Raw genomic sequence first — 207,677 nt, forward strand, 5'->3', positions numbered from 1 at the left:
TTGCCATGCAGGCTCAGTCAGCTGCCATCACAGCTCCAGATACCAGGGCTCAAAGCAACTTGAGTGTATCATTTCTCTGCATTAAATTTCATCTATATATCTGCCCATTCTACCAAACTGTGCCATTTTGAAGTCTAGCACATCCTTTTCAGTTCACACAACTTCAAGTTTTGTCTCATCCCCAAATTTTGAAATTGTAGCCTTTCCACCCAAGCCTAAGTCATTAATACATATCAAGAAAGCCAGTGGCCCTGATACTAATGGCCCTGATACGAACCCGTGGGGAGCCCACTGTATATCTTCCTCTTCACCACTACTTTGTCACTTGGCCAACATTCATATCCAGGATGTCACTGCCCCTTTTTTCCATGCACTTTAGCTTTACTAACAAGTTTGTTTATATGCATTTTATCAAAAATACTTTTTGGAAGTCCAGAAACACCACATCAACCATATTCCCCTCATCAATCCCCTCTGTCAGCTCATTAAATATATCAATGAAGTTAATTAGACTCAATTTGCCTTTAACAATTCGTGCTGACTTGTATTAATTACTTTGTCCAAGTGACTGTTAATTTTGACCTGGATTATTGATTCTAAAAGCTTTCCACCACTGAGGTTAAACTACCTGGCCTGTAGTTGCTGGGTTTAATCTTCTATCCTTTTTTGAACATGGGTGTAACATTTACAATTCTGCAGTCCATCTCCAAGGAGGTAAGAACATGCTGCCACACCTGTCCCCTGCTGCTAGCATGCGAATTGTTCCACTTCCTCCTGTAAAGGAGAGAAAAGAATGTCAGAAGGTGTGGATGTTGTTCAAAGCCAGCATTTGTTGTCCTTTCCTAATTATCCTTGAGTACATGTGCCTACCATATTTGGAGATGTCAGTATTTGAAAGCTGCAATGTGAAGCTTGCAGCAATGGAATGTGTATGAGGATTAGGTGGAGAATATGAATGTTAGGCATGAGTCCTGCTAGAGATAATTGATGGGTGGTTAATAGTACATCATTGAGCCGTGTTTAGGCTGGTGGTGTGGTCATGTGACCCTTACTCTGCAGATTGATGCTTAAAGGGACAATCAGCACATTGAAGGATCAAACTGCAGAATAAGGGTATGTACATGACCACACCCACAGTAGGAAATTATATTTGAAGATGCATTCATTGACTTTGACCATGTGAGGTCACTGAACTTTTATTGGCACTGCATCTGGGTTTTTCAGGCCAGCCTTGTGATATTAACCTCTGTGGCTGTTGTTTCCTACTGCCTTCACAGGGTATCTTTCTGCACAAAGCCACACACTGTTTCCTTTTCACCTATTTCACTATGGCTTCCAGCATGGCATTGGAAAACCTCAGCTCCTTCGATCCAGCCTGCTGCTCCAATGATCCAGTTTCAACAGCTGAGAAAGTCATCAATTTTCAGGACCTGCTATAGCAGGCGAAGGATGAATTTTAAGAAATGTGAGCTAGCTTTAATTGCTGCTGTGTCCACTTCTTGAGTATGCAGCCACTCAGCAGTGTATTTAATGGTGGTTTGCAAGCTGCAATCAAGGTGAGGAAGAAGGAAGTTTGTGAACTACCTGAAGTGGTTCCTTTTAGCTTTGATAGTGTATTGCAATCCCTGTGCCTACTTAACTCGTCTCTCAAGTACTCTGAAACTGATCATTGCTAATTTTAATAAACTTGTGCCTTAATGAAAACATTCCAAGGTGACAGGCTCAATAAAATAAGGTATGACAACGATTCGCATGAGACAATGTCTCGCTCATCACATCTCACCTGCCAATCAGAAAAAGACCCATTTATGCCAACTTTTCTGCCAGTCAACCAATCTTCTAACCATGCTCATATATTATTCCTCTACTGTAGGAGCTTTTATTTTCTGCAATAACCTTTGATGTAACACCTGATCAAATGTCACTGGAAATACCTCCAGCAGTGGAAACTGGATCATTACATTTATTCAAGGCAGAGTTAAAGTTTTATTGATAGACAAAGGGTCATTGGGGGAGGGGGGCATACAGGAAAGTGAAATTGAGACCGCAACCAGATTAGCTGTTATCTTACTGAATGACAGAGCAGGCTTAAAGGACAAAATGGCCTACTCCTGCTCCCAGATCTTGTGTTGCCTAAAGTGCGTTTGACAAATAATTGTCAATAATGCCCTGTTGTTTAACGTGTACAGTGGTAAATGACTATCATTAGTACAATGTCTAAAGGGGACACTGGGTAAGTGTCTATAAGACTATGTTGTCTAATGGGGCTGAGGGTCGATGACTGTCTATAATACCGTGTTGCCTGGATGAGGCGGAGGGCCGGTTCTAGCCGTTCCGTTGCTAGTTGCCGTTGCCTGGTAACGCTGCGGCCTGGTGTCCCCCGCCTTCCTTGTCCCCCGGAGTGGCGGTGCGCAGGAATGTTCCGGCTCTGATTCTCGCACCGGCTCTAACGGCTGTCAGTCCGACAAGGCCCAGGTAACCAGAGAGAGAGAAACAAACCGTGAAACATAGAGTCTGAGTCATGGAGAGAGAGAAATAAAGATGGTTAGATTACTGGAGGGATGGAATTGGAGTACCTAGTGTTAGATTGAGTCAAAGTTAAACTGGGCGGTTGTGTTCCTGATAGACAGCATTTCAAAGTTTCTCCTCTTTTAAATCTCTTACAATTAATCTTGAATCGACATCCCCATATTTATGATCCCTCGACTAATCGTTTTATCTCTATCCTCTCCGATCCTTTGTAATTTTAAACACTTTTTTCAAATCGTCCTCCAATTTCCTGTACTAACAAAGCATCTCCTAATTTTAGATTTGTTTCTTCATACCAGACAGAATCGTTGTGAATCTGCTACATCCTTTCTATAATTTAGAACCCAAAACCACACACATAGAAACCCAACAGTGCAGAAGGAGGCCATTCGGCCCATCGAGTCTGCACCGACCACAATCCCACCCAGGCCCTACCCCCACATATTTACCTGCTAATCCCTCTAACCTATGCATCTCAGGACTCTAAGGGGCAATTTTTAACCTGGCCAATCAACCTAACCCGCACATCTTTGGGCATATCAACCGTGGACTTAAGCATATCATCTTTTACATCAACTTTTTAAATTCTATACCACATTCTTGCCGTCAAACTATGTATTTGTTTTACTTGTGGCCATATCCATTCGAGGTGTTTTTAGTGTTGTGACCCAAAAACTCTCAACTCCCCCCACCGCCCGTCGTTTTTCTGCACTATCCAACCATCCCAAAAGTCAGTGGCACAGTGGCTAGCACTGCTGCCTCACAGCGCCAGGGACCGGGGTTCAATTCTTGGCTTGGGTCACTGTCTGTGCGGAGTCTGCATGTTCTCCCCGTGTCTGCGTGGGTTTCCTTCAGGTGTTCCAGTTTCCTCCCACAGTCCGAAAGACGTGCTGGTTAGGTGCATTGGCCATGCAAAATTCTCCCTCAGTGTATCCGAACAGGCGCCCGAGTGTGGTGACTAGGGGATTTTCACAGTAAATTCATTGGAGTGTTAATGTAAGCCTACTTACATAAATAGGCTTTAACTTTATAATTAGTGCTTCCAATCTCACTGGCATTTAATTTCTTCTGCCATTCCCCCCCCCCCCCCATTCCACCATCTTTACAACATCTCCATGCTCCTCACTTATTATCCCTCTTGTTGTATTGCCTTCAAAATTGAACATCACCTTCTCTAATCCTGTTGCCAAAATCACTGATGTATGTAATGAACAGAAGTGGTCTTAGAACTGAACTCTTGTCAACATGACAACCAACATCCAACCATGCCTTCCTGCATAACCCTTTCTGTAGTAGTCTGCTGTGTGGGACCTTGTCATAGGCTTTCTAAAAGTCCATGTACACCATATCCACCATGTTACCCAAATCCACTATATCTGTGACCTCAAAGCACCATCTTCCTTTCTGCTTATTTTCGTCACAGAATAATCTGGCATAGAAGGAGGGTATTTAGCCCATCATGTTGTGCCAGCTTTTTGAAGGTGCTATCCAATGGTTCCATTCCCCTACTCTTTCCCATAACAATGTAATTTTTTTCACATCTCAAGTACGTATTCAGTTACTTTTGAATTTGTTTCCACAACCCTTTTGGGTAATGTTTCCCAGTTTCTACTGGAGGCTTAACTAGTGTTTTATAAAGGTTTAGCATAACCTCCTTAGTTTTGTACTTTATGCCACTGTTTACAAAACCAGCTATCCTCTATACCTTCATAATGTCTACTGCCACCTTCATAGACATGTAGATGTGCATCCATGAGTTTCTGTCCCTGTATCCACTTTAAAATGGTACCATTTAATTTGTTTACTCTTTTCAATCTTGCAACAAGGTGGCATCAGCTTTTCACTAGTCTGCCTTTGACCTCCTGAAGTCTGTTGATAACCTCTTCACAGTTTACTACAATTCTGAGTTCAGTAACAGATATAATCAAGTATAGAGCACAGGAATCATAGAATCCCTACAGAAGGAGGCCATTCAGTCCATTGAGTTAGCACCAACTCTCAAAGAACATCTTACCCAGGCCCACCCCTCGACCCATCCCTGTAACCCCATGCATTTACCCCTCTAATCCCCCTAACCTACATATCCTAGGATACCAAAGGGCAATTTAGCATAGCCATTCCACCTAACCTGCACATCTTTGGACTGTGGGAGGAAACGGAGCACCCGGAGGAAATACACGCAAACATAGGGAGAATGCAAGCTGCACACAGTCACTCAAGGCAAGAATAAAACTCAGATCCCAGGCGCTGAGAGGCAGCAGTGCCACTGTGCTACCCACTGGGTCATTCAGCCCAATTGGTTTATGTTCCACAGCAGACTGCCCCCATCCTTGTTTTAATATAACTGGCAAAAAATCCTTTTGTTCCTTTCCCCTATATGTGCTTAACTCTCTTCCCCGTAAATGCATCTACACTACTTGCCTCAACTACTTTTGGTAATACATTTCACATTTTTACTATTCTTTCAGTATTCTTTCAGGGTGGCACGGTAGCACAGTGGTTAGCACTGCTGCTTCACAGCTCCAGGGACCTGGGTTCGATTCCCGGCTTGGGTCACTGTCTGTGTGGAGTTTTCACATTCTCCTCGTGTCTGCGTGGGTTTCCTCCGGGTGCTCCGGTTTCCTCCCACAGTCCAAAGATGTGCGGGTTAGGTTGATTGGTCATGCTAAAAATTGCCCTTAGTGTCCTGAGATGCGGAGGTTAGAGGGATTAGTGGGTAAATATGTAGGGATATGGGGGTAGGCCCTGGGTGGGATTGTGGTCGGTGCAGACTCGATGGGCCAAATGGCCTCTTTCTGTACTATAGGGTTTCTATGATGATTTCTATGATAAATAAGTTTATCCTGAATTCCTTGTTTGATTTTGGACTATCTTATATTTATGATCTCTAGTTTTGGACTCTGCTACAAAAAGAATTATTTTCTCCTATCAAACATGCACTAAAGTGGTTCAAGAAGGAAGCTCACCACTGCCTTATCAAGGGCAATTAGGGATGGGCAATAAATGCTGGTCTAGTTAGTGACACCCATATCCCATGAATGAATAAGATTTCATTTTCTTAAAGACCTTGATCATGTTACCCCTCACTCTTTTTCCTAGAAAACTATTTGGTCTTTTCTGATAGAAATATAGTTCTGGTCTCATCCTTGTGAATCTTTTTTGCACCTTTTCCAGTGCCTCTACATTTTTTCTTTAATATAGACACCAAAATGTGTGCAGTACTCCTAAGTGTGGTCTGACCAAGGATTGACAAGTTGAACATAACTTCTCTGCTTCTCAGTTCTGTTCTAGAAACAAATCACGGTGCTAGTTTTATTTCTTTATGGACTAATTAACCTGTGTTGCTACGTTTTGTGTCCATATCCCTTGATCGCTTTGCGATCCAGACAATATGTGGCCTCCTTATTCTTCCTATCAAAATGTGCCACCTCATATTTACTGGGGTATGTTTATTGAAATTCACTTGTATGCAATATCTAGAATCATAAAATCCCTACAGTGCAGAAGGAGACCATTTGGCCCATAGAGTCTGCACTGATCACAATCCTACCAAAGCTCTACCCTTATAACCCCACGTAATCCCCCTGACATGAAGGGGAAATCCCACCTGAACCTGTTCCCCGTAACCCCAAGTATTTACCCCACTAATCCCCCTAACTTACACATCTTGGGACGCTAAGGGGCACTTTAGCACAGCCAAGCCACCTAACCTGTACATCGTTGGAGTGTGGGAGGAAATCAGAGCACCCGGAGGAAACCCACGCGTCGCAGGGAGAATGTGCAAACTTCAAATAGACAGTGACCCGAGGCTGGAATTGAACCCGGGTCTCTGGCACTGAGGCAGCACTGTGCTACCGAAAGGTCTTTTTAAAATCAAAATATGTGGCACCTACTGTGTTACTCTTGCTTGCTTTTTCTGCGACTAAGTCAACAGCAACAATTTATATAGTGCTTTTAATGCAATAAAACCTTCCAAGGCAGTTCACAGAAGCATTTTAAACAAATTATGACACTAAGTCACATAAAGAGAAATTTGGCCGAAAGAAGGATTCTGAAGAAGTGTCTTAAAGGAAGAAAACAAGGTCGAGGTTGTGAGGTGTCAGGAGGGTGTTCCAGCGCTTATGGCATATATAGCTTGAGTCACAGCCACCAATGGGGGAGTGATTAAAATTGGGGCTACTCTAAAGGTCAGAATTAGATGAGTGCAGAAAACCAGGTTGAAAATTTTAAAAATCAAGGCGTTGCTTGATGGGGAGACAATGGTGATAGGGGAATGGGACTTGGTGAGTTAAGACAGAGACAATGAAGTGTTGAATGATCTCAAGTTTAGAGAGGGTAGAATATGAGCAATCAACCAGGAGAATGTTGGAATAGTCTAGAGGCAACAACGGCAAGATTGAGAGTTTCAGCAGCAGATGAGTTGAGGCAGAGGTGAAGTTAGATGATATTATGTAGGTAGAAATAGGCAATCTGAGTGATGATGCAAAAATTTGGTCAGAAGCTCATTTTGGAGTTAAATGTAACACCAAAGTTGCAGACAAACTTCTTTAGTCTCAGACCGTTACCGGAAGAGGGATGGAGTCTTGAGGGAAGGAAATCTGCCAACCTTACTGGGTCTGACCTACATATGACTCCAGATCCACAGCAAATGTGGATGACTCTTAAATGCCTACTGAAATAAGACATAGGAACAGAATTAGGCCACTCGGCCCATCGAGTCTGTTCTGCCATCAAATCATGGCTGACATTTTTCTCATTCCCATTCCCCTGCCTTTTCTCCATAACCCCTGATCCCCTTATTAATCAAGAACCTATTTATCTCTGTCTTAAGGACACTCAATGACCTGGCCTCCACAGCCTTCTGCAGCAAACAGTTCCACAGATTCACCACTCTCTGGCTAAAGAAATTCCTCTTCATTCCTCAATACTACCTGTCCCTCTACATATCTTTGTATCATCTGCAAACTTAGCAACAGTGCCTTCAGTTAATGTATATTGTGAAAAGTTGCGGTCCCAGCACTGACCCCTGCGGCATACCACTAGTCACCGGCTGCCATCCTGAAAAGGATCCCTCAATCCCCACTTTCTGTCTTCTGCCAGTCAGCCAATTCTCTATCCTTGCCAAGATCTTACCCTTAACACCGTGGGCTCTTAACTTATTTAACAGTCTCCTATGTGGCACCTTGTCAAAGGCCTTTTGGAAATCTAAATAAATCACATCCACTGGTTCTCCTTTATCTAACTTCCTTGTTACCTCCTCAAAGAACTCTAACAGATTTGTCAGACATGACCTCCCCTAGATGAAGCCGTGCTGACTCCGTCCTATTTTATCATGCACTTCCAAGTACTCCGCGATTTCATCTTTAATAATGGACTCTAAAATCTTGCCAATGACCGAAGTCAGGCTAACCGGCTTATAATTTCCTGTCCGCTGCTGCCTCCCTCCCTTCTTAAACAGCGGTGTTACATTAGCTACTTTCCAATCCTCTGGGACCCTCCCTGCCTCCAGTGATTCCTGAAAGATCACCATCAATGCCTCCACAATTTCCTCAGCTATCTCTTTTAGAACCCCAGGGTGTAGCCCATCCGGTCCAGATGATTTATCCACCTTCAGACCTTTCAGTTTCCCCAGAACCTTCTCCTTAGTGATGGCCACTACACTCACCTGTACTCCCTGATTCTCCTGGAGCTCTGGCATCCCACTGGTGTCTTCCACCGTGAAGACTGATGCAAAGTAACTATTCAATTCCTCTGCCATTTCTTTGTTTCCCATTATTACTTCTCCAGCCTCGTGTTCCAGTGGTCCAATGTCTATTTTTGCCTCTCTCTTACCTTTTGTATGTTGAAAAAAGAATATATAAAATGGCCGAGCAATCCATTCAGTTACACCAAACCACTACAGAAACATTGAATCAGATTGCAGTGCTTCAAGAAGGCAGCACACCATCACTTTCTTGAGGGCAATTGGGGATGGGCAATAAACGTTGCCAATGCCTACATCCCATAAAAAATAACATTGTCTACTGCCAATGTAATATGGCCATCTGCACATGTGTACTTCTCCATGCAGATTTCATTCTGCTGCACCCACCCCACCAGAAAGCCTTCAAATGGAAATATATTTATCCTTCAGGAACAACATCCCATTTTGTTATACATTACAAGGGAGAAAGAATAGAGAGAAGGTGGAGTGAGGGACAATCGGAATGAGTTAGAGCTGTGAGACAAATGGTCAGAGTCGAAAACGTTGTAAGGCCTGGTTTTACCCAGAAAACTTGCACTGGAGAAAAGGACGATGCAGTCTCATTTCACTGATATTGTATCAGAGACAAATAGTATTCCATGATCTCACACTTGGGTAATGTCAGCGAGTGATTAAAATCTCATATTTAACCCCCTCTTCTGTTGTAAACTCTGCAGATTTCAGATGGATGTTTTTGTTTCTGCAAATCCCGACCTACAGTCCCCCACTCTCTGCAATAAAAGAGGGAATATTCTTGTCTCTTCAAAAGTGGGGATGTGTCCGGGTGCAGTCAAAGTTTGTTTTTTCCTTTTCATAGATTTGGGGTGAGAGCCTATAAAACAATAAACAGGGTGGAAAATCACTAGTACTGTAGATGCATAGCATTGGCAACCAACACAGCCAAAAGCTAATTAATAAAAGTTAGGAAATGGCGTTTAGAATGGTGACTGAAAACAATGGCTTTAGTTCTCTCAATATTTAATTGGAGGACATTGTTGCTCATCTATTCTAGATGTTTGATAAGCAGTTTGATAATTTAGCAACGGTAGAGGGAGAGGTGGTGATAATTAAGTAGAACTGGGTGTATTCAGTAGACATGAAAACTAATGCTGTGCTTTTGGTTGATGTTATCGAGGGGCTCTGGGTAGATACAATGTAGGAAGGAGCCAAGGATAGATCCTTGACAGATACCCTTGGTGACAGTGCAGGGGCAGGAAGAGAACCTATTGCAAGGGATGCTCTTGGTTTAATTAGATAAGAGAACCATGTGAAGTCAGACCCAACCAGCTGGATGAAAGTGGAGAGGCGTTGGAGGAGGATGGTGTGGTCAACTCTGTCAAAGACTACAAACAGGCTGAGAAGGACAAGGAGGAAAAGTCTACTTTGTCACAGTCACATAGGATGTAATTTGTGATGTTGATAAGAGCTCTTTTGATGCTGTGACCAGGATGGAAATTGAATCGGAGGGATCCAAACGTGGACTTCCTAGAAAGATAGGCATGGATTTGGAGAGGAAAGGGAGGTTGGAGATGGGACTAGATCAAGAATAGACTATTCAGCTTATTTAGCCTGCTGCAGCAGATCATGGCTTATTTGATTGTGGCCCTAATTCCATTTTCTTGCCTGCACCCTCCCCCCCCCCCCCAATAAAAATCAAAAAATCTCTTTCCTCGGCATTGAATATATTTGATCACATGGCCTCTGTTGTTCACCATGGAAGAGAGTTCTGGAAGATAATTCCAAAGTCAAGCAACTGTTTGAGAGGAATACTTTTCTCTTCATCTCTGTCTTAAATGGCAGACACCTTATTTTTAAAACTGTTCCCCTTTGTTCTAGGTTCCTTCATAAGTAGAATCATTCTCTCTGCATCTACCCTGTCAAGTCCCCTCAATCTGATATGTTTCAATAAGATCAAAATCTTTTACATTTAAATAAAGACTGTAGTTTGAAAAGACATTGGGATTGAATGTTGGATTTGAAGAGCGGGATGATTGTGGCAGAATAAGGAGAGCGAAACATCAACTGCTAATCCCCCTGATACTAAGGGGCAATTTAGCATGGCCTGCCAACCTAACCCACACATCTTTGGAGTGTGGGACCATCCGGGATAAACCCACACAAGACATGGGGAGAACGTGCAAACTCCATGGGACCCTGGTGCTGTGAGGCAGCAGGACTAACCACTGTGCCACCGTGCCACCCTAAAGTTCCCACTGTTGGCACTTTTCTGTGGTTTGGCAAATTGATTACCAAGAATGTGCCTATGGGAAGAGAACTCAAGAAGAGGGAGAAGAATACTTTTTATTTTTATATTCCTCAATGAGGTCCACAGTTTGTTTTTGATTTCATAATTCTTTAATTTTATAACTTTAAAGTTTATTTATTGGTCACAATTAAGGCTTACATTAACACTGCAATTAAGTTACTGTGAAATTCCCCTAGTCTCCACACTCCGGTGCCTGTTTGGGTCAATGCACCAAACCAGCACGTCTTTCTGACTGTGGGAGGAAACCAGAGGACACGGAGGAAACCCACACAGACACGGGAAGAACATGCGAACTCCACACAGACAGTGACCCAAGTGGGAATTGAACCCGGGTCCTGGCGCTGTGAGGTAGCAGTGCTAACCACTGTGCCATCCTTTTTCATTCTTAGCATAGAACGAAAAAGCTTTTTTCTTTAGTTCCAATTTTACACTTCTGTCTTTAATCATCCATGGGTTTCATTTTTGACTAGTTTATTTTTGCTTTATATATTTCTCCAAAATCCTCTTCATCAGCATTAAGTATTTCCCACTTCCCAGGTTCCATTCTCATCCCATCACAATTCACTTTTTTCCCCAATCTGTTATTTTGGCTTTGCCACAAAAAAAGCTAATGGAACGTGACCAGAATACAAGAAGATAGAAATCACGCCTTAGCTATACAGTTGGTTACATCACACTGTGAGCAGTTCTGAGCACCACATCTTAGGAAGAACATATTGATCTCTGAGGGCGTGCAGTGTAGATGTAAACTGTTATCAAAATGAAACCTGGTCTCTAAGGATTAAGCTACAAGTAGCGATTAAACAAATTATGGCCGTGTTCCTTGGAATTTAGAAGGTTAAGACTTGTGCCGCAAAACTAGGTGTCATCCTGATTAAGCTGTTCCAGCTACAACAGTAGAATCTACCCAACAAGGTAGAATATTGCTCAGGTATGTACTGTCCACAAAATACAGAACATCCAATCCGGCCAATTAGCACCCTGTTATTCTACCTTTGATCATCAGCTAGTTGGAGGAAGGTGCTATTGTCAGTGCTATCAAGTGGCACTCATGTAAAATAACCTGCTTACTGATGCTCAGTTTGGTTTCCACCAGGGCCACTCGGCTCCAAACCACGTTACCACCTTGGTCCAAACATGGACAAAAGAGCTGAACCTGAGGTGAGGTGAGAGTGATTGCTTTGACATCAAAGCAGCATTTGACTAAGTGTGGCATCAAAGAGCCCTAGCTTACTGTTGCTCTGTGGTCCTATGCCCCAATATCATTTTTCAACTCTCATTAATAACTCATTCTTTTATCTTTCTAAAATCCCAATTCCAAACTGATGTCTTGGGTTTTATGTTAACTTTCCTGATTTCGACCTTAAACTTGATCATATGGCCACATCATGAGGTATGCATTCACTGACTTTTCTGAACTGTTTTGTTACTTATAACGATATATGGAAACTCATTTCCCACATAGGCTTAGAGTTGCTGATTGAGACAGGAACTTTGTACATATTTCAGGAATCCAATTCCTTTTATTAAAAGAAAAGTCCCATAAGATTGTGTCTGTTCAAAGGTTCAAGGCTGACTCTTTATTAGCTGTAGGGCGGCACGGTAGCACAGTGGTTAGCACTGCTGCTTCACAGCTCCAGGGTCCCGGGTTCGATTCCCGGCTCGGTTCACTGTCTGTGTGGAGTTTGCACATTCTCCTCGTGTCTGCGTGGGTTTCCTCCAGGTGCTCCGGTTTCCTCCCACCGTCCAAAGATGTGCGGGTTAGGTTGATTGGCCAGGTTAAAAATTGTCCCTTAGAGTCTTGAGATGCGTACGTTAGAGGGATTAGCGGGTGAATATGTGGGGGTAGGGCCTGGGTGGGATTGTGGTCGGTGCAGACTCGATGGGCCGAATGGCCTCCTTCTGCACTGTAGGGTTTCTATGATTCTATGATTAGCAATGGCTATGAATATATTGAAACATAAGTGAGACTTAAAGTAATTGAGCAGCAGTTGAGGACCATGTTACCAATATAACTGTCCTTCTGGTAATAGGGCATGACTCATTTTTTCTCCACACTTATATGTAAACATATTGCCCAAATTGGTGCATCTCCTGACCGTACAACCTTGAGAATGTCAGAACCCAAAAACCAGAACTACAGAAAGATGCATTCAATCATGTATCTTTATACCTGCCCTAATAAACACCATTTGATTTGATTTATTGTCATATGTATTAACATACAATGAAAAATATTGTTTCTTGCACGCTACACAGACAAAACATACCGTTCATAGAGAAGGAAATGAGAGAGTGCAGAATGTAGTGTTACAGTCATAGCTAGGGTGTAGAGAAAGATCAACTTAAAGCATAGTAAGTCCATTCAAAAGTCTGACAGCAGCAGGGAAGAAGCTGTTCTTGAGTCGTTGGTACGTGACCTCAGACTTTTGTATCTTTTTCCCGAAGGAAGAAGATGGAAGAGAGAATGTCCGGGGTGAATGGGGTCCTGAATTACGCTGGCTGCTTTGCCGAGACAGTGGGAAGTGTAGACAGAGTCAATGGATGGGAGGCTGGTTTGCGTGATGGATTGGGCTACATTCACGACCTTTTGTAGTTCCTTGCGGTCTTGGGCAGAGCAGGAGCCATACCAAGCTGTGATACAACCAGAAAGAATGCTTTCTACGGTGCATCTGTAAACGTCGGTGAGAGTCTTAGCTGACATGCCAAATTTCCTTAGTCTTCTGAGAAAGTAGAGGTATTGGTGGGCTTTCTTAACTATAGTGCCGGCATGGGGGGACCAGGACAGATTGTTGGTGACCTGGACACCTAAAAACTTGAAACTCTCGACCCTTTCTACTTCGTCCCCATTGATGTAGACAGGGGCATGTTCTCATTTATGCTTCCTGAAGTCGATGACAATCTCCTTCGTTTTATTGACATTGAGGGAGAGATTATTGTTGCCGCACCAGTTCATCAGATTCTCTATCTCATTCCTGTACTTTGTCTTGTTATTGTTTGAGATCCGACCCACTACAGTGGTGTCGTCAGCAAACTTGAAAATCAAATTAGAGGGGAATTTGGCCGCACAGTCATAGGTGTATAAGGAGTATAATAGAGGCCTGAGAACACAGCTTTGTGGGGCACCGGTGTTGAGGATGATCGTGGAGGAGGTGTTGCTGATTGTGGTCTGTGAGTTAGGAAGTTCAGGATCCAGTCACAGAGGGAGGAGCCACGGCCCAGGCCACGGAGTTTTTAGATGAGTTTCATGGGAATAATAGTGTTGAAGGCTGAGCTGTAGTCTATGAATAGGAGTCTGACACAGGTGTCCTTGTTATCTAGGTGTTCCAGGGTTGAGTGCAGGGCCAGGGAAATGGCGTCTGCTGTGGACCTGTTGCGGCAGTAGGCAAACTGTAGTGGATCCAGGTAGTCTGGGAGGCTGGAATTGATTCATGCCGTGACTAATCTTTCGAAGCACTTCATAATGATGGATATCAGAGCCATCGGCTGATAGTCATTGAGGCACGCTGCTTGGTTTTTCTTAGGTACCGAGATGATGGTCGTATTCTTGAAGCAGATAGGAACCTCAGATTGTTGTAAAGAGAGGTTGAAGATGTCTGTGAATACCTCCGCCAGCTGATCCGCACAGGATCTGAGTGCACTTCTGGATACCCAATCCGCTTTCCGTGGGTTGATCTTCAAGAAAGTTGCTCTGACATACAAAGAACAATACAGCACAGGAACAGGCCCTTCGGCCCTCCAAGCCCGCGCCGCTCCCTGGTCCCAACTAGACCATTCTTTTGTATCCCTCCATTCCCACTCCGTTCATGTGGCTATCTAGATAAGTCTTAAACGTTCCCAGTGTGTCTGCCTCCACCACCTTGCCTGGCAGCGCATTCCAGGCCCCCACCACCCTCTGTGTAAAATACGTCCTTCTGATATCCGTGTTAAACCTCCCACCCTCCCCTCACCTTGAACCTATGACCCCTCGTGAACGTCACCACAGACCTGGGAAAAAGCTTCCCACCGTTCACCCTATCTATGCCTTTCATAATTTTATACACCTCTATTAGGTCACCCCTCATCCTCCGTCTTTCCAGTGAGAACAACCCCAGTTTACCCAATCTCTCCTCATAACTAAGCCCTTCCATACCAGGCAACATCCTGGTAAACCTCCTCTGCACTCTCTCTAAAGCCTCCATGTCCTTCTGGTAGTGTGGTGACCAGAACTGGGCGCAGTATTCCAAATGCGGCCGAACCAACGTTCTATACAACTGCACCATCAGACCCCAACTTTTATACTCTATGCCCCGTCCTATAAAGGCATGCATGCCATATGCCTTCTTCTTCTTCACTACCTTCTCCGCCTGTGCCGTCACCTTCAAGGATCTGTGGACTTGCACACCCAGGTCCCTCTGCGTATCTACACCCTTTATGGTTCTGCCATTTATCGTATAGCTCCCCCCCTACGTTAGTTCTACCAAAATGCATCACTTCGCATTTATCTGGATTGAACTCCATCTGCCATTTCTTTGCCCAAATTTCCAGCCTATCTATATCCTTCTGTAGCCTCTGACAATGTTCCTCACTATCTGCAAGTCCAGCCATTTTTGTGTCGTCCGCAAACTTACTGATCACCCCAGTTGCACCTTCTTCCAGATCGCAATGGTGACCCCAGATACAGGTTCACCCAGGGCTTCCAGGGTGGAGGGCATGCTCTCGCTGACCTCTTGCTCAAAACGGGCGTAGAATGCATTGAGCTCATCAGGAAGGGGTGCGTTGGAGCCGCTGATTTTACATGCCTTCATCTTGTAGCCTGTTATGTCTGGTAGGCCTTGCCATAGTCAACGGGGGTCGGTGTGGCTAGCCTGGGACTCTAGCTTGGTCCAGTATTGTCTTTTGGCATCTTTGATGGATCTCCTTAGATCATATCTGGCTTTCTTGTATAGGTCAGTGTCGCCTGGAACGCCTCAGACCTGGACTTCAGCAAGCAGTGGATATCCCTGTTCATCCAGGGTTTCCGGTTGGGGAATACGCGGATTTGCTTCTTTGGCACACAGTCTTCTACACACTTACTAATGAAGTCAGTTACTGTAGTGGCATACTCATTCAGGCTGGTCGCAGAATTTTTAAATACTGACCAGTCCACTGACTCCAAGCAACCCTGTAGGAGATCATCCGATTCCTCAGACCAACATTGCACAACTCTCTCTGATGGATTCTCCCGCTTCAGTTTTTGCTTATAAGCTGGGAGCAGGAGCATAGCCTTGTGGTCTGATTTGCCAAAGTGTGGGCGGGCGATAGAGTGGTAGGCATGTTTGATATTTGTGTAGCAGCGGTCTAGGATGTTTGAGCCTCTGGTGGAGCAGGAGATGTGTTGGTGGTAACTTGGTAGTACGCTCTTGAGCTTGGCCTGATTGAAGTCCCCAGCCCCACGATGAACAAGGCCTCGGGATGTTTCGTCTCAAGGCTATTTGGAGTGGTGTATATTTCGTCCAGCGCGATCTTCACGCCCACATGGGGTGGGACTTAAACTGCCATCAGGATAACGGAGGTGGAACTCCCGCGAAAGGTACTAGGGGCGGCATTTTAGCATCAGGTATTCTAGGTCTGGGAAGCAGAAAATTACCAGTGTTGCTACGTCTAGGCACCACGAGGTGTTGATTAGGAAGCAGACCCCACCTCCCCTAGCCTTGCCTGAGGCCGCTGTGCGGTGCATTCGATGGATTGAGAAGCCCTCTGGTTGTAGGGCACTGTCCGGTGAAGCAGGAGTGAGCCACGTCTCCGTGAAACAGAGTCCACAGCAGCCCCTCAGTTCTCTTTGGAAAGTGAGTCTGGCTCTGAGTTCGTTCAGCTTGTTTTCCAGAGATTGGACATTTGCAAGCAGTAAGCTGGGGAGGGGGGCCTTGGGACTGGGTTGTTTCACTCTCACCTGCAGGCCTGCACGTTTTCCACACTTCCTGGAGTGTCTGCTTCTTTCCGAGCCTGGGAGACGGTGAGAGTGGTTTGCGGTGTTAAGGGTTTGGTTGTGTCCAATGAGGTTTTTTGCTCTGGTCGGTGTGCGGATGGAGGATTTGTTGCCTTGCTTGCGGTTCCTGCGTCGGTAGATGGGTCTGCACGGTCGGGTGTTCTGGGTGGCTGTCGGGCTGCGTTTTGGCTTTGCCAGTCGGTGGATATCCAGACCACGCTCTGCCGTGGACGGGTTGAAGGCCAGTGAGTGGATGATGTCCCTGGGGTCGCGGTCGCGGATAAGTCAGTGTATCAGGGTCCACTGGCTCACTGCCAGTTGGGGCTCTTCCTTCTGAGGTTGGAGGATCTTTAGACCCATCCCCATTCCCCCCACTACCCACCATTCTCCTAGTCAGGAATCTGGCAAGGTCTGTGGCCAACATGGGCTTTGGATCTCCCTTACCTGCTTTTTAGCCTTAGTATGAACCTTTTCTGTTTCTATAGTGATGATGTAATTTATGATGTGAAGATGCCGGCATTGGACTGGAGTGGGCACAGTAAGAAGTCTCAACACCAGGTTAAAGTCCAACAGGTTTACTTGGTATCACGAGCTTTCGGAGCGCAGCTCCTTTGTCAGGTTAGTGGCTCTCCTGCTCACGCTGTGGGCTAATGGAAGCCTCTGCCAATCTCTTGGGTGGGCCTTCCCACTGCTCTGACCCCTGGTCTGCATGGTTTGTGTTGTGAGACTCCTTCTTTCAGACGAGGGGTCCGCTCCAGTTATGGTGTCAACCTTGTGAAGATCCCCAAGGCTTGGTCTCCAATCAGATCGGTCTGCAGCTCCCACCAGCTCTCTTCCACTCACCTTATGAAGGAGCAGCGCTCCGAAAGCTCATGTTACCAAATAAACCTGTTGGACTTTAACCTGGTGTTGTGAGACTTCTTGATGTAATCTATGACTTTGACGCCTAAATAGAGTTCGGTTCTTAATGTGATTCTAATAGAAATAAGACTTAATAAAAATTATAAACTGACAATCTTAATATTAATTTACATTCTAGCAAAAATTAATACTGAAAAATAGTAAGGGAATTTATCTTTGGTTACTTTTCAGCAATTTGCAAATATTTACTCATTCCAAAGAGATAGGAGATAAATCTGCAGAAGTCCTGAATATCTGTTCGAACAATAATAATTTGTTTGGTTGAGATGCAATCCCACACAGCAATCAACAGGAAGTCCAAAGCAGTTCTTCAGACAAAAACTTTTAGAGAAAAGTTTAAACTCTTACAATGCTTGATCCCTTAAAATAAGCACAAAACCAAATACTCTTACACATAACCCCAGGGACACCCATCTTAATTCAAGCAAGAAGTTGGTAATTAAAATCACCCACAACAAGAATTTTGTTCTTCTTACTGAGCTGTCTGCAGATTTCACCGTCTATTTCTCTTCCACAGTTGGAGGATTGGTTTGTACAATCCCATTAAAGTAACAATCCTGATGAAGAATAGAGTGAAAAAGAGAGCCAGTGAGAGAGAGAGAGAGAAAGCATGATGTGGAAGTAGAGAGAGTTGAAGTCTGATAGAGAAATATAGAGACTGAGAGACCTTAGGAAGGAGGAAAGTGAAAAAAGGGGCAGAGAGAATCAAAGAATTAATGTTTTTTGGAGGGAGACGAATCACTGTGGACTGAGGTCAGAGTTCACTCACTGAACTCATGTCAGAATTCACTTGCTGTGATCTGAGGGCACAATTCATTTTCTCTGCAATAATTTAATGGCTGTTATTAAATCCCTATTTACAGAGACAAATAGACTGAAATTTGGATTCTCCTGTGGAAGCAAAGTTTGATCTATCCCATGGATTTCCCAACAGTGAGACCTGCTCCCATCAGCGAGAATTGGAAGGCTGTCTTCCCCCTAAAGGAGGATGCCCTAACCCACCGCAAGTACAGGCAACTGCTGCACAGATGGTACATTAAAAATGCATCTCTGAATATGAAATTCTCCCAGGATGTCGTCAACACCATGATGTTCTACCGAGTCCCATTCAAGGAGAGGGATGGCAGCAACATGTTTGATCTCTTTGAGGTTGTTGAGCCCCGAGAGGTAAAACATCAACCCCCAAGCAAGCCCAGGCCCAGCCATTTGAAACGAATACCACATCACTGCAAATCTTTGTGCCAGAAATCCAAGCTGGGGGCAGAGGGTCAGGAGGAAATGCTGGCTGCAGACCGTTCTGATTGGAGACCACGCCTTGGGGATCTTCACAAGGTCGACACCATAACTGTGGCAGACTCCTCGTCTGAAAGAAGCAGTCTCACAACACAGACAATGCAGATGCAAGTAACAGACCAGGGGTCAGAGCAGTGGGAAGTCCCACCCAAGAGATTGGCAGAGGCTTCCACTAGCTCACTGCGTGAGCAATGGGATGAATACCTGGTAAAAAAGCTAAGCAAGAGGACGGCGCAATGGCTGGTGACCAAGCAGATGCCTCAGGGCCCATCTCGCGTCAGGCTGAACGAACTTCTGCAGGACCATTATGGCTCTGCACATGCCCATGCCCTGGTACAGGAAGAGACCATGACTGCCAGCGACTTCTGCCTTTACGACCAACTCAAAGCCCAGGAGCCCAGCGTGGCTGTGGTGACGAAAGTGACCAAGACTCCACTGGCTGCCTACTACAGGTACTAACACTGAACAGCAAACTTCTCGTAAGATGTCCCTAGTTATTGGATGCAGGCACCCACAGATTGTGTATTAACTTTTTGTGATTGTAAAACAGAAGGTGGTTATTTGGTCCATTGTGTATTTGCCAACTATTTCAATAATACATTCCAGATTATTGTGAGTGACTGCTAAAAAAAATCTCTGGTTATTTTACCAATTACCTTAAATCTTTGTTCTCTGATTACTGATCTCCTTGCCACTAGAAACAGTTTATCTCTATTTACTCCACCACTATCCCTCATTAAATACCACTTTTGAATATTCCATTTAGCTTTCTCTATTCAAAGGAGATCAATCCCAGCCTCTCCTATAAAGCTTCCTGTAAACCTCCCCCATACATTCCCCGCTTCCCCATGAAGCCCCCAATGTAAAGCTCTGCTTATATCTGAGCACAGTAAGAAGTCTCACAACACCAGGTTAAAGTCCAACAGGTTTATTTGGTAGCACAAGCTTAATATAAGCTTGTGGCTTGTGCTACCAAATAAACCTGTTGGACTTTAACCTGGTGTTGTGAGACTTCTTACTGTGCCTACCCCAGTCCAACGCCGGCATCTCCACATTATATGTGAACAGACAGATGGGGCTTTGGTTTAATGTCTCATCTGAAAGACGGCACCTCTGACAGTGTAAGCAGTGAGCATTGATTTTTGTGCTGAAGTCCTGGAGTTTAACTTGAACTCAGAATCCTGTGACTCAGATGCGAGTGCTATCAACTGAGCAGTGACTGACATCAAAAAGGAGAATCATAGAAATTCCAGCACTGGAGGGAGCCATCCAACCCAGTGTAGCTTGTCTATGCTAGTTCTTCAAATTGAGTATCTAATTTCATTTCTCTGCCCTTTCTTCTTTCCTAAAAGGGTGAGGATAAATTTGTAAACTTGCAGGAACAGCAAATAAATGTGACAAAGAAAGGTTTAAACCTTTTGAGCAGCTATGATTCAAGAAGATTTTATTTTTTGGGTGAGGAGGTTTCAGTGCTACCCTGATTGGAAAGTATTGGCAGTTATTTTGAAGATTGTGCTCCATGCTGTTTCTGTGTTGGAGAGGGGAGACATTTTTCAGTAACAGGATTAGATATTGATAAGAACATCAGTTATGGGTGGCAGAGTGGTGACTGTGATTGGCTTTCCACAGGGTTCCTGGGTTTCATCTGAATGAGGACATCCTGGAGGAACCTGGAGCTGTAAATCAGACTGCTGCCAACCTGATAGTGAAGCACTTTGAACTCCCTCCAAAGCCCAAGACTGTCCTGAACTCAAAACTTGGGAAGCATGTCTATTACACGGAGAATGTGTTTGAGCAAGAACTGTACACTGGTAATTAGAGGCAGCAGGAACTGCATAACTATTTACAGGATATGCAAAGAGATAGAGAGCTACACACCTAGAAGTACTGCTAAATAATAGCATTTTAATTCACATTCAACAACATATGAAACAATCCAATCTTGAATTCTAATGTTTCTAACCCATTCCCATTTCCCCCACGTTGACTTGGGATTCCAATGGACAAGCCCCCGTCTCTTCATTCCATGTTGTGGTTCAGGCATTCAATGAATGTGGCATGACCTGTGCCACTTGTGTTGAGTGTGAGCATATGTTTGGTTGTGTAACCTGGGGTCAACAACTCCTCCTCCTGTCCAATACAGTGTGTATTGGAACTTCAATTGATTTAAATATGAAAATATCACACTCAGACATGTCACAGGCTAAAACCTCTCATGCACTTGCACTTAAATCCAAGGCACAGGGGTTTAGCAGCAAGGTAGTACCATAAACTCAAAACATTATTCCTGCATGTAGGCTTATTCAAGAGTCTTATTCAAGAGTGGGGCGGCACGGTAGCACAGTGGTTAGCACTGCTGCTTCACAGCTCCAGGGACCTGGGTTCGATTCCCGGCTTAGGTCACTGTCTGTGTGGAGTTTGCACATTCTCCTCGTGTCTGCGTGGGTTTCCTCCGGGTGCTCTGGTTTCCTCCACATTCCAAAGATGTGTGGGTTAGGTTGATTGGCCATGCTTAAAATTGCCCCTTAGTGTCCTGAGATGTGTAGGTTAGAGGGATTAGTGGGTAAAATATGTAGGGATATGGGGGTAGGACCTGGGTGGTCGGTGCAGACTCGATGGGCCGAATGGCCTCTTTCTGTACTGCAGGGTTTCTATGATTTCTATGAGTCTCAGCTCCTCTTTTGAGAAAGATTGTCCCTACATTAATGGCACAGACGTGCTACTGAAGCTGTAGCTTTGGGTTCCTTGAAGTCTTTCTCTCATGCATCAGCGAGGGTCATCACCTGAACTGCAGACACCCAATCACCAACCAATTGATAGGCCCTTTGTTTGAAGTCAGAATTGTGAAGCACGTTTATCCAGATGAAGGATGAAAGTAAGTACAGTTTGACATCTGGAAAGCGCAGAACCTGTGAGTATTAAGTTCAGAACCTGTGAATATTAGCGGATAACCTCAATATGCAGCTGAGGTATGATAAAAATGTTATATATTCCTGTTATCACTCAGGGATGTCTCAGTGTTTGCCCAGGTTCATTACTGTATACTCTTCACAGGTATTTGAGGCAATTGTCACCAGTCACTAGAGATCAAACAAAGTCTTTTATTGAGGCCATATCGTTTTCTGCTCATTGCAATATTAACGGGAGAAATTTTTCCAACCCTTTGGAATTGAGGGAAACAGAAAAATATTGAACACATTGGCCGTCTTCCTGCTCTGACCACTTTTCCTAAGGGCAGGCTATGTGTCTAGGTGGCAACCCGCTTACCAGCAGTTGGAAGCCAATTAAAGCCATTCTAGCACTGCGGTGACGCAATGGTATTGTCGCTAGACTAGTACAAAGATGCAGGGTAATCCTCTGGGAACCTGGGTGCCAACTCTGAATCCCCCCAATGTCAACATTGTTATCAACTCACACGCACTCACACTCCCTCACTTCCATTTACTCACCCTGGCACCATCTCCACCCCGGGCCGCCAGGATTTGTCCCTCCCCGGCCCCTCCAAGGCTTGGCCCTTGGCAGGCCTGTGAACAGCAAAGACTTCACCCTCCTCAGGCCTGCCAAGACTTGACCCTCCCTGGTTCTGCCAAGACTTGGTCTTTTGCTGTTCATGGGCCTGTCAAGACTTGGCCATTCTTGGGCCTGCCAAGATCTCACTTGCTCTGGGCCTGATGTGACCTCACCTTCCCTGGCCCCACCGTGACCTGTCCTCCTTGGGTACGATGCAACCTTGCCCCCTCCCCAAGTGCAACACAACCTTATGCCCCCCTGGCCAGGTGGAACTGTGTCCTCCTCGAGCCCTATGTGACTTTGCCTTTCCCAGGCCAGATGCAAACTTGCCCTCCTCAGGCCACCAAAGCTGTACACTACCTTTGCCCAGTTCCCCAGGCTCCAGCCCCACCATTGCTTGGCTCCTCGGGCTCCAGCCCTGCCATATCTTCACTTCTCATCTGGTGGCTCTCAGCAGACCCATCATAGCTTATGTTTGCTGCTCCTCCAACCAGACACTGTTTCTCTCCCTCATTTGCGCCTGATATCAGCAGCAAACATTGGAGAGAAATGGCCTGTGATTGCAGGAGCAGTCCCATGCAGATTCTTCCATTGAAACTCACCTCTTTGACAGGATTTTGAAAACTGGCTCAGAAGCCTTGTAGATGAGCATTGGTCCATGAGCCGTACCTTGGATGAACCTGCTCGATAATGACGAAGCTAAGAAAAATAAATTATTTTTATTAAGAACTTCCTTCTCGCTGAGGAAGCATCAAGTCAATCAATATCCAACAACCTACTCTGAAAACTCTGCTCACATTTTGACAGCTGTGACAAATTCTGCCACACCAGCTGAAATAATTAACGTTTTAAAAACAAAACCCCATCTCCCAATGTTAACTTCCTAGATTCAAATTCACATCTCTGCCAAAAACTAACCAAGAATTAACATCTTATTTGGTGTATTTTCAAGCATTCTATACCTTATTTTGTATCAGAACATAAGAACATTAGTAATCAGGAGCAGACATTGGATCTTCTTTGTGATTCAGCTAGTTTATTCTGGTGAGTTTTCTCGTGTTGAGGGTTATGGTGTTTTCCAACGCTGTGGGATGGATGTTTTACTATGTAGTACAAAATGTAGAAGACTACTGAATTACGGTACTGAACAAATCAATGTCTGCTTTTATTATGATATTCTGGGCTTTCCACTGGTTTATTCTCTACAAGCAGTAAATGAGCTGGGATGACTTGGAGTCAATCGCCTGATTTCCTCAGTTCATTTGAGGGAGATTTTTAAATGGGGAATGTGGGACACCTGTGAAATGGAGCTAAGGTACAATGGAATGAACCCTAACCCATTCTGTAAGTACATCAATAAACAGGAAGCCCCTCTCCCATTCTGTGTGTAAATCATTGAGATGGAGAGGCGTTCACATACTGAGTGGAATTAGTTTAAAAACTGTAAGTCACCCAAAATGTGATGAGGCTGTGAAATAAGTTAATGTTCAGGGGAAGGACAGTGAAGTGGGCAGCATAAACGGGGACAGGAGATAACTCAATGTGCTTTGGAGGTGTGGTGAATATGTAGATTTGATCTATTAGAAAGGGGTTAACTGGTATTCCATGGCTTCGTCCAGTTCCTGTTTGTGTGTCAGGGGTGGAATGAAGATGGGTTAGGGATGTTTGGGAACTAAATGTTATCTTTCATCACTGAATATTAGTGACATGTTTTAAATTTCAGGGTCATCCAACATGGTTCATCACCACGGTGAGAAATACAAGGAGAGAATTATCATGGACAACCTCTCTGAGTATCAAAAACACCTCCAGGAGCGCTATCCTCAGTTGCCAGAAGAGTGGACAGAGGACAAAGGGAACCAAGACAGACAACAGACACCTCCAGGTCTGAGCTCCAGTAAAGCTGGGTTGGTAATCCATATGCCTCATTAAATGGCAGAATACTGACTTCGGACATTATCTTTGACTCTGCCATAAGCTCTAGTCTGTAATCTTGGTGGCCTGTTTATGGCACGATGAAAAGTATCCAGTCTCCTACACACTTTTTCTGGGCTTGCTCCCTTGTGTTTCCATTAGACCGACACCACTTTTAGGCAAGGCCTTTTTTTAAATCCCTTCTCTCGAGCCCCAAAGTCCTTCAAGTGGGTAGAATGAAAGTGTATTCAGTACTCCAGATTTGTGGAAGTACAAGCTGCTGTTTCTGCTGATTTTTTTTCTTCTTACTACTAAATATCTTGGCTTTTCCAGGTACAACATCATCATCAACAATAACACCTTGAAGCTATTTGCAGTGTTTAATGTAAAAAAATCCCAAGGCACTTCACAGAGTCATAATCAAAAAATGGACGCTGAAGTAAAGAACAGGATATGAGTTGGTATGACCAAGAGGTAGATTTAAAGGAAGGCCTTAAAGAAGGAGATATAAGTGGAGAAATAGAGGGACATGGGGAGGGAATTCCAGGACATGGGGTCCAGGCTATTGAAGGGATGGCTTCCAATAGTGAAAGGAGGATGCACAAGAGGCCAGCACACTGAGGGCTTTGTAGAGCAGAGAAAGTTAAAGATGTGATGGTCAGAAGCTCAGCTGAAATAATGAACAGTCTGATTCAGCCTGGAAATGGCTTAGGAGGGGAATGGAATTGATGTTGAGGGTATAGGATTTGAGTTGGGGGGGCAGAAGATGATAGCTTTCCTCTCCCCATTTTTAACAAGGAAATTGTGTCTTGGCCAGGACAACAATGAGGCAATGGAGAGGTCAGTAGGGCTGATTGTTTCACAGTATGTCACACCCTCAATTTTGTGTAAATTTCACATTTTGGTATTGTCTTCTTGTCAGCACGTGGTTATTGTAATGCCTGTTTCAGGTGGGATCCCTGGGCATCAAAAAGTTGCAAAGTCGAAGTGGCAAGAGAGCAGTTTTGGTTTAGTTTGGGCATGAGGGGTTGCGACGTTGAATTTGAAAGCTTAGTGCTCATTTTATAGGTGAATTGTATGTTGAATTTCTGCGCCCTTGATCCCTTTGCTGATTTATCATCTTGAGCTGTGTGTCTGAGTCCTTACCCTGTGACTCCAGCTCTAGTCTTGTTCCCAACTCCCTTCATTCCAGCCATCGACTTATGCAATCAGTCTTCCCTAGCTCTTACAAAGAACTCCACCTTGCTCCCACTCCTTTCTTCCAAAATAAAGAGACCATATAGGGTTTGATTTTAACTTACTGTAAGCAAATGGGTTTTGAGTGAGTAAAAGTGTTGCCCTTTACTGTAGACTTTATTTTGCCCAACCATTGTTTCTCCTGAGGTAGAATCATGGGTGGCATGGTGGCACAGAGGTTAGCACTGCTGCCTCACAGCACCAGGGACCCAGGTTGATTCCCAGCTTGGGTCGCTGTCTGTGTGAAGTTTGCACATTCTCCCTGTGTCTGCGTGGGTTTCCTCCAGTGCTCTGGTTTCCTCCAGCAGTCTGAAAGACATGCTGGTTAGGTGGAATAGCCATGCTAAATTCTCCCTCAGTGTACCTGGGGAGTGTGGCGACTAGGGGATTTTCACACTAAACTTCTTTGCAGTGTGAATGTAAGCCTACTTGTGACAGATAAATAAACTTTAACTTTTATACAACATAGAAGATGTGCAATTAGTCCTACTATCCTGCTCTTTCCTGACAGCCCTGCAATTTCTTCCTCATCAACTATATATTTAATTCCCTCTTGAAATTAGTAGCGAATCAGCTTCCAACAGCCTTTCAGGTAGTACACTCTAGATCATCAAAACACACAACAACAAAAAGACTTCTCTCCCTTGGTTCTTCTGACAATTACCTTAAATCTGTGTCCTTTGGTTACTGACTCTCATGCCAATGGGACCAGTTTCTCCTTATTCATTGTATCAAAACCCTAATTTTAAACAGTACTAGTAAGTTCTCCCCTCCTTAATCTTCACTACTTTTAGAAGAATAAATCCAACTTTTCAATCTTTCCACGTAACTAAAATTCCTCATCCCTGGTGCCACTATAGCAAATCTTTTAACCTTCTCCAAGACCTTCAATACTTTATAAAGTTGGTGCCCAAAATTGGACACAATACTCCAACTGAGCCTAACCGGTGTTTTATAAAGGTTCAGCAATAGATGTCCTCTATGTGAGTGGCAGAATGAAGAAGGCAGTTGTGTTGCAGCTTTCAGATAGTGCATCCTCCAAGAATAGAAAACAGCTTTGTTGATGCTCAACCTGTTTCTGCCGCAAAGCTAATGGAATAACTGATTCCATCTTTACTCATGCAGGATCCAAGAGGATAACAAAAGGCTTGAGGAGGTGGACAGCTCTGCCTACCTTGGCTGATTACACTGCAGAGCAAGGACTGAGACTGCCAGACTACAACTCAGTGAAAAGAAAAGTGAAAAAATCTTTTAAAGCACGAGAAGACCTGCAAGTGGTTCGCAACATGGTCACAGAGTGGATCAAAGCTTGGCACATCTGTAAGTTCTGTTCACAGAACATTTGAAAATGATTTCCCCCAATTTTCTTTGTTTTTCCTCTAAACTGCTGAGAGCACTGAGTGTCAAATGTTCCATAGGCACTGACTATCTTTTGGGGTAGGTTTTTTTTATGTATGTTGCCCAGTTTTGAACTGCTAGATCTGTTCTCAACCTGTCCCGTTTAACATGGTGGTAGTACTATGCAATACAATAGTGAGTGTCCTCTGTGAAGGCAGGACTTGGTCTAAACCAGTGCCCACATGTGGGTTTGGAATTCAGTTCATGGCAGATGGTTAAGGTTGGCAGGTTCCTTCCCCAAAAGAAGTGAACCATATGGGTTTTTATGATAATCTAAAAGCTTCATGGTCACATTCACATAGTTGGAATACTTTCCCCAGGGCGTTTTTATTATTCAAGGGAATGGACATTTGTTGCAAATTCTGAATTAATTCTTTAAATGAATTAGCATCTATAGAATCCGTACTACAGTGAGAATCAGCGCTATGGATCCCTTACCCCAGTGAGAGTCAGTGACTATAGAACCTGTTTTATATGTTGCACTGTGAGGGTAAAAGAAAGTGGAGTCGCAGCGCATAGGTTGGTGCATTAAACAAGGTAGGTTTATTGAGAAGCTGTTCACTGTGCAAAGGCTAGGGCTAGATTGACTAAATGCCCGTGAAGCAGCCGATGGTGCCACAACCTAAACACATGACTAGACTCTTAAAGTGGCAGCACAACAACACAACGTCTATCCAAATATACAGCAGAACCCATACCCCAGTGAAAGTCAGTGTGTGTGGTACCCATATTCAAGTGAGAATCAGTGTGTGTGGAATCCATATTCCAGTGACAGTCAACATCTGTGGAACCCATGCCCCACTGCGAGTCAGTGACCATGGAATCAATATTCTAGTGAGAGTAAGTGTGTGTGGAACCCATATCCCAGTGAGAGTCAGTGCCTGTGAAACCTTTACCCCAGTGAGAGTCAGTGCCTGTGAAACCTGTACCCCAATGAGAGTCAGCGCCTTTGGAACCTGTACCCCAACTAGTGTCAACACCCATGCAATCCATAACCCAGCAAGAGTCAGAACTTACTCAGCAGCAACCTGCTCACTGATGTTCAGTTTGGGTTCTGTTAAGGCCACTGAGCTCCTGACTGCATTTCAGGTCCTTGATTCAAGCATGGACAAAGGAGATGAATTTCAGAAGTGAATTCACAGTAACTGGCCTTGATATGAAGGCAGCGTTTGACTGAATGTGGCATCAAGGAGCCCTAGCAAAACTGAGATCAATGGGAATCATGGGGAAAACTCTCCGTTGATTGGAATCATACCTAACATAAAGGAAGATGGTTGTGGTCGTTGGTCAGTTGTCTCAATATCAGGACATCGCTGCAGGAGTTCCTCAGTGTCTCAGGCCCAGACATCTTCAGCTGCTTCATCAATGACCTTCTTTCTTTCGAAAGATCAGATGTGGGGATGTTCACTTGTGATTGCTCACTTTTCAGTACCATTTGCCACTCCACAGACACTGAAGCGGTCTGTGCCCTCATGCAGCAAGACCTGGACAACATTCAGGCTTGGGCTGATCAGTAGCCAGTAACATTGCACCACACAAGTGAAGTTGCAATTCTGGTGGATTCCTTACTTAAGACATCAAGGAGCCCTAGAATCCCTTTAAAGTGGAAGGCGATGCAGCAAGATGAGATTGCTGCACACAGGATAGGCAGGCAATGGTCGGAAGCTTCCGGATAAACTGGCTTTGAGGGGCTGAGACTTGTTGCAGGTTATTTGGTTAAGCTGAAGTTCCTACTGTCTTGCAGGCTGGAGGTAAATCAGCAGACTGCTTGTTTCTGATTTCTGAACATAATGTAGAGATTTCAAAATGGTCACATGTCATGTGACCTCCTTCCTCCACTATGATTTCATAAAGGGATGTTTACCTGGTCAACACACAACAATTATTTATCTAACTGTGAGCAAATTAACTAAACTATTAACAAATCAAATAAATCCCTTCTAACTATTAACTATTCCTGAATAAAACCAGATTCTAATGGAATGCTACTCAAATAAATACAATTCCCACTCATTAACAAAGTAGAATTTAGTCACTCTCCAAATTACAACCAGGTTTTGTGTCTTCCGGAATATTCTGGACTTTCTTTGTTGATTCTTCTGTCTGGAACTTCTTTCTTCTTTGGTACCTTTGCTATCTAGATGGTGCTTTACCTAAGACAGAGATGAAGCTGTGAGAGCCAGCGATTCTCTCTCTCTCTTGAGGGGGAGAGAGAGAGAGAGTTGAAAGCTGAGAGCTGTTAGCTCTGGCTGATGGCAGTTGCTCTCCTTCTTTGTTCCACTACCCTCTTCTTTTATACCCATGACATATCAATAATTCCCACAATAAGATTGGTCCTAGGTTGTCAAAACCATCACATTTAAATTTAATGGGTTTTTGGTATCTAAGTGCCTGATTCAAATTGATTGGCTAAATTCAAAAACCTGTTGTCTTGGTAAAAACTGCTGCTTGGCCTTTTGACATAAATGTTTCAGTTTGGGGCTGCCTATGTACTTGCATATTAAATCTCCAAGCACAGAAAAAAGCACCAGCTTTTAAAGGGACCATGCAATGCTTTCTCCCCTTGCATTTTACAATTTTGAAAACACCAAATTCTAACTTCCTAGCTCCCAATCTACAATTACCCTACCCAACTTCGCAACAGTGAGATGGTGGCTGTTAGCACCACTGGTTTCTTACAATGGGATTCCATAAGGATGAGGATGGAACTCTTGTCCTCCTAGCTGCTTCTGGAAATTTCCAGAAATTAGTCAATCATGTGAACCATGTAGCAACCAGCTTTTGGATCAGCAAAGCCCATTTTTAAATAGGCAAAAATAAGAAATTTCTTTTACACAGTTTATGCTTCCTTTCATGTCTTACTGACATGTCAGGCATGAGTTCCACATGTGCTGACACTTGCTGGGGTATGGGTTCCATAGGTACTGACTCTTGCTGGGTACAAGTTCCACATGTGCTGACTCTCGGAGGGCCTTGAAATGGGTCTTGACAATCCCCAGTGTGATATTATAAAGCAGAGGTTGATCCCCCCATCTGAGAACTAACACCGAAACACCCAAAGAGGAGTACCTCCAACCTATAATCTGTAAAAGGAGTGTGTGAAGTGGTGTGACTTGCTCTTCAGCAACTTCTAGTGGTTAAATAGGCACTGACTTGTGCTGGGATATGCATTCCATTGGCGTTGACTCTTCCTGGAGTACAGGTTTTACAGGTGTTGACTCTGACTGAGGCAAAGGTCCCACGGATGCTGACTCTCACTGGGTTACGGGTTTCACAAACACTGATTCCTATTATGTTATAGATTCCATTAGTTGTGTCTCTCAGGGTTCGGGTTCCAGAGGTGCTGTCTCATTTAAAGAATTAATTCAGAATTTGCAACCAATATACATTCCTTTTTACAAAGGAGACTACAAAGGGATGAGGGCAGGTTTGGCTAAGGTAGACTGGGAGCAAAAACTTTATGATGGGACAATTGAGGAACAGTGGAGGACTTTCAAAGTGATCTTTCACAGTGCTCAGCGAAAGTATATACCAGTGATTAAGGAAGGATTGTAGAAAAAGCAAAAATCAGCCATGGATATCTAAGGAAATAAAGGAGGGCATCAAATTGAAAGAAAAGGCATACAAAGTGGCAAAGATTAGTGGGAACCTAGAGGGTTGGGAAATCTTTAAAGGTCAGCAGAAAGCCATGAAAAAAGCTATAAAGAAAAGTAAAATGGATTATGAGAGTAAACGAGCTCAGAATATAAAAACAGATGGCCAAAAGTTTCTACAAATATATAAAATGAAAAAGAGTGGCTAAAGTAAACGTTGGTCCTTTAGAGGATGAGAAGGGGGATGTAATAACTGGAAATGAGAAAATGGCTGAGGCATTGAACAGGTATTTTGTGTCGGTCTTCACAGTGGAAACACAAATAACATGCCAAAAATTGATGACAGGAAGGCTATGGCAGGTGAGGACCTAAAAACTTTCATTATCACGGAGGAGGTAGTGTTGGGCAAGCTAATGGGGCTAAAGGTAGACAAGTCGCCTGGCTCTGATGGAATGCATCCCAGGGTACTAAAAGAGATGGCGAGAGAAATAGCAAATGTACTAGTGGTAACTTACCAAAATTCGCTGGACTATGGGGTGGTTCCCACAGATTGGAAAACAGCAGATGCGACGCCACTGTTTAAAAAAGGAGGTAGACAAAAGGTGGGTAACTATAGGCCGGTTAGCTTAACTTCTGGAGTAGGGAAAATGTTTGAATCTATCATCAAGGAAGAAATAGTGAGACATCTGGATATAAATTGTCCCATTAGTAAGACGCAGCATGGGTTCATGAACAGCAGGTCATGTTTGACTAATTTGGTGGAATTCTTTGAGAACATTGCATGCACAGTGGACAGTGGGGAACCTGTGGATGTGGTGTATCTGGATTTCCAGAAGACATTTGACAAGGTGCCGCACCAAGGACTGCTACATAAGATAAAGGCGCACGGTGTTACGGGTAATGCATTAGCATGGATAGAGGATTGGTTAGCTAACGGAAAGCAAAGAGTGGGGGTAAATGGGTGTTTTTTGTTTTTCTGGTTGGTGATCAGTGACTAGTGGTGTGCCTCAGGGATCAGTATTGGGACCGCAATTGTTTACGATTTACATAGATGATTTGGAGTTAGGAACCAAGTGTAGTGTGTCAAAATTCGCAAATGACACTAAGTTGGGTGGAAGAGCAAAGTGTGCAGAGGACGCTGAAAGTCTGCAAAGGGATATAGATAATCTAAGTGAGTGGGCGAGGGCCTGGCAGATGGAGTACAATGTTGGTAAATGTGAGGTCATCCATTTTGGTAGGAATAACAGCAAAATGGACTATTACTTAAATGGTAAAGAATTGCAGCATGCCGCTGTGCAAAGGGACCTTGTGCAGGAATCTCAAGGAGTTGGTTTGCAGGTGCAGCAGATAATTAAGAAGGCAAATGGAATTTTGTTCTTCATTGTTAGAGGGATGGAGTTTAAAGACAGCGAGGTTATGTTGCAGCTGTATAGTGTGCTGGAGAGGCCACATCTGGAGTACTGTGTACAGTTTTGGTCTCCTTACTTGAGAAAGGATATACTGGCACTGGAGGGGGTGCAGAGGAGATTCACTAGGTTGATTCCGGAGTTGAGAGGGTTGGCTTATGAGGAGAGACTGAATAGACTGGGGCTATACTCATTGGAATTCAGAAGAATGAGGGGAGATCTTATAGAAACATATAAGATTATGAAGGGAATAGATAAGATAGAAGCAGGGAAGTTGTTTCTACTGGCGGGTGAAACTAGAACTAGGGGGCATGGCCTCAAAATAAGGGGGAGCAGATTTAGGACTGAGTTGAGGAAGAACTTCTTCACACAAGGGATTGTGAATCTGTGGAATTCCCTGCCCAATGAAGCAGTTGAGGCTACGTCATTGAATGTTTTTAAGGCAAGGATAGATAAATTTTTGAACAGTAAAGGAATTAAAGGTTATGTGAGCAGACGTGTAAGTGGAGCTGAGTTCACGAAAAGATCAGCCATGATCTTATTGAATGGCGGAGCAGGTTCGAGGGGCCCGATGGCCTACTCTTGCTCCTAGTTCTTATATTCTTATGTTCTTTACAGAACAAAAGCCCAGTGGGAAAAGTGTTCCAACATTGGCTAATCAGAGAAGTTTAAAGTCTTATATGATGAAAAGGTTTTCAATGACCTATGTTTGCCCACGAAGTAGTCTGAATGGAACTGCCCATTTTCAGTTTGGACTTCTGATTCTGCCTGAAGCAAGATGGCTAGGGCAATCTCTCCGGGGTAAGTTCAATGAGTGCAGGAGAGTCAAAGGAGAGAGAGGACATCCACCCCTTTTCGACATTAGTTGCCATATACAGATAATCTTTTAAATGTCTTAAGTCTTTTACTAAATGAGTGTGGGTGAATGAGTAAGGTGGGTGACTGAAGAGGTAAGTGGGTCAGGTGTGAAATCAGTTCAGTGGAGGTGGGTAGTTGGGTTGGGAGGCATGTAAGATCAGGTGGGCATTTGGGTCAGAGAGTTAATTGGTGGAAGTGGGAAAGAGAGAGAGTGGCCAGTTTTTGCAGAGTGGGGAGATATCAGTTGTGGTGCTCAGTTCAGTCATGTTGGCTGATTGTATCAGGGTAAGTCCCATGTATTTGGTCCCTGAGCTCCAACCCTGAGCTCATTTTTGGAGAGGATCCAGGTTAACAAAAATCTATGGGCGGCATGGTAGCACAGTGGTTAGCACTGCTGCTTCACAGCTCCAGGGACCTGGGTTCGATTCCCGACTCGGGTCGTTGTCTGTGTGGAGTTTGCACATTCTCCTCGTGTCTGCATGGGTTTCCTCCGGGTGCTCCGGTTTGTAGGGATATGTGGATAGGACCTGGGTGGGATTGTGGTTGGTGCAGACTCGATGGGCTGAATGACCTCTTTCTGTACTGTAGGATTCTATGATTCTACCCATCAGAAATTTAAACCTCACAAGCATAGACTTCTGCAGGGCATTGACGCACTATGGCAACTTAAGTCCAGACTTTGATGGTCTGGACATCAGACGATTTGGGCCAATATTGCCAAAAAGCCTGAAGATTGGGAGAATTTTAGAATTCATCCATGAAATTGATCAAGAAAAGAATAATGGTCTGTGTTGAGAGTCTGAAATTGGGTCTACACTCTCTGGGGTTTAAAGAAATGAGAGGTGATCTCATTGGGCCCGATTTTACCATTTTCATTCTAAGTGCTGAATCTGGGCGTAATGCGGATCCGACTTGGAAATCTGCTTTCAGGCGGCCCCATACACACTCAGCCTGAAAAAAATATCTCCAGTTCCATTCGCGCTGTGGGCGGGGCTTAGCGCGGCTGAAACAATCGGAGCTCTGAACTGCACATGTGCAGTTGGAAAAAAATTTGAAAAAGCACGCCCGTGTCAGATCGCAGCGGCCCGGGAATGATGGCTCCCACACACGTCACTGTCCCCCTTATCAACCCCCCCCCCCACTACCCACACACGTCACTGTCCCCCTCATCCACCCCCCACTACCCACACACATCGCAGTCCCCTTTATCCCCCCCACTACCCACACACACCGCTGTCCCCCTTATCCACCCCCCCCACTACCCAGACGGATCGCCACCCCTGCCCCCCCCCCCACCAGAGATCCATCTGACCCCCCCCTACCCCACCGGAGACCCACCTGCCTCACCACCCCCCCCCCCCCCCCCTCAGTGAGCAATCAGGCCTCCTGATTGCTCACTGAGCAAATGCATGTAAATCGCCATTGCGCCCGTTTTGGGCGCGAATCGAATCGCCGCCATTTCCGGGTTTCGGTTAAGTGGCAATCTGCGCAGATGCAGGCGCGGATCGCGTTAATGGCCTCACACCCGACTTTACCACGTTTCGGGCGCGACGCAATGGTAAAATCGGGCCCATTGTAACATCCAAGATTGAAGTGGCTTGACTGGGTGGACATTGAGATGTTCCCACGGCTCAGGAATCTGGAACATGGATTCAGTCTCAAGACATTTCATTGTTTTTTCCCTAAAAGCTAAAGTTAGGACTGAGATGAGGAGAAATTTCTTCACTCAAAAGGCGTAAATCTTAGGAATTCTCTACTCAAGGGTTGTGGATCCTCCATTGTTGAATATTTTTATGGAAAGACAGATTTTTGGTTACTCAGGCAATTGCAGGATATGGGGTACAGATGAGATAGTGGGTTGAGGCAGAAGATCAGCCATGACCATGTTGAATGGCGGAGCAGGCTCGAGAGACTGTATGGTTAGTTGCTGTTCATATCTCTCATGTAATAGAATCTGAAAGGTTAGCAAGAGTCATAAAAACAGATTGTAAAAGTTTCTCGAGGTGTGTTAGAAGGGCATTTTTTCAGTTGGTTGGCTGTAACTATCAATGTACCACAAGAAATAGTGCTTGGGTCTCAGCTATTTATAATCTATGACTGACTTAGATTAGGGGACCAAGTGTAACATATGTTTGCTGATTTTCAACTCTGTTTCCTTTAGCACCTCAGACAAGGGACTTTTGTTCATGTAAAACTCCAAACAGAAATTCTCAGTTGGCAATTTGATCCTGTGGAACATAAACAGAACTTTTGCGGGGTCCCTGGTTAGTGATTGGCAATCAGAACCCTGACCTATTTCTTCCCCAACACCCCTCCTGTGAACTGATTGAGAGCTAAATGTGTGCCCTTGCAGCATATAGCTCCATTGCACATTGGATGGTCCTCAGATGCAAGCTTTGCCAAGAATCCTGATATTATACCATATTATGTGAAAACAGTGTTGTACCATTTCAATTTGTGTTCCACTCTAGATGCCCATTGGCAGGATATCACTGTAGAAGAACTGAAGAGAGACCTCAAATCAGTACATAGCAATGTCCAGCTCAATGCCTTAATAACTTGTGCCTGTGGAGCTATTGAACGGCCAGTACTGGAACAAGGCAAAGGTATTGTTTATATTTAGAATTCATAGAATCCCTACAGTGCAGAAGGAGGCCACTCAGCCCAACGAGTCTGCACCGACCACAATCCCACCCGGGCCCTATTCCCATAACCCCTCATATTTACCTTGCTAATCCCTCTGACACTAGGGTTAATTTAACATGGCCAATCAACCTGCACATCTTTGGACCGTGAGAGGAAACCAGAGCACCCAGAGGAAACCCACGCAGACACGGGGAGAACATGCAAACTCCACACAGACAGTGACCCGAGGCTGGAATTGAACCCGGGCCCCTGGCACTGTGAGGCAGCAGTACTAACCACTGCACCACCATCCTGCCCTAGTTTTTATATACCTAAAAACCTTTTTAAAATCCAATTCATTATCAGTGTTGTGGTATCTAGAATATCTATAACTGTCTTTGTCTGTCCTAATTCTACCATGTGGCACAAAGACTTGTGATCCATGGTGTAAGCTGGAGCAATGCGGTTCCCTGAAATCAGCCCATTGCAGCTACAGGACACAGTTTCTTTGTAAATTCATGCGATATGGGCATCATTAAAAAAGCCAACGTTTACTGCTCATTATATTTGCTCCTGACAGTTGTTTGCAAGGCCATTTCAGAGATAGCAAGAGTCACTCATTTTCAGTAACAGGTACAATCGTGGGAGAGAAACAAAGTAACAACCAATAGGCAGAGTCAGACATTGAGAGTAACAGGAACAGGGGAGAGTCACACAGAATAACATGGAGAATAAGAAGCTTCACACACTGAGTAACAGGAACAATAGGGAGAGTCACATAGTGTAACAGGTTATCACTGCCAAGCTGGCACTACCACTCCCAAGGGCAGTGCTAGGGACTGCCTGGGCATGTCCGTCTCCACCGATGGCTGTATTTACATTTGCGCCTCTGGCGGGTTTCCCTCGACTGCTTTACATTTTTAAATACTTGTTATAAACTGATGTCATGCCGGCGAGGTATGAATATTCGGTGCGGGGTGGGGGAGGGGGAGACATATGGCGGGGATGCCCTTTAATTATATTTAAGTTTATTACAAATTTTGGAGTGAAGTTCCTGCTCTTTTTGAGTCACACACTGAATAACAGGAACAAAAGGAGAGTCACACACTGAGTAACAAGAGCAACAGGGAGAGTCACGCACTGAGTAACAGGGAGACTCACACACTGAGTAACAGGAACACCAGGGATAAACACACACTGAGTAACAGGAACAGAGAGAGTTACACACTGAGTTACAAGAACAAAAGAAGAGTCACACATCGAGGAACAGGAGAGCCACACACTGAGGAATAGGGAGAGCCACACACTATCAGGAACAATATGGAGCGTCGCACACTGTCAGGAACAATAGGCATGATGTGGAGATGCCGGCGTTGGACTGGGGTAAACACAGTAATAAGTTTAACAACACCAGGTTAAAGTCCAACAGGTTTATTTGGTAGCAAAAGCCACACAAGCTTTCGAGGCTCTAAGCCCCTTCTTCAGGTGAGTGGGAATTCTGTTCACAAACAGAATTTATAAAGACACAGACTCAATTTACATGAATAATGGTTGGAATGCGAATACTTACAACTAATCCAGTCTTTAAGAAACAAAACAATGGGAGTGGAGAGAGCATCAAGACAGGCTAAAAAGATGTGTATTGTCTCCAGACAAGACAGCCAGTGAAACTCTGCAGGTCCACGCAAATGTGGGAGTTACAAATATTGTGACATGAACCCAATATCCCGGTTGAGGCCGTCCTTGTGTGTGCGGAACTTGGCTATCAGTTTCTGCTCAGCGACTCTGCGCTGTCGTGTGTCGCGAAGGCCGCCTTGGAGAACGCTTACCCGAATATCAGAGGCCGAATGCCCGTGACCGCTGAAGTGCTCCCCAACAGGAAGAGAACAGTCTTGCCTGGTGATTGTCGAGCGGTGTTCATTCATCCGTTGTCGCAGCGTCTGCATAGTTTCCCCAATGTACCATGCCTCGGGACATCCTTTCTTGCAGCGTATCAGGTAGACAACGTTGGCCTCCAGACGCTGAAAGATGCCCTCATAAGAACAGGATATGGCGCTAGACTCATTGATCAACAGTTCCAACGCGCCACAGCGAAAAACCGCACCGACCTCCTCAGAAGACAAACACGGGACACAGTGGACAGAGTACCCTTCGTCGTCCAGTACTTCCCCGGAGCGGAGAAGCTACGGCATCTCCTCCGGAGCCTTCAACATGTCATTGATGAAGACGAACATCTCGTCAAGGCCATCCCCACACCCCCACTTCTTGCCTTCAAACAACCGCACAACCTCAAACAGACCATTGTCCGCAGCAAACTACCCAGCCTTCAGGAGAACAGTGACCAAGACACCACACAACCCTGCCACAGCAACCTCTGCAAGACGTGCCGGATCATCGACACAGATGCCATCATCTCACGTGAGAACACCATCCACCAGGTACACGGTACATACTCTTGCAACTCGGCCAACGTTGTCTACCTGATACGCTGCAAGAAAGGATGTCCCGAGGCATGGTACATTGGGGAAACTATGCAGACGCTGCGACAACGGATGAATGAACACCGCTCGACAATCACCAGGCAAGACTGTTCTCTTCCTGTTGGGGAGCACTTCAGCGGTCACGGGCATTCGGCCTCTGATATTCGGGTAAGCGTTCTCCAAGGCGGCCTTCGCGACACACGACAGCGCAGAGTCGCTGAGCAGAAACTGATAGCCAAGTTCCGCACACACAAGGACGGCCTCAACCGGGATATTGGGTTCATGTCACAATATTTGTAACTCCCACAGTTGCGTGGACCTGCAGAGTTTCACTGGCTGTCTTGTCTGGAGACAATACACATCTTTTTAGCCTGTCTTGATGCTCTCTCCACTCCCATTGTTTTGTTTCTTAAAGACTGGATTAGTTGTAAGTATTCGCATTCCAACCATTATTCATGTAAATTGAGTCTGTGTCTTTATAAATTCTGTTTGTGAACAGAATTCCCACTCACCTGAAGAAGGGGCTTAGAGCCTCGAAAGCTTGTGTGGCTTTTGCTACCAAATAAACCTGTTGGACTTTAACCTGGTGTTGTTAAACTTCTTACTGAGGAACAATAGGGACAGCCACACTCTAAAACACGGAAAAGGATGGGAGAGTCACACACTGAGTAACAGGAACAGGGAGAGTCACACACTGACTAACAGGAAAAAAAGAAGAGTCACACACTGAGGAACAGGGAGAGCCACACACGATCAGGAACAATATGGAGCGTCACATACTGTCAGGAACAATAGGGAGAGTCACACTCTCTAATACGGAAAATAGGGCTTGTCATGCACAGGCTGGACAGAAACAACGGGGGAGTCTCTCACCCAGTCACAGGAGCGAGACGAAGAGCTACAGATTGAAATTAGCAGAAATAGGGAGAGTCACATTGTAACATTGTGAGAGTTGTGGGTGACACGGTGGCACAGTGGTTAGCACTGCTACCTCACAGCGCCAGGGAGCCAGGTTCGATTCCGGCCTTGGGTGACTGTATGGAGTTTGCACATACTCCCTGTGTCGGCATGGGTTTCCTCCGGGTTCTCTGGTTTCCTCCCACAGTCCAAAGATGTGCAGGTTAGGTGGATTAGCCATGGTAAATGTGTGGGGTTATAGTGATACAGTGAGAGTGGGCCTGGGTAAGATACTCTTTTGAAGAGTCAGTGCAGACTCGATGACCTCCTTCTGCACTGTAAGGATTCTATGGTTCACACACTGAGTAACAAGAAAAGTTGGGAGATACTTGCACACGTAACTGGAAAAATATGTTAGCCTGAGTCATCACTTGTGAAAGGAATGGCAATTGCCGTTCATTACAGTTCCACTGCCTGCTGAATCTTTATGATCCTTTGCTTGCAGATTGTGCTGTAGAAAGATCTGTTTCAGCCTGATGCCATATAGCAGAGCTCTGTGACATGTGTGAGCAGGGAAAGCATCAAGTTGAAGAGTCCTCGCTGAGCCATGCAGAGTGAAAACAAGAAATATAAATTACATTAATTATATAAATATATTTAATGCTTGGCAGTAATTACGATCGGTCTCTTAAGATTCACCTGAATGTAATAGCCTTACCTTTTTCTGACCCATATCCTTGTGTATTTTAATGGAGAATCTCTTATTTAGAATAAAAGCACATTACTGTGGATGCTGGAATCTGAACCTCTCTTTTCCCTCTGAATCTCTTTTCTCTCCTTACAGATGCTGCCAGACCTGCTGAGATTTTCCAGCATTTCTCTTTTGATCTCTTATTCAGGTATCATTGTGGCGTAACATCCAGAGAAGGTCAAATTGGACAGCAACAACCTAATTTCCACATTTAACTGTGCACATGTGGATTGTGGAAGTTGCTATCTGATTTACCCTGTTACAATAGTGAGTGCTGACAGCCTCGCCATTATTCTTAATGCAAAAAGCAGGCTGGAATGTCTATGATTGATTGGCAGTAATGGGAACAGTGGTGCAAGTCATGCAAAGAGTAACAGGACCATAAACAGAAGGTACAAGTTTTCATGTAACTGAACTTGTGTGAAATGCTAGTGATTTTATCATAGGTCACATCAATCTTCACTTGAGAGATAAGAATGAAGTTCAAGCTGTGCCCGAGGTTCTTCAACCACTTATTAGTGAGGCCCTGAACAGCAGTAACAAGCACGTGCAATTGGCAGCAGCAATCTGCCATGTCGCAATGGAGAAGGTGAATGAAAGAGTCACAGAGATCCTACAGGACATCCTACTTCATGGTACGAACTATCACTATAGTTACTAGCTTGTATATGAAAAAAAACTTCCATCTATGCAGCATATTTCACAACCTCAGGACATCACAAAGCACTATATAACTAGTAAATTACTTTTAAAGTCATAGTCATCATACATTGCATATAAAATGTTCTTTCCGACAACTTCCCTGTATCTTTTCCCAAAGTAGTCATGATGTGGAGAAGCCAGGTTCCGCACACACAAGGACGGCCTCAACCGGGATATTGGGTTTATGTCACACTATTTCACATAAATATTTCTGCTTTTTTCCTCCTGAGTCTTTATCATGCGATCCTAGAATCAGAATTTATGTCACACTATTTGTAACTCCCACAGTTGCGTGGACCTGCAGAGTTTCACTGGCTGTCTTGTCTGGAGACAATACACATCTTTTTAGCCTGTCTTGATGCTCTCTCCACTCCCATTGTTTTGTTTCTTAAAGACTGGATTAGTTGTAAGTATTCGCATTCCAACCATTATTCATGTAAATTGAGTCTGTGTCTTATAAGTTCTGTTTGTGAACAGAATTCCCACTCACCTGAAGAAGGGGCTCAGAGCCTCGAAAGCTTGTGTGGCTTTTGCTACCAAATAAACCTGTTGGACTTTAACCTGGTGTTGTTAAACTTCTTACTGTCTTTTCCCAAAACCTTAAATCTATGTTTCATTGTCCTTGTACCGTCAACTAATGGTTGATGGAATACAAGGAATATGTCTTTGTCTACCTTAAATAAACCATGCATAATCTTGGACACCTTTATCAAATGTCCCTTTTCTTCCAAAGAGAATCACCCCAACTTCTCTGAACCAACTTAATCTCTCATCCTTGGAACCAGCATTGCATCCTCTCAAGGATTCATATTCTTCCTAAAGTGTGGTGAGTAGAGTTGGATGCAATACTCTAGGTGTGACTATGAGAGCTTCACAAAAGAAGGGAAGTTATGTTGAACCTTTATACTCAATATCTCTATTTATAAAGTGCAAGATCCCATACACTTTGCTAACTCCTCTCTCAATAACTCCTGCCATCTTTAAAAATCAATGCATTTTGCACCCTCAGAACTTTCAGTTTCTGCTCACTCTTTAGAACTGTGCCATTAAATCTATATTGTCTCTACTCCTTACCCCTTCTGCCAAAGTGCATCACCTCCTACTTCTCTGTGTTAAATTCCAACCGCCATGTGTCTGTCCATCCTGCAAACTGCCTATATCCTGTTGATTTGATTTGTATCATCCTCATTATTTGCCACACCTCCAAATTTGGAATCAATGTCAAATTTTGAATAATTTTCCAACATCCCACTGATTCTAATTTATAAAAAAGGCTTAGGTCCTAGCACTGACCCTTGGGGAAAACTGCTATCTATTATCCTCCAGTCTGAAAACAACCGCTTACCTTGACTCTGTTTTCTGTCCTTAAGCCAATTTTTTAGCTAAGCTGACATTGACCGTCCTATTCCACGAAACTCAATTTTGTTCAACCTTGTATGCTATATTTTATCAAATACTTCTTTAAAATCGATGCTGAAAACACCCGCTGCATTCCCCTTATCAACCTTCTCTGTTAGTTCAATTAGTCAAATCCACCATTTACAACTTCATGCTGGCTCTACGTAATTAACTCAAACCCCTCCAAGAGCCTGTTAATTTTTTTTCTGATTACTGTTTCTAAAGCTACTGATAAACTGATCAGCCTGTAGTTATTAGGAATGTCCTTGCACCTTTTCTTGAACGAGGTTGTCACATTTGCCACTTTCCGATTCTCTCGTACCTCTCATCTTATTTAGGGAATCTTGAAAGAATATTGCAGCCCTTCTTCTGTTTTCTTCATTTCCACTTCTGTTAGCAATCTGGGATGCAAGATAGCTAGACCAGGCGAGTTATCAGGTTTAATCGTAGCCAGACATCTTCCATATCAATTTTCACCCCATTCATTGCCTCTACTATCTCCGCTTCTACTGATATTTTCAGCTTCAGTGAACATCAATACAAATACTGATTAGGTATTTCAGCCTTGCCTGTGCCTCTAAGGGCATGATCTTACCGGCCATTCACACCAGGCTTCCACTGCAGTGAAGTTAGGGAATTTGGCACCCAGCCAAATCTCTGTTCACTGCAATGGGATGGGAAAATCCTGGCGGCGTGAACGGCCGTAACATTCTGGCCTAAGCATTTGTCACTCTCTTTGTCCCTAATAGGTCTAACTAAACACCTAATTTACTATTTATACGCTAGAAGATTTTTGGGTTCCAATGTAACATACTCACATTGTCCCTTTGTCAGTCTTATTTTTTTCTTCATTCCCCTCTCAACCTATTTGGCCTGGTTCTCACTTGAAGAATTCACATGACATGCATCAAATGCCCTCTTTTTTATTTCATCATGATCTGTATCTTCCTTATCATCTAAAGAGCCCTGGATTTGGTTCCCCTACCTTTCCCATTTCTTTGATTGCACCTATCCTTAATCTAAAATCTCTGTCTAAAGATCATCCGTTATTCCGTTACAGTATTTCCTTTCTGCCTCCGGTTTCATAAAAGGTACAGCAAGTGATTGGGAAGGTGAATAGAAGATCGACCTTTATTGCAAGGATGGAGTATAAAAGTAGTGAAGTCTTGTTGTAACAGTACAGGTGAAACCACACCTAGAATGACCTAAAATTGTGTACAATTTTAGTCACATTACATCAGAAGGGATTTGTATTGGAACCACTTCTTGGAAAGTACGATGCAGAAACCCTCAGGCTTCTTACCAAGTGAATAATGGAAGCTGGGATGTTGAATATATTCAAGGCTGAGTGTGACAGCTTTTTGATCTACAGGGGATTCAAGGGTTATGGGGGGGGACAGGAAAATGAGTTAAGGCCATAATCAGATCAGCCATGATGGTATTGAATGGTGGAGCAAGCTTGAATGGCTAAATGGTATATTCTTGCTCCTATTTCTTATGTTCACTAACCACACTGAAGGCAATTAATCCTTTAATAACTTTTCAAAACTGTCAATCAAAATGTCTACACAGACTTCTGCTGAGGTAAGTGGCCTCGACATTGAAACTCAGCCAAGCATTCATAGTAGACTCAGATAAAGTAACAAACCTTGAGAAATATAAACAAGCTATTGAAACTGCAAAAACAAATGGCTAATGTTTTTTCTATGCTACACCAGATGGCCTATCAATAGATTCCAGCAGTAGGTGTCTGCTTTCAACTCCAGTGAAAGCTGCAGATTTCTTTTCAGTTGTAAAAGACTGGAGATTGAAATCACTTCAGATCGTGACACTTAAACAGACCTTAAATCCATCCTTCACAAATGTTGGCACTTTCTCCATAAATTTGGTCCCACAGAGTGGGTTAAGGCCCTGGGAACAGTGAAAATGGGATCTGTTTGAACTGTGAAAATAATATTATGAATTTATTTGATGTGTACTTACCATGATTGGATTTTTAAAAATTCTTCGTCCCAAGAATAAACTAATGCCTTTGCTTAGAGACGAAAATAAAGGAAAAAGAATACTCACCAACCAATCACTTACCTGCTTTCCAGGGTGTAATGTTTTGCTTATTCTCTTCTAAATGAGGTCTTCTGTTTTTTCCAAGCTTCTTACACCACTACCACCCCCAATTCCCACCCCGCTGTCTCACTTTGCTCTTGCTTTTGTTGCTGTAGCCTCAGGCTTCAGATACCTGCTCAATATACTCGTCAGTCTCACTCTGCGCTGCTCTCGATGTTGCTGTCTTAGGCTTCACGTACACAGTCTTCAACTACTCAATGATCTTGCTCTGCTCCTGGTCTCACTGCTGCTTTTGAAATGTAATCACTGTTCAAATACAGGAACCATAGCTGCCATTTGTACATAAATTTCCATAGTGTGATGATAGTAGTGCAATTGATGTGGAGATATATATATATATATATATGTTTAAGGGAATGTTTAAAAATTCAACTTTATGCTACAAGCAGTTGGTATGTCTGGTTGAAATGCAACTTAAATGCTGGGAGAGCAGGATAATTACTACTCATTTTCGTTTTGCAAGTTGTTATGTTAAGTAGAGTTAATGGTCTTTTGTTTACTTAAGCAGGGATTTCTGATTAGTGATTGACAGGGTCATGTGATAATGTGGTTTGTGTGCAGTCCTGGGTCTGTAGCAGAGAGAAATAGTTTTGCAGAAAGCAGTTTAGTTTGCAAATGAAGTCTGGTTGAAGTTAGAAGAATTTGCAGACTTCTGGAACTCTATCTCTCTCTCTGAAGGCTTCAAGACTGTCTACATTCCTTATGACATTTATTTGTTTTGTTGCCAACTGTATTTAAAGTGCCATTTAAGTATGTAAGAGAAATGTTGCTTATTTGGAACTGAAACAGTAATAGGATAGAAATTAAAATTGCTTCCTTTCACTTTTAAATATTGTTCAACTGTTAATGGTTAAGTTACTTCATTTGTTAGAGTTAAATTTAAACTGTGTTATTGAATAAAGTTTGCTTTACTATAAAAGATCCCTATTTTGTCAGTGAAATCATTCCTGGAAGGAAGTATCCATTCCTCACATCTGTACCAAAATAGAAAAATTGTTTGGGTCTAGTTTAGCTTCATTTATACGTTGAGGTTCTGGTCGGAGATCCTAACAATAGACTGGAGTAAGATAATGGACAGATCATCTGTTTTCTTATCATATCAGTTCAGTGATAAACACAGTGATATTGCCAAGGTCGCTGGGAAGAGCTACGCTGGTGTTCTTCGAGCAGTGATGTGGGATCCAACAGTTTTGTTTAATGTCTCATCCAAAAGATGACACCTACAACAGAACAGCACTCCCTCAGATCTGCCCTGAAGTGTCTGACTAGATTTTGTGCTCAAATCTCTGGGGTAGGATTTGAACCAACAATCTTCTAAATTTAGACATGACTTCTGCCACTGAGCCAAAGCTGACGTAAGTCTTTTGATTGGGTCAATTCCTTCCAACTACTAATTCATGGCTCAGCGTCAGGGTATGCCAGGCAGTGCAGGAGAATGTAGAATCATAATTACACTGAAGGAGACTATTCAGTCCATTTAGCCCATGCTGGTTCTCTATGGAGCAACTCAATCAGTTCTAGTTCCCCTTCTCTATCCCCATAGCCCTGCAAGTTCATTTTCCTCAAATATCCAGCCAATATTCTTTTGAAATCATTCATCATCAGCTTTCACCACCTCCATAGGGAGCCTTATATCACTTATTATCACTTGTTGCATAGAAAAAGGTTTTTTTCACATTCCCCCTGCATTACTTGCCCCAAACATTAAATCTGTGTCCCCTGGTCCTTGCGCCATCAACTAATGGAAACAACTTATTTTTGTCTCCTTATCTAAACCTGTCATAATTTACTCCTCTATCAAATCTCTCCTCAACCTCCTTTACTCCAAGGAGAATATGAAGCAGCAAGGCGCCACATTTGATCTCCAGTTTATGTTGGGTGAGCTGAGCTCAGATGAGCATGCCAAAGGTTAATTATTGCTTTTTGTCTTACAGGAAACATAGCTGATCGTTGGATTGCAGCACAAAGCCTGGCTCTCAATGGCAATGACAGCTATCCTGTAGTCAACAGAATCATTCAACATCTCTTCCAAGTACCAGAACCAGAGACTTTGAAGCAAGTCTGCCTCATTCTGGCCCCACTCAGTGAGAGGACAGTATGTGAGCTGCAATACCATAGCAAACCTCTAGCAAACACAATGTACAACTTTGGAGCAGGCAACTGGCCTCACTTCTCCATACTCAGAATTCATGGGCTCTTCAATGCTTCTGAAATAGAGTCTGAGATAGGAAGGTTTTCTTTGTAGTGAAGACATTTTAGTTTTGGGGTGATGGCAAGAGCAAGAAATGTAGATGTTCAGTTGAATATTAATCCTAGAGATGGCAACCAGAGAAACATTAAATCTGCAACTGAGAGTATTAACTCTTGAGACTGTAACAGGACAGAATGTAGGCTTAAGAGTATATATTAATTCTGAAGGGACAGTAACAAGAAGGCTAGATGCATAATATGGGATTATTAGAGAGACAGTAATTGGAGGGAGGGTAGATCTGTGACTGTGAGTGGTCATCCATAGTAAAAAGTGACTGACAGCATTAACTTTGTGGTAGGAACTAAACGGGCAATGAATGTCCCAGATTGGTCCAAAGTTTGTGCTTTGTTGGTTACATTGTACAGCACAGAAACAGACCATTCAGCCCAGCTGGTTTCTGCCAATGTTCATGCTCCACGTGAGCCTTCTCCCATTCCTCTTCAGCTAATCCTACCAGCAAAACCTTCTATTCCTTTCTCTATTCTTTCTATTTGTTTCTCTATTCCTTCTATTCTCAAGCTTATCTAGGTTTACCTTAAATCATTAATGCTATTCCTTGTGGCGGCACATTACACATTTTAACCACTCTCTGGGTAAATAGGTTTCATAGAATCATAGAAACCCTACAGTGCAGAAGGAGGCCATTCGGCCCATCGAGTCTGCACCGACCACAATCCCACCCAGGCCCTACCCCCACATATTTACCCGCTAATCCCTCTAACCTACGCATCTCAGGACTCTAAGGGGCAATTTTTAACCTGGCCAATCAACCTAATCCGCACATCTTTGGACTGTGGGAGGAAACCGGAGCACCCGGAGGAAACCCACGCAGACACGAGGAGAATGTGCAAACTCCACACAGACAGTGACCCGAGCCAGGAATCGAACCTGGGACCCTGGAGCTGTGAAGCAGCAGTGCTAACCACTGTGCCACCGTGACGCCCTGAATTCCATTTTAGAATTATTAATAATTATCTTACATTTTTGATTTCTACTTCTTTCGTCTCTCTCACAAGTGGAATCTTTTTCTTCATGTCTGTCCTATCAAACCCTTTCATTATCATAATAGGTGGCCTCTTTATTCTTCTTCCCAAAATATACCATCTCAAATTGCCTATATTGACATTTATTTTCCAGTTAATTCCCATTTTGAATGTTTATTCATGTTTTATGTCAGTTACATCCCCCAATTTGCTGTCATCTGAAAATTTACAAGTATTGCAGGGGTACTCACCATAATCTTTCAGTCTTGCCTAGACTGAAGGAACGGAGATGCCAAAGGATTGGAGAATTGCAAACCTTATGCCCTTGTTCAAAAAAGACTGTCTGAATAAGCCCAGCTGTTAGAGACCAGTCACTTTAACTTCAGTGGTGGGGAAGTGTCGAGAAACAATTAGAGTCATAGAGTTTTACAGCACAGAAAGAGGCCCTTCGGTCCATCATATATGCGCCGGCCATCAAGCATCTATATTCTAATCCCATTTTCCAGCAGTCGGTCCGAAGGCTTGTATGTTATGATGTTTCAAGTGCTCATCTAAATGCTTGTTAAATGTTGTGAGGGTTCCCGCCTCTGCCACCCTTTAAGGCAGTGAGCTCCAGGTTCCCATCATCCTCTGGGTGAAAACAATTTTCCTCAAATCCCCTAAATCTCCTGCCTCTTACCATAAATCTATACCCCCTGGTCATTGACCGCTTTACTAAGGAGAAAAAATTCTTCCTGTCTACCCTTTCCTATGTCCTTTGTAATTTTGTACACCTTATCAGGTCCCTTCTCAGTCTCTCTGCTCTGAGGGAAACAACTCCAGCCTATCCAGCCTCCCTTCATAGCTGAAATGCTCCAGCCCAGGCAACATCCTGGTGAATCTCCTTTGCACCCTTTCTAGTGCAATCATATTCTTCCTATAGTGTGGAGACCAGAACTGCACACAGTATTCTAGCTATGGCTGAACAAGCATTTTATACAGCTCCATCATAATGTCCCTACTCTTATACTCTGTGCCTCAGTTAATAAAAGCATATATCCCATATGCCTTCTTAACCACCTTATCTACCGGTCCTGCTGCCTTCAGGGATCTTTGGACATGCATCCCTCTGGTCCTCTGTGCTTCCTGGCTTTCTGCCTTTCATTCTGTATTATTCAGAATAGAACTAGTAATCACATGGAAAAATGTGGGTTGATCAGGAAGAGCCAGCATGGATTCCTTAGGCAAAATTTGTTTAACTTGCTGCAGTTTTTTGAAGAGACAATGGACAAGATCAATAAGTGTAATGCTGTTGATGTGGTGTGCATGAACTTTCAGAAGGCATTCAATACAATGCCACAACAAACTTGTGAGAAAAGTTATAGCTCATGAGACAGTAAGAATGTGGATACAGAATTAGATGAATAATTGGAAACTGAGTTAGTTAATAGTTACATTTTGAGTTGGAGGAAAGTTTATAGTGGAGTTCCCCAGGGGTCGGTAGTGGGACCCTTGCTTTTCTTGATAAATATTCATGATCTAGATCTTGATCTAGAAACTCCAGTTATGATAATAGATTGGAGAAGTTGGGACTGTTCTCCTTGGAGAGCAGAAGGCTCTAAGAGGGGATTTGATGGAGGTATTCAAAATCATGAGGGGGAATGGAGAGGATAGATCGGGAGAAACTGTTCTTGCTCATAAAAGGATTGAAAACAAGAGGGCACAAATTTAAAGTGATTTGCAAAAGAAGCAAATACCAAAAGTGAAAAATGTTTCCACACAAAGTGGTATGGGTCTGGGATGCACTGCCTGGAGGTGTGCTGGAGACAGGTTCAATCGAGGCATTCAAAGGCATGTGCACAGTTATGGGAAAAAGGCAAGAGAATGGCACTGAGTCATCATGCTCATTTGGAGAGCCAATTGAACAGTTTCTCAACCAAGTGCTTCCATTTATCTATATTTAAAAATTAAATTCCTAAACTTCGTTTTTTAAAAACATATCAAATGAAATGTTCCCAACGCATCAAAATGTCTGGAAATCAAGGGATAGGCGATCAGGAAAGGAGTTTTAAGAATCTAGGTTGCTCTTAGGATACATTTATTCTATAAGCTTAATCATTTGGCAGAATGCTTCCAGATTACCTCCAATTCTGAACCTGTCACTACCCATGAGCTAAGATTACCACCATCTGAAAAGTCTCTGTTCATCACTGAAGTACAATTCCTAATTTACAATAATAAACTAAGATTGCCTCCCAGTCCACCACCATGGAATTACAGGGAAATTAAAATGGGACAGACCTTCTCTCTGCTGGTTGCTGCCCTTGAAGTTACTCTCAGCTCCCCTGGGACTCCTCCTATCTTCAATACTGGGTTTCCATCTCCCTCCTCACTTCTTTTGCTTTGTCTGCTTCTCTCTTGACTTGGTCCAGAGAATGTCGAATGGATCGAACTTATGGACTTATTATCCAGGGTAGATGTTCCTTGACCTCCAATCATAGATTTCCTTCCTCATGACCTTGCTGCTCTTCCAATTATAGATTATAGGGGCAATCTTGCTGGCTCAGTAGACTGGGAGATTGGAGCGCCTGCGCATGGCACCCCTAGAGCTCAGCAGCCGGCTTCACCGGCAAGATTAGAACCTGCCCTGCCCCCTACCAGTGAGATTCGCAAGCTGGCATTTTTTTTGACTAAGTGCCATAAGATTGCATTTTTTAACTCACCGAAAAAAACAAGTCTGAGACTTTTCCGTTTACTCGCTCGTTCAGCACCTGGAGTTTTTTTGGGGGAAGATCACCCTATGCCTTTCCCATGCTTACTGCTAAAGATCCTCCAATCACAGGTGTCCTCCTTCCCGCCTTTGCTGCTCCTCCAATCATAGACTCAGTCTCTGGAGGAGCAGCATGGGCAGGAGGAAAGAACCTGTGATTGGAGGAGCTGGACCACTGAGCACGGGAAAGACAGAATCTGTGATTGGACGAGCACCTAGTTACAGATTTTTGCCCACACTCACTGCTCCTCCAATCGAACTGTGCATTATTTACCAGCTCTCTCTCAGAATCCTGCATCTGACATTGTTCAGCCACAATGTAAGCTAATATGAACGGGGGTGACCTGTCTTGAATTTTTTTGCCCCATCTTTGATTTTTCACAGATTATTTGTAAGAATTAGAGGGCGAACTGGCCTGCCGTCCCTGTGTATTTTGAACTCTTTATCGATACTCCCAGTGACAATATATTATAGGTTAGAGATAGAATAAATCTCCCTCTAAACTGTTGCAATTAAACACTCCCATGGCAGCTACAATATGAGCTGGATAAGAAATAAAACTCCGCTGTCCCACAAAATGTTCTGGCCCATTTCTTGCTGCAATTTGGTTGACCAGGGTCTAAGACACTCTTGCTAGTATTTGATAAAGCTGTTTATAACCTGACCAGACTCTGGCACAGTTTATACTGGCGAAGTATCTGAATAGCCGCAATTGGAAAGAAAAGGTACTGGCGTGTAAGGTCCTCTCCTGCTTGCGTGGATCACTTAATAAGGTAGGTCTGAATTCAATTTCTAAAGTTGATTGCATGTTCTAGCTTCCTACTGGGGCAGGATTTGAACACTTGCTCCCTGTTTGTATTGTCCCAATAAATAAGGTCTTGCAGATGATCAGAGCCCTGAACAGGCATTGGCCGACCTGTAAAGGCTGTGGTGTCTGAAGATCAATCTGCCTCACAATGTAAATGTTTTTGTACTTCCTCTATCAGCACTCAGGCACCAAATCCCAGAATGAGAGCTTTGCAAACAGCCTGGAGTGATTCAGATTTAAACACGAACCATCGTAGGGCAGCTCTCTTCTCCTTACAGCAGAATGTTTTATTGAGTTCCGTCACTCCTTGTAAATCTCGCTGCTGAAATATCTCAACATTCATAGCTCCAACTGTACCACTCAGCAGCTTATGGAAAAGACACCTCTACTGTCTGTTTATTCCCTATTCAGTCGGAAACCTGAATCTGGTAAATCTGTTGAGCTTGCTAACAGCAGGGATGGATTTGTCCACACTTGATTCAGTTCCTAAAGCAGCAAAAGAGCGGCTCACTTGCAGAGCAGGATCATATTGTTGTTTACACAGCTCAGTTTGGCAAGGCTAAGATATTGTTATCCAGCTGGAATACTTAAACCTTTTCCCAGATATTTTCCCTTGTGTGACCAACAAAAAGACAGAGATCTGACTCAGATTTCACTTAAAACCTTTCTCTTTATTTAACACTTTAGATACCAATACTCAGCATAGATTAGTTGCAACACTTACTTTAACTCACTTTAATTCATTTAACATCAACATTTTTACTCATTTAACTTTAACTAATTTAACTTTAAGTTTTGACCTGCTTGAGTGAACTGGCCAGGGTTTGCCCTTTGGTATGAATTTTCCTCGTGGTTCCTTTGTTCTTCTTTGAAGATGTTCTCCAGGGCACATGTTGCAAATGTGATTCTCTTTCCGCTGAGAACAAAGACTCAAAGTACCTCTTTTACCCTAAATTTTGCACATTCTTCCAGAATGTTCTCTGGCACGCAGCCAATGATACCACTGGAAACTGATCACAATGTTCGATTATAGCCAATAGAGTTACTTGTAAACAACTCTCAAATATTTATACTAAGTTGCATGTAAGTTAATCATTGGCTCTGGGATGTCGAGCATCAATCCCAACAACCATCCTTATTTGGTCAACATAGGGAAGTGTCAGTTCACATCTTCCAAGACCGGTCATGATTTGCTGCAGCCTTTTCTGACCTGCATCTGTTGGCTAAAATTCCCAGCATGTTTGATTCTCGTTGCTATTGTTTCTATCACCGTTGCTGTTGCCCATCCAGCCACAATATACTTAGACCTACTGTTGAGGAGCAGCAAGGAAACCGTTCCCGTGGGACTGCCTTGAGGGAGAGGGGAGAAGAGAGAAAGGAGGAGAGTGGCCTTTGACCACTTTGACTCTCATGTTATTTAACTCATTGAAAACTTGGTACTGGGTAATGAACTGGGCCAAGTGTTAGATTTGGTTGTGGGAGAGCACTTTGGAGATAGTGACCATAATTCGGTGTCTTTCATTATTGCAATGGAGAGGGATAGGGCCTTACGGCAGGGCAAGGTTTATAATTGGGGGAGGGGTAATTATGATGCGATTAGGCAAGAATTAGGGAGCATAAGATGGGAACAGAAACTGTCAGGGAAAGGCAAAAATGAAAAGTGGAGCTTGTTCAAGGAACAAATACTGTGTGTCCTTGATAGGTATCAAGCTAAAATAAAAAGGGCTTAGGAGAGCTAGGAGGGGGCATGAGAAGTCCTTGGCGGGTCGGATCAAGGAAAACCCCAAGGCTTTTTACTCTTATGTGAGAAATAAAAGAATGACCAGGGAAGGATAGTAGTGGGAACTTGTGCATGGAGTCAGAAGAGATAGGAGAGGCGATGAATGAATACTTTTCTTCAGTGTTCATCAAGGAGAGGGGCCATGTATTTGAGGATGAGAATGTGATACAGACTGATAGGCTGGAGGAGGTAGATGTTCTGAGGGAAGATGTAGTAGCGATTTTGAAAAACTTGAGGGTCGATAAATCCCCTGGGCCAGATGGGATATATCCTAGGATTCTTTGGGAGGCAAGGGATGAGATTGCAGAGCCTTTGGCTTTGATCTTTGGGTCCTCACTGTCCACGGGGATAGTCATGATGTGGAGATGCCAGCGTTGGACTGGGGTAAACACAGTAAGAAGTTTAACAACACCAGGTTAAAGTCCAACAGGTTTATTTGGTAGCAAAAGCCACACAAGCTTTCGGAGCTGCAAGCCCCTTCTTCAGGTGAGTGGGAATTCTGTTCACAAACAGAGCATATAAAGACACAAACTCAATTTACATGAATAATGTACATTATTCAGGTAAATTGAGTTTGTGTCTTTATATGCTCTGTTTGTGAACAGAATTCCCACTCACCTGAAGAAGGGGCTTGCAGCTCCGAAAGCTTGTGTGGCCTTTGTTACCAAATAAACCTGTTGGACTTTAACCTGGTGTTGTTAAACTTCTCACAGGGATAGTGCCAGAGGACTGGAGAGTGGCGAATGTTGTTCCTCTGTTCAAGAAAGGAAATAGGAATGACCCTGGTAATTATAGGCCGATTAGTCTTATTCCGGTGGTCGGTAAGTTAATGGAAAAGGTCCTGAGGGATAGGATTTATGACCATTTGGAAAGATGCAGCTTAATCTGGGATAGTCAACACGGATTCGTGAAGGGTAAGTCTTGCCTCACAAATTTGATTGAATTCTTTGAGGAGGTAACTAAGTGTGTAGATGAAGGTAGAGCAGTTGATGTCGTATACATGGATTTTAGTAAGGCGTTTGATAAGGTTCCCCATGGTCGGCTCATGAAGAAAGTAAGGAGGTGTGGGATAGAGGGAAATTTGGCTGATTGGATAGTAACTGGCGATCTCATAGAAGATAGAGGGTGGTGGTAGACGGAAAATTTTCAGACTGGAGACCAGTTACCAGCGGTATCCCACAGGGATCAGTGCTGGGTCCTCTGCTATTTGTGATTTTTATCAATGACTTGGAGGAGGGGGCTGAAGGGTGGGTCAGTAAATTTGCTGAAGACACCAAGATTGGTGGAGTTGTGGATGAGGTGGAGGGCTGTTGTAGGCTGCAAAGAGACATTGATAGTATGCAGAGCTGGGCCGAAAAATGGCAGATGGAGTTTAACCCTGATAAGTGCGAGGTGATTCATTTTGGTAGGACAAATTTGAATGCGGATTACAGGGTCAACGGCAGAGTTCTGAGGAATGTGGAGGAACAGAGAGATCCTGGGGTTCATATCTACAGATCTTTGAAGGTTTCCACTCAAGTGGATAGAGCCGTGAAGAGGGCCTATAGTGTGTTAGCGTTTATTAACAGAGGGTTTGAGTTTAAGAGCCGTGGGGTTATGCTGCAACTGTACAGGACCTTGGTGAGACAACATTTGGAATATTGTGTGCAGTTCTGGTCACCTCACTATAAGAAGGATGTGGAAGCATTGGAGAGAGTGCAGAGGAGATTTACCAGGATGCTGCCTGATTTGGAGGGTAGGTCTTATGAGGAAAGGTTGAGGGAGCTAGGGCTTCTCTCTTTAGAGCAGAGGAAGATGAGAGGTGACTTAATAGAGGTTTATAAGATGATGAGGGGGATAGATAGAGTGGACATTCAGAGACTATTTCCTCGGATGGATGTAGCTGTTACTAGGGGGCATAACTATAAGGTTCATGGTGGGAGATATAGGAGGGATGTCCGAGGTAGGTTCTTTACTCAGAGAATGGTTGGGGTGTGGAGTGGACTGCCTGCTGTGATAGTGGAGTCAGACACTTTAGGAACTTTCAAGCAGTTATTGGATAGGCACATGGAGCACACCAGAATGATAGGGAGTGGGATAGCTTGATCTTGGTTTCGGACAAAGCTCGGCACAACATTGAGGGCCTGTACTGTGCTGTACTGTTCTATCTTCTATGAAAAGAGAGTCTCATCCCTTCAAAACTCTGCCATGGGAAACAAAGCTCAGGTTAGCATTTCTCTTCCATTACCTCTCTTATTGTCAGCAGGATAAGTGACTGGGTGGAGTGGACGGGACAATTCCCTTAGCTCAACCCTCTTCCTTTAGAAGTTTATGTTAAAGGTGAGACAACATAGGACAGGAGGAAGCTTGTGAAAAGCCTAAATGCTGGCATTGACCTATGGGCCAAATGGCCTGTTCAGTGCTGTATGTTCTATGTAATATTTCCCATTTAATTTCTATTCCTCGCCTTCTCCACCTCTTTATTCTCTATTCATTTTATATTTCCTTTTTAGTTTATATTTCCTTAAACTGATTGTACCGCATTAAATGAGATTTGTCCCTTCTCCAGCCACATTCCCAGTCTTCCAGGTGTATTTGGGTTTATGATTCCTAGCATTTGAAAATCACTTTCAGTTTATTTTTATATTTTGTTGTGATCTTTGGGGGCATTTGTTCCAATGGAATAAAATGCTTTTTCACCGTTTTGATGCCCCAGGATCTGACACACAAGATCGTATACCTGATGTGGAATGACTGGAACAGCAATGTCCGCCAGGCAGCAACACACTCATTGGGAGCCTTAGGATTGGGGAAGGAAGCCCATGATGAGCTCAGGTAAGATACGATGTGGTGTTGCCGGTGCTGGACTGGGCTGGGCACAGTAAGAAGTCTCACAACACCAGGTTAAAGTCCAACAGGTTTATTTGGAATCACGAGCGTTCAGAGTGTTGCTCCGTCATCAGGTGAGTGGAGATAAGATAGATAATGGGGGAGCATATAGCAGTGAAGCATTCCTCAACCTTTTGAATGAGCGGAGATCCTGTGCATATAGCCTGTCAAAAATGCTGTGATCTTTGACCTGCATCCCTCCTGTTTTAGCTCCATCCCTGAAATGAGTTTTGAGTCTCCTTCAATGCCTGGGGTCTCTTGAATTGTCTGTCACAAGTGTGGGCCTACAATCTGTTTGGATTAATGGCATTAGTTGCTTCCGTAAGTGATTCCACATCGCACACAATTTGGAGTGGCTCATTACCCAATATATACAATAGTGTAACCCAGGGAATGGGACAATGCCTCTTCTTTGAATTGCCACTGGTTAAAGGGAGTGTTCTGGACAGTAAACACAGTAAGACTTGTTTTTAAACTGCACCAGATATCCTCTCTGCCACATTTAAATGACATCAATGGGCTATTGTTAGCCCCTCCACTCATTCCTCTATTTCTATCCCAAAACCCTTCCCAACTACTTCATAGAATCATAGAATCCCTACAGCGCAGAAAGAGGCCATTTGGCCCATCGAGTCTGCACCGACCACAAGCCCACCCAGGCCCTACCCCCATATCCCTAGTGTAGAAGAGGCCATTCGTCCCATCGCGTCTGCACTAACTCTTTGAGAGAAATCTTACCTCGGCCCTCTTCCCCCACCTTATCCCCTCACCCCACCCATTCCCCATGGCTAATCCATCTAACCTACACATCTTGGGACATAAGGGGCAATTTACCATGGCAAATCCACCTAATCTGCACATCTTTGGACTGTGGGAAGAAACCGGAGCATCTGGAGGAAACCCATGCAGACATGAGGAGAGCATGCAAACTCCACACAGACAGTGACCCGAGGCCGGAATTGAATCTGGGTCTCTGGTGTTGTGAGGGCACAGTGCCAATCACTGTGCTACTGTGCTGCCCTCACAGCCATATCAGTTACGGGAGGAGATACTGCAAACTATTCCTGATGCCACACTGAGAAGGTCAGGTTTTGGGTTGCTTGAAATTATATAACATTTTCATGATCCTAGGACATCCAGAAGTGCTTCACAACTAATTAAGTTCTTTTTAAGTTATTGTTACTGTTGTAATATGGTAATTGCAGCCCTCAGGGATGTGACTGCCTCCTGGTACAAAGGGTTCAGATAACTTTCCCCTTCCCTCCTTGAGGTGTCGCAGGGTTTGCAGCTTTATTTAATATCAGGATTGTTGAAATTTCCCATGATTATTATTCTGTGATCTTTTATTTAACTCCCTAATTTGTGTATTTCTCCTTCCTTCTCCCACTATTAGATGGTTTGTAGACCGCACCTATCACAGTGCTTGAACCTTTATTACCTTGTACCTCTCTGTTCAAATGGTTTATATTTATGTCTTGCTGAAAGTTCTGCCCCATAGTTCTACTTCCATTATGTTATCCTTAATAGAGCAGCCACTTTGCCTTCCTGTTTTCCCTCTCTATCTTTTCTAATCATGTTATAAACTGCAATGCTTAATTCCCTGTCCTGAATTTTCTGTAGCCATGAGGCTACAGGTTGAGTGGTGGGCAGGTGCCGAAAATCTGGCAAGAGGCAAAAAGTCAGAAACCCGCTGGCATAAAATCACGTTGCAATTAGAAACCATAGAAAGAAACCATAGAAACCCTACAGTGCAGAAGGAGGCCATTCGGCCCATCGAGTCTGCATCGACCACAATCCCACCCAGGCCCTATCCCTACCCCCACATACTTACCCACTAATCCCGCTAACCTACGCATCTCAGGACTCTAAGGGGCAATTTTTAACCTGGCCAATCAACCTAACCCGCACATCTTTGGACTGTGGGAGGAAACCGGAGCACCCGGAGGAAACCCACGCAGACACGAGGAGAATGTGCAAACTCCACACAGACAGTGACCCGAGCCGGGAATCGAACCCGGGACCCTGGAGCTGTGAAGCAGCAGTGCTAACCACTGTGCTACCGTGCCGCAGTACGGTATTCTCCCAACGGCAGGTTGATATTGGGTCTCTCTTTCCTCTGGCAGCAAGTGCACATACCATTTGCTTTCATTTGTATCTCATGAATGCTGATTCAAACAGCGGGCTGCTGAAATTCCATCAGGCCTTCCAATCTTGGGTCTCACTAGTGGGAAATCATGTCGGCATCAAACACAATTGATAAAGGCTGCCTGCATTAGACCTGCATTAGACAGCTCTCAGTTTGCCAGAGAATTTGAGATGAGTACAGTGGGCAATGCCTACCTGTCAGCTACGCTACCCCTGATGCGCTATACATCACTCTGCCAGGATACATCGGTTCCTGCCCTCCATCTCCACACCCATCTGGTGTTCATGGACAGCACTGTGCTACTGAGTCCATGGATCCTCCTCTGTCATCAGCTCGGATTGTTATAATCCAGAAACTTCCAAGGGTTTTATGAAGTCAGCCTCAACCATAAGTTTTACACTTTGAATTTTGGCACGGGTAAGCATAAGATGTTTCACTCCAGTTATGATTCAAACGACTCACTGGGGAGTTTTTATCAAACAAAGTTTATTTAAGAATACAGTTAACATATAAAAAGACAACTTTCATCAATTACAAACAAGAGAAAAAACAACTATGATATTATATATACCTGAACAGCTAAATATACTGTTCCAACGCAAGCACCCCCACAAACTTAAAACCCCCGTTCAAGGCTTAGCACAGAAAATAAGTATGCTCACGTGACACTGGATTTTGCAGCTTTCCAACTCCCCTCTGTGGTTTACTCCTGTGGATGGTGAGTTGAAAATGCTGAGGCCTTCCAACCCTGGAACTTTCAGCATACTTCAAGAGACAGAGGCCTTCCTTGCCTCTAGCTACTAGCTAGCCAGTCACCAAGAGCCAAACCTCCAATTCCAGGGAGAGAGACAGAAACACACTGCCTGCAGCCTGGAGCCCCAACAACCTCTGCCTAGTCAGCAGCCAGTAGAACTTCCAATACCAGGGTGAGAGACAGAAACACTGTTTTCAGTCTGGATCCCAAACAGCTGCTAACTAGCCAAACTGAAAATAACTCTGGATTTCCCTATGAAGGAACCACCTGACCTTGATCTGTCAATCAGTCGCAAACCAGACAATTCAAAAGGGTTGTAAAACTCATAAAACTCCAGGACATTGCATTAGACCCAAATTATAAACAAAAGGCCTATTATATCATTTTAGCAGCAATAAAAGGACATCTACACAGGCAGTGCGGTACCACAAAGGTGTGGGTGGGTAGGCGAAGACTAGAGGGTTATGTGGAAAGAGGGTTGTGGGGGAAGTGCAAAGGCTCAGAATGAAAGGCAGAGAGGCAAGGAGGTGGATGAAGAGGACATACAATGGAAGACAGAGGGAAAATCAAGTGGAGGGAAAATGGACCACAACAAGGCTGCATGACATGCAGATAAACAGAAGGTCTAAGGACTAGCACATGTATTACTGCGAGGGAATGCCTGCAGACTGCAGGTTATGGGGTGAGCGAATGTTAGTGTATGCATCAGGGATGGTTCGCACGAACATAAAACAGGTTGGGGCTGCTTTCTGAAGGTCACTGTTGCCGTAGTCCTCCATGGAAACTGGAATTATGTCAAGGCTCCCATTTAAGTTAAGAGGCTAGCAGACAGGAGTCACAGAGAGCAGACATTCCTGCTGTAAAATGGACAAGAATCACAGATGACAGGCAGTCTGGAACTATTTGGATCTCTGTCTGAAGTCAGAGAATGGAGACATGCAGAAGAGCAGCAGCCATGAAGCAGGAGCAATCATTCGAAGCATACAGGGAGGGGCCAAGGACCGTGTACTCTACAGGAAGAATACACAGCTTGGTGTACAGGGCTGTCTAAGAGTTGATGTCCCTGGATATGGCAGGCTCTGTACAGAGCTGGTCACGAATGATCACAGGGGCACCTGCAACCTGTAGATAAGGAACTCATAATAGGGAGAGGAAGTATGTGAAGGTTTCATGGGGGGAAAGGGGGCTGTGGGGAGGGGGGGTGCAGGCAGAGTATGTCTGTAAGTGATGGTGCAAATAGTCTCCAAATGGGGTGGATACAGGTCCAATTGAGGCATAGGTGCTTCACAGGTGATGGACTGGGAGTTGGGGGAGTGGGGGAAGAGCATGACAATATCTACCACTACAATGACAGGATCCAGTATTACTGGAGGACACATCGCTCCCTACACATCGAGAGGTTCCAGGTAAATTAGAGGCACAAGGCAGGAAGGGTTGAACTCCGTCTTGTAATACAGGTGTAGCATCACCATATAGGCACTGAAGTAAAATGCTGTCTTCCAAAATTGAATGCAAGATTGGTTCTGTCTGGGAGGGGTATGATGAAGTGTGTGAGGGCAGCAAAACTAGCCACTGAGGCTCCTCCTTGCATTGGATTCAGTTGTTGGTGCTGCCACAGTGGACAAGGTCCAGGTACACTGATGGGGCTGTGCTGCGCCGGGAGTGGTACTGATCTCGGGCCTGGAGCCTGAACTTCCCCTCCGCTGGTGCCCGATCCTCGATCGTGAAGTCGGGGAACATCTCCCCATGCAAAATGACCACCGTCATCTCCCGATTCCGGCCCCGCGGCCCATGTGACACCGCGGCGTCTTACGTCATGCCGCTACCACTCGACCACCAATCAGGGACAAACTCAGCCCCAGTCCCAGTGAAGATAAATCAGGGCCTGGCAGTGTGGTTTAAACACACCAATGAGATTAAGACCAGTGATGTCACGAGTATATGAACTAAGCGCGCGAACAGCGCTCTCTCTGTCTCTCTCTTGACTTGGGAACAACTAAGGAAGTGTAACTGTGCAGCACCTTTGGGTGCTGAATAAACCCATTGAAATTTAACAACCGGACTCTGACTCTTTGTGGAAACGAAGAGATCTAACAACACGACTTACATCCCATTGTCCAGGGAGCAAGAGCAAGACAGATTTTTAATTTTGCGCTTTGATTAGCACAACTCAATAGGCTCACATCAATTTTTGAAAAGCTACATAGTGGAAGACAGGAATGCAGCCTTGCGGAGTGAAGGGGGTACAGCTGCATCAATTCTGCCATCCCATCAGCTGAGAGGAGTCACGGGTTGACAATTAATGCCATTCGTCAGTAGCCAAGCAGATTCCATTCATTTCCCACGAACAACCGAATGCTGTTGGTTATACTAAGTCAGTGAGTGGAGGTCAGAGACACACTGGTTCAATGATGTAATTCACAAGTTCTCACCCCTCAACAGGGCTCCAGATGTAATACCTGTGGAATGGAATGCTGATAATCTCTTTGCACGCTTGAGTCCCAGGGGTTAAAATAGCATGAAGATCAATCCAAGCTCCCAAAGTTTAGCTGCTCCACTTCTTCCATGGTTCACATTCACACCTTTGTGCTCAGCACCCTTGACCCATTCTATCTTCAATATCTCTTTTCAGAGAGGAGGCAAAAGTCAGAATGGACCCAGTCATCCAGGGAGCTTTTCTATGAATTCTCATTTGAGACAAGAGGTGAAGGAAAGAAAGGCATCTGCGTGTGCAGCTCCAGCAGGAGGCAGTGCATGTGGGACAGGGCTAGGAGGAGCGTGAGCATCAACATGAGGCTGAGGAGCAGAGGCACGGACTGCAGAGATGACTGGCAACACCAAGGGTGTAGCTTTTACGAGTCTCCTTTCTACAATTGATTGAGAAGTAGTGCAGGGCAAGGCTGTGATTGTCCAAAGATCTTCTTTGCCATATATGCCTCTTGCTTCGAGGAGACCTGACACCATGTGGTTTTGGAGGCTTGTGCCTTAAAGGTGACAGCAGTCTTCAATTTCTTTGCCTCCAAGTCTTTCTCGGGAGCATCTGGACCCGTGTGGCATTTCATAGTCAGCAGCACATCAATGCATTCGAGAGGTGACCAATGTCCTTTACAGGATCGCCCATCATTATGTGAACTTTGCTCTGGATGAGGATATGGTAGTCATGACTACCATAGCTATGACTACCATCGACATCGCAAACTGCCGGCTCCAAGTGAAGAGGATCTCCAAGAAGATTGCGCATATCAACACAGACATCAAGTTTCTACAAAGATGCAAGAAAGCAGACAAGATACCGAAAGGACTACAAATCACGAACCCACTCAGGTCAACCTATAACACAGACTACGCTGAGAGACTTTGCCATCGCACCTCTCTCACAGTCCTCAACCACCTCATACACCAGCTCTACAGCAAACGCCGCATCCTGGAAACCAAGATAGAATCCATATTCTCAACTTACACTCAGGACGCAGACCAGCTGCGAAACTTTGCCAAGCAGACGAGACAAAGGAACTACACCATCGACATGCGCACCAAAAACAGGAAACTTGAGAAACTCGGCATCACCACCAGCAGCAACCAAGCCTCCCCCGGTACCACAGTAGAAAACAGTACCACTGCAGGGAAGTCCATTGTCAACTTGTCGGACTACACACTTCAACCAGATGAAATCGAAGTTCTCAGCCCAGGGCTCAATTTTTGCCCCACCACCAAAATAGACCCCATCAGTCTCGCAGCAGACACAGAGGAATTCATCAGGCGAATGAGGCTGCGGGAGTTCTTCCACAAACCCCAAGAGGCCAACAGCGAACACAATGAGACAGCCAATGAACTGGAACAGCCAACAGAGAGATCTGCAGTGCTTCCGAAGAGGAAAGAGTCGAATTGGACTCCTCCGGAAGGCCGCTGCCCTCGACTTGACATTTATGCCCAAGCCATCAGGAGATGCGTCAACACCAAATTCATCAGCCGCACTCGCAAGACAGCCCCGAACATCACCCAAGCACAACGCAACGCCATCCACGCGCTCAAGTCCAACCGCAACATTATCATCAAACCAGCAAAGGAGGGGCCATCGTCATACTGAACAGAATGGATTACTGCAAAGAAGTGTATCGACAACTGAACAACGAGGAACACTACAGACAGTTACCTGCAGATCCGACCAAAGAACACACCCGTTAACTCAGCAGTCTGATCAAGACCTTTGATCCGGACCTTCAGAGCACCCTCCGTGCTCTCATCCCACGTACTCCCCGCGTTGGAGATCTCTACTGCCTCCCGAAGATACACAAGGCAAACACACTCGGCCGTCCCATCGTATCGGGCAATGGGACCCTGTGCGAGAACCTCTCGGCTATGTCGAGGGCATCCTGAAACCCATTGTACAAAGAACCCCCAGCTTTTGTCGCGACACTACGGACTTCCTACAGAAACTCGGCACACATGGAGCAGTTGAACCAGGAGCACTCCTCGTCACAATGGATGTCTCGGCACTCTACACCAGCATCCCCCATGACGATGGCATTGCTGCAACGGCCTCAGTGCTCAGCGCCGACAACCGCCAGTTTCCAGATACAATTTTACAACTCATCTGCTTCATCCTGGACCACAATGTCTTCACCTTCAACAACCAGTTCTTCATCCAGACACACGGAACAGCCATGGGGACCAAATTCGCACCTCAATATGCCAACATCTTCATGCACAGGTTCGAACAAGACTTCTTCACCGCACAGGACCTTCAACCGATGCTATACACGAGATACATCGATGACATTTTCTTCCTTTGGCCTCATGGTGAACAATCACTGAAACAACTATATGATGACATCAACAAGTTCCATCCCACCATCAGACTCACCATGGACTACTCTCCGGAATCGGTTGCATTCTTGGACACACGCATCTCCATTAAGGACGGTCACCTCAGCACCTCACTGTACTGCAAGCCCACGGATAACCTCACGATGCTCCACTTCTCCAGCTTCCACCCTAAACACGTTAAAGAAGCCATCCCCTACGGACAAGCTCTCCGTATACACAGGATCTGCTCGGATGAGGAGGATCGCAACAGACACCTCCAGACGCTGAAAGATACCCTCATAAGAACAGGATATGGCGCTCGACTCATCGATCGACAGTTCCGACGCACCACAGCGAAAAACCGCACCGACCTCCTCAGAAGACAAACACGGGACACGGTGGACAGAGTACTCTTCGTCGTCCAGTACTTCCCTGGGACGGAGAAGCTATGGCATCTCCTCCGGAGTCTTCAACATGTCATTGATGAAGACGAACATCTCGCCAAGGCCATCCCCACACCCTACTTCTTGCCTTCAAACAATCGCACAACCTCAAACAGACCATTGTCCGCAGCAAACTACCCAGCCTTCAGGAGTACAGTGACCACGACACCACACAACCCTGCCACAGCAACCTCTGCAAGACGTGCCGGATCATCGACACAGATGCCATCATCTCACGTGGGAACACCATCCACCAGGTACACGGTACATACTCTTGCAACTCGGCCAACATTGTCTACCTGATACGCTGCAGGAAAGGATGTCCCGAGGCATGGTACATTGGGGAAACCATGCAGACGCTACGACAACGGATGAATGAACACCGCTCGACTATCACCAGGCAAGACTGTTCTCTTCCTGTTGGGGAGCACTTCAGCGGTCACGGGCATTCGGCCTCTGATCTTCGCGTAAGCGTTCGCCAAGGCGCCTTCACAACACACGACAGCGCAGAGTCGCTGAGCAGAAACTGATAGCCAAGTTCCGCACACATGAGGAAGGCCTAAACCGGGATCTTGGGTTCATGTCACACTTATCTGTATCCCCACAGCTTGTCTGGACTTGCAGAATCTCACTGGCTGTCCTGTTTGGAGACAATACACATCTCCTTAACCTGTGCTTAATGCTCCCTCCATTCACATTGTTTGTACCTTTAAGACTTGATTATCTGTAAAGACTGCATTCCAATCATTATTCTGTAAATTGAGTTTGTGTCTCTGTATGCCCTGTTTGTGAGCATTTCTCCACTCCACCTGACGAAGGGGCAGCGCTCCGAAAGCTAGTGGCATTTGCTACCAAATAAACCTGTTGGACTTTAACCTGGTGTTGTTAAACTTCTTACTGGATGAGGATAGCCAGACTGAAAGATTCATGGGATTCAGAGCTAACTCTGGATTCCTGAGAGTGCAGGGAGCAATGAACTGCACTCACGTGGCTACACAGGTTCCCTGGTAGGAGGTTCATCAACCGTAATGGCTTCCATTCCATCAACATGCAATTGGTGTGTGACTATCAAAAGCACACCCTGGGAGTTGCCATGACTCCTACATCTTCAATCACTCCCAGGTGCCTGGGATCTTCGAGTAAGTCTGCAGGAATGATTGCAATGGGATTAGCTCACGTCTCTGTTGTGTCATCCTCGGACTCCAGCCAAGGAAAGGTCCAATGCTGCTCACACCACCAAATGCTCCTTCATTGAGCAGATCATAGGAGTGCTGAAGATGCAGTTCAGATGCCTGGACTGCTCAGGTGGCTTTCTGAAATTTAGACTGGAGAGGATTTTCCACATGATTGCGGTTTCCTGTGCCCTTCAGAATCTGGCTATGCAGGAGGTGCCCTGCCAGAGGATGAACTGGAGCAAGAGGAGCTTTCCTCAGAAGATGAAGATGAGGAGGTGCAGGAAGCCCTGAGGGATGTTAAGGGACAATACAAGCGCCATGATGTCGTAGAGATGTGGGAAGCATGCCTGTATACCCTCATAGCTGCAAAGTTCCAAGGTTAATAAAACTGTAAATCCAATCATCAGGAGACATTGCTAGCCCTCCAAACATTTTGTGACTTCTGAAGGAATAGCTGAACCATCGCTCAGGGTCTGCATTCACACTTGAGTATTAAGTGCTCACAACTCACTAGGGTCAGATCTTAGCTGATTCATCAGTGTCCTGGTAATGTGCTCACTCTGTCAACTTAAAATCCAGCAAGGAATAACATGTGAGTTGAGGCTGGATGCTTCCCACACCATGTAAGGATGCAAACACTGCCATGAAGGAAGTACAGACCAGTGTAGGACTCTCATTCTAAAGTGTATGTCTTGGTTTGGGACATTATCAATTAGGAAACTTAGATGCACAGAGAGTCACATATCTGATGAACCCTCATTAGCCATTGCTATCCCTTGAGGATTAATGATTGAGAACTCACCCATCATAGATTCCGAATAAAGAATGACACACATCTCCCTGACAACACACATGGGTACGGTACCAAGTGGCACTGACGTTGGCATCACATGAATGTTAATCTTAAAAGGGACACTATGATTGTGCGAAAGGTTGAACCTCGGAATAAGAGGATTGTAGAGATCCAAACTAAAATGCTTTCAGCTGACCAGTGCATTCATATACTGATAGAATGGTTTGGAAAAAGTGAAATTTATTCACAGTGGTAGAGCTCCCATGACCCTGAGGTGACACCAAAACTTTTAAACTTTCCTAATGCTACCACTATGTCTTACAGCAGCCCTGACATCGGCAGCAGAGACAGAGGCAACCTGCTGACTGCTACATCATGATGTCTGTGATGTATTTGGTGGACATCCTCAGGTGGCCCAACTGCCAGAGGGGCCCAGCCTCATAAGGGTCTCCTGCCAAAGGGCAGAAGCACCCTCGGTGGTTTGCGCTGCTGAAGTTGGTGCGGGCACAGGCAGAGTGGCTGCACACACTTGGTGTGATGCTCATCCTTCGTGGGTGCCAAAGGGCCCCAGCATGACTCCTAGAGGAGCCAGGGCACCTAGAAGGAGGTCAAAGTACCTGGTCCCCATGTGACCTACATCCTGATGGTGCTTACCAGAGTATGTGGCCATAGAGTGCATGGCTCAGCGTAAATCCAGCAGGACCTGCTGGACCAAGGTTTCCATGGTGGCCCTGAGGTGCTCACATGTCAGAGCCACAACATCACACAGAACACAGACAGACTCCTCCATCATGTGCTCTGGTCCGCTGAGTGACTGTTGAAGCTCTGTCCAATGTTCCGCTGTCTACCTTTGCAACTCCTCCAGTGAGCTGACAACCATTTCCAGAGGCTCATCATCTGATTGGGACTGCGCGGGGGCTGGTCTGCAGCAGCCCTCTGAGTGCTGGAGACCTGGCCTGTCCGTGCCTTCGACTGCTGCGGGGAGATATCTGTGAGTCTCCAGAAAATGACCCGAAGTCCAATCTTGTGACATGTGTCTCTGCACTGGTGGAAGGTGCGGGTGAGTGCTGTGAGGTTCTTCCTGAGCCCCCTCTTCCTCGGACGTGCTCTGGGGGCCCGGAGAGTTGCTGGGCTGGCTAGCTGGCCACGGTTTATTGATACCTGCAAAAGAGAAAAGGACAGGTTAGGGCAGTGGTTCCCAAAGGGTGCGGCGCGCCACACTGATGCGGCGAGAGAGGATGGCAAGTGTGGCGGGAAGATTCAAGGACAATCAAAGAAACATTTAAACATGGATAGATATTTTTCCCAAAGTGAGAGCAAGAGTATCAAGTGATGCTGAGGACGTTCCGAGTCCACGTTGTGATCCAGAATCGCCGTTCGAACAGTGCTGAAGAAGAGTCGTTTAATTCTACACCAGTAGGAGGCCCAAGCAAACCTCCAAAAAAGAAAGTTTGTCGACAATATATGGATAGCTATCTGAGTCTCGGTTTCACATGGACTGGAGATGAAAACCTACCTCGGCCTATGTGTTTGATCCGGTGAGAAGCTTTCCAATTCCAATATGATCCCAAGGAAGATGAAAAGACATCTGTTGTCAAAACATGGAAATCTGGCAAACAAGGATGTTCAGTATTTTGAAAGGCTTTCGGAACAGCAGAAATGCCGACGATCATATTTCGAAAAATGAATGACAGTCTCAGATAAGATGCAGATTGTATCTTACCAAGTGACTGAATTGATTGCTCAACAGACAAAACCACATGCAATAGCTGAAAAATTGATTCAGCCTGCCTGCAGCTTGATTGTGAAAACTTTGTTTGGTGATGATGCTGAGTGAGAAGTTATGGAAATTCCTTTGTCTGATAATACAATTTGCAGAAGAATAGTTGATATGTCAGCTAATATTGAGAAGGGTGTTTCCGAAAGTATGAAGAATTCTAAATTTGCCATTCAAGTTGATGAATCGACCGACATTAGTGGAAAAGCACAGTTGCTTGCCTATATCAGATTCATTCACAATGACGAAATAATCACACAGTTTCTATTTTGCAAGGAACTTGAAAAACATACCAGAGGACAAGATATTTTCCAAACCTTGTCTGAGTATTTGGAAAAAGTTGAGATTTCATGGGATTCTTGTATTGGAATTTGTACGGATGGAGCGCCATGTATGATAGGGAATGTGAGAGGCTTGGCAGCACTCATCAAACAGAAAAATCCAGATGTAATATCAACGCACTGTTTTTTACACAGAGGCATTAATCACCAAGACCCTTGCAGCTGATTTGAAGTTGGTTCTAGGTCAGACTGTGCGCATTGTGAACTTCATCAAAGCAAAACCACTAAAGGCGCGGTTATTTGCTCAACTCTGCAAAGACATGGAATCAAAACATCAATGCCTAATTCTGCACTCGGAGGTTCGCTGGATGTCCTGCGGAAAAGTTTTAAATCAGGTGTTGGAAATGAAGAACGAACTAAGAGAATTTTTGGAACAAGCAGGGAACCCATTGTACCACCAACTGGATGACAATGACATAGAACATAGAACAGTACAGCACAGTACAGGCCCTTCGGCCCTCGATGTTGTGCCGAGCTTTGTCCGAAACCAAGATCAAGCTATTCCACTCCCTATCATTCTGGTGTGCTCCATGTGCCTATCCAATAACCGCTTGAAAGCTCCTAAAGTGTCCGACTCCACTATCACAGCAGGCAGTCCACTCCACACCCTAACCACTCTCTGAGTAAAGAACCTACCTCGGACATCCCTCCTATATCTCCCACCATGAACCTTATAGTAATGCCCCCTAGTAACAGCTACATCCACCCGAGGAAATAGTCTCTGAATGTCCACTCTATCTATCCCCCTCATCATCTTATAAACCTCTATTAAGTCACCTCTCATCCTCCTCTGCTCTAAAGAGAGAAGCCCTAGCTCCCTCAACCTTTCCTCATAAGACCTACCCTCCAAATCAGGCAGCATCCTGGTAAATCTCCTCTGCACTCTCTCCAATGCTTCCACATCCTTCTTATAGTGAGGTGACCAGAACTGCACACAATATTCCAAATGTTGTCTCACCAAGGTCCTGTACAGTTGCAGCATAACCCCACGGCTCTTAAACTCAAACCCTCTGTTAATAAACGCTAACACACTATAGGCCCTCTTCACGGCTCTATCCACTTGAGTGGAAACCTTCAAAGATCTGTAGATATGAACCCCAGGATCTCTCTGTTCCTCCACATTCCTCAGAACTCTGCCGTTGACCCTGTAATCCGCATTCAAATTTGTCCTACCAAAATGAATCACCTCGCACTTATCAGGGTTAAACTCCATCTGCCATTTTTCGGCCCAGCTCTGCATCCTATCAATGACTCTTTGCAGCCTACAACAGCCCTCCACCTCATCCACTACTCCACCAATCTTGATGTCATCAGCAAATTTACTGACCCACCCTTCAGCCCCCTCCTCCAAGTCATTGATAAAAATCACAAATAGCAGAGGACCCAGCACTGATCCCTGTGGTACACCGCTGGTAACTGGTCTCCAGTCTGAAAACTTTCCATCCACACCCTCTGTCTTTTATGAGATCGCCAGTTACTTATCCAATCGGCCAAATTTCCCTCTATCCCACACCTCCTTACTTTCTTCATGAGCCGACCATGGGGAACCTTATCAAACGCCTTACTAAAATCCATGTATACGACATCAACTGCTCTACCTTCATCAACACACTTAGTTACCTTCTCAAAGAATTCAATCAAATTTGTGAGGCAAGACTTACCCTTCACGAATCCGTGTTGACTATCCCGGATTAAGCTGCATCTTTCCAAATGGTCATAAATCCTATCCCTCAGGACCTTTTCCATTAACTTACCGACCACCGAAGTGAGACTAACCGGCCTATAATTACCAGGGTCATTCTTATTTCCTTTCTTGAACAGAGGAACAACATTCGCCACTCTCCAGTCCTCTGGCACTATCCCCGTGATGTGGAGATGCCGGCGTTGGACTGGGGTAAACACAGTAAGAAGTCTAACAACACCAGGTTAAAGTCCAACAGGTTTATTTGGTAGCAAATGCCACTAGCTTTCGGAGCGCAGCTCCTTCGTCAGGTGGAGTGGGAGATCTGCTCACAAACAGGGCATACAGAGACACAAACTCAATTTACAGAATAATGATTGGAATGTGAGTCTTTACAACTAATCAAGTCTTAAAGCTAGTGGCATTTGCTACCAAATAAACCTGTTGGACTTTAACCTGGTGTTGTTAGACTTCTTACTACCCCCGTGGACAGTGAGGACCCAAAGATCAAAACCAAAGGCTCTGCAATCACATCCCTTGCCTCCCAAAGAATCATAGGATATATCTCATCTGGCCCAGGGGACTTATCGACCCTCAGGTTTTTCAAAATTGCAAATACATCTTCCCTCAGAATTGGTGTGCAAAGCTGGCATATTTGGCCGATATCTTTTCCCAGTTGAATGTGCTCAATGCCAGTATGCAAGGCCACGATGACAACATCCTCATGACTACAGACAAACTGACTGCATTCCAAAAAAAGCTTCAGCTCTGGCTCGGAAGAGTGATGCAACATAACCTCGAAATGTTCCCACTGGTAAAAAGTTTTAAAACGAGCAATGAATTGTCCGGCCTCATACAGGAACATCTTGCAACACTGGTAGAAAAGATTGATCATTACTTCCCATCGTTGTCTATAGAAAAATTCGACTGGGTCTGAGACCCCTTTGCAAATTCCAGCTGTTCAGGTCTGACATTGGATGAGGAGGAGGAACTGGCCTGCATTTCGAGTGATCGCACCTTGAAAATGAAACACGGGAGTGTGCCACTGGACTCTTTTTGGATATACAACCAGAAACAGTATCCACGCATCTCTTCAAGAGCATTAGCTATTCTTCTACAGTTCTCCACGACATATTGTTGTGAACAGGGATTTTCAGCTCTGACAAATATCAAAGACCAGAAAAGAGAAAGGCTTCTTTGTGTTGATGAGGAGATGAGAGTTTGTTTGTCTCAAATTAGACCTAATATAAATGAGATTACCCGACAAAAACAAGCCCACACCTCTCATTGAGTTTGTATATTTACTTAAGGTTACATATGTAAGTCTATAAGTATATTTTGGGAATGAATCATGTTTTTATGTAGCTGCATTGTTTCATACTTTCTGGATGTCCCATGATATTATAAAGTAGTTGTGTTCTATGTTATGAATCAAGCACTGCTAGTTGTTGTTTTTGTTTGTTTTTGAATGTAATTCTTATCAATAAAAAATTCGGTGTGGCACGAGCAAATTTTTATTCCGAAAGTGCGGCCCAGTGAAAAAAGTTTGGGAACTACTGGTTTAGTGGATGAACTGAAGCTAATTCAGAGTATATTGCACTCACTTTGAATTGCAGGATTGGGAGAAGTGATAGAGCTGAGATTTGTACTAGGTTGTTGTGAGAGGCCAAACTCTGTGTCATCAAAGGAGCAAACCCAGCCCTCGCTGGTGAGCTCCTCGAACTGGTGAGATTGATGATCTCTGCTGTCCCTCCCTTGGTCTGGGATTGTTCTCGCTTGTTGTGTACAAGTTTGGCTTGTTTGAAGACAAAGAAAGATGTGATGAGAGGATGCACAGCAGAGGTTGGGTGAAATGCATGTCTCCGTATGTGGTGAATCCTCCCCAGAAGGGACAGAGATTAGAGTTCAAGCAAAAGGACAGATGGGATGGTGGTAATGTGAAAGTCTCGTGGAGAGAGTGAGTGTTGATATGTGTCACCCGCTAATGGATTTGTGTGATCTGTGAAGAGTGTATCTGTTTGAGTACCAGGATGCCATGCTGTGAGTCTGATAATGGAGGGAGGACTAGCCCTGGTGGACCGAATGAGATAATTGATTCCTGGGGTAGAGGACATGCACACTCCCTGAATTAATGGCACTGAAAACCGATCCTGCCACCTTCTTTAGGCTGCCAGTCTTTTCTTTCTGGGTTCCGGACATGTTGGAGAGTCTGTTGAAGACAGGTGGGCTGGAGAGAGTGATATGAGTGTCCTGGTCTGGTATTTAAATATCACGCCACGATCTTCAAACCTATCAGTTGAGCGCGGGCAGCTGAATCAGCTGCCAGCCTGCCAGGAGAGCCGGAGGGGAACCCACTTGTGCATAATTACTGAGGCTCCAAGCACTGAATTTGGTGCGGGATCCCGCTGTCCCGTTCAGCGGGACAGGCTCAGGAGCAGCCTGCCACTGCACTACATCTCAAAATGGGAGAATTGTGCCCCATATCTAGTTCCTCCCAATGCAATATTGCCCCCAGCTGCCCTGTTTTATAACAGATTGCTGTACAGACATTTTAATTTTCACTGTCTGTTTAGGCTCCTGTTCTTGCCATCAATGTCTTCTCTTCCTTTATTATTTCCTATGCTTTCTTGTCCTGTTTTGCGTACATTCAGGCTGGTAATATTTCTTGTAGATCCACTTAATAGTCTAAAGATGTTGACACCTCCAATCTGGGTTCATGCCTGGGTGGTCTTTTCAGTTGAATACAAAGGTGACCAAGGGGAAAGGGAGTGGAGATTGTGCACTTGGATAAGATGTTCATTCTGCTCCTCTGGAAAGACCAATCCTGAAAAGCAGTGGAAATTTTTTAGAATGGATATGAATTGGTAGCCCAGATGGCAGAGGGATTTTCATCAGCTTTGGAGACTGTTACCACTGGGGTCTCACAGTGCCAATCTTGGGTCCCCTTTCAGTTAATATCTTTATCAACGAATGGAGCTGGGGTTAAAAGCACAAAAAGTAAATTTGTAGGTAATGCAAAGCTATTGGACATGATAGTTTCTTAAAGCTGAACAGGATGAGCTACAGGAGATTTAAATACACTTAGGAGTTGGGCAGAAACAGCATTTCAGTGAGCAAGTTGTCAATCACTGGAAGAGGCTCCCCCTAAGGAGACATTGGAAACAGTATTGATTCATTTGAGCGCAAATTGGATGGATTACTATTGGAAATTTATATTTTGGGATCCAGTTTCTGAATAATTTTTAGGTGGCTTTAAATCAATGGTTCCCAAAACTCTCCGTGAGTGAGGTTTTCTTCATCACATATCCAGGTCAATTGTAAACTAATTGATAGAGATTAATGACAATAATCAAGATTATTAAGATCTTTAAGATTACTGGCAAAAGGAGACTTGAGAAACTTTTTTACAGTGAGTGGTTAAGATCTGGAATGCACTGCCAGCGTTTCATCAAGGCATTTAAGACGGAATTGGATTCTCATCTGGAAAGGATGCATGTGCAGGATTTAAAAGAGAAGGTGGGAGTGGCACTGGATAAATTATTCATTCAGAGAGCTGGTGCAGACACGATGTACCAAATGGCCGCCTCCTCCTGTAGTTTAACAGTTCAATGATTCTTTGACGATCAGAATGGTAGAAGGCAAATGTTGGTCTGTTTTCATCTTGCAATTCCATGTTTGTTATTCTGGTGTGGATTGTTTTTGGTGGACATTAAGTGATTGTCTTTAAACATTTTCTTTGTTTACCATACAAATCCATATAATTGTGTGAGAGAGTGAAACATGGGACAGCCAGTGTGTACAGGGGTAAGTGTGTGAGGGATAAAAGGCAAGACCGTCAGTGTGTGAGGGACAAGATGTGAGATTGTCAGGGTGTAAGGGGAAAACAAGGAACAGTCCATACACAAGGGCTTAAATCCAGAACTTACATAGAAATGTAGCAAATAGGAGCAGGAGTAGGCCATTCAGCCCCTCGAGCCTGCTCTGCTATTCAACAGGATCATGGCTGATCTGCTATTAACACCATATTCCTGCTTCTCCCTGTACCCCTTTATACCTTTAGTGTTTAAGAAATCTATTTCCTTCTTAAATATATTCAGTTACTTGGCCTCCAGCCTTCTGTGGTAGAGAATTCCACAGGTTCACCCCCACTGAGTAAATAAATTTCTCCTCAACTGTGGAGATTGGTTAGTGGTGGCAGATTGGTTAGCACTGCTGCCTCACAGCACCAGGGACCCGGGTTCAATTCTGGACTCTGACTGTGGAGTTTGTATGTTCTCCGTGTCTGTGTGGGTTTCTTCCAGGTGCTCCAGTTTCCTTCCACAGTCCAAGGATGTGCAGGTTAGGTGGATTGGCCATGCTAAATTATCCCTCAGTGTTCCAAAATGTGTAGTTTAAGTTGATTAACCATGGTAAATGTGTGGGGTAAGGGGATAGGTCAGGGGCGAGATCCTGTGTAAGATGCCCTATCAGAGAGTCGGTGCAGACTCAATAGGCCGAACTGCCTTCTTCTGCACTGTAGGATTTCTATAATTCTAACTCAGTCCTAAATGGCGTACCCCACATCCTGAGACTGTGACCCCAGCGGATTCCCCGGTGGCAGAGCGTGCGAACAACGGGAACCCCCATTGACAGTGGTGGGACCAGAAGATCCCATCCCTGGCCAATGGTGGGCTGCCTCCGTCACCGCAGAATACACAATTGGGGGAGGAGGTGGAAATCCTGTCTGCTGTTTCCATGGACACCACCTTGTAGCCATATTGTACCTGTTTACATCTTTTTGAACTGTTGTTCTTCTATCTTATTGCACATCTATCATTGTTTCCCTCTCTTGTGCCTCTCCACTCAGGTTCCCACCCCCAGCTACTCTAGTTTAAACGCTCCCCCACAGTACCAGCAAATATCAGTGCGCGGATATTAGTCCTAGTCCTGCTGGAATGCAACCAGTCCAGCTTATATGAGTCCCATCTTCCCCAGAATCAGTCCCAATGCCTCAGGAATCTAAATCCCTCCCCCCTGCACCATCTCTTCAGCGAAGCATTAATCTGGTCTATTCTCCTATTCCCGATCCCAGCAGCACGTGGCACTGGAGTAATCCTGAGAAGTTCTGCTTTTTAATTTATTTCCTAGCACTTCATATTCTGCTTGCAGGACCTCATCCCTCTTTTTACCTATGTCATTGATACCGATATGGACCATGACGTCTGGCTGTTCACCCTCACCTTTAAGATTGTCCTGCAACTGCTCAATGACATCCTTGTCATTGGAGGCAACATACCACCCTGGTGTCACATCTACAGTCATAGAAACCTCTACCTATTTCTCCTCACGATAGAATCACCTATCACTAAAGCCATCTCCTCCAGCAGTATCCAAAATGGAAAATCTGTTATAGAGGGAGATGGACCCAGGGGACTCCTACACTACCTGCCCTTTACTGTGTCTGGAGGTCACCCATTCCCTTTCTGCCTGTGCACTCTTTACCTGCCCTGTGACCACTTCACTGTACATGTGATACACAAAGATCTCAGCTTTGCAAATGCTCCTCAGTGATTCCAGCCATTGTTCAGATCCGAAATGCAAATTTTGGGTACCTGCACCTGGAAAAACTCCCATCACAAATGGTTGAGGGGTAAAATGCAGGAATGTCAGTGTGTGAGGATTTAAAACCCAGGGATGATAGTGCATGCGGGGTAAAAACGTGGATCTATCAGTGTATGGGGGGTAAACACAGGACACTCGGTGTAGGAGGGGTAAACATGCAGGAATGCCAATGTGTGGGGAGTAAAACATGGCAATGTCAGTGCATAAGGGATAAAACTTGGGTTGGTCCATGCGTGAGGGGTAAAGCGCAGGACCGTCAGTGCATGAGGGGTAAACACAGGATTGTCAGTATGTGAAGGGTAAACACAGGATTGTCAGTATGTGAAGGGTAAACACAGGATTGTCAGTATGTGAAGGGTAAAATGCAGGACTATCATTGTGCGAGGGGTAAAACGCAGGACTATCATTGTGCGAGGGGTAAAACGCAGGACTGTCAGTGCATGAAGGGTAAAACATGGGTCTGTCAGTGCATGAGGGGCAAACGTGGGACTGTCAGTATGTGAGGGGTAAAACACAGGACTATCATTGTGCAACGGGTAAAACGCAGGACTGATAGTGCGTGCGCGGTAAAACGTGGGACTATCAATGCATGAGGAGTAGAACAGAGGGACATTGTAACGTGTGTTACAGTGTAACGCCTTGTATTACAGATTGAGGTTGGAAACAGGGGATTGCAGGAGCCGAATCGAGGCCTTGTCATGCATTGGTCAGCTCGGTCTGATGACTGGAAATCTGATGCCCAGCTTCCTAAGGTGTTTCAGAGACGATTTCATTGGTGTGCGAAGAGAGGCGTGTTTGACAGCTGGTTTGCTGAGGATAAAAGATGAGAAGGTATGAATAATATTACATTACTTTCAAGTGCTTCCCTCGGAAAGCCGGAGATCTGGAGCAGGATTTGCAGTTGCTTTTTCCGCTGCCCACCCAAAGGCATGCAACAACAGAAAGCAGATTTGACCAAATATGTGGTTAAACTGGACTTGTGCGCCAATAGCCTAAATACCCAAACAAGATACTTGTATTTTGTTAACAATTTGAACAGGTCATGGATTTGCTTCCCTACATTACTTCGTGTTGTTTGCATTTTTGGTCTTTACCTGTCATTGTTTTCCATTCTTAGTGGCTGTGTCAGCTGCCACAATTTAGTGCAGGCTCTGGCAACTAGGTTCTCAAATTTTCTCTGAACACTATCACCAACTTATATATGTAAAAAGATGGCGATGCCACCCTCAGTGTACCCGAACAGGCGCCGGAGTGTGGCGACTAGGGGATTTTCACAGTAACTTCATTATAGTGTTCATGTAAGCCTACTTGTGACTAATAAATAAACTTTATAAACAGGAATAGCTTATAATGGGATGTCTATTGTGTCTTTCCATTCAATGGCCTTCTGAGATAAACAAGTGGAGAAATGAAGTGCCTCCCGCAACAGATCGCTGTGGACCGGTCGTGTGATGTGCTCCATGAGGTCTCCTGGCAACAATCACACTGTGGGCCACCCCTCATCTTCTATGGAATAATTGGTTGCATCATCCACAAACTGCCTTGCCTGGATTGGGGTGGAGGTGGCAGGTCTGGAAGTAACATTCCAGCATGCCCAGGTCACTTTTCAACATCCCACTGTAATGTTGATGCCTGCATTAATAATGTCATGTCATCAGCATTGATGAACCTCTGGGTATATCCACTGTATAAATATTGAAAAAGGCTGGTTCCCTGTGGCAGATCATTATTGAGTGTCTGCATTTGGCTACTTTCTTGTCAGTGAGATAACTGTGGAACGTAAAGTTGCTCATGAGAATGTTGATAACCCTCAGAGGTTTATGACATTGAATCATGTTGAAAACTTCAGTAGCAGGCATTCATGCTAAATAGCATTGTGTATCGATGACACATTTATGAAAGCATCCCTGGTCTTCAGCCTCCTTGTAGATTGTAGACGAAAAGATGATGGGATCCTGGGTTGGCTTGCCCGGATTTGGGATGGCAATGACTTTGGAATAGTGGTAGACTTCCAGTATCATCGCAGTGTTAAGGATATTGTAGGCCAGAGGCGGACTTACATTTTTGGGGGCCCTGTGCTCTCCTGCTGTGTTTGGGCCCCTCCAAGATGTCACGCCCCATCCCCCTTGTGACATGATGTTCCACCCCAGGTGATGTAAAGACCAGTGATGTCAAGCCCACCCAAATAATGTCACGCCCAGCCCCCAAACGACATCATTGCTCTCCTAACCACACCCTCCCTCAGCTCACACAATGGAAGCCATAGAAATACAGAAAAATATACAGATCACAGTTTCATTGCTTTTTAACTTATGAAAACAAGCCTATAATTGATTAATTTAAATCCACAATGCAAGCCATTTTGGAATCCATTCCAGTTCCCCCACAAGGCAGAGTGAACCACAAAACTGATTATAACAACCTCCCTGTGCACCCACTCAACCCAAAAGTACACAAATAACAAATCATTGTTTAACTGCTTTAGTGCTTTTTAACTTCTGAAAACAAGTCTATAATTGATGAATTGAAATCCAAGCCTACCTGTGGTCAGCATGATGAGAAAGATGGTCAATATTGTGATCTATGTGTCTTGAGGTGAGCAAACTTGGCTGATGAGCATTGAGATGGAGAAATCTGCCAATGATGTGACTGCAGCATAGCACAGGCCAGTGCAGGACAGAATGAGCCAGAAAAAGTCCAGTGCAGGAGCAGACACTCCAATCAAATGGAGCCCAGTGAGTCCAAGTCCGTACCACTGGCTTTGCTGGCAAGTGTGTGGCAGGATTCTGTCCTTTGTCCAAAAGAGACTTTCTGAAGGCCAATATTGAGACTGATGGGGGATGGCAGTTCTCAATGGTTCTAACTGTCTGCATATGACAGCCATGACATCAGACCAGCAGTTAATGGTCCCATTTGGAAAATAGAATTTAAACAAGAGACTATGGAAGAGGGATATGTGGAGACCATTCTGAAAATATTTTTAACAATAACTGTCACAAATACTTCAGGTGAATGTTTTGGCTCTGTACTGAAAAGAATAAAAAATAATCTGCCAAGTAAGAGGAGTCAAGAATATTTGGCAAGTTCAGCAATACTGACAACTGAAAATGCATCCTTACAGGTGCAGAAGAAAAGCATCTAAATAGCCATGGATTGCAAACAACTGGTGAAACAAGAGAAGCAATGCCTGAATATGAAGTGCCAAAGGGCAGTGCAGATACCATTTGGAGATGCCTCCAAAAAAATTCAAAGCTAGTAACTATCACTGAAAACAAATGTAGAGTGAAAAGGTTGCTTAAGCCCTCTCTGCCAGAAACCTTCTCCACCCAAAAGATGTGCACAGTGCTGACAGCCACAATACTTCTGGGGAGGCTATTGAGATCAATGACAACCAAACAGGAATCTTCAAGAATCAAGGTCCAAATGGAGAAATACGGTTTGCTAAACTTGCCCACAACAGAGGCAGACTTGCAATGAAACACATCGTGCTGAGGCAGAAATGAAATTCAGATGCATGGGGAAAGGGGCAATCTTTCAGAAGAAGTGAGGTTAATGGCATTAAACTGCCAGTAATCTCTGACTCTTCTGGAACCCGCACATCACATAGTATTTCCTGAAGCCATGCAGGGTACTTCTGGCGGCCTCCACTTTCTGAAGTTGGGCAAAATGTTGATGAGAAAAGCTTTTTTTTTACAGTTTTCCAGGAGGAGGTGGGCAGCCAGTCTTCAATAGTTCAAAATAATATAAAGTTCTGATAGAGCAAATGGAGAGAAACTATTTCCAATGACAGAATTGATAATTAGTTTAAGAGAATTGACTAAAGATCCAGATTTTTACATAATGAATTATGATATAGAATGTACTGCTTGAAAGGGTGGTAGAAGCAGATGGAATAGAACCATAGAATCGTAGAACCTGACAGTGCGGAAGGAGGTCATTCAACCCATTGAGCCTACACCGACCACAATTCCACCCAGGCCCGATCCCTGTAACCCCATGTATTTACCCTGCTAATCCCCTGACACCAAGGGATAATTTACCATGGCCAGTCAACCTAACCCCGCACACATTGTTGGAGTGTGGGAGGAAACCGGAGTGCCCGGAGGAAACCCACGCAAACAAGGGGAGAACATGCAAACTCCACACATAATCACCCAAGGCCAGAATTGAACCCGAGTTCCTGGTGCTTTTAAAAGGAAATTGGTATATAATTGAAAAGAAAAATAAAATGTAGGACTTTGGGGAAAGAGTTGGGGGGGGAGGGGGGGAATGATAGTGGAACCACTTTTTCAAAGATGGAGTGCTTGCCCTTCTTCTGTGCTGCATAATCCTATCAACTGGATTTTGCTGCAATATTAGCTTTGTCCAACTCAGGTCATGTAAAGTGCAGAGTGAATCAATTATTAACAGCTCTCGTGTCCAATAATTAACAGGTCTAGTATCTGTTTATGAATGAAGCTGGTATTGAATAATTGATGACCAGAAACTGGCCTTAAACACACAACAGACAGCACTGACCTCAAATATCTATTCCATGCATCTGAATTTCATTTGTATCAGAGATTAACTTGCATCCTCGATGCTTTCATTAAGTAGGGGAGGCGTTCTCGCAATAGTATTGTCACTGGGATAATCCAGAGATCCAGGGTAATGCTCTGAGAACCTGGGTTACCCCGTGCACGGTTTGAATAGCACCACAGCAGATTGTAAAATTTGAATTCAATTTGAATTGAAAACAAAATCGGGAATGAAAAGTCTAATGCTCACCATGAAACCATTGTCGATTGTCAGAAAAACCCATCTGGTTCACTAAAGTTTAAAGTTTATTTATTAGTGTCACAAGTAGGCTTAACATTAACACTGCAATGAAGTTACTGTGAAAATACCCTAGTTGCCACCCTCCGGCACCTGTTCGGGTACACTGAGGGGGAATTTAGCATGGCCAATGCACCTAACTTGCACATCTTTCAGACTGTGGGAGGAAACTGGAGCACCCGGAGGAAACCACGCAGACACGGGGAATGTGTAGACTCCACACAGATAGAGACCCAATCTGGGAATTGAACCCGGGTCCCTGGCGCTGTGAGACAGCAGTGCTGACCACCGTGCTGCCTGTACTGCGCCACCATGCTGCCCCTGCTGCACCACTGTGCCAGCCTTAATGTCCTTTAGGGAAGGAACTCTGCTGTCCTTACCTGGCCTGGCCCTACACATGTTTACCCCTACACATACCTCCAGACCTGCAGCAATATGGTTGATTCTGAAATGGCCTAGCAAGCCACTAAATTCAAGGGCAATTAAGGATTAGCAATAAATGCTGGCCCAGCCAACAAGGCCCACCTCCCATGAACAAATAAAAAAAATAAAAATTAAAGCTATTGCTTTGTCCGGTATTAAGCTATACAAACACAAAAGCTCATTTCCCTACCTCTGCCTAGTGACCTGATCTCACTGGGTCTGACAGAATGAATGTAACAATTCACTTTAGTGTCCTAGGCTGAGGAAGTGACAAAGTGCCGGCCTTTCAGATCCTGATTCATTTCTGATGACTCTTGGGATCAATGAGGAGGGGCAGCCTGGGTTCAGGATTCCGATTCCCATCTAGTGATTCCAGTTGGAACATTGAAGATGAGCTTGCCAACATCCATTGCTGGGCCAGGAGATTTTTTTGCCATCGAGAGTCAGACTTGAAGAAAGGGCAGAAAATTTTGGAGGGGCAGAGAAAACCCCAAATATGTTGAGCAGCTTTGTGTTATCCACAGGTCCTTAATCATCTGATGCACCTGATGCAGTCCGACCACATCTGGAAAGTCAGAGCCTATGCAATCAAAGGTAGGTGTCTCTCTGTCTGACTCTCTCTAAGGGGCTATAATTTCCAGAGGTAACTCTCCAATGGGAAAGAACTCTTCTGTCCTTACCTGGCCTGGCCTGGCCCTACACATGACAATGCAGAAACTGATAGCCAAGTTCCGCACACATGAGGACGGCCTAAACCGGGATGTTGGATTTATGTCACATTATCAGTAACCCCCACAGCTTGCCTCCTGATCTTGCAGAATCTTACTAGCTGTTCTGTGTGGAGACAATACACATCTCTTTAACCTGTGTTTAATGTTCCCTCCACCCACATTATCTGTACCTTTAAGATCTGGCTGGCTGTAGAGATTTACATTCTAATTAGTATTCTGTAACTTGATGTTGTGTCTCTGTGCACTGTTGGAGAACAGATTTTCACTCCACCTGACGAAGGGGCAGCGCTCCGAAAGCTTATGGTATTTGCTACCAAATAAACCTGTTGGACTTTAACCTGGTGTTGTGAGACTTCTTACTGTGCCTACACATGACTCCAGACCAGCAGCAAAATGGATGAGTCTTAAATGCCCTCTGAAATGGCCTAGAGGAGTGACTATCTAAGGGTTCATTCCAGAGATGACCTATAAATCCCAGGTGTTGCTTTCTGGTGGTCTGATGTGGCCCACTGTGGCAGAACATAACAATTATGAGGAGTAGCCTTTTCATAGAATCCTTACAGTGCAGAAGGAGGTCATTCGGCCCATCGAGCCTGCACAACCACAATTCCCACCCAGGCCTTACTCCCGTAACCCCACATATTTACCCTGCTAATCCCTGACACTAGGGTCAATTTAGCATGGCCAATCAACGTAACCTGCACATCTTTGGACTGTGGGAGGAAACCGGAGCATCTGGAGGAAACCCACGCAGACAAGGGGAGAACGTGCAGACTCCACAAGCCGGGAATCAAATCCAAGGGCCTTAGCCCTGTGAGGCAACAGTGCTAACCACTAGGCCACCATGTGCCCTACTTGCTGTGGCTGCTCACTAACCTCCTGTGATTCATATACTAGATCCCTCTGAGTTTTGCGATCTTTCTCCATTTAGATAATACTTTTTTTTTATTCTTCCTACCAAAATGGACAAATTCACATTTTCCCACATTATATTCCATCTGCCAAATTTTTTCCCACTCACTGTATCTAAATCCTTTGCAGGAATGCCAGTATAAAGGGAAAACAACAATTTGATTGGTCAAGGCATTGCCCTGGGGAATGAATCAGTGAATTGCTGTCACTTAATTTGTTCAGCTGGACCAGGCAGAATGGGTGTGTGTGTTCTTTCTGTCTGCAAAGAACAGAGTCCTGTGTATTAATATATGTAGCTTCCAGTGCACACAAATGTGACACAGTGCAAGCCTGACTGACAATCTTAAACCAGTTATCAGCATAATTCTTAGCATACTGAAGATTATTTAGTAAATATTGTCCAATCACAGAATCATGTCTAATGTTGGACACTGTGCTTTGAGTTTTGCAAGCATGGTCTGGTTGGGTATGGCCTGTACCTTGCTCATTGTTAATAGTGGCTGGGACATGCTATTTGATACAATCCACCAGTCTTTGGGGCATCGGTCTACATACCTAACATGATATTGGCACTGAAATTCATATAGCACAATACTCATTTGTAATGCCTTGACCAATCAGGATCAAGCTGCCTGGTTTAAATTTCAAATAATGCTTGGCAGTTATCTGTAAGTCACCATTGACTGGTGCATTCTCCGTGACAATGCCTCTACTAATCAGAGTCCACTTGCAAACCAATCAGCACTCTCTTCTCATATAGTACAAATAGTTGTTTTCCCCTAATATTGGTACTCTTGCAAAGTGTCCTGATGAGTGCAAGACAAAAAGCTTCAACATGTCTTCTTTTCAGCAACACTCAAGTTCTGTGCTTCCAAATGACTATTTTTTACCCATATCCCTTTGTAGACTGTTTATATCCAATTGACAATTTACTTTCCTACTTTCCATTGTGTCGATGGGAAATGTAAGTACCATATGTTCGGTCCCTTTATCCAAGTCATTGACTTGGATCATAAATAGTTGAAGCTCCGGGACCGATCTCGATGGATGTCCACAGTTTACAAACCCGAAAATGACCCGAAAAGGAGAGTTGGTCTCAGTGTGTTTGATGAGAGTACTGAGGCCAAATTTCTGATGTTCTCCAATTTTTTTTTACATGTTGATTCACCTGAACCCTGATGGAGCAGCTTTAGGAGCCGTTGGGCTTGTGACCGAGCAACTGAAGGACTTGCTGCTGTGGGCACTTCATTACGAGCAGGAGCCTGGCATCCGAATAGAAGCCTGCAACAGTATTGTGTCCTTGAACTTGAAAGATGCTAATGTCCAGAATGTTTTAAGAGAGCAGCTTCTGGTGGAGCCTCACCCAATTGTCCGGGAGTAAGTTGATGAGCTGCAGCTATTGGTATAATGAGAACTCTGGGTTGTGCATAATCCTGAACCCAATGAGTAACAGCAAAATCAATCTCTTAACAGCTACGACATTTTCATAATGGGCAAGTGGAACCCACCTAACTTTCCAGCACCCTGGCTTACTGGACATTGTCACAGTCAAGCACACCCGGACTGTCACATGCTTGTGTGTTTATATATCTGTATTTAAGATTGTGTATCAGTATGCATGTGTGTGTTTATATGTCTATCTTTGTGTTTGTTTGTGTGCATCTGTGCTTGTGTGTCTGTGTATTTGAATACCTGTGTGTGTGAATTACATTGAGCATACAGCACAGAAACAGGCCATTTGGCTCAACTGGTCTTTGTTGGCATTTAGACAAGCAAACTATTTTTGTATGCTTTTTCATTTAGCTTTTTGCTGGTTTTTTTTACCTCTTTAGTTTTTTAAAATATATTTTTATTGAAGATTTTTGCCATTTTTACAAACAATGCAACAAACCCTCAAGGATTGGTACAGTACAACACAATCATTTCTCCACATATACACTCAGAAAGAGACAAGAGAGCAGCAACACGGTTAGTTCAGATTATTCATTATTCAATATAAACGGCACCTCCAAAGCTACAAACAGTGAAAGGATGTTTCAAAGACTGGGGAAAAAACAGGATAACAAGATAAAGCCATGAGTATATGACATAATAAGGCACACTCTCCCTTACAGGATACTAGAGACAGAGCCACATAATTTACATTCCAGGAATTTCAAAGTAGCTCCTGCCATTGCTGATTCAGCCAAGGAGAATGTAGGATATTGACACAGGTATAGAAAAGATTCTGATCTGCCAAAGATTCTTGCAACGTGCTTAGGCACACACCAAAGTATACTTTCTCCCATCTCCAGCCAGGGCACCATTGATACAAAAAAAATGTCTTTTCCCAGGATATGTGCTCTGTCTGCACCTCTACAGGAGTCCATCAGAGATTCATTGACCCCAAAATAACAAAAATACAGGCACAAACTACACGACACCAATAATTCTAAGGGGCTTTTCCTCACCAATTGTGAGGACACATTGGGCCATATCCATAGTGCACAGCCCTAGTGCCGTATAACCCATCCAGCGCGCTCCCCAACACTCTCAAGCTCTTTAAGGATATCAAACTAGTAGGATTCAATTTGGGCACAGGACCAGAAGAAATGCAGGCAGTCCCCCCCCACCCCCCCCACCCCATGCCAACTTGCACCCCTGGCACAACAAAGATATAGTAGGATCAAAGGATTAAGCTGGGATTAATTAAAGGAACACGCTGAGGGATGCATTCCATTATAAACAAATGGTCGCCCCTGGTTTACAAAGGATATCAGGCAAAATGTATTAGATCACCCTTGTCAATATCTTAAATACCATCACAAAATCAAAAAAGGAGTGTAATGATTAGTGAAGAACTGCAGATTATGACTCCAAATTATTGCCATCTGCAGAGTTTAGAGAGGCCGAAGCTTTAGTAGGATTATTGGACAGCTTTAAGGATCCATCAGATATCAACCTCAGGATAACAATATAAAGCAGGGCAAACTGCATTCAGATAGCTTTCAGACTCTTTCCAGCTTCATCGAAACATCTGTGACCGAAGCTATGAAAATGCGTAATTACCGGCCGGGGATCAAGCCTCAAACAGGTTATGATGTGCTCCTTCAAGATTAATACACTCAGCTTTTGTGTAAAGAGCAAGAAAAATATTCTCAAAAAATTTAACTCGAAACTTTCCCTCATCTCCTTCTGGAAAGTCGGTCACACGGACACTCCTCCCCCAGTCTGGCTCTCCAGGTCGATCAGGATGTCTGACATACCATTTAGCTGATTTTCCAAAGATTGAAAGCGGGCCTCAACTAAGGAGGCTGCATTCTCGACAACAAGGATTCTTTCCTTTGCTTCATCAAGCTCTTTATTGGTACTCTGCAGTTCAGCAATATGAGCACTGAAATTCTGTGCCAAAAAGCTGACTTTGTCATCTGTAACCTTAATCATGTTGGCAGTCATCTTCGATAATGCCTTCAACATCACCAGGTTGAGAACCTGTGTACCGACCAAATCACCATGTTGAGGATTCACCTCCACTCCAGCTGCTTCTTTCCATCCAGGATTTTCAGGAATTTACTCGGCACTTTGTCCCAAACCTTAACCAATAATCTTACAGTTTTCAGTCTAGGATTAGGTAATTACGGGCAGGATAAATGAAAGGATTAAAAAATGAGTATCGCCAGAGCTCACAAAAACACAGCTGTTCCTGCGCTCACATCAGGTGATCTCCCCAACCCCCCTTTAGTTTTTTAAAACTTCTTTTGTGGGATTTGGGCATCACGAGGTAAGGCAGCCTTTGTTGCCCAACATTAATGCTGAGCCTCATTTTCGAACTGCTGCAGTCCATGTGGTGTAGGAACACGCACAACGTTTATCTTGTGTGTAGGCTTGGGTTTGTATATATATATATATATATGTGTGTGTGTGTAGGCGTATGTTTGCGTGTGTGTGTGTGTGGATGTGAGCTTCTTATATGTGTGTGTAGGCATGGGTTTGTACGTGTCTTGGCACACATACATGTATACTAACCCAGCTATACACGCACACACATATATAAAAACCCATGCCCACATGCATATACAAACCCACATCTACACACATACATATACAAATCCAGCCTATACACACACATGTAAAAGTTCACACTGCGTATGTGTGCAGGTGTTGGTTTGTATATATATATATATATATATATATATATAGTATATATGTGTATGTTTAAAGCAGTGGGTTTGTATATGTGTGTAGGCATGAGTTGTGTATATATATACAGGTATATATATGTATATATATATATATATATGTGTGTGTAAGAGTGGGGTTGCACGTGTGTGTAGGTTTAGGTTTGTGTATATATAATGTGTAGGCTTGGGTTCATATATATATATGTGTGTCTGTGTATGCTTGTGTTTGTATATGTGTGAGCTTTTATATATGTGTGTATCTAGGGGTAGGTTTGTATATATATATATAGACGTCAGCCTGTATATGCCTGTAGGTGTGGGTTTGTATGTTTGTATATGTAATTTGGACTCTCTATTTTCTTATTTTTCCCCATTTATTACCAGGATGTATCTGTCCTAATTTTGCTTTGTAACCATGCCTCTGTAACTTGGAAGTTCCTTGTGATTACTCACATGCCATTTTGGATACCATTCCAAAGCAGTCTCCCATTTCCTCCACTTTGTTTTCTCTGTACGCCGCGCCCCCCCCCCCCCCCCCCCCCCACACACCACACACATACCCTTTCTCCTGTTTACGTGTCTCCTTTCACTTTCACTCAGTAATTCAGACCTTCAAATTACCTACTCCAGTACTTCGGTATCCTCAACCTTCCTATTCTCCTGACACCATGCCAGGCCTGACTCCCTGTGAGATAAACCTACAGCTTCCTCTATGCCTCTCTAGACATCCTCTGAATCTCATCAAGGCATTCGATGTTGGCTAATTATGACCAGCAACCCTAACTGTCCCATTCTATCCTTTCTTTGACCTTCCCAGCATTGGAATATAGGACTTAAGAATGTTCCTTCCGCTGTCTTTTTGCTGTGCATGGCCCTTTTGTTTCACTACAGTCTCTTTAAGATTGCCAAGGATTGTGCATCTTAATAGAACCGCTACTTGTGTGTCATTTTTACCCCTTTGTGACACATTCCTGATTGCTGCAAGGCCACACAACCATGTAGCTTTGAGGAAGTAGTGTTCCTCACCCAAAATGTCTGCTAGGGGCTATTTTTCTCACTTCCTTCCCATTGAAATGGAATCTGCCAATGGATCAGCTCCAACTGCCCCTCTCTGTTCCACAATGCCCATTCACTTGTGAACGAGGTCCTTGCCTTCCATGAGCTTATAGAACAAACAAAGAACAAAGAACAATACAGCACAGGAACAGGCCCTTCGGCCCTCCAAGCCCGCGCCGCTCCCCGGTCCAGGATTGAATCCTGAATCCAGGATCCCCGCCCAATTTTCCAGCCTATCTACATCCTAATATCCTATCCACCGAGCTGTCCCTCACAGCTACGATGCTTTGTTCATCACAACCTATTAACTCACCCCCACCCCCCCATTCCAGACCATGTGATCTCCAGGGAGAGGCGAAAACCCAGAGTGAAAACCCCAGGGCCAATATGGGGAAAAAAAATCTGGGAAATTCCTCTGTGGCGATCGAAACGAGTCCAGGAGATCACACTGGCCCTGATCAGAAAATGCTTCCCAACCCTATTCATTTCCACTTCTGCTTTACGAACACCATCTGAATTCCCTGCCCCCGAGACAGGTTCCCAACTATCCGCAGTCTCGCTCTGTACTGGCACCAGCAAGATGATCATAGAATGAAGCCTTGAAACGAGAAACAAAGAACAATTAGCCCGTGCCGCTCCCTGGTCCAAACTAGACCACTCTTTTGTATCCCTCCATTCCCACTCCGTTCATATAGCTGTCTAGATAAGTCTTAAACATTCCCAGTGTGTCCGCCTCCACCACCTTGCCCGGCAACACATTCCAGGCCCCCACGACCCTCTGTGTAAAATATGTCCTTCTGATATCTGTGTTAAACCTCCCCCCCTTCACCTTGAACCTATGACCCCTCGTGAACGTCACCACCGACCCGGGGAAAAGCTTCCCACCGTTCACCCTATCTATGCCTTTCATAATTTTATACACCTCTATTAAGTCTCCCCTCATCCTCCGTCTTTCCAAGGAGAACAACCCCAGTTTCCCCAATCTCTCCTCATAACCAAGCCCCTCCATACCAGGCAACATCCTGGTAAACCTCCTCTGTACTCTCTCCAAAGCCTCCACGTCCTTCTGGTAGTGTGGCGACCAGAACTGGACGCAGTATTCCAAATGCAGCCGAACCAACGTTCTATACATCTGCAACATCAGACCCCAACTTTTATACTCTATGCCCCGTCCTATAAAGGCAAGCATGCCATATGCCTTCTTCACCACCTTCTCCACCTGTGACGTCACCTTCAAAGATCTGTGGACTTGCACACCCAGGTCCCTCTGCGTCTCTACACCCTTTATGGTTCTTCCATTTATCGTGTAGCTCCTCCCTACATTATTCCCACCAAAATGCATCACTTCGCATTTATCAGGATTGAACTCCATCTGCCATTTCTTTGCCCAAATTTCCAGCCTATCTATATCCTTCTGTAGCCTCTGACAATGTTCCTCACTATCTGCAAGTCCTGCCAGTTTTGTGTCGTCCGCAAACTTACTGATCACCCCAGTTACTCCTTCTTCCAGATCATTTATATAAATCACAAACAGCAGAGGTCCCAATACAGAGCCCTGCGGAACACCACTAGTCACAGGCCTCCAGCCGGAAAAAGACCCTTCCATTACCACCCTCTGTCTTCTATGACCAAGCCAGTTCTCCACCCATCTAGCCACCTCCCCCTTTATCCCATGAGATCCAACCTTTTTCACTAGCCTACCATGAGGGACTTTGTCAAACGCTTTACTAAAGTCCATATAGACAACATCCACGGCCCTTCCTTCGTCAACCATTCTGGTCACTTCTTCAAAAAACACCACCAGGTTAGTGAGGCATGACCTCCCTCTCACAAAACCATGCTGACTATCGTTAATGAGTTTATTCCTTTCTAAATGCGCATACATCCTATCTTCTCCAACAACTTCCCCACCACGGACGTCAAGCTCACCGGCCTATAATTACCCGAGTTATCCTTCCTACCCTTCTTAAATAACGGGACCACATTAGCTATCCTCCAATCCTCTGGGACCTCACCTGCGTCCAGTGACGAGACAAAGATTTGCGTCAGAGGCCCAACGATTTCACCTCTCGTCTCCCTGAGCAGCCTTGGATAGATTCCATCAGGCCCTGGGAATTTGTCCGTCTTTATATTCTCTAACAAACCTAACACTTCCTCCTTTGTAATGGAGATTTTCTCCAACGGTTCAACACTCCCCTCCGAGACACTCCCAGTCAACACATCCCTCTCCTTTGTGAATACCGACGCAAAGTATTCATTTAGGATCTCCCCTACTTCTTTGGGCTCCAAGCATAAGTCCCCACTTTTGTCCCTGAGAGGTCCGATTTTTTCCCTGACAACCCTTTTGTTCCTAACGTATGAATAAAATGCCTTGGGATTCTCCTTAATCCTGTCTGCCAAGAACATTTCGTGACCCCTTTTTGCTCTTCTAATTGTCACTATTTGCCACATGTTCCCCTACCAAAACTTTGAAGACCTGACCGGGCTCATTCCCCAGTACCAGGTCCAGTATAGCCCCCTCTCTAGTCGGGCTGTCTACATATTGTTCCAACGAACCCTCCTGTACACATTTTACAAATTCCTCCCCATCCAGAGTCCCTGCCCTCAGCGATTTCCAGTCTATACCAGGGAAATTGAAGTCTCCCACTACAACAACCCTATTTTTCCTGCACCTATCCCGTATCTCCTGACATATCCATTCTTCCACTTCCCTTGGGCTGTTGGGGGGCCTGTAGTACACCCCCAACATAGTGACTGCGCCCTTCCTGTTTCTAAGCTCTATCCAGAGTGACTCGCTACACGACTCCTCCGAATTGTCCTCCCTCTGCACCGCTGTAATATGCTCTCCAACTAATACCGCTACTCCCCCACCTCTTTTGACCCCTCCTCTGTCTCGCCTAAAACACTTGTACCCTGGAATATTCAGCTGCCAGTCCTGTCCCTCTTTCAACCAAGTCTCTGTCACCGCAACCACATCCAAATTCCTCGTGCGCATTAAGGCCCCAAGTTCGTCTGTCTTACCTGCTACGCTCCTTGCATTGAAGTATAAGCACTCCAGACCTCCAGGCCCAGTGAGGTCGTCCTCCCCCAGAGTGCTCTTCTTCTTTGCCAGCCTTGTCCCAGCCCCAAGCTCGTCCCCAGCCTCCACACTTATAGACCTAATATTTTGATCCCCACCCCCCTGCCATACTAGTTTAAACCCCCCCGAACTGCACTAGCAAAGCTCCCAGCCAGGATATTTGTGCCCTTCCAACTTAGTTGTGACCCCTCCCTCTTGTACAGGTGCCATCCTCTCCTGAAAACTTCCCATTGATCTATGAAAATGAAGCCCTCCCTCCTGGACCAGTCCTTTAGCCAGGCATTCATTTGTACCAACTCCCTATTCTTAGCCTCACTGGCACGAGGCATTGGGAGCAGCCCAGAGATGGCCACCCTAGTGACCCTACTTTTTAACCTATTTCCCAACTCCCTGAATTGCTCTCTTAGGATCCCCCTACTCTTCCTATCTACATGATTGATTGATTGATGATTATGTCAATATCATGGCCCCAGTGAAAGCTTGGCTGAGGAGTGATGGCACCTTCCCCCTTGATTAAGCCTCCTAGTCTGGCTATGCCATTCACCAATATTGAGTTATGCTCTCTGCTAAAATTGCTAATTTTTCAATTTTTGAATGCAAGCATAAACTACAATCTGTCTTAAACTTCTCTCTCCTCCACCCTTATCTGAGCTCCTTCAATTCTGGCCGCTTGTGCATCCCCAATTTTAATTGAGGACCATGCATTCAGTTGTGTGGGCCCCAAGTTCTGGAATACCCTTACATCTTTCTGTCTTACTACCTTGCTTTCCTCCTTTATGGCACTCCTTAAAACCTCCCCTTCTGACCTAATCTCTCCTTATGTGGCTCAATCAAACTTGGTTTTATAAATGCTCACATGAAGTCTCTTGGATTAGGTTCAAAAACGCTATGAAGGTTCTTGCTGTTGTCACCACCTATTCCTCCTCAAAACTCTGACCCCTGACCCCCTCAGCTGCTTGCAACGCTGTCCCATTTCCAATCTCGCTTTCCTCTATGAAGTCCATGAACATATTCTTCAAAGATATTTCCAGGAAACAGATACTTAACAAAATCACATCGACATCCTGTGTGACAGCGTCAAAGACAATACTTTATGCCTCATCTTTTTTGACCTGTTTGCAACCTTTGACATGGCTGACATTCCAGTTGGGTGAGATTGCTCTCACCTGGTCCCGTCATAGACAGAGAATCACCTTCAGAAGATTCTGTTTCTGCACCGCAACCTCAGGAATGCTCAAGTACTTATTTCTGGCCCCAGTTAGTACGTGTAAATGTGTTTGTGTCAGTGTGATTGTTTATATAACATTCAGATTGCCACTCCTCCTATTTTATTATCTTATAATTTTTTCGATCTTGCCTTGCCGGGCCTTCTGATTCGAGCTGGGCAAGAACTTTCCACTGTAGCGGATTCCCAAGGCCTTCAGTCAAGCACTGTTGAATTGGAGGCAAGGAGGCTGTGTTCACTTTATGCCACTGACTACCATGAATCCATAAATCAGGTTCGGTTTGGGAGGGGAGGCGTGAGTGTCCCCACACAGCCACCTGCCCCCCAAAGAGCAGGGAAGGTGGTAAAAGAGGTGGAGGTGCGGCATTGTTAGTCAAGGACAGTATTACGGTGGCAGAAAGGACGTTTGATGAGGACTCGTCTACTGAGGTAGTATGGGCTGAGGTTAGAAACAGGAAAGGAGAGGTTACCCTGTTGGGAGTTTTCTATAGGCCTCCGAAAAGTTCCAGAGATGTAGAGGAAAGGATTGCAAAGATGATTCTGGATAGGAGTGAAAGTAACAGGGGACTTGTCATGGGGGACTTTAACTTTACAAATATTGACTGGAAAAGCTATAGTTCGAGTACTTTAGAGGGTTTGTGTATATATATATATATTGTGAATATATATGTATGTTTAAAGCAGTGGGTTTGTATATGTGTAGGCATGAGTTGTGTGTATATATACAGGTATATATATATATATGTGTGTGTGTGTGTGTGTGTGTAAGAGTGGGGGATTTCCTGACACAGTATGTAGATACTGTGGGAGGGTTTCCTGACACAGTATGTAGATAGGCCAACAAGAGGCGAGGCCACATTGGATTTGGTACTGGATAATGAACCAGACCAGGTGTTAGATTTGGAGGTAGGTGAGCACTTTGGTGATAGTGACCACAATTCGGTTACGTTTACTTTAGCGATGGAAAGAGATAGATATATACCGAAGGGCAAGAGTTACAGCTGGGGGAAAGGAAATTATGATGCGATTAGGCGAGATTTAGGATGCATAGGATGGGGAAGGAAACTGCAGGGGATGGGCACAATTGAAATGTGGAGCTTGTTCAAGGAACAGCTACTGCGTGTCCCTGATAAGTATGTACCTGTCAGGCAGGGAGGAAGTGGTCGAGCGAGGGAACCGTGGTTTACTAAAGAAGTTGGATCTCTTGTGAAGAGGAAGAAGGAGACTTATGTAAAGATGAGACATGAAGGCTCAGTTAGGGCGCTTGAGAGTTACAAGTTAGCCAGGAAGGACCTAAAGAGAGAGCTAAGAAGAGCCAGGTGGGGACATGAGAAGTCTTTGGCAGGTAGGATCAAGGAAAACCCTAAAGCTTTCTATAGGTATGTCAGGAATAAAAGAATGACTAGGGTAAGATTAGGGCCAGTCAAAGACAGTAGTGGGAAGTTGTGCGTGGAGCCTGAAGAGATAGGAGAGGCGCTAAATGAATATTTTTCGTCAGTATTCACGCAGGAAAAAGACAATGTTGTCGAGGAGAATACTGAGATACGGGCTATTGGACTAGACAGGATTGAGGTTAATAAGGAGGAGGTGTTAGCAATTCTGGAAAGTGTGAAAATAGATAAGTCCCCTGGGCCGGATGGGATTTATCCTAGGATTCTCTGGGAGGCTAGAGAGGAGATTGCAGAGCCTTTGGCTTTGATCTTTATGTCGTCACTGTCTACAGAAATAGTGCCAGAAGACTGGAGGATAGCAAATGTTGTCCCCTTGTTCAAGAAGGGGAGTAGAGACAACCCTGGTATTTATAGACCAGTGAGCCTTACTTCTGTTGTGGGCAAAGTTTTGGAAAGGATTATAAGAGGTAGGATTTATAATCATCTAGAAAGGAATAATTTGATTAGGGATAGTCAACACGGTTTTGTGAAGGGTAGGTCGTGCTTCACAAACCTTATTGAGTTCTTTGAGAAGGTGACCAAAGAGGTGGATGAGGGTAAAGCAGTTGATGTAGTGTAAATGGATTTGCGCGCCCCCCCTCCCCCCTCCACTGGCAGCCCCAATCCCCCCAACGACACATGAACTCTAGAGGCCCTGGTGCCTAGTGGGAAGCCCGCTAAACGGCCTCCGCTTAAGTCTTCCGGCCCGCTGTGTTGAGAGAATCGGTCTCTGTATCTGTGTGCAAATACCAGTGCCTGCTTGTAACTGTTTGAATGTTTTAACAATGCTACAAAGAAACTGCAACATTAGTCATTGTTCTTGGTGTGTGCTGTAGTGTTTCCCATTGTTGGGTTATGAAGCAGGTCATCCCTGTTATGACCAAGCAGTTCAGCACAGGAATGTGCTGCATTCAATCTAATGGCAATAGATACTGATTAATTTGTACTTTTATCTTCTAGAGATGTGAGATTGGCACTGCAAAGACTAGGGGGCAGCACTGAGGTGGATGAAGGGATGCTTCCAAAGATCCAACAGCAGGTAAAAATAAAGAAGACTATACACTGGAATTAAGACTGCATGGGTCAGAGACACTGTCCTGTCAGGGATTGGGTGGTCAGTGGGTCAAACACTGCCCTGTCAGGGATTGGATGGTCAGTGAACAAAGAACAAAGAACAGTACAGCACAGGAAACAGGCCCTTCGGCCCTCCAAGCCTGTGCCGCTCCTTGGTCCAACTAGACCAATCGTTTGTATCCCTCCATTCCCAGGCTGCTCATGTGACTATCCAGGTAAGTCTTAAACGATGTCAGCGTGCCTGCCTCCACCACCCTACTTGGCAGCGCATTCCAGGCCCCCACCACCCTCTGTGTAAAAAACGTCCCTCTGATATCTGAGTTATACTTCGCCCCTCTCAGCTTGAGCCCGTGACCCCTCGTGATCGTCACCTCCGACCTGGGAAAAAGCTTCCCACTGTTCACCTTATCTATACCCTTCATAATCTTGTATACCTCTATTAGATCTCCCCTCATTCTCCGTCTTTCCAAGGAGAACAACCCCAGTCTACCCAATCTCTCCTCATAGCTAAGACCCTCCATACCAGGCAACATCCTGGTAAACCTTCTCTGCACTCTCTCCAATGCCTCCACGTCCTTCTGGTAGTGCGGCGACCAGAACTGGACGCAGTACTCCAAATGTGGCCTAACCAGCGTTCTATACAGCTGCATCATCAGACTCCAGCTTTTATACTCTATACCCCGTCCTATAAAGGCAAGCATACCATATGCCTTCTTCACCACCTTCTCCACCTGTGTTGCCACCTTCAAGGATTTGTGGACTTGCACACCTAGGTCCCTCTGTGTTTCTATACTCCTGATGACTCTGCCATTTATTGTATAACTCCTCCCTACATTATTTCTTCCAAAATGCATCACTTCGCATTTATCCGGATTAAATTCCATCTGCCACCTCTCCGCCCAATTTTCCAGCCTATCTATATCCTGCTGTATTGCCCGACAATGCTCTTCGCTATCCGCAATTCCAGCCATCTTCGTGTCATCCGCAAACTTGCTGATTACACCAGTTACACCTTCTTCCAAATCATTTATATATATATCACAAATAGCAGAGGTCCCAATACAGAGCCCTGCGGAACACCACTGGTCACAGACCTCCAGCCGGAAAAAGACCCTTCGACCACTACCCTCTGTCTCCTATGGCCAAGCCAGTTCTCCACCCATCTCGCCACTTCTCCTTGTATCCCATGAGCCTTAACCTTCTTAACCAACCTGCCATGTGGGACTTTGTCAAATGCCTTACTGAAATCCATATAGACGACATCCACGGCCCTTCCTTCGTCAACCGTTTTTGTCACTTCCTCAAAAAACTCCACCAAATTTGTAAGGCACGACCTCCCTCTTACAAAACCATGCTGTCTGTCACGAATGAGATTGTTCCGTTCTAAATGCACATACATCCTGTCTCTAAGAATCCTCTCCAACAACTTCCCTACCACGGACGTCAAGCTCACCGACCTATAATTTCCTGGGTTATCCCTGCTACCCTTCTTAAACAACGGGACCACATTCGCTATCCTCCAATCCTCAGGGACCTCACCCGTGTCCAAAGAAGCGACAAAGATTTCCGTCAGAGGCCCAGCAATTTCACCTCTCGTCTCTCTGAGCAGTCGAGGATAGGTGCCATCAGGCCCTGGGGCTTTGTCAGTTTTAATGTTCCCTAAAAAACCTAACACTTCCTCTCTTGTAATGGAGATTTTCTCTAACGGGTCAACACCTCCCTCCGAGACACTCCCGGTTAACACGCCCCTCTCATTCGTGAATACCGATGCAAAGTATTCATTTAGGATCTCCCCTATTCCCTTGGGTTCTAAGCATAATTCCCCTCCTTTGTCCCTGAGAGGTCCGATTTTCTCCCTGACAACTCTTTTGTTCCTAACGTATGAATAGAATGCCTTAGGATTCTCCTTAATCCTGCCTGCCAAGAACATCTCGTGACCTCTTTTTGCCCTTCTAACTCCCCGTTTGAGATCTTTCCTACTCTCTCTGTATTCCTCCAGAGCTCCATCTGTTTCCATCTGCCCATAGGACAGCACTCATCCTTGTCCATTACTATCCTAAAGTTAACAGAGTTGTGGTCACTATTTGCCACATGTTCCCCTACCGAAACTTTGACGACCTGACCGGGCTCATTTCCCAGAACTAGGTCCAGTATAGCCCCCTCTCTAGTCGGGCTATCTACATACTGTTCCAAAGAACCTTCCAGTACGCATTTTACAAATTCCTCCCCGTCCGGTCCCCCAGCTCTAAGCACTTTCCAGTCTGTGCCAGGGAAATTAAAGTCCCCCACTACAACAACCCTATTTTTTTTGCACCTATCCAGAATCTCCTGACATATCCTTTCCTCCACTTCCCGTGGGCTGTTGGGTGGTCTGTAGTACACCCCCAGCATAGTGACTGCACCCTTCCTGTTTCTGAGTTCCACCCACAGCGACTCAGTACATGACCCCTCTAAGTTGTCTACCCTCTGTACCGCGGTAATATGCTCCTTAACTAATATAGAACATAGAACATTACAGCGCAGAACAGGCCCTTCGGCCCACGATGTTGCACCGACCAGTTAAAAAAAAAAACTGTGACCCTCCAACCTAAACCAATTTCTTTTCGTCCATGAACCTATCTACGGATCTCTTAAACGCCCCCAAACTAGGCGCATTTACTACTGATGCTGGCAGGGCATTCCAATCCCTCACCACCCTCTGGGTAAAGAACCTACCCCTGACATCGGTTCTATAACTACCCCCCCTCAATTTAAAGCCATGCCCCCTCGTGCTGGATTTCTCCATCAGAGGAAAAAGGCTATCACTATCCACCCTATCTAAACCTCTAATCATCTTATATGTTTCAATAAGATCCCCTCTTAGCCGCCGCCTTTCCAGCGAAAACAATCCCAAATCCCTCAAATATCGCTACTCCCCCACCTTTTTTAGCCCCTCCTCTGTCTCGCCTAAAACACTTATACCCCGGAATATTCAGCTGCCAGTCCTGTCCTTCTTTTAACCAAGTTTCCGTCACCGCAACCACATCCAAATTCCGCACAAGCATTAAGGCCCTAAGTTCGTCTGTTTTACCCGTTACACTCCTCGCATTGAAGCAGATGCACTCCAGACCTCCAGGCCCAGTCAGGTCCTCCTCCTCCAGAGTGCTCATCTTCTTAGCTAGCCTTGCCCTGGCCCCCAGCTCGACCCCAGCCTCAGTATTTACTGACCTCCTGTTTTGTTCCCCACCCCCCTGCCACACTAGTTTAAATCCTGCCGAAACACTCTAGCAAAACTCCCAGCCAGGATATTTGCTCCCTTCCAGTTAAGGTGTAACCCATCCTTTCTGTACAGTTGCCATCCTGACTTGAAGATTTCCCAGTTATCTATGAATTTAAAACCCTCCCTCTTGCACCAGTCCTTTAGCCACGCGTTCAACTGTAGAATTTCCCTGTTCCGAGCCTCACTTGCACTAGGCACCGGGAGCAGTCCAGATATTGCTACCCTGGAGGTCTTTCTTTTTAGCCTAGCACCCAACTCCCTGAATTTCTCTCGTATGACCCCCCTGCTCTTCCTACCTACATCATTTCCCCCAATGTGTACAATCACATCCGTTTGACTACCTTCCTTTTTAAATATGCTTCCTACCCTCTCGGAGACATCCAGTACCCCGGCACCAGGGAGGCAGACTACCATCCTGGATTCTCGTTCAGTCCCACAGAAGCGCCTGTCCGTACCTCTAACCATTGCGTCCCCCACAACTATCGCTCTCCTAAACCCCTTCATTCCCTTCCGGACCCCTGAGCCTGTCTCCGTGGAGGCGATCTGGTCCTCGTGGCTTACCCCTGGAGGGTCATCCCCCTCCACAGAATCCAAAACAAGATACCTATTTTGGAGGGGGACAACCACAGGGGATCCCTCCACAGACTGCTCACTCCCTTCCCTTCTCCCATCTGTTGCCCATTCCTTTCTTTTATGGGAGACTGCCACTGGGGTACTTTCTGGCACATCACCCTTCTGACTATTACCCCTCCTAACCGTGACCCACGTGTCTTCCTTCCGAGACCCTGGTGTCACTACCTGACTATAACTTTTATCTATTACTCTCTCATTTTCCCTAACTAAACTGAGTTCATCGAGCCTCAGCTCCAGCTCCCTTACACGATCCTTCAGGAGATGCAGTTCCACACATCTGGCACAGATATGGACTTCCGGGAGGCAAGTTGTCTCCAGGAACTCCCACATCCCACACCAAATGCAGTATACTGGCCTCCCACTCATACCAGCCATGTCCTTTTTAGTTTTGGGGATAAAACAAAAAGGGGGTGTAACCGAAGAAAAACAAACAAACAACCTTCCTCGCCTTCGCCGAAGCCCTGTGAGCCAAAGCCCTTTTAGCTCTCACTCTGTCCCCTGCTCACTCCGCTGCCCGCTAACGACGCTGCCCGCTCAAAGGTGCGGCCTACTTTTAAACCCTCCAACTGAGATTAAAACCCAAACAAACTGAGATTAAATCCAAACAACTGAGATTAAACCCAAACAACTGAGATTAAACCCAAACAACTGAGATTAAATTCAAATAACTGAGATTAAACCAAAACAACTGATATTAAACACACAGAACTGTGATTAACCCCAAACAACTGAGATTAAACCCAAACAACTGAGATTAAACCCAAACAACTGAGATTAAACCCAAACAACTGAGATTAAACGCAAACAACTGAGATTAAACACACAGAACTGTGATTAATCCCAAACAACTGAGATTAAACCCAAACAAATGAGATTAAACCCAAACAGCAGAGATTAAAACCAAAAACTGAGATTAATCCCGAACAGCTGAGATTAAATCCAAACAACTGAGATTAAACCCAAACAAACTGAGATTAAAACCCAAACAAACTGAGATTAAATCCAAACAACTGAGATTAAATACAAACAACTGAGATTAAACGCAAACAACTGATATTAAATCCAAACAACTGAGATTAAATCCAAACAACTGAGATTAAATCCAAACAACTGTGATTAAACCCAAACAACTGATATTAAATCAGTGGGTTTAATGGGTGAGAGTGGGTCAGACACTGCCCTGTCAGGGATTGGATGGTCAGTGGGTCAAACACTGCCCTGTCAGGGATTGGATGGTCAGTGGGTCAGACACTGCCCTGTCAGGGATTGGATGGTCAGTGGGTCAGACACTGCCCTGTCAGGGATTGGATGGTCAGGGGGTCAGACACTGCCCTGTCAGGGATTGGGTGAACACAGTAAGTAGTCTAACAACACCAGGTTAAAGTCCAGCAGGTTTATTTGGTAGCAAATGCCACTAGCTTTCAGAGCGTGCTGCTCTTTCGTCAGGTGGAGTGGGAGATGTGCTCACAAACAGGGCATACAGAGACACGGTGGTCAGGGGGTCAGACACTGCCCTGTCAGGGATTGGGTGGTCTGAAACTCTGACAAAAAAACAGTGGATTACACAGTGAAATACTTATTCTTAATAAATTTCCGGACTGGCCCCATGGTGATCTAGTAATGTGAATGCCTCACACCTGTTTCTGTTGACCATTGTGAACAATCATTGCATGGGGAGCAGTATGCTGTGCTCTCACCTAGTTTATATTCATAGTACACTGATTGTGCCCGGAGGGTTCCTATAAGTGACTTAAATAAAATAAAACATTTATCTCATGTTTCAGACATTGTCCATGTATAAACTGTAACACTGGCAAGGAGGAGGAGGCATTGCATTATTAGTTAAGGAGTCATTAACTGCAATAAAAAGAGATGATATCTTGGAGGGGTTATCAAATGAAGCTTTGTGGGTAGAGCTAAGGAATATAAAAGGGGCAGCCATATTGTTAGGTGTTTATTATAGACTCCCAGATAGTCAGAGGGATATGGAGGAGCAAATATGTGCTCAGTTTGTGGAGGTGTGCAAAAACAATAACAATAGGGTTATTATATTAGGTGATTTCAACTTTCCCAACATTAACTGGGATATACATAGTGTTAAGAGATTGGATGGAGTAGATTTCTTGAAATGTGTACAGGAGAACTTCTTAAATCAATATGTGGAAGATCCAATAAGGGAGGGTGCTGTGCTGTACCTAATTCTGGGGAATAAAGCTGGACAGGTGGTTGAGATGGTGGTTGGGGGAGCATTTTAGTGATAGCGATCACAACATGGTACAATTTAAGCTTGTTATGGACAAGGAACTAGACAGGCTGCAAAAGAAAGTTTTGGATTGGGGGAGAGTGGATTTGAGTAAAATAAGACAAGATCTAGCCAAGGTAGACTGGGAACAGCTACTAATGGGAAAATCTATGGAAGAGCAGTGGGGGGCATTTGAAAAGGATGGGGAGGGTGTAAGCCCAGCATGTTCCCTCTAAGGTAATAGGTAGGAATAACAAGCCCAGAGAACCCTGGATAGCGAGAGATATTCAGGATGCAATGAAAAGGAAAAGGCTTTAAAAAAATATAGGGGGAGCAAGTCAGTGGAAACATTAGTGAGGTATAGAAAGTGCAAGGTGGAGCTTAAGAAAGCAATTAGGAATGCAAAGAGGGGATATGCGAAAGCTCTGGCTGGTAAAAGTAGGGAAAATCCCAAGATATTCTATAAGTATATCAATGGGAAGAGGATAACCAGGGAAGAGTAGGGCCCATTAAGGACTGAGGGGGCAATTTGTGGATGGAGCCAGAGGACATTGGTAGAGTGTTGAATGATACTTCATATCGATCTTCACCCAAGATAATGAGGATGATGGGATGGAATTGAGGGACAGAAACTGAAGCTCTTGAGCAAATTGACATAGGGAATGTATTGGAGGTGTTGGCAGCCTTAAAAGTGGATAAATCTCCAGATCCAGATGAATTGTGCCCTAGGCTGCTGTGGGAGGCAAGGGAGGAGATTGCAGGGGCTCTGAGCCAAATTTTCAATTCCTCTCTGGCCACGGGGGAGCTACCAGATAATTGGAGAACAGCTAATGTGGTTCTGCTATTTAAGAAAGTTGTAGAGATACACCAGGGAACTACAGACCAGTGAGTCTCATGTCAGTGATAGGAAAACTATTAGAGAAACTTCTGAAGGAGACCATCTATCTCCACTTGGAGAGTAAAGCTTGATCAGGGATAGTCATCATGCTTCGTCATGCTTTTGCCTAACAAATTTGATTGAATTTTTTGAGGATGTGTAGACAAGGGGTAGTGCAGTCGATGTAGTTTTATATGAATTTCAGCAAAGCCACATAGGAGACTTGTAAAGAAGATACGTTCACATGGGATACAGGGTAATTTGATAAAGTGGATTCAAAATTGGCTCAGTTGCAGGAGACAGAGGGTGATGACAGAGGGCTGCTTTAGTGACTGGAAGCCAGTGTCCGGTGGTGTACTGCAAGGATCTGAGTTGGGCCTCCTTTTATTTGTCATTTTTTCTCTCCGTGTGTGTGGGTTTCCTCCCACAGTCCAAAGATGTGTGGGTTAGTGGCCATGCTAAATTGACCCTAGTATCAGTAGGATTAGCGGGGTAAATATGTGGGGTTATGGGAATAGGGCCTGGGTGGGATTGTGGTCGGTGCAGACTTCTGCTCTGTAAGGATTCTATGAAATGACATTGATGACTATGTGGGGGGGGGGGGGGGGGGGGGAGGAGGATTAGTAAGTTTGTGGGTTAACAGTGAGGCGGAGTGTCTTGGGTTACAAGAAGATATAGATGGAATGGTCAAATGGGCAGATAAGTGACAGATGGAATTTAACCCTGAAAAGTGTGAGGTGATACACTTTGGAACGAGTAATTTCACAAGTATTCAATGAATAGTATGACACTAGGAAGTTTGAGGACAAAGGGACCTTGATATCTTTGTCCACAGATCTCTGAAGGTAGAAGGGCATGGCAGTAGAGTGGTGAAAAAGGCATATGGGACACTTGCCTTTATCAATCGATTACAAAAACAGGGAAGTCAGGTTGGAGTTGTATAAAATTTGTTGATGCCATAGCTGGAGTAGCGTGCAGTTCTGGTCGCCACGTTATCGGAAGAATGTGATTGCACTGGAGGGGGTGCAGTGGAGATTCACCAGGATGCTGCCTGGGATGGAAAATTTAATTAAAGAAGAGAGGTTGCGTAAACTTGGGTTGTTTTTGTTGGAGCAGAGAAGACGGAGGGGTGACCTGATCAAGGTGTACAAGATTATGGGAGACATGGACAGAGTGGATAAGCAGCTATTCCCCTTAATTCAAGGGTCAGTCACAAGGGGACATAGGTTCAAGGTGAGCGGCAGGACGTTTAGAGGGGATGTGAGGAAAATCTTTTTTACCCAGAGGGAGGATGGTCTGGAATGCACTGCCTGGGAGGGTGGTAGAGGCAGGTTACTTCACATCCTTTAAAAGTTATCTGGATGAACACTTGGCACATCATAGCATTCAGGGCTATGGACCAAGTGCTGGCAGATGGGATTAGGTGGGAGTTCAGGTGTTTCTAATGTGTTGGTGTGGTTCTATGATTCAATGCCAAGACCACATTCCTACAGGTAAATCTATTTGCACAGTGATTCCAGCAGTCCTTCACTGTTGCCCAAAAGAACCCAGTGTTTTCAAAGAATAAGTTCCGAGTGTGAGGCCCCTCACTCTGAGATTGCATCCTAATTCAACTGAACTGGTCCAGGTGGTTTATTAATACTGTATGGTGATGCATGCTGCTTCATTCAGTACTCAGCCCCTGCTGTACCTGCCCAGGGAGTGTTTGCTTGGAAAGCACTGACACCCTCACCTTAATGAGTAACTGGTTTATGAGATGTATCTGGTTATTTTGCTATTAACAGATCAAGATGCTGTGTCAGAAAGATGTTGTCATTTGGAAGCTGCTAAGACTGGAGATGGTGCAGATGAACGTCGCCCAACAGCTTGAACGTATTGATCTCCAGAAACAACCAGAGCTTCTGACAGTCCTGACTGACCGGATCGAGCAACTGAAGAGAGTGACTGGTGTGTAGGAGGAATTGATTCAAAGCTGATGGGGATATGGGCAGATTGCCAAATGTAACTATGAACAAATGTATGCTGAAAAGGCTTGTGGAATCTGGCTTGGCCTTGGTGCAGCCCCAATATGTCACAAGACACTCACCTAAGCCAGTGCCTATTGAAATAGACAGTCAGTGAGTAGGATTGGACTAAAGGGCAATATGTTTAAAAATTGGGCCTTGAAAATCACGTGGTAGAGTCTATATAGCAACAACCAGACTAGCACTAACATGGCCAGGATGCTGGTGTGGGACCATAGTGTGGTCAACAAAATGAGAAGTTCCAGGGTAAGTCCAGTTAACAATTAACTTTCATTCTCTGTTTCAGCTCCCAATCTGTCTTCAGTGCCAGCTAACTCTGAAGATCTTCAGGAGTGTGAGGCTGAAATCCAGGTAACAGAGTATTGCATCAGAGTATTCACAGGCTGTGACTGATCCACTTTGTAGGTTCCAATCTGACTGTAAATGCTTCTACACTCTTCAGCCCCAGCTTTTCCACACCTTCCCTAGAGCTGCTCTTTGTGAAGGTGGACATACCTGTTCTCATTGGACAGCCACTCCAAGGCCTCCATCCTCCTCTCTAATCTGCTTCTATCTTTGCCCCTCTGACTCTGGCCTAAATGCATTCCTGTCACTTTTATTCCACCAGCTTCATCAATCAGGCACTTCCTCACAGTGAGACAACATTGCTCCTTCATTCCCCAGTGACTGCTCGTTAACTCTACTGCTGTCTTCTTTCCTTAGTCAATTCTGGACAGTTCCACCCCAGCAAGTTCTCAGAAGACAGAGCAGAGCGAAGTTGTCAGGTGCCAAATGGATGGGGAATGGCAAACAGTCAGCAAGGAAGAACTCCAATATTCCAGAGTGCTGAGGGAGGGCAGTCACAGACGCCCGTCAAGTTACAAAAGGAAACAGAGAATGGAAGAGTCACATCTGGATTTGCAGATGGAGAGTGATGCTTATTAAATATGTATCTGAAATAAAAGCTGAGAGTTTGAATATTGTACTGAACACCTCTAGCCTATGAGGATACTTGGCTTTGTAAGTAGGGGCATTGAATACAACAAAGTTATACTAAACCATCACAAATCACTGATTAGGCTGGAGTATTGTGTAAATTCTGGGCACCATACGAAGGATGACAAGATCTTGGACAAAAGGTCACGTCCTGGATTAAGTTATGAAACGAGGATTGCTCTCTTTTGAACAGAAGAGTTGTTCAGATGACAAGGGGTTTGATAGAGCATGTCAGGAGGAACTACTTCCTTTGGCAAATGACCAGAGTTAATCATTTAAAATAACTGGCAAACAGGTTAGAGGGGAATGGATTTTTAAAAATTCACATAGGGTCAAGGGTGATATCAGATTCTGTCGGAACTTTTAATAAAGTTTATTTACGGTAGCACAGTGGTTAGCACTGCTGCTTCACAGCTCCAGGGACCTGGGTTTGATTCCCGGCTTGGGTCACTGACTGTGTGGAGTTTGCACATTCTCCTCGTGTCTGCGTGGGTTTCCTCCCACAGTCCAAAGATGTGCGGGCCAGGTTGATTGGCTATGCTAAAGATTGCCTCTTAGAGTCCTGAGATGCATAGGTTAGAGGGATTAGCGGGTAAATATGTAGGGATATGGGGGTAGGGCCTGGGTGGGATTGTGGTCGGTGCAGACTCGATGGGCCAAATGGCCTCCTTCTGCACTGTAGGGTTTCTATGATTTATTGTCACAAGTAGGCTTACATTAACACTGCAACAAGATTACTGTGAAAATCCCCTAGTCGCCACATTCCAGTTTCTCTTCGGGTACACTGAGGGAGAATTTAGCATGGCCAATGCACCTAACCAGCACATCTTTCAGACTGTGGAAGGAAACCAGAGCACCCAAAGGAAACATATGCAGACACAGGGAGAATGTACAGACGCCGCACAGTGACCCAAACCAGGAATTGAACCTGGGTCCCTGGCACTGAGGCAGCAGTACTAACCACACCACCCCTAATCATTAAGTTGAAGGGTTGTGAAGAAAGAGGAGGCATATGGAGCATGTAATTATAGCCCTTCTGGGCTCAATGGGGAGAATAGAGGCTCCTTATGTGCTCCAAGATTGAATGATTCTATTCCTTGAGCCATCTTTAATTTGGTGCATAGATGTAATGATAAAATCCCTCAACTACAAATTTCTCTCATCAATCTCTTAACCACCATTGTTTTACATCTAGTATACAAGAGAAACTACAACCTTCCCACTCCCAAGAACTACTTCTCTCCATTTCAGCTTGAAAGATTCACAGAGCTGCTAAATTAATAAAAGCAAAATACAGCAGAGGCTGCAAATCTGAAATAACAAAGGGATTAGCGCAATTGGCACCAATTTGTGCAACCTTGATCGGTCAGGGCGGGGGGGGGGGGGGGGGTGTTGGCATGGGGCTGTATCTTGGGCTATGAGCCCCTGCGATTGCAGGTGGGGGGGGGGGGCGGGGAAGAGCTGCTTCAGGCTGCCTGCAATAGCAGGGACCTGACAGCTCTCTTCTGTCAGACCCTTGCAACTGCTAATGTGTATGTGCAGCATCAGAGGTGCACTACCTCCCTCTAAAGTAAAAGCAAAGTTTGTTTATTAGTCACAAGTAGGCTTACATTAACACTGCAATGAAGGTACTGTGACAATCCCCTAGTCGCCACAGTCCAGCGCCTGTTCGGGTACACTGAGGGAGAATTTAGCATAGCCAATTCACCTAACCCGCACATCTTTTGGATTGTGGGAGGAAACCCACACAGACAGTGATCCAAGTCAGGGATTGAACCCGGGTCCCTGGCGCTGTGAGGCAGCAGTGCTAACCACTGTGCACCATGCCGCAGGCTTCCAGGCATGTTAAGCCCCACCCACAGGCTTCTGAAGTGAGCAACAGGCTCACTCAGAATTTTGCAGGCGTATTGGGCGGGGGGTTGAAAACACGCCCAAAAGACAGATCTGAAATTCTCCCAGTTTCAACTTTGCCCAGCACATGGACAAAAAAATGGTAAAATCACCCTCATTGAGTCCATATGACCCTTCTACATCTGTTGAATGAATCTCAACATGGTTTTATGAAAGGGATGGATACTGTCACTAACCTGAGAAAGTGTAAAGTAATGGTTAAATTAGAGAACAATGGCATCATGGTGGATGCCAGAAAACCTTCAACAAAGTGGTAGCAAAAGCTACAACAAAAACAGGAGTTCTATCCAAGTGTGATAACATAAAAGTCTACAGATAATAGAAACATGGATGAGAATTAAGGATCTGGACCAACTCAACAAGGTAGAAGCCAATTTTCATGTCACAGCATAGGCCTGTGTGTGGTAGATGTTCTTCAATGTAGTTAAGTGCAGTGTCTGGGAATCTCCATGTATTTATATATAATACAGGAGTACTCACTGTAGCTCAAGGTGGAATACCTCCCGTCATCCTATTTTTTGACCTCTCAGGAGACAGAGATGTTTCAGAAATTTCTGAGCTCTGAGAAAAGCACAAGTCATTAGACACCAAACCAGATCCAGAAATACATCCTCTTGGAGTCACGTTTATTTAGATTTTTGGAATAGTTTCCAATCAATGTAAAATCATTTATTGTAAACATTCTCATTCCGATCACACACGGACAAATTCGCAGCCACACGGTACATACGTTATGCAGTCTCACCGCATATGGTGTACACAATACGCAGTCTCAAGGCTGCACATAATACATAGCCTCATGGCCACACTTGATACACAGCCTCACCGGGCATATGTAATACGCAGCCTCGTGACCACGCAACAAACAACTTCATGGCCACATAACATGCAGCCTCATTGCGCACACAACTCACAGGGCAAAGTACTCAGTCTTCGTGCCACACACCACACACTATGCAGTGGGGCTGCACTATATGTAGCCCCACGTTGCACAGCTTGATTCAGATCACTTATCCTTCAAGAAACTTTTCTTGCTACCTCATCCAGTCATTGACCTTGGTATTTTTTGGCTTAAAATCTTGAAGAAAATAGAACTTTACTTTAAAAAAAACAGTGGAACTGTCATGGTCAGGCCGCAATGTGGCTCAAAGCCTGACTGACCCCACACTTATGTCAAACTGCATTCTTATCCAAGACTTAAATTTAAACAAAAGAATAAATAAACCATGGTGATATGCAGCAGGCATCACACAGTGGTAACAAAAACTCAAAAACCCACCAGAAGTAGTTTCCACTCAGCCACAAGGTCTCAGCGATAGGACTCGACTTTAAACAAGACTTCTCTGTATGGTCTGAGCGTCGACATCTACGTCCATTCATAATTTCCTCCTACTGTCTCACACATACAACACACACACACACAAATTTCACTCGGGATATTAAAAAAAATACTCAGTACAGGTTCAGAAACCACATTTTCATCTGTATGCAATTTGAAAACAAAGTATTTAGGCATAAAATGAATAACCTAACAATAAGTAATCAATATGCAAAATGAAAGATCAGTCCTTGAGGCTGTAGGAATCTGCAGGATTCCAAATGGCAGCTTGTCGAACTGTGGCAAACAGCCAAACAACAGTATGTTTAAAGTTACAAAATGTTCAGAATTGTACTCGCACACATGCACGCACCCAGACTCAGACTCTCAAATTCAAACAACAAACTAACTCAGACTGAGGTACATGCGCCCACACGCAAACTGAGACATATTTGTGCAGCAGTCACTGCTGATCAGTATTCCCATCACTTTGCTCATTTCATGTCTTTAAACTCATTCTGTCAGCTTTCATCCTTCAGACAGCACAGCCCACCTTAAAGGGCAGATAAATTTCAAACAATTGCAGCTTGGAGGCACAATCCAGGTGTGAAGTCATCAAGATTCCTCAAAGATCTGCAGCAAGTTCTCGAGACTGTCATTTCGGAATGATGGAAATGCATCGTGTAAAGATGTTTGTCTATGGTAAAGTCTTTTTAAATTACTTCCCAATTTGGGAGGTCAAATGTCTCCTCATGGGTCCAGGTGGCTGTTCTCTTCAGCATGATGACACAGGTGATTGGGGACATCCTAGGAAAATGAATGGACAAACTATCAATATACCACTGACAGACAGACAAGGAGTAAAAGCCTGCCAGCAACAGACATCCCTTCTCTCACCACAGTGCCTCTGCTCGGTGAGACAGCAACCTCCAGCCAGAACTCTTTCCTGAGTATGCGTTACTTCACATATCCAAATCCCTCGATTACATTCCAGCCTGTAACTCACTCCCGAATAATGTTCCAATTAAGCTACTCAGCAGCCTGGGAAGTACTAAGTTATGGCAAATAATTTTAAAGGGACTGTGCACTGAAAAAACTGACCATGCAGTAACATTGCAATAACATTAATAAATCCTCTCACTCATCCTGAACCCTCAATTAGATCTCAGCGTGCAACTCGCTCCCAACTGTTATTCTGTATATAAAGCCCCAAACTCCTTGGTTAGATTCTAGCCTGTACCTCATTCCCAAGTATTTCTTATTCTGTAATAAAGGTAAAAAATTGCGGATGCTGGAATCTGAAACAAAAACAGAAAAAATGCTGGAGAATCTCAGCAAGTCTGACAGCATCTGTGAAGAGAGAAAGCTCTGATGACGTCATCCAGATTTAAAATGTTAGCTATATTCTCTCTCCACAGATGATGTCAGACCTGTTAAGATTTTCCAGTACTTTTCTGTTTTTGTATTTGCTATTCTGTACCTAACTACGCCCCCCCCCCCTCTCAAAATGCCAACCCAGCCTGAAATTCATGGTCAAGTATCTGTTATTCAATGCATCCAATCCTGCTGAAGCCCTTGATTATATTCAAAACTATTACTCACTATTGGGAACCTGTTGTATAAACCAAATCCACTGGATTAGATTTCAGCTTGTAACTCAATTCCCATTTCAAGTACAAAGTGCTAACTGGATTAACTATGACTGTAGCAACCTCATGCTCAGTTTTTGAACTGCCATTGAGCTCCATAAAGTTCCTTGCCTTAATACACTCTTGCTCCCTCACACGCTCTCCCCACACCCCTCATCTTTCCTCACCTGTTTGGACCCATTTTTTGCGGTGAAGAAAGCATCACAGTTGCGCCAGCGACACTTGAGGGTCAGCAGAGAGGGGTTGTTATGATCAGACAACAGGTGGTGCTTCAAGTGTTTCAGGACCCCAAAAATCAAAGTACAGCCGGACCACTGCAAGAGAACAGGGCAGACAATTAAAGGGGCAATGGACGAGGGACAGAAAGAGAGTGGGACAAAGGAGAGAATGAGCAGGGAGGTGAAGGAGGGCAGAGCAGGGGGAGGGACAGAGCACAAGGAAGTCCCGTCATATCTGTGGTGGTCCTCTGAAAGAACAATCACCTTGTGCCACTCCAGCCTTCTCCCTGTAGCTTTGTACATGTTTCTTTCTTTAGATAATCCAATTCCCACTTGACGCCTTCACTGAATCTAACTCCACCGCACTCTCACTGGCAGTGCATTACAGGTCTTAACCAAAAGTTTCTGCTGCCTCCATTGATTCTTTTGCCAATTACCTAAAATCTGTGCCCTATTGTTCGCGACCATTTCACCAATTGGAACAATTTGTCCTAATCTGTCGAGAGACCTCTCGCAATTTTAAACAACTTATCAAATCTCTTCTCAACCCTCAGTTACCAATGGAAAACAGTCAACTTCTTCAATCTACTTCTGCAACTATTCTTTTATTCATTTGTGGGACATGGGCGTCGCTGGCTGGCCAGCATTTATTGCCCATCTCTAGTCGCGCTTGGAAACAGTCGAGAGTCAACCACATTGCTGTGGCTCTGGAGCCACATGCAAGTCACACCAGATAAGGACGGCGGATTTCCTTCCCTAAAGGACATTAATGAACCAGATGGGTTTTTAGGATAATCGTCAATGGATTAATGGTCATCAGTAGATTCTTAATATTTTTTATTAAGCTCAAATTCCACCATCTGCCGTGGCGGGATTTGAACCTGGGTCCCCAGACATTAGCGGAGTTTCCAGATTAACAGTCTGGTGATAATACCACCAAGCCATTACCACCCCAAAGTTCCTCATCCCTGAAACCATTCTTGTGAATCTTTTCTGCACTCTATGTTCTCACATCCTTCCGAAAGTGTAATGCCAAGAACTGGACATTTTTCAGTTTAGATCAAACCAGTGTTTCATACAAGTTTAACTTAGCTCCCTTGCTTTTTGTAATCTATGTCCCTATTAATATATCTTAAGATACTCTATACTCTATTAACTGATCTCTCAATCTCTTGCTACCTTCAATGCACATATACACCCAGGTCCCTCTGCTCCGACACACCATTTAGAATTGTACTTGTTATTTTATATTGCCTCTATGTATTCTTTCCAACAAAATGTCCACACTTCTCAAACGTCATCTGCCATCTGTCCGCCCACTCAGAAACAGGCAGAGATACAGTGTGAGCTGGGAATAGCAGGGTCAGGGAAACAAGCAAGAGATACAGTGTGAGCTGGGAATAGCAGGGTCAGGGAAACAGGCAGAGATACAGTGTGAGCTGGGAATAGCAGGGTCAGGGAAACAGGCAAGAGATACAGTGAGAGCTGGGAATAGCAGGGTCAGGGAAACAGGCAGAGATACAGTGTGAGCTGGGAATAGCAGGGTCAGGGAAACAGGCAAGAGATACAGTGTGAGCTGGGAATAGCAGGGTCAGGGAAACAAGCAAGAGATACAGTGTGAGCTGGGAATAGCAGGGTCAGAGAAACAGGCAAGAGATACAATGTGAGCTGGGCACAGCAGCACCCAATTGCCTACACCAGCGTATAAAGGGCATTCATACTTACCCAACAACGATAATTCTGCATCAAGTTCAGCCGCACAGCTTGAACGCTGCCATCGTAACAGCCTGTGTAAATCTACAGGCCAACAAAGAGTCATTTATCAAAATTAGATCATCATAGAACAGTACAGCACAGAACAGGCCCTTCGGCCCACGATGTTGTGCCGAGCTTTATCTGAAACCAAGATCAAGCTATTCCACTCCCTATCATCCTGGTGTGCTCCATGTGCCTATCCAATAACCGCTTAAATGTTCCTAAAGTGTCTGACTCCACTATCACTGCAGGCAGTCCATTCCACACCCCAACCACTCTCTGCGTAAAGAACCTACCTCGGATATCCTTCCTATATCTCCCACCATGAACCCTATAGTTATGCCCCCTTGTAATAGCTCCATCCACTCGAGGAAATAGTCTTTGAACGTTCACTCTATCTATCCCCTTCATCATTTTATAAACCTCTATTAAGTCTCCCCTCAACCTCCTCCGCTCCAGAGAGAACAGCCCTAGCTCCCTCAACCTTTCCTCAGAAGACCTACCCTCCAAACCAGGCAGCATCCTGGTAAATCTCCTCTGCACTCTTTCCAGCGCTTCCACATCCTTCTTATAGTGAGGTGACCAGAACTGCACACAATATTCCAGATGTGATCTCACCACGGTCCTGTACAGTTGCAGCATAACCCCACGGCTCTTAAACTCCAACCCCCTGTTAATAAAAGCTAACACACTATAGGCCTTCTTCACAGCTCTATCCCACTTGAGTGGCAACCTTCAAAGATCTGTGGATATGGACCCCGAGATCTCTGTTTCTCCACAGTCTTCAGAACCCTACCTTTGACCCTGTAATCCACATTTAAATTAGTCCTACCAAAATGAATCACCTCACATTTATCAGGGTTAAACTCCATCTGCCATTTTTCAGCCCAGCTTTGCATTCTATCTCTGTCTCTTTGCAGTCTACAACAGCCCTCCACCTCATCCACTACTCCACCAATCTTGGTGTCATCAGCAAATTTACTGATCCACCCTTCAGCCCCCTCCTCTAAGTCATTAATAAAAATCACAAAGAGCAGAGGACCAAGCACTGATCCCTGTGGCACTCCGCTAGCAACCTGCCTCCAATCCGAAAATTTTCCATCCACCACCACCCTCTGTCTTCGATCAGATAGCCAGTTACCTATCCAATCGGCCAACTTTCCCTCTATCCCACACCTCCTTACTTTCATCATAAGCCGACCATGGGGGACCTTATCAAACGCCTTACTAAAATCCATGTATATGACATCAACTGCCCTACCTTCATCAACACACTTAGTTACCGCCTCAAAAAATTTATCAAATTTGAGAGGCACGACTTGCCCTTCACGAATCCGTGCTGACTATCCCGGATTAATCCGCATCTTTCTAAATGGTCGTAAATCCCATCCCTAAGGACCTTTTCCATCAACTTACCAACCACCGAAGTAAGACTAACTGGCCTATAATTACCAGGGTCATTTCTATTCCCTTTCTTAAACAGAGGAACAACATTCGCCACTCTCCAGTCCTCTGGCACCATCCCCGTGGACAGTGAGGACCCAAAGATCAAAGCCAAAGGCTCTGCAATCTCATCCCTTGCTTCCCAAAGAATCCTAGGATATATTTCATCAGGCCCAGGGGACTTATCGACCTTGTCTATTCAAAACACAACCTCGTACATCCTCCCTCCGAACATCTATTTCCTCCAGCCTAGTAGCTTGTAACACCTTCGCTTCCTCAAAAACATGGCCCCTCTCCTTGGTGAACACTGAAGAAAAGTATTCATTCATCACCTCGCCTATCTCTACTGACTCCATACACAAGTTCCCACTACTGTCCTTGACCGGCCCTAACCTCACCCTGGTCATTCTTTTATTCCTCACATAAGAGTAAAAAGCCTTGGGGTTTTCCTTGATCCGACCCGCCAAGGACTTCTCATGCCCCCTCCTAGCTCTCCTAAGCCCTTTTTTCAGCTCATTCCTTGCTAACTTGTAACCCTCAATCGAGCCATCTGAAGCTTGTTTCCTCATCCCTACATAAGCTTCCCTCTTCCTTTTCACAAGACATTCCACCTCTTTCGTGAACCATGGTTCCCTCACTCGGCCGTTGAAACTGAGTGGCTTGTTAGGCCATTTCAGAAGACAGTTACGAATCAATCACATTACTTTGGGTCTGGAGTTATATAAAGACCACACTGGCTAAAGGCATCAATTTCCTTCCCATTGGACTTTAATGAGCCAGATAAGTATTCTGACAATTCTGTGATTTCATGATCAAATTACTGAGACTAATTTTTTATTCCAGAATGAATTAATTGAATTTAAATTTCCACAGGGATTTGAACTCGTCTTCAGTAACAATGAATAGCTCGTGCATCCATCTATTCAACGAAGATAAGGTGAAATAACATGACTAAATCCAAGCACTGCTATCGGTGTACAGTAGCACACTGAGATGTTGGAAGGCAATTTGTAGATCAGATCCTATAGCAGTGCCTCTGTTTCAGTGAAACCATAACACCACGGCCAGGCCTGAGACACGGACAGTTCCTGGACTCAGGTGGATCATCTCAAGATGAGTCTTCACTATTCATCAACATGGAACACTCAGATAGTTGCTTACACTCACCATGCTCTTGTGTATGACCATACACATCACCATGTCTTTGTGTCCACCATACACTTGCAGACGATCGTGTGACTGAACACCAAAAAAAAAAATTACATTAAACAATTGTTGTGCTTAGTTCTTTTAAAACTGGGTAAACATAACACTGCTACAGTAAAACATCTCCTGGTACTTCACATGAACATCATCAAACAGAATCTGTTACAAAGCCACATTAAGATTCAATAGTTTAAAGGAGCATCTTAGGAGAGAGAGGGGGAGAGAGGTGGAGAGATTTGGGAGCAATTCCAGAACTTAGAGTCATGCAGCTGAAAGTACAATGATGGAGTGATTAAGATGTGGCTCATGGGAACAGAATTAGAGAAATATTGATATCTTAAAGTTTTGTAGGGCTGCATGAGGTAACAGCTATTGGAAGCAGTTTGACCACGAAGATGAGAAATTTAATTTCTTAAAACAATATTTTAAGAAACAAATACAACATTACGCAAATAGATTTCACCAGAGTCTTTCTTTCACATCACCCTGCGTACACACTCCTTGTGTGTGAATGTGTATGTAGATAAGTCAAATCTGTCACCGGCATTAACTACTAAATATCAAACACAAGGATGCTGCAGCCAGGAGCAGAAGTAGGCCATTCAGCCCATCAAGCCTGCTCTGCCATTCAATATCATGACTGATCATCTCCTTCAATGCCTTTTCCCCCCCACACTATTTCCTTTATGTCATTAACATTTAGAAATCAGTCAATCTCTGCGTTAAACAGACTCAATGACTGAGTTTCCACAGTCCTCTGGGTTAGAGAATTCCAAAGATTCACAACCTTCTGAGTAAACATTTTCTTTCCTCATCTTGATCCCAAGTGGCTTCCCACGTATTTTGAAATTGTGCCCCCTGGTGCTAGATTCTCCAATCAGGGGGAACATCTTAACAGCATCTACTTTGTCTATCCCTTTAAGTATTTTGAAGGCTTCAATAAGATGACCTTCATATTTTGAACTCTGGAGAATACAGGCCCAGTTTGCCCAATCTCTCTTCATAAGACAGTCCCGCCATCCTGGGAACAAGTTTGGTGAACCTTCGTTACACTCCTCTATGACAATAATATCCTTTCAGAGGATAAGGGGACCAAAACTGCACAAAGTACTCCAGGAACAGTCTAATCAAGGTTCTATACAATTGAAGTAACACTTCATTCAGACACAAGAGTACTCAAACCCACTTGCAATAAAGGCCAACATACCATTAACCTTCCTAATTGCCTGCTGCACGTGCATGTTAGCCTTTGGTGACTTACTGATGAGGACATCCGTCCTTTAATACATGTACACTTTCTATTCTCTTACCATTTAATAAATCCTTTGTCCATCTGTTTCAAATTGGATAACCCACATTTTTCCACATTATATTCCATCTGCCATGCTTTTGTCCACTCATCAAGTCTCTTGTTTTGTATCTTCCTCACAACACAAATACCCACCTAGCTTTGTGTAATCTGCAAACTCGGAAATATTATATTAGGTCCCCACATCCAAATCATTGCTATATACTGTGAACAGCTTGGGCCTGAGTACTGGTCCCTGCAGTATCCCATTAGTCACAGCCTGCCAGTGTGAGAATGACCTGTTTATTCCTACTCTCAGTTTTCTGCCCGTTAACCAATCCTTAACCCATGCCAGCGTATTACCTCATATCCCATATGCTTTAAGTTTGCTAACCAACCTCCTGTTGCGGACTTAGCAAAAGCCTCATCAATCCTGTAACATCCTCAAAAAGAGCTCCAACAGGTTTGCCAAACATTATTTCCATTCATAACCCATATTGACTATGCCCCATTAGATCATTATTATCCAAGTGTCTATTTATCACATCCTTTATAATACATTCTAGCACTTTCCCTAAGGATAACAGGTATGTAGTTCCCTGTTTTCTTTCTCCACCCCCTTCTTAAAAAGTGGAATGACATTTGCCACTTTCCAATCTGTAGGGATCATTTCAGAATCTATAGAATTTTGGAAGATGATCACTAATGCATCCACTATCGCATATAACTACTTCTTTCAATACTAGGATGTAGATCATTTGGTCCTGGGGATCAAAATTCAATCCCATTAATTTCTTCAATAAAACCTTCTTACTAATAAAAATTTCCTCCAATTCCTCATTCTCTCTAGTTACTTGGGTTTTTTTTTAAAGAGAGTTTTTGCATCATTAGTGAAAACAAACACAAAGTATCATTTAGTTTCTCTGCCATGTCTCTGTTCCCCATTATAAATTCTCCTGACTGCCTGTAATGGACCCACATTTGTCTTAGCCGACTGTTTCCTTTTATCCACTTACAGAAGCTTTTACAGTCCATTTTATGTTTATTGCTAGTTTAATTGCATATTCTACTCTCCCTTTTTTAAAATCAGTTTCTTAGTCTTCCGTTGCTAGATTTTAAAATCCTCCCAGTCCTCGGGTTTAGTTCTATTTCTGACAAATTTATAGGTCTTTTCTTTTAATTTTATACAATCCTTAACTTTGTTAGCCAGACTGACTGACTTTTCTTTTTGGATCTTTGTGCTTAGCTGGCTGGGAGCTTTGCTAATGCAGTTCGGGGGGGTTTAAACTAGTATGGCAGGGGGGTGGGGATCAAACTATTAGGTCTATAAGTGTGGTGGCTGGGGACGAGCTTGGGGCTGGGACAAGGCTGGCAAAGAAGAAGAGCACTCTGGGGGAGGACGACCTCACTGAGCCTGGGGGTCTGGAGTGCTTATACTTCAATGCAAGGAGCGTAGCAGGTAAAACAGACGAACTTGGGGCCTTAATGCGCACGAGGAATTTGGATGTGGTTGCGGTGACAGAGACTTGGTTGAAAGAGGGACAGGACTGGCAGCTGAATATTCCAGGGTACAAGTGTTTTAGGCGAGACAGAGGAGGGGCCAAAAGAGGTGGGGGAGTAGCGGTATTGGTTGGAGAGCATATTACAGCGGTGCAGAGGGAGGACAATTCGGAGGAGTCGTGTAGCGAGTCACTCTGGGTGGAGCTTAGAAACAGGAAAGGCGCAGTCACTATGTTGGGGGTGTACTACAGGCCCCCCAACAGCCCAAGGGAAGTGGAAGAATGGATATGTCAGGAGATACTGGATAGGTGCAGGAAATATAGGGTTGTTGTAGTGGGAGACTTCAATTTCCCTGGTATAGACTGGAAATCGCTGAGGGCAGGGACTCTGGATGGGGAGGAATTTGTAAAATGTGTACAGGAGGGTTCGTTGGAACAATATGTGGACTAGAGAGGGGGCTATACTGGACCTGGTACTGGGGAATGAGCCCGGTCAGGTCTTCAAAGTTTTGGTTGGGGAACATGTGGCAAATAGTGACCACAATTCTGTTAGCTTTAGGATAGTGATGGAAAAGGATGAGTGGTGTCCCAAGGGTAAGGTGTTGGATTGGGGGAAGGCTAACTTTATTGGGATAAGGCAGAAATTGGCAGCTCTTGATTGGGAGAGGCTGTTTGAGGGTAAATCCACATCTGGTATGTGGCAGTCTTTTAAGGAACGGTTGTTAGGGCTACAGGATAAGCATGTGCCTGTAAAAAAGGATAAGAAGGGTAGGATTAGGGAACCGTGGATAACCAGGGAAATTGAGGGACTGGTCAAAAGGAAAAGAGAGGCGTATGTTAGGTCCAAGCAGCTAAAAACGGAGGGAGCTCTGGAGGAGTACAATGAAAGTAGGAAAATACTCAAACGGGGAATTAGAAGAGCAAAAAGGGGTCACGAAATGTTCTTGGCAGACAGGATTAAGGAGAATCCCAAGGCATTTTATTCATACGTTAGGGAAAAAATCGGACCTCTCAGGGACAAAAGTGGGGACTTATGCTTGGAGCCCAAAGAGGTAGGGGAGATCCTAAATGAATACTTTGCGTCGGTATTCACAAAGGAGAGGGATGTGTTGACTGGGAGTGTCTCGGAGGGGAGTGTTGAACCGTTGGAGAAAATCTCCATTACAAAGGAGGAAGTGTTAGGTTTGTTAGAGAATATAAAGACTGACAAATCCCCAGGGCCTGATGGAATCTATCCAAGGCTGCTCAGGGAGACGAAAGGTGAAATCGGTGGGCCTCTGACGCAAATCTTTGTCTCGTCACTGGACACAGGTGAGGTCCCAGAGGATTGGAGGATAGCCAATGTGGTCCCGTTATTTAAGAAGGGTAGGAAGGATAACCCGGGTAATTATAGGCCGGTGAGCTTGACGTCCGTGGTGGGGAAGTTGTTGGAGAAGATTCTTAAAGATAGGATGTATGCGCATTTAGAAAGGAATAAACTCATTAACGATAGTCAACATGGTTTTGTGAGAGGGAGGTCATGCCTCACTAACCTGGTGGTGTTTTTTGAAGAAGTGACCAAAATGGTTGACGAAGGAAGGGCCGTGGATGTTGTCTATATGGACTTTAGTAAAGCGTTTGACAAAGTCCCTCATGGTAGGCTAGTGAAAAAGGTTGGATCCCATGGGATAAAGGGGGAGGTGGCTAGATGGGTGGAGAACTGGCTTGGTCATAGAAGACAGAGGGTGGTAGTGGAAGGGTCTTTTTCCGGCTGGAGGCCTGTGACTAGTGGTGTACCGCAGGGCTCTGTATTGGGACCTCTGCTGTTTGTGATTTATATAAATGATCTGGAAGAAGGAGTAACTGGGGTGATCAGTAAGTTTGCGGACGACACAAAACTGGCAGGACTTGCAGATAGTGAGGAACATTGTCAGAGGCTACAGAAGGATATAGATAGGCTGGAAATTTGGGCAAGGAAATGGCAGATGGAGTTCAATCCTGATAAATGCGAAGTGATGCATTTTGGTGGGAATAATGTAGGGAGGAGCTACACGATAAATGGAAGAGCCATAAAGGGTGTAGAGACGCAGAGGGACCTGGGTGTGCAAGTCCACAGATCTTTGAAGGTGACGTCACAGGTGGAGAAGGTGGTGAAGAAGGCATATGGCATGCTTGCCTTTATAGGACGGGGCATAGAGTATAAAAGTTGGGGTCTGATGTTGCAGATGTATAGAACGTTGGTTCGGCCGCATTTGGAATACTGCGTCCAGTTCTGGTCGCCACACTACCAGAAGGACGTGGAGGCTTTGGAGAGAGTACAGAGGAGGTTTACCAGGATGTTGCCTGGTATGGAGGGGCTTGGTTATGAGGAGAGATTGGGGAAACTGGGGTTGTTCTCCTTGGAAAGACGGAGGATGAGGGGAGACTTAATAGAGGTGTATAAAATTATGAAAGGCATAGATAGGGTGAACGGTGGGAAGCTTTTCCCCGGGTCGGTGGTGACGTTCACAAGGGGTCATAGGTTCAAGGTGAAGGGGGGGAGGTTTAACACAGATATCAGAAGGACATATTTCACACAGAGGGTCGTGGGGGCCTGGAATGTGTTGCCGGGCAAGGTGGTGGAGGCGGACACACTGGGAACGTTTAAGACTTATCTAGACAGCTATATGAACGGAGTGGGAATGGAGGGATACAAAAGAGTGGTCTAGTTTGGACCAGGGAGCGGCGCGGGCTAATTGTTCCTTGTTTCTCGTGGAAGTGGAAATGACTAGGGTTGGGAAGCATTTTCCGATCAGGGCCATTGTGATCTCCTGGACTCGTTTCGATCGCCTCAGGGGGTCGGAGAGGAATTTCCCAGATTTTTTTTTCCCCCATATTGGCCCTGGCGTTTTTCACTCTGGGTTTTCGCCTCTCCCTGGAGATCACATGGTCTGGAATGGGGGGGGGGGGGGTGGGGTGGGGGTGAGTTAATAGGTTGTAATGAACAAAGCATCGTAGCTGTGGGGGACATGTCGGTGGATAGGATATTGGTATGTAGATAGGCTGGAAAATTGGGCGGGGATCCTGGATTCAGGATTCAATCCTGGACCGGGGAGCGGCGCGGGCTTGGAGGGCCGAAGGGCCTGTTCCTGTGCTGTATTGTTCTTTGTTCTTTAAAGGAATGTATACCTTCTGTAAACTATTCTTTCAAGACTGTCCATTGCATATGTATGGTCATGTCCTTTAATATATTTTCCAAATCCACCTCAACCAATTTGTTCCTCACACCTTCAATTTAATACTCTGGCTTCCGATTGAACTAACTCGCTTACAAACACAATATAAAATTCTATCATATTGTGTTAACTCATCCCTAAAGGTTCTTTTACAACAAAATTATTAATTAGCCTTTTTTGGTTATATAACACTAGATCTAAAATATGTACATAAAATTACCATATCCCACTGTTATACAGTGTCAGATAGACCAGTACACACACTAGTACCATACCTCAGTGTTATACAGTGACAGACCTGTACATAACATTACCATACCACAGTGTTACACAGTGACAGACCAGTATACAGCAATACCAAACCTCGGTATTATGCAGCGACAGAGCTTTCACACCACCTGGCTTACCTGCAGTTCATAAACTCGCACCAGTTTATCCAAACAGGCCGTCACCATCACCTTACCAAGGATGTTTACGACAGTGACAGCGTGGTTGTGACCTTTATAGATCCGCACTAGCTCTCCGGTCTGTGAGAAAAGGGCAAGAGATCGTCAGTTTATTTCATAATGCGGCCTAAACAGAACAATCTCCAATCAACTAATGAACATTTGAAGCCGATGTTCAATAAATGAGCAGCACATCCACATGGACATTTTCTCCTGACTTCTGTTGGATCACAACATGTCAGCCCAGCAGCGTTTCTTCTCAGATGTGTCAAAATGATCTAGTCTTGACAGGATACAGAAAGATCAACCCCATTCTCAACCAACATTCACACACAAGCAGGGCACTTGATGCCAGCTGTGGTTCAAGTTTCACGGCAGAGACTTAGATTATGTAGAAATAGAAAATTTACCCCACAAACCAAGTAATTCATTCATGGGTGTCACTGGCTGGGCCAGTATTTATTGCCCATCCCTAATTTCCCCCCAAACTGAATGGGTTGCTAGGCCATTTCAGGGGGCATTTCAAGAGTCAACCACATTGCTGTGGGTCTGGAGTCACATGTAGGCCAGACCAAAAAAGGACAGCAGATTTGCTTCCCAAAAGGACATTAGTGAACCAGGTGGCTTTTTAGGACAGTAGACAATGGTTTCATGGTCTCCCGACTTTTAATTTCATATTTTTTAATTCAGATCGTCCTGTCTGTCAGTGGAAAACAGGCTCTCCAGCTGTATGCCACTTTCCAGCTTTTAGATTCTGTTCCTATAGGTTACAGCATTTTCATATGCATGTCAAATCATTTTATAAATGCACTGACGGTTAGTGACCTCTACCATCATTTTGGGCAGTGAGTTCCAGACCACCATAAACTGCTGGTTAAAAATTTACACAACTCCCCTCTAATCCTTCCAGCAATTTCTTAAAATGTCCCATGGCTTTTTGAACTCTCTACTGGAAATGGGTCCTTCCTATTCACTCCATCAAGGACCATCATCATTTTTAACAATCCCAGCCTTTTAAACCAACACTTCCCTTTCCCACCATTCATTAAATATTTATTTGTCTTGTTTGGACTTCCCACATGTATTCGCTCATAATTCCCTGGATTGAATTCCATTTGTCACTTGCAGAAGTTTTTTGCTTTCATCTTTGCTATCAAACACTGGGCCCATCAGCAAACTTCTTAATCATGCCCTCTACATTTAAGTATAAAATCATTGATTATCAATGGGGTGATCAGTAAGTTTGCGGACGACACAAAATTGGCAGGACTTGCAGATAGTGAGGAGCATTGTCAGAAGCTACAGAAGGGTATAGATAGGCTGGAAATTTGGGCAAAGAAATGGCACATGGAGTTCAATCCTGATAAATGCGAAGTGATGCATTTTGGTAGAAATAATGTAGGGAGGAGCTATACAATAAATGGCAGAACCATAAAGGGTGTAGATACGCAGAGGGACCTGGGTGTGCAAGTCCACAGATCCTTGAAGGTGACATCACAGGTGGAGAGGTGGTGAAGAAGGCATATGGCATGCTTGCCTTTATAGGACGGGGCATAGAGTATAAAAGTTGGGGTCTGATGTTGCAGATGTATAGAACGTTGGTTCAGCCGCATTTGGAATACTGCGTCCAGTTCTGGTCGCCACACTACCAGCAGGACGTGGAGGCTTTGGAGGGAGTACAGAGGAGGTTTACCAGGATGTTGCCTGGTATGGAGGGGCTTAGTTATGAGGAGAGATTGGGTAAACTGGGGTTGTTCTCCCTGGAAAGACGGAGGATGAGGGGAGACTTAATAGAGGTGTATAAAATTATGAAAGGCATAGATAGGGTGAAAGGTGGGAAGCTTTTCCCCAGGTCGGTGGTGACGTTCACGAGGGGTCATAGGTTCAAGGTGAAGGGGGGGGAGGTTTAACACAGATATCAGAAGGACATATTTTACACAGAGGGTGGTGGGGGCCTGGAATGCGCTGCCAGGCAAGGTGGTGGAGGCAGATACACTGGGAATGTTTAAGACTTATCTAGATAGCCATATTAACGGAGTGGGAATGGAGGGATACAAAAGAATGGTCTAGTTTGGACCAGGGAGCAGCACGGGCTTGGAGGGCCGAAGGGCCTGTTCCTGTGCTGTATTGTTCTTTGTAAAGGCGGCACGGTGACACAGTGGTTAACATTGCTGCTTCACAGCACCAGGCACCCAGGTTCAATTCTAGCCCTGGATCACTGCGTGGAGTTTGTACGTTCTCCCCGTGTCTGTGTGGGTTTGCTCCAGGTGCTCCGGTTTCCTCCAAAGATGCACAGGTTAGGTGGATTGGCCATGTTAAATTGCCCCTTAGTGTCCAAGATGTGTAGGTTAGGGGGATTAGCAGGGTAAATACATGGGGTCATGGGGATAGAAGATGCTCTGTTGGAGAGTCAGTGCAGACACGATGGGCAAATGGCCTCCTTCTGCACTATATGGATTTTATGTACCACAAACAGCAAGGGAGCACACATTGAGACGGACATCGAGTAATTAGGAAGGCTGGTGAAATGTTGTTAGTTGTGAGGGGAATTGAATACAAGAGCATGGAAGTTATGTTTCAGGTATACAGGGCATTGGTGAGACCACATCTGGAGTACCGCGTAGTGTTGGTCTCCTTATTTAAGGAAGGATGTAAATGTGTTGGATGCAGTTTAGAGAAGGTTTGCTAAACTAATACCTGAAATGGGCAGGTTGTCTTCTGCGGAAAGGCTGGAGTTTAGACAAGTAAGCAGCAACTTGACTGAAAAATATACTATCCTGAGGGTCTTGACAAGGTTAATGTGGAGAGGATGTTTCCTCTTTTGAGAGAAAGTAGAAATGGGGGTCACTGTTTAAAAACGGTCACCCATTTAAGACAGATAAGGATAACTTTTTCTTTCTCAGAGGGTCGTGAGTCTTTGGAACACTCTTCCTCAAAAGGTGGCAGTGGAAGCAGACTCTTTGAATATTTTAAGGCAGTGGTGGATAGATTCTTGATAAGCAAGGGGGTGAAAGATGACCTTATGGAATGGGAGAACATGCTGGAGGGGCCGAGTGGCCTATTCCTGCTTTTGTGATGTTGGTTGAGGGATAAATATTTTCTAAGACACTGAGGGTAGCTCCCCTACTCTTCAAAATAGTGCCATGGGATCTATTACATCCCTGAGGGGGGAGATGGGCCTCAGTTTAATGCCTCAACTGAGATATATATCAGAAATGTAGGTTATTTCAAGTACAATCTCGGATTAAATTTGGTCACATGCCTTTGTTAGTTCTGGGTTGCTGAGTTAATTTACATCGCTGTTGCTCGGCTCCAGTCCGCTAACTCAGCGGATGCTGGAAGTCAACCTGAAGTTGCCTATTCTGTACAACTCCGATCTGACTGCTCATTAACCCAATGCTGCAGTGCATGTTACCAGAGAATGGAGCCTAACCAACACCTCCAATCAAGCTCATTAACTTGGACATTAGGAATTAATCCAACGAGTCAAAGAGATTTTGAGAAACCACAAAGCAAATAGTAGGTTACCCGCTTACCAAGCAACCTGGATGAGGTTAGTTTGAAACACAAAACAAACACATTAAGGAATGAGTATTTGAATTACAAACAGCACTTACATGGATGTTGTGAGCATGTACAGACTGGTCACTGGAACCACTGAAAACCAAGTCATTTATCACCTGAAAACACAAAAAAGGTCATTTCCATCTCAAGTTACATGTAGCCCTAACACCCACCTGCACATACTCATTGCACTCCAGACTCCAACCAGACAGCACCGTCCAGCTCCCGTCTCCAGCCAGACAGCCACATCCACACTCCCATCTCCGGCCTGACACCAACCAGAAGGCACCATTCACATTCCCGTCATCAGCCAGACAACAACATCCACACTCCCGTCTCAGTCCTGACATCACCAGAGGGCACCATCCACACTCACGTCTCCAGCCAGGCAGCAACATCCACACTCCCGTCTCTGGCCAACCACCACCCAGAGGGCACCATCCACACTCCCATCTCAAGCCAGGCACCATCCACACTCCCGCCTCCGAGCATGCATGCACAGCACTTTCCTCACTCCTTCTGTCACACACGAACACAACATCTGTTTTCTGACAACACAAGGAACTCCAAGCTCTTCTCTCTCTCATACCCTAGGCTCCAATATTTTGCCAGCCATACCTTCATGCACAGGACAGTCTTGGCGTGACCTTCCAATGTTCTGAGCAATAATCCGTTCCTGGCATCGCGAACACTGATGGTGCAATCATATGATCCGACTAGTAGCAGTCTGCGTGATCCCTCCTGTGCTGTTGCCAAACAGCTGACTGCTCGTGGACCGTGACAGTCAAACACGTCCAGCTGCTTATTACTCTGAGAAAAGAGAAATGGGACAAAACATTCAGAGCATCCCGTACACATCGCATTGGAAAGTAACGATCACTGCTCATGTTAACCAAATTATACAAGCACAGATACAGACCATTCGGCCCACCAAGTCTGCCCTGTGTGTTTCTCTCCAGGGGGGTCACCTAATCCTGCTTATTTACCAATCCTTTATTATTCCCCTTTCTTAATAGCTATCTACATACTGGGAACTGTTAGAGGTGTAGGACAATGCACTGGAAGAAGTGAAGATTATAAATGAGATAATTATGAGGATGAGAATTAAGGGGTGAATGGAATTGGGAACTTAAACAGAAGTTAAGAAAGGTCAATAAAGGCGGTGATACTAATGGACAAGGCTGTGAAAAAGACAATTAAATCTCCGCAGCCAGAGGCGTAGAATACAGAAACAAGGAAACAACTTAAAAGCTTGGACAAGATCACTCTGGTCATAGTTGGAGTAGGATGTGCAGTTTTGTGTCCCCACTGAAAGATGTACTAAATTCTGCTCAGATCATTGTTTAAGAATGCTAACTCTTTTTGTCTAACTCCACATAATGTTGACCTAATTCAAGCTTCTCTGTGCGATGCTTCACAAGATGATCCTCTTCCTGATCTATTACTATTCATCAGTATACCTTAACCTACCTTCTTCCTTAGTCTGCGTTTTGTCACAGAGTTCATGGATAATAAAGAAATGACAAACATGATGGGCTGAATGGCCTTCCTGTGCCATAACCTCTACGGTCTTAAGATAGGTAAATTACCAAAATCTGATAGTTTCGATTACAGGATACTAAGGAGCGAGGAAACTGCTGATGCGTTGGTCATAAATTTTCCAAAGCTCCAGGCTGGAGTTCTGCCTTTAGATTGGAAATTTTCAAATGTCATTCCATTCTTTTGGAGCGAAAAAACACAGGGGAATTCTAGACATGTCAGTTTCATTTAGTTATGTTTAGTTTATTTTAGTTATGTTTAATTTGGGCAGCATGGTGGCACAGTGGCAGCCAGGACCTGGGTTCAATTCCAGCTTTGGGTGACTGTGTGGAACATGCACATTCTCCCCATATCTGTGTGGGTGCTCCAGTTTCCTCCCACAGTCCAAAGATGCGCAGGTTAGGTGGATTGGCCATGCTAAATTGCCCCTTAGTGTCCCAAGATGTGTAGGTTAGGGAAATTAGCAGGGTAAATGCATGGGGTTACAGGGATAGAGCAGGGGGTGGGCCAGGGTAAGATGCTCTGTCAGAGAGTCGGTGCAGACTTGATGGGCTGAATGACCTTCCTCTCCACTGCAGGGGTGCTATGATTCATACTAAGTATGGGAAAGTTATGGAAATGTATTAACAGAGACTGAGTACTTGGACAGATGTTGAAAGAGAGTCAGAATACGGATTTGTAAATGCAAATGAGGGTATGGATCTCTCTCCACGTTCTAGCCTTAGCTATCCAGTCGTAATGAAAGAATCTCCAGTAATGGATTCTTCTCCTGCTTCTACAAGGTTATCGGTGGAGCACTCCCAAGATCTATGATTGGACCCTTCCAATTCCTCTTCTACATTTTGGGCAATATTGTCCACCAATAAAGGGTCAGCTTCCAAAGATATGCTGGTATCATCCAACTCTGCCCGACCCCCACCAACAGCCTCAGGTCCGTTGCTACTTTTATGTTGTCACACTGCTCGTGCGCCATTCAGCCCATCAAGTCTGCGCCATTCAGTGAGATTGTAACTGATCTGATATGATAATCCTCAACTCCACCTTGTTTATTTTTAAACAGTGACTCTAGTTTACTGGGGGCAGCAGGGTGGCACAGTGGCTAGTACTGCTGCCTCAGAGTGCCAGGGACACGGATTCGATTTCCAGCTTGGGTCACTGTCTGTGCAGAGTCTGTATGTTCTCTCCGTGTCTGCATAGGTTCCCCCGGGTGCTCCGGTTTCCTCCCACAGTTTGAAAGACGTGTTGGTTAGGTGCATCAGCCATGCTAAATTTTCCCTTAGTATACCCAAACAGGCACTGGAGTGTGGCGACTAGGGGATTTTCACAGTAACTTCATTGCAGTGTTAATGTAAGCCTACTTGTGACACTAATAAATAAACTTAAACTTAGTTCACGATCCTCCCACAAGAGGAAACATCCTCTCCACATCCACCCTGTCAATACCCCACAGGAACTTGTTTCAATCAAGTCGCCTCTTACTCTTCTAAACTCTAGCTGATACAAGTCTAACCTATTCAGCCTTTCCTCACAAGACATTAGGCTATTAGTCTGGTAAACCTTCTCTGAACTGTTTCCAATGCATTTACATCCTTCTTTAAATAAGATGACCAAGACAGTGCTCCAAATGTGGTGTCACTAGATCCCTGAAGCACTCTCTAATTTTGTATTCAATTCCCTTTGGAACAAATTATAACACTCCATTAGATTCCTGCATACTAGTCTGTGATTCATGAGCTAGGACACCCAGATCCCTCTGCACCTCAGAGCTCTGCAATCGCTCACCATTTAGTTCACAGGTAATAGGGAAGGGAAATGGAACGTTGGCCTTTATTTCAAAGGGAATGGGATATAAAAATAGGGAAGTTTTGCTAAAACTATACAGGACATTAGGGCGGCACGGTAGCACAGTGGTTAGCACTGCTGCTTCACAGCTCCAGGGTCCCGGGTTCGATTCCCGGCTCGGGTCACTGTCTGTGTGGAGTTTGCACATTCTCCTCGTGTCTGCGTGGGTTTCCTCCGGGTGCTCCGGTTTCCTCCCACAGTCCAAAGATGTGCGGGTTAGGTTGATTGGCCAGGTTAAAAATTGCCCCTTAGAGTCCTGAGATGTGTAGGTTAGAGGGATTAGTGGGTAAAATATGTGGGGGTAGGGCCTGGGTGGGATTGTGGTCGGTGCAGACTCGATGGGCCGAATGGCCTCCTTCTGCACTGTAGGGATTCTATTCTATGATTCTATGACATTAATTAGGCCATAGCTGGAATACAGTGAACAGTTTTGGATCCTTTATCTAAGGAAAGATATTTCGATATTGGAGGCAGTCAGAGAAGATTCAGTCAGTTGATCCCGGATATGGAGAAGTTGAGCAGGTTGGGCCAGTACTCATTGGGGTTCAGAAGAATTAGAGGTGACCTTATTGAGACATACAAGATTTTCGGGGAGCTTGACAGGATAGATGTCTCTCCGTGCGGGAGAGTCTAGAACCAGAGGGCATAATCTCAGAGTAAGGGGTTGTCCATTTAAGACAGAGACAAGGAGTAATTTCTTCTCTCATAGGGTAGTGAATCTGTGGAATTCTTTACCGCAAAGGGCTGTAGAGGCTGGGTTAGGTATATTCAAGGCTGACAGATTTTTAATCAGTAAGTAAATTAAGCTTATAAGGATAAAGCAGGAAGGTGGAGTTGAGGATCATCATATCAGATCAGTCACGCTCTCACTGAATGACACAGACTCGATGGGCTGAATGGTCTATTTCTGCTCCTACGTCTTGTGGTCTTACAATATGCTTTTTTTTCTTTCTGCCAAAATGAGCAATTTCACATTTTCCTACTTTATGCTCCATTAGAGAGCATCACTTAACTATCTATATCTTTTTGTAGCTTCCTTATGTCCCCTTCACAACTTACTTTCCTACCTACCTTTATGTCATCAGCAAATTTGGCAATCATCCCTTCATCCAAGTCATTTCAAGAAATTGTAAACATTGGAGGCCTCAGCACTGATCCCTGTGGTATACCACTTATCACATTTTGCCAACCGGTAAAAGACCCATTTATGCCTACTCTATTTCTTGTTAGCTAGCCAATCTTCTACCCACATCAATATGTTACCCCCTATACCACAAGCCTTTATTTTTCACAATAACATCTGATGTGCCACTTTATCAAATGCCTTCAGAAAATTTAAGCACAGTACATCCACCAGTTCCCCTTTATCCACAGCGCATTATTTCCTCAAAGCACTCCAATAAGTTGGTTAAATGTGATTTCCCTTTCCCAAAATCATGTTGACTCTGCCTGATTACCTTGACCTTATTATCCAAGAGTGCTGCTATAACTTCTCTATAGTTTGCTAATGAGACAAATCTAGGTGGGAATGTAAGCTGTGAGGAAGACATAAAAGTACGAGAGATATGGACGAGTTAATAGGCAATAAATTGGTAGATCGAATATGATGTGGGAGCATGTGAGGTCATAAGAATTGAAAAGTCTTGCTATAATTGTATGGAGAGGCCGCATCTGGAATACTGTATACTGTTTTGGTCTCCATTTCTAAAAGAGGATATACTTGCATTGGGGCAGTACAGCAAATATTCACTGATTAATTTCTGAGGGGATTGTCGTATGATGAGAGGCTGAATAAATTGGGTCTATCATCTCCAGGGTTCAGAAGAATGAGAAGTGATTTTATTGAAACATACCTTTAAGACTGAGAAAGGCAGTTTTGCTCAGTGAACCAAGGGACATGGGGAGTAGGTTGGAAAGTGGAGTTAAAGCAGATCAGTCATTATCATATTGAATGGAAAAGCAGGCTCAAGGGGCTCCATGATCTACTCCTACTTATGTTCTTAAGCATTAGGAAGAATGAAGCTATCAACTATGGTCACAGCCATACTTTGAACAACAGCTCCATCTCCCTCAGTCTCTGTCTTGGGTTGAGTCAGATTGTTTGCAACCTGTGTCCTGTTTCACAAGCTGAGCTTCTGATCCCACATCATATCCATCACCGTTTGTTTACTTTGACTCCTCTCCATCCTGCCTCAGTTTATCTACTGCTGAAACCTTTATCCATGCTTTTGTTAGTTCTAAATTCAATTACTCCAATACTCTGCTAGCCGGCCTCCCACAATCCATAAATGTTTGCTTATTAAAAATACCAATGTCTACATCCTATCCCAAACCACCATGACCAAATTGGTTCCCACTTCCCTTGAAACGCTCATTTTAAGATTATTGTTCTTGTGTTCCAATCCCATTATGCCCTTGCTCTTCCCTATAATCTCCTCCAGCCCTGTAACTCATCATTTACCCAATTCTTGCCTCTTGTACAACCATCTTTGCCCCACCACTGAGAGCCAGGCTTCAATTATCTCAACCTCGTACTTTCGAATGCCCCCACACTTCATCCACTTCTTAACCTCCTCTCCTCAAATACCCTTTTTGTACCCAACCTTTGGTTACCTGTCCCTCCCCCTCAGTGCTGGTTCTCCTACTCCATTGTGAGGCACCCTAGTGGGATGGGGTGGAGTGACTTCGCTACACTAAATATGCTAAATAAATTCAATATGTGGATGGAGAGTATATATTGTAATACATAAGCCCTAATGATGATATGGAACAGATAGTGTGATCAGAGGATCATTATTTATAAAACCAATGTTTCCAAGGAACTCTTTGGTCATCCTGGGAAATCTCTGTTCCTGGCCTGTGCCTTATCACAGAATGGTTACAGCACAGGAGGCCATTCAGTCCTTCATGTCCATGCCAGCTCTCTGCAAGAGGAACTCAGTCCTGTAATCCTGAAAATTTCTCGGGTGTTTATTTAACTCCCTTTTGAAAGCCATGATTAAATCTGCTTCTCCCATGACCTAGGGCAGCACATTCCAGATCCTAACCCTCACTGCATAAAACCCTTTTTCCTCATGTCACCTTTGGTTCTGATGCCAATTAACTTAAAAATGTCTCCTCTGGTTCTTGACCCATCCTCTAAAAAGAACAGTTTCAATTCAGCTCAGACCCATCATGATTTAGAACACATCTATCAAATTTCCCCTCAAACTTCCCATCATTGAGAAGGACAACCCAAATTTGATAGAATGCCTACAGGGCAGAAGGCCTTTTAGCCCAATGACTCTCTGACAGAGTATCTTATCCAGGTCCTCTACCCCACCCTATCCCCGTACCCACACATTTACCATGGCTAATCCACTTAACCTACACATCATTGGTCACTAAGGGGCAATTTAGCATAGCCAATCCACCTAACCTGCACATCTTTGGACTGCAAGAGGAAACTGGAGCACCCTGAGGAAACCCACACATACATGGGGAGAACGTGCAAACTCCACGTTCAAACTCCTGTGAGGCAGCAATGCTAACCACTGTGCCACCCTTCAATCTATGTACGAAACTGAAGGTCTTTATCCCTGCAACCATTTTCATGATTTTTTTTTGCCACCTTATATTTATTTAAGGTCTTTATCATAGCAAAGCACTTCACAGTACACTAGCGTAATCAGACAAATATTGACACCAGCCAAAAAGGGGATATTAGGAGAGGTGACCAAAAGCCTGATCAAGATATGGTTTCAAGGAATGTCTTAGAGGAGGAAAGCAAGGTTGAGAGTCAGAGAGGTTTATGGAGGGAATTTTAGGGCTTTGGAGTGAGGTAGCTGAAGGTATGGCAGCCAATTGTGCAGTGGTTAGAACTGGGGATGCACCATTGGCCAGAAATGGAGAACACAGATTGAGGCTTGTGGATCTGGAATTAAAGACAGCAAAGACACAGAGGGATTTGAAAACAAGGATAGAACATAGAACATTACAGCGCAGCACAGGCCCTTCGGCCCACGATGTTGCGCCGACCTGTGAAACCAATCTAAAGCCCATCTAACCTACACTATTCCAATATCATCCATATGTTTATCCAATGACCCTTTAAATGCCCTTAATGTTGTCGAGTCTATTACTGCTGCGGGCAGGGAATTCCACGCCCCTACTACTCTCTGAGTGAAGAACCTACCTCTGACATCTGTCCTATATCTATCACCCATCAATTTAAAGCTATGTCCCCTTGTGCTAGCCATCACCATCCGAGGAAAAAGGCTCTCACTGTCCACCCGATCTAATCAAAGAACAAAGAACAATACAGCACAGGAACAGGCCCTTCAGCCCTCCAAGCCTGCGCCGCTCCCCGGTCCAGGATTGAATCCTGAATCCAGGATCCCCGCCCAATTTTCCAGCCTATCTACATACCAATATCCTATCCACCGAGCTGTCCCTCACAGCTACGATGCTTTGTTCATTACAACCTATTAACTCACCCCCACCCCCCCATTCCCGACCATGTGATCTCCAGGGAGAAGCGAAAACCCAGAGTGAAAAACCCCAGGGCCAATATGGGGAAAACAATTCTGGGAAATTCCTCTCCGACCCCCTGAGGCGATCGAAACGAGTCCAGGAGATCACAATGGCCCTGATCGGAAAATGCTTCCCAACCCTAGTCATTTCCACTTCCACGAACACCATATGAATTCCCTGCCCCCGAGACAGGTTCCCAACTATCCGCAGTCTCGCTCTGTACTGGCACCAGCATGATGATCATAGAATGAAGCCATGAAACGAGAAACAAGGAACAATTAGCCCGCGCCGCTCCCTGGTCCAAACTAGACCACTCTTTTGTATCCCTCCATTCCCACTCCGTTCATATAGCTGTCTAGATAAGTCTTAAATGTTCCCAGTGTGTCCGCCTCCACCACCTTGCCCGGCAACACATTCCAGACCCCCACGACCCTCTGTGTGAAATATGTCCTTCTGATATCTGTGTTAAACCTCCCCCCCTTCACCTTGAACCTATGACCCCTCGTGAACGTCACCACCGACCCGGGGAAAAGCTTCCCACCGTTCACCCTATCTATGCCTTTCATAATTTTATACACCTCTATTAAGTCTCCCCTCATCCTCCGTCTTTCCAAGGAGAACAACCCCAGTTTCCCCAATCTCTCCTCATAACCAAGCCCCTCCATACCAGGCAACATCCTGGTAAACCTCCTCTGTACTCTCTCCAAAGCCTCCACGTCCTTCTGGTAGTGTGGCGACCAGAACTGGACGCAGTATTCCAAATGCGGCCGAACCAACGTTCTATACATCTGCAACATCAGACCCCAACTTTTATACTCTATGCCCCGTCCTATAAAGGCAAGCATGCCATATGCCTTCTTCACCACCTTCTCCACCTGTGACGTCACCTTCAAAGATCTGTGGACTTGCACACCCAGGTCCCTCTGCGTCTCTACACCCTTTATGGCTCTTCCATTTATCGTGTAGCTCCTCCCTACATTATTCCCACCAAAATGCATCACTTCGCATTTATCAGGATTGAACTCCATCTGCCATTTCCTTGCCCAAATTTCCAGCCTATCTATATCCTTCTGTAGCCTCTGACAATGTTCCTCACTATCTGCAAGTCCTGCCAGTTTTGTGTCGTCCGCAAACTTACTGATCACCCCAGTTACTCCTTCTTCCAGATCATTTATATAAATCAGCAGAGGTCCCAATACAGAGCCCTGCGGTACACCACTAGTCACAGGCCTCCAGCCGGAAAAAGACCCTTCCACTACCACCCTCTGTCTTCTATGACCAAGCCAGTTCTCCACCCATCTAGCCACCTCCCCCTTTATCCCATGGGATCCAACCTTTTTCACTAGCCTACCATGAGGGACTTTGTCAAACGCTTTACTAAAGTCCATATAGACAACATCCACGGCCCTTCCTTCGTCAACCATTTTGGTCACTTCTTCAAAAAACACCACCAGGTTAGTGAGGCATGACCTCCCTCTCACAAAACCATGTTGACTATCGTTAATGAGTTTATTCCTTTCTAAATGCGCATACATCCTATCTTTAAGAATCTTCTCCAACAACTTCCCCACCACGGACGTCAAGCTCACCGGCCTATAATTACCCGGGTTATCCTTCCTACCCTTCTTAAATAACGGGACCACATTGGCTATCCTCCAATCCTCTGGGACCTCACCTGTGTCCAGTGACGAGACAAAGATTTGCGTCAGAGGCCCAACGATTTCAACTCTCGTCTCCCTGAGCAGCCTTGGATAGATTCCATCAGGCCCTGGGGATTTGTCAGTCTTTATATTCTCTAACAAACCTAACACTTCCTCCTTTGTAATGGAGATTTTCTCCAACGATTCAACACTCCCCTCCAAGACACTCCCAGTCAACACATCCCTCTCCTTTGTGAATACCGACGCAAAGTATTCATTTAGGATCTCCCCTACCTCTTTGGGCTCCAAGCATAAGTCCCCACTTTTGTCCCTGAGAGGTCCAATTTTTTCCCTAACAACCCTTTTGTTCCTAACGTATGAATAAAATGCCTTGGGATTCTCCTTAATCCTGTCTGCCAAGAACACTTCGTGACCCCTTTTTGCTCTTCTAATTCCCCGTTTGAGTATTTTCCTACTTTCATTGTACTCCTCCAGAGCTCCCTCCGTTTTTAGCTGCTTGGACCTAACATACGCCTCTCTTTTCCTTTTGACCAGTCCCTCAATTTCCCTGGTTATCCACGGTTCTCTAATCCTACCCTTCCTATCCTTCTTTTTTACAGGCACATGCTTGTCCTGTAGCCCTAACAACCGTTCCTTAAAAGACTGCCACATACCAGATGTGGATTTACCCTCAAACAGCCTCTCCCAATCAAGAGCTGCCAATCCTCTGATCATCTTGTATGCCTCTATTAAGTCACCTCTTAACCTTCTTCTCTCTGACGAAAACAGCCTCAAGTCAATCAGCCTTTTCTCATAAGACCTTCCCACCATACCAGGCAACATCCTGGTAAATCTCCTCTGCACCCTTTCCAATGCTTCCACATCCTTCCTATAATGCGGCGACCAGAACTGTACGCAATACTCCAAGTGCGGCCGCACCAGAGTTTTGTACAGCTGCAACATGACATCATGGCTCCGAAACTCAATCCCTCTACCAATAAAAGCTAACACACTGTACGCCTTCTTAACAACCCTATCAACCTGGGTGCCAACTTTCAAGGATCTATGCACATGGACACCGAGATCTCTCTGCTCATCCACACTACCAAGTATCTTACCATTAGCCCAGTACTCTGTATTCTTGTTACTCCTTCCAAAGTGAATCACCTCTCACTTTTCCACATTAAACTCCATTTGCCATCTCTCAGCCCAGCTCTGCAACTTATCTATGTCCCTCTGTAACCTGCAACATCCCTCCGCACTGTCCACCACTCCACCGACAGGTGTGTCATCCGCAAATTTACTAACCCAGCCTTCTACGCCCTCATCCAGGTCATTTATAAAAATGACAAACAGCAGTGGCCCTAAAACAGATCCTTGTGGTACACCACTAGTAACTGAACTCCAGGATGAACGTTTCCTATCAACCACCACCTTCTGTCTTCTTACAGCTAGCCAATTTCTGATCCAAACCGCAAAATCGCCCTCAATCCCATGCGTCCGTATTTTTTGCAATAGCCTACCATGGGGAACCTTATCAAACGTTTTACTGAAATCCATATACACCACATCAACTGCTTTACCCTCATCCACCTCTTTGGTCACCTTCTCAAAGAACTCAATAAGATTTGTGAGGCACGACCTACCTTTCACAAAACCGTGCTGACTATCCCTAATCAAATTGTTCCTTTCCAGATGATTATAAATCCTATCTCTTATAATCCTTTCCAAAACTTTGCCCACAACAGAAGTAAGGCTGACTGGTCTATAATTACCAGGGTTGTCTCTACTCCCCTTCTTGAACAAGGGGATAACATTTGCTATCTTCCAGTCTTCTGGCACTATTCCTGTAGACAATGACGACATAAAGATCAAAGCCAAAGGCTCTGCAATCTCCTCCCTAGCTTCCCAGAGAATCCTAGGATAAATCCCATCCGGCCCAGGGGACTTATCCATTTTCACACTTTCCAGAATTGCTAACACCTCCTCCTTATGAACCTCAATCCCGTCTAGTCCAATAGCCTGTATCTCAGTATTCTCTTCGACAACATTGTCTTTTTCTTGAGTGAATACTGACGAAAGATATTAATTTAGCGCCTCTCCTATCTCTTCGGACTCCACGCACAACTTCCCACTACTGTCTTTGACTAGCCCTAATCTTACCCTAGTCATTCTTTTATTCCTGACATACCGATAGAAAGCTTTAGGGTTTTCCTTGATCCTTCCTGCCAAAGACTTCTCGTGTCCCCTCCTGGCTCTTCTTAGCTCTCTCTTCAGGTCCTTCCTGGCTAACTTGTAACTCTCAAGCGCCCTAACTGAGCCTTCATGTCTCATCTTTACACAAGTCTCCTCCTTCCTCTTCACAAGAGATTAAACTTCTTTAGTAAACCACGGTTCCCTCGCTCGACCACTTCCTCCCTGCCTGACAGGTACATACTTATCAAGGACACGCAGTAGCTGTTCCTTGAACAAACTCCACATTTCAATTGTGCCCATCCCCTGCAGATTTCTTCCCCATCCTATGCATCCTAAATTTCGCCTAATCGCATCATAATTTCCTTTCCCCCAGCTATATCACTTGCCCTGCGGTATATACCTATCCCTTTCCATCGCTAAAGTAAACGTAACCGAATTGTGGTCACTATCACCAAAGTGCTCACCTACCTCCAAATCTAACACCTGGCCTGGTTCATTACCCAGCACCAAATCCAATGTGGCCTCGCCTCTTGTTGGCCTATCTACATACTGTGTCAGGAAACCCTCCTGCACACACTGGACAAAACAACTGACCCATCTAAAGTACTCGAACTACAGCGTTTCCAGTCAATATCTGTAAAGTTAAAGTCCCCCATAACAACTACCCTGTTACTTTCACTCCTATCCAGAATCATCTTTGCAATCCTTTCCTCTACATCTCTGGAACTTTTCGGAGGCCTATAGAAAACTCCCAACAGGGTGACCTCGCCTTTCCTGTTTCTAACCTCAGCCCATACTACCTCAGTAGACGAGTCCTCATCAAACGTCCTTTCTGCCACCGTAATACTCTCCTTGACTAACAATGCCACACCTCCCCCTCTTTTACCACCTTCCCTGATCTTACTGAAACATCTAAACTGATGATGGTTATAAATCACTCATTACCAGAATGAGGGCAAAGGCAGATCAGTGAACACAGAGGTAATGAGTAAAAAAGGACTTGGTGCAAGTCATGATATTGTAGCAGCGGTTTGGATTAGTTCAAGTTTATAGTCGGTGGGAGTAAGCAGGAATTGGCTCAGAGAACAAGAGGATATATGGGGGAATGCACCTGAAAGGAAGATATATTGGGGAGCTTGGCAACAGTACATACCTTAGTGCTGTAGGAAAACACAGTGCCATTAGCCAGCCCAATGTATAGGATACGCCATCGACAGTGCAAACTCAGCACCCGGTCTGACAATGTGAACTGGTCCAGCTGCATCTTGGTCTGTTCAAAATAAAAGCAAAGTGTTCAAGCAAGGATCTGGAGGTCCGGTAATTGCAGCGAGGCTAAGTTCTACACAGACTGAGCATGAGTACGCAAAGAAGGGACCTCCCCAATCTGATATAACCTGCACCAATATGTCTGGACTCATGAATTTCATCATTGCTCCCTCAGCTCATACCCGGCAGCCGGTGATTTTTCATCACGGGGTGGGACATCCGGATCCTGACATCCTCAGTAACGGGAAGGTGCTAGTTACCCTTGCTCAGAGCAAGGCACAGGAGACGGTTAGAGGTCTTGCCTCATTCTGGGTGCGCGATGGTTTCAAACAATCAACCTGAACACTTTAGATATCCAATTTCAATCAAGCCTCTGTTTGCATATACTACGCTTGTATTCCGTTGAGTATAAACGATTAAGAGGTGATCTAATTCAAGGATTAAAGATGATTAAACTGTTTCCTCCAGTGGGGGAGTCCAGAACAAGGGGACATAACCTTAGGATTAGATCATTCAGAGTGATGCCAAGAAGTTCCCTCTTGCAAATAAAAAGCTGGTGGTCATCTGAAAATGTCAGAACTGATAAACTGATATTGGTAGAGCTTTGTGCAACATGGAGGGATTTGGGACTACGGTGTAGGCAAATGGAGGTTGAAGTACTAATCAAACATGGGCTAATTAGATAGGTGAACAGGTGATGGTTTGAATAACAGCCTCATGTTGGATTGCAATCACCTCAAGGAGCTGAACTTCTATTCTATATATTCTTTTGATGTTAATAATGGAGTTGAAGAATCCATGTGTTACTCTGACCCACCTTGACATCATAGCGCCGCACAGTGTGGTCGCTGGACCCCGTGTACAGACATGCTGCCTTCCTTTGAAGGTGGACAATCAGTAAGCAGTTCACCTTTGTACTGTGACCCTCGAAGGTACCGACACATTTCCGACTCTGAAATAGTACAACACAAGTGTCAAAGTCTTTAGGAGGACAGATAACTGAGTGTTCAAAAGGACATGGAAGGATGAAAACATGTCATATCCTTTATAACGCTGAAATGTGAAATACTCAATCTGAAAAAAATAATCCCAACATTGACTGGCCATGAATCTTGATCAGCTTCCAGGCTAGCTTGTTATGTCCGTTCCCTAAGCCCACAGAAGTGTAGAGAGTTTACAGCAGACAGCCATTCAGTCCATTGTGACTGTGACAGCTCTCAGTTCAAGCAATCATAGTGGTCCACATTATTTCCAGAGTTCTTGATTATTTTGTGTCTCAACTATTTATCCAATTTTCACTTAACAGATGCAATAGTCCTCATCAAACACTCTGCGGCAAAAGCATTCCAAGCTCCAACAATCCTCTGTGTAAATAAATCAATTCCGTCGCTGCTGTGATAACTTCTAAACCAAGACTAGATAGCTAGCCTGGGTGATAAAACAAAAGCTTAATCTCTACATCCTTTGACTTTTTATTTAGGGACACATTACAAACATGCGCCTCCAAATCCAACACTAGTTTTCCCTATTTATAATATTTAAATGACCATTTTCCCCTGAGCAGATAGGTCACTGTGTCCCACCATTGTCATAGAAACTTAGCTCACAGAAGGGCGTCATCATGCCACTTCTGATTTCTTGAAGAGCAGTTGTCTTGAGCTCAAGTGAGTCCCCAGTTAATGCCCACCACCTGAATACAACTAAATATTCAATTAAGATACAACTTAAGATCTTTGACCAGATCCCTCAGCATTTTGGTAAGATCAAGTTAGGGACCAATAACGTTTTGTTTATAGTAGACAAAATTGAGGTTCAAGATGCTTGCAAATAGAATAAAGCCACAAGATTCCATGTGTTTTGAACAAAATAAACTTTACAACTTACAATATCTATCATCTACTTCATCAGTCAGGGTTGATGTGAGGTACATATGGATTAACAAGCCAACAGTGATCAAATACACCACACTGCACCACAAATGCAAAGTACAATCAAAACAGATTCCACCAAGTATCCAAAACTGTCACAATCCTATTTAATTCTTGATCAAAGATCCTTTGTTTGAAGGAGAATAACCCAGCTTCTTCAACCTAATCTTGTAGCTAAAATCCTTCATGTAGCTGCAACCTCAGTCAGGCACAACGTATTACTGCGAACCCCTTCTGCATAGTCAAAAGCAAGCATTTATGTCCATAATGGAGAATGCACAACACTGTGGGGGAAGATCCTAAAACACTGGCAAAGAGAATCCCATGTAACAAAAGGATGAATTAATTGGTCAGTCCTCAGCCCAAAAACAGACAGCCCATTGAAATCTTTTTGAACAGCTCTTACCACCAGACTATGGACGCGGACAGTTTTATCAGCAGAGCAGGTGTAGAGCTGACCATTGTATATCAGCAGGGAATTCACAGCTGCCTGGTGACTCTCGAAGGTTCCCTCGGTGGGATCTTCTTCCACCACACCATCTGAAGACACCTCTAAGAAGAGAGGCACGTCAGCAGTTACATTGAGAAATATTATAGAATCAACACATGTTTGTATGTCAAATTCATCACAATTAAACTATCAAGCCTCCCACTTTTTAAAGATCAGAGCCAGAGGATCCTCTAATTAAACACTGGGTTTGATACCTGATGTGTTCCTTGATCCCTTGAATGACGACCCAGGAGTCTGTGTCTCAGCCACACTGTTCAAAATCAAGAAAACAAACATGGTATATTGGTCTGGAGGACACATACTATCACAGTTTTACACAGAACATAGTGCAGAGATAAGCACACTTGCCTCAGAGTTTGAACATTAAGGTTTCAAGTCCTAATCCACAGACTTGAACACACAATCCACATTCCAGGACAGTACTGAGGAAGGTACAGAGTTGCAGGATTTCAGTTTGTGTGTTACAAACAGATGAATGAGGAGTAGGCCGTCTGGTCCCTCGAGCCTGCTCCATTATTCAATAAGATCATGGCTGATCCGATGGTGGCCTTAATTCCACATTCTGCCTACCTGTGATTGCAGTCCCAACACTGATCCTTGAGGCACTCCGCTAGTCACTGATCGCCAACCAGAAAAACACCCATTTATCCCCATCTGCCACATTTTTGCCCACTCACAACCTATCTATATACGTTGCAGACACACCTTATGCCCTCTTCACCACTTACTTTCCCACCTATCTTTGTGACATCAGCAAATTTAGCAACCATACATTTGATTCCTTAATCTAAGTCATTGATGTTAATTGTAAATATTGAGGACCAGCACTGATCCCTGTAGCATTCCACTCATCTCACCAACGTAAAAAGAACCAAGTTATGCCTACTTTCTTCTTCCTATTAGATAACCAATCCTCTATTCATGCTAATATGTTATCACCTATACCTTGAGTTCTTATTTTGCATGATAATCTTTGATTTGACACCTTGTCAAATGCCTTGTGGATATCTAAGTGAAGCACATCCGCAGGTTCCCCTTTATCCACCTTACTTGTTACTTCCTCAAAGAACTCCAATAAATTAGTCAAATATGCTGTCCCTTTCGCAAAGCCATGTTGACACAGATTTTCTAAGTGCTCTGCTATAATCTCCTTAATAATAGATTCCAGCAATTTCACGACAATGGATAAGCTAACTAACCTGGTTTTCTACTTTCTGTCTTCCTCCTTTCCCGAATAGTCACAATCACTATTTTCCAATCTGATGGGACCATTCCAGAATATAAATGCCTTATCTCTCTCTCAATTGGATGTTAAAAAAATCCCAACGGTACTATCAAAAGATGAGCAAGGCAGTTAACATCATTATCACATTGTCATTTGTGCTCCATTGTGCCCAATTTGTTTGCAAACTGACTGAGTTTGAAATCATAGAAACCCTACAGTACAGAAAGAGGCCATTCGGCCCATCGAGTCTGCACCGACCACAATCCCACCCAGGCCCTACCCCCATATCCCTACATTTTTACCCACTAATCCCTCTAACCTCCGCATCTCAGGACACTAAGGGCAATTTTAGCATGGCCAATCAACCTTTGGACTATGGGAGGAAACTGGAGCACCCGGAGGAAACCCACTGTGCCGAGATTAAAAGAAAGGCTCTACTTAATACAAGCTCAATTTTCCTTTCACAGAGTTCCTCAGTTTAAGGTGATGGAAATGAGTCTGTGGGCACTGCTCCTGAAGACACTGACTGCTACTGGGTGCAAAACTACCCGAAGAGCCATGCAGCTGTACAATACGAGGGCAGATGGCAGTGAAGTGGGGAAAAACACAAGATGGGTACATAACACACAAAATGGCTGCCTGGCACATAAAAAGGTTACCTGAGAGAGAGACATTAAACAGGCACTGACTTTTAGTGCAGACAGCTACTTGAAATTGAAACATACAGGACAGACAGTTATTTAAAGTTAAACATGCAGGGAACAAATACTACAGGAAACAGCCAGGGTTTGAGGCACTTTTAAGATAAGGACAGATCTAGGACAATAAGGACTGATAAAGAGGTTAACCACAAACTGGAATGGGAATATATAAATGCAGGAAAACCAATTACTGTATGTATAGACCGAAACTAAGTCATTGACAGGGAAAATGTACCCATTCTATGAAACAATGCGATGTTAAAAGCTAATGTCTGGCGGCACGGTAGCACAGTGGTTAGCACTGCTGCTTCACAGCTCCAGGATCCCGGGTTCGATTCCCGGCTCGGGTCACTGTCTGTGTGGAGTTTGCACATTCTCCTCGTGTCTGCGTGGGTTTCCTCCGGGTGCTCCGGTTTCCTCCCACAGTCCAAAGATGTGCGGATTAGGTTGATTGGCCAGGTTAAAAATTGTCCCTTAGAGTCCTGGGATGCGTAGGTTAGAGGGATTAGCGGGTAAAATATGTGGGGGTAGGGCCTGGGTGGGATTGTGGTCGGTGCAGACTCGATGGGCCGAATGGCCTCCTTCTGCACTGTAGGGTTTCTATGTTTCTATGTATATGTCTGGCTGTAATGTTAACTATCGATCCTACTCAACTGTAACGATGTGTTAAATGGCTAATGTCCGGTCTATCCATTGTCTGAAAAGTATAAAAATGAACCACTCCTATTGTATCATTGAGAGAAGGGAGCTGCCTAAAGTACTGCGGAGTGCCAGTGCCTTTTCTCCATGAAGCTTCGTTAAATAAAACTGTATTGTTGAAACCTCCAAGTCTGACTCTGAAGTGGCAATTTTCCCACAACAATTGGCATAGTCGGCTAGGATCCTATTACTGGTAAGCTCCGATTGATTGGCCACGATCGGAAAGCCGGGGTAGAGATCACTGAATCTGTGGGAGTCAGACAAGGTCATGAATACAGCTTGAAAGGGGTTAAACTTAAGGGGTATTTGTAGTAATAAGTATTGTTGTATATGATATAGTGATAAGTACTAACTGCTGATAGTGATAAGTAACTGTTGCTTGTGCTGACCGACAAGAGGACAAGGTAGTGCCTGTCTCAAACACCCAGCCTTAGACCGGCTGTTAAGAGGAGGAACCTCCCACGCGAAGGCCAGGAGATTGAAGTGGCTAAAGAGACACCAAGGGCACTTAGGATTGTGAAGCACAAGTGGCAGAGGTCAGTTAACATCAAACTCTGTCATGGCGAACAAACGCAGAGCTGCCATCTGATTGCATGAAAGTTTGTAAAGTTGGGAACTGGACTGTCAATGCTGTAAAAGCGGTGCGGAAAAGGAGCTTGATCAACTCTGACCTAAACCAGACTCCGATGGAGAAGCACATTGCCGAGGTGGTAATAATGGAAGCCGTGAGTATAAATTGAAACACTGAGATGGTAGTGAAACACGGTGCTATAGTAATAGTAGCCGGGGGTAGTGAGGTCCCTACGGTAGAGAGCACACTTCACGAGGGAGTAATCGTGGCCGTACGGTGCCTAAAGCATGTTGCCAAGGTGGCAATAGTGACCGGGGGTAGTGAAGTCTGCGAAATGGCAGATAATGAAGTAAAGAGAGGATCTGCAGGTTCTCTCATTGAAGTGTACATGACAGACAGGAAAGCCTTAATAAAGAGGATGCAAAAGGATGGCTGGGATACTTCTCAGACCTCAGAACAGCAGAGAAAGTGGATAGATAAAGAAAAGAGAAACAAGACAAAGAAGATAGGAGTATTGTTAATACATCAGTTAGCTGGTCTAATTGAGCAAGTAGTCGCCTCTACTAAGAAGTGGAGTGAAGATAAAGAAAGGATTAGAGAATTAGAATCCCGAGTGAGGGAACTGGAGAAACAAAACCAGGTTTTAGAAGAAAAGCAATGGAGAGGGGAAACTGTTCCTCTACCTCCTTATGAGTCCACACAACAGGGACCAACCGCTCCTCCAGAGGAGTGGGAAGCGCCAGAACACAACTTAGCACCAGTAACCCGAGGGGGAACAGAGGCGCAGCCAAAGGCAAATTATAAATCCTTCACCCCAGGTGTGAGACAGCAAATAATGGCTTCCCTGGGTAAATTACAACCTAGAAGCGCAAACACTAAATTCTGGGAAGAATTAGACACAATCTGGGTAGGACACCAATTACACCCGAGAGACATACACCAGCTGGTCAGGGCAGCCTGTCCAGCGGATAAGTGGAGGCATGAATCCGTGCTGACGATCTCGGATTAATCCGCATCTTTCTAAATGACCGTAAATCCCATCCCTAAGGACCTTTTCCATCAATTTACCAACCACCGAAGTAAGATTAACCGCTCTATAATTACCAGGGTCATTTCTATTGCCTTTCTTAAACAGAGGAACAACATTCGCCACTCTCCAGTCCTCTGACACCATCCCCGTGGACAGTGAGGACCCAAAGATCAAAGCCAAAGGCTCTGCAATCTCATCCATTGCCTCCCAAAGAATCCTAGGATATATTTCATCAGGCCCAGGGGACTTATCGACCTTCAGTTTATTCAAAACTGCCAGCACATCCTCCCTCCGAACATCTATTTCCTCCAGCCTATTAGCCTGTAACACCTTCTCTTCCTCAAAAACATGGCCCCTCTCCTTGGTGAACACTGAAGAAAAGTATTCATTCATCACCTCGCCTATCTCTACTGACTCCATACACAAGTTCCCACTACTGTCCTTGACCGGCCCTAACCTCACCCTGGTCATTCTTTTATTCCTCACATAAGAGTAAAAAGCCTTGGGGTTTTCCTTGATCCGACCCGCCAAGGACTTCTCATGCCCCCTCCAAGCTCTCCTAAGCCCTTTTTTCAGCTCATTCCTTGCTAACTTGTAACCCTCAATCGAGCCATCTGAAGCTTGTTTCCTCATCCCTACATAAGCTTCCCTCTTCCTTTTCACAAGACATTCCACCTCTTTCGTGAGCCATGGTTCCCTCACTCGGCCATTTCCTCCCTGCCTGACAGGGACATACCTATCAAGGACACCCAGTATTTGTTCCTTGAAAAAGTTCCACTTTTCATTAGTGCCTTTCCCTGACAGTTTCTGTTCCCATCTTATGCCCCCTAATTCTTGCCTAATTGCATCATAATTACCTCTCCCTCAATTGTAAACCTTGCCCTGCCGTACGGCCCCATCCCTCTCCATTGCAATAACAAAAGAGACCGAATTGTGGTCACTATCTCCAAAGTGCTCTCCCACAACCAAATCTAACACTTGGCCCGGTTCATTTCCCAGTACCAAATCCAATGTGGCCTCACCTCTTGTCGGCCTACCCCGGGACATTAAGGGACAATTTTTTTTTAGCATGGCCAATCAACCTAACCCGCACATCTTTGGACTGTGGGAGGAAACCGGAGCACCCGGAGAAAACCCACGTAGACACGAGGAGAATGTACAAACTCCACACAGACAGTGACCCAAGCCGGGAATCGAAGCCAGATCCCTGGAACTGTGAAGCAGCGGTGCTAACCACTGTGCTACCGTGCCGCCCCAGATGGACATACCCATTTGATACTTACCAGGTGGTGGGATCAAACAGGGAGTCAAGTAAACTGAACAATTGGCAATATGAACAAACTCATAATCAAGACACTAAATGTTACCGGGCTAAGAAGGGATATGTGTTCCTCTTCAATGGTACTTACATGACAGAAACACCAAACCTCCCAAACCGTTTTGCAGTAGGGACAATAGGACCACTGACTGTTCCATGCCCTCAGAAGGGGCATATTCGGAGGAGAATAGTAACTCGGGTTATGAGCAAAGAATTCTGCGCTGACTGGGATGCCCCGGGCACAATGGGATCCTCACTGGGATATGGGTTCCTTGGAGCCTTATCTCTGGAAGGGGCAGCAGGAGTGATTAGTGCAAAGAATAGAAATCATTGTTTGTGGACTAACAGTCCTGGGAAACAGCACTTCAAAAGCACTGGAGGCTGTTAACCAAGAAATGGCTGAACAGACTATATGCACAGCAGACACGATACGCAGTGGACTACCAGTTAGCACAACAAGGGGGAGTGTGTACAATTATAGGCAATAAATGCATAACCCATGTCACAGACGAGTCTTATAACATTACACAAGTCATCAACAACATCAGAGAACAACTTGATAGCTTCAGGCAGGGACCCAAGGAAGGAAGTAACTGGCTGGAATGGCTAGTAGGGGGGTCCTGGGAATCTTACTTATTGCATGGATTGGTCATACTCATTTCAATTGTAATTGTCTGTTGTCTAATTGTTGGATGCCTAAAAGTCTGCTGCAAGGTTATGGTAACAAGAATTGTGCCAGGAGCCAGTGTATCCATTGAGGAAGAACTCATGATGAAGATCCCCGAAGACATCAGAAGAAACGAAGGAGGAAAGAAGAAGATTGACTTATATATGTGAATGTAGAATTGTTGGTCTGGGGATTATTAAAGTCATAATCCGGACCAAAAGTAGGGAGTAAAGTGGGGAAAAACATAAAGATGGGTACATAACATATAAAATGGCTGCCTGGCACATAAAAAGGTTACCTGGGAGAGAGACATTAAACAGGCACTGACTTTTAATGCAGACAACTACTTGAAATTGAAACATACAGGACAGACAGTTATTTAAAGTTAAACATGCAGGGAACAAATACTACAGGAAACAGCCAGGGCTTGAGGCACTTTTAAGATAAGGACAGATCTAGGACAGTAAGGACTGCCACAAACTGGAACGGGAATACATAAATGCAGAAAAACCAATTACTGTATGTATAGACCGAAACTAAGTCATTGATAGGGAAAATGTACCCATTCTATGAAACAATGCGATATTAAAAGCCAATGTCTGTATATGTCTGGCTGTAACGATGTGTTAACTATCGATCCTACTCAACTGTAACGATGTGTTAAATGGCTAATGTCCGGACGATCCATTGTCTGAAAAGTATAAAAATGAACCACTCCTATTGTACCATTGAGGGAAGGTAGCTGCCTAAATTACTGCGGAGTGCCAGCGCCTTTTCTCCACGAAGCTTCGTCAAATAAAACTGTATTGTTGAAACCTCCAAGTCTGACTCTGAAGTGGCAATTTTCCCACAACAGCAGGATACTACTTGGTGTCACAGCTGAGCTCTTTCGTATCTACTCAACTCAGCAGCAGGCAAGTCTGAGGACTCCGGCTGCAGTCTGTTCAGAAAGGACATTGCAGATTTATATAATGTCTTTCATGTAGTAAAAAGGTGAGAATTATGAAACAAAATTTGTTGTCAAGCTAGGTAAGGGGATATTCAAACATGAGAAAAAAATTGGTCCAAGAGGTTGTACTTAAAGGGAGAAAGAGAGAGAGAGAGAGAAGTAGAGCGTCAAAAGGATTTTAGCAAGGGAATTCCAGAGCTTAGGGCCTTCATCGAATCCTTATAGTGCAGAAGGAGACCATTTGGCCCTTAGAGTCTGTACTGACTCCCGGAAAGAGCATCTTACCCAGAATCGAACATGGGTCCCTGGCACCGTGAGGCTGTAGCGTTAACCAGTGCCACCCTGCTGCCTTGGCAGCTTAAGGTGTGACCACCAATGGTGGAGCGGTTAAAATCGTAAGAGGCCAGTATTGGATGTGTGCAGACACCTCAAAGGATTGTGGGGCTAAAAGAAATTTCACAGGTAGGGAGAAATGAAGCCATGGAGGAATTTGAAGACAAAGATGAGAATTATAAAATTGAGGGGATTGCCAGATCCACTCTTCAAACCACTGAGTCTTACCTCTTGGTGATTATGTTGGCACAGCTTGTCCCCATCTCGCTGGTTGAAGTTACCTCATTATAACCTGCTTTGGGTGGGTCAGAGGTGCATCGACGTGGGATCAGCTGCTCCCTCTTGGATGGGCTGTCAGGCTGCTCGTTAGCCGATTCTGGAGATTCGATGTCAACCACCTCTAACTGGGGTTTGGCAACTTCCACCAGCTCCACAGAGAAATCACTGTCTGTGCAGGCACTCGGCATTTCACTTTCCCCTTTAGGTCTACCCTTTTCCTTGGGTACTGAAGTGCCCTCTGACCCTGGGCAGGTTGAGGTTGTGACCTTTCCCTTTGGCATCCTTTTGCTTTTCAACTTGCGAGCGGGTCGGAATTGCTCGCTATCTTGCTCGGTGTCGCTGTTCTCACTTGCGTGCTCCACCCGGGGAGATTTCTTCTTCCTGAATTTCTTTTTCTTCTTTACGTCTTTGCTTTCTGAAGGAGTCAAGGATGACTCAACCACCTGTTCGCCTGCCCGGTTCTTAAGATTCTTCTCGGGAAGCCTCGGATCCTTCTGGCACCGGCTGGCTGGCAATCGACCAGGTTTTTCTGGCAGAGTAAATAACTTTCTTTCCTGGGGTGCCATAGTCTCACCACCTGACTGCAGTCTGAATGCTGGGGGAGTGGCACTGAGAGCTTCCTCAGGCCCACCTCTGGTGTGGTCTGCAGCCACATGAGTCCCCCCAGCACCCAGTGGTGCAAAGCCATCGGCCAGATACTGGAGAGACAGCGGTAATGTAATGGTCGGGAACCCTGTGGATCTGACTTCACCTACAGGAAACAAAGGGTGCATCCATTAGCCAAAATAGACTAAATGTAAGAGATCATCAAACAACAACTTGCATTTATACTGTGGCTTTACACATCAGGACGTCCCAAAGTGTTTTACAGCCAATGATACTTGGACATGCTGGCACTTTGTCTAAATTGTGCACAGGAACTCTTACAAACAATGAGATAAAGACTAGAACAGTACAGTAATGATGTTTGTTGATGAATAAATATTGTCCAGAAAAGCAGGGAGAATCACTTGCACACCCTCTAACAATTTATCAAACACCCCAACGTGCTGTAAAAGAGGATTATAATACAAATTATGACACTAAGCCACACTAGGAGATATTATGTCAGATGACCAAAGGTTTTGTCAAAGAGCTAGGTTTAAAAGTGTGTCTTAAAGGAGGAAAGCAAGGTCAAGAGGCAGAAAGGGAATTGCAGAGCTTAGGTCCCAAGCAACTGAAGGCACAGTCAGCAATGACAGAGCAATTAAAATAGAGAACGCTCAAGAGCCCAGAATTAGATATCTCGGAAGGTTGTGGAACTGGAGATTACAGGGATAGGGAGGGAGCAAAGCCGTGGAAAGATCTGAAAATACGGATGAGAATTTTAAAATCAAAATGCTCCTTGAGCTGGTGTCAAGGTAGGTCAGCGAGTACAGTAATAATGGCGAAACAGGACTTGCCGTGACTTAACACACTGGCAGTAGAGTTTTGGATGACCTCAATAGGATAGGATGTGGGAGATTGGCCAGGAGTGCGGTGAAATTGTCAAGTCTGGAGGTAAAAGCATGAACGATGAGTGAATTAGAGCGTCAGCAGCTGATAAGCTAAGCAGGGATAATGTCAAGTCATGTAATGTAATGAAAGTGGAAATAGGCAGTCTTAGAGAAGACACAAAACTGTGGTTGGAAGCTCATCTCAGGGTCAAAGGTGACACAAAAGGTGAAATAGTCTAGCTCAGTCTTGGACAACTATCAGAACAGAGATGGGAGTCAGTAGCTGGGAACAAGGTTTGGAGCAGGGATAGAAAACAATGTCTTCAGTCTTCCAAATATTTAATTGGAGGAAAGTCCTGCACATCCAGCATTTGATAGGCAGTCTTTCAGCAACAACATTGAGAGATGGGTAGTGTTGCGATCAGTTGAATGCTGTCAGTGGATGATATCCTCAAGGGCAGTATGTCGATGAGAAATAGAAGGAGGTCAACGACATATTCTTGGGGAACACCAAAGGTAATGGCGTGGGAGCAAGAAGAGATGGCATTAAAAGTAATAGTCTGGCTAAGATTGGGTATCAAGGAATAGAACCAGGTGAGAGTAGTTCCACCCAGCGAGAACCCAGAGAGAGGTTAGAGATGGTGTGGTCAACTATGTCAAAGGCTGCAAACAGTTTGAGAAGGATGAGGAGAGAGAGTTTACCTTTGACACAGTCATGCAGAATGTCACTCATGGCTTTGATAAGAATTATCTGTGACAGGGGAAGGAACCCGATTTGAGGGATTCAGACACAGCAGCTCCAGGAAAACAGGCAGATTTAGAAGGCAACAACACACTCAATGACTTTGGAGAGGAGAGGGAGGTTGCATTGGGACAATAGTTTCCAAGGATGGTGGGGTATGGGTTGGTCTTTAAAGGAGGGGGTGATGATGGCAGATTTAGAGAGAGGAAAAACACCTGAAAATAGAGAATCGAGGAAGCAGGAGTTGGATTTCATGGACAAGACTGAAGAGGGCTCGAGAGAAGATGGAACAGAAATGAAGAGAAAGATGCAAGTTCATGGCTAGGGAAGGGAAAATTAGTAGGAAGTATGGCTCAGTGGCTTAGTAGAAGGAAGGGGCATGATAGGTTGATCAGAGGGTCTCAATTGTAGTCTCAAAGAAGTTCACAGCTCCTTGTGCCGATTGTTGGAGGCAAGGGTGGAAAAGAAAGGGGAGAAGGGGACAGTTTTCAGTACAGAAAAGAAGCCAAGGCGATCTTGCATTTCAGGATGATCCTGGAATAATGAACAGTCTTAGCCGATGAAAGCAGATCCGATAGTGCTTTATATGGTCCAGTCAGATCTGATGGTGGATGACTAAACCAGTCATCTGTCATAATCTTCCAAGCCTGTTTCTCATGGACTTAAGTGGAGATTAGGGGTGGACCAGAGGAAACTGCCAGGGTGAGAGAGAGCGTAATGGTTTAACTTGAGATGATGGCATCAAAAGAAGAAGTGAGGTGCAGTTCAGCAAATAAGTAGGGTGATATTTTTTTCCAGGGCGAGAAAGAGGTATGGTTTGGATGGGGAAGAGAGAGAGAATGGAGATTGGAAATGATCAGAGATGATGTTATCTGTGATTGATACGATGAAATTACTGAGACCACCTGAGATGGCATGGTCAAGGGGATGGACATGAATACGGGGCTGGGAAGTTACATGAAGGGGAAGGTTTAGGAAGGATCAGAGAGGTAGGAGAGGTGCTAAATGACAGCCCTTTATCTACAGACAAGCACAATTCTTTCTACCTGAAGGGCTTACCACCTAACACAAAACTCTCTTACTATCTTTAACGTAGTAAAGCATCTCAAGGTGCTTTTAACACCCTTTTTTAAAAAAAACACATGAACATTAACATATACTGGCACCAAATCAAATTGGAAAGATTAGGACTGTGGTAGTTTTAAAGGAGCATCTTCAAGTAAGAAGGACGAAGAAGAGGAGGCAGCTTAGGGAAAGGATTCAGAGACATTACAGGGAGGTCTGCCTATCCTCTCAAGTGGGGATTTGTGTAGACTAGGTCTATATTCTCTAGAACAGAAGAATGAGATGAGATCTAATTGAATTGTATAAAATTCTGAGTTATCTTAATAGAATAAAGATCCTACAGCACTATTTCACAGGGGGAGGTTTTGACAATGCCTTGGCCAATCATTTATCCCTTAACCAATATCACAAACAGATCATTTGTTCATTTATCTCATTGCTATTGGTGGGATTTTATTGTGTACAAACTGTCTGCCATATTTCCCACATCACAGTGAGTGGACTAAGTACTTAATTGGCTTTGCAATGCCAGCCACATGACAAATACAATGCCCAAACAGTAGATGTGCTGCATTAATTCTCCCTTTTATCTCTGTCAGCAATGTACCTTTGCTCTGGGCTCCTGAAGTGGAGTGCAGGTGGTCGCTCGGCACCCGAGGCTTTCTCTCATTCCCATTTTCTGTTCTTTCTGGAGAGATGGGCTCCTGTTTAATGGAATTGTCTGCCATGGTGGGAAGGGGGTTCTCCACCGGAGTACGGAAAGCAGGGGCTATTTCGATGTTGGTATGTGGCTGGGAGGTGGAGGTGGAACTGGGGCTGGGAGACAAGCTATTCTGTAAGGGTGAAGAGAGTGGGGCCTGGAAAGTGAGCTCAGTCATGTCACCATGCGGCTTCCTGCTGTTGCCTTCGGTTGCTGGGCTGGCTAGCAGTCGTTCCCCAGGAGGATCATAGGATTCTGCAAATAACAAAATAATTCGGTCAGAAATGCACCAACTGAGGTGCACAGATCAGAGACAGAGTACAGCAACTTGAATGAAAACACGTAGAAGCATCATGAACAACAATTCTGGACTGCCTGCCCACCCCACCCACCATCTGCCTAGCCCTGTCCTAGCCAGCATCCCCCCCCACATACCACCGCCTGATCCTCTCTTAAAACAGTCCTCCCAACTGACCCTCCCTTAACCAGCACCGTCTCCGCCCCCCAAGCCTTTACCTAAGCTGCCTCCATTGGCTATCTCCTAAACCAACAGCCTCACTTGACCCAGCTCCAATCAGCAAACCTCAACCCCTGCCTCTCACCTCAACCAGCAAGCCCCAGTCCTGCCTCAACCCTCATCGCCAACCAGCAACGCCCATCCCTGCCTCAACCCTCACCCACCAACCAGCAACGCCTATCCCTGCCTCAACCCTCATCCACCAACCAGCAACCCTCAACCCTGCCTCACCCACCCCCCAGCGACCCATCTCCACACCTGCATCATTTCCCCGCCATCATCCCACCCCCCACACCCATCAACCAGCAACCTCCATCCCTGCCTCACCCCCCAACCAGCAACCCCCAAACCCTGCCTCACCTCCCAACCAGCAACCCTCAAACCCTGCCTCACCTCCTACCTCACCCCCCAACCAGCAACCCCACCCCTGCCTCACCACCTAACCAGCAATCCTCAAATCCTGCCTCACCCCCTACCTCCTGCCTCACCCCCCACCCCTGCCTCACCCCCCCGCCCAACCAGCAACTCCCACCCCTGCCTCACCACAACCACACACTTATCCCCCCCATCACCACAACAAACAATCCCCCCCACCACATACCTCTTAAGACCCCTCGGCTCCCATCTATCCTTCTCCTAATGCCCCCGCCCATGCCTCCCCTGTCCATCCCTCTCCTAACACTGCTATTAGCCCGAGCACTATTCCTGAGCCTTCTGACTGAGAATATCTTTGAGATACACCTTGCAGCCCCTGAAGGATTTCAATTCTCTTGCTCCTCAGTGTACTCATCTCGAGGGTAATCTGTGCAGAAGACAAAAACGGATGCAGTGAGAAACAGCAACATCTAGTGTTCAGAACGCTGTGAACACAAAGCGCCGAAGAACTTACTATTCAGGAGTAGTGCTTTTTTTATTCTCTCCCGGGATTTGGGTGTCACTGGCAAGGTCAGCATTTGTTGTCCATCCATAAATACCCTTGAACTGAGCAGCTTGCTAGGCCATTTCAGAGGGGAGTTGAGGAGTCAACCACAATTATGTAACTACATCTAAAATATATTTCTATATTATCAACGGAGCAAAGGATGGAAACCAATAAGGGCTCCAAATAGTTCCGGTTTTAAAACTTGGTTAGAGAAGTTTATAAAATTTATTCTTAGGGTATGAGCATTGCTGACAAGGCCCCATTTATTTCCCTAGTAGCTCTGAGAGAGAGAGAGGGCGGCGGCGGGGCACGCGCGATTTAGGCAGATGTTAGACAATCACAAAGTGCGGCAAAGCAAGGGAGCAGGCAACAACCAATAGGCCAGAATCTGAGCATAACAGGGTACCAGGGAGGGAGGAGGTAGAGAACAAAAGGCTGCTATCAAGTGTCAAATCCCACTGTATCTTCTATCAAGCGTCATATCCCACCTTATCTACTATCAGGTGTAACACCCCCACCATATCTGCTATCAAGTGTCATATCCCACCATTTCTGTTATCAAGCATCAAACCACCCCAAAGTTGTATTATGAAATATTATATTCCATCAATACCTCTCAGACCTCATCAAATATCACACCCTGTTCACGGTTTAACTGAGAAATGACTTTGTTTAAAGACATCATCGCAAAAGTACCTGTTGTTTGAGAACCAACAGCTTTTGAACCTCGATGTAAGCAGCTTGAAGTGCAGCACGTGCCTGCAGCAGGTTACCATCCAACCCTTGCAATGTCTGGTTCAACTCATCCTCCCGCAGCGAAATGTTCAGCAACTGGTCCACCTGGCACCTCTCTGGAATCAGACGATTGACATGTTGGGTCCTGACCCACTTTAACATGACATATACCTTACTGAGGTAAGAACAAGATCACACATTGAACAAAGCGGAGTTATCTGCTTGATGTCCAATGGCTCCAACAGATGGAACATTGTGCCATGTTTGGCTGCAGTATAAATCTTTATGAAATCCATTAGACACTGGAACCAACTGCTTTGTCATGGTTAACTGGATGGTGAGTCAGTGTGGAAATGGGAGTGAGGGGGTACCTTTTTCAGAGAGAGGGGCATAGGCATGATAGCTCAAATGGCCTCCTTGTGTACTGTAAAATTCCATATTTCTAAGGCTCTGAATTGCGAGCCTCTCATTTTGCTTTCAGATGCTGACCTGCTGCATATTACCGAACATGATTACCGAACAGACAGCGATCTGTATGAGCCGCTAGTCCAAAATCAAAATACTCCAGAGGTTGGAAATCTGAAATAAAGAGACGAAATGCAGGAAATATTCAGCAGGTCAGGCAGTATTGGTAAAGGGAAAATCAGATCACTATTTTAGGTTGATGATTTTTAGGCTGAACAGCAAGTTAGAGATGGAACAGGTTTTAAGCATGTTTAGAGGAGGGGAGGCCCAGGAAAAGGTTTTGGGGGTGGGACAAAGTAAGAAGTCTCACAACACCAGGTTAAAGTCCAACAGGTTTATTTGGTATCAGGTGAGTGAGGAGTTGTGTTCATAAACAGGGCATATATAGACACAAACTCAGTTTACAAGATAATGGTTGGAATGCGAGTCTTTACAGGTAATCAAGTCTTAAGGGTACACACAATGTGAGTGGAGAGAGGGTTAAGCACAGGTTAAAGAGATGTGTATTGTCTCCAGCCAGGACAGTTAGTGAGATTTTGCAAGCCCAGGCAAGTGGAGGGGGTTACAGATAGTGTGACATGAATCCAAGATCCCGGTTGAGGCCGCCCGCATGTGTGCGGAACTTGGCTATCAATTTCTGCTCAGCAATTCTGCGTTGTCGTGAAGGCCGCCTTGGAGAACGCTTACCTGAAGATCAGAGGTTGAATACCCGTGACTGTTGAAGTGTTCCCCGACAGGAAGAGAACACTCCTGCCTGATGATTGTTGAGCGGTGTTCATTCATCCGTTGTCGTAGCGTCTGCATGGTCTCCCCAATGTACCATGCCTCGGGACATCCTTTCCTGTAGCTATCAGGTAGACAACGTTGGCCGAGTCGCGAGAGTATGTCCCTTGTACCTGGTGGATGGTGTTCTCACGTGAGATAATGGCATCCGTGTCGATGATCCAGCACGTCTTGCAGAGGTTGCTGTGGCAGGGTTGTGTGGTGTCGTGGTCACTGTTCTCCTGAAGCTGGATAGTTTGCTGCGGACAATGGTCTGTTTGAGGTTGTGCGGTTGTTTGAAGGCAAGAAGTGGGGGTGTGGGGATGGCCTTGGCGAGATGTTCATCTCCATCGATGACATGTTGAAGGCTCCGGAGAAGATGTCGTAGCTTCTCCGCTCCAGGGAAGTACTGGACGAAGACGGGTACTCTGTCCGCCATGTCCGTGTTTGTCTTCCAAGGAGGTAGGTGCGGTTTTTCGCTGTGGCGCGTCGGAACTGTCGATCGATGAGCCACAGTGAAAAACCGCACCGACCTCCTCAGAAGACAAACACGGGACATGGCGGACAGAGTACCCTTCATCGTCCAGTACTTCCCCGGAGCAGAGAAGCTACGACATCTTCTCCGGAGCCTTCAACATGTCATCGATGAAGACGAACATCGCGCCAAGGCCATCCCCACACCCCCACTTCTTGCCTTCAAAATACCGCACAATCTCAAACAGACCATTGTCCGTAGCAAACTATCCAGCCTTCAGGAGAACAGTGACCATGACACCACACAACCCTGCCACAGGAACCTCTGCTAGACATGCCAGATCAACGACACGGATGCCATCATCTCACGTGAGAACACCATCCACCAGGTACACAGTACATACTCTTGCAACTCGGCCAACGTTGTCTACCTGATGCAGGAAAGGATGTCCCGAGTCATGGTACATTGGGGAGACCATGCAGACGCTACGACAACGGATGAACGAACACTGCTCGACAATCACCAGGCAGGAGTGTTCTCTTCCTGTCGGGGAACACTTCAACAGTCACGGGTATTCAGCCTCTGATCTTCAGGTAAGCGCTCTCCAAGGCGGCCTTCATGACACACAACAACACAGGGTTGCTGAGCAGAAACTGATAGCCAAGTTCCGCACACGAGGACGGCCTCAACCAGGATCTTGGGTTCATGTCACACTATCTGTAACCCCCACGACTCGCCTGGGCTTGCAAAATCTCACTAACTGTCCTGGCTGGAGACAACACATACCTCTTTAACCTGTGATGAACTCTCTCTCTACTCACATTGTCTGTACCGTTAAGACTTGATCACCTGTAAAGACTCGCATTCAAACCATTATCTTGTAAACTGAGTTTGTGTCTCTGTATATGCCCTGTTTGTGAACACATCTCCTCACTCAACTGAAGAAGGAGCGGCACTCCGAAAGCTTGTGCTACCAAATAAACCTGTTGGACTTTAACCTGGTGTTGTGAGACTTCTTACTGTGCTTACCCCAATCCAACGCCGGCATCTCCACATGGTGGGACAAAGACCAGGTGGAAAGTTCTGCAACAGGGTGGAAGGCATTTGAATGACAAAAGAATGGTGGCACAATGCAAAGGGGAGGATTACACCACAAATAAAGAAATAAAGATGCGTCTTGAGAAGGTTTAAAGGGCAACAGCAAAACCACAGTTTTTTAAAAAAGCAGGAGCAGCCATTATGATATGACTATGGTTGAGTCTAGAAAGCTGCAAAAGTCCCTAATTAAAATATGAGGTGCTGTTCTTTGAGTTTCTGTGGAGCGTCACTGCAGGAGGCTGAGGACAGAGAAGCTAGTGTGGTCTGGAGAAGTAAAATGGCAAGGCAGCCCGAGGTCAGAGTCATGTTTGCAGATTGAACATAAATGTAAACAAAGCTTGGATGAGAGCTCATCATGAACTGCTCAAGTGGGGGAGGTAGGGGTTAGGGGTGATAGGTAGGGGATCTTGCCACTAACAGCTCACACAGCGGAAAAGAACTCAGCACAATGACATCATAGAATTGGATGGAGGATTCAAGTGTCCTCAGACTTACAGCAGAATCACCAGATGTGCATCCGCATATTCCAATCACAAGCAATCCAGAAGAGCCATTTACTTACCTCTTTTGCTTTTGAGTTTCCTTCTCTTATTCTTCCTTTCCAAACAAGGGACTTCTGGAGACAAAACATCCTACACAAGCAGAAAAAAAAAAATCAATCTCACAGAGCCCATTCAACCCATCGTTCTCTACACTATATTGCCAAGATCAATCATACACATGATTGGATTTGACATCTCATTTGCTTGATTATTAATTCAAATCCAATAACAATCAAACAACTGTGATTAAGAAGAACATTTGCACAGTTCAAACCGACTCTTTCCCTCAAGATGAGTGCATCACATGGAGTGAGCAGGTAGGATAATGTCTAAAATGGAAAGCAGTGGAAGTGCATCTTCTCCTGTCACTGGTTTATCAATAAGGAATTCAGGAGAAAGATCTCTACCCAGAGAGTGGTCAGAATGTGGAACTCATGATCACGTAGAGTAGATGCGAACAGCTGGACTCAAGGGAAAGATAGATAAACATAAACACAGAAAACAACAAGTTTGCTGATAAGGTGAAATGACAGAAGGGCAGCAGGAGGCTCATGTAGTGATTAAAAAAAACACACTGTTTGGTACAGCTGGTCCATGTCTATCTATTTTTATGCTATACACTCAATGTAATTCTATCTAATGTAATGATGCAGCATTGAATTAGTCACTTACAGTTGTTGCTCTTCTTTTCTTCCCCAGGGCCTGAGCGTCATGGAGTTCACCCCCAGATGTGTAGCTGCTATCAGTTGCACCATCTGCCGTGTTCAGACCTTGCACTGCACCTGAAGAAATCTGCTGGGCAAACACCTTGGACTCCTCATCTGCTTCAAGAGTGCTTTGCCCACAGGATCCATCACTGGTGGGAATGAGGCACTTCTTTCCTGGTCCGCTGTTTACTGTGGAAATACTCTCAAATGCTACGGGTGAGTTTGAGTCCCATTCGGTCTTCACAGGGAGAGGCTCCTGAGTTGAAGAGCTGGTGTCAGGCAGTGAGCTGTCGCCAGTGCTACCAAACTGGAATGCCTTGGAGGAGACAGGGTTGTCACGGGTGGCTGGTTTCTCATGGGAAGCCGATGAGTTTGGTCCTGAAGGTAGTTGACTGTTTGGAATGCTGGGAGAACATTCATTGCCTTTGCACACCTCCAAATCTTTTGCCCCATCACCAAACAGGCTGTAAATCGACCGTCTGTCCGTGACCACACTGCTTTCAGAGAGGCTGCGCTTCCGGGTGGTTCCAGCTGGCATGATGGAGATCCCTTCCCACTGAAAACCTTCCAGAGAGGATAAGTTTTCATCCTCATCTAGCTCCAGAGCTTCCAGACCGGTCTGCACAGAGGGAACCATCTCAATCCCAAACCTGGAAAAAGGATCACATTATAAAAACACGACCAGTGACCAGGTACAGCATAAACAATCACAGCCACTGCCCCTTCCAACTCTCCCCCACAAGAAGAGAATCAGAAAACATTTGTGGATTTGGGACCAATATACGGTACTGGGGAGGATAGTTGGGGCGTGAGGAAGGAGGATCGGATGGAAGAGGGGAAGGCACAATGAAGACATAGGCAGTGGGGAGAGTGTATAGGAAAAAATAAGGAAGGAAATAGAGGGGAAGAGAGAGAAAGGGTGGAAGAAGAAGAGGAGAAAGTGAGCGTGTGGTAAGAGAGAGAGGCATGTCTAGTTAGGGGAGGAGATCCTGACCCGTATTCAACAGCAGTTTGAATCTGCCCAGTTATCTACTGACCTTCTACTGAATGGCAAGTTAACTTTGGGAAGCCGCACACGCACAATCTCCCAAATCAATTCTCAACGCCTACCATTCGCTACAGGAGTCCCTCCAGGTTCCTGTTTTGGGGAACCACTTCACCTCGGCCCAATTTCTCATAGCAATGCACTAACATTCTTGTCTGGAGCATTTGGTCACAAGGCAGAGCTCATACCTATAAGCACCACGCTGTTCTCAACAAGCAATCAGCAGAACCCCACCTCCCTCACATTAATTAGTCATCAACTGAATGGAGTTAGACTTCACACTCATCCCAACTTGGGAGCAAACATGATCTTTAACATCTTCCAAAACATGATACTCCTTTCACTTAATCTGGGGATGAGAATGAACAATGAACTATGCCTTCCTTAATGGGGCAGCCTTCTCAGAGGGTGCATCACCAAGACAGGATCACAAGTTACTGGAACAGCCTGCCAGGTTATTTGAAGACAATAGAAAACCAATTTCTCGCTGTACTGACCTTGGTAAACCCTTGCCAAGCTCCTGCTTCTTCTTAGCAACCTGTTGAATGACTTGATCCCAGTTAACGTGACGCCGTGACACATTCAGCAGTTGACGCAAAGTTGGCTTCAAGCCAGATTCCTTTTCCGATTCACTCTTCCTTTGGCTCCCAATGCTTCGAATGCGGCGTGCAATGTTGAGATTTGGTTCAGGGACATGAGTTCCAGGCCTTGACTTTGCGTTGATGTGGCGGGTCAGATCTCTCTGCACTGAGGTGGGAAGTCTGAGTTTGTTGAGTTCAGCAAGAAGATGGCTGGAGCTCTGAGCTCCTCCGCTCTGCAGCTCAGAGTCAGAAGAACAATTATCGATGGTTTTGCTATGTACAGTGCTTTGAATCTCATTGTCACTTTTGGTTTCAATCATTGTGAAGGAGCTGTCACTTGGTGATTGAATACCATTTCCTGAAGCCAAGAAGGCCTTGTAATCACCTTTTGTGGCTGAGAGTTCAGAATTCATAGCATGTTGAGTACTTTCTATTTTAAGTTTCACTGTACTTGAACTTTGCTGCTCCTGGCCTGAACAGGTGCTGGCAGATTCTACGCGCATAGCTCGCTTTATTTCTTCTGCAATATCAGTAAATTCCTCATCACTCGTTTCTCTGCAGCCTAGAGGTGCTTCCTTTGTTGGATTTCTATCTGCTGCTGTGGGCTGTGACTTGTGGGATGTGTTATTGTTTCTATTTTTCCTGTTCTCCCCATTACCCTCTATGGTCTGCCTACAGTTTGCCTGCTGCTCACATTTCACAGCCTCTGCCTGTCTGTGCTGTTTGTGCTCAGACTGACTGCACCTCAGTGCTTCTCTGGCACGCCTGAGCTCTTCACTCAAACTGCTGTCCACATGGCATTTATTGACACTGTTTGGCATATCCAGTGAGGACTGTGCAGTTGGACTTAGGGTAGTTTGTGTTGAAAGCGGAGCTGCTGATGAATTAAGTGTGCAATTTGGCTGCATCGCAGCATAACTGGAAACATCCAAGTTGGGTTTGTTCAAGCTCTTCCTATTTTCTGTTGGTTTCTTTTCTCTCAAATGACTCTTCAAGTTTGGAATTAAAGCACGTTCAGGAGGAGGAACTGATTTGGTGCGAAGCCTAACAGGAACTTGACCCTCACCATTGTCCATTGCTTTGTTCACATTCTCAGAAGCACCTCCTTGCTTCTGAAAACTTGAAGAGTCATTTGGTTCTTCATTCACCTTCTCAGGGAGTGAGGCAGCACTGCTGTCATTTTGTGTTTCAAGATCTTTCAGTTGATGCGACGTACACCCACTCCCGGAATCTTTTCTGCTTTTGTTTCTCGTCCTGGGATCCTTGGCCGCCACAGGCAACGCGGCAGTTTTGAGAGATCGGTAAGGGGCCCATCGATATCTCTTATCCCTCGATGGGCTCAAGCTCTTACCTCCACTCTGATCATCTTTACTCAGTGTGTTTCCCTCTTGGGTAAAACTCAACATTCCTTGACTTGACACATCATCACTGGTGAAATCCATGCCACAGTCCTGGAAGGGGTAATCATTCCGGTTCCACATGTCCGCTGAATCACCTCTGCTGTCATTTGACTTTCTCCAGCTTTGCGCTTTCTCCCAGGCATGCCAGTCTCTTGCACTTCTACTGTCCATTTTGTTCAACTTGTACACTTTCCCTTTACTCCACTTTCTATCCACGTTCTCTGCAGAATTGTTGTTATTGCAAGGCTGGAATCTTGAATTTGAGCGATTTTGTGTATAATGGGATAGATTGCTGCCCTTGCTGCTGGAATTGGCATTCCACATGGATGCTCCTCCTTGGTTTTTGGAGTGCCAATTAGCCACACCCCCTGACCCACCGGAATGCCAGTTATGTTTAGAATGCCAGTTAGGTGGGCCTCCTGTGCCGTTCAAATGCCAGTTGTGAGATCCCCTTGATGAATGTCGGTTCAAAGGACCCCCTGAATTGGTCTTCCAAGGACAATGCTGAAACCCATTCGATCTGCAACTCGCGTAATCACGTGACTCCCAATCCCATTTTTGCTCTCCATTTTCATGGTGCCATGATGACTGATTATATTTACTCATAGATTCAGGGTATGCCTGTCTATCTTCCCGTGTCCTCCTATATCGCCTGTCGTCATTGTCTGTTGCATGGTTCCCTGGTGTGGAAGCATCGTTCTTTCTACATGAACAGAAACCAAAATAAAACACAACCATATAGAGTTATACAATATACAGCTCACAAGGAGGCCATTCTGTTTTTCACACCTTTACAAGTTCTCCAATTGGGGCTATCTACTCTCAGCCATTTCCTGCCTCTTTTCTAGCATATTTTATTTTTCCTTTCCAAATACCGCTCCAATTCTCCTCCAAATGACATTAACAATCTCTGTTCAGCCGGAACATGTGTACATTTCATGGTCTAAATCCCTGGACTTAGTATAATTGTTATATTTTGTAATTCATTGCAATCCTCATTTAGTTCTCTTCCCCACAGCTTTCAAACTGACTATGGCTCCCCATCTTCCTGCATTTGACCAGTGGTCAAAGCATCAGCACTTGCTTCAGCCCAGCCCTCCATAAATTCACTCTTCTGCATCTATACTCTTTCAATTAAAAACCCTCAAAAATCCACCTTTTGACCAAACCTGCAATCTTGCCCAAGACCAAATGTTCCATTCTTCTCAGTTTTCCTAATGGCATGAATGCTGGACTTTATAAGACATCATTTTAAAATGTACCTTTAACTCAAAGTAAAACAGAAAATTCTGGAACGGAATGTAAAATTAACATTCCTGATAAACTCCTCAGTTTGGAGAAATACCTATGCAATCCAGTTGCTATGGGGTAAAAACTCAAAATAGGAGCCATTGAGGTGGGAGTGCCAATTTTAGCACTTTCCACAGTATCTCTCAGAACAAAGAACAGCTGCTGAAGAAACGCAGGTAGGAGAAAATTTTAATTCTCCCAGGAACAGGTCTTCACTGCTCTATAAGAAACGGTGGGGAAAAGTAAAGTTCTCTACGAGTAAAAGTGTTTCTCAATACATATTTTGTTTGTGTTAGTGAATGCAAAACTTAACATTTTTCTTTAGTTTGATGTATTAGTTGTAAATTAATGTTTTATCAATTTTGAGATTAATTTATTGAAGCAAAAGTCTTATAAAGTGGAAGCTTGTCCTTCAGTTCTCTCATTTGAGAAATGAATTTTTTTTAAAAAAAATTATTGGTTTCTGCAGGGGTTAAAATATTATAAAGTCCATGGTGGCATTTTCTACCTAGTCATTGCAGTCTATATAGTGAGGCAATCTATTGCCTGCACTGACTGGTTTCAAAGCATGCATTTATTGAGGCAATCCCAAATCTATAAAAAAAACACATCTCCAGGTTTCTGGGAGGGACAGGTGTAAATTGAAATTCTTTGCTGTGACGTCAGACTTCTGAGAAATCAGTTTGTGGTTTAGAAAATGGAAGACGAGGGGTGCAATTCCAGTGGTCAGAACAGGCAGGGCTTTTAAAGTTCAGGTTTTTTTAAGCAGAAGGAGAACAGTTTAGGGGTGATGGAGAAGCTGAGTGTAAGACACCCAAGACAGAAAGTCATGGCACAGCTGGAGGACAACCAAAAAGCCCAATTCTGGGAGCAGTGCCATGAAGGATCTGGAAGGGTGTGCTTTCAGTGGAGACTATCTCTAGAACTCTGGGCTGATAATGTTGTTGTCAGATGGGATTTTGGGCCTAACTCCTACGTGAACAAAATAATTTAAATTCCATCCAGAAAGAACAGATTTGTGGCACTCTGTAGCTGAGATTAGTGTCATACACGCTGAAGCAAGTATCTACGAAAATCAGTGCGATCTATTTTTGTTGTATTTGGCTATTTTAAATACAATATATAGCTTCCACGGAACACAACTCGCCTGTTAATTCATGAAAGGGTTACAAATTATTTATTGGAGCAAAGTTCTTGGGAAACTGCTCGGGATACAAGGTACAGCTGCAAAAACAATGGCCAAGGAGGGCTTTGAATGAGAGCTGTAACTACAGAACTGCAATGTGCTTTGATAGAAGCCTCAAGTCACTACTCAGGGTGCCAAACAATCAAAGACCACAGACATGTATTTACTGATAGTATAGCTATGTGTAGAGGGGCAGCACAAAGGCAGAGTGGTTAGCACTGTTGCCTCACAACGCCAGGGACCCGGGTTCAATTCCAGCCTTGGGTGACTACCTGCGAGGGGTTTGCACATTTTCCCCGTGTCTGTGTGGGTTTCCTCCAGGTGTTTCAGTTCCCTCCCACAGTCAAAATAAGTGCAGGTTAGGTGGTTTAGCCATGGGGTTATGGGGATAGGGGTGGGTAAGATGCTCTTTTGAAGAGATGGTGCAGACTTGGCCTCGAACAGCCTCTTCTCCACTGTAGGGATTCTATATACGTGCCTTGTTGATGACTGGAAGTTGTAATTCGGCAAGTGTAGATTTGCTGTAACTGGTTAAACACGGTTGTGGGAAACAAACAAGTAATCAGAACTATTAGTTGGGATTGGATATTGATCACCTTCGAATAAGTGGAGTGGTGTATGGAAATCACTTGCAACTGAACCCAAGATATAATTGCTGTTATATTCCTTTGTTCTTGGAGTTTGTACGCCATGTGTGGGAAAACAGACTCCCCTGCTATAACTTGAATAATTGAGTTTGTGTCTCTGTATGCCCTGTTTGTGAGCAGATCTCCCACTCCACCTGACGAAGGAGCAGCACACTCCGAAAGCTAGTGGCGTTTGCTACCAAATAAACCTGTTGGACTTTAACCTGGTGTTGTTAGACTTCTTACTGTGTTTACCCCAGTCCAACGCTGGCATCTCCACATCATAACTTGAATAAACATCTTAAACAAGAACTCCAAGGGTCGCCTGGTCCTTCAGGTGAGTGAAGTACAAGGATAGTTGAATAGCTCTGAAACTCCCTTAACAATTCACGTTTAATTTATGCTGATTTTGCTTTGATTGTTACAGTAAAAGTTTTAAAAAGTGAAATCACGTCCATTGGTTTCTTCCATTGGGGTCATTTGGGAAGTCTGGTGAAAGTTATTAGTCTCCACTGGAATCATCATAAAATCGTCCAGGAGATTGACCTCAGAGGCGGTAAAATGTGCTCACTGGAATTTTCCTGAATTTAGCAATCTAAATTTTACATTTGCATTTGCTGGGGAATCAGTGAGTACCTTCGATGTTCAGCCCTAGAATGGATTTGACTTTTAATGTCAAATTGAAGGCTGTAGCAGAAAAACGTAGACATTTAATAAGATTTCTGTGGAACTTGTTAGAGAAAAGGACATGGTGTTCGATAGGTGGTACAGATAGATGAAGACTGAAGAAAACTTTGAGAAGCTTAGGGGATTGGTTCCGGGGGGAGGAAATTAAAAAGAGTGTTCCTTTGGAAATATGTTCCACCAGGTGGGACCTTAAAGATCACAAAATAAAGGATGCTGCAGTAGTGGCAGATGATTATAATTGATTCGTGAATATTAGTAACAGACTCCATTTAGAAATTGAGAGAGATAAGTGGTTTGATGATGAAAATAAATCTGACTGTATTGAGAAATATAGCAAAGTAAAGATCCAGACACTCTTCAGGTTAGTAAAAGCGAAACTCTAGAGGACACGTTTAGTTGGACGAGATCAACATGCCCCTTTTTGTGGCAAAAATAACATGTGAAGGATAAGCATTGGAAGCAAAACTATACTGGAGCATAGTGACTCTCCAGAAAATACAATCATAGTTGGTAAAGTTTAAGTTAAGGAGCTTAATTTCTCCCATATTTATTCATAGTGAGAGAGTCAGGGTGTAGGAAATTGTGGGAGTTTCTGTTTTGAGGATAAAGTGCCTCCACAATTTGTCCAGTGAGGCAGGTAAGTTAGTTGTTATCCTTAAAGATACAGAGGCAGTATGGTCTCTGATATTAGCAGGTGGCACGCATTTCTCACCAGATAGCCCTGAGTTCAAAGGTATTGGTGCAGGGTATCGATGGAAATTATCTACCCATTCCTTTGCAGAGTTAATTTAAAATGTGATCTTGTTACTGTTGGTCATCCAATTTGCAGATATTTTTGTTCTGAAATGTCCGGACTGGGGATACAGTGTCGACATCTTCAGTGGTTTCAGGAAAGCCTGCCAAGGTTACTGAAACTAAGGTTTTACAAGGAAAAGCTTGTAATAGGGACTCAAAAGAACCAATTGCTCTTCCTGAATCTGCTGACATTGGTGTTTCTACAAAAGATGTGCCAGGTGAGTTTGAAACTCTGCTTGCGAGTTTAAAAATGACATTGGAGCATCAAGCGGAGGAGGAAAAATTAGGGGGCTTTGAAATGGTTTGAACTAAAACTGTAGAAAAAGCATAAACCAGATGTGGCAAAGCAGATAGCACCTGAAGCAAATGACGAAAAATGGAAGGAACAAGCTTTGAAAGAAATTAAGAAAGGCTGGGTCCAAAGTCAATGCTACAGATCTGCAGGAAAAAAATACGTGTTTTAAAAAGTGGACTTTTGTCCATTGGTTTCTTCCATTGGGTTTGGTTGCGAAGTTCAGTTCCTTTAGGGTATCTTCATGGGATTCACAACAATGTCCCTTTTTACTGATTCACTAGCCAGTGTAAACAAACTTTCATTGCTTGTCCACTGAAAAGATTCCACGACTTTGAACACGTTCTTCTGATCTATCACCGGCCTGCTTCTATTCTGAATCTAAATGATACCCTTCGGTGACACCGTTGGAGCAGGAACTAGGCCATCTAGTTCTTTGAACCTGTTCCACAAGTTAGTCAGGTTCCATAGGTTTGTTGACAACACCCAACTCATCTTCACCACTTCCCTCTACCCCTTCATTGCCTCCGATTTGTCACACAAATTGTCACTAATCCTGTTACCGTTGGTGTTCCAATTTGCCTATTGAAATTGTAGGTTTTTTTGTTCAGAAATGTCTGGACTGGGGATACAGTGTCGACATCTCCAGTGGTTTCAGGAATACCTCCAAGGTTACTGAAACTAAAGTTTGACAAGTAAAAACCCGTAACAAGGATTCAAACGTACCAATTACTCTTTGTGAATCTGCTGACATTGATGTTTCTACAAAAGATGTGCCAGAAAAGTTAGAAACTCTGCTTGTGAGTTTAAAAATGATATTGAAGCATCAGGTTGAGGAGGAAAAATTAGGAGAGACTTTGAAATGGCTTGAACTAAAAATGCAGAAAAGGGCTTTAAACTAAATAGTTGGCGGGAGGGTTCAGTCGTATGGAGGATTAGAAAATCAAAGTTAAAGGAGAGGGTAGGGTAGAAGTGCTGGTTAATTAAGCTGAGGGCTCAGGAAAGGTTAGTAAAGTTTCCAGACACGTAATAGGACAGAGAGTATAGAAGGTGGCAGGAATCTAACCTCAGGCAGAGCAAAAAAGGTGATAAGTATGAGAAGGGAGATGGTCAATGCAGGACTGAGGTGTTGTACCTAAATGCACACAGTATACGGAACAAGGTAAATGAGCTTGTTGCGCTCATTGAAATTGGCCGGTACGATGTTGTGAGCATCACAGAGACATGGCTGCAAGGGGATCAGGGCTGGGGCCTAAATATCCCAGGATATGAGTCCTATCAGAAGGACAGGCAGATGGGCAAAAGTGGCAGGGTTACATTGTTAATAAGGAATGAAGTTAAATTGATAGCAAGTAGTGATATAGAATCAGAAGGCATAGAATCTCTGTGGGTAGAGTTGAGGAATCGCAAAGGTAAAAAGGCCCTGATGGGAGTTATGTACAGGCCCCCTAGCAGTAGTCAGGATATGGGGCAGAAAATAAATCAGGGGATAGAAAAGGCATATAAAAAAGGCAATATTACAATAATCATGGGGGACTTCAATATGCAGGTGGACTGGGAAAATGAGGTAGGTAGTGGATCCCAAGAAAAGGAATTTGTGGAATGTCTAAGAGGTGGTTTTTGGAGCAGCTTGTGACAAAGCCTACTAGGGAACAGGCAATTCTGGATTTTGTGATGTGTAATGAGGCAGACTTGATTAGGGGACTTAGGGTGAAGGAACCCTGAAGGAGCAGTGGCCACAATATGATAGAATTTACCCTGCAGTTTGAGAGGGAGATGCTGCAATCAGATGTAACAATATTACAATTAAATAAATGTAACTACAAAGACATGAGGGAGGAGCTGGCCAGCGTTGATTGGAAAGGGAGCCTAGCAGGGAAGACAGTGGGCAGGAGTTTATGAGAATTATTCGGGAGGCACAACAGAAATTCATCCCAAGGAGAAGGAAACATGCTATGGGGAGGACGAGGCATCCATGGCTGACGAGGGAAGTCAAGGGCAGCATAAAAGCAGCAAGGATATAAATATATAAAAGGTAAGAGAGAGGGAGAAATAGCCATTGAACCACTGGAAAATGAGGCTGGAGAAGTAATAATAGGAAACAAAGCAATGGCAGAGGAACTGAATAGTTACTTTGCATCAGTCTTCAAGTTGGAAGACACAAGTGGGATGCCAGAGCTCCAGGAGAGTCAGGGGGCACAGGTGAGTGTAGTGCCATCACTAAGGAGAAACAGAAAGGTCTGAAGGTGGATAAATCATCTGGACTGGATGGAGTACACCCAAGGGTTCTAAAAGAGATAGCTGAGGAAATTGTGGAGGCATTGATGGTGATCTTTCAGGAATCACTGGAAGCAGGGAGGGTAACAGAGGACTGGAAAGTAGCTAATGTAACACCGTTGTTTAAGAAGGGAAGGAGGCAGCAGACGGGAAATTATAGGCCGGTTAGCCTAACTTCGGTCATTGGCAAGATTTTAGAGTTAATTATTAAAAATGAGATCGCAGAGTACTTGGAAGTGCATGATAAAGTAGGACTGAGTCAGCACGGCTTTGTCAAGGGAGGTCATGTCTGACAAATCTGTTGGAGTTCTTTGAGGAAGTAACAAGGAAGTTAGATAAAGGAGAATCAGTGGACGTGATTTATTTAGATTTCCAGAAGGCCTTTGACAAGGTGCTGCATAGGAGACTGTTAAATAACTTAAGTGCCCATGGTGCTAAGGGTAGGATCCTGGCATGGATAGAGAATTGACTGACTGGCAGATGGCAGAGAGTGAGGATAAAGGGGTCTTTTTCAGGATGGCAGCCAGTGACTAGTGGCGTGCCTCAGGGGTCAGTGCTGGGACCACAACTTTTCACAATATACATTAACGATTTGGAGAAAGAACTGAAGGCACTGTTGCTAAGTTTGCAGATGATACAAAGATATGCAGAGAGATAGGTAGTATTGAGGAAGTAGGGGACTGCAGAAGGACTTGGACAGGTCGGAGAGTGGGCAAAGAAGTGTCAGATGGAATACAGTGTGGAAAAGTGTGAGGTTATTGGAAGGAGGAATGGAAGCAGAGACTATTTTCTAAATGTGAAAATGCTTCGGGAATCAGAAACACAAAGGGACTTGGGGGTCATTGTTCAAGATTCTATTAAGGTTAACGTGCAGGTTCAGTCAGCAGTTAGGAAGGCAAATGCAATGTTAGCATTCATGTCGAGAGGGCTAGAATACAAGAGCAGGGATGTACTTCTGAAGCTGTATAAGGCTCTGGTCAGACCCCAATTGGAGTATTGTGAGCAGTTTTGGGCCCCATATCTAAGGAAGGATGTGCTGGCCTTGGAAAGGGTCCAGAGGAGGTTCTCAAGAATGATCCCTGGAATGAAGAGCTTGTCGTATGAGGAATGGTTGAGGACTCTGGGTCTGTACTCGTTGGAGTTTAGAAGGATGAGAGGGGATCTTATTGAAACTTACAGGATACTGCGAGGCCTGGATAGAGTGGATGTGGAGAGGATGTTTCCACTCGTAGGAAAAACTAGAACCAGAGGGCACAATCTCAGGCTAAAGGGACGATCCTTTAAAATAAAGATGAGGAATTTCTTCAGCCAGAGTGGTGAATCTCTTTGTTGCAGAAGGCTGTGGAGGCCAGATCATTGAGTGTCTTTAAGACAGAAATAGGTTCTTGATTGATAAGGGGATCAGGGGTTATGGGCAAAAGGCAGGAGAATGGGGATGAGAAAAATATCAGCCATGATTGAATGGCAGAGCAGACTTGATGGGCCGAGTGGCCTAATTCTGCTCCTGTGTCTTATAATGTTATGATCTAAAGCAGACAGTACCCAAAGCAAATGATGAAATTGGATGAGTAGAAATCGCCATGTAAATACTGGAAGGATCAATGCTATTGCTTTCAGTCCCCCCACAAATTCCATTACCTTCTCACCAGCTCTATCCCTCGCCCTGGCAACTGCTTAACGTTGAACCAAACCATTTGCAACTGTGGCCTTTTTTCACCCAAGCTGAGTTTTGAATCCTTTATCTGCTCCAATACTGAGACCACCTACTTCCACTTCTGTAACATCATCTATCAGTCTCTCTGCCTCAGTTCATCTGCTGCTAAAACCCTCATCCATGCCATTGTTACCTCTGGACTTGATTCTATGAATGCTCTGTTGAATGATCATCAAGACTCGGAACACTGGCTCTATTCTCTCTCCGCAGATGCTGTCAGACCTGCTGAGATTTTCCAGCATTTTCTGTTTTTATACCAATGCTTTACTGGCTGCCCTCCCACTTGCACTCATGATAAACATGAGCTCTTCCAAAACATTTATCACCTTTATGCTTGGTGACCTATAATGGTTCTCAGTCTGGCAACACTTCAATTTTAAAATTCTCATCCTCGTTTTGAAATCTCTCCATAGCCTTGCCTCTCCCCCAGCCCCACACAATCTGTGCGTCACAGCCTCTTGCCTATCTTTAATTTTCACAGTTCTGCAATTGCCTTCAGCTGTCTAGGTATTAAGTTCTGAAATTCCTTCCCTAAAGCCCTTCATCATTCTCTCCTCCTCTAAGGCAATCCGTAAAATCTGTCTTTGACCAGGCTTTTAGTTACCTGTCCTAACATCTCACGTGAATCAGTGTCAGGTTTTGTTTAATAACACATCTGAGAAGCAGTCTAGAATATTTTATTATGTTAAAGGTGCTATGTAAATCTATCATAAAAATCATAGAAACCCAACAGTGCAGAAGGAGACCATTCAGCCCATCGAGTCTGCACCGACAACAATTCCATCCAGGCCCTATCCCCGAAACTCCATGTATTTACCCTGCTAATCCCTCTAACATACACATCCCGGGACACTAAGGGGCAATTTAACATCGCCAATCAACCTAACCTGCACATCTTTGGAGTGTGGGAGGAAACCGGAGAACCTGGAGGAAACCCACGTAGGCATGGGGAGAATGTGCAAACTCTACACAGACAGTGAGCCAATTCGGGAATCGAACCCAGGTCCCTGGAGCTGTGAGGCAGCAGTGCTAACCACTGTGCTCTTGTTCTTACACTATATATTTTCTCTGGTTTAGATCCCCCTAGAATCAGAGATTACCTTTACTAACCAGACTCTAGTCATATGACGAGGTGAACAGGGAACTTTAATAATAACATCCTCTGCAAACCTCTTGCAATCTCATGTATTAGAACCATAGCACCCCTACAGTATAGATGGCCGCCATTTGTCCATCGGGTCTGCACCGACTCTCCAAAAGAGCATCCCACCCAGGCCCACCACCAGTCCCACCCCTGTAACCCCAAGCATTTACCCTAGAATTCCCCTAACCTCCACATCTTGGGACACTAAGAAGCAATAAACATGGCCAATCCACCTAACTTGCACAACTTTGGACTGTGGGAGGAAACCCACGCAGACACGAGGAGAACGTTCAAACCCTAAATAGACAGTGACCCAAGGCCGGAATTGAACCTGGGTCCCTGGTGCTGTGAAGCAGCAGTGCCAACTGCTAATTCCTTCAGAACTTCTATTTTCTGCTTGCAGAGCAGACTGACCCAAGCTCGAGTGAGCTAAGGCCACTGTAAGTATATATACTTACAGTATATCACTGTAAATATATAGTGTAAGAACTGTAAGTGGCCTTAGCTGTAAGTGCCTGTAATATATAACTAAAATTCCCTGAAAACCATTCTGGCCAATGCATACTACTCCTTGTTAAAAAGTTCCTGCAACCCCTTCATAGACTGAATTAATTTTGAACAATAATTTGTGAAGTTACCAGCTTTAACCTTTCTACTGTTCCATGTATTCATGGCTCAACTTGGAGCCTTCCTTAGCCTTCCATTAGTTGGATTTGAGGCTCACTGTTTTACTCAATTACAAGCAAACTGTCTCATTTCAGTAAGAGATGAAGCTTAAAATTCAACCTCTCCCCACCCCAAACCCCTTACAAACCACTCCAAATGCTTTTGGGGAAAAGACCACCTCCCACTCTCTGTCATTGTAAGTGACATTTCTAATGCTCAAGAAAGAACTGAAACAAAATTTCAAGGCCTCAGCCTCTGCCAAAATCCTGATTTGGTGAGCTGAATTTGGATTGTGCGGTCTGAGAATGTGCTGTAACCGGGATCTAATTTCCCCACAGTATATCAGGACTGTTAAGTCAGCTGGACTGCTGGAATATTTTTCTTTCTAGCTTCTAGCAATTTCTGCTCGGACCATTTTCAAAATTATTTGAATAAAGCCGAGGGGGTGCATTTCAAAGCTTTCCTTGGGTAAAGTTTCAATGCTGAAGCATCGGGGGGCCCTTAAGTAATTTTCAAAGTACTGTTTAAAAGGAACACTCTTATTGAGGGCGGAGAGTGGGGTGATGTTGAGCCTGTGGAAATGGCAGCTTTGCTGCATGCATGCTCAAAGTCCCTCACTTTAACTGACAGCCTTGGTTACATTAGTTATATCTGTCACTGCTGCATTAATCATACTCATGGGTAAATGAGAATGATACGCAACTAGTCCAACAAAACCTGTCCCATTTACTACCACATCAGTGGCACACAATACATCAATGACAAGCAAATAAGCAGATTATTTAACAATATCTACTTAGTGAACTGTTTCTTAAAACAGCCTGAGGAATCCCAAATGCCTCTCAGCCAGCCACATACATTTCTCTGTAACTTTATACCCGTTATTGAATGCTTTTTCAATTACCAGTGCACCTCTCTGCTACAGCTGCAGCTGATGATCTCGAGCTTTCCAAGTGAGCAGCAGGCTTACCCTTTTTGTTCCTTTCGCTGTCGGATCAGTTGAACAAGCTCCTTATCAAAATATTCCTCATCTTTTCCGTCGTCCTTCTGGTTCTCTTCCCTCTCCTGGGTGTCCACCTTCTCTTTATGGAGCTGGCTGGAGATGTGCTTAGCATAGGCCGAGAGGCCCACCACAGTCACCCTGCAGATTCGGCATTCATGTTTGCAGTCCCTGTCGAAAGAGGGAGACAGTGGAGACTGAATCGTACCGACAGGCATTTTAGAACGAGCTGGAGTGTTAGAGCAAGGGGGAGAAAGGTACAGGGTGTTGGGGAGGAGGGTGCTGGGGAGGAGGGTGCAGGGTATCAGGGGGTGGTTACACCATCCCCGGCTCCTTTAACTTAACATTTATTTTTGATGGCTGCAGCAGGCATGCTTCTGCTGCCTTCCCCTGCACCGAGGTGACTGCACTCCCCTGACAGAGCAGGAAGAATGAAAGTCACCCAGGACTTCAAGCACATGTTTAGCAGGCAGTCCAGGCTGATAACGTCAGGTCAGCTGGTGTGAGGCAGCCCTGGCAACTGTTTCTTTATTTAATCGTGTCCTCTGCTAATTCCAACTTTAGGGAGCTACCACCAATAGTAGGTCTGTAACTGAAGCCAGCCCAGTTTAGCAATGTTGCCTGGAATCCTGAGAGGGTGGATCTTACGACAGCTGCCTGGATGTGTAGTGTAAAATACTGCTTTATTTGGGGAACCAGAGATAGTAGACAACACCAATCATGACAGTTGTTAACATCTGCTGTACCCACTGCAATTCCTTCCTTAAAACAGCACACATTTGCTGCCTTGAGGAGAGTTTTTTTTTAAAAAGGGCACAGCACATGTGGCTTCCAACTGTTAACAGGTCAGGTAGGCACACCTATTGATTCCAGCTGGACCGTTACTGTACTCACTTGTCGAGCCCACCCGCCTGCCCGCATCTATCTAACTCCTGTCTGCCCCCCATCAACCTCTGTCCCCCCACTCAACATCTCCCTCTGTTTCACCCAAACCACCCCCCCCCACCCCCACCAACTGTCTCCCTGTCGACCCTGTCCCATTGCCTAGCCTAGCCTTCCTGCTGACACCTAACCTTCCCACCGACCCCTGCCCCCCTCCTGCTGACCTCTGTCCCACCACCTGGCCCCCTGCACGCAACCTGACTCCATCCCCTCTCCCGTTCAAGACGAAAAGCTGACTGTGTCAATAAAGTGTGGTTATTTAGCATGGCGGGTGGTGGGAAGCGGTGCATCAATGCTGGGACCACTGTTCTTCACAATTTACATTAATAATTTCAACTTTGGAATCAAAATGCAATTTCTAAATTTGTGGATTTCACCAAATTTTCAGAGGGGAGGAAATAGTCAATACCGAGGAGGGCTGCAACAAATTAAACTTGGAGATTAGTCAAATAAATGTGATAAAATGCGAGGTGGTATATTTTGGTAGGAAGAATAAGGAGGTCCCTTATCGGAAGGTGGAGGAATAAAGGGACTGCAAAGTACAAATACACCAAGCACTAAAAGTTGTGCCAATGGTTAGAAAGGCCCTAAACAAGCAAACTAAGCACTAGGCTTTATTTCTAGAAAGATATAATTGAAAAACAGGAAAGTTATGCCAAACCTGCATCAAACTTTGATTCGACGATACTTAAGAAAACTGTGTGCCATTCTGGTCACCATATTATTAAAAGGGTATAGAGGAGCTATAGACAGTGCAGAGAAAATTTACCAGGATAATACCAGAAATGTGGAGGTATCAAACTGGGCCACTTTCCCCTTAACAAATAGGCTGAGGAATGACCTCATAGAGATCTTTAAATTGATGTACGGTTTCGATGGAACAGCATTTCAATAAAAGAGTCACCAAGAAATCCACTGGGAATTCATTAGAAATTTATCCAAAGAATGGTGAGAATGTTGAACTCCTTACCACAGGAAGTGAGTGAAGCAAACAATGTAGACGCAATTAAGGGGAGTCTGGAAAGGCACGAGGATGACGACAGTGACAGATTTAGAGGAGAAAAAGATGAGGTGACTTGAGTGCAGCATAAAACCTGCATGGACTGGTTGGCCCAAATGTCCTGGATCTGTGGCAGAGAGGAGTAGGCCATTCAGCCCATTGAGCCTGCTCTGCTATTTAATGCAATCATGGCTGATCATCTACTTCAGTGGATATTTTGCGATCCTAGGGTACCTCTGTATTTTATCTGACACCATGCATTTCTGTACCCCAGTATCTCTAGATGCCCCCATCACCTGTCCTGTCACCACTGTACCTTTCTACCCTTCCTGTTCCCTGATCAATATACCTTTGCATCGCACCTGTAACTCTGCACCCAATTTTGCCACACATCTCTGAACCCAATTTTACCACCTCATATCCCACTTGTCTTAACCCCATGTTTCTGTGCTCTGCCTGATACCCACTATATCTCCACAGCCAGTCTGACCCTGCAACTGTACACTCCATCCTGTTGCCCAGTATTTGATACCCAACCTGCCACACTCCATTCCATACCTCTGCACCTTCCCCAGTAACTCTGCCTGCTCACTACTTCTGCATTCTGCACATTCTTTGTATCCTGCCTATTCTTTTGCCACAGCAATCGTTCTTTATCTCTGCAACCCTCCTGTCCCCACCCATTTCTCCATGTCTTGCTTGCCCCCCATTCCCCCATTTCGCTTGACCCGGTTTGCTCCCCTATGTATCTCTGTACCTTGCACATCCCCTGCCTCTGTATCCCATCTGTCTGCCCTCCTTATCACTAATCTCTGTACCCTAGCTGCCTCCTTGCATCTGTATTCTGCTTACCCTGCCCCCAGGTTATCCCTGTACCCCATCTGTCCCCCTGCAAAACGCAGGCAACATTGCAGCTACAGAACTGATTGTCAAAATTCTTAACTTGAAGGCTAAATTCTTGCCTTAAATTGGGATTTTGGAAAAGCCAAGTTCATTGTGTCAGCTCACTTCATTGCTAAATTCTTAACATTTTATTCCATTTGTGTCAAAGTCTTTTGGCTTCAGCAGGTATTTTTCTAGCCTAAAGCGGTGAGACCAGAGGATCCAGGTTCCATTCCTAATCTGTGCTGCACATCTGCTGTTAGTGAGGGTCCTCGCAACTGGCTTCAGCACCCCAAGAACAATCAGCAGTGCTCCTGCTCACTTCTGTTAGAAGTGCAATTGAGGACTTGGGACCATGTGTGACTGTGATGCCCCAGGCAATTGAGAAAGAATCTGTTTAGCCTCTGGTACCCATGCTAGAATTGGTATCATTCTCATCTCTCAAAGGACGAGGGTTCAAGCCCCACTCCAGAGACTCAAGTCCATAATGTTGGCCAACACTCCTGTACTGAGGCTGTGCTGCACTGTCAGATGAGATATGTTAAGCTAAGTGGCCAAATAACCAGAGGAGACAGGAGGAAAATATTATTTTACAGAGTTGTGATCTGGAATGTACTGTCTGAAAGCAGATTCAATAACTTTCAGAAAAGGAATTGGATAATTGAGGGAAAAATTGTAGGGAAGGGGGACTAATGAAACTGGGGTATTGCTGCATTCTCACAGTTGGACATACTGGATCCTATAGCACTATTTAAAGAAGAATGGTAAGCTCTCCCCAGTATCTTGGGCAACACTTGTCACTCAACTGACAGCATTTAAACAGATGTATTATCTCATTGCTATTGGTGGACAGCTCCTCACCATTGATTCCACTGCTTCTATAGCAATTGGCTGACCAGACTTTTTTAAAAATGGAGCTTAAGTAAATTAGATTAGTGTAAAGACAGCACCTCCTACAGTGTGTTCCTTAGACAGCATGCTTGTCTCTGAAATGAGACTTGAATTCACAGAGTAAGTGTGCTAGCACTGAAATACAACTCAAACTCTGGACATTACATCTATTGAGGTGTTCCAGTAACTCTCAGGTTCCCTGCATTGCTGACCCCCCCTCACTGTTGCCACTACATAAAGACCATAAGATCATAAGACATAGGAGCAGAATTAGGCCGCTCGGCCCATCAAGTCTGCTCCGCCATTCAATCATGGCTGATATTTTTCTCATCCCAATTCTCCTGCCTTTTCCTCATACCCGACCCCCTTATCAATCAAGAACCTATCTATCTCTGTCTTAAAGACACTCAATGACCTGGCCTCCACAGCCTTCTGTGGCAAAGAGTTCCACAGATTCACCTCTCTCTGGGTGAAGAAATCCCTCAACTCTGTTTTAAAGGAACACCCTTTAGCCTGAGGTTGTGCCCTCTGGTTCTAGTTTTTCCTACTAGTGGAAACATCCTCTCCATATCCACTCTATCCAGGCCTCGCAGTATCCTGTAAATTTCAATAAGATCCCCCCTCATCCTTCTAAAGTCCAGCGTATACAGACCCAGAGTCCTCAAGCGTTTCAAATATGACAAGCCCTTCATTCCAGGGATCATTCTTGTAAACCTCTTTTGGACCCTTTCCAAGGCCAGCACACCCTTCCTTAGATATGGGGCCCAAAATTGCTCACAATACTCCAAATGGGGTCTGACCCAGAGCCTTATACAGCCTCAGAAGTACATCCCTGCTCTTGTACGCTAGCCCTCTCGACATGAATGCTAACATTGCATTTGCCTTCCTAACTGCCGACTGAATCTGCACGTTAACCTTAAGAGAATCTTGAACAATGGCTCCCAGTCCCTTTGTGTTTCGGATTTCCTCAGCATTTTCACATTTAGAAAATAGTCTGTGCCTCCATTCCTCCTTCCAAAGTGCATAACCTCACACTTTTCCACATTGTATTCCATCTGACACTTCTATGCCCTCTCCCCTAACCTGTCCAAGTCCTTCTAAAGCCCCCCTGCTTCCTCAATACCATCTGTCCCTCTACATATCTTTGTATCATCTGCAAGCTTAGCAACAGTGCCTTCAGTTCCTTCCTCCAAATCGTTAATGTACATTGTGAAAAGTTGTGGTCCCAGCACTGACCCCAAGGCACATCACTAGTCACCGGCTGCCATCCTGAAAAAGACCCCTTCATCCCCACTCTCTGCCATCTGCCAGTCAACCAATCCTCTATCCATGCCAGGATCCTCCTCTTAACACCATGGGCACTTAACTTATTTAACAGTCTCCTATGCAGCACCTTGTCAAAGGCCTTTGGAAATCTAAATAAATCACATCCACTGGTTCTCCTTTATCTAACTTCCTTGTTATCTCCTCAAAGAACTCCAACAGATTTGTCAGACATGACCTCCCCTTGACAAAGCCGTGCTGACTCAGTCCTACTTTATCATGCACTTCCAAGTACTCTGCGATCCCATCTTTAATAATGAATTCTAAAATCTTGCCAATTACCGAAGTCAGGCTAACCGGCCTATAATTTCCCGTCTGCTGCCTCCTTCCCTTCTTAAACAGCGGTGTTACATTATCTACTTTCCAGTCCTTTGGTACCCTCCCTACCACCAGTGATTCCTGAAAGATCACCATCAAAGCCTCCACAATTTCCTCAGCTATCTCTTTTAGAACCCTTGGGTGTAGTCCATCCGGTCCAGATGATTTATCCACCTTCAGACCTTTCAGTTTCCCCAGAACCTTCTCTTTAGTGATGGCCACTACATTCACTTGTGCCCCCTGGCTCTCCTGGAGCTCTGGCATCCCACTGCATCAGTCTTCACGGTGGAAGACACCAAAGTAACTATTCAGTTCCTCTGCCATTGCTTTGTTTCCTATTATTACTTCTCCAGCCTCATTTTCCAGTGCTCCAATGCTATTTTTGCCTCTCTCTTACCTTCTATATATTAAAAAAACTCTTCCTATCTTCTTTTATATTACTAACTTCCTGACACTCATATTTCATCATCTCCTCCCTTATTGCTTTTTAGTTGTCCTCTGCTTGCTTTTAAAGGTTTCCCAACCCTCTGGCTTCCCACTAATCCTCACCACTTTGTATGCTTTTTCTTTTGCTTTTATGCTGTCCTTGACTTCCCTCATCAGCCATGGGTACCTCGTCCTCCCCTCAGCATGTTTCCCCCTCCTTAGGATGAATTTCTGTTGTGCCTCCCGAATAACTCTCAAAATCTCCTGCCATTGCTCTTCCACTGTCTACCCTGCTAGGCTCCCTTTCCAATCAACTCTGGCGAGCTCCTCCCTCATGTCTTTGTAGTTACCTTTATTTAATTCTAATACCGTTACATCTGATTCCAGCTTCTCCCCCTCAAACTGCAGGGTAAATTCTATCATATTGTGGTCACTGCTCCCTAAAGTCACCTCCTTCCCCATTTTCCCCACTATCCAAGGCCTGAGCTGAACAACCCTGCTCTGCCGACACAGTGCAAACGGGCTTTACAGAAACAAAGAGCTGTCATTTTTACCTTCCTTTCAGATTCTCAAGTTCCCTATGGTGCAGCATGCTCCTCATATGTTCATCCATCTCCTGTAATAAACATACATAAGAACTCATTTTGGTCCTCCTTTTGTTACTTGTTTGTCAATTATGGACGAACATTGTTGAAATAAGTTATTACTGCACTTCCTTTGATTGTGTCTAACCAAACTAACCTCTCCCACCAGGATGCTCTGACCTTGACTCTCGGGTGGGATCATGACAATTGGCATTAGGTTGGCTAGGTTAAAGGAAGGGTGAAAATAAATAAAATCAGCAATACACCCTGGCTTTTCCCACTAACCAGTAAATCTCACTGGACGGTTTTAGGTGAGGTCAGATTGCAGTTGAATGCTGATAAACCATCCTCCCTACAGCAATTATCTTGTCAACCCTCAAGGACTACAGTTTTAAATGAAGAAATCTTAGCAAACTAAAAGAGAAAATGCTGGAAAATCTCAGCAGGTCTGGCATCTGAGAGGAGGGAAAAGAGCTGATGTTTCGAGTCTATGCCCTCGGATTTCAGCTTCTCTGCCGTTTGGCCATTCACACCTTTCATTTTCTCTATGGACTGCCATTAGCAGCCTTTCTCCTTGTTTTTGTGGCTATGACTCATCTTTCATTCCCTCACCCTGCAGTATAAATATCTCCCACTTTCTATGCCTTTTAGCTTTGAGAAAGGGTCATCTGGACTCGAAATGTCAGCTCTAAGGAGCTAACTAAGGAGCAATTTACCGTGGCCAATCCACCTAACCTGTACATCTTTGGAGCATGGGAGGAAACTTAAACCGGAGGAAACCCATGCAGACACGGGGAGAAGGTGCAAACTTCACAGTTACCCAAGGCCAGAATTGAACCCAGGTCCCTGGCACTGTGAGACAGCAATTTGAACCACTGTGCCACCTATGTAAGTAACTTACAACCAAACTCTTATCAGAACGTAAGAATATCAATCTATACCCAAAGCGTTCACTGTATCCCCAGGAAATATATCAAACAAAAAATGTGGAAGAGATGAAAGCAGAAAGGAGAGAATTACTTGACAAGAGAAGGATTGAGCGTTACCGTTTTTGAGCTATAAGTGATGCGACACAAAATGCACTTCCTCTCTTTTCCCATTGTGGAGAACTTGACAGCAGTCAGTTCAAACCTGAAAAACACGATGGAAATTAAGTTGGAGGAAACAAGAGTTTGTGCTTACGATAGGATCATTTTTGTGGAAACCCATATCAAATTTCTTTGGAAAAACATTTTACTTTGAAAACTCTTCTCTGTTCATTCATGCATTTTACATAACATTCAGAAGTTTACTGGCTTATAATTTTGTCTCACAATGTATGAGCACTTTTCAGGATCCATCGCTAAGGACAGGAGAAGGCACAGAGTACACAAGGTCGCTGTAGTCAGTACACAACAGGAAGTTGATTTTATTGTTCTCAGGCTATGCTACTGCTTAACTAGGCATTGGACAGTAACGATGTATTCTGGATCAGAGAGAGCTGAAGATCTGCTTGATGCGTGTCTGCGTGGGTTTCCTCCGGGTGCTCCAGTTTCCTCCCACAGTCCAAAGATGTGCGGGTTAGGTTGATTGGTCATGCTAAAAATTGCCCTTAGTGTCCTGAGATGCGTAGGTTAGAGGGATTAGCGGTTAAATGTGTAGGGATATGGGGGTAGGGCCTGGGTGGGATTGTGGTCGGTGCAGACTTGATGGGCTGTATGGCCTCTTTCTGTACTGTAGGGTTTCTATGATTTCTATGAGAAATGTTGGCCCAACAAAATATATACTGGAAATATGCACTTAACTTGGAAAGGAATTGAACGTTATCTAGTAACAAATTTCATTTATACAGCTCCTTTAAACTGGAAAACTACTGGGATAGTCAAGTCTAGAGGCGGTAAAGTGATTGATGGGAGAAGGTAAGATTGTTCTCCTCGGGGCAAAGAAGATTAAGGGGAGGCTAAATAGGAGCATTCAAAATGGGGGGTTTTGATAAAGCAAGTCGGGAGAACCATTTTCCTTTTTCAGACAAATCTGAACTCATAAATCATAGATTTAAAATAAATGACAAAATAACTAGAGGGGAAATAAGGAGAAATTACTTCACACCGGGTTAAGATCTGGAACACTCTGCCTGCAAGTGTAATGAACTCAAGATTCCACAGGAACATTCAAAATGCAAATGGATAAGAATTTGAAGTGAACTAAATTGCGATGGTATGGGGAAAAGACAGGTGTGGATTAAATTAAAGAGCTCTCTCAAAGGGGTGGCACATGTATAATAGACCAAAAAGCCTCCTAAGCTTTAACATTTTAAGGTTCTAAGTTCCACTCCAGAGATTTGGGTATTTGACCTCATCTTACATACCAGAGGAGTACTGAGGGTGTGCACGCTGTCACAGATGCAGTCTTTCAGAGCAGAATTAAACTGAGGCCTCTGTTCTCTCATGTGGATGTAAAAGGTACCTTGGTACAATTCAAAATCTCCACTGCGTCCAAGTTAATATTTATCCCTCAACCAACATCACGTGACACACGTGAGCTGTTCGTAATCACATTATTTGAACGACCTTGCTGTAAACAGATTGCCTGCCATGACTCCCTACAGTACAATAGTTACAACACTTGAAAAGTACTTACTAGACTGTTCAGCACACCTCCTGACGCCCCAAAATCTATGCACCATCCACAAGGCTCAAGGAAGGAATGTGATGAAATACTCTCCACTTGCCTAGGAATGCAGCTCCAACAACACTCAAAATTCAACACCATATAGGACAAAGCAACCTTATTTATCAGCACCTTATCCATAACCTTAAATATTCACCCCGTCCAAAGCTCAATAGAGGCCGTGTGCACCATCTACAAGATCAGTTCAGCAATTTGCCAAGGCTCCTAGGACAGCACTTTCCAAATCCATGACTTCTAACATTTAGAAGGACAAGAACAGCAGAGACATGAAAACAGTACTACTTGCAAGCTTTCCTCCAAACCACACACCATCCTGACTTGGAACTATAATTGCTGTTCTGTCACTGGGTCAAAAACCTCGAACTCCTGCTCCAACAGCACTATGAGCCAAATGAGCTACTGTGGTTCAGGATGGCAACTCACCACCACCTTTGCAACAACAATTAAGGATGGGCAACAAATGCTGGCCTTACCAGTGATGCTCACATTCCACGAAGGAAGAAAAACTATTCTGATGTTTAGTAAATATATTTGGCATATGATCTAGAACAAGATTTGGTCAGTGTTCCTCTGCAACCTTCCAAAGACAAGGAGAAACCTGGGGGAGCATGGGGTAGAACTGGTGGCTGATGTGATCTTAAAAATAAGGTTCACTGTAAGAGGGAGAACCCGAATAGGTTAGCAAGATTTTTAAACCAACAGACATTAAGGCACTGATAGAACTACCAGCATTTAGTTAAATGACTTTTAAAACAGATTTATGAGCTAACAAGAAAGCAGTTTACACGAGGTGCAGTAAGAGATTTAAACAAGTAATTATGATTTTAAAACACATGCTGATATTTTGAATGTGTTAATGTATTCTTTAAGATATATTGTTCACTTTAGTCAAGAGCAATTTGCTGCGAAGCTTCATGGTAAAGGGCATATGGGTAAGCCATATTCTAAGAGAACGTTGCAAGATTTATCAGTAGAGTTTTGGATGGAGAGAACATTCAGAACACCAATCATATTTCATGAACAGGTTTTATTCACTATCCAGATAAGATGGATGCATGCCCAGACGTGGAGTCATGTGTTAATTTGGTTTGGCAGTGACCTACAGGAGAACTCATGGGAACGTTCGATTGAACTTTGGGCTAGCGTCTGAGGTTACTCGCAACACAGGAAGTGGCGTTAGCCAAGATGGGAATTAGCTTCCGGATTCTATGGACTAATAAAATGCCATTGTCAGAGTAAGATGCGATTGGCTAATAATAGACAGATATTATTGTTGATGTTTATTGAAGATGATTGATTTAAAGTTAATGAAAGTTGATAAAAAACCTATCATTGACCTGTTTTAAATTGTATGTGTCAGATTCTCATCGGAGAGGTCGAGCTGCTTTCAGAGCTGCCATGACCCTTTGACGGTCTCTCCTAGTGGCCACTGGTCTAAATAAAAGTTACGTCTTTAAACTGAGACACTGGCTTCGTGAGTCTTGTATTGTCTGAAGTTTAGGCAGCACCAGCCACCTCGGAAACCCCACCAACTGTTTGCTATTTAATACCCTGAAATATTACATAACTACCAGGACAACACAGATACAGCACTAAGGTTCACTTGTAACGGGGCGGCACGGTAGCACAGTGGTTAGCACTGCTGCTTCACAGCTCCAGGGACCTGGGTTCGATTCCCGGCTTGGGTCACTGTCTGTGAGGAGTTTGCACATTCTCCTCGTGTCTGCGTGGGTTTCCTCCGGGTGCTCCGGTTTCCTCCCACAGTCCAAAGATGTGCGGGTTAGGTTGATTGGCCATGCTAAAATTGCCCCATAGTGTCGTGAGATGCGTAGGTTAGAGGGATTAGTGGGTAGTAGGGATGTGGGGATAGGGCCTGGGTGGGATTGTGGTCGGTGCAGACTCGATGGGCCGAATGGCCTCTTTCTGTGCTGTAGGGTTTCTATGAACATGGGAAAGCAAAAGAAGTCCAAAACTACATTACGGAAGGAGTGAGGCTGCTGTATTCATTAATAGAAAGGGAGAGATGGAGGTTGACCAGTATGTTGCTCACCAAGTGTAGCTTGCCAACAGCACAAATTGCATTTTATGTATACTGGGCTTCTCAGACATGACAACTCTGGCAAATTTACATGATTTCCAAGTAAAATTAAGCCTCGCTCTATCTCTTGATCAACCGCTGAAATAATCAAGTTTTTTTACAGGCACATTTGTAAACAGCCTTTTGCAGCCTGTTACATACTGCTGCTCCCCAGGCCACATGGACCAACGAAAAAGGAGGCTGCAGATAAAGCCAATTATTAAAGTGCACTGACCAACAGGAGAGGAGTGGAAGGGTCTGTTGTGTCAGTCATTGAGCATGGGCCAATGCTAGGGCCTGGATTGCTGGTCCTTTGTTGTGATGTCACCACAGTGTGATTGGAGCTGTTGGTGACACTGGGAGTGGGAGACATGGAGTTTGTTTCCACATGTATGTGTTCAGCTCGACCAAAACCATTAACTGAAAGGCCATTAATTCTCTCAAAAGGACATCAAACCCTTATGTCAAATTCTTTGCTTCTTTGACAGCAGTCATCATTTTTTCCTGCCTCCACTTAAATCCTCATCCTTGCCATCACCACCTCAGAGGTTAAACTCTTTGTCTCCTTGGCAGCATCCTTTCACGAGCTCTAACTCAATGTTTGCAACTCACATCCTTGCTTGCCCTCCTGTCACCTCTCAAGATTCAGTGGTTCATGTGCCTTACATTTGTTAACTTCAAGTTTGGCCTAATTTTAACGGTACTACATACTTCCTCCAATACCAAATTTCTTACTGCTTTTCACTTCTTCACTCCTCTATTGATGACCCACTCCTCTTATGACCACTACAGTTCTACCTTCTCACTTCTTTAAAAACTTCCAAAAATACTTTGCTTCAATTGTTTCTTTCATTTCCATAACTACTCTATTTTTAAACTTTCACTTCATGCTGAGAAGTCACTGTTTTGCTCTTCTCAATATAAGGAATTTGAGGTTTTGCCTCTGCATAAAGCGTACTGTAAAATTGAAACTGTAGTTTACTAAAACTAAACAAACAGCATTACTGCACTGTTCACCAAGTATCTATTACACCATTTGTTCTGAATTTGTTTTCAGCTGAAGGGTTAGATAGCTTTAGAATTGCAAGCTCCACATATACAGTTAGCAGTGCGGAATGTATGTGTGCCAATTTGGTGCAGGCAGAGGTTGGCAAGTATAATTCAGATTGATATACTTTGAGTGCAGGAAAAACCGGGAGGTCATGCGAATGAGTTGGGAAGGTGAGTGAAGCTTCAAACTCTGCTACATGTTTGCTCCTATCGGCCTGTTATACACAGGCTCCTTATCCCAGGCTGGTAACTTCTTCACAAGCACTGGCAAAGAGAACAAAAGTGATGAAGAAAGGCTGATTACTGTATTTCCACACGCTACAATGACATAGCTGAAAATTCCAGCTGACGGGCTGAGGTGAGTGTGGAATTGGGTGATGTTACAAAGGTGGAAATAGGCTGTCTTAGTGATAACCATCCAGATATTTAAATTTCTGCTCAGAACTGGATGTCAGACAAGCAGTTTAGAGATAGTGGAGGGATTGAGAGATGGTGATGAGACTGAACTCGGTGTCTTCGGTGTACATATGGAAACAGATAATGTTTCCAGATTATGTCACCACAGAAAAATAGGAGGGGCAAAAGATAGAACCTTGGGATCTCCAGAAGTAACAATGATAGAAGAGAAGCTATTGCTCTGGCTACAGTCAGACAGATAAGAATGAAAATGACAGTGTAGTCCCACCCAGTTGGATGAACGATTAGAGCGGCATGCTTTAAAGTGGCAATGATTAAAACGATTATGGGTGGCATGGTGGCACAATGGTTAGCACTGCTGCATCACAGTGCCAGGAACCCGAGTTCGATTGCTGACTTCGGTCACTGTCCGTGTGGAGTCTGCACGTTCTCCTTTTTTCTGCGTCAGTTTCCTCCCACAGTCTGAAAGACGTGCTGGTTAGGTGCATTGACCATGCTAAATTCTCCCTCAGTGTACCCGAACAGGCGCCTGAGTGTGGTGACTAGGGGATTTTCACAGTAACTTCATTGCGGTGTTAATGTAATCCTACTTGCGACACAAATAAATAATAGCTCCCCATCCTTTGGTGACTCTAAATGACTCTCTTCTGCACTCACTCCATGGACTTGACAGCTTTCTTATTGTAGAGCACAAACTTGGGTACAACGCTGTAACTGCAGTTGAACTAATGATGTGCACTTTCGAATCACCTCTTCACTTTTGTATTCTCAGCCTTATTTATGAAACCTGGGACACAATTTGCTCTGACTTATTGGTCAGTCCTTCTGTATCCAAATGCTGAGGTCTCTCTACTTTTAACCATTAATTGTGTTTCCTCTCAATACTCATTCTTCCAAAATGCATAATTGAATTATATAAAACACACAGAACAAAAGAAGGCCATTCAGCTCATTTGGTTTATAATTATGCTCACTCCTCACATCGCTGCTGCCTCATCCTATTCCATCTAGCCCCTTAAGTACATCCACATTATTCATCTCAATGAATGAGACAAATTCAAGTCCCACAGAATTCCACAGACTAATGACCCCATGAGAAAATATTTCTCCATCTACAAGATCTTTCCTCTTGTGCATGAGACTAGAAACAGCGGGCATGCTTTAAAATTAACAGTTTAAAATTACGACAAAGAGCAGGAGAAATGTTTGACACTTCTGGGGACACAATGGGACTTGATTTTCTCACCTCCCACAATCAATAGGCTGCTGACACATATTGCATATGACCGTCTCCTGGAGGCAGACATCCTGAGATCGGCTTCAATAAAACTCACACAGTACACATTATAGTACAGCTCTCCCTATACTTGAAACATTTTCTGTCCTTAAGCCAATCTTTTAACCAAACTGACACTGACAATCCTCTCCCCTCCACCACACTCCTGAGCTTCCAGGTTTGTTAACCAGGTTTTAATGTGGCCTTTTGTCAAATGCTTTTTTAAAAATCCATATAGACAACATCCATTGTTCTCCCTTCTTCAGCTTTATGTTACTTCATCAAAAAATTCAATTAGTCAAACACTATCTGTCCTGGGTCTCCTTAATTAACTCAAACCTTTCATTTTGGGGTTTTCTTTTATTTTGCTGCCAGCCTATTTTCACACTGTGTCGAGAACTAGAGGCTGCAGGGGAGAGAAATGGTATTCAAGTTGCCCTGGGGTGCTGCTACAGTGCTGCTCACCTGAAGAAGGGGCTTGGAGCTCCGAAAGCCTGTGTGGCTTTTGCTACCAAATAAACCTGTTGGACTTTAACCTGGTGTTGTTAAACTTCTTACTGCTGCTACAGTGCATTCAGTACATTGTATCCTTTGCAGTCACATTGCGACTGATTGTTCAAACTGCTGCCCTGGATGGTGACAAAGTTCTTGAGTGTATCCAGCCAGATATGTGAGTATTCAATCACCCTGATGAGTCTTGCATCTGATGCAAGGACTTTAGAGGAGGCTATGTGGAATTAAGATACAGATATGCCATAATAGAACAGTAAGCAATGGGTTTGAGGGACTGAATAGCCTATTCCTGTAGGCCATTTTTGCAACTTGGCCAACGTTGTCTACCTGATACGCTGCAGGAAAGGATGTCCCAACGCATGGTACATTGGGGAGACCATGCAGACACTACGACAACGAATGAACACCGCTCAACAATCACCAGGCAGGAGTGTTCCCTTCCAGTTGGGGAATGCTTCAGCAGTCACGGGCATTCAGCCTCTGATCTTCGGGTACGCGTTCTTCAAGGCGGCCTTCACAACACACGACAACGCAGAATCGCTGAGCAGAAACTGATAGCCAAGTTCCGCACACGAGGATGGCCTCAACCGGGATCTTGAGTTCATGTCACACTATCTGTAACCCCCACGACTTGCCTGGACTTGCAAAATCTCACTCACTGTCCTGGCTGGAGACAATACACATCTCTTTAACCTGTGCTTAACCCTCTCTCCACTCACATTGTCTGTATCTTTAAGACTTGATTACCTGAAAAGACTTGCATTCCAAACATTATCTTGTAAATTGAGTTTGTGTCTTTACATGCCCTGTTTGTTAACACAAGTCCTCACTCACCTGAAGAAGGAGCTTGTGGCTCTGAAAGTTAGTGCTGCCAAATAAACCTGTTGGACTTTAACCTGGTGTTGTGAGACTTCTTACTGTGCTTACCCCAGTCCAATGCTGGCATCTCAACATCATGGCCATCCATCCATTACAGTTAACTTCTGCCCCAGAACTGGACTTAATCCCTTAGGAATCTGAACTTCTCCCTTGTACTTCAACTTCTCTTCAAAACTATAGAGCACCCATGCCCCATGACATTTATCTCCACTGACTAGCACATAGCACCAATTCCTACCATGATGATATGCAATGCTGAACTGCTGCAAGTCCCTTTACAGGACCCCAGCTCTGTCTCTTCCATTGCTACATGAACTACAACTGTTATCCTTTGCTCACCAAAGCTTTCCAACCAGTTAGTTCAGTGATACTCTTTACACATCAAGCAAGTACATCATCAGTGAAAGTCTCTGCAGCAACAATAAAGATGGCTGAACAGTCACCTCAATTAGCTCGAATCGCAGGACATTCATCAGACACAATACCCACCGCATCTTTAGTCTGTGCCTGGGTCACAGTATATCGGTAGACAATGTCAATCAGTAGTCAGTGTCAGGGTCAGAGTAAGTTGCAGGCAATGTCTATCAATAATCAGGGTGTAGGTGAGAGTAGAGGATGCTGGAAAAACTGGCACTTCGATTAGGAGAGAAACAGAGTTAACGTTTAGAGCCTTCCCTTCAGTTCTGATGTTCTAAAAGTTGCTACATTTTGCAGCAGTTTCTACAAACACATTCTCCCTCCTTTCAGTTCCTGCAGTTAACCCTGTTTTTCCAGCATCCTCTGTTCTTGTTTCAAATTCCAGCATCCACAGTGTTTTGCTCATTGTAGGTGAGAGTATCTTGTCAGGCATCAATAGTCAGGGTTTGGGTGGAAATATATCAGGTAGTGTCTATCAATAGTCAGGGTTTGGGTGGAAATATATCAGGTAGTGTCTATCAATAGTCAGGGTATAGATGACAGTATTTTATTTGGCACGTCCATCAGCAATCAGGGTGTGTGCAAGAGTACATTGACAGGAAGTGTCTGGTATAGGCAGATAAATAGTAAAAAAAGGTGTTAAGGTGAAGGGGGGAGGAAGTGAGACCAATAAAGGGCCAAAAAAAGGATCTATTGTCTCTAAGAATAAACCCAGTAACTATAGGCCAGATAGTTTAACACGGTGGTGGAAAAGGTTTTAGGAATAGCAATCTGGGACAAAATTAACACTCAACTGAACAAATGTAGATTAATTAAGGAAAGTTTACAGGATTTAATTCTAACTTGAATGAATTTTTGATGAGATAACAGAAAGGGTAATGCAGTTGATGCAGTATACATGGACTTCCTACAGGTATTTCATGAAGTGCCACACAATGGGCTTTCCAGCAATATTATTCTGAGGGGATTAGGTATTAGGACCAATATGTTTCTTGACATTATTTAGACTTTGATGTACAGGGCATAATTTCAAGGTTTGCAGATGACATTAAACTTGAAAATACTGTGAACTGAGAATCGTGATAAACTTCAAGAGGAAATAGACCGGTGGAATGGACAGGCACATAGCAGATTGAATTTATTGCAAAGAAGTGTGAAGTGGCACATTTTGGCAGGAAGAATGAGGAGAGGCAACATAAATTAAACAGCACAATTCTAAAATGGGGTGCAGGAACAAAGAGAGATGGGGATTTATGTGCACAAAATTACTGACAGCTGAAGAAGCAGTTAAACATATGGGACCCTTAGGGGCATAGAGTCCAAAAACAAGGAAGTTATGATAGGGCGACATGGTGGCAAGCACTGCTACCTCACAGTGCCAGGGACCAGGGTTCAATTCTGGTCTCGAGTCACTGCGTGAAATTTGCACATTCTCCCGTGTCTACTTGGGTTTCCTCTGGGTGCTCCGGTTTCCTTCCACTTCTGTTTGCTCTGAAGTTTAAGTAATAATGAATTCAGATAGCTTTTTTGATGCCTCAGAGAGATACCAGCTGAAGAAAAGCATCTAATGAATGCTGAGCAATCCGCTAGAAAAAAAAAACTGCTTCAAACTGAGCTAACCAAAGCAAAAGACCTTAGCATTGAGACAGTGCTAATCTTCACTGATGGTTGTGCTTGTAAGGGTTACTGGAATAAAAGGAATAGTGAGAGTTTGAATCATTTTCTGGTATCTGCATTGAAATCTTTCCAACCTTTTTGTCTAGTATAATATAGTTCATTTTTTTTCTTATTTTGTTATGTTAAAAGTATATTGGCAAACTCTCATGAATGTCTTCAATAATTGACCTCCTCAATTTCTAAAAAGAGTTAGGATCGATCTAGTCAGATTTCATACTTGTCGTTATCAGCTAGGATCATAACAGTTCCAAAAAGAGAATTGCACCTGAAGAGAAAATAAAAATGCAGGTCTGACAGGGAAAAAAATGGGAGAATGGAACTAACTACTTTAATCTTGCAAAGAGCCAGCATGGATTCAGATAGACCGCTGGCCTTCGCCAGTGGGCCAATGAAGTTTTTAATTTAGATAAATGTGAGGTGATGCATTTTGATAGATCGAATCGGGACAAGAGCTACTCAGTTAATGGTAGTGGGTTGGGGAGAGTTATAGAACAAAGAGATCTAGGAGTACAGGTTCATAGATCCTTGAAAGTGGAGTCACAGGTGGACAGGGTGGTGAAGAAGGCATTTGGCATGTTTGGTTTCATTGGTCAGAACATTGAATACAGGAGTTGGGACATCTTTTTGAAGTTGTACAAGACATTAGTAAAGCCACACTTGGAATACTGTATACAGTTCAGGTCACCCTATTATAGAAAGGATATTAAACTAGAAAGAATGCAGAAAAGATTTACTAGGATGCTACCGGGACTTGATGGTTTGAGTTTTAAGGAGAGGCTGGATAGACTGGGTCTTTTTCCACTGGAGCGTAGGGGGCTTAGGGGTGATCTTATAGAGGTCTATAAAATAATGAGGGGCATAGATCAGTGAGACAGTCGACATCTTTTCCCAAAGGTAGGGGTGTCTAAAGCTAGAGGGCATAGGTTTAAGGTGAGAAGGGAGAGATACAAAAGGGTCCAGAGGGGCAGTTTTTTCACAGAGGGTGGTGAGTGTCTGGAACAAGCTGCCAGAGGGAGTAGTAGAGGCGGGTACAATTTTGTCTTTTAAAAAGCATTTAGACAGTTACATGGGTAAGATGGGTATAGAGGGATATGGGCCAAATGCAGGCAATTGGGACTAGCTTAATGGTAAAAACTGGGCAGCTTGGACAAGTTGGGCTGAAGGGCCTGTTTCCATGCTGGAAACCTCCATTACTATGACTCTGACTATTCTATTATCATTAGCCAAGGTGTAGGTGAGAATGTAATGACAAGCAGTGTACTTTGAGAGTCAGTGTTCGGGTGTAACAGAGCATTCTGGCGCACAATTCATAGGCCATTCAGCGCCATGAAATATTCTGTACAACTTCAATGAACCTGGCTTAAACTGAGTGCAATTGTCATAAACCTTGATTGAGTTATGCGCAATCACAATGAAGGTACATTCACTTGCCAGCTCATTTCCTCCTGCCGGTAATGGCAGCAGATTGCAAGAACACAAATGTCATTGCAAACCCAATCACCATGCATGTGACATCCAACCCTGATACTGAGTTTATCAGTATCACTCAGCCTACTCCTGCCTGTAACAGGATATCCTGTTACTTCAACCAGACATCCGCTTACACTACAGCTGAAAATTTCCAAACATGAAACACACTTCCGTTTTTCTCATATACCTCTTCTCCCCGCCTACTAATGGTGGATTGCACAGACCTGTAGGCACTTTACCCAAGCGAGGACCAATGCAATATATGTCAGCAGGCGATTGATTGTGGGAGGCAAGAAAAATCAAGTCCCATTGTGACACCAGATGTGTCAAACATTTTCCTGACCTTTGTCTTAATTTTAATCTGTGTTAATTTTAAAATGCACCCTCGGCTTCTGGTCTCATGCACAAGAGGGAGGATCTTGGAGTTGGAGAAATACTTCCTCTCAGAGGGTCGTTAGTCTGCGGAATTCTCTTCCTCAGAAAGCAGTGGAAGCTGGATCACAGGATTTATTTAAGGCAGAGTTAGATAGATGTTGATGGACAAGGGAGTTGAGGAATTTTTTTAAAAATTCATTTCTGGGATGTGGACGTCACTGGCTTGGTCAGCATTTATTGCCCATCCCAATTTGCCCAACAGAATCATAGAAACCCTACAGTGCAGAAGGCAGCCATTCGGCCCATCGAGTCTGCACCGACCACAATCCCACCCAGGCCCTACCCCCACATATTTACCCGCTAATCCCTCTAACCTACACATTTTAGGATTCTATGGGGCAGTTTTTAACCTGACCAATCAACCTAACCCGCACATCTTTGGACTGTGGGAGGAAACCGGAGCACCCGGAGGAAACCCACGCAGACACGAGGAGAATGTGCAAACTCCACACAGACAGTGACCCGAACCGGGAATCGAACCCGGGACCCTGGAGCTGTGAAGCAGCAGTGCTAACCACTGCGCTACTGTGCCGCCTTAAGGTGATGGTGAGCTGCCTTCTTGAACCACTGCAGTCCCTAAGGAGTGGATACACCCACAGTGCTGTTGGGAAGGGAATTCCAGGATTTTGACCCAGCCACAATGAAGGAATAGTAATATATTTTAAAGTGAGGATGGTAAGTGACTTGGACAGTACTCTGAGGATAGCCTGCTGCCCTTATCCTTCTAGATGGTAGCGGTCATGGGTTTGCCTAAAGAACCTCGGTGAGTTCCTGCCGTGCATTTTGTAGATGGTACACATGGCTCATACCACTGTTCATCAGTGGTGGAGGGATTGAATGTTTGTGGAAGAGATAGCAATCAAGTGGGCTGCTTTGTCCTGGGTGATGTTGAGCTTCTCGAGTGTTATTGGAGCTGCACTCATCTAGGCAAGTGGAGAGCATTCCATTGCACTCCTGGTTTGTGCCTTGTTGATGGTGGATAGACTTTTGGGTGTCAGAAGGTGAATTACTCACTGGAGAATTTCTAGCCTTTGACCTGCTCTGGTAGTCACAGTATTTATATGGCTAGTCCAGTTCAGTTTCTGGTCAATGGCGACCCTCAAGATGTCGATAATGGGAAATTCAGTGATGGTAATACCATTGACTGTTAAAGGTTTAGATCCTCTTTTGTTGGAGATGGTCATTGCCTGGCACGTGTGGTGCAGATGTTACTTGCCACTTGTCAGCCCAAGTTTGGATATTATCCTGGTCTTGCTGCATTTGGACATGGACTGCTTCAGTAACTGAGGAGTTGCAAATGGTGCTAAACATTGGGCAGTTATCTGTGAACATCCTCACTTCTGACCTTATGATAGAAGGTCATTGATGAAGCAGCTAAAGATGGTTGGGCCTAGGACACTACCCTGAGGAGCTCCTGCAGCGATGTCCTGGAGCTGAGATGTTTGACCTCCAACCACCACAACCATCTTCCTTTATGTTAGGTATGACAGTTTTCCCCGATTCCCATTGGCTCCAGTTTTACTAGAGTACATGAATACCATACTTGGTCAAATGCTGCCTCGATATCAAGGGCAGTTACTCTCATCGAATCTCTGCAGTTCAGCTGTTTTGCCCATCTTTGAACCAAGGCTGTAATGAGGTCAGGAGCTGAGTGATCCTGGCAGAACCTCAACTGAACGTCTATGAGCAGGTTATAGCTGAGCAAGTGCTGCTCGACACCCTTCCATCACTTTTCTGATGATCAAAAGTAGACTGATGGGAGGTAATTGGCTGTGTTGGATTTGCCCTGATTGTGTACAGGACATAACCTGGGCAATTTTCCACATTGCTGGGTGCATGCCTGTGTTGTAGTTGTACTGGAACAGCTTGGCTAGGTGCACATGAGTTCTGGGATACATATATGCAGCACTATTGTTGGAATATTGTCAGGGTCCATAGCCTTTCAGTATCTAGTGTCTTCAGCCATTTCTTGATATCACATGGAGTGAACCAAATTGGCTGAAGACTGGCATCGGTGATGCTGGGGATCTCCAGAGGAGGCTGAGATGGATCATCTACTCCACACTTTCCGCTGAAGATTGTCACGAATGTTTCAGCCTTATCTTTTGCACTGATGTGCTGGGCTCCTCCATAATTGAGGACGGGGATATTTGTGGAGCCTCCTACTCCAGTTAGTCGTTTAATTGTCCACCACCATTCACGGCTGGATGTGGCAGGACTGCAGAGCTTAGATCTACTCTGTTGGTTATGGAATTGCTTAGCTCTGTTTATGCTGTTTTGCACACAAATAGTTGTGTGTTGTATCTTCACCAGTTTGACACCTCATTTTTAGATATGTCAAATATTGCTCCTGGGATGCCCACCTGCACTCTTCATTGAACCAGGGCTGATCCCCTGGCTTGTTGGTAATGGTAGAGTGGGAGGTATTCTGGGCCACAACCAGATTGCCGATGCCCAGTCTTGAGTTGCGAGATCTGTTCGAAGTCTATCCCATTTAGCACAGTGGTAGTGCCACACAACACCTCGGAGCGTATTCTCAATGTGGGGATAGGACTTTGTCTCCACAAAGGCTGTGTGGTGTTCACTCCTATTGATACTGTCATGAAAAGATGTATCTGTGGCAGACAGGTTGGTGAGGATGTTTTTTCTTCACGTTGGTTCCCCCCACCACCTACTGCAGTCCCAATCGAGCAGCTATGTCCTTTAGGATCCGGCCAGTTCAATCTGTGGTGTGCTACCGAGCCACTCTTGGTGATGGATATTTAAGTCCCCCACCCAGAGTACATTCTGCGCCCTTGCCACCCCCATTGCTTCCTCCAAGTGCTTTTCTACATGGAGGAGTGTTGTTTCATCAGCTGAGGGGGGGGGGGAATGGTACTTTGCAATCAGCAGGAGGTTTCCTAGTCTATGTTTGACCTGGTGCCATGAGACTTGATGTGGAGATGCCGGCGTTGGACTGGAGTAAACACAGTAAGAGTTTTAACAACACCAGGTTAAAGTCCAACAGGTTTATTTGGTAGCAAATGCCATTAGCTTTCGGAGCGCTGCTCCTTCGTCAGATATTGCAGATATTCGTCAGAGGAGCAGCGCTCCGAGAGCTAATGGCATTTGCTACCAAATAAACCTGTTGGACTTTAACCTGGTGTTGTTAAAACTCTTGCCATGAGACTTCACAGGGTCCAAAGTTGATGCTGAGGTCTCTCAGGGCAACTCTCTTCTGAATGCACACCACCCTGTGCCACCACTTCTGCTGGGTCTGTTGTGTCGTGGGACAGGATATACTGAGGAATGGTGACTGCAGTATCTAGGATTTTGATTTGATTTATTATTGTCACATGCATTGAGATACAGTGAAAAGTATTGTTTCTTGTGTGCTATACAGACAAAACATACAATTCATTGAGAAGGAAAGGAGAGAGTGCAGAACATAGTGTTACAGTCATAGCTAGGGTGTGGAGAAAGATCAACTTAATGCGAGGTAGGTCCATTCAAAAGTTTGGTGGTAGCAGGAAAGAAGTTGTTCTTGAGTCGGCTGGTACGTAACTTCAGACTTTTGTATCTTTTTCCCGATGGAAGAAGGTGGAAGAAGGATACCCTGAGTATGACTATGTCAGGCTGTTGCTTGGCTGGTCTGTGGGACAGCTCTCCCAATTTTGGCACAAGCCCCCAGATGTCAGTAGGGAGGACTTTGCAGAGTCAACAGGGCTGGATTTGCTGAACAGACAGGAAAGTGCAACCAGATCAACCATGATCTTATCAAATGGTGCTGTAAACTTGAAGGGACAAATAAAACATAGAACATTACAGCGCAGTACAGGCCCTTCGGCCCTTGATGTTGCGCTGACCTGTGAAACCAATCTAAAGAGGTCTGCAGAGAGATTTGGACAGGCTGAGTGAGTGGGCGAGGATCTGGCAGATGGAGTATAACGTTAACAAATGCGAGGTTATTCACTTTGGAAGAAATAATAGCAAATTGGATTATCTAAATGGAAAGAAATTACAACATGCTGCTGTGCAGAGGGACCTGGGGGTCCTTGTGCATGAGACGCAAAAACCTAGTCTGCAGGTGCAACAGGTGATCAAGAAGGCAAATGGGATGTTGGCCTATATCACAAGGGGGATAGAATATAAAAGCAGAGATGTCTTGCTGCATCTGTACAGGGCATTGGTGAGGCCGCAGCTGGAATACTGTGTGCAGTATTGGTCCCCTTATTTGCAGAAGGATATATTGGCCTTGGAGGGAGTGCAGAGAAGGTTCACCAGGTTGATACCAGAGATGAGGGGTGTTGATTATGAGGAGAGACTGAGCAGATTGGGTTTGTATTCGTTGGAATTTAGAAGGCTGAGGGGGGATCTTATAGAGACCTATAAGATAATGAAGGGGCTGGATAGGGTAGAGAATGAGAGATTCTTTCCACTGAGAAAGCAAACTAGAACTAGAGGGCACAGCCTCAAAATAAAGGGGGGTCAGTTTAGGACAGAGTTGAGGAGGAACTTCTTCTCTCAGAGGGTGGTGAATCTCTGGAATTCTCTGCCCACTGAAGTGGTGGAGGCTACCTTGTTGAATATGTTTAAATCACGGATAGATGGATTCCTGATTGGTAAGGGAATTAGGGGTTATTGGGATCAGGCGGGTAAGTGGAACTGATCCACTTCAGATCAGCCATGATCTTATTGAATGGCGGGGCAGGCTCGAGGGGCTAGATGGCCTACTCCTGCTCCTATTTCTTATGTTCTTAAAGCCCATCTAACCTACACTATTCAAATATCATCCATATGTTTATCCAATGACCTTTTAAATGCCCTTAATGCTGACGAGTCCACTACCGTTGCAGGCAGGGCATTCCACGCCCTTACTACTCTGAGTAAAGAACCTACCTCTGACATCTATCCTATATCTATCACCCCTCAATTTAAAGCTATGTCCCCTCATGCTCGCCATCACCATCCGAGGAAAAAGGCTCTCACTATCCACCCTATCTAATCCTCTGATCATCTTGCATGCCTCTATTAAGTCACCTCTTAACCTTCTTCTCTCTAACGAAAACAGCCTCAAGTCACTCAGCCTTTCCTCATAAGACCTTCCCTGACCATACCAGGCAACATCCTGGTAAATTTCCTCTGCACCCTTTCCAATGTTGCCACATCCTTCATATAATGCGGCGACCAGAACTGTACGCAATACTCCAAGTGCGGCCGCACCAGAGTTTTGTACAGTTGCAACATGACATCATGGCTCCGAAACTCAATGCCTCTACCAATAAAAGCTAACACACTGTATGCCTTCTTAACAACCCTATCAACCTGGGTGCCAACCTTCAGGGATCTATGCACTTGGACACTGGGATCTCTCTGCTCATCCACACTACCAAGTATCTTACCATTAGCCCAGTACTCTGTATTCTTGTTACTCCTTCCAAAGTGAATCACCTCACACTTTTCCGCATTAAACTCCATTTGCCACCTCTCAGCCCAGCTCTGCAGCTTATCTATGTCCCTCTGTGACCTGCAACATCCTTCCGCACTGTCCACCACTCCACCGACTTCAGTGTCATCCGCAAATTTACTAACCCAGCCTTCTGCGCCCTCATCCAGGTCATTTATAAAAATGACAAACAGCAGTGGCCCCAAAACAGATCCTTGTGGTACACCACGAGTAACTGAACTCCAGGATGAACATTTCCCATCAACCACCACCCTCTGTCTTCTTACAGCTATGATGTGGAGATGCCGGCGTTGAACTGGGGTAAACACAGTAAGAGTTTTAACAACACCAGGTTAAAGTCCAACAGATTTATTTGGTAGCGAATGCCATTAACCTTCGGAGCGCTGCTCCTTCGTCAGATGGAGTGGATATCTGCTGATCTGCAGGTGTTGTTAAAACTCTTACTGTTCTTACAGCTAGCCAATTTCTGAGCCAAACCGCAAAATCACCCTCCGTATTTTCTGCAATAGCCTACCGTGGGGAACCTTATCAAACGCTTTACTGAAATCCATATACACCACATCAACTGCTTTACCCTTATCCACCTCTTTGATCACCTTCTCAAAGAACTCAATAAGGTTTGTGAGGCACGACCTACCTTTCACAAAACCGTATTGACTATCCCTAATCAAATTGTTCCTTTCCAGATGATTCTATCTCTTATATCCTATCTCTTACAATCTTTCAAAAACTTTGCCCACAACAGAAGTAAAGCCTATAATTACCAAGGTTGTCTCTACTCCCCTTCTTGAACAAGGGGACAACATTTGCTATCCTCCACTCTTCTGGCACTATTCCTGTAGACAATGACGACATAAAGATCAAAGCCAAAGGCTCTGCAATCTCCTCCCTAGCTTCCCAGAGAATCCTAGGATAAATCCCATCCGGCCCAGGGGAGTTATCTATTTTCACACTTTCCAGAATTGCTAACACCTCCTCCTTATTAACCTCAATTCCGTCTAGTCTAATAGCCTGTATCTCAGTATTCTCCTCGACAACATTGTCTTTTTCCTGTGTGAATACTGATGAAAAATATTCATTTAGCGCCTCTCCTATCTCTTTGGACTCCACGCACAACTTCCCACTACTGTCCTTGACTGGCCCGAATCTTACCCTAGTCATTCTTTTATTCCTGACATACCGATAGAAAGCTTTAGGGTTTTCCTTGATCCTTCCTGCCAAAGACTTCTCATGTCCCCTCCTGGCTCTTCTTAGCTCTCTCTTCAGGTCCTTCCTGGCTAACCTGTAACTCTCAAGCACCCTAACTGAGCCTTCATGTCTCATCTTTACACAAGTCTCCTTCTTCCTCTTCACAAGAGATTCAACTTCTTTTGTAAACCACTGTTCCCTCGCTCAACCACTTCCTCCCTGCCTGACAGGTACATACTTATCAAGGACACGCAGTAGCTGTTCCTTGAACAAGCTCCACATTTCATCCCCTGCAGATTTCTTCCCCATCCTATACATCCTAAATCTCGCCTAATCGCATCATAATTTCCATTCCCCCAGCTATAACACTTGCCCTGCGGTATATACCTATCCCTTTCCATCGCTAAAGTAAACATAACCAAATTGTGGTCACTATCACCAAAGTGCTCACATAGCTCCAAATCTAACAACAAATCTAGAATAGGTAATTTCTCTTTCGAAGTTATATGTTCCTGCGTGTTCTATTAAGTCCTCTCATTTGTTCCAACAAGATCACCTTGTTTTGTTCCAAACTCCAATGGGTAAATTCTCAACCTGTCCACCCTTTCTTCATAAGATAACTTATTAATCCAAAGAATGGGGACATGTAAACCTGCTCTGAATTGCTTCTAACACAATTATATCCTTTTACAAGTAAGGAGACCAAAACTGTACACAGTATCCCAGACATGGTCTCAACAAGGCCCTGTCCAGCCAATGTAAAACTTTCCAACTTTTGAATTCCATTCCCCTTATCATAAAAGCCAACAATCCATTTACCTCCTAATCACTCGCTTTACTTGGATACTAATTATTTGTAATTCTTTTACCAGAACACCATCTCCTAGTCACTCGGTGGCGCGGCCACCGGGACCCAGCCCAGTCACTCGGCGCCACAAGCACCGGGACCCAGCAGAGTCGCTCGGCGCCATGAGCACCGAGCCCCAGCCCAGTCACTCGGCGCCACGAGCACCGGGACCCAGCCCAGTCACTCGGCACCGCAAGCACCGGAACCCAGCCCAGTCACTCGGCGCCACAAGCACCGGGACCCAGCAGAGTCGCTCGGCGCCATGAGCACCGGGCCCCAGCCCAGTCACTCGGCGCCACGAGCACCGGGACCCAGCCCAGTCACTCGGCACCGCAAGCACCGGGACCCAGCCCAGTCACTCGGCGCCGTGAGCACCGGGACCCAGCCCAGTCACTCGGCTCCGTGAGCACCGGGACCCAGCCCTGTCACTCGGCGCTGTGAGCACCGGGACCCAGCCCAGTCACTCGGCTCCGTGAGCACCGGGACCCAGCCCAGTCACTCGGCACCGCAAGCACCGGGACCCAGCCCAGTCACTCGGCGCCACAAGCACCGGGACCCAGCAGAGTCGCTCGGCGCCATGAGCACCGGGCCCCAGCCCAGTCACTCGGCGCCACGAGCACCGGGACCCAGCCCAGTCACTCGGCACCGCAAGCACCGGGACCCAGCCCAGTCACTCGGCGCCGTGAGCACCGGGACCCAGCCCAGTCACTCGGCTCCGTGAGCACCGGGACCCAGCCCTGTCACTCGGCGCTGTGAGCACCGGGCCCCAGCCCAGTCACTCGGCTCCGTGAGCACCGGGACCCAGCACAGTCACTCGGCTCCGTGAGCACCGGGACCCAGCCCAGTCACTCGGCGCCGTGAGCACCGGGACCCAGCCCAGTCACTCGGCGCCGCGAACACCGGAACCCAGCCCAGTCACTCGGCTCCGTGAGCACCGGGACCCAGCCCAGTCACTCGGCACCACAAGCACCGGGACCCAGCCCAGTCACTCGGCGCCACAAGCTCCGGGACCCAGCCCAGTCACTCGGCGCCACAAGCACCGGGACCCAGCCCAGTCACTCGGCGCCGCGAGCACCGGAACCCAACCTAGTCACTCGGCGCCACAAGCACCGGGACCCAGCCCAGTCACTCGGCTCCGTGAGCACCGGGACCCAGCCCTGTCACTCGGCGCCGTGAGCACCGGGACCCAGCCCAGTCACTCGGCACCGCAAGCACCGGGACCCAGCCCAGTCACTCGGCTCCGTGAGCACCGGGTCCCAGCCCAGTCACTCGGCGCCGTGAGCACCGGGACCCAGCCCAGTCACTCGGCGCCGTGAGCACCGGGATCCAGCCCAGTCACTCGGCGCCGCGAACACCGGAACCCAGCCCAGTCACTCGGCGCTGTGAGCACCGGGACCCAGCCCAGTCACACGGCACCGCAAGCACCAGGACCCAGCCCAGTCACTCGGCTCCGTGAGCACCGGGACCCAGCCCAGTCACTCGGCGCCACAAGCACCGGGACCCAACCCAGTCACTCGGCGCCGCGAGCACCGGAACCCAACCCAGTCACTCGGCGCCACAAGCACCGGGACCCAGCCCAGTCACTCGGCTCGTGTGAGCACCGGGACCCAGCCCAGTCACTCGGCACCGCAAGCACCTGGACCCAGCCCAGTCACTCGGCGCCGTGAGCACGGGAACCCAGCCCAGTCACTCGGCTCCGTGAGCACCGGGACCCAGCCCTGTCACTCGGCGCTGTGAGCACCGGGCCCCAGCCCAGTCACTCGGCTCCGTGAGCACCGGGACCCAGCACAGTCACTCGGCTCCGTGAGCACCGGGACCCAGCCCAGTCACTCGGCGCCGTGAGCACCGGGACCCAGCCCAGTCACTCGGCGCCGCGAACACCGGAACCCAGCCCAGTCACTCGGCTCCGTGAGCACCGGGACCCAGCCCAGTCACTCGGCACCACAAGCACCGGGACCCAGCCCAGTCACTCGGCGCCACAAGCTCCGGGACCCAGCCCAGTCACTCGGCGCCACAAGCACCGGGACCCAGCCCAGTCACTCGGCGCCGCGAGCACCGGAACCCAACCCAGTCACTCGGCACCACAAGCACCGGGACCCAGCCCAGTCACTCGGCTCCATGAGCACCGGGACCCAGCCCTGTCACTCGGCGCCGCGAGCACCGGAACCCAACCCAGTCACTCGGCACCACAAGCACCGGGAACCAGCCCAGTCACTCGGCTCCATGAGCACCGGGACCCAGCCCTGTCACTCGGCGCCGTGAGCACCGGGACCCAGCCCAGTCACTCGGCACCGCAAGCACCGGGACCCAGCCCAGTCACTCGGCTCCGTGAGCACCGGGTCCCAGCCCAGTCACTCGGCGCCGTGAGCACCAGGACCCAGCCCAGTCACTCGGCTCCGTGAGCACCGGGACCCAGCCCAGTCACTCGGCGCCACAAGCACCGGGACCCAGCCCAGTCACTCGGCGCCGCGAGCACCGGAACCCAACCCAGTCACTCGGCGCCACAAGCACCGGGACCCAGCCCAGTCACTCGGCTCGTGTGAGCACCGGGACCCAGCCCAGTCACTCGGCTCGTGTGAGCACCGGGACCCAGCCCTGTCACTCGGCGCTGTGAGCACCGGGCCCCAGCCCAGTCACTCGGCTCCGTGAGCACCGGGACCCAGCCCTGTCACTCAGCGCCGCGAACACCGGAACCCAGCCCAGTCACTCGGCGCTGTGAGCACCGGGACCCAGCCCAGTCACTCGGCGCTGTGAGCACCGGGACCCAGCCCAGTCACTCGGCACCGTGAGCACTGGAACCCAGCCCAGTCACTCGTCTCCGTAAGCACTGGAACCCAGCCCAGTCACTCGGCTACGTGAGCACCGGGACCCAGCCCAGTCACTCGGCACCGCAAGCACCGGGACCCAGCCCAGTCACTCGGCTCCGTGAGCACCGGGTCCCAGCCCAGTCACTCGGCACCGCAAGCACCGGGACCCAGCCCAGTCACTCGGCTACGTGAGCACCGGGACCCAGCCCAGTCACTTGGCTCCGCGAGCACCGGGACCCAGCCCAGTCACTCGGCGCTGTGAGCACCGGGACCCAGCCCAGTCACTCGGCACCGCAAGCACCGGGACCCAGCCCAGTCACTCGGCACCGTGAGCACTGGAACCCAGCCCAGTCACTCGGCTCCGTAAGCACCGGGACCCTGCCCAGTCACCCTGCTCCGTGAGCATCTGGACATGTCCATGAAGCAATTCCGGCAGCAGATGTTTAAACGACAGTGTGATAAGAGTACAGAAGAAGAAATAGTACAGAGCAACCATTCAAAATCACCAACTGCCAGAGGCAGTGGCTGACAAACCATAATATTCTAACATCTCACTATTAATAAAATATTAATTTACAGGAACAATTATTTCAGGTACACAACCCCAGATGGCAGAAATGATATTACCACAGCACCCAAGTCAACCATGAGTTACATCCAGATTTCTGACTCGGTCAGAATAAACTGAATAGAATGCACAGAGACGCAAACAGTTCATACTGATTCCCAGTCCCAGTAAGCAGGCTAATTGGACACACAGACATAAACAGTTCATAATGATCTCAATTCCAGTAAGTAGGCTAAATAAAAGCAGGGGAGAGTAAAGCCTGTTACATTTGGGTCGTATCAGAATTGCCTGAGCAGCAATTTATAATATCAGTTGCCATTTCAAATACATTATAACATAAACACTAAATATTGCAGATGACGCTGGAATCTGAAACAAAAACAGAAAATGCTGGAAAATTTCAGCATGTCTGACAGCATCTGTGGGGAGAGAATAGAACCAATCCTTCGAGTCCAGATGACCCTTCATCACTTCTCTGATGAAGGGTCACCTAGACTCAAAACGTTGGCTCTATTATCTCCCCACAGATGCTGTCAGACCTGCTGAGATTTTCCAGCATTTACAGTATTTCCGTTACCAGACATGAAAGTAGAACAGTGCATTGATGATTTGAAGCTGAACCACCCAATGAGACACAAAAACTGTTTTCTATAACTGTGACAAGTGAGACTAATGTATATAATTCGACTTTTCCTTCCATCTTGATAGAATGAGATTTTCATAGCACCCAATGAGGGGAACTTGGGATTTAATGAACCTACAAGGGGCTGAACTAACCATACATAAGAAAACCACAAACTCCAAAATCAAAGTTGAGGCAATTCCAACCAAGGTGAAAACTTTGATCTGCTAGTATAAATACGGAAGGTTTAGCAGTTGCATGAAGTCTCATAAAGGTGGTAGCTGGAGACTTAAGCAGCGAGTACTTAAATCCAAGAATTTGGTAAGGAAGGGAATGCAGTGAAAAGTGAGAGGTGTTGTCATTCCAGCCTTCACAAAAAAGAGCAACCCAACAGAGGGAGCTGCAATCAAGAAAAAACTGAAGCTGGAGTTAACTCCATAACACTATGGATAATCCTTGAGTGCTATTCAAAACTTGAAACATAATTAAATAAAACCAAAATAAAGATGGCATTATTGTGGCCCACGTGGGTACTAACGACATAGGCAGGACTAAGAAAGGTTCTGCTGACGGAGTATCAGCTGATGGGACTAAATTAAAAAGCAGAGTCACAAAGGTAATAATCTCTAGATTACAACCCAAATGGCGAGCAAATTGGCATAAACTAAATAAAATCAGAATTGAAAGCATGGCTCAGAGATTGATGTGGAAAGAATGAGTGTCAATTTATGGGGCACTGGCACCAATATGGAGGAAAGAGGGAGCTGTAGTTGGGACAGCCTTCACCTGAATCATGCTGGGACCAATGTACTAGTGAATTATATAACCAGGGCTGGAAAGCGGGGTTTGTAGCAAGTGGTTACGTGTGGGGAAATGTGGGAAGTTAGAGAGAAAGGACAAAACAATAATGCAGGGCATCTTTGCAAGTAATAATAATCAGATTGTGAACAGAAGAGCATTCTTTGGCATCTTTTTAGAGTGACCAGAAGGGCCAGAGCATATAAACAAAAAGGTCAACGTACAAGCAAATCCTATAACTAAGACTGTAATTATTGTAGCAGGAAGCTAAGCTAACATTGCAACTTGGGAGTGATTCATCAGTACAATATAAAAGTAGACAAGTTTGCAAACTGCAGGGAGGAAGGGAACACACGGAGGGGAGATCATGCCCGAGTGCGACATGTATACAGTGCAAAATCGAGAATTTGGTTCACATGGGAATTTGATGCAGAGGGGGAAAGAGGTCCTCCTTTTTCTGCCTCCACTAGCTGATGAGTCTTCTCATTTGTCTTCAAGCTAAGTGATTGTAATTTAACATTAATTTAGCTGTGTATATGGACTAATTAGTTTGACGGACTGTATGGTCTACTTCACTCCTACTCCTTGTATTCTTAACTAAACAAGATCAGGCAGTACTGTGTGCAATTCTGGTCACCTCACCATAGGAAGGATGTGATAGCACGAGAGGGGGTACAGAGGACGATCACCAGGATGTTGCCTGGGATGGAGAATTTGAGCTATAAGGAGAGACTGGATAGGCTTGGATTGTTTAGAGCAGAGAAGGCTAAGGGAGGGACTTGATTGAGGTGTATGAGATTATGAGGGGTATCGACAGGGTGCGCACGGAGCAGCTGTTCCCCTTGATTGAGGGGTCAATCGCAAGGGGGCATAGCTTTAGGTTAAGGGGTAGGAGATTCAGAAGAGATTTGAGAAAAACCATTTTAACTCAGAGGGTGGTGGGAATCTGGAATGCATTGCCTGGGAAGGCTGTGGAGGCCGGAAACCTTACAACCTTTAAAAAATATTTGGATGAGCACTTGAAATATCATAACATTCAAAGATATGGGACAAGTGCAGGAAAATGGGATTAGCACACCGTTAGGCACGGTAGCATAGTGGTTAGCACTGTTGCTTCACAGCTCCAGGGATCTGGGTTCGATGCTCGGGTCACAGTCTGTGCGGAGTTTGCACATTCTCCCCATGTCTGCGTGGGTTTCCTCCGGGTGCTCCGGTTTCCTCCCACAGTCCAAAGATGTGCGGGTTAGGTTGATTGGCCAAGCTAAATTACCCCTTAGTGTCCCAGGATGCGTAGGTTAGAGGGATTAGCGGGTAAATATGTAGGGATACGGGGATAGGGCCTGGGTGGGATTGTTGTCAGTGCAGACTCGATGGGCCGAATAGCCTCTTTCTGCACTGTAGGGTTTCTATGGTTAGTGATAGTTATTGTTGGTGCAGGCCCTCTGAGCCGAAGGGCCTTTTCTGCTCTGTATGATTCTATGACATGGTAGAGACAATAGTGTGTCATTACCGCAGCTATGGGAATCTGTGCAGTTCACTGCAATACTGGACAATCATATCAGCAGTAAGTGACTGCAGCATGTGCTACTTCAGCTCAGAGTTGCTGAGCTGGAATCTGACTTGCAGAAACTGAGGGGCATCAGGAAGGGAGAGAGTTACTTGGATGCTTTGTTCCAGAAGGTTATCACACCCCTGAGGTTAGGCAGAACTTTAGAGTGGTCAATGATCAGGGACAGGAGGGTGTGACTGCAAGTCAAAAAGGTACATGGAACCAGCATATAGTGATAGAGGGGTTACAGCCTCTGACTTTGTTTAACTACCTGTGTGGATGTGAAAATGAGGTGGATGAGTGGACAGCCCATAGCACCATGGTGCAGGATGCCATTCAGGCTGGGGGAGCAAAATGGAATGTGGTAGTGATAGGAGACAGTATAGTCAGCATGGTCACCCACAACCAGAAGCTCCAAAGGTTATGTTGCTTGTCCAGTGCTAGGGTTAAGAACATGTCCTCGGGGCTGGAAGGGAACTTAGAGTGGAAGGTGAAGGATCCGGTTTTCATACATAGAAAAAAACAGGAATAATGCTCTGCTAAGTAAGTTTGAAGAATTATTGTCCAAACTAAAAGACAAAACCTCAAAGGTAATCATCACTGGATTGTTACCTGAGGCATGCAACAATTCGGAGTGGTGCGGGAAGATGGGTTTAAATTCAGGGGCACTTACATCAGTATGCAGTGAGAAGAAGCTATTCCACTGGGATGAACTCCACTTAAACTGAGCTATGATGTGAGCGCGAGAGAGAGCGCGAGAGAGAGCGCGAGAGAGAGCGCGAGAGAGAGCGCGAGAGAGAGAGATATTTGCAAATCCGAAAAATTCAAAGACAAAGGTCCAGACATCGGAACAGTCTGTTGGCACATATAAAGATGAGCAGAGTCCAACAGGAAGGAACAGAGAATTTAAAATAAATTGCTCACTAACAAATAAGGTCACTGCAGGGAATAGAAGACAAAATGAAATTAAAGGTTCTTTATCAAAATGCTCGAAACATTAGCAATAACATGGATGAACTAATGGCACAAATAGAGGCAATTAGTTTAGATTTAATCACCATTACAGAGACATGGTTGCAAGATGACAGGGAGTGAAATCAATATTCCAGGTACACAATATTTTGGAAAGACAGAACGGCAGAGGAGGAGGGATGGTCCTGACAGCAAAGGATCACATAACGACATTAGTAAGAAAGGATCTGGCCTCAGAAGATCATGAGGTAGAATCAGCATGGGTGGAAATTAAAAATAAGTGTCAGAAAATACTGGTGGGAACAGTTTATAGGCTGACTAACAGTAGCAATACCTTGAACAGAACATTAAACAAGAAATCATTTGCGTTTGTAACAAAGGCAATGTAATATTGTGGGAGACATTAATCTTTATATAGACTGGGCCAATCAAATTGGCAAGAGTGATCCAGATGAGTTTGTAGAATGTTTTTGTGATAAGTTTCCTGAAGCATTATATTGTGAAACTGATTAGGGATAAAGCCATCTTTGACCTAGTATTATATATTGAGGCAGGATTCACTAATGTCACAGTAAAGGATCCACTGGGAAATAGTGACCGTAGAAGCACGGAATTTCAAGTTACGTTTGAAAGTGATATACTCCAATTGCAAACAAGAATCTTAAACTTAGATGGAGGCAATTACACAGGTAGAAGGGTCCTCGGCCATGGTTAATTGGATAATTATACTAAAAGGTGTGGCTGTAAATTAACAGTGGAAACATTGAAAGAAACAATTCAAAATACACAACATAAATACATTCCATTGAACTAAACTCAGCAAGAAGGGCCCATTGGTAGTTCACTTAGGAAATAAAGAGCACTAAAAGATGCTTAACATAGAATCATAGAAACCCTACAGTGCAGAAAGAGGCCATTTGGCCCATCGAGTCTGCACCGACCACAATCCCACCCAGGCCCTATCCCCATATCCCTACATATTTTACCTGCTAATCCCTCTAACCTACACATCTCAAGACACTAAGGGGCAATTTTTTAGCATGGCCCAATCAACCTAACCTGCACATCTTTGGACTGTGGGAGGAAACCGGAGCACCCGGAGGAAACCCACGCAGACACCAGGAGAATGTGCAAACTCCACACAGACAGTGACCCGAGCAGGGAATCGAACCCAGGTCCCTGGAGCTGTGAAGCAGCAGTGCTAACCACTGTGCTACCGTGCCGTCCAATGCTGAAGGAACAGTAGCAGGTTTGAGGATTGGGAATATTTTAGAAATGAGCAAAGGGCTATCAAAATGTTGATAAAGAATATAACGTACTGTAAGAGTTTTTATAAATACATAAAAAGTGGAGCTAAAGTAAATGTTGGTCCCTTAGAAACAGAGACAGAAAAATTTATTATGGAGAATGAAGAAGTGTTAACATTTTGTGTCCATCTTCACAGTCAAAGACACAAGTTGTTAGATTGTAAAACAGTACACATCAAGAAATAATGGGGGACTGCAATAATTATGGGAGATTTTAGATTAATCAAAATTGGCAAAGTTGGCTGGAGGATGAGTTCAAAGTGTAATTAGAACAGTTTCTTAGAACAATACATTCTGGACCCAACCAGGGAACATGCCAAGCAATATGTAATGAGTCAGGATTAATTAATAACCTTATAGTAAAGAATCCTCTAGGTAAAAGTGATCAGAATATGATAGAATCCCATATTCAGTTTGAGGGTTTGGAGTGTGGGCCTGAAACACGTATTTTAAACTTAAATAAAGACAATTACAAGGAGAGGAAGACAGAGTTGGCAAAAGTGCAATGGGAAAATAGGTTAAAAGTTAAGATGGCAGACATTTAAGGATGTTTCACAAAAACAAAAATACAGTTCATTGAGAAACAAAGACTCGATGAGAAACATGCACCATCTGTGGCTAACGAAGGAAGTTAAAGATGGTATCTTCAATAAGAGAAATTGGAGTATGAGAGAAAACTAGCAACAAAATATAAAGACAGCGAAAGCTTCTACAAGAATATAAAAACGAAAACAGTAGCTAAAGTTAGCTTTGGACCTTAAACAGTTTTTTTTGTTGTTATTGGGTTCTAGCTATCTGCCTCACTGGCTTGGCGAGTATTTGTTGCCGATCCCTAATTGCCTTTGAGGGTGGTAGTGAGCTGCCTTCTTGAATGCAATCCATATATTATAGGTATACCCACAGTGCTGTTAGGGAGGAAGTTCCAGGATTTTGACCAATATAGTTCCAAGGATGGTGTGTGGTTTGGAGGGGAACCTGCAGATGGTAATGTTCCCATGCATTTGCTGCCTGTGTCCTTCCAGGTGGTAAAGATCACAAATTTGGAAGGTGCTGTCAAAGGAGTCTTGGTGAGTTTCTGTAGTGAATCTCATAGATAATGCAAACTGCTGCCGCTGTTAGTTGGTGGTGGAGGGAGGGACGATGGTGGATGACGTGTCAATAAGAGGCTGCTTTAGCCTGGATGGTATCAAGCTTCTTGGAGTTGCAGTCATCTAGGCAAGTGGGGAGTTTTCCATAACATTCCTGACTTGCACCTTATT

The 207,677-nt window shown here is 44.9% G+C and overlaps 2 protein-coding genes across 5 annotated transcripts; one reads left to right on the forward strand and one right to left on the reverse strand.

Moving 5' to 3' along the window:
• Positions 1 to 2,391: 2,391 nt before the first annotated feature.
• On the forward strand, positions 2,392 to 103,531 carry heatr4 (HEAT repeat containing 4). 3 transcript variants are annotated; one of them, XM_078233576.1, is made up of 18 exons: positions 2,410 to 2,475; positions 11,635 to 11,699; positions 18,270 to 19,151; positions 20,329 to 20,510; positions 23,933 to 24,094; positions 26,485 to 26,679; positions 35,086 to 35,220; positions 39,814 to 40,002; positions 45,526 to 45,686; positions 50,243 to 50,347; positions 54,858 to 54,976; positions 75,198 to 75,378; positions 80,310 to 80,379; positions 82,616 to 82,805; positions 93,339 to 93,417; positions 102,248 to 102,410; positions 102,774 to 102,838; positions 103,190 to 103,531. In XM_078233576.1, exons 3-18 carry the CDS (start codon positions 18,325 to 18,327, stop codon positions 103,409 to 103,411), a joined length of 3,045 nt encoding a protein of 1,014 aa, XP_078089702.1. In that variant the 5' UTR covers positions 2,410 to 2,475; positions 11,635 to 11,699; positions 18,270 to 18,324; the 3' UTR covers positions 103,412 to 103,531. The 3 variants fall into 3 exon arrangements, with proteins under 3 accessions (XP_078089701.1, XP_078089702.1, XP_078089703.1); XM_078233575.1 differs by lacking the exon at positions 11,635 to 11,699 and having other exon boundaries at positions 2,392 to 2,475; XM_078233577.1 differs by lacking the exon at positions 35,086 to 35,220.
• Positions 103,532 to 105,970: 2,439 nt separating this feature from the next.
• znf106a (zinc finger protein 106a) lies at positions 105,971 to 178,563 on the reverse strand. 2 transcript variants are annotated; one of them, XM_078233578.1, is made up of 21 exons: positions 178,480 to 178,563; positions 177,404 to 177,465; positions 171,038 to 171,238; positions 157,907 to 160,093; positions 156,330 to 157,014; positions 155,678 to 155,747; positions 152,277 to 152,431; positions 151,400 to 151,460; positions 150,049 to 150,396; positions 146,109 to 146,910; positions 138,582 to 138,637; positions 138,283 to 138,428; positions 136,766 to 136,900; positions 135,836 to 135,952; positions 123,572 to 123,763; positions 123,007 to 123,069; positions 119,351 to 119,470; positions 112,924 to 112,995; positions 110,284 to 110,355; positions 108,508 to 108,654; positions 105,971 to 107,498 (listed from the first exon to the last, which is right to left on the reverse strand). In XM_078233578.1, the coding sequence occupies exons 1-21, from the start codon at positions 178,531 to 178,533 to the stop codon at positions 107,442 to 107,444; spliced, it is 5,802 nt and encodes a 1,933-aa protein (XP_078089704.1). In that variant the 5' UTR covers positions 178,534 to 178,563; the 3' UTR covers positions 105,971 to 107,441. The 2 variants fall into 2 exon arrangements, with proteins under 2 accessions (XP_078089704.1, XP_078089705.1); XM_078233579.1 differs by lacking the exon at positions 157,907 to 160,093.
• Between the last annotated feature and the right edge of the window lie 29,114 nt (positions 178,564 to 207,677).

This window comes from Mustelus asterias, chromosome 18, assembly GCF_964213995.1.
Source record: "Mustelus asterias chromosome 18, sMusAst1.hap1.1, whole genome shotgun sequence".
NCBI lineage: Eukaryota > Metazoa > Chordata > Chondrichthyes > Carcharhiniformes > Triakidae > Mustelus > Mustelus asterias.

Excerpts from the sequence above, each read along its gene's own strand:
- heatr4 (XM_078233575.1), top strand. The coding sequence starts at position 18,325 with ATGGATTTCCCAACAGTGAGACCTGCTCCCATCAGCGAGAATTGGAAG. Across the intron at positions 26,680-35,085 it reads GATCAAAGCTTGGCACATCT|ATGCCCATTGGCAGGATATC; the intron begins GTAAGTTCTGTT and ends GTTCCACTCTAG. Across the intron at positions 40,003-45,525 it reads ACAGGACATCCTACTTCATG|GAAACATAGCTGATCGTTGG; the intron begins GTACGAACTATC and ends TTTGTCTTACAG.
- znf106a (XM_078233578.1), bottom strand. The coding sequence starts at position 178,533 with ATGGGAAAAGAGAGGAAGTGCATTTTGTGTCGCATCACTTATAGCTCA. Across the intron at positions 157,015-157,906 it reads CTTGGCAAGGGTTTACCAAG|GTTTGGGATTGAGATGGTTC; the intron begins GTCAGTACAGCG and ends TCCTTTTTCCAG. Across the intron at positions 123,070-123,571 it reads AGACTGTCCTGTGCATGAAG|GTGATAAATGACTTGGTTTT; the intron begins GTATGGCTGGCA and ends TTGTGTTTTCAG.